The sequence below is a fragment of the Narcine bancroftii genome, chromosome 2 (genome assembly GCF_036971445.1).
Source record: "Narcine bancroftii isolate sNarBan1 chromosome 2, sNarBan1.hap1, whole genome shotgun sequence".
Lineage (NCBI taxonomy): Eukaryota > Metazoa > Chordata > Chondrichthyes > Torpediniformes > Narcinidae > Narcine > Narcine bancroftii.
Window position 1 is genome coordinate 344,157,695 of NC_091470.1, and position 288,358 is coordinate 344,446,052.

Here is a 288,358-nt window from a genome sequence, read left to right on the forward strand (position 1 = left end):
GCTCCAGAGTTGAATATGTGGCCAGGAAAAGGTTGCTTCAACTAAAGGCTTGAAAATACATCTGGGCAGGAAAGGATGCCTGAAGAAGGAGCAACAGGGACCTTGCATCATCAGCTACTTTTTGAGAAGTAGATCAAGTCAGTCGAATGAAGTTCAGCAGCAGGACAAAACCCAAAGTCTGCATGACATCAATACCCCAGTCCCAGCAGAGGAAGAGCAAGGCATAGGGGAAAAATCCAAACCCAGCCCATTTCAACCAGCAATGGAAAAGAATGTCTGGGGTGTAAGCCGTTGGTTGATCAAGTGGCCAAAATCCTGCAAGAAGGCAATGTGGGTGGAGGTCAGTGCTGACCTCTGCAACATCTTAGAGATACTCAGAAGCAACACCAAGAAGAGGTTGGAGAGAATGGGGGATTAATGTAAATTTCTGGAGTGAAAGATTTTGGGAGTGCAGGAGAAGAAGATTACTCGACAATCCCCACTAAGTCCAGGATTGTCTGGTCAGAAAGAGGAGGCAGCTGAGGAAGGCCACAGAGAGGAGAAGAAAGGCACCTGTTGCAAGCAGATATCTGGAGCAGGTTTGCGGCACTGAGGAGAGCTGAGAACCTGGTAAGGAAGCACAGGAAGAAGGAGCGGACAATAACAAGTTTCTATAAAGATCCCTTCAAGTTCCTGAAGGGTTTCTTTACAGGGGAGAAGAGTGAAAGACTCTCAGTGTCAACGGGAACAAGTGGAAAAATACCTGGAAAAGCTCCACAAAGACAACCATGAAGAGATCACCATACCATCTGTCATGCCACCAATCCATTTACTGGAACACCAACTTGATATCAGCCCACCTAGATGGAGAGAGGTGGAAAAAATTGTGTATAGAGCAAGGGCTGCATCAGCTCCAGGTCCCAATGGAGTGCTATGCAGGCTCAACAAAAATGCATCAGGTGTCCTGAAGTTTCTCTGGAGGTTCATGCAGGTGGTATGGTATAACCAGGAGATACCAACAACCTGGCAGAGAGCAGGAGGGATCCTGATCCCAAAGGAAAAGGGTTCATCGGAAATCAGCCAACTCTGCAAATTAGTCTCCTGAACATTTAAGGACACAATCTTTTTTAGTGCGGTGGCTCACAGGCTGTCAAGATATCTGCAAAGGAACCATCTGATTAATATATCAATCTAAAAAGCAGGGATCTCGGGCTTCTCTAGCTTGCACTATCTGGAATCAGATCCATGTTGCCAAAGAGGGAACAACTCTTCATGTGGTGTACCTTGACCCCGCCAACACCTTCGGCTCAGTCCCTCATAACCTTCGCTGGACTACTTTTGACTTCTTCAGGATCCCAGTAGACCTCATAAGACTCATTAAGGCCTACCTCCAGGACCTGCAGATATGTTTGACCACAGTGTGGTAACATTTGGAGGTGGGAATCATGGCCAATTGTATCATCTCTCCACAAGTCTTCACCATGGCCATGGAGGTGATCATTAGAGCATCTCAATGGGTGGGAAAGGTAAAGGTTCCATTATTGTTATGTAATATTACATTTAGAATATAATATGCATGAAATTCTTGAACTTTTGTCTACTGTAAGGCATACAGAGTTGCCACTTTGTTCAGCACCCCTCACAGAAACCAACAGCACCTTGTGTTTTTAGGCAGTCTCCCCTCCAAGTACTAAGCAGTTCCTGTGCCTGCTTATTTTTTGAGATCAGATAATCCCTAGTGTATTCAGACTATTAGCCTAAAGAGCCTGGTAGGAAGGCAGCGCAAAGGATCTTTCTTGAGGTTTCCGCCTATCAGAGCATATATGGACAATCTCACAACACTGACCACAACCAAGGCATGTACTCAATGCCTATTGAGGAAGCTTCAAGAGAACATGGTGGGTTGCAAGACCAGCCTCATTCAAGGTCGATACACTTGGTGCCACAACAAGCGCTATGGTGCCTCGCAGCAGTGCTGGAAAATCGGTTGTCGAGTGTTAATGCTCTACTTCCCCCTTCATCTGCTGGCCGTTAATAGCATTTGTTCAGCAAGGTGATGGTCAAGCAGGAATTGCCACTTCAAGATCAGATTCTGGGCAGCTAGGCAGGGGACGCAATTAGAAGATGGCAGCAGACTTAGGCCAGAGGCTCTGCTTCCCCAAATGAAATCACAGAAACAAACCACAGACGAGACCTGATGCTGTGGTCAGCCTCACTCCACCTCATTTATATAAATCAAGCTTTCAGTGCCCTGGGAGGATGCAGTCGAGGTGGCCTATGAGCGCAACAAACTAAGGGACACTGAATTAGTAGCTGATGTGCAGCAACATGGCTGGAAGGCAAGTGTCCAACCTGTCAAAGTAGCCACATCGACATCAAGACTACTCTGGGAGTTGGGTGTGCGAGGAAAGACACACTGAGAAGCAGTGCAAGATCTCCAGAGCTGCTGAAAAGGGTAGTCAGTGGCTCTGGATAAGGAGAAAGGATTCCATCTGGGCCCCCAAGTCAGTGAATAGCATCTAGGGGGTGAGGCCAGGACACCAGTATTCACTGCTGAACCATCTGGAGGTGCCTTGGTTGGGTCTATCAGCAAAATACTGAGGAAGGAGGGTTCCCACCTAATAACTCTGAAGGTGCCACCACTCATTTGGCTACTCCACAGAGTCTAGTCAGCAAGTCTCAGGAGCTCAATAAGGGATATTATGTAGGTATGTCCTACATAACATATCTGCAGCTCCAGATCCCTAACATAGTCTGTAAGAAGCTGTAATTCTATTTACCTCATGCAGATGTAGCTGTCAGGGAGATGGCAAATTTTCCAGAATTTCCGCTTCTCACAAGAGGAACACTTCACTAAACTTGTTGCCATTCTATTCTACACATCAAGGAATAAATAATGAAAAAAATCTGTCAGAGCCTCACCTTAGTTTCCGCCTCTTCTCACTAAAGCCTTTTATGCCAAAGCCTCAGCCCACTACTCTAACTATGGAACACTCACATGGCCGCAACACTTATACCTCTCAGCTTTCTAAAAACTATCCCACTCTCCCACACTCACTCCCATTACAGTACTCAACTACTTAAAATGTCCTGGTCTCACACACTCTCAATCCAACTCCCATTCCTTTTCAACTGCTTAAAGTGAATGGGCGACAGTTTAGGGGAGCTTTCAGAGGTAACGCTTTTCCTCTTTGAGAGAGGTGGGTGCTAGGAATGCATTTCCTGGTATGTGGAGGTGGCTGGTACAATTGGGACATTAAAAGACACCACATGCACGTCAGAAAAATACATTATATGTGTTAGTTAGGAAAAGATTAGATTGTTGTGGACTAGGTTTGTACAGGTCAGCACATTATATTAAGCCAAATGGCCTGTATTGTGCTGTAATCTTCTTAAACTGGAATGATATTGGAATATACAAAACACTGAAGTATTATGTCAAGTTCTGACCACAAATTGAAATAGCAATCTCATAGCACTGATGAGGTACCATTGGTGTTGTCAATCCTGAAAGAATTCAGCTTTGAAACAAGAGTGGATAAGCAAAGATTTCTTCCTGTAGAACAGAGGAGGTTGAGGGGAGACTTAATTAATACATATACAATTGTGAAAAGCCTAGACAGAGTAAGCTTGAAGGATACATTTCTTCAAGCAAAGAGATTAATATGCAAGAGCTATAGATTTAAATTAGGGATGAACCCTTGGAGGTGCCTTTGGTCTATCAGTGAAATACTGAGGAAGGAGGGTGCCATTAGTTTCAAGTTAATTATGTAGAAAAATTAGGGATGAGAAAAATGCTATTCTGCATTTGGTGATTGTGGCCTGGAACTCACTGCTTGAAAGAAAATCTTGTGGGAAGTGGAGCTCAGGTGGGTTTAAACTAGATTTGCAGGCAGATGAAACCAGAATACTAGTGCAGATAGGAGTGGAGGAGGGAGAAGTTGATGTGAAAAAAAATCACATGCATCATTAGAAGTCAACGAGTTGTACATGATGGAAATGTTCTGAGATGCATCTATATAAATACAAGGAGTATTGTAGGAAAGGCAGACAAGCCATGTATTGGCACATGAAATTGTAACATTGTGGCCGTTAGAGAAACTTAGTTGTAGGAGGGACAGGACTGGCAGCTCAACGTTCTGGACTTCTGTTGCTTTTGATGCGATAGAATGGAGGGGTGGGGAATGAAAGGGGAGGAGTGGCTTTGCTCATCAGCTAAAATATCACAGCTGCGCTCAGGCAGGACAGACCAGAGGGATCGTCTACTGAGGCTATATGGATGGAGCTGAGGAAAGGGAAAGGTATGACCACCCAATAGTCAATAAGATTGGAGGAGCAAATCTGTAGAGCGATAGCAGACAGCTGCAGGAAACACAAGGTTGTAATAATAGGAGATTTTAATTCACCGCTATTGACTGGGACTCATACTCTAAAAGGGCTGGACGACTTGGAGTTATCAAATGTGTTCAGGAAAGTTTTCTAAATTGATATTTAAAGGTACTAACTAGAAAGAGTGCAATACTGGATCTCCTTTAAGGGTACAAGGTAGGGCCAGTTATAGAAGTATGTTTAGGGGAACATTTTGATTCCAGTAATCATAATGCCATTAGTTTCAAGTTAATTATGGAGAAGGATAGGACTGGGCCTAGATATTCTAAATTGGAGAAAGGCTAAATTTGAGGAAATGAGAAAGGATCTAAACAGCGTGGATTGGAATGGTTTTTTTCCCAGCAAGGATGTGTGATGTAAGTGGAGGATCTTCAAACGGTAAAATTTTGGGAGTACAGAGGTCATATTTTCCTGTCACGATTAAAGGCAAAGTTAACAGGGATAGGGAACCTTGGATTATGAGGGATAATGGGGATCCAGTTCAGAAGAATAGACAAGTGTATTGAGGTGCTTGAGGAGTATAAAAATGCAAAAAAAATTTCAAGAAAGAAATCAGGAAGCCTAAAAGAAGGCATGAAGTTGCTTCGGCAGATAATTTGAAGGAAAATCCTAAGGGTTTCTACTGATATATTAAGAGCAAATGGGTAGTAAGGGACTAAATTGGTTCCCTTGAAGATCAGAGTGGTCAGCTTTGTATGGAGCCAAAAGAGATGGGGGAGATCTTGTATGTTTTTTTTCCTTCATCAGTGTTCACTTAGGAAAAGGGCACAGAGTTGTAGGAAGTAAGGAAAATGTGCAGTGAGGTCAAGGAACCTATGCAGATTAAAGAGGAGGAAGTGTTTGTTGTCTTAAAGCAAAAAAAGGTGGATAAATCTCCAGGGCTTGACAAGATAATCTCTTGGACCTTGAGGGAGGCTTGTGTAGAAATTGCAAAGGCTCTGGCAGAAATATTTAAAATGTCCTTAGCCACATTTGTGGTGACAGGTGATTAGATGGTAACTCACATTGTTCTGTTGTTTAAAAAAGATTCCAAAAGTAACCCTGGAAATTAGAGGCCAGTGAGTCTGACATTAGTAGGTAAATTATTGGAAGGTGTTCTAAGAGATTGGATATGTATATACAATTATTTGGATAGCCAAGAACTGTTTACGGACAATGAACATGGCTCTGTGCATGGTAGGTCTTGTTCAACCATTCTTAGAGATTTTCAAGGAGGTTACCAGGGAAAGTTGAAGGAAAGATGGTGGATGTTGTCTACATGGACTTTAGTAAGGCCCTTCTCAAGGTCCCACATGGGAGGTTAGTCAGGAAGGTTCATGGTGACGTAATAAACAGGATTCGACAATGGCTGGACAGAAGAAGCCAGTGAGTAGTGGCGGATGATTATTTCTCAGACTGGGGGCCCATGCCCAGTGTTTTGCCTCAGGGATGGGTGCTAGTCATCTATATCAATGATCTGGAATGATAATGCAGTAAACTGGATCAGCAAGTTTGCAGATGACACTAAGTTTGGAGGTATTGTGGACAGCGAAGAAGGTTTTCAAAGTTTGTAGAGGGATCTGGAGCAGCTCGAAAAATGGGCTGAGAAATAGCAGATGGAATTTAATGCAGACAAGTGTGAGGTGTTACACTTTGGAAGGACAATCCAAGAAAGGCATACATGGTAAATTGTAGAGCATTGAGGAGCATGATAAACAGATGGATCTTGGAATACAGATACACAATTCCTTGAAAGTGGCATCACAGGTAAATAAGGTTGTAAAGAGAGCTTTTGGCATATTAGCCTTCATAAATCAGTATTGAGTTTAGGAGCTGGAATATTATGGTAAAGTTTAATAAGAGATTGGCAAGGCCAAATTTGGAGTACTGTGTGCAGTTTTGGTCACCTACCGACAGGAAAGGTATCAATAAAGATAGAAAGGGTGCAAAGAATATTTACTAGGATGTTGCCTGGACTTCAGGAACCGAGTTAAAGGGAAACGTTAAACAGGTTAGGACTTTATTCCCTTGAGCAGAGATTTGATAAAGGAACTTAAAATTGTGAGGGGGATAGACAGAGTAAATGTGAATAGGCTTTTTCCACTGAGGGTAGGTGAGATACAAACCAAAAAACATGGTTTAAGAGTGAAAGGGGAGAAGTTTTGGGGGAACATGAGAGGAAAATTTTTCACACAGAGAATGATGGGAGTGTGGAACAAACTGCCAGTTGAGTTGGTGAATGTGGGCTCAATTTTAACATGCAAGAAGATTTTGGACAGGTCCATGGATGGGAGAGGTATGGACTGGGTGCAGGTCAGAGGGACTGGGCAAAAAAAATATTTTGGCACAGATTAGAAGGACCAAAGAGGCCTGTTTTTGTGCTATTTGGATGAAGAACCCCGACTTGCATGGCAAGGGACAAATACTGTAAGGTTGAATTTAACAACACAGGCCTGATGAACACTATGACATCTGTATTATGATTATTCAGAGGTAAAACTGTTTAAACTTGTTTTTGTTGTCATTCTCAGTGGGAACTTAACCAGACTTCATAGCATTGAACTAACAAAACATTGTCTTCATGGTCTCCATCAAAAACTACCGATGAAACATCTCACATCTCATTGATTTCAGAGCCAGAATCTCCTTTCTCTCCATTCTACTGTCAATGCCAGAGTCATTTAGATGCCGTGAAATTCTCTGTCCAGCTCTATCCATGGTGCTATTGCCATTTCACATTTCTGAAAACTTTGGCAAAACATCTCCCTGGGGCCCCCAGTCTGAGAAATAATCAAAACCATATCATAAGTCTGCTCCACATGTCCACTTACAAATGCTTGCACCCAGATTTGCCCTGGTGAATTGTCAGACATTTGCAATGGTGAGGACACTATACAAATGCAAGGTGCTTTTGTTCTGCACTTGGTACAATGAGCAACAGTATCAAATGAAGTTCACGTGATCAAGTAGCACTTTGGTGATTTAATCAAGCAGTGACGAGCATTATCAATAAAGATAAAATAATCAACAAGAAACAGAGAAAAATGTTTTTAAAAATTGCGGTTTAGCTTGTTTTTAATCATTGTGACTGAGTGAATAAATCTGCATTTGATACTTAACTTGATATATTTACTACCCTTCAGTTGACGATTTACCACTAATTAATTACTTTGAACACAAGCTCCTCAGACACAATCTGTTTACATCTGGCCTCCAAGTCATTCTGTCAAAGACTGAAGGACAGTCAGGTGAAGGATCCATTGGGAGAAACAGCTCAAGGACATGCTATGGAAATTAGATAATCTTCAAAGTAGATGTAAAAATCAAGCTAAAACACTTCTGAAGTGGAATAGACAACAAGGTCACAAAATGATCCTTCCTGATACATATCAAAAATCAAAGGAGTTGGGCATGTGGTAAAGTATGACAAAGGGTACTGCAATCCCAATGAAAAATACTGCAGCGCATATTACTGATGAGAGATTCATTACTATCGAACATTCTCATTACAGGAGAAAGGACAGAGTAGAGACCAACAAGCAGGGGACCTCACCTTCTGAGTGTCAGCTTTGCTTACAAGGGAGTGCAGCTGTCATATTCAACTGCCATGAAACTAAATGGGGTCAAGCCAGATCACAAGGCTACCAGGATTGAAACAAGAGTTTACTTAGCCAAGAAAAATAGATTAGAAATTTTAATAACGTTAATAATCTGCATGAAGACAAATGCAAGAGGAAAATGTGGTTTCAATGCAATGGTTTATTCAATTGAAAATGAACAAGTCTTTTACTCTTGGATGACCAGACTAGCACCATTAACATCAAATGCAAAGAGTTAATTGGAAAATAAAGGCAAATGTAGTCCAACTCAAAGCCAAGTGCCTGTTGAAGAACTGTCCTTAATGTATGTCTGCCTCTTGCCTCCTGGTGTATTCTGCTCTGTACTTGTAGCTTGTCCTGGTGTGCCTATTTTCAATTGTATCTGCTCCTGGTTATGTGCCTTTTCTCCAGTTACCAGCTCTTCCATCATCACATGCTCTTTCTTAGACAGCTTTGACATCCTTCAGGCCTCATGTCCTCACCATCGTTATACATTCCAGTGTCCCATCTCTGGCAATGTCTCCTTCCTGTGGTTCATGGCCCTCACCTGGCTGTTTATGTCTTGCCTCCAGACATGTGCTCTTCATCTGGTTGCATGTCCTGCCACAAAATTTTCCTCCACTCACACTCAAATCCTGCAATTTGCCTATGGTTACATCTCTTGCGAGTCTCAAAGCTGTCTCCTGCACCTTGAGGATTTTAATCACCTTTACAATAAACTCCACCTTGTTCTCAAATTCACTTCAACAATTGTGATACCTTTCTCCCCTTTGTGAATCTCTCTGCTCTCATCTAGGAGACAAACTATCCACTGACATTTTTTTCCAACCTTCCGACTCAGCTACCTGCACTATACCTCTTCCCATTCTCTTAGAAAGACGTTATCCTCTTCTCCCATCTGCTCTTCCAGGACATCTTTTTCAGGAAACGCGCTTCCTTTTTGTGTTTAATGAAGTCCCTCTCATTTTTTTTTTGGATTTCTGCTCTTAGTCCAAACAGAATGGAGATACAGTTTCCCAGCTCCTCACCATTCTCGCCACAAGCCTCTGCACACGTCCACCAGCCGCAATTTGATCGCACAGCCTGCCACATCATTTCCCCCCCACTACCCTTCTCCAACTTCAACAATGACCATTCCTTTGGGGACTCACTGGTTCACTCAACTTTCAGTCCATTTAGCCCCTCGAGTCTGCTCGACCATTCAAATCATGACTGATGAATTTTTACCTTCAATCCCATTCTCCTGTCTTCTCCCCATAACTTTCGACACCCTTATAATCAAGACCCATCAACCTTCACTTTAAATATACTCAATAACTTGGCCTCCTCAGCCGCTTACAGCATTGCATTCCATAGATTCACAACCCACTGACTGTATAAACTTGTCTCTGTTCTAAAGCAATGCTCTGTTATTCTGAGGCTGTGGCTTCTGGTCCTAAACTTTCCCACAACTGGAATCATCTAATCCATGGCCACTCTGATCTGAAACATAGACTGTCCATATCACTCCATGGAAGCAGCCTAACCTTAGAGTTCCACCAGCTTCTCTTTGTTTGCTCAAAAGTCAATTTTCACACTGTAGCAAGGCACAATTCCTATTTGCTTCAAGAAAAGTACCATCAAACCAGTGCCTCAATGACTACTTACCAGTGGCTTTGAAATCAAACATCATGAAATGCTTTGAGATGCTGTCATTGCTCACATCAACTCCAGTCTGGCAGACAGACTTGACTCACCTCAATTTGCCAACCATCCAAACAGATCAATGGTACAGGCCATTCCCCCCTACTCTCTGCTTGGCCCTGGAATACTTGGACCCCAAGTACACCCATATGAGTCTGTTGTTCATAGATTACACCTCTGCCTTAAAAAGCATAGTTCCTCACAAAACATATTCCAAACTCTGGGACTTGAGCCTCAGAGCTCTGGATCCTTGACATCTTGTCCAACAGACTAGAATCAGTGGAGATGGTTTTTTTCTCAAGGATAATAGAATCAGTTTTCTGTTATACTCTCTCTATTACTTATGACTGTACAATCAAATACTATTCTAACTCCCATCTTCAAATTCAATGTTGACACCACAAATTTAACTGATGAGATGGAAGACAGGAAGGAGATTTAAAGTCTCTGGCATGGAGTCAAAATAATAACTTATTTCTTAACAACAGTAAGATGACAGAGGTGATTACTCAACTCAGGAGAGGGGCAGAGTCACCACTCCTGTCCACATTAGTGGTGCTTCTGTGGCTTGGCTTTGCGGAGAAAGATTTATGGAGGGGTATGTCCACGTCAGCTGCAGGCTCGTTTGTGGCTGACAAGTCCGATGCGGGACAGGCAGACACGGTTGCAAGGGAAAATTGGTTGGTTGGGGTTGGGTTTTTCATCCTTTGTCTTTTGTCAGTGAGGTGGGCTCTGTGGTCTTCTTCAAAGGAGGTTGCTGCCCGCCGAACTGTGAGGCACCAAGATGCACGGTTTGAGGTGATATCAGCCCACTGGCACTGGTCAATGTGGCAGGCACCAAGAGCTTTCTTTAGGCAGTCCTTGTACCTCTTCTTTGGTGCACCTCTGTCTCGGTGGCCAGTGGAGAGCTCGCCATACAACACGATCTTGGGAAGGCGATGGTCCTCCATTCTGGAGACATGACCCACCCAGCGCAGTTGGATCTTCAGCAGCATGGATTCGATGCTGAATAGACAGGTTCAAGTTCTTTAGAATCAACATCTCTAATGACCCAACCTAGACCTGTCACACTGATTTAATTGTCAAGAAAGTACACTAGCATTTCTACTTCCTTAGAAGACTAAGTTCAAAAATGCCTCCATGTCCTCAACAACTTCTACAGATATTTCACCAGAAGCATATTTTCTGGATGTTTCATAGCATGGTATATGGGCTGCTCGGATCAAGATCAGAACAAATGACAGATAATAGTACAGCTCAGAACATGATGTAAATCATGTAGGAGAAAAATTAACTGTTATGAAATTTCACATGTTGGCCCATTGCATTAGCTCAACTGACCTAAAAATGTTTTGTCGCTGATTCTCGTTTGTACTCAGCATCTGATGCCTCTCATGTCAGTATCCAACAATGGTCGGCTGGCGCTGATGGATTCCAGTTACCCTGATACCGTTTTACCATGTTCCCCTTGTTCCAGTGAAACGTCCCCCCACGTCCATCACTGAGATCTGCAGGGAAGAAGTCCAAGTGCATGTCACAGTCTCTTGTGCTAGAAGCAGACAGGAAATCACAAATATAGTTTGTATCTTAAAAAAAATGTACATGAATAGGAAAATCTTGTGGGTCTTTTATTCCTGATTAGCAGCCTGCAATTCATAAAATGTGCCCAGAAGTGTTCAGTCCAGTGGTATGGGCCCAATGGTCACATCGTTCAGGTATAGGAGGAGGGGGTAGGATCTTATCGAGGCAAAAACAAAAGGAATGGACAAGACTGAGGCAGGGAGTTGTTTTGACTGGCAGGGGAATCTGGAACTGGGCAACATAGCCTCAAGATTCAGGGAAGTCAATCCAAGTCAGAGATGAGGAGGGACAATTTCTTCCAGAGAGTACTGAATCTGTGGAATTCTCTGCCCAAGGAAGCGGTAGAGAATATGCTATTAAATGTATTTAATACACGGATGGATAGAATAGGGGAGTTAAGGGGTTATGTTTTATTTAGACATAAACACAGCAAAAGGCCATTTCACGAGCCCATGCTGCCCTATTACACCCAATATCCCCTGTACATTTTGAATGGTGGGGTGGGGGGGGGCAGAGAATGTACAAACTCCATACGGGCAGCACCGGATATGAACCCCTCATGGTTGCACTGTGCCAATGGGCTGGTAACTGGAGCTGAGCACAAGGCCAGCCACGAAGATCTCATTCAATGGTGGAGCAGGCTTGATGGGCCTCATGGCTTGCGGGCTCCTACTCTTGTTCCTCAGCCCCTCACCCCACCACCAGGGCAGCAATGGCGGGGAGGTCATCTGTTCTGCCTCGGGTCACCTGGATCTCAGGGGATGGGTGATCACCCTGGGGCCAGTTAATCTTGCACTCCCTCCTTCAGGACGTCCTGTGTCTTTCAGACGTCTACGTGTTTGGACTTGGCAGTGACATGAACAAGGATGAGATCAACTCCATTGCGTCGAAGAAGAACAACAAGAAACACGTCTTCCTCCTACAAAAGGGCGAAATCCACACCGTCTTTGACTCGATGCTGGGTAAGCACAAGTTGAGGCAATTTTGGTCACCTAACTACAGGAAGGATACCAGTAAGCTCGAAAGAGCACAGAGGATATTTGCGAGGATGTGGCCAGGATTTGAGGAACAGAATTACAGGGAAAGGTTAAACAGGTTAAGACTTTATTCTCTGGAGCATCGAAGAATGAAGGGAGATTTAATAGCAGGTTCTGCAAAATTACATTGGGTATAGACAGAGTAAATGGAAGCAGGCATTTTACACTGGGGTTAGGGCAGTGGACATGGGTTAAGGGTGAAAGGGGAAATGTTTAAGGGGACCATCAGGGGGAACTTCTTCATGCAGAGAGTGGTTGGGGTGTGGAATGAGTGGCGCTGAATTGGTAAATGCAGATTCAATTTTGACGTTTTGTATGTGGATCGGAGAGATCCAGGTGCAGGTCAGTGGGATCAGGCAGGATAATAGACTAGAAGGGTCTTAGGTCCTGTTTCTGTCTACTTTATTGTTACAATCAGCAAAAGCTTGTTCAATCTTCTTAAACTTGTCTTGTACAATATCAACTGCTTTCGTGAGAAACAGACGTACCTTCAAAGAAATTGCTCGAGACAAAAATTGAGAACAAAGAACATTTATTATAGAAAAATAAAAAAAAATAAAAAAAAAATAAAATATATATATATATAAAAAAAAGAAAAAAAAAAGAAAAAAAAAAGAAAAAAAAAAGAACATGATGTAAACTATCCTCCCCTCCATGGTATTTTTTAATCATCTCATGCTGCCGAGGAATGGAAGGACTTTCACACCCTGGACACACTCTCTTCTCTCTCCATCCATAAGGGAGAAGGCTCAAGAGGGTGAAGGCTTGCAGCAACAAACTTAAAAACAGTCTCTTCCCAGCAACCATCAAGCTCCTGAAACAATACCACAACAGTGCCATCATACTGCACTTGACCTGCTGGACTGCTCACCCAAGAATCCTTCTCACTGTATGAGTCATAACGTGACAATTACAAACTTAAAAACTTAATTAATCTCATTACCGAATGGGCAAAAATTATTTATCAAGCACGATAATTGAAAAATTTGTTGGTAAATGCTACACCCAATGCCATGCAACTGATCTTCATTAATGCTGATTGACCATGTCTTTTGATCAACAAACTTTAGACATAGAATCATACACCACAGAAGAGGCTCTTCAGCCCAATTTGTTCATGTTAATCAAGTTAGTATTCTGGGCTTGTCCCATTTGGTCAACACTCTTCTAAGCCATTCCTAATCATATATCTGTTTAAATATTGTAATTGCACCAATTTCTAAAGCTTGCACTGGTAGTTCATTCCAGAAACAGAAGTTCAAAGTTCAGATTTATTATTGAAGTACAGGCAGAATTACTGCTTATTGGTCAAACTGTACTCACCTTATATATGTAAACAAATAAATCAATTTAAGCAAACTAATGTGCAATAAAAGAAAAAAAAATCAATGAAATGCCAAAGTAAGAGTCCTTAAATGAGTCCCTGATTTAGTTTGTTGTTGAGGAGTCTGATGATCGAGGGTAGTAGCTGTTCCTGACCCTGCTGGTGTGAGTCTTGTGGCACATATGCCCCTTTCCTGGTAGTGGCATCAAAAACAAAGCGTGTGCTCGATGATGTGGATCACTGATAATTGCTTTTGTTTTCCAACAGCACCACTCACTGTGGTTGTTCTTGATAGCAGGGGGGTTGCATGTAATATCCTGGGATTTGTCATTTACCTTTTGCAGAGTTTTATGCTCAGGGGTATTGGTGTCCAAAAACCAGAACATCATGTTCAGCACACTTTCCACTACCCATCTGCAGAAATTAGCCACGGTTTCCAGGTTATACCAAACCTCCATGAACTTCTGAGGAAATCGAGGCGCTGATGTGCTCTTTTCATGATGCCATTAGTGTGTTGGGTCCAGGAAATATCCTCTGAGATTCCCAAGTTCTTCAACTTACTCATCCTCTCCTCAACACTGGACCATACACCTCTGGTTTTCCTTTCCAGAATCAATAATCAGATCATTGGTTTTAGTGACCAACTATCAAGGCTAGCACATGAAAGACAATAACTGTTGAAATTTGCTTTTTGTCTCATCTCGTTAGTGTGCTAATCCATTTTGTTAAGATGGAAAATGCAATGATAAAAAGAAACCAGATGCCTATTAATGCCTATTAAAGAGATCATCATGGTCCCCTCTGTTGCTCTTTCACATCAATATAGACACAATTCCTGGATATATATTGTGCAAACCTTGGCCTTACAATCAAATAGTATCACAGGACTTTATCAAATGTTATTTTGTTATGACCATCTTCTAAGTGTTAAGACATTACAGAGCTGCACACGACAAATGTTGGCATCACTTATAAACAGATGCTTGACCAAAGAGACAGTGATAGGCTATGACAGATTTGATCACAACAGGAATGTTGTAAAATTATATCGGAATTATAGTGTGGTTAAAACGATGGTGGGAGGATGATTCAGAGCACAGATGGGTGCATCATTATATTTCACTGTAAATTCCCGACTTTCAAGTAAATATCCGATTGATTTAGTGGGAAAAAAAATTACAACATTAAGTTATTTTGTCCTATGTCCTCACAGAGATGAAAACAGAACAAAAAAATATTTGCAAATCAGTGAAGTATACGAATCAGGGATGATCGGTAACAACTTCTCCTCCACAATCTCCATCAGTACTGGAGCACCACAGGTACAGTCCCCTGTTCTGCTCACTTTACACCTACGACTGTATGGCTCAGGTCGACAATAAAATTATCTACAAATTTGCCGACGATACCACGGTAGTGGGTTGTATAAAGGAAGGGGATGAGTAAGCACACAGGATGGAGATTGAAAATTAGGCTGAATGGTTCAACAACAACAACCTTGCACTCAATGCCACCAAAACTAAGGAGCTGATTGATGATTTCAGAAAAGCAAAGCCAGAGGTATAAGATCAAATGATTATTGTGGGATCAGAGTTGGAGAAGAAGAGCAAATTTAAGTTCTTGGGAGTCACTATTTCGGAGGATCTTTCCTGTACCCAACACACCAATAGCATCATGAATAAATCATGCCAGCATCTCTACTTCCTCATGGGGTTGTGTAGTTTGTTCATCTGCAGTCCCAGGAAAAGGAACAAATGAAACAGCCAATTTTAAAATTTAGGAACTTGTTTTTAGTTGTACCTCAGAGAATATCAATAACTTGCCAAGAGGTTGAGGTTGGAGATGCTAAACCTATCAAACATCTCTATTGAATGAATGTTGAAAAGTGTAAACTGGTAGATCAAGAGATTGAATATATGGTAAAGAATTATATTATTATATGGTCTATCACACATTGGAGTTCACCTTGTTTCTTGGTGCCTAACTTAGATGGCACAGTTAGATTTTGCACTGATTATAGAAAAGCTAATGCAATAACAAAGATAGATGCTTATCCAATCCTAGGGTGGGTGATTGTATAGACAAGGTTTAAAATACTAAGTTTCTTATGAAGATGGATTTATTAAAAGGTTACTGGTGAGTTCCCTTAACAGAGAGGGATAGGAAAATTTCTGCATTTGTAATCCCATCAGGTTTATATGAATAGCATTTTCCACCATATGGAATAAAGAATGGTCCAGAAACATTCCAAAGGATGATCAAATCTCGGATTCAAGACTTAGAGCTTATAGATGTTTATACTGATGATTTGCTTCTGGGAATGGCACCTGGAAGTACATGCTTGCATTAGAGAAAGTGTTTAACAAACTTTGAGAAGCAAACCTTACTGTTAATTTAGCCAAAAGCAAATTTTGCCATGCTACTGATACATATCTTGGTTATGTTGTTGGTCAAGGAAAAGTGCCACCTGTTCATGTTAAAATACAGACAATTTCTGAGTTTCCCATTTCCACGGGTAAGAAAGCAGTTGGGAGATATTTAGGAATGGTACAGTATTACAGAAAGTTTTGCTAATATCACCTTTCCTTTGTCTAACCTTCTGAAAAAGGGCAAATTGAAAGCCATTTTATGTCACAAGCTTATGTTTAAATCACCCAACTTTGAAAAGCCTTTTTGTTGAGCAGTTGATGTTAATGATGAAGCTCCAGGAGCTGTGCTATAACAAAAGAATGACTGTGATGACGTTGACCATCCAGTGGCTCACGTATCTAAGAAATTCAATCAACATCAAAAGAATGATTCTACTATTGAAAAAGAATGTTAATGTTTACCTTTGCAATGCTCAGGGACCAATTGTCTGTACTGATCATAATCCATCAGTGTTTTTGAGTAAAATGAAAATATAAAGTTTAATTTTGCAAGAATATGATTTAATGATAACTAATTAAAGGCAACAATAATGTAATTTCTGATTGGCTTTCAAGATGTTATATTTGCAGTTTAAATTTTTGTTCTTAAAAGCACAAACATTACCATTGGAAGGATGTGTGACAGACTTGTGCTATTATTAATCTTTAGTTTATTTATATATATTTTTTTCTCTTAGAAAAGTTAGTGGGCGGGTTTGGACAGGGAAAGACACACTTCACATCATTTTAAAGCAGACACCAAGGCTCCATCAATTGGGAGCTTATCATTCTCCAGTTGAAAGCTGTGAGCAGAGCCATGAACCTAGAGTCAATAGTTCAAGTGGAGGCCTGTTTGCTCAAAGACACAGCTTGACTGCTACTACAAGAGCAGTAAGCAATTTGTTTATTGTTCTTTATTGAAACCTGGAAACATAATGGTTACTTAGAAAGCCATCTGGTCAAACAAAAGGCCATTTGCTTGTTGACTCATCTTTCTGAATAAATGAAATTTCAAAAAGAGGAAGAAGGTCAAAGCAAGTCATGTGATTAAAGATAGTTGAAAAAACTGAATTTAAGTATTTAACCAGATTTATCTGAGATCAGAAATGCAGTAATGTTCTGTGCAAAAAAAACGACTACTACTTGTCAAGGGAGGAATCAAAGTGGTTTCAGAAAAAAAAATGATCATTTTGACTTTCTTTCTTTGTCAAGAGAGATGGTGACAATTTGAAATGATAATTTTATCTAAAATTACTTGCCTGGGTTGTGAAATCATCATTAAAATCAAAAGTTCTGTAACCTCCATGCAAGAGATGGGAATTGTGGAAATCTTTCATATGAGGAAACATTTCTCTGAAAGTAACTAAACAAGAATTTGAGTTACATGAAATTTAAGAATCATAATTGTTTTTGAACAACTGTTTAAAGACTGAGCTTCAACACAAAAGCCAAGACTGAACTTTACATTTGAATAACTTCTTCAGAATTTTGTCTAAACTGTAATGGTTTAGGATCGCACGCGCACGCACGCGCACGCACAGTGGGGTTCAGTTTAGAGTCAAGTAAGAAATGTTATATTATTAATAGTTATTAATAAAAAATTGTTTTGAAGATATCATTGTCTTGGTGAATTTCTATTTTTACTGGTCAAGGTCGCAAAAAGCAGCAAAAACAAAGCATATTCTGGGTGCTGGGGAAGCTTGATGATTGCTGTTGCTCTCCGATGGCAGAATTCCATATTGTTTTTCTTGATGTTGGGGAGGGTTTTGTCTGTAATGTACTGGGCTGTTCCCATTATCTTATGTACGCCTTCCACTCAGGTATGGTGCCCCCATACCAATCTGTGATGCAGCCGGTCAGCACATTTTCAACTTTACATCTGTGGAGGTTTGCTATGGTTTCTGATGACATGCCAAACCTCCACAAACTCCAGATGAAGTAAAGGTTCTGACAAGCTTTCCTCACAATGACCTTTATGTTTTAGGTTCAGAAGGAAAGACTGGATTGTTACATGGATAGGAAGGGACTAGAGGGGTATGGACCGGGTGTGGTCAGTGGGACTAGGAGGGTGGGGATTTGCTACAGCATGGACTAGTAGGGCCAAACTGGCCTGTTCTGTGCTGTAAGTGGTTATATGGTTATAAGGAATGTCTGAGACAGTGACCCCTAAGAATTTAAATTAGCTCATCTTGTCCACCTCTGATCACCCAAATGATCACTGGATCGTACACCTCTGGTTTTCCCCTTCCTAGTTCACAATCAGCTCCTTCGCTTTGATAACATTGAGTGTGAGGTGGCTGTTAGTACATAATTCAGCCAAGTTTTCAATCTCTGTCTTGTTTGCTGATTCATCACTCCTTTTTTATGCAACCCAGTACCGTGTTATCATCAGGAAATTTATAGATAGTGCCATTGTCACACCGAGCCACACAGTCATAGGCATAAAGTGAGTAGAGCAGGGGGATAAGAATGCAACCATGTGGTGCTCTGGTACTGATGGATATTGTGCAGGATATGTTCTGACCATTCCTTACTGATTGTGGTCTGTAGGTGAGGAAATACAAGATCCAATTAGACAGTGTGGCATTGAGGCCCAGGTCTTGGAGTTTGCTAATCAGTTTTGAGGGGACAATGGTGTTAAATGCTGAACTGTCATTGATAAAGAGCATCCTGATGTACGAGTCTTTGCTGTCCAGGTGTTCCAGGGCTTTATGTGGAGATGGCATCTACCGTAGACATGTTGCTATGGTACGTAAATTTGAACAGATCCATGTCGCCACTCAGACAGCAGCTGACATGCTTCAACTGCAGCCTGTTAAAAACATTCATCAATGTGGACACGAATGCCATTGGTTAGTAGTTATTTATGCAGATTTTGGGCACAGATATGATTGATGCCTATTTGAAACCAATACACATCAAACCTTGCCAGACTGAGATGTTGAAGATATCTGTGAAAACACTGGCAAGTTGGCTAGCATAGATTTTCGATATTCATCCAGGTATTCCATCTGGACCAGATGCTTTCATTGGATTAATTCCCTGCACGTCATGGACATGCAGAGACATTGGAGAAGCAGATACATGGGAGAGCACAATGTTCCTTCCTCCCTCTGGTGGTTAAATCAGGCATAGAGGGCATTGAGTTCATCTGGGAATGAAGCTCTGCCGACTCCTACTGCACTAGGTTTAGTTTTGAAGCAGGTTATGTCATTTAAGCCCTGCCGCAGCCGTCGGTATCCTGCATTGTTTCAATTCTCGTCTGGAATCTCCACTTCTTTTGGAAGATAGCTTTCCGCAGGTCATTCCGGCCCCTCGTGCAGTGTCCTTGATCCCCGACTTACTGTAAATGCCTGTGAGCTGCCTTTCAGCAGGTTCCAGATTTCATTGTTCATCCAAGTCTTCTGGGTGCGGGAAAACCTTGAACGGTTTGGCGGAGAGACACTCATCCACAGCTGTTTTGACATGGTTCTGTTTTTTTTTTAAAAATCTGTTCTTCATATAGTGAAAAGTGCAATTTTAATTGTCAGCACATATTTAAAAAGGACCATAAATGCTTATTTTCAGTACAGTGATAGCAGAAAAGTTAAGGATGGTGAAGAATATTTAGTCAATGCAAACTGAACATCACTTGTGAAAAACATTAATGCACAATACACAAATATGCTGGAGAAACTCAGCAGATCACATGGGAAGCAAGGGAAAATAACCACCATTTTGGGCCTCAGACCCTCATCCAGGGCTGAACAGGAAACTGGCAGGTGCCTGAATCAAAATGGGTAGAGTGTGGAGGGAAGAAGGGCTTGAGCCAGGAGCACAGGCCAACAGTCAAGAGGCCAGGTGGAAATGGGTGGGATGGCAGGAGAGGAAAAAGCTGAGAATTAACAAGAGGAGAGGGTAGCTCACTGAATGGAGAAGGGGTGGGAGCTGGAGGAAAGGAGAGAAGGATAAGCAAAGAGATGGGGGTGAACCTGCTGAGTTCTTCTCCAGCATCTTTGTCGAATACACTACAATCACAGGGTCTGTTGACTTCCCTGTTTCAGAACATATTAATAGAATCCTGGAACATTACAGCACAGAAAACACGTCTTTCGGCCCTTCTAGTCTGGACTGAACTATTATTCTGCTTGGTTCCACTGACCTACACCTATTCTATATCCCTCCATTTCTCTCCCATCCATCTATCTGCCCAAATGTTTCTTAAATGTTAAAATTGAACCTGTTTTCACTACCTCAGCTGGCAGCTCGCTCCACACACCCACGACACAGAAGAAATTCCCTCTAATATTGCCCCTAAACTTCTCCCCTTTCACTCTTAACCCATGTTCTCTGGTTTGTATCTCAACTAACTTTAGTGGAAAAAATCTACCTCCATTTACTCTTATCTATACCCCTCAAAATGTTCATTTTTTTGGGGAAAAAAAAGACATAGTAGATATTAAATGAAGATGGAAGTGGTGAATCCCTGAGGATATTCCCACTATTGATTCCAAACAGAATCTATAGCTCCTGCTTTTCACATCATTCATGACCTTTTGTAGACTTGCTGGTGGTAAACTCTCATGCTGCATCTTCAGTTCTATTTAGCTTTTGTTTTTAAATCTGTCACATGCAAATAAAGTTGTTGGCTGCCATTAATCTTGATTCATTTTACCATCATTTCGATGTATTTTCAGTTCAGGGAATCTTTTTCAAATCTTGAACATTTCTTGACCACGACACAAGAACACTCTCATATTTTTGAATGCTGGTTAAAAAAAAAGCAATCTGGCTTGTCCCACATTTTGTTTCCTTTGAGCAGCTTTTCCATTTATCGTCAGACTGTGGATTCCAAGTAGATGCTGACATAATAAGAAAAACATTTCCTGAGACATCCTACAAGACTGACGTTTTATAATTGTCATTTGATTCAGTGGTCTGACTTTCTCATTTGTGTCTTTATTATTAAGGTGAAAAATTCTAGTTTCAATTTCGATTTCTATGCATGAAAGTCTAGGCTGGCACTTCAGTGCATCGCTGAGAGAATGATTCTGCACTGTTACAGGTGGATGTTTTTAATCTAAATGGATGCATGTAAAATGCTTCAAGGTATTATATGGAGGATGAGCATTGAAAATTTCTGATCAACGTTCCTTGCTCAATCAGCATCTACAAATTAACTGTTTCGGGAACATGCTGTGCACAGATTGCTGTTTGCTGCACATCACATTTTACTGCCTGTTAAGTGCTTTAGTTTCTTTCTAAAAAGGATATGAAGACTCTTATATTTAACAGAGAAACTAAATATATTCAACAAATCAAACAGCATCTCTGTGAGAGGAACAAAATGAACTTTTCAAAGATTCATAGGTTCCTTTTATTGACAGGTAATAATACATGAAAAATGTAAGATTATATGATAAACTTCAACTTTTACCTGTCATAAGGCAAACAACGAATCACCAGGAGCATTGCCTGGCATCACTAACAATAAGAGAAAGAAGCAAAAGATAATCTCTTCAGAGACATGGAATGTCCTTGGATTCGCTTGCAGAGCTCCCACAGCCTCTGCACCCACATAAACAATTGACCATATGAGCTTCAGATCCAAACCTCCAATACAATCAGAAAGCCTTCAGCTCCTCAGCATTCTCTTGAATTCCAGTTCAGATACCTGGTTCCCATGAGCCATTCTCCAGTAGCCTGCAGTCTGTAATGGATCCTTGGAACACAGATCACCAGCTGCCCTTAGACTGTGTGGGTCCTTCAGCCATTGAGACCCTTGCTGGTCCGCGGCCACAGTCATTTTTCATGTAGGGTTGTCTCCCAGGCTACGCTTTCAGAATAATGAGTGGAAGGTGTGCTCTCCCCATATCTGGTGCCCTCCACTGGCCCACTGCTTTCCTATAGTCTGTAACCCATCATGAATTTTCAATTGCCCAAAGATCTAGTGAAAGAGAGTTCAGGTGAAATAATATTAAAAAGGGTTGATGATAGAAAGCAAGAGGAAAGCTGATAGATCAAGTGAACTCATGGAAGTTTCATTTTTAGCAGAGAAGAAGAATATAAAATTAATTTGATTCTGGATTAGAGTTTAATCCTTTAAATTTATGTATGGAAACAACAGCCCAAATCCCACAACATCTGGAAAATCAAAATGTTCAAAATAAATTTGGAATTAAAATGCAACACCAGTAAAGATGATTATTTAATTAGCAGATTACAAAATTCACTTGATCATCATACCTTGAAGGGCTCAGTCCTGAAACATTGGTTCTATGTCCTATGGATGCTGAGAGAACTGCTGAGTTCTTCCAGCATTTCTATGTTTTTACTACAATCACAGCATCTGCAGACTTGTGTTTCACTCTATTGTCTATACTCCTTCCATTCCACATGTGCTCCAAAACCACAACCATATACTTGATTCTAAATCAGTGGTTTTTAAACTGCCCCCCTAAACTCACCTGAAGCAATCCCTAGGTCATCGGTGCTTTGTGATTAGTGAGGGATTGCTTAAAGTGGGATGTGAGTGGGAAGGGAAGGCTGAGAACCACTGCTCTAGACCCAATGGTTAATGAAATATTTTGTTTGAGAAAAAATTGTCATTGGCTCGTTTCCTTTGGAGTTCCGAAATCGTGAACAAGTTAATTAGGTACGATTAAAACAGTGGTTTTAAAACTTTTTCTTTCCACCACATACGACATTAAGCAATCCCTTACTAATCACAGAGAACTTATGGCATAGGGATTGCTTAATGTGGTATGTAAGTGGAAAGAAAAAGTTTGAACATCATTGACTTAAATGGCTAATACTCTCTCTTTTTCCTGCCATGTGTTTCTAGTATCTTTTTTATTATTGAGGTACTCATCTCTCAGTCCAGTGAACATAAATTCAAATTCCACCCCAGCAGGTTGTGAAAATTAATTCCATAAATCTAGCCATTGCTTCAAAAACAAGGCCCACCGTCACCTTTGCAGAGAATTTCTGCAGAAGTGGTGATCAATACAATTTATGCGGACTTGTCACAGTGTAGCTCTTTTTCCAGAGAACAAATCAAAAGGAAACCTTACAAAGTCACAGCCATGGTTTAGATGTGGCAGACCTGATATATAGGACTCAGAACCACATGAGGCAGTAGAAATGGTCCCGTTGATAAAGCTATGCAATTATGTTTTTCTTTTAACTTTTATCTACTTAGGGTCACAATAGCTGTTGAAATTACAGTTAAATCAAATATTTCAAGATCAAAAGGGAATTTGAACTTGAAGCACTCAAGAACAGTTACAACTGCAAATTATCAGCACAGCTGCATTGAACATTGAAACTCATGTTCTTTTGAAGTCAATCAATAATTTATCTCGTCTAAGGAGTGAAAGTACAAATAGTATTGATATGTCTGAGCATAAAAGCAGAAAATCAATTCTACTTAATTCAAAAATACCAGCACAACAGCTACCCGTGTATCAGCCTGAATAATGCAACACCAGAATTTATTATGGACATACTTTTCTGTTGCTTCTTTTTCTTTGCTCTGTGGCTTCACTGACCTGCCTCATATTGGTCACTAAATGATGGAAAAACAAAATCTTTGCCTATTTATGTGCATTTTAGTGCAGTTCCCAAATGCTTCCGTAAACCCTTCTTATTTCCCTCATTCTTTTCAGAACTTACGAATACAAAAGAAGCAAAATTATGACATTGATCCTCGTGTGCTTGTCTTACCATTCAACACAAAATATGGCTGATCCTTTCACTCACCATCACTTTCATGGATTAATCTCATCATCTTCCCTTAATATTTAAACATCAATCAATCACTGAAAACTGAACCTCCACATACCTCATTGGAAGCAGATTTACAAAGATTCATTTGGGTGAAGAAATATCTTATGTCCTTTATTCTAAGATATTAGTCTCAATTCTAGACATCCTATCAAAGGACAAACATCAATGTTCCATCTATACTGTCAAGCCTTTTAATAAGGTTTATAATTTCAGATCCGAATTATCTACTTGTAGCCAATGAATCATGCATTTCCTTCTGCACCATTTTCCAGACAGCAACATTAAGCATTCAAAAAATTTTGTATGTTTCAATACATCCGTCTCATTTTTCTGCAATAAAGAGTGGATAGAAGAATCTGCTTAATCTCTGTTCATATCACAAATCACTCATCTGAGAAATCAATGTGCTAAATATTTGCAGCCTTCTTTTCTTGCTAGTACATCAGTTCTTAGGCAGAAAAAAAAATCTGAACATTGAGCTTTTTTATGAAGTTGGAGCAAAGTATCTCTTTGCAGAAGTCCTGTTTCAATAAAGACGAGCACACTATCCGTATTCCTAATTGGTTTTTGTAACTCCACGCGATTCATGCACAAGGACACCCAGGCCCCCTGGACACAAATAAAAGCACAATGCTGGAGAAACTCAGCAGGTCCACACAGTGTCCTTTATATAGCAAAGATAAAGATACATAACTGACATTTCGGGCTTCAGCCCTTCATAAATTTTGATCAACCTGCTTCAACCAGAGTTTCTCCAGCATTGTGTTTTTACTTCAACCACAGTGTCTACAGACTTTTGTGTTTTAATTCCCTTTTTAACACAAACATCTTTCAGTTTTCCAAATTTCAAAAGTTATGTCATGCTTTTTTCTACTCTGGTATTCGACCTACTTTTCCCCCCACATTCTCTTCCATCTAGGTCCTCCTGAAGTCACTCAGTCGAGGACTAGAGGGCATAGTTTAAGAATACAGGGTAGGCCCTTTAGGACGGAGACGAGAAAGCATTTTTTTACCCAGAGAAGTGTGAATCTGTGGAATGCTCTGCCACAGAGGGTGGTAGAGGCAGATTCGCTGACTATGTTCAAAAGAGAGTTAGATAAGACTCTTGTGGGTAATGGAGTTAAGGGTTATGGGGATAAGGCTGGAAAGGGGTACTGATGGTAATGATCAGCCATGATCTAAAATGGCGGTGCTGGCCCGACGGGCCAAATGGCCTACTCCAGCTCCTATTGTCTATTGTCTATTGCTATTGTCACACCATCACTTGGCTTTGCGACATCAGCAAACTTATGCACATTAGGCCAATCTCTTCTCTTAAGCCATAGATGGGTATCCTGCGGCACCTCACTGATTACAGCTACTGAACTCAGAAACTCAGTTTATTCCCTAATTTTTTCTGTTCATTCTTTGCAATTTTAATCCCTTCAAGCATTTATCCAATTCCCTCTTTGAAAACTGCAGCTGAATCTATGTCTATGAATCTATCAGGCAATATATTCCAAATCCTGAGCAGTGGAAGGTTTTTCCTTATGTTCCTTATAGTTCTCCATGTCAGTCTTCACTGGAACACCAAGTAAAAATAAATCTTTCACTAAGTATAAAAAAATGCAATGAGGAAAAAGTAAAAATAAATGCAGTGCACATATTTGTTTTACTCCTGGCATATTTCCATGCTCTTTATTATGTTTGTCAGTATTGATTTGCACTCAACATGCCTGAGGGCAAACTATATGAAGGTGGTTATTGCTGCATCAAAATCCAACATACTCAAAATATGCTTCACAGTTCTTCCCACTTTCTCCCTCATCTATTGAACTGTTTCATGTACATTTGGCTGCCTTCCAATACTTTGCAGTATTCATTTGATGTAGTGAAGATTTACTAGACTAACACATGGAAAAATTGGGCAGTGTTACTTTTGAAATTTGATATATTTAAATTTTAAATTTAACTTGGACATTCAACATGGCACAGGCCCTTTCAGCCCACAAGCCCAGGCCACCCAATCACACTCAAGTATGATTTGAATGGTGGGAGGAAACCGGATCAAACCCATGCAGACACGGGGATTACACACAAACTCTTTACTGACAAAGCCGGATTCCAACCCTGGAATCATGGGAATTCTAGATCATTTTCTCCCCTTTCAGTCAAGTATGCTCAACTCCATTCTACAAGCCCCGTCAATGGATCTTCCACGAGTGCCGATGTGATCCCAAGTGTTGAATTATTTAACAGGGTGCCTGGGGACCGAGTTAATCTTGGCTCTAGTTCCCATTCAGGTGATGGTTGAATAATTCATCTTACTATTGTAACCTTATATACAATGACCAAACATCACTGGAATGTTACATTTCCTTTACTCGGATTCTGGATCCTTGGTCTATTTACAAAATAGACCAATATGTTCTGTTTCACATCAGTTCAAGTTCATTTTCATGTGCACCATAGGGTTATATCATTTAAATGCCATAAAATCAATATCAAAAATAGATAAAAGCCAGTTCATCTAGTTTTAATGACTTGAGAGCAAAAGTAATATGATGTATGTACTAATAGTAAGTGACAATACACAGCAAGATTATTAGTTTTTAATTGATCTCAAGATAGGACTAACTAATAAATGTCTTCTGGTGACTTGTTTTCAGAACAAAGATCATTGCTGAAGAATTCATCTCCATTTGACGGTGCCAAGTAGATAATATAGTCACATCAGCACTTATACTCTGCCTTTGAGATTTATTGAATTGAAGTCACTGGAATGAATTTTGGAACAAAATACAATACACTAAAGTGATCATATGGTGTTTTTAGTGCTATTGACTAGGGATGGATTTTTTTTAAGGGGCAGGTCAGATAAAACTATGTTTACACCTGAATAGCACAGATCGATCATTCAACATAATGTTTGTGCCATTCTATAACAATGTATCCTCTGACATATGATGGCAAATGCCACCTACAATGGGGCAGAGATATTTTACTAGCTCATTGGGCAAAGATGCCATTCTCTATTCTGAAGCTTTGCATCAAGATTGTCACCTGGGCCTTCATTGAAAGTAGATTAGCAGAAAGTGTTTTTAATCGTGGGAGGGTTGGCAAGTTGATGCCAGAATTTGAAGATGATCGTCAAAAAGGTAGGAGGGATGTGTGAAGAATAGATTGGAGCATTTCAATTGTGATAGTAATTCTAAGATCTCCAGTGAGATGGGATGTACAGCCAAAACTGAGCTTCTATAGAGAATTTTGGTGAATGGACAGTGCCAGTTCCAGGGATAAGGGGGCATTTAAAGAAAAGCCAAATTGCTACTCAAGTTAGAAGGACCAATGCCAAATAAATTTGAACAACTCAGCCAATTCACGTAACCAAATAGAAATCTCACTCATTGAGGTGCAGAATAGGAAGATGTTGGAAATACAAAATTTTTAAAACATTTTTATAGTTTGTTATTTATTATTAACAAAAATATTAGATTCCCCAGGGATGCAGCTTCAAATCCAAAGCTGCATGCTAGAAGTTTGCACGTTCTCCCATTTGCCTGCATGGATTTCCTCTGGGTGCTCCAGTTTTCTCCCACCCTTCAAAATGCACAGGGGTTGTAGATTAATTGGGGTATTTGAGCAGCACTGGCTCGTGGGCTGGAAGCTCAGTTACCATCCTGCATGCCTAATTTTTTTTTAAAGAATAAGATAATTTTACACATCTGAAGCAGTTATAAATGATGCAAAGCACTTCATGGATGCTGACTGTTTTCAGCTGCCGATTGCCCCTTTGATGCACAATTCAAGAGAATGCCATCCTTGATCTACGCACCGAACGTCTTTCTCTTTGAAAAGGAAAAAAAAAATTCAGAAGGGGTAAAATGAATTCCGAAGCTATGGGAAGAAGAGAATTTACTGACAGGTGAATATTATTTTCCAGTTATATTTCATATCAATTTAAGCCCTCAAGGGTTGGAAGCAGAAAACTTTAAAAATTGCATTCATGATCTAGATCTGCTTTCAAAGAAATACATTTCTATTGTAATTGACAGATGTCAGGGTTGGAGGCTGGAGAACATGAAGGCACTTCGTTTGGAGGGGATTGTTTTGTTCATGGAAACTTTAAGGATTTATACTTAAATCACCACAGGCTACAAATCCCATCCTGTGACACAAGGTGAAGAGATCCATACCAAAGAAGTAACTAAACAGCAGTGCATGTGCACTGGAACTATTTCCCACTTTCTGCACCTCATTCTGCCAAACTTTCATACACCCTTAGTCACACTTCTAAAGTTTTGGAACACTTAATACCCTGCAACTACAAACATACAATTTGCCCTGTCAGCCATTTCATGGACCTCCAATCTCCATTAGGTGTTGCTCCTCCTCTCCCTCCCCCCCCCCCCCATTTCTCTCATTCTTTTCTTCCAGCTCTGCATTCAAAGAGATAACCCCACCTCTGAACAATTCTGTGCTTTTTTTCCACTCCCGCCTTCCTATCCATGTCTATCTGTGGCCTACTGGCCTGTGTTCCTCCTCCGACCTTTCTATTCAGTCACTCTCTGCTTTTTCCTCATTCCTTGAGGAAAGTCTCAGTCCCAAACCTTGGATCTATATGTTTGCCTCCTACGAGTGCCAAGGGTAACTGCTGATTTTCTCCAACACTTTTGCACATCAATTCAGTTAATTACAACCAAATTTGCATCAACCCCCCCCCCCCCAAGTCCTGTCATGAGACACTCTTTTGCCCTTCACCTTCTATTTCATCACCTTGATCTCTTCCTGGCTCAGCATAAAGAGTGGGACCAATGTCTTTAGTCAAATGTAAACAAGATGTAATTAATTTAGTTCAGGAAACTTCATTTGTTCCAGGTAAATTATTTAGTAATTTCCTACTCATGATGTTTTATTTATTGCATAATTATAATTCTCCAGAACAAATGTTATCTTTCACTGAATATTTTATTTAAAACTAAAAATGTTGTGGATGAAAACATATTTATGATAGATAACGTTCCAAATTATTAAAGTAGCAGAACACTTGGAGAGTGCCCCGAGTTCTGAAACCTTTATGTCAAGGTTTTGCTACACTTCTATTTTGATCATCATGTATTTATCTGTAGGACAATTTACAGAGCTTGAAAGCTGGGTTTTATCCAACTTTCGAGCTCTGTGTGGAAAAACCTAAGGTGGATTGGTGTGTCTAGACTTACCTGTCTTCAATCTGCCAAGGTAGGTACTCAGCGGTGAAGCATATCGATGCAGGATCCATCTAAAATGGTCAACCCGTATTGCCAGGTTGAAATGGCAAGGGAAGATGATGTCGCGAATGTTGGTTCAACCATTTTTAATCTGTGCATGGTTTTATTCCAGTAAACATTCTCCCACTCTCTTCTATAATTGTTGTGTTAATAAAAGCTACCCATGAATGCAAACCCTGGTCTCCAGTCCCACCGAATCATTCTTTTCTCAAAACATCACACAAGATGACACCACTGCTGTGCTACACATCCTGCCTCTTTTGCTTCAGGAAGCCAGTTTGTTGTGTAAAAGGACTCATGGATCTGTTTTTTTTTTCTGTTCAGGGTGAACAAGTAAGCCATCTATCAAAGTCGTGTATATAGCAATAACATTGCTTTTCAGTATAAAAGAGCTACTTTCTACACTATGTTCCATAAAAATCAAAGTGCCACTTTAATTAAACTAATAACTGCAACAATATTGCTTGTGTGGCAATAATACTGCCACAGCAATAATACTCCTGGTTTACCATAATCCACCCATGCTGCTGACACCATGGAAGAAACCCAGGCATGCTTTTATCTGCACTGATGTGTCACTTGTGATTATGTGCACTGGTCCTACAACAGATTCAAACAGATGGCCTCCTGACTTCAAAGTGACAATTCTACCATTCAAACACGATTTTCAAAATATAGCAACATGCAAGTGTTCTGACAATAAACAATTACAGTTCGCACATGATCAACTTTCTCAGTCATAATGTCTTCATTTTTTCTTCATGAGCCAAATCCATTTCATCTGGGATGCTTGCAACATTGTTATACTATGGATATAATCTTACTTACTGACAACTATCTGGATGGTTCAGATTTATTATCAGAATACAGAGATGACATCACATACAACCTAGACATTCTTTTTTTCCTGCAGGTGAGGCAGGCTTACCACTGATTGGCAAAAACTGTGCTCATTGAGCACAACAAATAAAGAAATGTAAATAAACTGACTGTGCAATATAGAGGGGAAAAAAATCAATAAAGTGCAGTAGTCCTTAAATTAACCCCAAATTGAGTTTATTGTTCAGGAGTCTGATGGTGGAGGACTAGCAGCTGTTCCTGAACCTGATGGTGCAAGTCTTATGGCATCTACACCCCTTTTCTGAAGGTAAGAGTGAGAACAGAGTGTGGGCTGGGTGATGTGGATGCTTGCTGCTGCTCTCCAATGGCCGTGTTCCCTGTAAATGTTCTTGATGTGGGGAGAGTTTTGCCTATGGCTGCATTCACTGCATTTTGCAGGACTTGATGCTCAGGGGTAGTGTCCCCATACCAGAACATGAAGCAGCCAGTCTACACATCTGTAGAAATTTTAGAGGGGTTCTGATGTCATACCAAACTTCAGAAACCCACCCCCCCCCCACAAGTAGAGGCACTAACATGCTTTCGCCACATTACTGTGTTGTGTCCAGAAAAGATTCTCTGAGTAGTGACTTCCAAGAACTTAAATTTGCATACTGTCTCCATCTCTGATCCCCCAATGATCACTGGATCATATGCCTCTAGCTTTCCCTCTCTGAAGTCAACACTCAGCTCCTTGGTTTTCATAACATTGAGTGAGTGGCTGTGTTGGTGCACCATTCAACCAAGTTTTCAATCTCCATCCTATATACTGAATGGATGTATAGACAGCCAAACATTGGAAAGGTAGAGTTTGGATACTTATCACCAAATGGAAAATTAAAGAATAGAAATTTTCAGAGCAAAGCTTAATTCACTTCAGCAGATAAGATGACATAACAATGCAGATAAAATGTCCAAAATTAAGCTGTACTAATAGAGTAGGCTTCACTTTGAGATGAACCCATGGTTCTATTCATACAGTTACCCAAGAGCTAATCTCAGTGAAGAACATGTCAAACAAGGGGCATAGCAATTTTCCCCCTAGTTTCTCAATCTACTGCTGTGTTGCATTGATTTCCAACTAACATTGTGCAGCTAATCTTCAGAATCAATGCGGCCATTAATCCAGCCTCAACCATTGAGGTGAAAGATAATAATGTTTGAATTTGTGTGCATTTAGAAGTGAAAGTCTCATCCAAGCTCAATTTATTATAGAAACATGTTGCAAAAATGAGCCTGACATTTAACCTCTTGCCTGAGCTGCTAACAGGATCTAGATCACAGGGAAAATGGAGAAAGAAATTACAAATGGAGTACAACTCAGACAAGTATGAGGAGATGCTTTTTGGCAAGTTAAACCAGAGCAACAACAGTAAATTACATAGAAAACCATAGCACAGTTCAGCACATCATGTGTGCCGACCCACAATTTCCTAAAAGGAAAAGTATTAAACCCTCCCTATCCCATAGCGCTCCACTTTTTCTTCATCCACGTGCCTATCTAAGAGGCTCAAATGCCCTGAATCGTTCAGCCTCCACCGCCAGGCACTCAACTCTCTGTGTTTAAAACTTAATACTGACGTCTGCCCTAAACTTCCCTCCTTTCACTTTGTACTCATGTCCTCTAGTGTTTGTGATTCCTGCTCTGGGAAACAAGTGCTGGCTTTGCATCCCATCAATGGCTCTTATAATCTTGCAAACCTCTATTAAGTCTCCTCCCACACTCCAAAGAGAAAAGTCCCAGCTCTCATAAACTTAACTCATAAAAACTAGTTTCCCAATCCAGGTAACAACCTGGTAAATCTACATTGAACCCTATCCATAATTTACATATCCTTCCTATAAGGAGGTGACCAAAACTAGGCACAATAGGTGTTTGTAGAGTTGCAACATGTCCTTGATTCCTGAACTCCATCCCTCATTAAAAAAGCCCCGAATCCCATTGGCCTTCTTAATGATCCTATCAACCTATGCAGCAACCTTGAGGGATGTATGGATTTGAACCCCAAGGTCCCTCTGTTCATCCACACTCTTCAGTAACCAATCATTAACCCTGTACTCAGCCTTCTGGTTTGTCCTTCTAAAATGTGCATCAACTCACACACATCCAGATTGAACTCCATCTGCCACACTTCTGCCCATCTCTGCATCGTCTATATCCTCTTGTAACCTTCGACAATGTTCAGCTCCATTCACAATTCCTCCAACCGTCATGTCATCTGAAATCCAACTGACTCATCCTTCCACCTCTTCATCCAAGTTATTTATAGATTTTTTTTAATGTAATCACAAAGAGCAGGGGTCCCACAACAGATATTTGTGGCACTCCACTAGTCACCAACTTTCTACTTGTCTCTGATCTTCCTGCAAGCCATTTTTCATTCATAGATGGAAGGTTCCACTGATCCTATGCCTCACTATTTTCTGGATGAGTCTCTCATGGGGGCACCTTGGCACATACCTTGCTAAAATCCATAGACCACATCTACCACCATGCCCTCAATTTCTTTTGTTACCTCCTCAAAAAACTCAATTAGGTTCATGAAGCATAACCTTCCCTTCACCAACCCATGCTGACAATCCTTGAGTAGACTCTACCTCTCCAAATGCACATAGATCCCATCCTTAAGAATCTTCTCCAACAATTTCCACAATACTGACATAAAACTCACCAGTCTATAATTCCCAGGATAAACTTTAAAAAATAAAAATAAAAAAAACTATATTTGCCATTTTCCAATCCTCCAGAACCATCCCTATAGACAATGATGACTCAAAAATCATAGCTACTGCCCTCGCTATCTATTCTCTCACTTCCCATAGCAACCTGGGTATATCACAGGGACTTTTCAATGTTTATGTTTTTATGGAGATCCAATACTTCCTCTTCCTTAATATTCACATTGTCCAGCACACAAGCCTGTACTGTTCCAACCTCACCAAGATAAAGGTAATTTTCACTGGTGAATACTGAAATAAAGTATTCATTTTGGATCTCCACAACCTCTGCCTCCAGGGACATGTTGCCTCCTTGATGCTTTAGCAGCCCCACCTTCATTCTCATCATTCTTCTGCTCTTACCATGCACTTAGAATTCCTTGAGGATCTCCTTAACCCTACTTGCCATCGCCTTCTCATGTTTTCAAGCTCTCCCAAGTTCTTTCCTAAGCTTCTTCTTGGCTACCGTATACTTCTCATGAGCCCTTCTGCTTTCTTCTTCCTGTATCTAACATCTGCTTCCTTCTTCTTGACTAGTTGCCTCACCCGTTTCATCAGCTTTGGTTCCTTTTTCCTACCACAATTTCCTTTTCCAATGGAACAAAGCTATCCTGAAACCAGCACAAATAGTCCTTCAACTTCCTCCACATTTCTTCTGTGTTTTCACAGAAACACCCGTTTCCAATTTAATCTCACTAGATCCTACGTTATCCTTTCCCAATTTGTCTATTTTTAAATCCTTTTTCATTTCTATGCTGAAGTTAAGATAGTTAAGATCACTCTCGCAAAAATGTACCTCCACCGAGATGTCTGCCACCTGACCAGGTTCATTCCCAAAACTATATCCAGTATCGCTTCTCCACTTGTTAGCCGGTCCACATATTTGAACACACCCGACATTTTCAGCCCCTCCATTGCTCTTTCAGTCAGGAGGTGCCAGTCAATATAAGGGAAGTTGAAATCATTCATTGCTACAACCCTGCACCATTCCAAAATCTGCCTGCTTATCTGCTCCTCAGTGTCCTGAGAGCTATTTGGGGGCCAATAGATTACACCCAGCACAGTGGTTGCACCCTTTCCATTTCTGACTTCTTACACAGACTCAGTAGACACACTTTCTAGAGCATCCTCCCTTTCTATAGCCGTGATATTATCCCTGACCAGTAATGCTATTCAGCTCCCATTCGGTTTCTTTTAAAACACCCGAGGGAACTGAAGGTAGAACAGTACAGGAACAGTTCCTTCAGTCCACATGTCCAACCCAAAATCAAAAGAACACTCTGCTGCTTATACCTGATTAATATCCATCCATATTTCTATTTGGAAGTCTCAGAAATGCTACCATTGTATTTGCTTCCACCATTCTTTGCTGGCAGCTTTGTTTCAGGCACCTGTCCAATGTGAATAAAAGAATTGTTCTGCACATCTCCTGTGAACAACTTCCTCCTCAGCTTAAACAAGTGTGTGGAATGGTTAGCAGACTGAGGGCAGCAAAGTTAGCATAGCAGTTTGTGCAATGCTGTTACAGCTCCAGCGACCCAGGCTCCAATCCAGCAATTTCTGCAAGGAGTTTGTACATTGCCCCCTATCCGCATGGGTTTCCTCTGGGTGCTCCAGTTTTCTCCCACTCTTCAAAACACAGAGGTTGTAGGTTAATTGGGTGGCATGGGCTCACAGACAATTAGGGCCTGTAACTAGGCAGAATCTCCCAACGTGTGCCACTTACATCTTCAGGAAAATGTTCTCTCTCTCCACCCTTTCCATGACTTTCATGATTTTATAATTTTAACTGGTCTGCCCTTAGCATCCAACACCAAAGAAAACCCCAAACATCTCCCCATAAATGCCCTCTAAATCAAGCAACATCTGCAAATATTCACATTACCTTTTCGAAAGCCTCCACGTCCTTCTTGCAATGGGACAAGCAGAATTTCACAGTCTTCCAAATGCAGCCTGACCAAAGTTTTTTTTTCTGTCCAACAAAACTTTTCCTTTTATACTAAATGCCCTACCCAATTATCCCAACATACCGCAACACCTTCTTTACCAGCCTTTCTATTTGTGTAGCCACTTTCAATAGCTGTGGACCTGAACACCAGATCCTTCTGCATACCTATAAGAGTCTTGCCATTGACAGTAAATATTCCCCTCAACTTTTACCTCAGTTTTTCAGATTAAACTCCATCAACCATTTCAGAATCAGCCTGCTGTGAAAGACTTTCTCAAATGCCCAACTTTGGGTAGTTCATCCATTACCCTACCCTCAATCAGCTTTCTCACTGCTCATAAAAACTCAAATTGGTAAAGTGTGGCCTGCTGCTCATATTACCTTGTAAAGTGTCCAGAAAATGTGCACAAATCCTGAAACTAACACCCTTACCAATAACTTCTCCATCACTGATGCAAGGCTTACTGGGATACAAGGCATTGATTATCCTTTTACTCTACTCTTGAACAAAAGTACACATTAGCCACTTTCCAATCCTCTGGACCTCTCCTACTATTCATGAAGATGCAAACATCTTTGTCAAGACCTTAGCCATCTCTTCACTTGCCCATTTCTATAAACAGGGTTATATCCCAGTTACAAGGGACATTCATCTAAATGTTCCTTAAAAAGACCCATCACCACTTCTTTCTTTATCACAAAATGTCTCTACACATGAGCATTCTACACACAGTTCTCCTTATCACTGTACCCACCCCCCCCTTCATAAAATACCAATGCAACATATTCACTCCTCTTCTATCAACTCCAAGCATAAATTTCACCTTCTTCCTTGAGTGGTCCAATCCTCTCTCAAGTCATCCTCTTGTTTTTAATGCATCTAAAAAGCCTTTAGATTTCCTTTAACTCTGTTCACCAATTATATTTCATGACCTTACTCTAGCTAATTTTGATCAATTTTCCTACAATCTATATAGAGCCCTGTATGATTGTATCGTCATGTACCCTACGTATACCTATTTTTCTTTTAAAAAAAAACTCATTGTTCAGCATTGTCTTGCCTTTCCAACTCTATTCTTCCTTGAGACAGGAATATGCCAGTCCTGTACTTTAATTTGATGGTCTTTAAACAACTCTCACTTGTCAGTTGTGGCCCTGCCAATAACTCTCCAACCTCCAGTATAATTGCCCAATCTTATCCTTGTCTGCACCAAAACTCAAATCACCTGGGCAAGCTTATTTGCTCTTCAGGTTGGACCACCAATATGCTTCTTAATGACCCCCTCCTGGATACACTTAACAAATTTACCCCATCTAATGCTGTAGATTAGATAGATGAAGGGATACAAGTAAACTTCTCTGAAAGTGCCCAAACAGGTAACCAAGAGAGTAAAGAAGGCTAATACATAGCTCTCCTTTATCAAATGGAGTACAAAGCGAAAGAGTTGAGATGTCACATAACAGCTCTATAGAATATTGGTGAAGCCACACATGGAATATAGTGTGGAAACTTGGTGCCCATAATATAGGAAGGCTGTGATTAAGATAGAGAAGGTGCTGAAAAGATTCAGAGTCGTAGATTTACATTGCATGGAAACAGGCCCTTCTGTCCAACTCATCAATGTTTACCAAGTTGTCTACTTGATCTCAACCCATTTGCTTATCACATAATCCTCAAAACCTTTCTTATGCACATGCCTGACTAAAAGTACTTTAAATGTTGTAATTGTACCATCACTTTACATTTCTTCTGGGAGCTCATTCCATAGAGCCACTACTTTCAATTTGAAAATAGTTGCCCCTCCAGGGCAACATGGTTAGCCTAGTGGTTAGTGCAATGCTGTTACAATGCCAATGACCGTGGTTCAAATCCGATGCTCTCTTTAAGGAGTTTGTACATTCTACCAGTGTCTGCATAGGTTTCCTCTGTGTGCTCCAGTTTCTTCCCACCATTCAGAAATGTACAGGGGTTGTAAGTCAATTGGGTGTGAGCTGAAAATGCCTTTACTGTGCAGCATGTCCAAATTTAAATTCCATTCCCTGATCAATCTCACTCTTTACACGTTAAACCTATGCTCTCTAGTTTTGGACTCCCTTAATGTGGGAAACATATTCTGTGATTATTTATGCCCTTAATTATTTCATCAAGTCCACGCTGCTGAAGATCCAGCTGCGCTGGATGGGTCACGTCTCCAGAATGGAGGACCATCGCCTTCCCAAGATCCTGTTATATGGCGAGCTCTCCACTGGCCACCGTGACAGAGGTGCACCAAAGAAAAGGTACAAGGACTGCCTAAAGAAATCTCTTGGTGCCTGCCACATTGACCACCGCCAGTGGGCTGATAACGCCTCAAACCGTGCATCTTGGCGCCTCACAGTTTGGCGGGCAGCAACCTCCTTTGAAGAAGACCGCAGAGCCCACCTCACGAACAAAAGGCAAAGGAGGAAAAACCCAACACCCAACCCCAACCAACCAATTTTCCCTTGCAACCGCTGCAATCGTGTCTGCCTGTCCCGCATCGGACTTGTCAGCCACAAACGAGCCTGCAGCTGACGTGGACTTTTTACCCCCTCCATAAATCTTCGTCCGCGAAGCCAAGCCAAAGAAGAATTATTTTATATACCTCTGGAAAGTTACGTCCTGGACTCCAGCGGAAAAGAAACCATAGCCAATTCAGTTCCTGTATATAATTCAAACCTTCCAGTCCTATTAAAATCCTTATGAAATTTTTCAACTCCCTTTTCCAGTTTAATGACATTCAAATAGTTAATATTGATGGTAAACAACAGTGGACTCAACGCTGAACACTGTGGCACATCAATAGGCTTCCAATAGGGAGCCATTCTCCCGTAACTCACACAACTCCAAACATGCAAAATTTTGGATCTAATTGCCAACTCACTCTGGATCCCTCGTGATTGAATGTTCTAGACCAGTCTATCACAAGGAACCTGTCAAAGGCCTTGCTAAGCTCACAGTGTTTACCATCAATTCTCTTCAAAAAACTCTTAGAAAATTTATGAGATGTGATTTCTTACCCACAAAACCATGCTGACTATCTCTAATCAGTCCTTGCATTTCCAAATTCAGATTAATCCTACCTCTCAGAGTCTTCTCTAGTAACTTTCCCACCATTTATTTTAGGCTTACAGTTAGCTGGTCTGCATTTGCAGTCCCTCTTAAATACAGACATAGAATTGGCCATACTCCAGTATTTTTGTACCTCACCATGGATAAAAATATCTCTACCAGCACCCAGAAAATTTCTTCTAACTTTCCATAATGTCCTCAGATACACTTGATTAGGCCCCAGGGAATTATCCACCTGAATGCACTTCAAGGCAAGGTGAACATCCTCTTTTGTAATGTGGTTACGTTTCAAGACATCCTTTTTTTTTGAGTCAGACAGAAGATTGCAGATGCTGGATTGAACTCAGTGGGTGAAGTAGCATCAGTAGGAGAAAAGGAATGGTCAATGTTTCAGGATGGACCCACTGAGTTCATGCCCCTTATTGTGTTTTACGTCACTATTCTCAACCCTGAACTCAAATACAAATGATAAAAAATTATTTTCCTACTTCTCCTTCTTCCTATGGCTCTACACGGACAGCCACATTGATTATTAATTTAAATGTATTTTTTCTCTCTTACACACTTTCCAGTTGTTCCTTTGCTGTTACTATACATTCTTTGCATTCTTTAATCTTATCAAATAAATAATAATAATAATAACAATTACAGCACGGAAACAGGCCATTAGGCCCTTCTAGTCCGCACCGAACCAAACACCCCTTTCTAATCCCACCTCCCTGCACAATGCCCATAACCCTCCATCTTCCTCTCATCCATATACCTGTCCAACCTTTTCTTAAATAATACAATTGACTCCGCTGCCACTATTTCTCCCGGAAGATCATTCCACACAGCTACCACTCTCTGAGTAAAGAAGTTCCCCCTCATGTTACCTCTAAACCTCTGCCCCTTAATTCTTAACTCATGTCCTCTTGTTTTAATCTTTCCTCCTCTTAACGGAAATAGTCTATCCACATCCACTCTGTCTATCCCTTTCATAATCTTAAATACTTCTATCAAATCCCCTCTCAACCTTCTACGCTCCAAAGAATAAAGACCCAATCTGTCCAATCTCTCCCCATACTCCAGATGCTTAAACCCAGGCAACATTCTGGTAAACCTTCTCTGCACTCTCTCCACTCTGTTTATATCCTTCCTATAATTAGGCGACCAGAACTGCACACAGAACTCCAAATTAGGCCGCACCAACGTCTTATACAATCTCAACATCACCTCCCAACTCCTATATTCCATGCAATGATTGATAAAGGCCAGCATACTAAAAGCCTTCTTCACCACCCTATTCACGTGAGTTTCTACCTTCAGGGAACGATGTACCGTCACTCCTAAATCTTTCTGCTCTTCTGTATTCCTCAATGCTCTCCCATTTACCACATATGTCCTATTCTGATTCTTCTTACCAAAATGAAGCACCTCACACTTATCAGCATTAAATTCCATCTGCCATTTTTCAGCCCACTTTTCTAAGCAGCCCAAATCCCTCTGCAATCCTAGAAAACCTTCTTCATTATCCACTATTCCACCTATCTTAGTATCGTCTGCATATTTACTAATCCAATTCACCACCCCATCATCTAGATCATTAATGTATATAACGAACAACAATGGGCCCAATACAGATCCTTGAGGCACACCACTGGTCACCGGCCTCCAACCTGACAGACAATTATCCACTACCACTCTCTGGCCTCTCCCTTTCAGCCAATGTTCAATCCATTTGACTATCTCAAAATTTATACCTAAAGACTGCACCTTCCTAACTAACCTTCCATGTGGTACCTTATCGAAGGCCTTACTGAAGTCCATATAGACAACATCCACTGCGCTACCCTCATCCACATTCCTAGTCACCTCTTCAAAAAATTCAATCAGATTGGTCAAACATGACCTTCCTCCCACAAATCCATGTTGAGTACTCCTGATCAGACCCTGTCTATCCAGATGTTTATAAGTACTATCTCTAAGAATTTTCTCCATTAATTTACCTACCACAGACGTCAAACTTACAGGCCGATAGTTGCCAGGCTTCCTCCTTGAACCCTTTTTAAATAACGGAACCACATGCGCAATGCGCCAATCCTCCGGCACTATCCCCATATCTAATGACATTCGAAAAATTACCGCCAGAGCCTCTGCTATTTCCTCCTTCACTTCTCTCAATGTCCTGGGGAAGATCCCGTCTGGTCCTGGAGACTTATCCACCTTTATATTCTTCAAAAGCCTTAAAACTACACCTTTTGTAATCTCTATATTCCCCATATTTACCCAATTTGCTTTTTTTATCCCACATCTCCCAATATCCTTCTCCTTAGTGAATACCGAAGAAAAGAAACTGTTCAATATCTCCCCCATTTCTCTAGGTTCCACACACAGTTTTCCACTCTGATTTTCTAAGGGACCAATTTTGTCTCTAGCTTTCCTCTTACCATTAACATATTTGTAGAACTCTTTTGGATTTGTTTTCACCCTGCTTGCCATAGTTTTCTCGTACCTTCTTTTAGCTTTCCTAATTCCTCTCTTAAGATTCCTCTTACATTCAATGTATCTTTCAAACATCTCCTTAACTCCATGCTTCTTATATCTAATGTACGCCTCCCTTTTTCTTCGAACCAAGTTTCCAATATTCCTTGAAAACCACGGCTCTCTCAAATCTGCCAAACTATTTTCATATTTGCTTCTACCCTCCTGATTTCACTCTCAACTGTACTCCTCCATTCTCAGAGGATTCACTTGATTCCACTTTTACATATGGATCACTCTTTTCCATTGGGAGAGTGCTGCATTGTTCACTGGCTACAGTCCCCCAGAATGCCTAAATTTGTAAATAATGTATGGACTGTATATTCTTTTTTTCTGTCTTCTGCCGGCTTCTCATCACATGCTCTCTTCATCCACAGACCATTAATTCTGCAGGAAGGGGTGAATGCAGTGAACTGGGATTAACTGGGAGAGTGCTGTATTGATATCTGGCCCCGCCTCCCAGCTTCACCCCCATTTACCCTATAACCCAAAACTCCTCCGGAGTCATTAGTAAATTAGTAAACCGTTGTTGAAAGCTAATAAAGCTAATAAAGCCGTTTGTTCTCCCTCCAGTCATATGAGAGCTTTTATCTACACTACATACCTATTGCATAGGATGCCATTGGTGCTCTGGTTTTTAAGGGATTACTTAATGTGGTATGTGAGTGAAAAAAAATTGAGAACCACTGCTCTATCTCATCTTTAAAAGTCTCTGATTTGCCAGTCATTCTTTTGCCTGTAACAACCTCTTTTTCCTTTTTTTTTATAATTCTTCCCCCCACCTTAATAATGTCTGTGGTATCTGTGCCCAAGAGCACTGTAACTAGTCCTGCTCTCCCCCAACCAGGTTTTTGAAATAACTGTAGTATCCCTGTTCCAGAAATCTGATTCATGAGTTGAGCTGCCTTGCCCGTCAGGCTTCTCACATTAAAATAAATCAAATTTGCTCCATCAGACACTGTGCTCTCTGCCATGCCCCTGCCAGCCTGTCAGGCGAACCTGCTCACTTTAACTTCTCCATTTGCCTCAATTTTCCCATCTGCCGCACTACGTCTCAGGGTTTAATTTGAAAACAACTACATCTTAATTTCACGCCAAATACCCTTTCGATTCTGATGGAGGCATTAACCAATTTGTGAATACTTTAATATAAGAGTCAAAGGATTCCCTTAGGAGTTTCAAAATTTTAAAAATGAAAATAAAGTTATGTCTTATTACAAGGTTTCCACATATCCTCTTGTTAAAAAATATATTGTCAGGAAAATATTGCACAGGGTAATTTCAAAGCCCATGATGGAAGTGATATATTTGAAAATGCCATCTTCACTTTTGATAGCTTCAGAAACATAAAATCAAATTCTATTTGAAAGGCTATTTGCTTCCATGAAATGGTATACTTCATGTCATGGATGGGCGAACACCTCCTGGTCCTTAAGCATATCTTATTGTGACAAGTACAAATTCCTATCCACCGTTCTCTGTGGAATTACTGTCTCACCTCAGGTGGTACTGAGACTACAATTACTTTTGTAGCATTCCCTAGGATGGTTAGTCTAAAGCAATTATCATCATCTCTGATTGCATTTTCTATTTTTTTTTAAATCAAGCTGAAGCAGCTGCCAGAGAAATATTCTCTTATTTGCGATAAGCTGAATTGAAAGTTCATTTTTAAAACCAAAAATTGTTTCTTAAAACTGAAGTGCATGAATTCAAACTACTATGTTATGAAGTATTTACTTGTACTTACTTGGTTTATTTTTGAGACCAAAAGAATAATAAATCCCAAGATTGCCTTTTCCTTCTGGTGGATGCTGTGTGACCTGCTGATCTTCTACAACACCCTTGAGCATTGCAAATAAATCCCAAGAAACAATTTATCAATCTTGCTTCTTTCCCTGACTATCAGTTCCATAATAGGATTGATAATTTGGGGTTATAAATGTTTATTGGACATGACATAGAATTTAAGAGCAGGGCAGTTATGCGAGAGCAATGATTCTCAACCTTTTTCTTTCATGCTTTGTGGCAAGTAAGGGATTAATTAAATATGTTTATATGAGTGGAAAAAAGGTTGAGAACCGCTGAGCAAGAGTGCTATTAAAACAATAGTTTGTCCTCAGTTCATCCAGTCAATCTCCACCAAAAATAATCAGAAGGATGTATTTATACTAGAGAGGCTGCAGGTTTATGGGGTGTTTGCTGAAAGTTACATCCTTGTGCATCAGAATCAACACAGTGGAGCGTCCTCCTCAATTTCTGTTCCCTGCAGACATGCATTCCTACATTTATCCATTTGATCAGAGAAGGTGACAAACAATTGGTGGAGGAACTCAACAGATCAGACAGCATGATTGGTAGAAATGGTCAGTCAACAATTCTGTTCTGGCCAAAAACAGACATTAATTTTAGGAAAAGTTGGAGGAATTAAAGTCATTGGGCTACAAGAAGATCAATACTAGACCCGCAGCTGTTCAGTGAAGCAGACAACCAATCTGTGTTTTATCTCATCAATGTGAACACAGAATACAATAAGATAGGTTTGATGATGTGCATGTTAAGCACCATACCTCTGGAAGGTCTGTTTAGATCAGTGGTTCCCAACCTTTTTCTTTCCACTCACATACCACTTTAAGTATTCCCTATTCCATAGGCGCTCTGTGATTAGTAAGGAATTGCTTAAGGTGGTATGTGGGTGGAAAGGAAAAAGGTTGAAAACCACTGTTTTAATTGTACCTTACTGACTCATTACGTGCATAGTTTCATATGTCTTTTTTTTTAAGACTTTATTTAAAATTTTATAACATTTAAAGAAAAATTTTAAAAAATTAAAATGGTATGATTACAATATTACATCAGAAAACTACACAAAATAACCCCCCCCCCGTTAATTGTAACACAATATTAGTAATCTAACTTAAAATTAGTCCAGCCCTCCCCCCCAAAATAAAGAGTGAAGAGTTAATAAAATCAACAATATTATATATGGAAAAAAAATACCCACTTACAAAAAAAGAAATAAAACTTAACCTAACAAAAATTCTAACAACAAAAAAAAATTATCAATACTAAAATATCACGCTTAAACATATATTTAAATCAAACTTAAATGCATAAAATTAGCAAACGAAGTCCACTTTAACTTATAAAAAGCATCCTATCCTGAATTCAAAAAGATATCCTTTCCATAGTCAAACAAAATTTCATCTCCAAATACCACTTATCTAAAGTTAATATATTTTTATCTTTCCAAGTAAGTGCTATACATTTCTTAGCCACGACTAAAGCTAAATAGATAAAGGAAATCTGATAATCCTCTAAACCTAAATCAATTAATGATTGCATGTTCCCTAATAAAAATATATCAGGATCTAATACAAGATGGATATTATATAAACTGTTAAAAATAGATTGAATATCTTTCCAAAACTGTTGCAATCGATCACAAAGCCAAACAGTATGCAAAAAAGTATTGGCCGTCTGATCACATCGAAAACAAGAATCCAACTTACTAAGACCAATTTTTTTTAATTTATCTGGCGTTAAATATAGCTGATGAATATAATTAAAATTAATCATCGCTAGTCTAGCGTTAATTAATTTCCGAATACTATTCTGACAAATTTCCATCCAAGCTTCTTCAGCTATTTTATGTCCTAAATCTTTTTCCCATTTCAAATTATCTTTATCCCAGTCATTTTTACTATCAATTTCTTGTAAAATACAATACAAATCAGATATATATCCCTTTTTTGGTATTGAAAGTACATATTCTTCAAAACTAGATTCAGGTAATAAAATCATATGTCGACTACATAACTGTTTTACAAATGATCTTAATTGATAATATACAAATATAGAATTTCCACTAATACCATATTTCCTTTGTAATTTGTCAAAGGAACAAAAACAACCCTCGGAAAAACAATCAGATAAATTTTTTATTCCCTTCTTTTCCCATTGTTTCAAAGTGGCATTGGAGACCGTAAAAGGAACAAGTTGATTATTATATAATGGTAATCTTCCAGAATATATATTTTTAAGTCCCAATTTTTTAAGTTTACTTGTCCATAAATTCAATAAATGTTTCAATATTGGCACATCGTAAGTTCATAGTAAATTTTTATTCCATTGAAACAAAAACTCATGAGGAAATTTTTCTAAAATAACCACCATTTCTATCTTTACCCAACTAGGTGCGTCGTCCATATTCATTAATGCACTAAGAAATTTAAATTGAGCTGCTTTGTAATAATGCTGAAAATTTGGTAATCTTAAACCTCCAAATTGAAAATCCCACATCAATTTTCTCATTGCTACTCTCGGAAATTTTCCCTTCCATAAGAATTCTCTAATCGCTTTATATAAGTCCTTAAAAAAACTTTTTAAAAAAAATAAGGAATTGATTGAAACAGATATTGTATTCTAGGAAAAATATTCATTTTTATGGTATTCATCCTCCCTAGAAAACCCAAAGGTAGATCCCTCCACGTAATCAAATCTAATTTAATCCTTTTTATTAAAGGAAGATAATTAATTGAGTATAATTCTTGAAATTTCGTATTAACATTAATTCCTAAATATTTAATTTGTGTAGTCCACTTCAAATTTGTAATATTTTTATACACTGAATAATCATCTTTACAAATTGGCAAAATTTCACTTTTAGCCCAATTTACTTTATAACCAGATAATTGGCCATAAATTTCTAAACATTCTTGAATTGCAGGTAAAGAAGTATCCAGATCCACCAAATATAATAAAACATCATCAGCAAATAAATTAATCTTGTATTCCTCATTCAGAACTCTCATACCTTTAACATTTTCATTTTGACGTATTAATTGTGCTAAAAGTTCAATAACTATAGCAAATAAAGCAGGTGACAACGGACATCCTTGTCTAGTAGATCTTGTCAAACTAAAAGATTCTGAAATTTGGCCATTAACAGCAATTCTAGCCTTCGGGCTATTATATAAAGCCTTTATCAATCCAATAAATGAAGAACCAAAACTAAATTTCTCAAGTACTTTGAACAGAAACTTCCATTCCACTCTATCAAAAGCCTTTTCTGCATCTAATGAAACCACGATTGGATAATTCAACTGAAATTTAGATTTATTTATCAAGGTTATTAACCATAAAATATTATCTGACGCATACCTATTTTTTATAAATCCCGTTTGATCACCATGTATAATTTTAGGCAGACATTGAGCTAATCTATTAGCCATAATTTTAGTTTCAATTTTATAATCTACATTTAACAATGATATTGGTCTATAAGAAGAAACCTGTAAAGGGTCTTTATCTTTTTTTGGTAATTATTGTGTTAGAACAAGACTCAGGTAATTGAAAAGTATTATAAGTTTGTTGTAATACATCCTTATAACTAGAAGATACATCAGCATAAAAAAACTTTATAAAACTCTATAGAAAACCCATCTTCACCAGGTGCCTTTCCATTCGGCATATCTCTTATTGCCATTTCTATTTCATCGTCTGTAAAAGGTTTATCTAACTCTTGCCTATCTTCTTGATTCAATTGTGGCAAGTTAATATTTTTCAAGAAAGAATCTATTGCGTCTCCAGTTACATCTTTACATTCTGAAGTATACAATTGTTTATAGAAATTACAAAATTCCTCATTAATCTCCTTTTGATTAAAAGTAATACCTGATTTCTTTCTAATCACTGGTACAATCCTAGATAATTGTTCCTTTTTTAATTGCCATGACAAAACTTTATGAGCTTTCTCACCCCATTCATAAAATTTATGCTTAGTTCGATTCATTAAACATTCAAACCGATATGTTTGTACTTCATTATATTTAAATGTTAAATTAGTTAACTGATTCTTTTGCGTTTCAGTAGCATGTTTTTGAAATTATTTTTCAGTAGCAGTTATCTTTTCCTCTAAGTCTTCAATCTCTTTAATTCTCTCCTTCTTTACTTTAGAGGCATAACTGATAATTTGGCCCCGCAAAAAAGCTTTCATTACATCCCATAAAACAAAATGACTAGAAACAGAATTACAGTTAATACCAATAAAAATTTCAATTTGCTGTTTTAAAAAACTAATAAATTCTGGTTTTTGCAATAGCATAGTATTAAATCTCCATCTTGAAGCTTTTTGAACATCTTGTGAACTCAAATATTCTAATAATAGTAATGAATGATCCAAAACCAATCTAGCCTTATACTCCACAGATGTAACCCTATCCTGCAAATGTGCTTAAATTAAAAAATAATCAATTCTAGAAAAAGAATTATGTCGCGAGGAATAAAAAGAAAAACCTTTCTCTATAGGATTAACTCTTCGCCAAATATCAATTAAATTCAAATCTGCCATCATATTAGTCACTTGAATTGCCATCTTAGACTTCTTAATTACTCTTGGGTACTTATCCAATAAAGGCTCCAACACCACATTCAAATCCCCCCCAATCATCACATTAGAGTTCGATTGTCCAAGTAATAAAGATATATCCACAACAAAAACTGTATCTTCAACATTAGGTGCATAAACATAAAGCAAAGTCCATGCTTCATTAAAGATTGTACAATTTAATTTTAATAATCTTCCACCATTTTTCTCTTCGTTCTGTAACTGGAATGGTAGATTCTTATGTACCAAAATTGCCACACCTTTTGCCTTAGAATTAAACGAAGAATAAAAAACTTGCCCAACCCACTCACATTTGAGATTCAAATGTTCCTTATCTGTTAAATGAGTTTCCTTAAAAAAGCAACATCAACTTTTAATTTTTTTAAATAAACAAGTACCTTCTTACGCTTAATAGGATTATTTAAACCCTGAACATCAAGAGAAGCAAACTTCAATTTAGACATTTCTTATACTCAATAAAACACAACAACAAAAAACAAACAAAAAAAGGAAAAAAAAGAGAGAAAAAATGAAGAAAAAAAGAAACCCCCCAAAAAAAGGAAAAAAAAGAAAAGAAGAAAAAAAAGCCCCTTTGAAATTACAACCAGAGACACAAAAAAAATAAAAATAAAAATTAAAAAAAATTATATATAAAAAAAAATAATAAAAAGGCTTCACTCCCTAACCCAAAAATTAGAAAAAAAAAAATAGGTCGGAGGTCACAATTACCTCCTCCTGTTTAAACCGCCTAATGCGGTAACTCCCCCAAAATATTGGGTGTGAGATAACTCACATGCAGCTGATGACTTCTGGGAATTAGTGCCCACCCAGTTCCCTCTTCTCAACAAAAAAATTAAAAAAATATATATATATTTTTTGATCAACTTTGCCATTGCGACCACCCGCAAAAAAGGTTGATTATTTGGAGAATCAGTCCAGACGGAATAATGTGAAAATTGTTGGTTTGCCAGAAGGTATAGAAGGGCCATTTCTTCTAGAAATCTGATTCCCATCTTGCAGCTCTGCTCTCTTTGGAGACCATGGAGGACTACGTCATTCTGGAATTGCGTAATTGGCAAAGACTGAGCAAAATCTATAGCTTCTTTTGGATTGTCAAAGAACTTTGGTTGATATCCATCCTGAAAAATCTTCAGTACCGCAGGGTACCCATATGTTGCCTTATATCCTTTTTTTCCACAGAAATTCTTTCACAGAATTAAATTCACGTAATTGAAACATAATTTCCTGACTCAAATCCGGATAGAAGAAAACACGATTACTCTGAACCATCAAAGGAGATCTATTTTGCTGTGCATTTCTGATAGCCATACATAAAATAGTCTCTCTATCACAGTAATTTAAACAGCGAACCAGAACAGGTCTTGGATTCTGTCCTGAAAAAGGTCTCCTTCTCAAAGCTCTATGAGCCCATTCCAATATTAAACCTTCAGGAAACTTATCTTGTCCCAACACTTGTGGAATCCATTCAGTGAAAAATTTTCTTGGATCTGGCCCTTCTATACCTTCTGGCAAACCAACAATTTTCACATTATTCCGTCTGGACTGATTCTCCAAATAATCAACCTTTTTTGCTAGATTTTTATTCTGAATCTGTAACGTTTCAATTGTTTTATTCACATCTTGCAATTGATCTTGTACATCAGATAATCCTTGATCACACATCTCAAGTCTTTCAATAGTTTCAAATTTAAAAGCTCCATAATCAGCCATCTGTTGAGTATTAACATCCACCAAATCATTAATCTTAGAAGTAAGATTGTTCATAGAATCACCTAAGTGCATCATTGAAGAATATATCTTATGTTCATGACTCTTGAAAAATATATCAGCATAAGTGGATTCAGACATAGTGGGATCCTGCTGTTCTTGTGGAATCAAAGGACCTTCTATCCCTTCCTTTAATATAGTAGCTTTTCTTGCAGTTTGGCTCCGTGTAAAAACCCCTGCCACAGACTCCCCCAGAAATGTCAGGAGGCTGATGGTCAGGGTTACCTTTAAGCCAAATCTCATTAAAAAACTTTGTTACATCAGTATCTGGAAGAGCCGTTGTAACTGGTGGTGCACTTCGCAGCGCCACCGCTATAGCAGTCGAATGACAGCTCTTTAACTCTCCAGCTGGTGGCGCCCCAGCTGATTCAGCTGTCAAGTCTCAGTAACAGCACTCACAGTGGACGTTGTGTGAACTACACGCACCTGGCCAGCCCTTTGTTCTAAAGGCTGCCGAGTGCCATCTTCAAAGAGCCCTACCGGTACAGAGCGGAGCTCCAGTGCCAAATCCTGCGCTTCTTCTCCTGGATCCATTCCACGCTGAGTCCTGGCTTTTTGTAAACAGGTAGGCTCAGATAATTTCGGAAAATGTAATTTTTTAACAATCTGTTGATGTTTCCTTTTACTTTTTTTAGCAAATGTACCATTAGGTGTTAATTCAACACCTCATACTATTTATAAACTTTTTAAAAAGTTTTAACGGGCACTTAAAGACAAAACAATAAGTCAGAGTCAGGAGAGGACTGGAAGACACGTCTGTTCCTTATGCCATCTTGCCACGCCCCCCCATAGTTTCATATCTCCAAAGGAAATGAGCCAATGACAATTTGTCTTGAGCAAAATATTTCAGTAACAATTGGGTCAAGAGCAGTGCTTCTCAACCTTCCCTTCCCACTCACATACCACCTTAAGCAATCCCTTACTAATCACAGAGCACCGATGGCATTGGGATTACTTAAAGTGGTATGTGCATAGCAGGAAATGTGACCATTTTAATTCCCTCAACCATTCCTACAACAAGAAGTCTGTTTTTGGTCTCATCCATTGTCAAAGCATGGCAATATAAACTTGAAGAACAACACACGATACTCCTTCAGGACAACCCAAGTCCAATAGAACATAAAATATTACAGAACAGTACAGGCCCTTTGGCTCTCAATGTTGTGACAACCTACATATTCCTACCTCAACCTGCAATTTTTTATTTTGTCCATGTGGCCTGTCAAAGACTCTGAAATGCCCCAATTTTTCAGCTTCTACCACCATCCTGACAAGGCATTCTAGGCAACCACAACTCTGCAAAAATAAAACTTACCCTTGATGTCTCCACTGAACTTTCCTCCCTTCACTTTGTACAGATGTCCTCTGGTGTTTGCTATTCCTGCTGTGGGAAAAAAGGCATTGCCTGTCTACCCTATCTAAGCCTCTCAGAATTTTGTAGCCCTTCATTAAGTCAGCTCTCATCCTTTGTTCCAAAGAGTAAAGTCCCAGTTCTGACAAAATTGCCTAATAAAACTTTTTCCAATCCTGGCAACATCCTGGCAAATTTCCTCTGCACCATCTCCACATATTCCACATCCTTCTAATAATGAGGTGATCAGAACAGAACACAATACTCTAAGTGTGGTCTGACCAGAAATTTGAAGAGTTGCAACATGACTTCTTGACTTGTGAACAATATCCCAACTAATGAAGCCCAGCATTCCAAAGGCCTTCTTAACTCTCCTATCAACTTGCATGGCAACCTTGAGAGGTGTATGGATTTAGACCCCAAGATCCCTTTGTTAAGTATTGTGACAGATTATAGATATGTTTTGGGGAGATAAATTGGGGCAGGTGTTTTTGTGTAGGTCACATACAAACACTTTAAAACAGATCTTAATTAATATACTAGAGCTCTGCTCATGATAGACAGGCCAGTTCCAAGACCCTTTGCAAAAGCTTTGGATTGTGCCCAAAAGACTTCACTAATGGATTGCTGTTAACAGAAAGGCAACAGATGAAAGAACGTGGAGCCACAGACAGTCTGGAGTGGAATTTGCTGTTCTAAGAGGGTCATGTGGTTTTGAAAGCAGAGAGAGGAAAGCAGGTTTTTCTGAGAGAGAGAGAGAGAGGATTGAGTTCTGCAGTTTTACAGTTCAGCAGCAGCTTGGACTGCAACATTTGGAAGACAGGTTGTGTGCGCTTAGTTCAGCCTAGTCAAAGCCCTTGTGGTTCATGCAAGAGGAGAGGACTGGCTGTCTAATGTTTCACTTGGAATAAGAGAAACAAGAAGGAACTCTGTGGTGACCTGAAGGTAAGAGGTTATCATCTGGAAAATCCTGGTGGGCAAGCTTCTTTGGCAAGGCGCTGAAGTGGCTGGTTACAAGTAATCAATTGTGGGTGTCCAGTGAACAACAAATCTGTCTCTGAATACTGACGAGGATCTTCCTGAATGGTAACCATTTACCTTTCAAACACCAAAGCCTGGTGAGCTTCATAAATGTTAAATTCTGTGCACAGTATAAGAATTGCCTGTAACCAGTAAACTTGGAGGAATGAGGAGTGAGATTAGACTGTGAATCAAATAACTTTTCTGAACTTACACATACACACATTACATACACATGCGCTTTGAATTAGAAGAGGGTTAAGTTAGGTTAGTTAATAGTGCTAAGATAAGGTTTTATCCTGTTTTCATGTTTAAAGATGATTAAAAGCATCGGGTAACCATTTGTCTTGGTGAATATGTATTGCTGCTGGGTTTTGGGGTCCTCTGGGCTCATAACTGTATTCACCATTAGCCCTGGACTTAGCCTTCAATTTTGACCTTTTAAAATGCATCACCTCACACTTATCTGGATTGAACCCCATCTGGCACTTTTCCACCCAACTCTGCATATTGGGTTGAATAAAGGAAGGCGATGTGTCAGCATACAGGAGGGACATTGAAAACTTGGCTGAATGGTGTACCAACAACAACCTCCCAATCAATGTCACCAAAGCTAAGGAGCTGGTTGTTGACTTCACTTAGGGGACATCAATACCCCAAAGTGTAAATCCCTCCAAAAGGTAGTGGACAGCCCAGGACATCAAGGTAAAACTCTCCCTACTATTGAGAACATCTACTGGGAATTCTGTTGTTGGAGAGCAGTAGCAATCATCAAGGATCCACACCACTCAGCACACACATTGTTCTTGTTGCTATCACAAGGAAAGAGGTGCAGGTGCCACAAGACTCGCACCATCAGGTTCAGAAACAGAGGCCACCCACAGACTCAATAACAAACTTAAATCAGGGACTCATTTAAGGACTCTTGTGCACTTTTATTGATTTTATTTTAATTTCTCTCTATTTTGCATAGTTTGTTTACAGTTGCTTTTTAAAAAAAGACGTGAAGTTTTTTTTTGCACTACCAATAAGTGGTAATTCTGCTTCACCCACCTGGAAAAAAAAATCTCAAGGTTGTATATAGGTACTCTGAGAATAAATCTGATATTGTCTATATTTTTTGGAACCTATGACAACCTTTAGCATTATCCACAAATCCTCCAAACTTTGTGTCATCTTCCATATCTTCATCTAAGTCATTTATATATATAAAATGATACAGAGTAGGGAACCCAGAGCTCTGTGGAACTCCACAAGTCATTGACTTTCAGGCAGAATATTTTCCTTCCACTACTACACTCTGCTTTCTATATGCAAGCCAATTTTTAATCCATACAGCCAGGTTTCCATGAATCCCCTGCTTCATGACTTTCTGAAAAGGTCTTTCATGGGGGACCTTGTCAAATGCCTTACCAGAATCCATATAGACCACATCTACCACCCTACCTTCATCAATTTATTTTGTTACCTCATTAAAGAAACCCTCAATTAAGCTTGTGAGGCACGATCTTCCCTGCATAAAGCCATGCTATCCCCGAGTAGACTGTATTTCTTCAATTGCTCATAAATCCTGTCCTTAAGAATCCTTTCCAATAGTTTGCACACTATTTTTTTTTAAATTTTTTATTTTTCACACCATAAATCACATTAGCCATGATATACACTTTTTCTTTTTCACACATATACAGTTAGTTTGCACACTATTGATGTAAGGCTCTACAATTCCCAGGATTCTCCTGATTAAATTTTAAACAAGGGGACCACCTTTGCCATTCTCCAATCCTTTAGAACCTCCCCTATGACTGAGGACACAAGGATCATAGTCAATGCCCCAGATATCTCATCATGGGTTCTTCATCTACAAGTCATCAACAGCTGTAGTCTGTGTGGGCCCTTCATGGCAACCAGGAATATATTGCATCTGGTCCCAGGGACTTATCAATCTTAATATTTTTTCCAGAAGATCCAATATTTTTTCTTCCTTAATCTCAATATAGCACACATAGGCCTGTTCTATTCTGACCTCACACTGATTAAGATCCTTTTCGTTGTCATTTACTTTTACATCCATGACACAAGGTTTAGAGCAATGGTACTCAATCATTTTCTTTCCACTCACATACCACTTTAAGTAATCCCTATGCCATTGGTGCTCTGCGATTAGTAAGGGATTGCTTAAGGTGGTATGTGAGTAGGAAGGGAAGGTTGAGAATCACTGTTCTAGACCCAACTTTTAGAGAAATATGTTGCATGAATAAAATTGTCATTGGTCCATCTCCTCATGAAACCATGCCCATAACGAGTCAATTAAGTATGATTAAAACAGTGGTTTTCATAATTCTTCTTTCCACCCACATACCACCTTAAGCAATCCCTTACTAATCACAGAGCCGCTATGGTATAGGGAATACTTAAAGTGATATGTGAGTGGAAAGAAAAAGGTTGAAAACCACTGGCTTAGAGCATAGTTGAGGGGAAATATTTTTACCTGAAGTCACAGTTTGGAACTCAATGTCAAAAAAGGGCAGTTGAGACAGAAAGCCTCATTCTTGTGCACTTGAAGTCCCACAGGCGAAGAGCTGGTGAACGAGATCATGTTAACAGACAGGATAGGACAAGTAAATCCAGAGATGTACTTCAAAGCATAGGAGAAGAATAGACATAAATTCAAACCAATAAGAAGTTCATCTAGGATGGATGTCAAGATGTCCTTCACACAAGGTGGAATCACAGCACAGATGCAATACATAAACATGCCAAAGAAATTCAGCAAGAAATGCAGCAACCATAGGATGTAAAGAGCAGTTGAAGTTTTGGGCCTAAACTCTGTGTATTGCACTCAACCCCAGCATCTGCAGATTTTCTCATTTAAGATCACAAAACAGAATTTGATTTTAAAATTTACTATGATTTTTTTTAACCAGTTTCAAAACATTTGTGAGCCATTGATGTGGGCAGCATGTTGTCTGAAATGACATTTTTCCTGACTGCATTTTGGCTGCAGTAAGAATTTTGGTGCATTTGTTCATGGTTCAAAAGCTGCTTTTATTGTAAGGTAATAATACATTAAATGTCATATACATTATAAAGTTCAACTTTAGTTGCCATAAGGCATATAAAGAATCACCATGAGCTCCTATTGCCACAAACAATAGGAGGAAGAGAATGAAGAGAGTTCCTTCAGAGACTGAGTGTCTGTGGATTTGCCTCCAACCCTCCAGTAGTCTCTACAGCTGCACCGACTCCAGTTCAAACCATTGGAAACCCACACTCCAGATTAAAACATCCGATACAATCAGGAAACCTTTAGTACCAGAGATCCTTGGGTAGCATTTCTTGTCATCAGCACCTTCTCAAACCCTGGTTCTGATACCGATGAGCCAGTCTCCAGCAGCCGCAGCCTGAATGGGTTCTTCATCCATTGAGACTTGTGGTGGCCTGCTGCCGTGATCACCATCCTGTAGAGTCATCTCTGATATTTCTCCTTCACAAAAGCGTGGGTAAGGGGGGTGAAATATCAGGGCTCAGAGCTGCTGCCCCCCCAGGATCTGCAACTTCTCATGCTACACTACCCAACTACGCACTGCCATCTTTGACACAGACAACATAGTTGCAGGATTTTAAAAAAAATACCATTAGCTTCTTTAACAGGCCATTTAAAACCTTTATGGAATCAATGAACTTTGCACCAGGCAGTAGGACCCTGTGGAGCAGTACTGTCACTGTTCCGCAAGCTCCCACACCAACGGCAACACTGCTGTTACAGCATCTCTGGCAACATTGACTTCTTTTGAGTGATGTGTATGACAATAAACTCATTATATTTATTATTGACAAGCATCATACCAATGACTACATTTCAAAAGCTATTGATTTGTCTCTAAGCTGAGAAATGTTTCAAATACCTTAAAAGAAGCTGTAAAAGTGCAAAAACATCAAAACACTGAAGGTGGAGTAAGGGGCAGACCACATGGATGTAATCCGCTAGTCGAACTGTTCTGACTGATCTAACGCTATTATTCGCTTTTGGTCAACATCCCTTAAAAAATTGGGGAATCTACACCAACCCATGCACTTTGACATCATCTGTAAATTTATCACCTCTGTTCAATCAGCTCTTAGCAAGCACTGTGTTGGTTTACACAATGATGTTCCTTACCTTACATACTCTCATTGTTGCTGGGATGAGAGGTGTCACCTCTATTTCCCTCTATTACCCACACATCTGCCTTGGCACCCTTAGCTCCCACACACAAGGACAAGATTCCCCTTTCTTCATCTACCACCTCACCTGCCTCTGCATTCAATACACCATCCGTTGCAATTTCTGCCACCTACTTCGTGATCACACCACCAGACACACCTTCACTTTTCTTCCACTCTCCACCTTCCCCAGATACTCTTTTCTGTGACTCCATCGATCACTCCTCCCCTCACACTAATTGCCCCTTGCCACATAAACCTATCACTGCAGGAGGTACTTCACTTGTTCCCACACATCCTCTACACCACCATTCGGGGCCCCAAACTGTCCTTCCAAGTAAAGCAACATTTCACTTGTAAATGTGCATTTGGTGCTCTCATTGTGGTCTCTACATCAGAGAGACTGAGCACAGACTGGGAGATTGCTTCATTGAGCACCTAGGCTCTGACTACCCCAATATATAGGATCTCCCAGTGGCCACCCATTTCAATTCTTCACCCCATTCCCTTGCCGACATGTCTGTCCATAATCTCATAAACTGCCAGGCTGAGACCGTCCATCAATTGAAGAAGCAACACCCTTATATTCCATCTGGACACCCTCCAACCTAATGGCAAAAAAAATCACCTTCTCTGGTTTTCATTAGCCATCTTCCCTTGTGTCTCTTTTGCTCTATCCCTGTTTCTCTCCCATTTTCCCTGTCTCTTTCCCCCACAAATCTGCTTCCACAAAGCCATAACACCCCCTCCTCCAGTCAATTCTCACCTTTCCTCTCTCTTGCCCTATCATCCACATCTTATTAACATCTTTGGTTTATACTCCTCTCCCTGTGCTTTTATCACCCTTCTCCCCAGCCTTTTAATTCAGGTGCCTGCCTGCTTTTACTCAAGAAGGGCTCAGACCTGAAAAGTTGATTATATTCATCTTTACCCCCTCATTCGATCCAATTTCACCCCCTCGGAATGCCTTGTCGTCCACTCTCTCCAATCAATTTGAACCTCACCATCAAACCTGCAGACAAGGGTGGCACTGTTGTGGTTTGGCACACTGACTATCTGGCTGATGTCAACTCAGACACCTCCTCTTACCCTTCAAAAACCCACCAAAACTCAAACCACTGTATCACACATAATATCTCTGAACTCATCACTTCTAGTCACCTCCCTGCATAGCCTCCAACCTTATTGTTTCCAAAACCCATACCACAAATTTCTACCTCCCATCCAAGATCCAAACGCCCAATTATCCCGGCAGATCTATTGTGTCTGCGTGCTCCTCCCCCACTGATCTGGTCTCTGCTTATTTTGAGTCTTTTGTCCCCCCTGGTCCCCCCTGGTCCAGTCCCTCCCCACCTACATCCAGGACACTTCACACACCCTCCTTCACTTCAACAACTTCCAGTTACCTGAACTCAATCACCTCATGTTTAAAACTTCATCCCCCATACTGAAGGCCTCATAGCCCTTTAGTTTTTTTTTCTCTGGACAATTTAATCAACTAGTCATCCTCTACCACCACCCTCTTCTGGCTGGCTGGACTTGTCCTCACCCTCAATAAATTCTACTTTGACTCATCCCACTTTCCCCAGGTAAGAGGTAGCCACGGGTTTCTGCATGGGCCCAGCTATATCTGCTTTTTTGTTAGGTATGAGAAAGATGATACGTTTATATCATCAACACTTTTAAACCTTAAACATGCTAACTAATACCAAATCATTAGTAATTAAAAAGAAAGGCAGCTCAAACTATAAAGATCCACATTTAACTTTCCAAGTTCAGTAACATGAAAACTATAACATATTTGATTAATATAAAAGTTACCAGACCTAAAGTAGACTATGCATATATACTCCATTTCAAAGTTGCCTGCATTTTCCCAGTTATATAATAAACTACATATCATTTGCACTATTAATAAATAAATAATCAAAATAGGTAAATATTATCAACATTAATAAAGTAAAATTAATACAATCCATTTAAATCTTTAACATTACAAAATTAGCTAAATAGTTAAACTAAGTTAAAAGAAAACAAAATTATTAAATCGATTAACCCTTCAATTAATCTAAGAAATGAGCAGCCAGACTTCCCGCACTCAAAAAAACCCTTCAAAATAGAAATGAAAATCAGACACAAACTATTAGTTCATATTGAACTTGAAGGAGAATCATCCAAGACTGCGTGCTTCATTCACTGAATTCAATAATTTCTTGTGACTACTTTCCAAAATGATCTGCAGGCTACTGGGATACAACAAAACAGGTTCAAATCCTTTCTTGTAGAGCTAAGTCATGATTTCTGTGTTTTTTCCATATCTCCATAACTTCAGGGAAAAATAAATATTCAACATGTCTAATTTGTTGACCCTGGTAATTCAAATTTCTTTTCTAATGAACCTCCCAAACAGCATGATCCTTTTCTTCGTAAGAATCAAATTGGAAAATTACCAAACATGAACGATGTTCTGAGGATGGCTTCGGAACCAGAGTCTGATGTGTCCTATAAAGCTCGGGCTTGGTAGCAGAAAGCTCTCTTCCAAACACCTCCATGAGTAGATTTGAAAAGAAGTCGGTCATCTGGCCTTTGTCTGTATCTTCTTTTAAACCCAAGATCTGTCAATTCTGAAGCCTGCTGCTGCTCTCCAAATTGACCACCTTTGAGACTAACTTTGAGTTGCTAACAGACATTTCAGCGCATCGAGTTTCTAAATTACCTGTACGTTCATTAACAGACTCCAAACCAACCTCAACAGTATCCAAACACTCATCAATTGCTGAAATTGATTGTAGAACCTTTTCAAGTGTAGATTTAATTTCTCATTGACTTCCTTTTACTGTTGCAGTTATATCTCATGCTGTATCCCATGAAGGCTTTTTCAACATATATGAAACAAAGTCTGCAGTCAGAGGGGCTGTCTCTGCTTCCTTTTTAACATTAAATTGTTTTAGCACCTCTAGACACCACCAATTCAAATATCAAAGGGGCAAAGCTTAAGACACGTTGGTTAAAAATGAAAGGTGCTTGAATGAGAAAAGTTTCAAAATTGGAAGGAGCACCTAACTACTGCAACCTAAGCCATGCAATAGCCAAGAGTCTGGAGTGTGTTTATTTTAAAACAATAGAACAAATTGAGCTACCCGCCAATCCCCTGGCACCACACCTATGGCTAAGGACACTTTAAATATTTTTGACAGAGCCCCTGCAATTTCTACACAAGCCTCCCTCAAAGTCTGAAGGAATATCTTGTCAGGCCCTGAGGATTTATACACCCTTATCTGCTTTAAAGCAGCAAGCACTTCTTCCTCTTTCATCTGTATAGGTTCCATGACATTACTGCTTGTTTTCCTTACTTCCCACGACTATTTTCTGATCTTCAAGGGGACCAATTTTTCCCCTTACTATCCTTTGTCAATTAATATACTTGTAGAAATCCTTAGGATGTTCCTTCACATTGACTGCCAAAGCAACCTCATATTATTTGCCTTCCAGATTTGTTTCTTGGGTTTTTTTTTGCATTTCTTTATTTGCCTCAAGTACCTCAGTTTTTTTCCATGTTGTCTATACCTTCTCTATACTCACTCTTCTTCTGAACCAGACTGAAAATATCCCTCACAAACCAAGGTTCCCTATGCCTGCTAATCATGCCTTTAATCCTGACAGGAACATTTAAACACTCTACTCCTGAATTTTCACCTTTGAAGGTCCTCCACCTACCTCGCACACCCATGCCTGAAAATAACATACCAATCCACACATTCTACATCTTTTCTGTAATCCTCAAAATTAGTGTTTCTCCAATTTAGAATCTCAACCCAAGTCCAAGACCTATCCTTCTCCATAATTAACTTGAAATTAATAGCATTATGATCTCTGGACCCAAAATGTTTTCTTACATTTAATTCTGTCACCTGTCCTGTCTCATTCCATAAAAGAGTTTTGCATTCTCTCTAGTTGTTACCTCTATATAATAGATTTTTAAAAAATAAATCCTGAACACATTTGACAAACTTCAAGCCATCCAACCCCTTTACAGTATGGAAGTCCGAGTCAATATGTTAAAAATTAAACACCCCTACTCTCAGAACTTTATGTTTCATGCAGCTGTCTGCTATCTCTCTACTGATTTGCTCCTCCAATTCTCATTGACTATTGGGTGGTCTATAATACAATCCCATGAGTGTGGACATACCTTTCCTGTTCCTCAGCTCCACTCATATAATCTCAGTAGACAAGTCCTCTGGTCTGTCTTGCCTGAGAACAGCTGTAATATTTTCCCTAATGCCACTCCTCCCCCTTTCATCTCTTCTTCTTCCCCCAACCCCTCCCCATTCTATTGCATCTAAAGCAAAAGAAGCATGGAACATTGAGCTGTCAAGTTACATTAATGGCCATGATGTCATAACTCCATGCGCCAATCCACGGTCTAAGCTCATCTACCTTAACTACAATACTCCTTGGATTGAACTAGATGCACTTTAGAAAGTTTCCATCATGTACAACCCGTTGAATTCTAAGGGTCCATCCATTTTTCACATAATCCCTTCTCTCCTCCACTCCTCTATCTGCTCTGGTTCTTATTTCCCTGCAACTATAGTTTAACCCCCCCCCCCCCCCCCCCAAGAGCAGCACTAGCAAACCTTCCCACAAGGATATTAAACCTCCTCCAGTTCAGATGCAAACCACCCTGTCAGAACAGGTCCCACCTTCCTTAGAAGGGAGTGCAATGATCCAGAAACCTGAAGCTCTTCCTCCTGCACCATCCATGTCTTTTGCCACATGTTGTGTTGCATTTTTATCCCATTTCTAACTTCATTAGCACGTGGCAGAGGTAGCAACCTTGAGATCATAACCATGAAGGTTCTGTCCTTCAACCGACCACCTAACTCCCTGAACACTCCTTGCAGGACCACCTCACTTTTCCTACCCACATCATTGGTCTCTCTATGGGCCATGATATCTGGCTGCTCACTCTCTCTCCGCAGAATTCTATGACTTCAATCTGATGGATATCTCAGACCTTGGCACCAGGGAGGCAACATACCATCCAGAATACTCTTTTCCACAGAACCTCTTATCTGTCCCCATAAATATGAATCCCCATATCACTACAGATTTCCTCTTCTCCTTCCTGCCTAGTTACAGGACGAGAGACCTGATCGGCATGGCTTGACCCTAGTAGGTTATCCCCCAAATGTATTCAAAAGGGCATACGTTATTGAGGGGAATGGCCACAGGGGGGCCCTATACTGCCTGCCTGAACCCTTTCCCTCTCCTGACTGTCACCCATCTACCTTCCTCCTACATCCTAGGTGCAATAGTGTCCCTGTCATTCCTGGCTATCCCCCTCTCTGCCTCCCAAATGATCAAGAATTAATCCAAGTCCAGGTCTAACTCCTTAGCTTGGCTTGTCAGGAGCTGCAACTGGATGCACTTCTCTTCCCCTGCCTTGGCTGCCATTCCCAGTGTGTTTTATAACAGAGTTTAAAAATGATATCTAAAAACTGACCTTACTTGTGCCTACCTGCTGAATCCTTTTTGTTCCTTGAATAGCATGTCCCTTTCTTAAATCAACTCCTACTATCCCTTGCCTCTCACCTGATCTTACCAAAGCCCATTGAGCCAAAGCCTTACCACTCTGACAATAACCACTCCATCTGCTACAGTCTTTCACATTTACAGTCATATTCAGGTTTTTCCTTCAATCAGCTTCTAGCTTACCCCCTTTTTAAATTCTAACTGCTGTTGCTCCTCAGGTCACCCGACCTCTCGCTCCAGTCAGCTTCTTCCTCCAATGTTCTCATCTCTGTCGTATCTGAACCCAGGATGAGGACTTCCATGCAAGATCATCAGAGATGTCCTCCTTCTTCAAACAACATGGCTTTCATCTACCACAATCAACTTGGCACTCATCCTCATATCCTCCATTACCTGCACATTTTCCATGGCCACCTCCATCCCTATGTACAACAAAGACTGGATTCTTCTTGTCCTCACCTACTATCCCACCAGTCTCCGAAACCAACACACCCTTCTCTGCATTTCCACCACCTGCTATGTGATCCCACCACTCGACATATATTGCCCTCTCCTCCCCCTCCACCTTCTGCAGGGACCATTCCCTCCATGACTCCCTTGTCCACTCCTCCCTCTCCACCAATCGTCTCCTTGAGAACCTACTCCTGTGACTGCAGGAGATGCTCCACTTGCGCCCATACCTTCTCCCTCAGCACCATTCGGGGTCCAAAACAGTACTTCTCAGTTCTGTCCACCGTAATAGTATGGACCTCCCAGTGGCCAACCATTTCAATTCTCAATGTCTGTCCATGGTCTCATGCACTCCCAGACTGAGACCACCCACAAATTGGAGGAACAAAACCTCATTTTCTGACTGTGCACCCTCCAACTAGATGGCATTAATATCGAGCACTGGCTTTCAATAAACCCACCCTGCCCCCTACCCTTCTTCCCCTGTCAACATTCCCTACCTCTGCCTCTCTATTCTGTCTCCTTTCACACAGATTCTTACCTTGTCCCTTATCCTATCTAATTAACACCTTTTCTTGGTCTGAATTCTCCCCCATTGTTTGAATTCTGAGACTTTCTCAGATTTCCTCCTTCTGGCTTACTCTGCTTGAAGAAGGGCTCAGGCTCAAAATGTCAGCAAAATATCTTTGTCTCCATAGACACAGGAACGACAAAGTTCCTCCAGCATTTCGGTGTGTTTTTCCTCCTCTAATTGTTTACCTTCAATCCTGACACTGATAATCCATTTGTTGTCTCCCATTCTCTGCATTTTAAAATGTTTTTAATTTTTAAAAATTTAGCTATACTGCAAAGTAACAGCCCATATCAGCCCACGAGTCTGTGCTGTCCAATTTACCCCCAATTAACCTACACCCTGGTACGTTATTTTTTTCAACGGTGGGATGAAACCGGAACCCCCAGAGAAAACCCATGCAGACATGGAGAGAACAGACAGAGTGAGATTTGAACCCCATCTGGTCCTGATTGCTGCCACGTTAATCTTGATCATTTTCCCAATTCTGATCATTCCACAGTTGTATCTTTCCAAATTTGCTGAATGCCCTGCTAATGAAGTTTTTTTTTAATTATGGAGAGTTTACATAAACCTAAAGAAGGTTTTGTGCTCCTTATGAAAACAGAAAATGCTCGAAATATTTGGCAGATCAGACAGTACCTAAGGATAGAAAAAATAAGGATAAACCAGATCAATACTATTTGTTATTGGATGTGTGTTGTACTTACTGGAGGTGGAAATGTGGGATCTTGATTTGTGTAAATGTTTGATAGATATGGTAGTGTGAATAAGGTTATTTTCACCTTATTTTGCCATTTTGACATTTATTTTGATCTATTCCTCTGGTTACCATCTTTCTTCCAATAGAATTGATATTTTCCATGCTTTCTCTATAAAATAACTTATATTGACTGATGAGCAGGTTTCATTTGGCTACATGGAGTACACTGTACTTTGAAATGACTATGTTATTGGATTTTTATAGGTTTCTTCAAAGCTGGATATTCGAACCTCTGAAAGCAACAAAAAAAACCTCTGAAAAAATTAGAAATCTGGAATAAAATTGAAAAAAAAAAGATGGAATACCTCAGTAAGCCACTCAGTACTATGGAGAGATAAACACACAAGAAAAAAAGATTCCAGGCGATTGACTTTTACATTTATAGAAGCAATGATATCCATTAAACATTTTAGAAATTATAATGCATACAAATGTAGCTTCATCTTAAATGAAACTTTATAAAGTCTTTTCAGTAAGCTCACTCTGCTTCGAGTAACAGGAGGCAGAATATTCCAGAGGTTAATGCATTCTGATGCATTAAAAAAAACCATTCGTATTTATTTCCATGCTTGAATTAAATATTACATTTAACTCTGGAGTGCTTTGGTGTTAATAGGGCTAAATAAATTAGATTGTTTGATGGATGAAGAGACTTTATTAGGTAATGGATCAGAAAACCAGAAGAAGCAATTTGCATGCCTGAGTAATTTTGCAGAATGAAATGGATGGAAGCCAAACAGAAAGCAAATGTCTCTGAAACTGAAACTGCAAAGCTTCTCATTAATGAATGTTACAATGGAAGAGCGAACATTTCTATCAAATGAGAAGGAGAGAAAATCTATTTGTGGAATTCTCTGTCATTTTTGTCTTTAAGATTGTTATTCTACAGTCAGACAATAACAGAGTCTAACAGAACAGAAGAAAACAGTTCACTTTGTCAGTCTTTTGTGACTGAAATGTGGTGTCACATCCTAATCGTTTTCCACATAAACCTGCAAATTATTTCACTACAAGAATATATCCAATTTACTTTTGAAGATTCCTTTGGAATCTAATTTCACTCTTCCATTTAAATTTAAATTTTAAGTTTCAATTTAAATTTTAAATACAGACATTTAGCATGGTAATAGGCCCAATTGCATTGAATTGGCCGACAATCCCGTACATTTTGAAGGGTGGAAAGAAACCAAAGCACCTAGAAGAAATCCACGCAGACACAGGGAGAACGTATAAATGCCTTACACTCAGTGCCGGATTTGAACCTCATCATGGGCACTTTAACAGAATTGCGCTAACGACTAATGCTAATCGTACTGCCAATTTGGATGGTGTTTTCCAAGTTTTAATAATGATCTTTTTGATTTTCTTTTTCTTAATTCCCATCTTGACCCTTTTGAGATTTTTTTTAAAAATCCATTACCTCTGATTAGTAACTCGCTTCCTGCAGTAGAGGATCTCTGACTTTCCATATTGAAACGCTTCATGATATTGAATTCCTTTATTAGGTTTTCACTTGATTCTTCTGAAAAGAAAACCACCCTGGATTTTCAACTCTCTCTACTGAACCTGGTTTTTATCTATGCTATTCATGTATTTAACCTTCCTGTCTCATTTCAAGCCTTTGACACATGAATGTGAATGGGTGGTTGAAGGATACTGCTGATTGGGCAAGGGAGCCTCTTTCCAAAGAGTCTTTGCATTGTAAATAGATATATTTTAAAGGAGATAAATTGTGGCATTTTTTGTAGTGTAGGTCACATGCAAATATTTCAAAACAGATCTCATTTAACATACTGGAGCTCTGCTCAAGCTAGACATTTCGGCTCCAAGAGCTTTTGCAAAAGCTTTGGGGAGTGCCAATAGATACTTCACTAATGGATTGTTGTTTTGAAAAGCAACAGATGAAAGAACTCAGAAGATAAGGTTCAGAGCCACAGGCTGTCTGAGTGCAGCTTGTTGTTCTAAGAGGGTAATGTGGTTTTGGAAGCAGAAAGAATCAAACAGGTTTTCTCTGGGAGTGAGAGAGAGATAGGGAACTCAATTCAGTAACAGCAGCTGGGACTGGAACAGGACAAGCTGCCAAGCTTATGGAATAAACCCATTTTGAAGATGGGTTGTGAGTGCTTAGTTCAGCCTGGTCAAAGCCCTTGGCATCCATACAAGAGGAGAGGACTGGCTGCTTAATGTTTCATTGAAACAAGAGAAACAAAAAGGAACTCTATAGTGACCTAAAAGAGAGAGGTCATCATCTGGAAAACACTAATGGGGATAGTTTATTTGGCAAGACACTGATGTGGCTGATTAGAAGGGATCAGTTTGTGTCCAGCAACCAACAAATCTCTCTCTGAAAACCAACAAGAACCTTCCTGAATGGTAACCATTACAAGCATCAAAGCCTGGTGAACTTCATCCATGCTAAATTCTGTGCACAGTATAAGAATTGCTTGCAACCAGTGAACTTGGAGGAATGAAAAGTGAGATTGGACTGTGAATCAAAGAACTTTTCTGAATTTACACACAAATTACATACATATTAATGAAGTTCAACAGGCTTTGGTGGTTGAAAGGTAAGTGGTTACCATTCAGGAAGGTTTTTGTTGGTTTTCAGAGAGAGATTTGTTAGTCGCTGGACACAAACTGATCCCTTCTAATTAGCCATTTCAGTGTCTTCCAAAGCTTGCCCCATCAGGGTTCTCCAGATGATAACCTCTTTCTTTCAGGTCACCACAGAGTTCCTTTTTGTTTCTCTTATTTCAAGTGAAACATTAGGCAGCCAGTTCTCTCCTCTTGTATGAAATACAAGGGCTTTGACCAGGCTGAACTAAGCACTTACAACCCATCTTCCAAATGGGGTTTTCCATAACTAGCTTGCCAGCTTGTCCTGTTCCAGTCCCAGCTGCTGCTGTAGACAGTAAAACTGCAGAACTGATTTGTTTTCTTTGTTTTCTCTCTCTCTGTGTCTTTCTGTTTGTCTGTCTCTCTCTTTCTCAGAGAGAAAACCTGTTTTTTTTTCTCTTTGCTTGCAAAACCACATGATCCTGTTAGAACAGCAAGTTCCACTTCAGACAACCTGTGGCTCAGATGAGTTCTTTCATTTGTTGCTTTTTTATGAACAACAAACTATTGGTCAAGTCTCCATAGACACTCTCCAAAGCTTTTTCAAAAGATCTTGGCACCAGAATGTCTAGCATGAGCAAAGCTCTAGTATTTTAAATAAGATCTTTTTTAAAGTGTTTGTATGTGACCTTCACTAAAAGAAAATCTACCACAATTTATCTCCAAAAACATATCTATAATCTGTCACATTGGGTTTTGGGTCCTCTGGCTCATAACATTTTGTGGGCTTGTCTTTTCGGATTGAAAAATTGGAGTTTTAGGATCTTACCCTTTTGGAGTTTTTTGTTAATTGGTTTACCAAACTAATTTAAAATGCGTGTGTGTGTTTGTGGAAAACAGTAGCAGTGGATGTTGATACCTTTTTGTCACAAACATCACCTGTAGAGCTGCAAAGCAAGAAAAAAGCGGAATTGATGGTTATTTCTAAGGCATTAAAGCTGATTGAAGTCAAATATTGGATGAGGAAAATACAAATACAGAGGATTATAGTGAAATATGATATAGGTGAAGGAAAATTTGTTGAGAAAGACAGAAAATTCTCAGGAGGATGGGTCTTTTGAGTTGCAATTGGAGTTGGAGAAATTGGATGTGTAAGAAGAAAGAGGGAAACAGAACTTTGAGTTGCAGAAACAACAAAATGAGGCAAAGGAAGCTTAAAAAGAGGAAATATGAGTTAGACATAACTGAAAAACAGAGGGAGGGTGATAAAAGACAAATTAGAGAATTAAAAATTGAGATGGAGGGAGGTAAGAGAATTGAGGCTGTTACTCCTGGGGAGAGGTTTTTGGCTAATAGAGAGGTAAATCTAGTTTTTCCTTTTGGTGAGAGAGACATAGATATATATTTTCTGATTTTTGAAAAGGTTGTTGAGAGCTTGAGATGGCCAAAAGTAAAATGGCCTCTTATGCTCCCAAGTGTGTTGAAGGGAAAAGCACAAATTGCATCCTCTTACTTGATTGCAGAGCAAGTGGCAGATTATGATACTGTTAAACAAGCAGTATTAAAAGCTTATGAATTGGTTCCTGAAGCATATAGTTTAGTGAAAACATGGAACCAATCTTATATGGATTTTACTCTGGGAAAATCTGTATGTTTTGACCATTGGTGCACCTCAAAAGGAATAAATAATGAGCTTGACACAGTGAGAGAATTGATATTAATTGAGGAAATGAAAAGGTGTGTTCCAAATGAGATTAAATTATACCTGGATGAGACAGACATGGCAGCAAACAGCTAGGTTAGCAGATGAATTTGCCCTGATTCAAAATAACAAATTTCAGATTAGTAAGCCTGTTCAGGAGGTTAATGTGGAGCAGATTAATAAGCCTGTTCAGAAGGTTAATGTGGGGAAGATTAGTAAGTCTGAAATTGTCTGGGGAGAATATTAAGACAAAAGATGAATGCTGTTTCATCATGTATTCGTATATGTGAGTTCTTAGACAACAAATATCCCTCCTGAGGAACACCAACAGGTGAGAGAGTCCGATGGAGGGGTAGACTCTTGTGCCCCAGAGATGGAGGAGGCAAGACAGAAGAGCTCGGAAAGGCAGGAAATACATGAGAAAAAGAGAAACAGACCTGTATAAGGGTCGGGTCAGAAACCTATGAATGTCTCCGGGGAGATTTCAGGGAACTCGGCAGTCTAAGACCGTGGTTGAATAAGAGTTCAGGGAGCTCAGTTAAGAATTCAGAGAACTCAGGGTCCATTAGTGTGTATGTGTGTGCTCGGGGAGCTCAGGTTTTGGGAACCTGAGGTACAATATAACTATCTGGAGGTTGAAAATATAATTCGAAAAGTTTCTGAGACATTAAATAAAAGACTAGGGAAGGAAAGTTGGCCATTAGGGGGGAGGGTACTTGGGATGATGAATTCATTAAAGAACTCATTGGAAAGTGGCACCTATTAGCACAAGAAAGAAAAGAGATAGGCTTGCAGGTTGCCAAACTAATGCTGTAAAACTGGCAGAAGGGGGGACAGTAAACCTATGGATGTCCTCCAGAAAGAATGTGCACATAGAAAGGAGCAGGACAGGAAAAATCAGGAAAGGAAAAGAGGAAAGGGTAGGCAGGCAAAACCTCCTGCACAGGAGGATAAACAAAGACTATGTAGTCAAATGGAAGTCCTAAGGCTGATAGAGGAGGGAGAGACGAGCGACCCCGAGTACTCCTTTGGGACCCCCTAAGGACCACCACTAGCATATCATCTGCCTATATCTAGACCTCTAGCCAGCAATACCCAAAGTATTTTCGGATACTGTTAGTGCTTGAACCCAGACCCATGATAAATCATCCGCCCACTGTAACAAAGAAGTTAAGATTTAAAGACTGTGGAAAATTCTAGAAACTTTTGTTAAAACATGTTTGTCTGCATTTGCACAGTTTAAAAATTAAGCAGTTCTCAGTGAGGACAGCGAGAACTCAGCATAAAAACACAAGATACCAGCCAGACAAATTGGCAGGAAGCCCAGAAGAAGAGATAACGCAGAATTCTACAGAGCAGAGAAGAAAGACAGCCAGGAATACTCTTAAAGTGGCCACACAAGATACCAATTTGTTTGCAATTTAAAGTTGAGCACATACCCATGATAAAGATGTGATTTCTTAACTTAATGAGGCAGCAGATAAAGTATCTAAAGGGTTATCAAGATTGGGATCCCAATGATTTAGTTTAACATGAGTCCTCCTCAATGAGCCTTATACCTTCCATCCAGGAGATTAGACTCCACCAGAGGGACGCCTCTGATAGAGAAATTGAGTGATGGAAATGTTCCGGTTGTTATTATGTTGATGTACTTGAGTTTTGGGTAACCCCAACAGGCAGGGGGTTACTATTGTGGGAAAGTGGGACATTTCAAACAGGAATGTCCCAAATTAAAGAGGGAAAGAGATGCTATCCATCTGATGACTTTGGGGGAGCATTAAAGGTATCAGGGGGTTTCTTCCAGGTGGGACCCAACAAAGAGGATGCCATTTTTCTGGTGGACACAGAGGCCACTAGATCATCATTAAACATTATACTGGAGGGAGTTAGATTCACTAGTCCACAAATAAAGGTATCGGGTGTAGGGGGGAGAGTCATGAAGACCCCTCTGATCAAGGGGGTCGGTGTGAAGTATCAAGATAGGGAGGCAAGTGAAGACCTGATTCTGGTTCCTCAAGCTGGGGTGAATCTGATGGGACGAGATCTGCAAATTAGACTAGAAGTCGGTACGGCTCCAGTGGAAGGATGTATAATGGTGAAATTGAACCCGTTGAGGGAAGAGGATATCCAGGATATTGGAGATTGTGTCTGGGCCAGAGAGGGAAACAGGGGAGGACTGCAAATAGCCCCACTCAAAAGCAGGGGTTCCAGCCAGTATGGGTGAAACAGTATCCTATTTCGGTAGGAGAACAAAGAGGCCTTCAACCGGTTATTGAAAATTTACTGTGAGATGGAATGCTATAAAGTTGCATGTCCACTTATAACAACCTTGTCCTCCCTGTACAGAAAACGGATGGGACTTTCTGCTTGGTCCAGGATCTACGAGAATTAAATAAAATTGTTCAGAAATGACATCCAGTGGTCCCAAACTCCTATAACATATTGAATCAAATTCCCCCGGAACACAAGTGGTTTAGTGTTGTAGGTTTGAAAAAAAAGTCGAGTGGGCTTATTTATTGGATTAGCCATCCTACAATGTATTATCACTAGATTAATTTGCTCAGCTACTGGAGCGAAGCAGATGGTATTTAAAAAAAAAACCATGGCAGATGAACAATGACAAATTCAACTCATGTTACAACAATTTGAGGAAACAAAAGGTGAACAATAATGCAGTTTAATCAGAAAAACATGGTAAAGAGAAAAAAGGAGGAATTGTGAAAAATGGTTGAAAGTTATTAAACTCGCACCATTCTGTGAAAAGTGATGGAATGCAAAGTATGTAGATTAGAGCTTGAGAATAGACAGTACAAGCTAGTGGGCTCCTTCTTATCTCGAGCCCCAAGGATGCAAGGATCTGGATCTGGTTCAGGCTGGTACAGTGACCTAAGGTAGTCTATAGCTCGTACCGCGCTTGCTTAATAGAGACATGAATATTAACTTAGATGCCCCTAAGGAGGGAATGAACTAATTAACATAACATGTGATGTATGAAGAGGGAGGAACTGAGTGATACCTGGATTGGTGGAAGGGAGAAGGAGAATGTTGTAATGTATTGGGATTCTGATTGGAAGAAGGTAAATGGAAGGTGGGGTGATGTTGAGTGAGGGACTGTACAAAGGAGTGATGATTCTGAACCTACGGAGTGTCTCCAGACCAGGGACTCTCGACTTTGCAGACTCAAAATAAAGCTGAACCTGCTCTCCAAGACGTTGTCTCCAAAGTAGTGATTGTGAACACTTTATATTTCACATGATCTTATAGTAGGAATAATTTCAAAGTTTACCCATACAAGGAGTCTCATTTTCCTTAGGGAATGATTTCGCAGAGGATAAAGTTGGGTCAGTTTTGAGATTAACAAATTGGCCTAGTAAGGATGAGGTTAGAGAGGATTGTGAGATATTTCCTGCATGTGCTGTAACAAGATCTTTGTCTAAGAAAATGATGAGAGCAGAGGAAGATCCAGTTGATAGAGAGTTGCTCAGTGCTTCTGAAATAGTCATGAAAGAGCAGGTTAATTGTGAGAGTAAAGGATTTCTCTTTGTCAAGGAAAGAGTTAATTCAGCAGCAGGGAGCAGATACAAACTTTATTGATTTAAGGGACAAAGCAGTAAGAGAACAGAAGATTAAAGAAATGATTTGTGGATATGACTTGAAGGGTGAATTGTTAATGAAACGTTATTTAGCGGATAGGGGTAGTGGAGAACAATCTGTATCAGAGGTGTTAGGTGTTGAAAGTTTTGAGCAAGTTATGGATTATAAGATTATAGAATCAGAATTTTGTGAGGGTAACCTTAAAGAAACCATGGTTCCTGTGCACCTGTCTAACTCAGCAATTTTGGAAAACTTGGAGGAAAAGTGAGGCCATCTTAAGTCATTAGAACAGATGCAGTTAAAAGAATAAATTTTGAAATATACACATTTATTTCCTGATGTGCCAAAAAAGGACATCAGTGATTTATCATGTTGTGGATGTGGGAGAGGCAAGTCCCATAAAATAACACCCATACACAATAAACATTCAGAAGAGTTAAATCATGGATCAGGAAGTGGAATATATGTTGACCTTCAAACTCAGAATGGAGTTCAACTTGTGTTCTGGTACTGAAACCAGATGGAACTGTTAGGTTCTGTACAGATTACAGGAACATTAATTCAGTATAGATGACTGTATTGATAAAATTGGGAAAGCTACATTTCTTACTAAGTTGGATTTTTGAAGGGTTATTAGTGTGACACATGGTGAGAACATCTAAGGGAATTGGACAAATTGTTTGAAAGATTATCCAAAGCAAACTTAACTTAATTTAGCTAAAAGACAATTTTGAAATGCTACTGTAAAATACTTAGGTCATGTAGATGGTTATGGCAAAGTTGCACCTATTCAAGCAAAAGTGAATACAATTTCTGAGTTTCCTATTCCCAATGGCAAGAAAGCAGTGAGAAGGTTTTTAGGAATGGCAGGATATTATAGGAAATTATGCAGGAATTTTTTTTCCTGAGTTTTCCCTTCCTTTAACTAATCTTTTGAAGAAAGGGGAGAAATTTTTGAACTTACATACACATGGGCTTAGAATTAGAAGGGGGTTAAGTTAATAGTAATAAGTTAAAGTTTGATTCTGTTTTCATGTTTAAAGTTAATTAAAAGCGACTTTTACTTAAGTAACCATTTGTTTTGGTGGATGTCTGTTGCTGCTAGATTTTGGGGTTCTCTGGGGTCGTAATACAGTATTCATCAAAATCTCCCCATTGAAAATTTCAGTTATTCGCATTTAATGTTTCAATGTGAGGTGTCTGAAATTCTATGGATCACTGTGATCCATCAGCTGCCTTCAATAACCTGACCACAACCTTATCCCAGAAAGCCAAAACTTTTTATTTCTTTACTTTGTGAACTATTTCAATCAGTGGTTTTCAAACTTTTCTTTCTACCCACATACCACCTTAAGTAATCCCTAACTAATCACAGAGCACCTATTGAATAGGGAATACTTAAAGTGATATGTGAGTGGAAAGAAAATGTTTGAAAACATTAATTTAAATAGAAAACTGGTTGTAATAAAAAATTGAGGATATATAACATGAGGCTTGGAAAAAAAAAGTCTCCCATGAAGAATGCGGCCTATTCTTAAAACAGAATCTGGAACATTTCCCTTCAACTTCCTAGTAAAATTCTGAGGAACAATAATGACTCCAGTAAAAATAAAAATATACAGTAAAACCCCTGGTATCCAGCAGCTGGGGGATTTGTAGATGCCAGATGAGTGTATTTTACAGTTCCTTGAGACATACTCTTTACAATGCCCAACTAGTACACCTGCATTAAGTTTAAAAGACAAGACAAAAATACTATGCTCTACTTGCGCTGAAGAAATTTCACTTGCATGAATATATAAATCTTAAAGAATTTTACTTTATTTTCATTCTTTGAAAAAATGTGACTATCGCTGCATCTGCAGATTCTTCCCCCTTCACAGAGCCACCTAAAAGACAAAAAATAACATTGTAGATAATTAACCTGCCATTTACAGATAAAGCTTTACTAATAAACTTCATAATATCCGAATAAAGAAAAAGATTCTTGCTAAGCAGGGACACTTTAAAAGAGCCACCCCAACAGTGAGTGGCATAAACCAGCTCTTTATCCTGGGTGACGCATTTTATTCAAACACAACATTATTCAAACAGCTGCTACGAGTAAAGCACGAATAAGGCACTCCACCGTCTGACTATTAGCTCCCACCTTCACCGAAGGTGCAAATATTACTTCAGAGAACATTTCTTTTAAATTTTAAACTTTTATTTCTTCTTATTTACTTTAAATTTTATTTATTAATTTTATTATCCTCAAGATTTTCTTTTGCCGGTTGCTTTAATTCCGGATAACTATACCATTTCTGAGGAAGTCTCTTGAGAGAAATTGTGGTGTAAAAAACCTGTTGCTGGTACACAGTGGATTCAAATCTTGGCTGGATGAAATGGGTAAAAATAAGATAAGGAGGATTTAGTTCACCTGGATGCTAGATGAAATAATAATGATGGAAGGGCTGATGGGTATTAGCATCACTCTCTATTAATTAGTTTTCAACAGACCCAGAAACGCTACCAGACAAACATTTAATATCACTCCTCTATGGTATCGTACAATGTTACCTGCTGAATCAAACCCATCTAATTTGTATTTAAGTGTACATCTACTCTCCCTCCAGGTAAGCCACTAAATTGACCCCTGCTACATCAAAATGATGCTTTTAAATTTTCCCCCTTCTAACAGGTATAAAATGAACATCAAGTATTGGGATAAAGAAACAAAGATGTACAGCAGTACTTGTCATGCTGCTCTCATATATCCTGGCTGTTTGACAATAACAGTAGATTAAAATCACACACATTAGGCATACCATGACAAATGGAGATCGTCGTTCATGTTCCCTTTGCTCTGTGGTTTGTTTCCACAAACAACAGAATATAAATTATTCACTTGATCATACCTAAATAGGAAATAGGAATGAACAGTAACGACTCATAAACTTCCTCCTTATAACAACTTCACGAAAGATGGCAAATGAACATGACCACTCAAAATGAACATGACCACTCAGAGAGACAGTAGCCCCTCATTCTTATGATCTGCTTCATGAGGGATATAAATGCATCTTATTAATAACTTATTAAACAGATCAAAAGTGTTCGGTAGTGATCTGATGGATTTTCAACAGACAAGAAAACAACTCTTGCCGGTTCTCTACTTGCTAACTCCATGGTTACTCAATTTGCCATTTTTACCTGAGTCTAGATATCTCAGAATAGATAATGAACTGCAATTAAAAGCATCGTAGTTTGCAAGAACAAATTGCAATGTTTATCAACTATTTATTCATGTTTATTACTGGTGTTAACAGACTCAACAGGTTAAAAAAAAACAGACCTATTTTGAGAGATTAAAGGGTATTGCCATTGATCTCAAGTTACTCCCCTATCAGTACCCAGACTGATTGTAAGATGAAAAAAGAGCCCAATTCTCTGGGATCAATGTTCCACAGAGAATAACAAAAAATGGTATCTTCGTTCAATACCGACCAGCATGGAACAGGTAAGTCCTGAGCGTGAGTTTTCCATTTGTCCTGTGATAATTCACCTCATGTAAAGGTCAGTTCTAGAATTGTTAGGCATCGAAGTCAAAGAGTTGAACATCACAAAAACAGGTGGTTGAGCTCAGCTTGTTTATACAGTCTGTCAACCCGAATCAAATTTTCCCACATTAGGCCCATAGCCCTCAATTCTTTAAGAAAAAATAATTTGCAAGAGGAATTCAACAGATTGAACAGTATCAGTAGGAGATAAAGAACTTTTGTTTAATTTCAAAAATAAACTTTATTCACAATATTGCAGTCTTTTCACATATTTAATGTCAAATTCCTATATATATTTGGTTGGCTGCATTCCCTCAAGGTCAACTCACTGCGCTGGAAGACCGACAAGTTTTGGGCAGAACAAAGAGTGACTTTCACCAAACTGATTTTCTTCCAGCATTTCTGGATGTCTGGTTCACTAATCCCCTTCTGGTCCTTGTCCAACTCCTTTCATCTTCTCGTTATTATACTGGTTCAGATTTCAGATTCAAATTTATTGTCAGAATACCCTGTACATACATGATATCACATACAACCCTGAGATTCTATTTTTCCTGTGGATACAGCGGAATTACCACCAATTGACAGTGCAAAAATAAACTGTACACAGTGTAAAATGTAAACAAAGAACTGTAAACAGATAATGAATATAAATAAATTTACTGTGCAATACAGAGAGAACAAAAAGAAAATCAATAATGTGCACAAGTAAGAGTCCTTAAATGAGTCTCTTATTGAGTTTGTAGTTGAGGAGTCTGATGGTGGAGGGTAGCAGCTGTTCCTGAACTTGGTAGTGTGAGTCTTGTGGCACCTACACCTCTTTCCTGATGGCAGCAGTGAGAAAATACTATATGCTGGCTGATGTAGGTCTTTGATGATTGCTGTTTCCCTCTGACAGCAGTGTTCCCTGTAGATGTACTCAAGAGGGGGGAAGGTTTTGTCTGTGATGTCCTGGGCTATGTCCACTACCTTTTGGAGGGCTTTACACTCAAGGGTATTGGTGTTTTCATACTGAACTTTAATGCAGCTGGTCAGCACACTTTCAACCCTACCTCTGTAGAAATTTGCCAGTGTTACTGATGTCATACCAAACCTCCACAAACTCCTGAGGCAGTAGAGGTGTTGACGTGCTTTATTCATGATGCCATTGGTGATTTTGGTCCAGGAAAGATTCTCCGAGATAGTGACTCACAAGAACTTAAATTTGTTCACCCTCTCCACCTCTGATCCCCCAATGATCACTGGATTGTATACCTCTGACTTTGCTTTCTTGAAGTCAACCATCAGCTCCTTAGTATTGGTGACATTGAGTGCAAGGTTGCGGTTGGGTGCACTATTCAGTCGTGTTTTAAATCTCCATCCTATGTGCTGACTCATCCCCTTCCTTTATACAACCCATTACCGTGGTATCGTCAACAAATATGTAGAGTTGTTATTGTTGTACTGAGCCACACAGTCGTAGGTGTAAAGTGAGCAGAGCAGGGGGCTAAGAACACAGTCTGGTGGTGCTCTGGTATTGATGGAGATTGTGGACAAGTTCTTACCAATCTTCATTGATTGTGGTCTGGATAAGAGGAAATCCATGATCCATTTACACAGTGGTGTGTTAACTCCCAGGTCCTGGAGTTTGCTGATCAGTTTTGAAGGGATGATTGTGTTAAATGCCGAGCTGTAGTCGATAAAGAGCATTCTGATGTAAACATATGCATCTTTGCTGTCCAGGTGTTCCAAGACTTTGTGTAGAGCCAGTGAGATGGCATCTGCCATACACCTGTTACTACGATGGCGAACTGGAATGTATCCACTTCATTGCTCAGATAGGAGCTGACAAGCTTCATCACCAGTGTTCCAAAACATTTCATCATTGATATTGCTCGACCTGCTAAGTTCCTCCAGCAGATTGTTTTTGGCTTCAGATTTCTACATCTGCTATCTTCAGTGCAAGTTTTTCAAAGGGATTGCTGGGCTAATTTCAACATGTAGCAAAGGTAGCTTGAACAAAGAGGAAGCAACTGCGACGGAGAATTATCAAGGCCAGAAAGAACAGCTTTTGTAAACTTTTCAGATTTGCTTTGCATCAAACCGGCCTTAAATTTTGCAGCATTTAGCAGTACATAAAGATATTCAATACAGAAGCAACTCCTCACCTGTATGTACCAACCCCACCTTCTAACACTCAGCCTGCAGCTGTCATAAACACAGAGTTAAAGTGTTCATTTAAATACGTTTTAGAAGTGATTAGAATACCTGTCTCCATCGCCCTCTCAGGAAATTCATTCCAGATGTTAGGTGAAAAAAAACATCTTTTCTCATTGCCCCTCTAAATCTCATACTCTGTTCCAGCAGAAACTTTTTGACTATCTATAATATTCTCATAACACCTCCATCAGCCCCCTCCCTCCCCCTCACCATTCACTCCTCAGTTTACACAGAAATCCCAGCTGATCCATCAGTCCTCACAACTGAACTGACAATATTAAATGCACTAGCTTCATTAGGCACACTGATCACACTCTTTGAAAAATGTATTCAAATTGGTCTCCATATTTGCTCCTAATCGGTCCATGTTCATGTGCAGATATATCCTTTTCCTCAGAACTTTCTCCAATACATTCCATGCTACCACTGTTAGTTTCATTGTCCTGCAATTACCTGAAATGCACCTTCCAAATTTGCAGCCCTCTATCCATCTGACACCTCTTCTCTGGCCAGAGAATATTTGAAACTTTCTCTCTGAACCCCAACAATCTACTTTTTTGCTTCCCATAAAAGCCTAGGATGGATTGAGACCCATCAAACATTTCAGCACAGAAAACAGGTGCCTCAGCCCTTCTATTATCCTGACTAGTTGATCTATTATCCTGACTAGTCGCACTGACCTGCACCTTTCATACACCTCCTATCCATGTACCTCAAAATTTTTACTAAAGATTAAAACTGAGCCCACATTCACCACTTCAGCTGGCAGCTCATTCCACACTCCCTCAATACTCAGTGTGAAGAAGTTATCACTAATGTTTCCCCTAAACTTTTCCCCTTTAATCCTTAACCCATGTCCTATGGTTTGTATCTCATCTCACCTCAGTGGAAAAAGCCTACTTTCATTTACTCTATCTATATCCCTCTATCAAATCTCCCCTCATTCTTCTACATTCCAGAGAATAAAATCCTAACCTCATTGGATTTTTCCCGTAACTCAGTCCTTGAAATCCGGGTAACATCCTAGTAAATCTTTTCTGCAATCTTTCAATCTTATTGATATATTTCCTGTGATTTGGTGACAGAAACTGCACACAATACTCCAATTTTGGCCTCATAAATGTCTTGTACAACTTTACCATAACATTCCAACCAAATCAATACCTAGATTTATGAAGGCCAATATGCCCCCAAAAAAACACTCTTTACCTGTAATACCACTTTCAGGGGTATTCTCAGTTCTACTGCACTCCTCAGTGCCCTACCATTTACCGTGTCAGTCCTACCTTATTTTGTCCTTCCAAATTTTCATTGGGTCCCTGGGTTTTATCTAACTTCAAGCAGATCATGACATCTAATGCCCTCTTGCTTTTATTTTAATGGTGATTTGTCCATGAATCTGCTTCCTGAATTCTTCCACTGCAATGTTTTTCTTCATAATGAATACAGATTAGAAGCATTCATTTAATATGCATGGTTATACAAGGATTTGAGTATGTGTTTATTCTGATGTGTAAAACCTTTGTGAAATAGGAATTCAAATCCAACTTGAAATAACTGAACATAATGTAGTGAGTAATTCATGATTGCATTATAGAATGAGATTATATATGATATCACGATGCCAGTTGAATGAAATTTCATGTTCCAACCTTCTCTAACCTCTCCAGGACATGTACCCCATGGGTATTCCCTTGCCAATATTTATCTCTCGATTAATACTGGCAAAAACAGATCAACTTTAACTGCAGGTGAAGTCTCAAAGACTGAAAAGTGCTTGTGAACTATAATTTAAGAAGGGCAGCAAGGTCAACCCAGGGAGCCACAGAGCAGAGACCATAATGTGAGAAGTGGGCTCATATTGGGCTCTCCACTCTCATCAGGGCCTTTGATTAGAAATTCAGCAGGTACGTAGTCTGGACATAACTTTTCACTGACCTTACTTTATCTCTGTCTTGCAAATGAATCATGTGAATTAATGGTAATAAATCCAAACCTGTTCTAATCTTCTTATTTAATTAAAATAAATAATCTTCATGCTCAATAGCAATTACTCCCTCTACTCTAAAGCTGATACCTTTACCAGCTGCATCTTCTGACACCTTCTGTTACGTGCTGCACCTGTCAGTTTATAATCGTGTCCTTGCTGATCAAAACTTGAACAATTCATGCATACCAAGGCAGGAAGGAGACATCATGTGTGCAAAAGGACACATAAATTTGCACTCACTTTCAGTGAAGTTTCTGAGATAACACTTTGAGGAGATGGTCTGGAAAACCAAGGAATCCGTCTGAGCAATTGGATTCCTGACACCAGCTTGTGTTGTAAAGCAGTTCTTAAGGGGGGGGGGCAATGGGGGCCTTTCAATTAAATTCATTCTGCATGATTAAAAAAATATATATGACTGAGGCCCTTTCCACCATGGTCACTGTATGCATGCTTCAATATTAATTCGGACTATTCCACCAACTCTTTAATCTACAGCAGGTCTTTAAGGATTTCAGCAGGTAACATTTCTTGGAATCCGAACGGGCAAGCTACTGAATGTAAACAGTAAACATCTTGGGGGCTCACTCATTCTGTGTGAATGAGTTTGGATCAGGTCATGTCAGATGCTTGCAAAGATTGGCCTACTAACGTACCTTGAGGTGAGACCAATACTCTTTCTCTCATTGGTGTAATATATTTGCTCGGTTATTTTTACTATTTCCTTGAACCATGATTTTTCTGGCACTATGGATACTTTTAATATTATGACCTAGCCCCTTTTGTACTTAAACTATAATTTTAATTTAATGTATTTCATTGCAGCTGTATTTTTTTAAATAAGTACTTGTTTAGCTGCAAGTAAGATTTCAGTGCAGAAGTGCATTGTACAATGTAGACGACAGTAGACTTATTTTCATTACACAAACACATCTATTGTCCATCATCATCTGCTCTTTAACTAGAAAGGCAGCTCTATTTTAACAGTGATTATGCCACTGAGCATTATTGTTTCTCGTTTTTGTTGTCCTTTGCCACTTCAATCAGTAATTAATTAGCACATTTAGTGAATTCCCTGTCACATTGGGAAGGTTTTAATATTAAACAACTTCATCAAGCAACTCGTAATTAGCGCTGCACATTTTGTACAATCCTGAGCAACTGCTGCTCAACCATAAGAGAATATTTTCAGTGCTAAACTATTCCTTTACTGACTCAGAGAATTTCTATGCACAGACGATTGATTCTTAAAACATGAATCATAGATCCACTTCTGTAAATGGATGTCTGGGCAGTTGTTCTTGCCAGGAGTATCAGCTTTAGATGGTTCGTGGCGGTTAGGATGTCAAAAGACAGAAATTCTGGAGTAGCAACATTACTGACATTTTGGGCCTGAGCCCCTCCTCGAGGTGTGAATGAAAAAATGTCAGCCATCTGAATAAAAGGCTAAGGAAAGAAAGGGGGAGGAATGGTGACAAATGGACAAAAGATGTTAATTGGATATGATAATAGGGAAGGTGGAAATTGATTTTGGCCTTATGAAAGGAGACAGGTAAAAGGGAAGAGAGAGAGAGAGAACTAGAGGAAAGGAGACAGGTAAAAGGGAAGAGAGAGAGAGAACTAGAGGAAAGGAGACAGGTAAAAGGGAAGAGAGAGAGAGAGAACTAGAGGAAAGGAGACAGGAAGAAGGGAAGAGAGAGAGAGAGAACTAGAGGAAAGGAGACAGGAAGAAGGGGAGAGAGAGAGAGAGAACTAAAGGAAAGGAGACAGGAAGAAGGGAAGAGAGAGAGAGAGAACTAGAGGAAAGGAGACAGGAAGAAGGGAAGAGAGAGAGAGAACTAGAGGAAAGGAGACACAAAGAAGGGAAGAGAGAGAGAGAGAGAGAACTAGAGGAAAGGAGACAAGAAGAAGGGAAGAGAGAGATCTAGAGGAAAGGAGACAGGAAGAAGGGAAGAGAGAGAGAGAGAACTAGAGGAAAGGAGACAGGAAGAAGGGAAGAGAGAGAGAGAACTAGAGGAAAGGAGACAGGAAGAAAGGAAGAGAGAGAGAGAACTAGAGAAAAGGAGACAGGAAGAAGGGAAGAGAGAGAGAGAACTAGAGGAAAGGAGACAGGAAGAAGGGAAGAGAGAGAGAGAACTAGAGGAAAGGAGACAGGTAAAAGGGAAGAGAGAGAGAGAGAGAACTAGAGGAAAGGAGACAGGAAGAAGGGAAGAGAGAGAGAGAGAACTAGAGCAAAGGAGACAGGAAAAAGGGAAGAGAGAGAGAGAGAACTAGAGGAAAGGAGACAGGAAGAAGGGAAGAGAGAGAGAGAACTAGAGGAAAGGAGACAGGAAGAAGGGAAGAGAGAGAGAGAACTAGAGGAAAGGAGATAGGAAGAAGGGAGGTGTTTCTAATGAAAATGGGAGAAGTTGATGGTAATGTCTTCAAGTTGGAGGGTGCACAGATAGAGGATGAAGGGTTATTCCTCCAGTTGTCTCAGTCTGGCAGTGCAGGAGCCTATGGGCAAACATCAGCAAGCAATTGGGGTGGGAAATTGAAATGGGTAGTCACTGTGAGATCCATGTGCAGTCAACTGGGATTCACTGGTAGTGTGTTGTGTTGATGGCTGGCTCCACCCCCATCTGCTCACATATAACCCTCACATAGAAATCCAGAAGCATTCTGAAGGCTACTGTGAGACCCTTCCCTCAGTTATAAGCTACTAAAAGCATATGTTCTCCCTCCAGTCATGAGAGCTTTTATTTACACTACAACTTATTCCCTAAACGATGGAAGCGCTACTCAGGCCAGGCACACTGCTGATAGACCCTCTGTCCCCCGACGCAGCTGAGGAGTTCACGTATTGGCTAGACTACTTCCAGGTCTACCTGAATGTGACCAGAGATGTCTTCCACACCGATGAACTCAGGAGGTCTGCACTCGTCTTGAAGGTAGAAACAAAAGGGTATGCTGTCATCAGGAACTGCACTACATTTGATGCTGCCATCGAAGCTTTGAAGGCTTGGTACCTGAAGTTGCAAAATGAGGTCCTAGCGAGGAACTTACTCGCTCTACGTTGCCAATGGCCACTTGAGTCCATCGATGACTAGCAGCTGGATCTGTGGATGCTTGCCAAGAAGGGCAGGTATGAAGCAGCTGCGGGCCACGTTCGTGAAAAAGAACAGATCTGGGGCACTCTAGTCGCAGGGGTCAGCTTGAGGAACATGAGGCAGTGACTGCTCGAGTCGGGCCACATTGAACTGGCCAAATCATTGGAACAGGCCAAGCTCGAGAATGATGACATCAAATCTAGTGAGCTCGCTCACCCAGGTAACCCCTTCCAAGGACTGGCTGATCCTGCTACCCCAGCCTTAACGAATGCCAATTCTGGTGCTAGTGAGTGCTCCCGCTCTAGGGAATAATTTTTCAGCAGTAAGAGCCAACATCCCCGATTGCTTTGCCCAGCTAAAGACTCAGTGTTTTCCAGCAGTTGCAAGAAAGGATATTGAGTGAGGGTTTGCCACACGAGAGCAAGCCCGGAGAAGTCCACGGCCTGCACCTCTCCCAGATCCTATTCCAGCCCCAAGCTTTCTGCCCCAAATTCACCTAAACCCACTTTCTGTGCTACCTGCTGACGGAGGGTGGCAGTGAGGAACCAGCAAGGAAAGATGGCGGCCATCTTGCTGCACCTCAAATTCAAACTCGGCGCCATCATTGTTGGAGGAAGGAGGGCGGCAATCTTGCTGCAGCATGAGATCAATGCTATCTTACCCTCAGGCAACCCAGGACAGTGGGGGCCACTTGAGTGACGAGTATGGAGTCTTTGGAGTCCTAGCCTCGATGGTTCTAGATCAGGACAGGCCTCACCACCTCAGCATCTGTGACTGTGAAGGTAAACAAACATTCCAGTAAATGACTAATCGACACAGGCTCGACTGAAAGCTTTATAGACTCTTGGACTGTACAAGAATACAACCTAATGATGTATCCTTCCAATTACCATAAATTCCTTGGATCTCAGTCGCACTCTAAGCATATTCAACAACATTTGACGTTTGAAAGGGGGGGAATTTTGTTTGATACGCCTGTATATACTTGATGAATTGTGTGCTCCAGTGCTGTTGCATATGGACTTCACACCTTAAAAGTGTGACCTTGGAGTATTCTGGTCCCAACCCCCTGTAACAGTTTGGAACTCAGGGCCTCTAAAATTAGAACCCACGTGCAGCCTCTCCATACTGAATATCAACCCCACCCCCCTACCTCTCTTCTCAAATCTGACCTTGGACTACATACCTGTTGCTACCAAGAGCAGGAGGTACAGCACAGCAGATCGAGATTTCATACAGTCTAAGACACAACATCTGCTCGATGAAGGTATCATCGAACCTAGCACCAGCCTGTGGAAAGCGTAAGTGGGAGTAGTAAAAGTCAAGGCTAGTAATTGACTACAGCCAAACCACAGCACTTCACAGCACACTCCTGGATGCATACCCCCTCCATCGAATTTCTGACATGGTGAATGATTTTGGCCAGTATCCGGTCTATTCGACCATTGACCTGAAAGCTGTTTATCACCAGCTGCCAATCTTTTCCGAGGAATATCTATATATGGCATTTGAGGCTAACGGATTTCTATCTTCCAGAGGCAGATGGACAGAATGGTGGATGAGTATGGGTTGAAGGCTACCTTCCCCTACCTCGATAATGACTCTATTTGAGGCCATACCTTGGAAGACCATGACGCCTATCTCCAGAGCTTTCTCCACACGACAAAAGCTCTGAACATTACTTATAACTCTGACAAGTGCTTGTTCAGGACTAAATGTCTGGCTATCCAGGGCTATGTGGTAGAGAATTGCATAATTGGCCGCAACCCCAATAGGATGTTCCCCCTGTTAGAGCTCCCCATTTCCAGGACCATGAAGCGTTTGAGGAGAAGCCTGGAGTTTTTGTCATATTATGCCCAGTGGATCCCTCAAAACGCTGATAAGGTTTGCCTTCTACTTTTAACTCTCAAGCAAGAGGCATGGGAATTTCATTTAAGAAAACATAGGTTAAAATTCATAATGCGATTATTGATCTTATGGGAAGATATGCTTTAGTACATGGTCAAATTTATTCTGAGAATTGGACTGATGATTATTTATGCACGAAATATAGATGATGAAGGATTTATCTGAGATACCTTTATGCATTTAGCTGAGCCATATGAAAAAAAATATTATTAGGAGGGGATTTTAATTGATGTCTCGATCTGTTTTTGGATAAAATGATTAAATCAGTTACTCGAGCTAAAGCAGCAAATGCAAATTTAAATGTAATAAGGTACTTGAATTTAAGAGATATTTGGAGGAGATAAAATCCTAAAGAAAGTGAGTATTCTTTTTATTTGCATAGACATGATTCTTATTCTTGGATAGGTTTATTTTTATTTTCATCGCAATTGCAAGGAAACGTTATGGAAGTGGATTATATGATTAATTTTATCTGAACATTCGCCACTTTTAATGACTTATTTGTTTTTGGAAGAGAAACAAACATTTTATGGATGGCGATTAAATTCTACCTTGCTAAAAAGGGCAGATTTCTGTGAATTCACAAGGAGTTTTTAGAATTAAATTCTAATTTAGTTGTTAAAAAATTTATTGTGTGGGATGAATTAAAGGTATGTTTGAGAGGACATATAATAAGTTTTATATTGAAAATTAAAAAAAAAAGACAAGTGAAGAGGTTGACCAGTTAGAAAAGAAAATACAGGATTTGGAAAAGGAACTACAGAATATGGTTACAGGTGATGAGAAAAGGAACTAATGAGGAAAGGTTAACTTTAATATGATTCATATACAAATAAATTTTTAAAAAAATATTGATAGAACTAAGCAAAGATACAAAGTAGGAGACAGAGCCCCTGAAGTTTTAGCTTGGCAGTTAAAAACAGAGCAATCATCTAGAATGCTGTTGTGAAAAAAGCAAAGTCAATTACTTATAATTCTAGAGAAATTAATGATTTATTTAGTTTTTTTTATTCTGATTTGTATAAATCAGAGTTTATTTGAGATGAAGTTAAAATTGATAAATATTTATCTCAGATAAATGTGTATAGCTTGACATATCAAGATCATAGAAATGTACATGCTCCTATTACAATAAGAGAAATTAATGAAGTGCTTAGATCATTACTGAAAGGTAAATCTCTGGGAGAAGATGGTTTTCCATCCAAGTTTTATAAGAAATTTGAGGATTTTTTAAAACACCTCCATTGACGGAGGTGTTAAGGCAAACAACAGAATCCCATTCTTTATCAGAATCTTTTTTTTAACAGTGATAATTATAGTTATACCAAAGAAAGATAAAGACTTCTTGAATCCTGCATCTTATCGTCCAATATATTTGTTAAATGTGGATTATAAGATTGTCACAAAAATTTTAGCAAATAGATTAACTAAATATTTACCCAATTTAATTCATATGGATAAAACAGGAGTTATTAAAAAACATTATTCTGCTGATAATATTGCAAGACTAATTAGTTTAATTCATTTAATTCAAAAAAGAGGTGATTGTAGAGTAGCCCTAACTTTGGATTGAAAAAAAACAAAACCTTTGCTAGATTAGAATGGATTTTTTTTGGTTAAAGTGTTGGAGAAGTTTTGTATTGGTTCTAAATTTATAAATTTGTTTAAAGCTTTATATAAAAATCCTTTAGCAAAAGTGATTACTAATGGACAAATATCTGCTTCTTTTCCATGAACTAGATCATATCAACAAGATTGTCCTTTGTCATTGGCTTTGTTATATTTTAGCAATTGAACCTTTAGCTGAATTTATTGGACAAGATCCTAAGATTAAAGGAATTAAGGTGAATCAGGAACAATATAAAATTAATTTGTTTTCTGATGATGCTTTGGTTTATTTAACTGATCCTATAAATTCTTTGTCCCAATTACAGGTTAGGCTGGAAAAATATGGGGAAGTTTCTGGATATAAATTTAATTGGGAAAAAATGTGAGATTATGCCTTTAGCTGTGGATGACTGCACAGATTGTAAAATGGTAACTAAATTCAGATGGCCAGGTGTTCGAATTGATAACAAAGTAAAAAAAAATATATATTAAATTATTTAATTTGCTCAATAGAATTGTTGGAGATTTAAAGAAGTGTAATACTCTACCTATTACTTTAGTTGGTAGAGTAAACTGTGTTAAAATGCAGTCCTAGAACTCTATATCTTTTTCAATCAATCCCTAACCTAATTCCTTCAAAATTTTTTAAGGATTTAAATATGGCAGTTAGGAAATTTTTATGGAAACATAAAATGCCAAGGGTTTATTTAGAAAATTTGGCCTGGAAGTGTGAATTGGGGGTTTACGAATTCCTTATTATAAGAACTATTATATTTTGAAAATTTGATTGCGATGTGAAATAATGAAATTTGTATGAAGGGTTTAATATCTAGGAAAATGCCACTATATCAAAATAAGCTTATTCCATTTTCAATGGATAACCAATTTTTGAGGATTTAGAAAAGGATGGGTATTAAGAAAATTGAGGGCTGCATTGAGAATGGGAAAGTTATAACATTTGAATGAATGAGGGTAAAATTTAATATACCTAACAATACTTGACTTTGCTATTTTCAAGTTAAAGCTTTTTGGGGCGTGGCAAGATGGCATAGAGTCTAGACATGTAATCTCTCTGGCCAGACTTTTAAGTACCTGTTTTTTAACTCTTTGTTTTCAAGTTTAATTTTTTAAAATTTTAGTTTAAAGTATTAAGGAATTATTATGGCTACTAATGGTAAAATGATTAAACCTCAAGTGTGGGAGAAGTTACATTTCAAAGTGCTGAAGATTTGGGGTCTAGACGACTTGATACAGCCAGGTTCAATCTCTTCATTGTCTAAACCCCAAAGACTGCCTGTGGGAGCAGGAAAAAAAATGTCTACTGCTCACCAAGTGAAGGATGGCACTGGAATTACCCGTTCTCTGGAGGAAGGTGCGTGTTCCCAAGAAGTGGATCCCGATTTGGAAAGACTTTCAATTTCAATGGAGGGAGCACACAGGAAGACGACTCCATTGTTGAAAATGCATCAGGTAGAATTTCAATCTGAAGAAATCGCTTTTCTTCATGATTTGATGAAAAAACAACAAGATGTGGGTGGAGACCAGCGGTGACCCCCTGACGAAGTCAGGGTGCCATCGCTGGGAGTCCAGACCCACAGTAAAAATTTTTAAAATGCCTTCTGTTGAGTTGCACCAGGAGCTGCAGTTATCTTGTTCTGCCATTATGTCAGAGAGAGCAGAGTTGAGCTTTTCTGATTCACAGTGTATGCAATTAAATGCTATTGATCAAGCTGTTATAAAACCTTTGTTGACATTTTAAATGAATGAAATGGTTCAAATGAATGCTGGTATAAGTTCAGAATTAAATATGGTTAAGACACGTGTGGATAAATCTTATGGAGAATTTTAAAAAATTCAAACTGCTTTTTGGACTGCAAACAACAAGTGACTTCGAACACAGAAAAAGTGTTGAAGGTGGCAAAATCAGTCATAGAACTAGGAGAAGGTGAGAAGGAGCAAGAAAGAAAAATAGACTACTTGGAGAATCAAACCAGAAGGAATAATTTGAAAATTGTTGGTTTGCCAGAAGGTATAGAAGGACAAGATCCTCTTCATTTCTTTAAAGACTGGATCCCGCAAATATTAGGGCAAGAATTTTTCTTTGGGCAATTGGTACTAGAAAGAGCCCATAGAGCTTCAAGAAGAACACCCTCAGCTGGTCAACCACCGAGACCGGTAATAATTATGTTTGAGTTATTTGGACAGAGAAGTAATATTTTAACTTTCAGTGCAAAATGCGAGACAACGACAAACCCCATTATTGATTCAGAATAACATCGATGTCGATTTAAACCAGTTAAAGAAGTTTTGTGGCGTAAAGGTTATAAGTCTACTTTTTGCTGCCCTGCAGTGTTGAAGGTGTTTTATGGAGACTATCAATCTTGGTTTTTTGAAAATGATCGTGAAGCAATGATTTTTGCTGATTCATTGCCAGATATAAGAGGACAAAGACGTAGTCCACCATTATCTCCTAAAGAATAATCTGGTTGTTCTGGAAACGGAAGAAATGGCAGAAATAGGAAAAAAGGGGAATGGAAAGAGTCTACCTCCTTCTGAAATGGGATCTTCGAGATTGGAATCTTTTGAATGAAAAGAAGAAATTTCTTATTCTCTTTTTTGTTATTATGATATTTTAATGTTATTGATTGTTTGGCTGGGGAGGGAGAGATTTGCACTAAGTTCTTTACTAGACATCAGCCACTGGTGGGTGACCCACACCAAATTTTTGTTTAGGGGATACCTTTTGGTAGTTTTTTGGGGGGGGGGGTTCTTTTTTTTTCTTTATTATTTTTTTATTTTCATTTTAGTTAGTTTCTAATTTTTGAATTTTTTTTCTATTGGAGGGCCTATATACGTTGATTTGAGTTTTTATATAAAGATATTGTTGGTATTTAGTAATAATAGTAGATATGTCAAAGTTGAGGTTTGCTACTTTTAATGTTCAAGGATTAAACAGTCTGATTACGCGTAAGCGAGTCTTGGCGTATATTAAGAAAATGAAAATTGATATTGCTTTTTTACAAGAAACACATTTGAATGTGAAGGAAAGCATGAAATTAAAAAAGGGACTGGGTTGGGCATGTATATTCTTCATTTAATTCTAGAGTTAAAGGTGTAGCAATTTTGATATATAAAAATTTATGTTTTGAATTACAATCAATGGAGGAAAAGGCAGGATGAATTCTTAAATTGAATTGTAAGATTTTTTTAGTGAATTTCGCACTTTACTTAATATTTATGCCCCAAATGCAAATGATGAAATATTTATTTCAGATACATTTTTATGTTTGGAAGAACCATTTACTGATTCGGAAATTAAAATGGCTATGCTAGTAATGTCGAACGGTAAATTACCTGGTGATGATGGATTTTCGGTTAAATGTTATAATTTTTTTATGATGATTTATCTAGTGTTTGGGGATCTATTACGTCAAGTTGGAGAACATTATGAATTACCTGAGTCTTGTTCTAGTGCTTTAATTACAGTAATTCCTAAAAAAAGATAAAAATCCTTTGAAAGTATCTTCATATAGACCAATTTTGTTGTTAAATGTAGTTATAAAATAATAGCTAAAATATTAGCGAATAGATTGGCTAAATATTTACCTAAGTTGATTCATATTGATCAAACAGGTTTTATAAAGAATAGATATGCTTCAGATAACATTCTGTGTGTGATTAGTTTGATTAATAGTTTGATTAATAGATATCACAATCTTCAGATTGTGATATCCTTAGATGCAGAAAAAGTATTTGATAGAGTTGAATGGAAATGTTTGTTTAAAGTTTTGGAGAAATTTAAGTTTGGTCCTTCTTATATTGGTTGGATTAGGGCTCTATATACTAAACCGGTAACCAGAGTATTGACGAATGGTTTGATTTCAGAATCTTTTAAGTTAACTCGATCAACTCGTCAAGGTCGTCCTTTATCACCAGCTTTGTTTGTGTTAGTGATTGAAGCTTTAGCACAGTTGATAAGACAAAATACACAGACACAAGGTATGAAAGTTTTAGATGAGGAGTATAAAATTAATTTATTTGCTAATGACGAATTGGTGTATTTAATAAACCCAGCTCAGTTACTTTTGCATCTGAAGGAATGTTTAATACAATATGGATGTCTTTCTGGATATAAAGGTAATTGGGAAAAAAGTGAAATATTACTGGTAATTGAAGGAGATTATTCAGTTTATAAGAATATTATTAATCTGAAATGAACTGATTGAATTGAATATCTGGGTATAATTTTGAATGTTAATTATCAATCTTTATATAAATTAAATTATGCTCTGTTAATGAAAAAAATAAAACTGATTTGATTAAATGGAAAGATTTACATATTAATTTAATGGGTAGGATAAATACAAGTAAGATTAATATCTTTCTGCATATGCAATATTTGTTTCAATCTATTCCGTATTTACTTGATAATTTTTTTTTTGAGATTTGAATAAAATGGTTAGGAAGTTTTTATGGAGGGGTAAATTTTCGAGAGTAGCTTTGAATAAATTAACTTGGAAATATGAGTTAGGGGGACTATGTTTACCACATTTTCAAAATTATTATGAAGCAGCCCAACTTAAATGTATTAGTTCATTGATGGATTTGGTATGGCCTCCTAGTTAGGCTAAAATTGAGATGGCAAGTATTTCCGAATTTGAAATACATCAATTTTTGTTTAGATGGAATATAAATTTGTCACAACAATATAATGTGCCTATACTAAAACATTTAATGAAGTTATGGATAAAGAAAAATAAAATGACAGGCTCTAGGGGTAAATTATCGGCTTTGACTCCGTTGTATAATAATCAACTTATTTCTTTTTCAATATATAATCAAAGTTTATTCCATTGGAGATTTAAAAGTGTGAAAAATTTGGGAGATTGTTTTAAAGAAGGTAAGTTTTTATATTTTAATCAGATGAGGGAAGGTTTTGGTATTGATAAGAACTCTTTATTTCTTTATTATCAAATTCGATCTTTGGTAAAATGTATGTTTGGTAGAGGTATGATTTTACCTAAAATGACTAAATTTGAGACTTTTCCTATGAAGGTACCAGAGAAGGGTTATATTTCATGTATGTATTAAATATTACAGGATGGTATGGATAAAAAGTGTTGGGATAGATCTAAAATTAAATGGGAAGTGGATATTGGTTTTATTTTTTCTGAAGATGATTGGTTAGATATCTGTAATGATAGTGTAACTAGATTGTGTACATTATGCAATGATTAATTACAATTTTTTACATCAGTTATATTTGACACCTGAAAAATTTAATAAATATGGTTTTCATGAATCAGATTTGTGTTTTAAATGTGGTGATACGGTTGGAACTTTTTTTCATGCTGTTTGGTTATGTATACAATCTTTTTGGAAGAAAATTCAATCATTTTTAGAATACCTGTATAAGATTAAAATAGTTTTAGATCCAACAGTCCTGTATAATTTTTATATCAATTATATTTGACTGCACAAAAATTAAATAGATTAAATCCTGCTATATCAGATTTATGCTTTAGATGTGGATCTGAGATTGAAACTTTTTTGCATTCAACTTGGCAATGCTTTAAAGTTAGACATTTTTTGTTAGCATTAGGTAATTTTTTTGGAACGAATTACAGGGGTCAAATTCCCACAGGATCTGATGTAATTTTTATTGAGTAATATTAAGGTTATAAGACAAAACTAAAAATAAATATGTATCATATTGAATTTGTGTTAATTGCTTTAGCAATTTCTAGGAAATATATAGCAATATCATGGAAGTCAGAAATAGATTTAAGCATGGAAAGATGGCATGTGGAACTTTGTAGTTGCATGCCATTAGAGAAGATTGCCTTTAGTCTGTGAGATAAATAATCATATGTTTTGGAGAATATGGCACCCATATTTACAAAATGTGTGTTGTATGTTTAATAGACTCTCTAAAGACCTCACTTCTTGGTAACCTCCAATATGGAGTTTATGGTGTAAATATTTTATTCCATTAGCACCCTCAGGTTTTTCTTATTCTTTCTCTTAACCTATTTTTTTTCTCTTTAGATGCTGGGAAGGGGATGTGGAAGGTTGGGATGGGGGGGTGGGGTAGGGAGTGGGGTTGTACGGCACATGTATATTTTTTTGAAATAATTTTTGAATTGAATGTGGTTTAAAATGTATAAATAAAATTGAATTGAATGTGGTTTAAAATGTATAAAATATATATATTTTTTTTAAAAGTTGGGACTTCATGATATAGTTTAAAATTGTAAAAGTAAATGTTCTCTGAAGTAACACTTAAATCTTTGGTGAAGATGCGAGCAAATATTCTGTTGGCAAAGTGCCTTGGTCGTGTTTGCTTGTAGTAGCTGTTTGAATAAAGTTGTGTTTGAATAAAATGATGAGTTAGTTGATGCCACCCACCATTGGGGTGACTCTCTTAAAATGTCTCCTAATGCCTGCTTAATCAGAGTCTTTATCTTTATTAGTATATTATTAAGGATATGAGAAAGGCTGTAGCTGAAAACTTAAGGGAGAGGGTTAATTATCTATAGTGTTATTGTTCAGCTTTTGAGTGGCTCCATGGGGGAGAGGAACTGCAAATGCAGTGACTTTTAAATGTTTTTAAAGAATATGACTGAAAATAAACTAAAATTATTTTAAGGTGTATATATTCATGCATGTGAAGTTTGTTTGGTATAAATACAGTATTGTCTTTTAAATTTATTATTCTTAATGCAGGTGTATTAGTTAGGAATTCTGAGTGAGACTCAGGCAACAAGAAAATTCATTTATCTGGCATCTACCAATCCTGGTGGATTCCAGGTATTTTAGTGGGTATGGTTTGTGGTGACATGAAGCACGATCATATCCTGCCTTGTTGGCTCAGTGAGAATAAGGGGATGCTGGCCGTTCAATTCTGCTTTCAAATTCAGTTCAGACCTTGGTTGGAAGTCTGCACTATGTAAAATCAATTTACAATGCGAGATTGTAATAGGTCTATCTCAGTCCAGTGCATCAAAGTTCAACTCCACACCATAAAACTGATAAGAAAAATGAAAGGTACCATCTATATTGTGCATCTAAGCAATCCAAATACAAGAAATGATTACAACACTCATTATGTAGGCAAACACATGCTGTCTTGCTTAGCACAAGGTCCCAGAATAAAGGAAATGTATATGGACAATGAGATTAAAATGAATAATCTGCTTTAAGTGGTGATATGTTTGGTTGTGTAATGGAATCTTTACCAACCACCTGAGTAAGTATGGTAGATGGGTCACCAGTTTATTCACTGGAGTGTGGATTGTGCACTTGGAGGCTTGAAGTGTTACCTTAAATAATAAAGTGAAAATGCATTAGTTACAACATATTATCTCTTGAATTTCCACAGCTACATTCTTCTGTGCTCTCCGTAAAATTGTTCAGTTCAATTCACAGACCTGCAGTGAAATAAGAATTAGAACTATTTCTGTTGCTTAATATTAAGTTATCATGAAATGTCATTAAAAATGAACAAGTTATTGCCTTAGTGGTGATAAATCTGGGTACACTCTGTGTTAACAATTGTTACCACAAGAAAGATATTAATCTTTGGTTTGCTAATGTTTCATAACTTTAGACAGGACATTAGCTAAGGAAAGAATTCATCAAGAATTTGTTACTGAAAAAAAATGCATTATATTTGAGATTCATATCGAATTCGAGTTCTCATTTGAATGTTTTTTTTTAATTTTTATTTTTCACACCATAAATCACATTAGCCATGATATACACTTTTTCTTTTTCACACATATACAGTGACTTTTTCTCCCCCCCACTCCCTCCTCCCAAGCCACCCCCCCACCCCCCCCCCTCATCCATTTTAGGTATACAATCTAGGTTGCATTAAACCAGTCAGACAATGTTGTCATTCAACAAAAATACACCAGAATGTTTGAAGTGACTTTGGGGATGCACTGTACAATGTGTCTGTATTTAAATGATAATTCTTTTTTGTAAAACTCTCCTTCTATATTAAATATAAATACAATAAAAATGTACCATTTCATGAGAGATGCAGATTGAGCTTCCATTAACATGTCCTATCCTCTTAGTAAAGACTCATTCGATGTCAGTAGGGTAACTCCAAGATCAATTCCTGTACAGCAAGTTAAGGTGTGGTCCTGCATGCAGAGTTGAGTGTAAATAAAAGCCATGACTCAAATCTGTTGAATTGGAAAAGACAAAAAAATGCATGTCAGTCCAGGGATATTGTAAATTTCAGAGATCATGCATCAAAAAAATTGGCATATATTATTTTTAAATTTTGAGATACAAACACAGTAACAGGCTCTTCTGGCTAAGAGTCCATGTGCCCAAATGCACCCATGTGACCAACTAACCTAGGAACTCTGTCTGTCATTGGAATATGGGAGGAAACTGGAGCACCCAGAGGAATCTCATGCAGACAGGGTGAAAACATACAAACTCCTTACAGATAGAGTCTGATTTGAACCTGGGTAGCTGGTAATGTAAAAGCATTGTGCTGAGGTGATTAACATTGGCACAAAAAAGTCTATACCCAGTTTAGAGAAGATGAAGCCGGGGCTTCTTAAAAGTTAGTAGCCAAAGAGGGTTGCACTCATGATGTTAAGTAAGAGCTAAATTGATTCCAAAATTACTCTGCAATACTTAGAAAATATATTGAAGGGGATCCAATTTGCAATCAAGATTATATTCTAATTGCAACAACAAAAGATGTAAAGATCCTTAACGTTCTTGAGAAAATGTTTAGGATATTACGTCAACATAATGGTAAACTTAAATTAATCAAATGTTCTGTCATCAAGAAGGACTTGATTATTTACATCAAAATGAGCCTCAATAAGTAAAAGAGGGAATGGAGGATGTCATTATATTCAGGAATATGGAAACTGTTGATGTCCTGTATGGTAGGCTGGTCGGGAAAGTTAGTTCACATTGGATTCAGGGTGAAATAGCTCATTGGATTCAAAATTTGCTTTGTGGTAGGAGTCAGACTGTGCAGGGATGTTTTTCACATTGGAGGCCTGTGACTAGTGGTATGCAACAGGGATTAATGCCTGATCCGCTGGATCCATTTCAGTTTGAACAGAGAAGTAAACATTCCACACATGAAGTGATAGCCTTGTGATTCACTCCTTCCTGGCCCATCTGGAGACCGACGCCTCATATGCAAGGCTGCTTCTCATTGACTTCAGCTCAGTGTTTAATGTGATCATTCCCCAGACGGTGGTGGAGAAGTTGTCCTCTCTGGGACTCCATGTACTGTAGTGAACTGGGAATTCACTACTGGTGTGATGTTCTAAGGACTGGCTCCTCCCTCAACTCCACCCCCCACATATCCTGATATAAACCCTGGATCCCCGCCAAAAAACTCCAGTTCAGTCAAGAGAGTTTCTATCCTATTCTTACTGAATAAAACGTGTGGTACTCTGTCTGGTCTTGTTATGCTCTCAGTCATGCTGCAATTTTATTCAGTAAGAATAGGATGGAAGCTCTCTTGAAGGCCGCGATGCTCCTAATTGACCATCTGTCCCCAGAGGGTCCAGAAGAATTTGCGTACTGGATGAAATACTTCTAAATGTACCTGATGACCACACCAATGGTCTACTAAATGAATGAGCTCAAGAGGTCGGCGCTCCTCTTGTGTCAGACCTAAAGAATTCCCTATAATCAGGGACTGTACAACTTATGAGTCGGCTGTCGAAAAGCTGAAGGCTTAGTATATGAGGCCCCAGAATGTCATCCTGGCAAGGCATCAGCTCTCGCAATGGAAGCAGTAGCCTGGGAGTCCATTGAAGATGTTGTCCTCATCCTATGAGCACTCGCGAGGAACAGTTGGCACGAGGATGGCACAGCCCGAGAATGGGAACAAGAGCAGATCCGGGATGCTCTTCTCGGTGGCATGAAGTCCAAGTACATAAGGTAGCGGTTGCTTGAGTAAGGCAGTGCGGCACCGTCTGACAACATACGGCTGGCTAAGTCACTGGAGGTAGCCTAACTGGGAGCTAATAACTTGGAAGGCAGCGGCAGCACCCTTCAGGATGATTTGGTCCCTTGAGCAACCCCACACGCTGGATCAGCCCTTTTGGCAGCGGCCTCCGGCCCTAAGTGGTGCTTCTTCTACAGTTGGGAGCAGTACCCAAGAACTCGATGACCTGCAAAAGACTCCATCTGCTCTGGTTGTGGTAAGAAGGGGCACTGGGTGAATGTCTACAGGGCGAGGGGGATCGCTGACAGGTCTAACGTGTACGTGACCCCTGATGGGCTGACTGAGGCAAGCCCGAAACCCAAACTTCCAGCCTCCCGGTGCCATTGTTTTATGCCTTTTTGTGGGGTCACATGGCAAGAGCAGCGATGTGGGAAACCCCAATGGCCATCTTGCCACATTTCAAAACTGGTGCCATCTTCATTAGATGTGGTATCTGCCATTTTGCCAGTTTTCAAAATTGGCATCATCTACAAAAGAAGAAGGAGGAGGATGGGAGCCATCTTGCTGTGCCTCGTGGTCCCAACTATCTTGCCTGCCTGAGAACCTGAAAGGGGGGAGCAGCTCCAGCGAGGGGAACAGCTGCATCTCTGGAGTTCTTGCATCGATGGTGTTGGACCAGGAGATACCACACCAACTGAAAAAACAATTCCACAATGAAGATGGAGGTTAACAGACATAAACTGAAGTGTTTAATTGACTCTGGCTTGAACAAGAGCTTCATAGATGCAGAGACAGTCCAAAAACTTAATCTTAAAGTGTTATCCTCTAATTATCGTATTTTTTTAGCATCCCATATGCAGTCTGTAAATTATATGGTTCATTTATCTTTACAGAAGGGGAAATTCTGTAAAGTTCAAAATGTATGTACTTGAGAATTTATGGGCCTTGGTTTTGTTGGGTCTTGACATCTTTTGTCACTTTAAAAATGTGACCCTATTCTGGTCCGCTCCCTCCCATTACAGCTCGGAATGGAAGGTCCAAAAACTCTGATGCCATTTGCTGTCTCTCCTCACTGAATATAGATGCATTTCTTTTGTTCCTGAATCTGAGCACTGATTGCAGACCAACTGCTACAAAAAGCAGGCTCTACAGCACAGAGGACTGGGCATTCATCAAGGCTGAGACACAATGACTGCTTGATGAGAACATTATCAAGCACAATACCAGCCCACAGAGAGAGTGCAGGTCGTGTTGTTAAGGGGGAAAAGTCAAGGCTACTAATTGACTATAGCCAAACTATTAACCATTTTACACTCCTGGACACATACCCCTCCCCCATATTTCAGACATGGTGAACGAAATTGCGCAGTATAAGGTTTATTGGACCATCGACCTTAAAGCTGCTTACCACCAGTTGCCAATCTGTTCTGAGGGCCGTCAATGACTGGTATCAGTTCCGGTGGGTTCCGTTTGGTATCACAAATGAGGTCTCAATCTTCCAGAGACAAATGGATTGAAGGTGGACGAATTTCAGTTGAAGGCCACCTTCTCCTACCTTGACAACATTACCATTTATGGCCACTCTCTGGAAGACCATGATGCCAACTCCAGAATTTCTTCATGCAGCTGAGGCCCGGAATCTCACTTACAACACCAGAAAGTGAGTGTTCAGGGCTAAATGCCTAGCCATCTTAGGCTATGTAGTGGAGAATGGCATCATTGGTCCTGACCCCAACAGAATGCATCCCCTTTTAGAACTCCCAATCTCGAGGACCCTGAAAGCTTTGAGGAGGTTTCTGGCCTTCTTCTCATATTATGCCTTCAATGAGCCTCCAGATGCCCTGTCCAGAGGAAGCTGGCCAGGCCAGTTGCAGTCACTGCGCAATGAGTTCTGCCACCCAGGTATCACTCGAATGGCTCATTTTGTGAATTTACCCTACTCAATTGTCTGCACTGAGTGCAAGCCACACTTCTACCATCCCAGAAAAGTGCACCTGATAAAGGGATCCTGGCCCTTCGATTTCAAAAGACCCATCCCCTCCATGAACAGGAACGTGTACTTTCTCACGTGTACTCTCATTTCCCATTCGCCATTCCCTGCACAGACATGTCCACCTGTCCATCATTAAGGCCCTAAACTCCATTTTTACCTTATTCGGGTATCCTGGCTATATCCATAGTGACCGGGGCTCATCATTTATGAGCAAGGAGCTATGTCAGTTCCTGCTGTTGAGGGGAATTGCATCCAGCAGGGCGACTAGCTACAACCCCCGGGGGAAGAGACAGATTGAGAAAGAGAACTCAATGGTTTGGAAGGCCGTAAAATTGGCCCTGCAGACCAAAGGACTTCCAGACTCATACTGGCAGGATGTCCTACCCATGGTGCTCCACTCCATTAGGTTGCTATTCTGCACTGTACCTAATGTAACTCTTCATCTGCTGATATTTTCTTTCGAGAGAAAGTCTATGTCAGGGACCACCCTCCCAGCTTGGCTTACAGCACTAGGACAAGCAAGTGAGGAGGATCAAAACTGTCCCCCTGGTCGAGAAAGAGCATCAGCCCTACTTACACTTATGTGGCATACCTGGATGGCAGGAAGGACACTGTCTCGATCAGGGAACTGGCACCCACCAGAACTGAGGATCGATAACCTCACCTACCCAGGGTTCCCTGGGGAATACCAAGGGGCTCAGGTGAGATGTCTCAGGAAGTGGCTCCAGCCACCCCTCAACCAGAGTCGAATCAGCCACGCCCCAAGGTCAGGGAACCACAGGAGGATCAGGAAGTCCAGAGCCCACCCGCACTACAGCGCTCTGCCCACATCTCCAGACATCTCTATAATTGGATCCTGGATCTCTGTAATGGAAAGTCTTTCTGGATCAGTAGCAGAATATTGCAAACCATCATGATGAGGGCCTTGGGCTCAGTCCACTCCTCTTCACGCAACTGACCCATGACTGCATTTACAGATCTAGCTCCAATAGTGTCATCAAGTTAACAGCTGACACAACTGTAGCTGGTCTCATCAGCATTATAGAGAAGAGGGGGAAAATCTCATGAAATGGTGCGAGAACAAAAACTGAGTCTCAATGTGCACAAGACGAAGGAGATGATTGTGGACTTCAGGAGGACCATGAATATTCCCCCTCCACTACACATCATCAAACCTGTAACTGAAAGAGTGGAGAGCGCCAAGTTTCTTGGAGTTCACTTACCTAGTGACCTATCGTGGACATGCAACATGTCCTCATTTGTCAGAAAGTGACTGCACTTCCTGAGAAGACTGAAGTGGACAAGGCTACCGGCCACCATTATGTCAACCTTCTATGGGAACTCTATCGGGAGTGTCCTGGCTGGCAGCATCACAGGGTGGTACAGTTGGTGCAGAGAAATGGATCGGTGGTTGATCCACAGGACCACAGGAGTGGCAGAAAGGATCATTGGTGTCTTACTCACCTCATCGACATGATCTACTATGATTGTTGGCTGAAGAGGGTCCTCAAAATCAAAGAGGACCCCTTCCACCCTGCACACAGCATCTTTCAGCTGCTCCTGTCGGGGAAGAGATACAGGAGCATCAGAGCCAGCACCACCAGCTGAGGAACAGCTTCATGGGCAGTGAGAATGCTGAGCGACCAAAGGAACTGTTCACACTATACATTTGGGACTCTCATTTGCACAAAGCAATATTTATTTATTTATTTTTAGCGGTACAATACTTGTCCTGCACGATTGTTATGTCTGGTTGTGCATTTGCATGATTTTGCACCAAGGAACGGAGAATGCTGTTTTGTTGGGTTGTACTTGTACAATCAGATGACAATAAACTTGAATTGACTTGTTTTTCATCTTTATGTATGATTTGGATGAGAACGTACTTGGCATGGTGAGCAAATTTGTGGATGACACAAAAATAGGTGGTTTCGAGGACAGTGAAAAAAGCATGTCCAAGTTTATAAGAAGATCTCAGTCAACTGCATTCATTTGATGGACAGACTGTAGGCTGTTGGAAATGTGCAGCTGGTCAGTACTACTAATGGAGAGGGAAAAACTGAGCCAAAATCACAGATGGATAACTGACCGAAATGGTCATTTCTGATCATTAAGAATTGGTAGCCTGTAACAAAAGTTTGTGCCATTGGGATTTGTCCATGGTTGGTTGTCATTAATATTCATAATGGCAGTGCAGTTAACATGTAAGTAAATTGTCAGTCACATCAAAGCTGCTGATTCACTGGACAATGAGAAAGGATATCCAAGTTCATAATAGGATCTAGATCTTTTGGGAATTTATTGCCATTTGGAAAGTCAAAAGAAAGCAGGACTTACAATGGCAGGGCTAAGGAGAGTGTTATAAAACAGATAGACCAAACAGTGCAGGTGCATAGTTCCCCAAAAGGATTGACTAAGGTGGACAAGGTGGTGATGAATTATATGGCATGCTTGTCTTTATTGGGTAGGGTATTGAAGACAGATATTGGGACTTCATAGTGCAATTGTACACAACTTGGGAGAGACCACACTTGGAATACTGTATGCAGTTCTGGTCACCAAACCATTAGGACATCAATAATTTAGACAGGTTTTCAGAGGAGATTCACCAGGATCTTTCAGAGACCTCTTGGAGGATGAGTTATGGCGACAAGTTAGATAGGCTGATTATTTATTCCAGAGAGGGCAGGAAACTGAGGGTTGACTTTACAGCCCTTTATAAAATAATGACAAGAATGACGAAAGTGAATTTAATTTTTAATTTTTATTTTTAAAATTTAAACATAGAGCACGCTTACCAGTCATTTTGGCTCACAAGTGTTCATGTCCAATTGACATCCCATTAACCTATACCCCCGGTAGGTTTTTGAATGATGGGAGGAAGCTGGATCCTCTGGATAAAACCCAAGCAGACACGGGGAGAACATACAAACTCCCTACAAGCAGTGTGGGATCAAACCCCAGTGCAATCTCGACCACTGGCGCTGTAAAGGTGCTGTGCTACATCAGCTGCCCAAAATTCTCACAGTCCTTTTCCCCAAGGTAGACAATTCTAGAACTAGAGGCATGGGTTTAAGATGACAGGGGACAAATGTATGAGGTCCCAAGGGGAAACTTTCTCACTAAGAAGGAGGTTCTGATCTGGAATGAGTTGATGATAAAATTGCAGATGTGGGCAAAAACCTTTTGGACAGATGTGTGGATAGGAAAGGCTGAGGATATTGACCAAATGCAAGTAGGCTAGCATGTTAATTTGGTCAGCAGAGATCAGTCGGGGTGAAGGAGTATGTGATACCTAAAATTTAAGAATTCACTATTGATCCCAGATTCTTCAAGTTTGCATTGGGCCTCATTGGAGCAGCAGGACGCAGATGGATGAGACTGAGTGAGAGTGGGATCGAGAATTAAAGTGAAAGGCAACAGGGAACTTGTCTACGCAGGTGCTCTGCAAACTGATCACAGAGTTTGCATTTGGTAGAGAAGATCATATTGTGTGTACTGAATGCTGGATGTTAAATGAGATGAAAGTTTATAGTCATATATATCAGTACAACATACAAGTGTTGAAGTACTCGAGATGTTGAAGTACCCTAACGTTGAAGTACTCGAGATGGCAGAGGTCGACAGCATCGAGTCCACGCTGCTGAAGATCCAGCTGCGCTGGATGGGTCACGTCTCCAGAATGGAGGACCATCGCCTTCCCAAGATCCTGTTATATGGCGAGCTCTCCACTGGCCACCGTGACAGAGGTGCACCAAAGAAAAGGTACAAGGACTGCCTAAAGAAATCTCTTGGTGCCTGCCACATTGACCACCGCCAGTGGGCTGATAACGCCTCAAACCGTGCATCTTGGCGCCTCACAGTTTGGCGGGCAGCAACCTCCTTTGAAGAAGACCGCAGAGCCCACCTCACTGACAAAAGGCAAAGGAGGAAAAACCCAACACCCAACCCCAACCAACCAATTTTCCCTTGCAACCGCTGCAATCGTGTCTGCCTGTCCCGCATCGGACTTGTGAGCCACAAACGAGCCTGCAGCTGACGTGGACTTTTTACCCCCTCCATAAATCTTCATCCGCGAAGCCAAGCCAAAGAGAAGACAAGTGTACAGAGATTCTTAATTACTTCACCTTCACAGTTATATGAGATACAGCCACGACAATAATATAAATTAAATTAATACAATATGCTGATGGAGAAAAAAGTCATAAATATTAAAGGCTAGTTAAATATTCAGAGATGCAGTTAGTGCAATGTTTGAGTAGTGTAGACAGATCTTTTGTGGTCCTAGAATAGTTTCAACCTAGGATTAAAAATACAGAAGGTTTACAAGCTTGACAAACTCTTCTTGAAACTAGAGGTGCTGGACTTCAAGCTTCTTAACCTTCCACCTAAAGATAGCAGTGAGAAAAGATCGTGGCGAGGTTGATGGGAGTCTTTTATGATGCTGGCTGCCTTCTTGAGACATTGACATCTTCACTGGACATGAATTCAGTGCCTATGATAGAATTGATTCAGTGTGCTATCTTCTGCAGTCTTCCATGTTCCTGGGCATTTGAGTTTCCAAACCAGGCCATGATGCAATCAATCATTATATTTTCCACACTGTACATGTAGAGGTTCAGCAGCATATTTGGTAACATGCCACATCTCCTCAGACTTCTTAGAAAGCATAGTATTGGCGTTCTTCTTCCCAGTGGCCTCGATGACCTGGCATTCGGATTGGTACTCATGACTCTCAGAAACTGAAGCGTATCATTCTTCTCCATCACAGTCCCATCAATGAAAACAGGTACATGATCCCTCAGGCTCTCTTTCCTAATGTCTGCAATAAGCTTCTTGGCCTCGCTGACTTTGAGAACAACATTGTTGTTCTTGCACCACACAACCAGAGTCTCATACTCAACCCTATGTACTGACATAGTTTTGCATTTCTAAGCCATCAGATTGGAAGAAGTGCAAATGAATTGTTATATAATGCAAGGATACAAGAAGAGCGTGAACGGAAAAAAAAATAGGTGTTGTAAATCTTGTGGTGTCTGAAAATGAGGAAGATGGATAGTGCTTGGTGGGGGTTGAAAGGTATGTGATCCCTTTGAACGTATGAAAGGACAGGGAAGTAGAATATATGCCTGATCTTGTTGAAGCTGGTGGAAAGTGTGAAGGATGAATCACTGAATGCAGAGACTTCCTGGGAAGGTGAGAACTGGAGAGTTCTTGTCTGTCAAGAGAAGCTGCGATGAGAGCCAAAGTGCAATAACATAGATGAACAGCAGTCAAGAGCTCATTCCAAGGGTCTGAAATGCAGTTTAAATTCCCTGATTTCATGTATCTGCACACACCGCAATGGATCTGCTGAATCCAGAGACAGTATATATCTAATGTAATTGAACCATTGTATTATTGCATCTGTGTTAAGGCTTGGATTAACTTTCGTACAAGAACTTTATAAACTTTATATTAGATTTATCGATTAAAATTAATAGAATCATCTGATTAAACACCACAGAATAAAGCCAATTATCCATTGTGTCTATGCTGGTTCTTCTTAAACACTATCCAATGAGCACTCTTCACTTCCAGTTGTCCCAAGACCCGACATCTGCCTCCCTTTAAAGTTTAGGACCTATTTACTTTGGTTTTAGACAACCATTTATTTCATTATAATTTGTCACATCTGCTCTCTGATTCCTTTTCCTTTTCTTTCCTTTCTCAGATGCTTCATTTTACCGAGCAGTCAAAGGATAATAAGTTAAGGTAATTCCATTTGATAGTTAATGGCAATTACTAACACCATAAATTGTCAACCATCACTCATCACGGTCTCCACCACCAATGTCCTAGAGACTGTCTAAAAACTGTCCAGAACCACAATTAATTACTCTGGCTGTAGAAACACATCAGAGGCTGGATATTATCCAGTGAGTGACCCTTTACAAAATGTAATCGTATCTTTTCAGCTTTTCTGAAAAAAAAACGGGGTGGCATGCTTAGCGAGACGATTAGCGCAACGCTGTTATGTCGCCAGTGATCCGGACTGGGGTTCAAATCCTGCACTGTCTCTTAGGAGTTTATACATTCCACCCCCCCCCCCCACTCCCGTGTCTGTGTGGATTTCTGCTGGGTGCTCCGGTATCCTCCCACTCTTCAAAACATACCGGGGGTTGTAGGTCAATTGGGTGTAATTGAGCAGCCAGGGCTCAAGAACCGAAATGGCTTGTTACCATGCTGTATGTCTAATTCTAAAATTTACATTTGAATTTAAATAAGTCGTCAAAGCATAATTTAATATTTCAAAGGGTCATTCTTTGTAAGCTGGACCAGTGCAGTTGCAGCAGACAGAATGATGAGCAGAATGTATGAGACACCGATTCACACAGTGCAGTTTGGACTTGAAATATATGCTTGTACCTTGTTAACCTTTGCAGCATTCAGTCTGTAGCTTTGAAATTATTTAGCGCTGATTCATGGTGTTTTATTTTATGTTAATTGTTGCAGTTGAGATAAATTTATATAGATGACAGACACGTCTGCACCTTTATTGCCGGGAAGTTCTCAAAGCCTACAAGCACCTCTGACAGCTTGCTGCAATCCTTGCCAATGGGAACTAGGATGAGCGGTCTCATATTCTCATCTTGCTGTTCAGGTGCATGAAGAAGAGACAGAAGGAGGGGCAAGGTTAGAAAGTTCTTGAACTCAGCTTCTCTTTGCAGTTGAAATTTTACCCTTTTCTTGAACTCCGATGGATGTTAAAAGGCACATTTCTCCAGGAATTAATAAAACAAAATGATCACAACCGTTCTCTTCTTCCTGTGGGTTTTGTTTTAGCAAAGTTTTTATTCCTTTAATACCAGGGTTTACTTTTTAACAAGTCTATTATGCAGCATATTATCAAATGCATCTTGAAAACCCACATGTGAAACAGCTATTGCACTAACATCGTCAGTGAGCTCAATCAGGCTTGGCAGACACAATTTGCTTTTAATATATCCAAGCTTGCAGTAATTTCATAACCCATGTTTACTTTTTTTCCAATATCACTCCCATTTTATGGACACTGAAGGTTCTTCCATTAAGCAGACAAACATGCTCTTTATCCACCTCCCATTTTTGAAAAAATTGCAAAAATTTGGGTTTGGAACTATCCCTGTCATTTTTTCCCCCGAAGGTCGCACACGAGGTTATAGCGGCACTTCACCTCCTTACAGCAGTGAAATCCCCAACCCACATCGTTGTATCTATAATGAGGAAACTCAAGTCGAAGTAAAAAACACAAACTGGCCTTTCAAATTAGCGGATCAGATTGGTGAATTTCTCAGCGGTTAAAACCTACTTAAGCAGGGCCTGTCTGCTGCAAACTACAGAGTGGATCACGGGAGACATATGGGAGGCCATCAGAAGCACTACGGGAGAAGTGTGGAAAATTGACCACCTTAGGGTTAGACTGAGAGTTAACACCTTTAGATCCGCACTCCTGATGATCTTACTCTCAAATGTAAAATTGCTGGAGAAGAAATGGATTACTTGAGGCTGCTTCTGAACCAGAGAGAACCACAGGGCTGCTGTGCTCTGGTGATCACCAAAACATGGGTCCAGGACACCATTCCAGACTCAGCAATCCAGCTGGATGGCCTTATCTCCTTCAGGGCAAACAGAGACACTGCTGCTTATGGCAAGACTTGAGGAGGGGGACTGTGCATTTACATCAATAAGAACTGGTGCACCAGTGTCTCTGATGTGAAGACCATCTGCTCAGCAGAGATAGAGTACCTCCTGGTGAAATCTAGACCTTTCTACCTGCCCAGGGAATTCTTGGCCATGCTGAATGTTGCAATCTATGTTCCACCTTCAGCTAATGAGGGTGAAGCCATGAAGGAGCTTTGTGATGTCATCTGCAAAATGCAGATTTCCCACCCTGGCAGCTCCGTGATTGCAGCTGGTAACTTCAATAATGCCAACCTGAAAATGGTCTTATCATGGTTTCAACAGCATGCAAACTTCACCAAAAGAGAGAACCACCCCCCCCCCCCCCCCCCCGGGATCAGGTGTATACCGACATCCCTGATTCATACAGGGCTGCATCTACCCCCACCCTGGTTACTTGAATCACATATCTGTCCTGCTAACCCCAGCATACAGACCACTGGCAAAGCAAACTAGATCAGTTCGCAGGGAGATCAGGACATGGCCGGAGGTGTCCATAACAGCTCTGTAAGGCTGCTTTGAGACCATGAACTAGAGCTGTTTCAGGAACGTAGCCACCTACACTGTGATGGGCTACAGTGATGGGCTACACCATCAAGTATATTGAGGATGTCACTGAGATCAAATGCTTCAGAACCAGGAGCCAGAAATTATGGTTGGATCCAGATATCTGGGCCCTTCTCAGAGCTCATGATGTTACCTTCAGGACCGGGGGATAAGATGGCATGAAGTTCAGCCAGGCTGATCTTTCCTGTGAAATCTGGAAGGCAAAGTGAGGGTACGCACAGAAGATCCACTGACAGCTGTGCGACACTAGCAACATGAAGCATACGTGGCAAAGGGTTCAAAAATATTACAGATCACAAGTCAACCTTGCAAATTAAGGACAATGACACCTACTTTCGGGTCCCGAACACCTTCTATTAGTGGTTTGATGAGAAGAACAGGATGATGCCGAGAAAACTCTGTGTTCCCCTGATGAATGGGCAACCCACTTAGCCATGGCCGAGGTGAGGAGAACTCTATACGAGGTGAACCCATACAAGGCAGTGGGACCAGACAACGTACCTGGTCAGGTACAGAAGGACTGCCAAAACCAATTGATGAATGACTTCACGGACATCTTTAACACCTCACTGCACCAGCCCATCATTCCTGCAGGGTTCAAGACCGTCACCATCATCCCAGTACTCAAAAGGGTGACAACAACAGTCATCAATCACTACCACCATGAGGCATTTACATCCACCATTATGAAATGCTTCGAGCGTCTGGTAATGGAACACTTCACTGCACACCTCCCAGAGATGCTGAATCTATTTCAACTAGACTATAGAATAAACTGTTCCACAGACAAAGCTAAAGCCTTGTCATTTCACTCTGTCCTAGCCCACCTTAAGCCTCATATGCCAGACTGCTGTTCATTGACTTCAGCTTGGCATTCAATATGATCATCCCCAGAGACTGGTGGAGAAGCTGACTCAACACCCCTCTCAGTAACTGGATCCTGGAATTCCTAACAGAAAGACCATATTCTGTCTGCGTTAGTAGCAGAATATTGAGCACTATCATGCTGAGGGCTGAGCACCTCAGGGCTGCGTGCTCAGCCCGGTCCTGTTCACGTTACTGAGCCACAAATTCTTTGTCAGATCCAACTCCAACAGTGTCATCATGTTTGCAGATAACACAACAGTAATTGGCCTCATCATCACACTACAGAGAAGAGGTGGAAAATCTCATAAAATGGTGCAAGAGCAATGACTGAGTCTTACTGTGAACAAGATGAAGGAGATGATCATGGACTTCAGGGGGACCAGGAACTACCACCCTCAACTACACATCAACAATTCTAAAGTAGAGAGGCTGGAGAGCAGCAAGTTCCTTATGACTTTTTATGAACACTCAACATCTCTTCACTTGTCAGGAAGGCACAAGAGCGACTGTACTTCCTGAGAAGACTGAAGCAAGCAAAGCTTTTGGACACCAAATGTCAACATTTTATAGGAGCTCTATCAAGAGTTTCCTGGTTGGCTGCATCACAGTATAGTACGGTTGCTACAGAGAAATGGATTGGAGGTCAATCTACCAGACCATAAGAGTCTCCCTCATCTCCAATCAACATGATCAACCGGGATTGTTGTCTGAAGAGGGTGTGCAAAATCATTGAGGACTCCTTCCACCCTGCACACAGCATCTTTCAGCTGCATCTGTCAGGGAAGAGCTACGGAAGTATCAGACCCAATACCACCAGGCAGAGGAATAACATGTTCCCATGGGCCGTGAGAATGTTGAACGACCAAAGGAACTGTTCAGACTAACCATCCGAGACTCTCATTTATACAACACAAGATTTATTTATTTATTTTTATAGATATAAAACTTGTCCTACATACGTATTGTCTATCTGTATATCATTTATGTCTTATTGCATGTCTGCATGTTTTTGCACTGAGGAAAACTTTTGTCGGGTTGTACTTGCATGATCTGATGACAATAAACTGGACTTGACTTGATTATACCCAAGGAAGATGGAAAAACTATTGCTGGAGACTGGAAGAGGTCAGGATGGGCTGGATCATTTTTGCCTTGAGATGGCTAAGGTATGAACATCTAGGTCCATTGCTCATTATTTATTCTATCAATTTTCTCAATTCTCTGTTCATTCGTGTGACCTTGTGTTTCCTTTAATTATGCTGCTATATGTTTATAAATGTCCTTTAGTGTTTCCTTTTTTGTTACCCCCAAATGTTACCTCTTGCATCCACCTGCCCCCTCAGTGTCGTTATTTAGCCCAGCTGATCTTATACGATTTGGTGTAAATATAAGGCACCTCCCAAGGTTAGGGCATCATTCAGAATTGATCAGTATTTTCATGGCAGAGGTGTTTTCATATGTGCTTCATGGTAATAAATGCAGCTGAATATTTTGAATCCCGAATGGTATTTGAGGAAGTTATTTCCATTATTAAGGTTGTAACCCCAATAGGAAAATGCTACCCTCTCCTTAATTTTCACGTTTCAATTGTTTCTTAGTTGAAAAAAACACATACATGCTGGAGGTAATCAGCCAATCTCGTAGTATCTGTAGGAGGTAATGATACTGATGTTTAGGGCCTGTGGAAGAACAGGAAGGCGTCAGAATCTTCTTTGGCTTGGCTTCGCGGACGAAGATTTATGAAGGGGGTAAAAGTCCACGTCAGCTGCAGGCTCGTTTGTGGCTGACAAGTCCGATGTGGGACAGGCAGACACGGTTGCAGCGGCTGCAGGGGAAAATTGGTTGGTTGGGGTTGGGTGTTGGGTTTTTCCTCCTTTGCCTTTTGTCAGTGAGGTGGGCTCTGCGGTCTTCTTCAAAGGAGGTTGCTGCCCGCCAAACTGTGAGGCGCCAAGATGCACGGTTTGAGGCGATATCAGCCCACTGGCGGTGGTCAATGTGGCAGGCACCAAGAGATTTCTTTAGGCAGTCCTTGTACCTTTTCTTTGGTGCACCTCTGTCACGGTGGCCAGTGGAGAGCTCGCCATATAACACGATCTTGGGAAGGCGATGGTGTTAATTGGATATGATAAGAGGAAAGGTGAGTAATGAATTTGGTTCTGTGAAAGGAGACAGAGGGAACAGGGAAGAGAAAGAGCAACAGATCTGGGGGAAAGGTGAAGGGGGAAGAAGAAGGGGAGGGATGTTTAACAAAAATCAGATAAGTCAATGTTAATGCCATCCTTATGTTAATGTTTCCTCTTATCATATCCAATTAACAAGTTGTTGGCTTGCACTCCACCCCCTTCCATTTTTCAGTCTTTATTCTGATGCCTTTCTGTCCTTTAGCTTAAACCTTGAAGAAAGTCTCAGGCTTGTTCCTCTGGCTTCTTTCAAAGAGGCAAATTCAAATTCTCATCTTTCCTTTTATTATAGAATGCTACAGCACAGGAAACAGGCCATTCGGCCCTTCTCATCTATGCCAACCATCATTTCACTAGTTACACTGTCCTGTTCCCATTCCATAACCCTCCAGACCACTCCCATCCGTGTATCCATCCAATTTATTCTTAAAACACAAGACTGAGCCTGCATTCACCACATCAGATGGCAGCTCATTCCACACTCCCACCATTCTCTGAGGTTCCCCCTTAATGTTTCCCCTCATCCTTTCCTCTTTCAGCTTAAAACTCTGACCTCTTATATTTATCTCTCCCAATCTAAGATGCGGTTGTATAATGTACCTTGACAGGCCCAACAATTGGGAATGTCTTTATCGCAAATTATAGGCGCCAGAAGCAGAACTGCTCTGAGGCATGTTGCCACCATTGTGTTGAACATGGCATTGTCATCTCTAGCTACCACTTGGATGTTCCTTTGAAATAGAATAGTCCCTGGAAGGACCAACCTCACTGCTCAGCCTTGTGAGTTACTGATGAAGCAATGAGATTCTGAAAAACATCAGCAGGACAGAGACCTGAAAAGGAAAAGTCAAAGAATAGAACTTAAGAAATGATTATTTTTCTCCATTAGTCGCATGTAAACTGTATCTCCTGACTTCAGACTGCATATCCTGATCAATTCTGAGCAGCCCTTTACCCATAGCATATTTGTATCTCAGGATTATTCATGTGAACCCCAGAAAACAGGATAATCCAGTCTATTGAATCGGGGATACGATGAGTCAGTGTAATTTAGTATTTTTTTAGAGATACAGCATGCTAACAGGCCCTTCGTATCTATGAGCCTGTTCTGCACACAAACACACATGTAAGCAATTAACCTATAACCTCGTACATCTTTGGAATGTGAGAGGAACCCGGAGCACCCAGAGTAAACCTACATTAGAGACAGCACAGGATTTGACTTCAGGTCGATGGCGCAGTAATAGCATTGCACTAACCACTACGGTAACTCTGCTGTCCACATTAATTATCAACGGTGAATGGAGTCAATGAAACAATCCAGTAAGTCTACAGCTCTGTGGATATAAAACTGGCATAAATTTGTCAGGCATGGAAATAATTTAAAAAATACAGTATACAGCATAGTTCTTTACATTACAGTTGGATCGATGTTTTCTGGGAAGTTTTAATTTATATTTCCTCTTTCTGCTCCACACGCCAGCTGACTGTCAGGTATAATGCCAGTTTTTATTTTGGATTACTCTCCTTAGATATAGCATATTTGTTTAATTTGATGTAACAACCTGTAATATTAGCTGAATTTCACCTCTCTTCACTGAATATAAATTTATTTAATACTTCTACGGATGCCTGGCAAGGAAGGTTATCAACATAAGAAAACACATTTATTTGCTGAATTAGTGACCTTCAATGCAAAAATTTTAAGCCTCAATCTGCTCTGCATTCCCAGGATGAAATTTGTAAGTCTTTTATTCAGCTCAGACAGCAATATTTCATCTGTAAATAGAAGCACCATCTGTAAATAGATTGCATGTGTTTATAGAGCTGTTCTGCATAGAAACAAGCCCTTCAGCCCAGCATGCCTAAGCTGATCAAACCCTCTATATTTTGTCCATTCAAGTATCTGTCTCAGTATCTCTTAAATTGTGTTAATTAGAAGTAAATCACAAAATTCTGTAGACATCCTGGCTGGAATAAAAAATACACACAAAATGCTGGAGAGGCTCAAACAGTGTCCTTTATGTAGCAAAGGTAAAGATACAAAACTGAGGTTTCAGGCTTGAGCCCTTCATCAAATGCCAGCAAATGTCCAAACAAAAGGGTGGGGGGAGAGGGGGGGTAGCAAAGACAGGAGGTGATAGGTGGAGAAAGGAGGCAGGGGTCAGAAGCAATGAGGGGGAGGAGGGATGACTGGGTGTGTAGCTACTGAAAAGACAGGAAAAGGGGAGGGGAAAAAAAAGGAGAGCAGGTTTAGTGGAAGGCAATAAAGTCAATGTAAATACCATTTGGCTGGAGTTACTGTTCCTCTTTTCTAAACTACTCAATCAGCCCATTCCAGATGCCAAATCCTGCTGGTGTAAAAAAATTCACTCCTTAGATTCCCTTCTTATTTAGACCTCTGGCCTCTAGTTTTACATAGTCCTACTATGAGAAATTAACACCATATACAGTGTATGTCTCTCACATTTTTTTAAATTTAGAGAAACACGGGTGTCTAGGAGGAGAAATAAGGCTTGAAGCAGGAGAAAGGGTCTTGGGTGGGGGGGTGGAGAGTCACGGTCATGGAAGTGGGCCTGGAGGCAGAGTCAGCGGAAGAATAGTTTGGCATCACAGCGTGAGTGGCACTCATGGAGGTAGGGGCAGAAGGGGCGAAGGTTAGGCCTCTACTGAGGACCGAGCATTCCGTTTCAGAGAGAGGAAAGTCAGAGGGGTTGGTAAAAACCAAGCAGGGGTTAGAGTAGGGATCGGTGTTGGGGAGAATTGGAGGAGAAGGGTCGGTAAGGTCCCAGGGTGGAGGTGGGAGGTTGGAGGGAAGAGGAGCAGGGTTGGAGAGGTGATAGGGTTGGGTTAAGAGGGGGAGGGGGTATGGGCGGTGTGAGGGGATGGGAGGTGTGGAAGGGGGCGGGGAGGTCAGGGGGGGAATTGGGTGGGTGAGGGAAGTCGGAGAGGTGGTAGCCAGAGATCTGGGGGTTGGGAGTAGGGAGAAGAGGAGGGCAGGGAGGGGTGTAGAAGGATGGGGAAGGAGTAGTGAGTGAGATAAGAGTGGGATCCAATAGCAAGATCAGGGTCAGGTAACAGTCTGTGTCAGGAGCCACATGGTGCGAGGCTCTGTCATCCTCTTCTTCAGGTCCAGCATTGGAGTCAGCAGACAAGGCATCAGGAACTCCGGTGAATAGATAGGGGGTCGGGGCTCAGATGGGAGTGGGCGGCCATGGTGAGAGGAACTCTGTGGTGTCCATGGCAACTGTCGATGTTCTGGTGAGTGGCTGTGGCATTGGAGGCTCTGTTGTGTCTGTGGCCAGGACTCGGGTTGGAATGGGTGGCCTTGCGTAAGGAGCTCCATGGGGCCATTGTGCCGGTGAGAGGCTGTGGCATGGGGAACTTCATTGGGTGGGCAGCCAAGGTCAGGGCTCGGGTCAATAGCTGTGTCAGGGAAACTTTGGTGAGTCGGCGGCTGTGGCTCAGGTAGGAATGGGTGGCCATGGCATATGGAGCTCCGTAGGGTCAGCAGCTGGGGTCAGCATTCCAGTTAGCAGCCGTCGTGTGGGACACTCCATTGGGAGGCCTGCCAAGGCCATAGCTAGGGTTGGCAGCAATGGCATAGGGACCTCCAGAGGGTTGGCAGCTGGAGTGAAGAAGGGGATCCACATGGAAGGTCACAGCAGCTGCAGTCTTGAGGGAGGTGAGCTTGCTGTTCTTGCTGGATGCCAGGTAGATGTGGAGTCAGCAGTTGAACACATGGATCCGGCAGTGGATGTAGTATAGGAGGAGTCCACTGCAGATCATGGCCAGTGAGGTCCGGAGCTGTGGCAGTGAGAGGGCAAGTTGCCACTGGTATTTCTGCTTTGAGGCAAGGGTAATGAATAGATCTATTGGAATGAGTGGAGAAAACAGCAGTCGATGCTGCGTAGATACCTGAGGACCTTGCGAGGGCCAAACTGCAAGACCTGAATCAAAGCTGGAAACCATGAGACACCAGGTGGCAGTGGAAGCAAGTAGAGAAGAAGGCAACATGGCTGTGGTATTGAGTCTGGGTGAGTACATGGTCATATAGCCTGAGAGCAGCAGGGATTACAGATGGGGAACAGTGAGTGAGAATCCCTCAGAACTCCCTTTGGAGAGCAGAGAACTTCTTCAGGGTAGGCATCCCTCTAAGAGTTTTCACAGAGTGGTTGTTGTAGTCATTAGTGACCTGTGTCAAATTCCATCTGGATAGTTTTGTTGTTAATTTTTATCTGGACAAGAATTTCTGACCTGCAATCCATAACACTATGGATGTACATTAATGCCAATGCACACCATCCTTGGAGTTACTCTCGTACTCTTGTTTTTCACTGCTAGAACTTTTGTCATTTTCAATTATGTTTTTGACTTCGTGAGATTGTTTTATATACTTGAATTTCTGATGTTTCTTCCTCCTGTGTCCCTCTTTCTCTGTCTTTTCCTTTAGTCTTATGTTCTGTCTTGGACACTTGGACTTGATATGTCCCACAATGTCACATGAATAACACTTAGTCTTCCTTTAATAACAGTATTCAGGACTGTGGTTATTTCTCCCACAGTGGAAACATTCTTGTCAGTCTATTTCTTCACTGTGAGATCCCCATGTATGTCCTCGATGAGATTATTGGTCATTTCAAAGCCTAACACTGTTTGTAGGTGGACTTAATGTCCACACTTTTTGTGGTAAACAAGTGTTGTTGGGCATGGCAGCCAGCCAAGCCGATTACCAACATATCTTAAGGCCTCATCCAAAAAAACTACCATAAACACATAGCTCTTTACATTCCACCTGGTTATGCACAAAATTATGACCCTTTTGGATAGAATTTGGGGAAGTGTTGACAATAATTCTGGGCTGAACTTCCCTCTAGATCCGGAATTGTTTCTTTTGGGGCATTTGGCAGTTATAAAAGTTAACTTCACCAGACGTAAATCAAAATTTATTAAAAATGTGTTGTCAAAAACCAGGAAATGTATATCGGTAACATGGAAATCCGATTCCCTACTTCGCATTGATGGTTGGAACATGGAAATGCAAAATTGTATTCCCCTTGAGAACATGAATTATGTTCTTAGGAAGTGATATAGTATATTCGTATGACACAATTGCCCAGATTGTATAATTTATTTTGATATTTGTCAATTAGTATACTCTTTATTAAAAATTTAATACTTTTAAAATGATGTGACTCTGAGATGTCAAATCTTGCTCCTCTTCCTTTTTATTTTCCATTTTCTTTACTTTTATCTCCCTCTATTTTCTTCTGTCAAATCTGGGGAGAGGGTGCTGCGAGAAGAGGGTCTCTCCTTTCCTTTTTGGGCCTTATGAATGTTTTTACATGATTTTATATTTAATGTATTACTGTTATTATATTCATTGAGTCCTATATTCTGTATTTTCTTAAAACTTAATAAAATATAAAAAAAATAAACACGTCGCCGAGAACTTACGTACTTAAGTTAAATATTGGCTCATGGTTTTGTTAGTCTTTTGCTTTCTGGTATAGAAGTTGTATCCTTCCACCATTACTATGGGCTTTGTGACAGATGGTCTCGAATCAGGTCACATAACTCTTGGTATATGGTTTTGCAGGTGCAAATAGAGTATTGATAAGACCATATGTTCAGCTCCCCACCTCACTCAAAAACAATGCCTGTTTCTTGTTGCAAGTGTCAGTATCATTTCTATCAGGGATGGGAAACCTTTCCTTTAAAACTAACATTCTACATAAGTATTCCCTATGCTATAAGTGCTCGGTGATTAGAAAGGGATTGCTTAAGGTGGTATGTGATGGATAGAAAAAGGTTTGAAAGCCACTGTTTTAATCATACCTATCATATATTTTGGCATACAAGTCGAACCTTGAACCCCTCAAAAATCTCTCAAAAAATGGTGGTCAACTTATACACCAGATATACTTTTGAGACCTTAAATTCAGCTCAAAACACCAGCTAGATGTCAATTTGGCATATGTGGACCCTGCAAACACCTCCCCACTGCTGGGGCCACCACTCTATGACACCACTCCACTGGCGGGCACCACCTTAATTCACCCATATAGTCTCAATTGTAGAGCCCAATGTTGCTATTCCTATCCGAGAGCCTGAGGTCACCACTTCTGCTTGGTAAGCCAAGGTTCCTGCTCCAACGTGGGAGAATGAGGTAGTCACTCCTGCTTAGTAGGACATCGCTGTACCTGCCCAGTAGGCAGAGGTTCCTGCTCCCGCTAGGAGAACTTCACCTGTTATGAGCCCAGAGGACCCCAAAACCCAACAGTTATAGATATTCACCAAGACAAATGGTTACTTAAACAAAAGTTGCTTTTAATTATCTTTAAACATTAAAACAGAATCACACTTTAACTTAACACTATTGACTTTCTTAACCTAGCCTAATCCCCTTCTAATTCGAAGCACACGTGTACGTAATGTATGTGTAAGTTCAGAAAAATTCTTTGATTTACAGTCCAATCTCACCTCTCATTCCTCCAAGTTCACTGGTTGCAGGCAATTCTTATACTGTGCACAAAATGTAACATTTATAAAGGTAAATGGTTACTGCTCAGGAAGGTTCTTGTTGATTTTCAGAGAGAGATTTGTTGTTCGTTGGATACCCACAACTGATTTCTTGTAAACAGCCACTTCAGTGTCCTGCCAAAGAAACTTGCCCCATTAGGGTTTTCCAGATGATAACCTCTTCTTTTCAGGTCACCACAGAGTTCCTTCTTGTTTTGATTATTTCAAGTGAAACATTAGGCAACCAGTCCTCTCCTCTTCTATAACCCACAAGGGGTTTGACCAGGCTAAACTAAGCACTCACAAACCGTCTTCCAAATTGGGTTTTCCACAAGCTTGCCAGCTTGTCCTATTCCAGTCCCAGCTGCTGCTGCTGACTGTAACACTGTAGAAGTGAACTCTCTCTCTCTCTGTCTCTCTCTCTCTGTCTCTCTCAGTGAAAAAGCCTGTTTTTTTCTCTCTGCTTGAAAAACTGCATGACCCTCTTAGAACAGCTAGTTCCTCTCCAGTCAGCCTGCAGTTCCGACGAGTTCTTTCATCTTTTGTATTTTTGTAAACAACAATCCATTAGTGACGTCTCTTGGTCACTCTCCAAAGCTTTTGCAAAGGCTCTTGGTGTCGGCCTATCTAGCATGAGCAGAGCTCCAGTATTTTAAATAAGATCTGTTTTAAAGTACTTGTATGTGACCTACTCTAAAAAAACTTGCCCCAATTTATCTCCCAAAAACATATCTTTAATCTGTCACACGACGCTCCTACTTGGGAGAACGAGGTCGTTGCTGCTGCCCCATAGGCCGAGGTTCCTGCTCATGCTGGAAGACTGAGGTCTCTTCTTCTGCTTGGAAGGCCAAGTCGCCACTCCTGCATGGTAGGCTGAGATCCCCACTCCTCTCTGGGTTGTTGCTGGGAGGCCTGGACAGCCCGAAAATTAGGAGTTGACTTATATGCCCAATATTTAGTAAAACCATTAAAATGAGGCTGAAAAATGGGGATTATCTGCTGGTCATTGAATCATTATGTGCACAGTTTCATAATTCCAAAGGAAATAGGCTGATGGCTATTTTTCTCAAGCAAAATATTTCAGTAGCAATTGGGTCTAGAGCAGTGATTCTCAACCTTCCCTTCCTACTCACATACCACCTTAAGCAATCCCTTACTAATCACAAAACTTCTCTGGCATAGGGAATACTATTTAAATCATGTTGGCCACCCCGTTTTATATAATACACAACACAATAAATGTCAAACCGATCAATATAATCAGTCCATTCCTCAGTCTCTTTATATTCACCAAAAAGTTTTTCTGTCATTTTCATTACCTTATATTCTTCTTTGGCTTGGCTTTGCGGATGAAGATTTCTGGAGGGGTAATGTCCACGTCAGCTGCAGGCTCGTTTGTTGCTGACAAGTCCGATGTGGGACTGGCAGACACGGTTGCAGGGGTTGCAAGGGAAAATTGGTTGGTTGGGGTTGGGTGTTGGGTTTTTCCTCCTTTGCCTTTTGTCAGTGAGGTGGGCTCTGCGGACTTGTTCAAAGGCTGTTGCTGCCCGCCGAACTGTGAGGCGCCAAGATGCACGGTTTGAGGCGATATCAGCCCACTGGCGGTGGTCAATGTGGCAGGCACCAAGAGATTTCTTTAGGCAGTCCTTGTACCTTTTCTTTGGTGCACCTCTGTCACGGGGGCCAGTGGAGAGCTCACCATATAACATGATCTTGGGAAGGCGATGGTCCTCCATTCTGGAGACGTGACCCACCCAGCACAGTTGGATCTTCAGCAGCGTGGATTCGATGCTGTCGGCCTCTGCCATCTCGAGTACTTCGACGTTAGGGATGAAGTCGCTCCAATGAATGTTGAGGATGGAGCGGAGACTACGCTGGTGGAAGCGTTCTAGGAGCCGTAGGTGATGCCGGTAGAGGACCCATGATTCGGAGCCGAATAGGAGTGTGGGCATGACAACGGCTCTGTATACGCTAATCTTTGTGAGGTTTTTCAGTTGGTTGTTTTTCCAGACTCTTTTGTGTAGTCTTCCAAAGGCTCTATTTGCCTTGGCGAGTCTGTTGTCTATCTCGCTGTTTATCCTTGCATCCAATGAAATGGTGCAGCCGAGATAGGTAAACTGGTTGACCGTTTTGAGTTTTGTGTGCCCGATGGAGATGTGGGGGGGCTGGTAGTCACAGTGGGGAGCTGGTTGATGGAGAACCTCAGTTTTCTTCAGGCTGACTTCCAGGCCAAACATTTTGGCAGTTTCCGCAAAACAGGACGTCAAGCACTGAAGAGCTGCCTCTGAATGGGCAACTAAAGCGGCATCGTCTGCAAAGAGTAGTTCACGGACAAGTTGCTCTTGTGTCTTGGTGTGAGCTTGCAGGCGCCTCAGATTGAAGAGACTACCATCCGTGCGATACCGGATGTAAACAGCGTCTTCATTGTTGAGGTCTTTCATGGCTTGTTTCAGCAGTTAAATCCATTATCTAAGTACAATTCACTTGTATTTGTTTGAGGTCTTCATCGTGAATGTTATTGTACAGCTACTGCTGGATGGTGCATCCGGTCACCATTTTCGTAACAAAAGTCCTAACTTCGATGTCCTCTTTATGCAAAATCCCATGGGTTCCGTCATCTGGAATGTAGATTTGTCTGTTTTAATCATTGTCACCAGTTCTGTTGTGTAGTAATCTTTATTAAAGCTTTAACATACACCAATTGTAGTCACTTCGTTTATTCCAAAATGGCGCCCTCCAAAACGCAAATGTAAAGCATAATATGAAATCACGCAGTGTTCACATAACGCAGTCCATAATTAAATGGCTTTATTTCTGTTAGCCAATCACTAATTGATGTTTAATTCCAACTAATAATGGGAGAGAATTTTATCTCTATTCATTCGCGCTATCAATTGAAATTAATTGACAGAGATGAATCCAGATGGAGATGGATCGAGACAGTTAGTGCAACACCATTAATTGATAGAGATAGATCTTGAAGGTTACTGTAAAGCTATCACAGCACCAGTGATGTGTGTTTGAATCTGGTGCTGTCTCGAAGGAGTTTGTATGTTCTCCCCATGTCTGCATGGGTTTTCTTTGGGTGCACCAGTTCCTTCCACCCTTCAAACAGGTATGGCAATTATAGGTTAATTGGTGCATTTGGGGAACGGCAGGGGCTTGTGGGACATAGGGTGTTGTATATCTAAAAAATTAATTGGCAACCCTGATACACTCCACACGCATGTAGTACAAACAGCCAAAGAAAATATTTTTTTCTCTCAATAAGGTTTTATCAGGGGATGGATATGGCATCAGGGATCATTTTCCAGAAGACTATTTGAAAATCTTATATTGTAGCCAGCTTATACTGTTTGCCACAAGAGTAACTACTGTAAATTATGATAATGTGACTTTCACATTAATTTGTAAAATGGCACTTCTTTAGTTATAAAAAAGTTTGAAATCTATAAACATCATTAATCATATCACTACATGTTTACATGCTTGTAAAGATATTGAAATTATTTTCAAATTAACATGCTAGTGAGGCTACATAAACTAAATGATACTATTGTAAAGACTGTGATGAAACAATTAGAGATCCAATAGGTTCAGATGCATAAATTGTTTAGTGTGACAGAAGAAATTCAGCAAGCTATTTCAAAAAAACATGGTAGGTTTATAAATTAACCATAAAATATAAAAGCAAGTCAGTTATTGCAAACCTTCAAATACCATTGATGTTATCTCTGACAATATTGTACTATTCAGAGCATTACATTTTTAGAAGATTGCCAAGTCCTCAAAAGAGATGTGCAGACATTTATTAAAAAAGGATCAAGGATGGGGATGTACTTTTATGTCGACGAACTAGGGTTATTAAGATCATAGAAGTAAAAGGAAAAAAAGTATTATCTTGAGTATTGCAAAGTTTTTGAAAAGAATAAATAAGATCTAACTCCTTTCACTGGTGAAAGGTTGGTAAACCTGAAGTCAGAATCAACGCAACTTGTAAAAAAAAAACACTGGAGGGCAATGACAAGAAAAATTATAATGCATATTTCAAGGCTTAACATACAAACTTGTAACTTTCAAAGGAGAAATATACATATTCGCAAAAATGAAACGAATAGCTGCAGGGATGTGTGGAAAGTAAAAAGGAGAATGGGATTTGCAGGATTGCTCTTTCAATGAGACGTCAAATGCACGATGGGCTCCATGACCTTTGGTGCTATTTTATATTATTTAATTATGCTATAATTCCCAAAGTAACTGTACCTGCTTTTAGGGAAATTGGAATGAAATTCTAATTTGCAAAATAGAATTAAATATCCCACATTCCCCCAAAAAATAATTTTCGACCAAAATGGTTATCTTGTGAATAAAAGAAAGGTGACTGTGCAGGTCAACAAATCTAATTATAAATAAAATTGCAAAACAAATTCCCAAGAAAGAGTTATCCTACATTTTTACATAATAAAAAACACTCTTTTTAAAAGCTTATTCAGTCACTCTGCCTCCCATGATGCTCCATTAAATCCAATCATTCTTTCCGTGGATGCTCTATCTCCTTAGAAATATATGTGTCATGCAAGGGAATAATTTATGTAACAGCACATACCCTCCATCTCCTCAATGACTTCAGATTCCACGAACCTGACCACCTCATCTTCACAATGGAGTCTAATATCTTTACACCTCCATCCTCGACACAGAAGGTCTGAAAGCACTTAACTTCTTTCTGGACCAAAGACCCGACTAGTCACCCTCTATGACCACCCTCCTCCCCCTGGCATAATTCGTCCTCACTCTAAACAACTTCTCCTTTAACTCATCTCACTTCCTCCAAATCAAAGGAGTGGCCATGGGGACCTGCCATGGGTCCCAGCTACGCCCGCCAGTTTGTGGGGCTTGTGGTGCAATGCATGCTGCAAGCCTACATAGGCAAAACTCCTCAACTCTTCCTCCGGTATATCAATGACTACATTGGGGCTGACTCATGCACCCACTATGAGCTTGTCAACTTCATTCACTTCGTGGCCAACTTCCACCCCAATCTCAAACTCCCCTGGTCCATCTCCGACAACACTCTCCCCTTCCTGGATCTCTCTGTCTCCATCTAGGAGACAAGCTTTCCACTGATATATGCTACAAACTTTCCAACTCCCACAACTACCTGGACTACACTACCTCACACCCTACCCCCTGCAAGGATTCCATCCCCTTCTCTCAATTTCTCTATCTCCAGGTCTTCCAGTCCAGATCTTCTCAAGTGTCTGCCTACTTCCACAAAAGTGGCTTCCCCTCCACCACTATCAACTCAGCCCTCACTCACATCTCTTCCATCTCCTGCTCATCTGCCCTGTTCCCCTCTGTCCCTAGACAACAAACATAGAATCCCCCTCATCTTCACATACCACCAGCCTCCACATCCAACGCATTATCTGCCGGAATCTACACATTTTTCCTTCTTCTCCCATTGTGGCCTTCCGCAGGGATCACTCCCTCCATGATTCTCTCCTGCACTCATCCCTCCCCATCCAGTGCACCACCAACACCTTCCTCCTTGCTTGCAGGAGGTGCAACACTTGCACCCATACCTCCTCCCTCATCACAGTTTGGGGCCCCAAACAGGCCTTTTGCGTGAAGCAAGATCAATTTACTCAACACCTTTGCTCCATTCGCAACCACATCAAACACCCAGTGGCCAGCCATTTAAATTCTGAATCACACTCTCACACTTATGTCTGTTCCTGGTTTTGTATTCTACCCTGACCACCCGCCCATTGGAGGAACAGCACCTCAGTTTATATCTGGGCACTGTCCAGCTAGGTAGCATTAGCATTAACTTTATTGCCTTTAACTAAACCTGCTCGCCTTTTCTTCCCTTCTTCCTGTCTTTCTGGTTCTTCTACCCACCTAGTCATCCCTCCTCCCCCTCACTGCTGCTATCCCCTCTCTCCCTTCTCCACCTATCATCCCTTGCCTTTGCCATGCCCCCCCCCACTCTTTTGTTTGGGCGCTTGTCAGCATTTTCTCATAACTTTGATGAAAGGATCAACCCCAAAACATTGGTTATGTATCTTTACCTTAGCTACATAAAGGACCTGCTGAGCATAGTTGTTGTGTGTGTGTGTGTTTTTTAAACTCTAGCATAAAAAGATATTCTAATGCTGAAAGATTGACCACCAGCCCAATAATCTCATCAATAATCATTCACGAAGAGGGAGCATTCCTTACTAATGACTAATACAATATCCATTTGCTCCACATGGCCAACCTTCAGAGGAAAGTGGCAAAAGCAAAGTTTCACGAAGGAACTTTTTCTCTAGCCAGGTAATGAACCTCCAGTGCTTTCTGACCCCAGGGATGGTGGTCGCAGATCAACAGATATATATCTGAGGTGCAGATAGATAAATGTTTGAAAAATTGAGGAATTGGAGATAATGGAGAGTGTGAAAGAAGGAGCCAGGCCATGATCATGATGAATTGTGGGGCTTGTTTCAGTGTCCTGGTGCACTACTCCCAATCCTATTTTCTTGTGTTTTTATTGTTCACTCTTACAAAATCATAGCAATATGCTCCTATCAACACCCTCTGCAGGTCACAAGCTTCATAGCAGTCTTTTTGGAATGGTACATTTTTTTTGCAATGGTATATGTATTGCTGGGGATGTTTGACTTGTTTCACCATACAAACTCAGGAGACAGGCACCTCTGAGCATAAATGAAACACAGGGAAACTGCAGCAGATCACTCCATCTCTGTAAACAGAAGCTAAACTGTGGACTCAATCCTTCAACAAAAGAATTTGTATGAATTAAATCTTTGATTAAGGTCCCAGAATGCTTGAAGTGCAGACTTTGAAGATTTGTGAGCAAATTGAGCAGGTATAATGAACACATCAAGATCACACACAAAAAAAATAATCTTTGGAACTACAGGGAGAAAATGATTTATAAGATGCAATATGAAAACTGACAAAAGAATAATATTCAAATCAAGCAAATATTTTCAAAGAGAAAACATCAGCAGGATTTCATATATATGCATTTTTATCATCTCACAAATGTTTTGTGAAAAAATAGCAGTAAAAGATTTAAATTTGTGTAGCACATACACAATGTTACAGATCAAAGCCAAGGGGAAAAAAAAACTTTAGATATAGGATCATTAGTATCTGAAGGAAGAATGGCAGCTAATTCTGAACAATTATATAACAAACCTTATTTATTTTACACATTTTTTTCACAATTTGTCTGGTGTAAGTTTGCACCAGCTAGTATATCGTATCTGAATAGTTTAGCAACCATTAGGAAATTGGTCCTGGTTGCAATTCTTCTTAATGCTATATGATGTCTGTCTAGAACTGGACATGTGTCTAATTATTATTTCCAATTATTATTTCCATATGGGCTGACATTTGACTGTTAAAGATACAATTTATTATTTCCATATGGGCTGACATTTGACTGTTAAAGATACAATTTATTACCTGCATTCATAACACTCAGTAACAATCAAACAGCAAGTTGGCACAGACGTTTGGCCATAACCATCAGTGACAAAGAGCACAGCATCTCTGTATAATGCACCTCAGTTCATAACGCTGTGATCCCTTACCCCATGATGAGCACATAATATGTATTGCCTTTGTGTGTTGTGTGTGCTACAGAGCTGGATTATCCTGCACAATTGCACAAAAATGCTCAGACATACAGGAGAATGCCATGACCCTCTCTCCTGCTCCATGGTTTCTTTTCATCTCGATGCCAGCCATTCATCCTGCTGTTGCCATGGAAATTTTTCAATGTGACAGTACAATCTGCAAACAGAAGCTATCATGAATCAGTAAAAGTTTTCTTGCATTATTCACGGAATTCGTTTCAACAATTTCTTCACACTGAGCCAATTTATCCCAAAGAAAAAGGGTAAAGTTAGAAATAGCTTCCATAAACCTAATGAGATAACTTGCCAGATAATGCACATTTCAGGGAAATGTAAACAGAATGTGCTGGAAAATCTCAGGCAGTGTCTGTGGAAAGAGAAGCAGTTAATGTTTTGAGCCTGGAACCCTTCATCAAAATTGAGAAAGAAAAAGAAGAGAAATAGGTTCATTTTCAGTAGGAGTGAAGTGGAGGCAGGTAGATGATAGGTTGTATCTTTAACAGCCAAGTCCTGCCAGCCCACATGGAAATAAAGGTTCAACCTCAGATGATGTAATTGTGGAGAATGAAGGGAAAGTCTATCACAAGATTAGAAATGGCTGATTGGCAACTGTTTGAGTGTAAAATATTTTGGAAAGGAATTCCCCTATTGCAGTGTCCTTGGACTTGTTACAATCCACTTGAGATAAAAAAGGCTTATTGGCTAGGATTTGTACAAAAATTCCTACATTTCACTGCATAAATGTCAGCAATTTGGAGATTTCAGCATAAATGCCCTGGCATTATTGTAAATAATTTGCGGCATTTTTCACACATACACTCCAAATGTTTGATCTCTCACAGGGAAGCACAATGTTGCAACCATTTCTCAGCATATGGTGAGATCCTTCACAACCTGCAGCAGATTAGCTCTGTGTCTCCATCTCACTGTCCAGGATGTTTGAAAGAGACTCAGGTTAAAATTTAAAATTTGTTTATTTCAATATTTTAAATGCTTTTAAGTGTTTTTGTTTCATCATTGAAATTTTGTAATGGTTTTGAATTATTCTAATTATCAGTCCACCTTTGTGACAGCTGGTTTAGCAGTTTTCCAATTTAGCCAGCCATCAATATTATTATTAGTTGTTTTGTGAGTGAGGCCACTCGCCTAATTTCATCACCACCCCCCGATCCTTTCCCACTGAGTAATTCCGCAATGTTGTAGCAGATTTGGTTGGCACAGAAGATGTTGCCGTTAGGAATGAAATTCACTGCCGGACATGTTATCTCTAGCTGATTTTACATTTGCAACTGATCCCAGGAATGAACTGCCAATCAGTCTTTAAAGTGCCTAGCTTGAAAGCAAAATCAGCTCAACGCTGGCGTCAGATGATGACATCATCTCATGCCGGGGATTGATGGCCTCGACCCCAAGTACAATCCCCAGTTTCAGCAGATGCTGACGTTGCAATCAAGGCAGGTGTGAAACAGATAATTGCATTGTGGGAATGAAATGATATGATTTTGCGTGAGTGTAGGAAGAAAAGATTAAAATGAAGGTATAAACATTGCCATGGGAAAGTCGAAGTGGGGGAGAGAGAGGAAATAAATAGCAATAAACAGCAATAAATAGCAATAGCGGACAATTTTTAAACAGTGTGGGAAAATTGGTAGCACTATAGAGCACAATTTATAAAGACTATGGGAAAAAAAAAGCAATGGCGGACCTGACTTCCTAGAATGCCATGCGGCAGCGAAACCCCTCTATGATGCTCCATGCATGCAGCTGGGCATACAGCCCTTTCTCTGTGGCATGGAATTGTGGGAGGGAAGGTCCCACCATCACTTTTACCCACAGTATTTATAAATTGTGTGCTATAGCGCTACAAACTTTCCCACGCTGTTTAAAAATTGTCCACTATTGCTATTTATTGCTCACACTTTCCCATGTTCCCTTATAAAGGTTTATATAGGTCGGCACAACAACAACAGGGGCTGAAGGGCTCATACTGTGCTGTTCATAATGATAGTTTCACAATATCAGGCTTTTGTAGTGATTGAGGGTAAGTCAATTTTATTAACTAAAATTTTCAAATAAAGACATGGAACAGTATCTGAAACCTGAGAAACTTGACATCGATCCTGGGTCACTGGATGACCTGAACAAGTTCGAACTGTGGCTATGCTGCTTCGAAAATTTCATGGCAGCGACCGCGGATGTCATCACCACAGACGCTAACTGACTGAGATTACTTCTCTCGTGTGTTGGCCCCTTGTTCCCGTTGATCAGCTCGTACCAAGCAGCTATGGAGACCCTCAAGGCCGAGTATCACAGGAAGGTTAATGAGGTCTACGCCAGGCATCCCCTGGCCATAACAAAACAAAGATCTAGTGAGTCGAATGCCATGTACTTGTGAACCCTCCAGATTCTGTGCAGAGCATGTGACTGTTTGGCTGTTTTGGACACTCAGATCACAGGGGACCTCATCAGAGACATGTATATTGCCGGTATCCACTCTGTGTACATACAGCAGTGGGTTTTGGAGCAAAAGGTTCTTGATATGCAAAGATTTAACTTACAGAGACACTGGAGATAGCTCTCCAGAACTCAGATGACTACTACTTGGGCACCATGGGCACCACTATCCTGGATGGGGGAGTCATCCTGCCCCATGAGTGACTGGTCCCCTATTTTGTCCCACTACTCTAGTGGTCTGACCTCGGCCGCAATTGCAGGATATCTCTCCAAAGGCTACTCTTGCAGCCAGAAAAAGAGGCATTATGCCAAAATTTGCCAGTCAGAACTCTCCATGAGGACCAGGAGAGCATGTAGACAGTCGCCACTCTGGGCAGCGCAATCGGCGCCATCTTCCATGCACTCCAGCAACTCCATGTGCAAATCGTCTGGGCTGTCATTTTGGTCTGTGCGCCAAACATCATCATCCTAGGCATACAATACTTTGAGGTGTCGAGGCCGCCCATATTTGGGCTGAGGGCAGCTTTCTCAGGTGCGGAGCAACCATCAGCCTCGGACAATGAATCCATACTGGCCTCCATCACCAGGGGCTCCACATGAACTTGCCAGGTCCATAGACGTCTAGATAAATGGGCACCATATCAACTGGTCATTCGATAGTGGGAGTGCAGAAAGCTTTATTCTTCTCGATATCGCCAAACGACTATCCCATAAAGTATGAGATGCCAAGCATAGGATATCACTCACATTCAAATTATACACGGCAGCCACTCTGGGGTTATGCGTAGTGAACCTCACTGTTGGAGACGTAGTTTACAAACACTTCAGACTGCTTATTGTGGCCCCTTGCTACTGGGGCTGGATTTCGAGTGCCAATTTTTAAAAAGTCACTCTGCACTTCTATGGTCCCTTTACCTCCACCATCTTCAACAAACAGTTCACAGACAGCCCCCTGCTAGCAATGTGTGGTCTCTCTATCTTCAAGTTTGACCCCCCCCCTCTGCTGTTCGCCAACCTCACCCCCAATTGAAAGCCGGTGGCCATCAGGAGAAGACGGTACTATGTGGCTGACAGGGTATTCATTAAGGCAGAGGTTCGGCACTTATTGGGTGAGGGTATCATTGAGGCCAGTAATAGCCCTTGGAGGGCCCAGGTGGTCTTGTTGAAGAATGGGAATAAGAATAGCATTGTAATGGACTACAGCCAGACCTCAATTGGTACACACCACTCAATGCTTACCCCCTTCCCCGCATCTCCAATATGATCAACCAAATTGCACAATATCAGGTATTCTCCTTGATTGACCTGAAATCGGCGTATCACCAATTCCTGATCCACCCAGAGGACTGCCAGTATACGGCATTCAAGGCAGATGGCTGCCTCTACCTTTTTCTCTGGGGTCTCCCTTTTCTAGCAGGAGATGGACCGCATGGTGGATCATTGTGACCTACATGCCACATTCCCATATCTAGATAATGTTACAGATAAGGTTGCAGCCACAACCTGCAGGCTCATGAAGTGAACCTTTACTAGTTCATATGACTAGCAGAGAAGGGATCGGACAGAGTCAACATGGATTTACAAAAGGTAAATCGTGCTTGACAAATCTATTGGAATTCTTTGAGATGGTGACAGGTAAAATAGATGGGGGAGAGCCAGTGGATGTGGTGTACCTGGACTTCCAAAAGGCCTTCGATAAGGTCCCGCATAAACGATTGGCTTCCAAAATCAAGGTTCATGGGATTGGGGGAAAAGTATTGATATGGATTGAGAACTGGCTGGCAGATAGAAGACAGAGAGTTGGGATAAATGGGTTGTTTTCTGAGTGGCATGCGGTGACCAGTGGGGTGCCACAGGGATCTGTACTGGGACCCCAGCTGTTCACAATTTACATTAATGATCTGGATGAGGGGATTGGATGTAATATCTCCAAATTTGCAGATGACCCTAAGCTAGGAGGGGTTGTGTGCATGGAAGAGGTGGTCAGGAAGCTCCAGTGTGATTTGGATAAATTGAGGGACTGGGCAGATACATGGCAAATGCACTAAAATGTGGATAAATGTGAGGTTATCCACTTTGGTAATACAAACCGGAGGGCAGATTACTATTTGAATGGTAATAGATTAAGAGATGGGGAAGTGCAGAGAGACCTAGGGGTACTTGTACACCAGTCTCTGAAGGCGAGCATGCAGGTACAGCAGGCGGTTAAAAAGGCAAATGGTATGTTGGCCTTCATATCAAGAGGGTTTGAGTATAGGAACAAGGATACCTTACTGCAGCTGTACAGGGTCTTGGTGAGACCACACCTGGAGTATTGTGTGCAGTTTTGGTCACCTTATCTAAGGAAGGATGTTCTTGCAATGGAGGGAGTGCAGAGGCGATTCACCAGGCTGATACCTGGAATGGCAAGAATGACTTATGAGGAAAGATTGCGCAAATTGGGATTGTACTCGCTAGAGTTTAGAAGATTGAGATGGGATCTCATAGAGACATATAAAATTCTGGCAGGACTGGACAGAGTGGATGTAGATGGGATGTTTCCAATGATGGGAAAGTCCAGAACCCGGGGCCATGGTTTGAGGATAATAGGCAAACCGTTTAGGACCAAGATGAGGAGGAATTTCTTTACCCAGAGGGTGGTGAATCTGTGGAATTCATTGCCACAGAGGGCAGTAGAGGCAGGTTCATTAAATCTATTTAAGAGGGAATTAGATCTATTTCTTCAGTATAATGGTATTAAAGGTTACGGAGAGAAGGCGGGGACGGGGTACTGAACTTTAAGATCAGCCATGATCTCGTTGAATGGCGGAGCAGGCTCGAAGGGTCGAATGACCTACTCCTGCTTCTATCTTCTATGTTTCTATGTTTCTATGTTTCCTCCAGGCAGCATGATGCATGAACCTTAATTATAATGAGGATAAGTATGTGTTCTGAACAGCCCCGACCCGGCCCACATGCGTGCGCTGATGGAGTTACCCCTCCTACATACCCTCAAAGCTCTGAAGTGATGCCTTGGGTTTTTCTCATACTATGCTCAATGGGTCCCCAACTACACAGATAAAATTCAACCATTGGTCAAAGCTATCACATTTTCTACCAGCTGTTTCAGAAAATGATTCTAATTCAAACAGTATCTTCTTATGAACTAGAATCACCACTCCTTGTGCCTTAGAATTAAAAGAAGAAGCAACCACATGACCCAATCTTTTTCAATTTCAAATGTTCTTTCTCAGTTAAATGTGTTTCTTATAAAAAAGCAATATCAACCTTCATCTTTTTAATATAAGCTAACACATGATTAATTGGGTTATTAAGATCATATACATTAAAAGATGCAAAATTCAATTTTGTCATTTATTAAAAATTAAACAACTCACACAGTTAACAATTGTATAAAAAATCTCCCCTGAAACTTCCCTTTTATAGAGGTACGGAAAAAAAACCTTTCAAAGAAAATAAAAAAAAATTCCCCAAAACTACATCAATGTAGTAACTCCCCAATTAACTGGGTGTGGATAACACCACTAATGGCAGATGACTTTTGGAAGTATCAGAGTCATCCACCCGCCCCCCACCCCCCTCCCCACCCCCAGCCAAACTTTTCGACAATTATTCATCTCATTCAAATTCATCCCACTGATTCCAGTCCAAAAGATTGTTCCAGATACTCAATATTGAGTAAACCTTGCGTCAATTCCCCCTTCTTTCCATTTCCATTCCCATTACTCTTGTCAGATACTCTCCTCTTAGGTGATTGTGTTCGATCAGATCCCCGCACATCTGGCAAAGAATTCGCAAAACTTAATGCATCATGACCACTCTCAAAAAATTGAGATTGATAATTCCCATAGAAAACTTTCAACACAGCAGGGTACCGAAAAGTAAATTTGTACCCTTTTCTCCACAAACACCTCTTTAGCTGAATTAAATTCCTTACTTCTCTTAATTATCTTCTGGCTCAGGTCAGCATAGAAAAGTACCCTACTACCCTGAACCATCATTGGAGCCTGATTTTGACGAGTTTTCTGGACAGCTATCCGCAAAATCTTCTCTCTATCCAGGTATCTCAAATATCGAATTAGGACAGCTCAAAGCAGCTGACCTGGATAAAGTTTCTTCCTCAACACCCTATGTGCTCTGACCAATTCCAAGCCAGCCAGAAAGAACTCAACACCCAACATATCTGCAATCCACCTTTTAAAAAACTTCACCGGATCTGAACCTTCAATATCTTCCAGAAGTCTTCACATTATTATGCCGACCTTGATTTTCCAAAGAAATAATCTATTTCAACAATTCTATCTTCTGAATTTCCCAACTGACAAAAGAATCTTTCACTTTCTCCATTTTTTCTCTATTCCATTCCACTTGATCTCTACATTTATGAAATGCCTCTACAATATTCTTAAAATTATCATGTACTCTCTCCACCATTTTCAAACATTTATTAACATCAGCCTTAACAACAGACATAGCCTTCTTTACAGACGACATTTCTTCACAGATATTATTCATTTTGACTTTCATGTCCATAAATCCCTGATTCATCTGAGATGACCTATTTTCCATTTGTTAAGCAATGCCTTCTAAAACAGTGAAAACAGCTTCATTTCCTGGTTCCCTCATTCCACCTCTTTGAGGCCTACCTTCTTTAACTGTAATTGTGGTTAATTCTTCATATTCTTGTGTCCCTAACAAGGCAGGAATTTCCTCCTCCTCTTCACCTGCACTTCCTGCTGGTCAGGCCGCTTGACTGCAGGTCTGGACCCCCACCGACGTCGGACCAACTTCTTCAGCTAGGTGTTGGTCGGGTTCCCCCACCACCCTCCCTCCAACAGTGCACTTCTGCCATTGGCCGGTAGCGTCATTGATCGCGCAGAGGCATCGCTGAGCCACTGGGCACAATAGCAGGATCGTGCGCAGATGTCAGGAGACACCACTCGGCCGCGCATTTCAGAGTCAGCCGGGTAGTATCAATGCTGGCGCCATCTTGCTGTTGCAGGACAGGTTCCAGCATTATGCTCAACTTCCCAGGAGTTCAATGGACTTTAGGAGCAGAGTCAATTGATTCTGTGGCTTCTCTCTGGTAGGTAGGCCTCAATTTTTCAGCACTTTTAAAAGGTCATTCCTTTTATAATTGAATCTTTGTGTTCTTCACATTTGTAGCCATTGTCTATCTTTTTTTTAAACTTTTAAAACTTTTCAATTCAGGGGAAAGGTGAAATTACAAGTCTTCTTCCTATGCCATCTCGCCACCCCCCCCCCACCCACACCACAGCCTTTTGTGATTGTTGATGGTACATTAATAGGCTCATATTTTAAAGTGGGTTCTGAACTTAACTTAGAGATGTGTTTGCTCACAATTACATAGGAATAAGAAAATTGAATCAAATAATTTGTTATAACCACTCATGCTGTTGTTTTTGAGCATATATGTAGTGTTATTAACGTCATCTCTGCTCTGTTCTTTTATCCTTCTATTCTTCAATACTTCAGCCAATTCTGTTGCCCATTCAGGAATATTAACAACCAAACTGTTTTCATTATTAATAATAATAATTCATGATTCAAAATCCAAAACCTCTGCCCTGAAAATGAGTAATTTAATAATATTTCCTCCTCTAAACTCATGATTTGAACCAATAATTTACAGCGATTTTCCCATTCATTCCAAATTTTAACGCCTTGATTAAATTCCTCCATAATCTTTGTGCTAAATAAAACAGCCACAATTTTCTCCAACTTGTTGTTCCCTATATTTTGCAGATGTGACTGAACCTGTGCTATATTCATTCCATTCTTCAATGTCATTCCCTGTCTGAATCCTGTCGTAGAAGCATAGAAACTGGCCCTTTGGCTGACCCAAGAAACTGACCATTAACCATCAGTTAATCAACTTCTGTATTCCAGTTGTCATTTTCATAGAATCCCTCATTGTATATTTGGATAATTTTGGTCCGTGAGTGCAGTCACCATTGGTTAAACAATTTCCCATTAGTTCTAAATATTGATTCTAATCCCAAGGGTAGTTTGCTTGGATAAATATTGCATCATTGCAGTGAGAAAGATGTTAGAAGAGTTGAACAACCTTGTTTAACATTGATTATCACTGACATTACTACTGACAATGTGCTGGTTAGGCCCAAGAAACAAAAAGAAGGTGAAGTAAAACTTTGGTGATCAGGCCGATGTGAGGAGAGCACTGCTCGGTCCTTTTCAGTTGAAGGAATAAGACTGAGAAAGTTCATGCTCCTGCATTTGGTTTGGAGTGAGTGTGGGATAAAGATCACGTCCACCACACCTCAAAATGGACGGAATCCATACTGCAGCTCAAAGAGCAGCTCTTTACCCAGTGGGAAAAGATGTTTGAAGAGGATGCAGGGGATGATTTTCTCCATGGCAAATGGCAATTATTACTTTCACTCTGCCAGAACAGCCGTTGGTTGGTTAAGGAGGCACAGTTGGTGCAGCAGATAGCGCAATACCTTTACATCTCCAACAATTGGGGTTCGAATCCCATGCTGGCTGTAAGGAGTTTGTACACTCCCCCCGTATCTGTGTGGGTCTTCCCTGGGGGCTCCACTTTCCTTACACCCTTCAAATTGTACTGGGGGTTTAGGCTGATTGTGTGTAAATTGAGCAGCACAGACTCATGGGCCGAAATGGCCTGCCACTGAGCTGTTTGTCGAAATTTAAAATTAAATTAAAAATCTATGTAAATTTAATAAATTCAAATTCAAATTAAAAACATAAAATGTAAAAATTAATTTAGACGGGTACATTCAGATCAAAATCTCTGGTGCCAAAAGTGATCATGCCCTCTTTGTGCCTCTAAAACCTTGACTACCTCAGGCATTGGAAACATTACTGAGGCTGTCTCCACAAAATTCTCCAAGTTCATTGAATAGATGTGGGGACCAAGTCAGTGTATTCTCCCAGGCTCTAGCTACAGTGGAGAGGCCACATCATTCCAATGCATGATACCAGACTACCCCCCCCTAACCCCCCCACCCCCCCACCCCCAAAATGCTCTCATCTAAGCTTTGTCACAGGACTGCAAGCAAAACAAAACAAAAAAGTTCTAGGAAATGCTGAATAAATACAATGTAAAAACTGCCTCTTGGGAATCTGGACTATGATCGTGGAGAAGGAGCATTTGCAATGGTAATAAAAGCCTTCATGGCATGCACCCTGGCAAATTGCTGGAAGGAATGACCCATCATCCACCTCTCCTCTTTCCTCTTGCCCCATCAGTTTCCCCTTGCCCCTTCTGTAAAACAATCTGTGTTCCCCACATTGCCTTCACTTCACGACCAACAAAACCATAGAGGAAACAGACCGTTATTTAGGGTCTGCTTAAGAAGTAATAGGATGAAATCTCCTCCCATTATAATCTAGCTGTTTTGCAATTTCATCCTTAATTGTGAATTCTGAAATGTCCCTGCAGCTGTTAAGCTATCTGGGTATACATTTTGGAAATTGGTCTGTTCTTTAGTTGAAACAGAGCATTCTTATGGCCATTGTTAGACCTCACTCTCTTCCTCACTCTCAGTACAATTGTGAATTATTATTTCTGTGGGTATTACTCAGAAGGGAAAATAAAATCATACGTTTTTGGCCCAATTTATCTACGACAGCCAAGTCAGCATTCTGGGCCAGCCCCATTTGCCTGCATTTGTCTCATAATCGGTCTAAAGTTTTCCTATCCATATATCTCTTGAAATTTCTTTTGAATCTCGAAGTTGTACCCACTTCTAATAGCATTCTTGAACAGCTCTTTCAGATGTGGATCACCTTCTGAGTGAAAAGGTTTGCCCTTCAGGTCACTCTTAAATTCTCTTCTCCCCCTTAAACTGATGCTTTTTAATTCTAGAATAACCTACCCTGGATAAAAGATTATGGGCATTCACTTTATCCATGCATCCATGCCCTTCCTGATTTTATCTTCCTCTGCAAGGTCACCCTCAGCCTATGACACTAGGCTGAATTAAGACCCCAACCTATCCCACCTCTCTTTAAACTTCAATCCCTCAAATCCAATTAACATCCTCCTCTTTTTTCGTGAATTCCATTGGGAACATTGATATCCGCTTTGTGGATACCCGAGATCTTCCATTCTCATTGGGGACCATATGCACTCCTTCCCCTCTGGGGGCCGCATCTCATTTAAGTAAAAGCCTTGTTTCATTTTCACCTCATATGACATACATATTTTTGATGTTTTTATGTAATCAGTGGGAGAGAAGCTCAAAACCAGAGAAATCAAAGATCACTACAGGACATGCTCTTTGCCCCTTTTAGTCTGTGTCGAACTACTATTCCGTAAAATCCCATTGACTTGCACAGTCTATAGCTCTCCATACCCCTCCAATCCATGAACCTGTCTAAATTCTTCTTAAATGTTAAAATTGAATCCACGTTTACCACTGTCACAATCGTTGGGAGCAGTGCCAGTTGTCGCTGAGGACGTAAACAAAGTGAAGCACAGGAGTAGTCGCATACATGCGTGGGTTAATTAAGCAGTCAGGAGCAGGAGGAGGAGAGTGAGAGCATCAGGATCATCTGTGTGGCGGGGAGCCAATGAGAAGGTCAGAGGGGTTTGTCTGGATGGTGTTTGGGGAGTTGAAGAAGGCTGAAGAGAATAAAGAAAGTTGACTCCATTTTGCACTGAAAGAAATGAGTGAGAATATTCTTTCATTGTGTGTAAACTGGGTAAATCAGTGCCATTACACCACTCCATCTGGCAACTCGTTCAACACACCCACCACTCTCTGTGTGAAGAAGTTTCCGCTCATGATTTCCCTAAACTTTACAATTTCACTCTTAACCCATGTTCTCTGGTTTGTATCTCACCTACTCTCAGTGGAAAAAGCTTACCTATATTTACTCTGTATATCCCCCTCATAATTTTAAATACCTCTATCAAATCTCCCTTCCTTCCTCTACACTTCAGGGAATAAAGTTCTAACCTGTTGAACCTTTTCCTGTAACTCAGTTCCTGAAGTCCGGGTAATATCCTAATAAGATGCTCTGCACTCTTTCAATCTTATAGATATCTTTCCTGTAGTTAGGTGACCAAAACTGTACATAATAATCTAAATTTGGACTCACCAAAACCTTATACAACATTACCAAAGCATCCAAACTCCTATACTCAGTACTTTAATTTATGAAGGCTAATATGCCAAAAGCTTTCTTTACAACCTTATCTACTTGTGACACCACTTTCAGGGAATTATGTACCTGTATTCCCAGATCCCTCGATTCTAGCACACCCCTAGTAATATGATTTTGTGAGATAAATTTGGGCAGGTTTGTTAGTGTAGGTCACAAACACTTTAAAACTGATCTTATTTCAAATACTGGAGCTATGCTAATGCGAGACATGTTGGCCCCACAGCCTTTGCAAAAACTTTGGAGAGTGCCCAAGAGACTTCACTAATGCATTGTTGTTTACAAAAAGGCAACAGATTAAATAACTAATCGTAGCCAAATTCTGTCTGGAGTGGAACTTGCTGTTCTAAGATGGTCATGTGGTTTTGAGAGAGAGAGAGAGAGAGAGAGAGAGAGAGAGAGAGAGAGAGAGATCACTTCTACAGTTTTACAGTCAGCAGCAGCAGCAACTGGGACTAGAACAGGACAAGCTGGCAAGCTCGTGGACAACCCCATTTGGAAGATGGATTCTGAGTGCTTAGTTTTGCCTGGTCAAAGCCCTTGTGGTTCATGCAAGAGGAGAGGGCAAGCTGCCTAATGTTTTCACTTGAATTAAGTGAAACAGAAAGGAACTCTGTGATGACCTGAAAAAAAGAGGTTATTGACATGATAATGAATATGTATGAGATATACCGGAAGTCACGTGGTATGAGAGAGAGAGATAAGAGCACAAGGAGGAGAACAAAGGAAACGGGAAAATAAAGCCACTGAGAAGTTTACCTGATAAAACTTGTGTTTAATGTTTTATTAACTTCACATTTCGGGCCACAAATGTGACATTGGCGACGAGGATGAAAGAAGCTTGGAGAAAATTAAAGACTAATCAAGATTACAGAGGATTACAGACAACTTCAAGGTGATAAGAATTTTCTCTTTGACTCAGTACTTTTGGGGCTGGAATATTTCCTCATGGCTGGGGCAGACAGTGACTTTCTAACACATAGTGGAATTGCTCATTTTGACCCGACTGGTGATGCAAGCACTGTAAGTGTGAAGTGGAAGGCATGGCTGGAAGAATTTGAATCCTACGCCGACAGTCGTGGCCTATTTCTAGATACCGGTACAGTTGAACAAAAAGCGCAGAGAAGGGCGTTACTTCTTTTCACTGCTGGACCTGCAGTTCGGGAAACATTTAAGAGACTTTTGAATACTGGAAGAAAGGATGAGTACCGGAAAGCGGTAGATGCATTAAATGCACACTATGTAGTGACACCGAATGTTACATTTCAATGCCATTTGTTTCGGAGAACGAGATAAGAAGATGGCCAGACAATTGCTCAGTACGTGACAAGACTACGCCAGCTAGCTGTTGGATGCAATTACATGCCAGCTGATTTGGACAACCAATTACTGGATCAAGTCGTACAGCACTGTAGATCGGATAAACTCAGAAGACGTCTACTGGAAAGAGGGAGTGAGTTGGAACTCACCGATGCTTTAACCATTGCTGCTGCATTAGAGACTGTTGAAGGGCAATTGCATACCATGACCCTGAAAGACTACTCAAGCCAGCAAATTAAGAGGCTCTCACATCGCCATAACCAGCCAAGATATACGTTGACACATGACGTGGAGTGTTATTGATGTGGATACCGAGGTCACTTTGGAAAAAACCCATATTGCCCGGCCAAAGGCAAAGTTTGCAGAAAGTGTGGAGGTAAGGACCATTTTGCAAAGAAGTGCATAAGCAAGTTCAATGCAGACCAGAAGAGGAAGAGTACAACTTCCAAAGGCAAAGCCTGGGGGAAAGGAAAGTATCCTGGAAAGAAAGATATCATTCGCCAGATAGACGGTGACGATGATGATACCCAGGAGGAACAGAGGTGTTACCAATTTACGTTGAATGAAGTACATCATAAGAAGGTCCCAGTGATCATTGGTGGAGTGACAGTGCAGGTCATTGTAGACTCAGGCAGTGACAGTAATGTGATTGATCGACATTTATGGGAGAAGTTGAAAAGGAAAAAGATCATCTGTACCTCAAAGAAGTGTTCCAAGAAACTGTATCCATACACAGCAACCAAGCCATTGCAGACCATTGGATGTTTTACTGCAACTGTTGAAGCTGGAGTTAAGTGCACCGAAGCAGAGTTTATGGTCATAGAAGAGAGGGGAGAACCATTGCTGAGTAGAAGCACAGCGCGAGACCTGGCAATACTTCATATTGGAGCTTGTGTCAATTCAATTCAGTCATACGAGGATATGAAGCAAGAATTCCCCGCAGTCTTCCAAGGAGTAGGAAAGCTGAAAGGTCGACAATTGAAGCTAGCAGTAGATGAAACGGTCAAACCTAAGGCACAACCAATGCGCCGAACTCCGTTTGGACTTCGTGGGAAAGTCGAAGCCAAAATTAAAGAATTGATCGAACAAGACATTATTGAACCTGTGGAACATTCGACACAATGGGTCAGTCCTGTAGTGATTGTGCCCAAACCAAAGGGTGACATAAGACTATGTGTTGACATGAGAATGGCCAATGAAGCTTTAATTAGAGAATGACACCCTATACCAACAGTGGAGGAAATACTTCAAGAACTAACTACCAGCAAGGTATTCTCAAAAATTGATCTGAAATGGGGCTATCATCAATTAGAGCTGGATTCAGGTTCCCGAGATGTGAGAACATTTGTGACTCACTGTGGATTGTATCATTACAAGAGACTATCATTTGGAATTAATGCAGCTTCGGAGATCTACCAGTATGAAATCCGTTGAGTGATTCAAGGCATTCCTGGAGTTGCCAACATTTCTGACGACATCATAGTCCATGCACCAACGAAGGAAGAGCATGACAAATGGTTGAGGCGTGTACTATCTAGACTACAGGAGGCAGGCCTTACTGTGAATGGAAACAAGTGCCAGTTCGGTGTGTCAGAAATGGACTTCATGGGACACAGACTTACACGGAAAGGACTAAACCCTGCAGAGGCCAAGGTGAAAGCTATTGCAGAGGCACGTGCACCTCAGAACGCAACAGAGGTGAGGAGTTTCCTGGGATTGGTCAATTTTTGTGCAAAGTTCATTCCTAATTTCGCTACAGTGGCAGAACCACTAAGGAAACTAACCAGGAAAGGTGTACCATTTCATTTTGGATCTGAGCAGAAGAAAGCGTTCACAGCGCTGAAGCAAAGCCTGACAGATGCAAAAACTCTTGGATATTACGATCCGGCGGCATCAACCAAAGTCATAGAGGATGCCAGCCCGGTTGGTTTAGGAGCCGTGTTGGTCCAGATGCATGATGGAGGACCAAGAATCATTGCCTATGCCAGCAGATCGTTATCAGATGTGGAAAGAAGATACTCTCAGACAGAGAAAGAAGCACTCGGACTTGTATGGGCCTGTGAGAGGTTCCATGCATATTTATACCGCATTGAATTTGAATTCATCACAGATCATAAGCCATTAGAGGTGATCTATGCACCTAGATACAAACCATGTGCCAGAATAGAGAGATGGGTACTCAGACTACAACCCTACAAATATAAAGTAATCCACATTGCAGGGAAAGCAAACATTGCAGATCCGCTGTCCAGATTGGTGAAGGATGGATGTCCACAATCCAAGTCAGAATTGGGAACAGAAACAGAGAGCTTTGTACGCTTCGTAGCTATTCAGTCGACACCGAAAGCTGTGACTACGAACGAAGTCGAGAGAGAATCCGAACATGATCCAGAACTCATGGAAATAAGAGAATGCATACAGAGTGGACAATGGGACAAGTGTACTCACAAGGCTTACATTCCCATTAGAGACGAACTTTGTTGCATCGGACAGTGTGTATTGAGAGGTTGCAGATTGGTGATACCGCAAAGATTGAAACCGAAGATCGTATCCTTAGCGCATGAAGGACACCTAGGTATTGTTGGTACCAAGCAAAACCTCAGGATCAAGGTATGGTGGCCAGGTTGTGATAAGGATGCAGAGAAATTTGTTAAAACTTGTCATGGATGTCAAATCACAAGTAGGAGTAATCCGCCAGAACCGATCCGGAGTACGCAACTCCCGACAGGACTATGGATCGACGTAGCTGTTGATTTTCTTGGACCTTTACCGACGGGTGAATCAATTATGGTAGTGATAGATTACTACAGTAGATACTATGAGTACGTGGTGTTGAAGTCCACAACCACTGAAAAAACAATACAAGCGTTAGCAGAGATATTCGCAAGATATGGATTACCTGTTACATTATACTCTGACAATGGTCCACAATTCATTTCAGAGACATTTGCGGAATACATGAGGACCACAGGTATCCACCATCATAAAGTAACTCCGAAATGGCCGCAAGCCAATGGAGAAGTAGAGAGACAAAATCAGTCCATTGAAAAACGACTGAGGATTGCACACGCAGAAGGACAAAATTGGCGAGAAGCATTGCTATCTTATGTGGCTGTCTATCAAGCAATGCCTCATGCAACCACTGGAAAAAGTCCTGCAGAAGCATTTTTTGGGAGAAAAATCCGCACAAAAATGCCAGAAATAAAGGAAATCCGAGATGACCAGGAGATGAGGGACCACGATGCTGAAAAGAAAGGTGCAGCAAAGCTGTACACAGATTCGAAACGTGGAGCCAAGTACTCAGACATCATGCCAAGAGATAATGTTCTAGTGAGGCATGAAACTGGTGGTAAGCTAGACACACCTTATTACCGTCAACCCTATACTGTCGTATCCAGAAGTGGCAGTATGGTGACAGTCAAGTCTCCGACTGGAGTCCTGTATAAGAGAAATGTCTCAGGTGTAAAAAGGTACCAGTCCAGAGATAGATCGAGCGAAGAAGTTGAAAGGCCAATACGAGATGCTGAAACTGAGAGACCTGATGATGTTCCAGAGGCAGTTACCAGCTCTCCTGATGAAGTGACTAGAGCTCCAGAAACACCTGAAGCCATGGTGAGCAGTATTTCTGACGCCGAGAGTGAACAACCGAGAAGTGACGACAATATCGCAGGCAGGCCGAAACGAAACTGGAAAGCGCTCAAACGATACGAAGACTTTGTGCCATAGTTTTAATAAGAACTTTGGGACAGTATTTTAATCTTATATCATAAAGTGCATTTATGAGTGCTGTAGGAAGTAAACTTTATGTAGTTGAGTTATAGTATTACCATTAGTTACGATGTTTGTATGTTTCCGAGGGATATTGGTAAGTGAAGGTAAAGTTTATTTCTGATTAAAGGAGGGATGTCATGATAATGAATGTGTATGAGATGTACCGGAAGTCACGTGGTATGAGAGAGAGAGATAAGAGCACAAGCAGGAGAACAAAGGAAACGGGAAAATAAAGCCACTGAGAAGTTTACCTGATAAAACTGTTTAATGTTTTATTAACTTCACATTTCGGGCCACAAATGTGACAGTGATCATGTGGAAAACTCTGATGGGGCAAGTTTTGTCAGAAAGACACTGAAGTGGTTGGTAACCATTTACCTTACAAGCACCAAAGCCTGGTGAACATTATAAATGTTAAATTATTTGCACATTATAAGAATTGCCTGCAACCAGTGAACTTGGAAGAATGAGGTGAGATTGGACTGTGAATCAAATAGCTTTTCTAAACTTACACACACATTACATACACGTGCTTAGAATTAGTAGGGGGTTAAGTTAGGTTAGTTAAGTTAATGGTGATAAGTTATAGTGTGATTCTATTTTCATGTTTAAAGATAATTAAAAGCAACCTTTGTTTAAGTAACCATTTGTCTTGGTGAATATCTATTGCTGTTGGGTTTTGGGGTCCTCTGGGCTCGTAACATTTCAATGCCTTAGAAATAACCATTAGTTCCTCTTTTCTCTTGCTCTGCAGCTCTGCAGGTGATGGTTGTAACAAAAATGTATCAACATCCATGCTGCTGTTTTTCCACACACAAGCTTTAAATTAGCTGGAAAAAAAACCAATTAACTAATAAATCACAAAAACTCAAATTTTCAATCCGTTAGGACGAATCCCCATAAAATGTATGCTGCCTCACCTACCTCATCCTCACTCTTTCCTCGAGGGGTTCCAAGATTTGTTTCTCCTCTCTCACTCAGGCCATGGCTGCTTCATAGTGGTATTTTCTGGTCAGGGCCCACAGCTCTAGCACATAGTCGTCCAATGACTCACCCGGTCACTGCTGACGTTGAGAGAGTCGATGCCTCACCAGCACATCATTCTGAGGCCCCATGTAGTGGACCTTCAAGCCTTCTATGGCTGACTTGTAGGTAGCACAGTCTCTGATAACAGTGTATCCTTTGGGACCAACTCAAAAGAGAAGTGCCGATATCCGGAGACAATCTGAGTTGAAGACGTCTTGTGTGGCCGTCGGGTAGGACTGGAAGCACTCCAGCCAGTAGGTGAATTCCTCTGGGGCCTCAGGGGACAAAGTGTTGATCTGGAGCTTGCATGACTTCAACAGGGCTTCCATCCAATTTCAAAAGTAAGCTATTAAAATTGTAACGCGACTGAATGCACTCGGAGACGTGGGGAGTACAAACATGCTTTTAATAGCTTAAAATCAATGGCGGGTGGACAAGATAGTCCTCAGGTAAATCTGAGGTAAGGTGGGAAAACTAGGGTTTACATTGGGGTAGGTGAGAGTGGAGCCATGGGAGGAGCCAGCCACCTGAACAACACATAGACAGTGAATTCCAGTTTACTGCACCGTGTTGTCCTTTTTTGGTTTATCCTTCCAAAATACCATACCTCACACTTGTCTGCATTAAATTCCACCTGCCATTTTTCAACCCATTTTTACAGCTGGTACAGATCCATCTACAAGCTTTGAAAGCCTTCAAAGAAGTATGGAAGTACGAAGCAGGGAAGTAGCCCTATAAATTTGGATCAGAGCCCTAAGGGGCCCAGAGCCAAAATAAAAGTTTGGGAATGGCTGTCCTGGATGGAAGCTTCATGGCAAAGCACATTTAGAAACAAAAACACTGCACATTGTATGGGTTGGGTTACCCATTGATGCCACTTCTGACTTGCTGAGTTACTCCAGCAATTCTTGCAACGCACATTGCTGTTGTTTTCTAGATTTTCATTGGTTCATAAATAGCACATGGACATTGTGGGATAATATTCACATTGAGAAACCTGTGAATATTGCCCCACAATATCCATATTTCAGCATATATCTTGGATTAAACAGCATCCGTGGGGGGAAGGAATAGTCGATATTTTGATTTCACATCTGCATCAGGACTTTCTGCTCGACCCACTGAGTTCCTCCAGCAGTTTGTCTTTTAATCTAGATTCCAGCATTTGGAGTCTCTTGTGTCTTCATTACCAAAGAGTATCTGTCCAAGCAGGGCTCAAAACATGGAATTGGTCATGTGAATCTGCATCAAGTTAATTCTCCATATCATTATCTACCCTAGTGGAAACTCCACCAAAAGTCAGAGCCCCCGGCCTGCCCCTGCTCAATGCTTGTTTGAATCCTTGTACTGATCATTAACCTTCCACCATAAGTCCCCTGACCATCAGTTTCACAGACTGATCCTCTCTCGCTGTGAACCAGCCTGATCAATTCTCTAACTATGGATTCCATTGACTAGCCTGAACTGCTGAACCATGTTTTAATGTCCAGGTTCTAAACAGCTTTTTGTTAGATTCCTGGCAACCAACATCTCCAAGTAATGACACCTGCTGCTGACCACAGAACTTCTCACCCTCTCTCGCAGCCTGGGCCTTTCATTCTCTAGCTAACATCCATGATCTGTGATCATTTTCATCATGGCATGTGGGCTACTGAATTTTACAGCAAACAAATCACGCCATTCCCCTTAAATATCCATTTAATCCTCTCTGCTTCTCAGATCCATTTCATTGACATTCATTTTTGCAATTATAAGGCCCTGTTATGAGTATCAGGTCAGCTTGAAAGGAAATGTGAGTTTTACTTTCTCAAGATTGACCTTTGTTCAAAATTGTGGGATTATATCTTCATTTTTTTTTCCATTTCACACCCTATTTACTGAAGCAACTGACTCCCACTGAGCAACATTTTGACAAATGTTGTCTACCATACACGTGAGGACTAAATCAGGTCATGGAGTACGATTTGGAGGCATTGCAGGCACATTAACATTCAGAATAGGGTCTTAGGATGTCAGATATTCTTCTGGTCTATGGAGCAGCACGTAGGTGGCTGGTGACTGCTGGGAACTGCAAGATGTTGCAGATCAGCATGTATCATCGATTTGATGCCAACACTGACATCTTCAGATCCAACCCTCCAGCAGATGCCTTATCTTAACCTTGCACAACATGAAATGGAATCCAGAATCCCCTTTTGTGCTGCTTTAGTGGAAATTAAAGTAATTACATTGATAAATTATATTCCCTCGCTGTAGGAAATTTGTGGCTCATTTGGGAGCTTTGCAGAATTGGCTCAAGTTTATCTCATTGTTCTCAAACTACCATCCTGAATCCTTAAAATTTTACGCAAAAATGATATTTCTTCCAAACAGAGGTGGCTTGTTCGCCTTTCCTCAAGGAAAAGATGCTGATGGGAGCAATGAAGAAGGACCAGGGGACAATTTTAGGAAAAAGGAAGGGAGAAGTTTGAAGAGAATGTCTGAGAAGAAAATGTGCAGGAAACACTCAACAGGTCTGGCCATGCCTATGGGAAGGAAAACAGAATTGTAATTTCAGATCAGAGATCCTTTGTAAGAACTCAAAAGGGGGAAAAAAGAGCTTGCAATGTTGTGGGGAGAATTGGGGAGGGATCTCTGATAGGACAAAGCCAGGTGGACGATGTGATGGGAATTCTCAAGCACATCTACCTCTATCAAAGAGATTGCACCAGCAAACTAATCTTTTTCTCTCCTCCTCTTTCACAGACTGTTCTCTTTATGCCTCTCCCCGTGGTTCACTCTTTTCTTCCCACCAATCACTCCTCATTCTCAGGGCACATGCAGCTGCAGGTGCTAAGAGTACTTGCCGTTTCATTGCTTCACTTCTCACCATCCAAGTACACAGACAGTATTTCCCAGTGAAGATTTAAGTCACCTCCTCCATTCTCTGTACTCGCTGTTCACAATGTACCAGGGAAACCAAACAGATTGTGGAACAAAAGGAGTTAAACAAGAAAAGCTGGTGACGCTGGGGTTGAGTGCAACACATAAAAGTACTGTCAAAACTCAGTGGGTCATGCAGCATCCATAGGTTTTTCTGACAAATTGTTCATGTCCGAAATATTGATTGTCTTTTTACTTCCAATAAATACTGCGTGACTTGCTGAATTACTCCTGCATCTTTGCACATTGCACAGACTGTGTTTGGTCGACAGCGGTAACTTTGGGCTGTCCATTACCTGCTACTTTAATTTCTCCTCTCACTTCCACTCTGACCTATTGGTCTACTCTATGGCCTCCTGAATTGTCATGATGAGGCCCACTTCTGTACTCTCTAGGCGTGCTGCAGACTTCTGGAGTCTAAATTCAAATCCTATAACTTCAAGCAACTTGATTTCTCTCTTTGAATCAGTTATCCATGTATGATATTAGCTCAGCTTGTTATTTTCTCCTTTTTTTTCCTTCTCTCTCTCTCTCTCTCTCTCTCTCCCTCTCTCTCTCTCCCTCTCTCTCTCTCCCTCTCTCTCTCTCTCTCCCTCTCTCTCTCTCTCTCTCTCTCTCTCTCTCTCTCTCCCTCTCTCTCTCTCTCTCCCTCTCTCTCTCTCTCTCGGATATACCCAGCCTCACCTGTAAACCTTAATCTCCTCTTCAGAACTTCACTCATCAAGTTTCTTTTCTTTATCTGCTGCAGCCATTCACTCATTTACCAGATATTCTTGATGTAAGGTTCTGACCTAAAACATCAACAATTCCTTTTCTCCCTCTGATACTATTGAGACTATTTTCCTTAATAATCGCTTGAGTCATTTGTTTTGACTCGTTAATAAAAAGTCCATTGCAAAGTAGCATAGTTTTTCACTTTATTTGGACTCTTAAGACAGTAAATTATACCTCAAATAATGAATAAATGGACAATAAACTAGTAATATGTTAATACTTTCAAAATTACATGCTCAAAAAAATTATCTGAACCATCTTCATCTTACTCTGGTCCTACACAGCACAAAGCAAAATTCAAACTAACCTTGTTTATATTAAACACACAGAAAGAGACCTTGGTTTACTTCAAAGCAACATTTCTCAAACTTGGTTTCGTGGAAAGGTGCAGGGGTTCCGCGGAGGAAATGGGTAGTAACAGCTAAAATTTGAAATAACAGTTTTAATTTAAATGACTTTTTATCTGTTTTTTTTTAATCGCTATATTTGGTGCATTCGCAGGAAACAGTTGCCTTGACGCTTACAAAACAAAATGGCCTCTTGAGCCCTGACATCAGTGCTGCTAACATCAGGCCTCAAGATACCATGTTCAACCAATGAGCTTTGGATTTTTTTTTGGCACAAGGCTGGATGTTTGAACATTTAAACAGAAGGATATTCCACATATGCAATACTGTATTAAAAACCAAGGGTCATTGGCTAAAGAAGTACATAGGAGACAGTCTAATTTATCTGAAACTTGCACTGAGGTGCCACCTTTTTTTTCCATGAAGATTCATGATGCTTTTATCTGAACAATCATATAATAAGGGAACAGATGTACCAGGTCTTTCAGTGCTGCTATTTTCATTAGGTTTGTGTACGAGAAAGGTATTGAGGAAGATGTGATTCTTTGTGAAACTTTGCAAGGGCACACAACTGGGGAATCTTTTAATCTGCGTCAATAATTACATGATGAAAAATGCCATCCCATGGAAAAAGTGTTTGAATGTGTGTGTAGATGGAGCCTGAGTGAAGTATATCCATCTTTGGCAAAATCTGCTGTGCATTTTATTACCATTTTCCACCACTTATGTGTGCGAGGCTAGATTTTTGTATTATGGTACTTAGGATTTCTTGGGAGTGTCTCTATACCAGGGCTTCCCAAGCTTGCGGAACCCTTTTGGGGAGCTCTTGGAAATTGTGGAACACCAATAGTTAATTACAGTTTAAAAGACCTAAGAATAGTAAGAAAGTATTCACCATTCTTGAGAAAAACTGTTGCAAGTTATTTTACATCATCTTAACTCTTAGAGATACTGCTTAACTCACTGAGTTCCTCCAGCTCATGATTTTATGCTCCGTTCCAGCATCTGCAGACTCCTGAACATCTCAACTAAATAATCTTGTTTACACTTTATTCCAGCCATTGTCTCAGTTTTACGCTATCAGTGACACCCCCTGGCTCACCTTATTTCTCCAATTCCCATTGATCAACCCCTTCTCCTGGCCTTTCTCTTTCCCTCCCCCTCTGCCTCTTTTCCTCTGGGTCCCCACCCCATTCTCTTTGGCCTCCTATCAGAGAGCCACTCTGCTTAGCCCTCTCCCCTCTCTCCCGTCAATTCCCAACGTCTTTCTCTTTCACCCATCCATCTATTATCCTGTTAACCTGTGTTTCTCCTCCTTCCCCTTCCTCACTCCTTTCCTGAACCCCCTTCCCCTCATCTTTTTTATTCAGATGTCTACCCATTTTTTTCACATCTCCGATGAAGTACTCAGTGCTGAAATGTTGATTGTCTTTTACTTCCATTGGATGCTGTGTGACCTGCTGAGATTTTCCAGAACATTTATGCACTGCATTATCATCTTCACATCTTCAGCCATTCCTCAAACCATTACATTGGATATAATCATCTAACCATATAACAATTACAGTATGGAAACAGACTGTTTTGGCCCTTTTAGTCTGCACCGAACTAAGTCCTCTCCTCTAGTCCCACCTACCTGCACCCGGCCCATAACCCTCCACTTCCCCTCCCATCCATAAACCTATCCCATTTTTTCTTAAATGACAAAATTGACCCTGCCACCACTACTTCTCCACATTCCAGACAGCCACCACTCTCTATACTATGTGATTTACATAGGAACGAAAGTAATGGACAGTGCCCTCATAATTTGGATATAGGCAGGGCATAGATTGTATTGTGAAATCTTCAATTATAACTTATTTTTTCTTAAGACCTTAAAACTATCTACCTCATGTAATTTTTAAATGTTTGCCCCTTAACTCTTAACTCATGACCCTTTGTTTCAATCTCTCCTTCTCTCAATGGAAAAAAAGCCAATCCATATCAACTCTATCTATACCTCTCATAATCTTAAATACCTCTATCAAATCCCCTCTCAACCTACTATGCTCCAAAGAATAAAGACCCAATTTGGTCAATCTTTCTTTGTGATCTAGATTCTGAAACCCAGGTAACATTTTTGTAAATCTTCTCTGCATTCCCTTTACCTTGCTGATGTCCTTCCAAACATTTGGTGACCAGAACTGCACACAGTACTCTAAATTTGGCCTCACCAATGCCTTGAACAGTCTGATGTTCTTCCCAACTCCTGAATTTTATATTTTGATTTATAAAGGCAAGGATACTAAAAGCCTTCTTTACCACCCTATCCACATGATATTCTACCTTTAGGGAATGATGAACCGTTATTCCTAGATCTCTCTGCTCCACTGCATTTCTCAATCCCCTCCCATTTACTACGTATGTCCTGTTTCGATTATTCCTTCCAAAATGAAGCACTTCACACTTCTCAGCATTAAACTCCATCTGCCATCTCTCAGCCCACTCTGCTAAGCAGATCCAAATCCCTCTGTAATCTTTGAAAACCTTCTTCATTATCCACAATTCCATTTATTTTAGCATCATCTGCATATTTACTAGTCCAATTTACCACCCCACTTCAAAACATTTTTTTTTAACCATAATTCACTATCTTCTTGCAATTTAGCTTTTGGCAGATCTGGGTATGTTTGATAATAATTATCCTGTTGACATCTGCTACAGATAATCATCTTCCAAACAACTCTCTCTGTCACAACCATTCAAGTCCTTTTTTTTTATTTTGGAGATACAATTTGGATTAATGTGGCTTCAGAAATTATGTTTTAATTTCATCTAACAGCAAATTATCTCTTGTTCTTAATATCTACAATGTTTACATTGTTTGTACTGATTTCCTCTATACTATGTGATCTACATAGGAACTAAGATATGGACAGTAATTTGTATATAGACAGGGCATAGATCGTATTGTGTAACCTTCAATTAAAACTTATTTTTTTCTTAAGAACTTAAAACTATCTACCACTCCTTGCTTTCCATCATCCTGATGGTTGCCATTCCTTATTTTATACTCACTTTGGTCTTGTGCAATCGTGTCTGATGAAAACTATTTTCAACACAAAACACAGTAATGGTTATGGAACATAAATGAATCCCTGCAGATTATTTAGATACTGTGACCTACTGATCACAGGATTCATTACTCAAGTAAAAAGTATCAGATAACTCTAATATTGTGTTTTTTTTAAAAATCTATCAGTTTCCTTTCACTTAAGCTACAACCAAATACATTTAGTTAGATATCCAATTTATTAATAGAAAACAAAATGACAATGAGATTGTGTAAAATTACATTGCTAAAACCTAAAAAGAAAATCATTCTCTTTATATGTGAATGCAAATTGACTTTAATTGAAACATGAATGATATAGATAAACAGAGCATAAATCTGAAAAATTAATCCGACGCAGTATTTTTCAAATCAGTGTTGTAAATTTACAATCATTCCAGCTATTTCTATTTCTCCATTCTTCTTTTAGTACCTGCTCAGTAAGCAGCCAAGGTTGCCCTTCGTTTTGGTCAGGCGCTACTCTCTGTTCACCTCAGCACTTGTTAACAGTGGAGCGTCAAACTCACGGAAGATTGAAAGCCATGTACATATTCATCAAGCAAACATCACCCTGCAGGTAAAGTACTGAAACCTGCAGCATCAGGATGAGGTAAATGTCACATTTCGTTTCATTATGCATCTTTTCTCTCTATTGAATGAAACGTTCATCTGCTGACAACTTGTGGAAAATGTGAGCTGCTGCATACTGTACGGCCAATTAAAATGAAGGACACAGCAATGTTTTCTCAGCAATCTAAGTCTACTGCAGAGTGTGATGTGTAAAGTCTGCCCTCCTGACAGCTTACTGGTTTCTTCCCTGCTGAGAAAAGACAACATGAGTTGCAGGCATCCAGTTTTTCTCCAATATTTCTCCCTTCTTTTTCTGTTGAAGGCAGCCTCATGCTGATTTGTTTCCCAAGCATCTAAAACATTCTGAAGTTTCATCCAAAGAAAGAATTGTTTATGTGCAAGCATTGAGAACTAATGTCAGCAGCCATTTTATAAATTCATAAAGTGCAGAATGTACCTGAACAAGATATTGTCACTCAACTGACTTTTCTGAGTGAGATAATTAATCCCACTCCATTCTGCATTCCTCTGAGCCCTTTCTCTTACGTTTTCATGCAAAGACAGGAGGAAAATGATTGACGAGGATGGGGAATTGGTGCTGGGGAACGTGGATGAAATACTGCATTAATTCTGGTTCTTTTTGACACTTCCTGGCAAATAGCAGACACCAAAATCTCTCACTGATCAGTATCATAAGGTATCATAAAGTCCATAGATCCAATCCAATGGGGAGCTCACCATTTGTGGCTGGAACATCAGTGGATTGTCACCCTGTCGTGGTGAAGAAGCCTGTGTGATCCTGAGATCATGAGAGCTATGGCGGTAAGCCAAGGGTGATGTCCCTGACAATGAACAATCCAACCAAGGAGCAGGCAGACTAGGTTACTCTGAACTCAACGGCTGTAAAGACAGAAAGTGGACAAAGGCTACAACAAATCCATTGGCTCCAATTGTCATGGTTTCCCTGCTATTGGAATTAGTTGGTTGATTTGTGAAGTATTGTGTGCTTCTTGGAGTGAAAGTTCTTTCTTTTCTTTGGCTTGGCTTCGCGGACGAAGATTTATGGAGGGGGTAAAAAGTCCACGTCAGCTGCAGGCTCGTTTGTGGCTGACCAGTCCGATGCGGGACAGGCAGACACGATTGCAGCGGTTGCAAGGGAAAATTGGTTGGTTGGGGTTGGGTGTTGGGTTTTTCCTCCTTTGCCTTTTGTCAGTGAGGTGGGCTCTGCGGTCTTCTTCAAAGGAGGCTGCTGCCCGCCAAACTGTGAGGCGCCAAGATGCACGGTTTGAGGCGTTATCAGCCCACTGGCGGTGGTCAATGTGGCAGGCACCAAGAGATTTCTTTAGGCAGTCCTTGTACCTTTTCTTTGGTGCACCTCTGTCACGGTGGCCAGTGGAGAGCTCGCCATATAATACGATCTTGGGAAGGCGATGGTCCTCCATTCTGGAGACGTGACCCATCCAGCGCAGCTGGATCTTCAGCAGCGTGGACTCGATGCTGTCGACCTCTGCCATCTCGAGTACCTCGACGTTAGGGGTGTGAGCGCTCCAATGGATGTTGAGGATGGAGCGGAGACAACGCTGGTGGAAGCGTTCTAGGAGCCGTAGGTGGTGCCGGTAGAGGACCCATGATTCGGAGCCGAACAGGAGTGTGGGTATGACAACGGCTCTGTATACGCTTATCTTTGTGAGGTTTTTCAGTTGGTTGTTTTTCCAGACTCTTTTGTGCAGTCTTCCAAAGGCGCTATTTGCCTTGGCGAGTCTGTTGTCTATCTCATTGTCGATCCTTGCATCTGATGAAAGTACATATTAAATAAATACACACACAGGCATCTTCACTCAGTGCACCACTCTCCAAGATTGGACTCATAAGCCACTTGATAGCCCATAGGAATGAAGACCTTCATTCTTGACCTTGAGGGATAGCCATGAATCAGTTGAAAATTTCTCGAATGCATGAAGCTCAACTGGTGATGGCTGGTAATATGGGTATTAACTACCTCTTATTCAGTACAGTTGCTAAACCATGCAACAATGTTCTCATCTTGTACCTTGCAGCTCCTCACCTTCAGAACTCGAAGGAGTTGAATGTTTGATGAACAAACTACCCAGATCTAAAATAATTAACCAAAAATATCTCATTTTTGCAAAGATCTACCAGCCATGGAAATAAACAAGAAAATTTTCAGATGCTGGGGTTTAATGCAATACAAAAACATGCTGGAGAAACTCAGGAGGTCATGCGGTGTCCATAGGAAGTGAAGGGTAACCAAGGTTTTGGGCCTGGGCCCTTTGTCAGACATAAGCAAAAACAGGCAGGTGCTTGAGTAAAATGTTGCGGGAAAGGGAGCGGGATGAGAGGAGAGGAGGGAAGAAGGGACAAGGGGAGGAGCACAGGCCAACAGGGATGTAGAAGAGAAAAAAAGCTGAAATGTGATAAGGGGAGAGGGTTAGTGTACGAGAGGAAAGGGAAGTGAGTGGGGATCTGGAGCAAAGGAGACAGAAAGATAGGCAAAGACAGAGGGAGTGAGTTAATGGAAATTGAGAAAGTCGATGTTAATGCTGCCCAGTTGGAGACTACCAGCTATGGTGCTAATTTCTCCATTGAGATTAAAAATAATCCCTCGCTGCAATCTTTTTCTCCTATTTTTGCAAGCAAATGCAAATGAAAAGGATGTGTGTGTGTGTGTGTGTGTGTGTGTGTGTGTGTGTGTGTGTGTGTGTGTGTGTGTGTGTGTGTGTGTGTGTGTGTGTGTGTGTGTGTGAAAATATATTTGCAGCAATTTACCAGCAAAAGAAGAAACAATGAGATCATCAAAACATGTGAATCTGATGAGGTCATGCTGTGATCAGTAGATGGTAAATGGAACTCATGTGGTTCAGCACATTTTGTCTCCCTGACCTGCTCAAAGGGGAAACAGCCTCAATCTTTACCTCTGGTCTGGACAACATAAATTTTCCTTATCTTCCCTTTATTCCTGATCAACGTTGGTCTCACATTGAGGAAAATACATTTTTTAAAATGTAATCATTCACCATCAAGTATTAAAACCTATTTTATAATGACATATTTGGAAATATCCTCTGGAAATAATCACATAATTTCATACTCCATCTATAATTTGCCTCTTGATCTATTACATATATGTTAATAAGAACATAACAGTATAAAAACGTGTTTGTTGCGATATGGGTCTTCATCAAATAAGTACATTGTAATGATGGGTTCTTGCTATTTGTTGTCTCTATAGATTATTTGCGAGTGTGTAAAGGGTTTTTGGTATGCCTTGGATCTCCAGTAAGTACAGATCTTGTTTATTTTATGATCTTCATAATCTCTTTGTACTTGAATTCAATAATTCTATTTGTACATGTGAACTATCATTGACTTTTTTATGAGTTATCCATGTTCTCTCGCACCGAAGAATAACTGCATTAATAGATAGCTTTGTTCCTCTACATTCATCAATGTCTAATACAAATTTATCATTCTATTCCTTGTTAATACTCACCAAATGCACTGAAACAAATTAGATTTGTTCATTTGAACCTTGGACCTGATTTCCATAAAATCAAACATCTATCGTTTAGAAAACAATCGCAACCATAAAATGATACAAACGTTTGGAAAATTAAAAGAAGCACAAATTTTCTTGTAAAATGTAATTACTTACTCAGAGACTTTAAATTGGAATCATCAAATCAGAAAACAGATCAGGTTTGCTTCCTGAAAAATAAAATTGGAGATTATGATGAACAACCTCAAAGTGAAGACAAAGATAATTTTAGATTTGCTGTATCACAAAGAAAGATGGAGAAACATTAAGTGAACTTTTATTGCATTTAATTGTATAGCGATGCTGACACATTACATTCGTTCAATTGAACTAAAAATGTTTTGCAGCTGATTTTTGTTTGTACTCAGCATCTGATGCCTCTTGTGTCGATGTCCAACAATAGTCGGCCAGCATTGATGTGTTCCAGTTACCCTGATACCGAATTTCCATGACCTCAATGTCCTGGTGAAAACTTTCAACATCTAAGGTCAGCAGGGAAGATGTCCAAGTGTGAATGCAGAAAATGAATTTTCAATAACATGCTGCACTTCATGGTTTTGTACGCTTGAAGTGTACATAAAATATGACAGGAAACCACAAAAATAGGTTATATCTAAACAATGGTGTGTGATAAGGAAAGTTTTAAGGTAATTTTCATGATCAGCATCCCAAAATCCATAAAATACACCCAAAGGTGTTCAGGAAGAAAAATCTTCCTTGTCCAGGGTTTTGACCCCTCAGATAAATTGTATGTCTTCCTGCCTGGGGATTATATCTTACATGGGAAACTCCTTGTGATCTCACAGTTCTGCACTCCCTTACTACTAGGATTGGACTTTCATTGCTATCTTATGAGCATTACCAAGGAATAGGACAGCCCCCCTCGTTTCCCTTTCGGTCTGCAACCAACAGTTTTTAAACTGCCCGCCCTCCCCTTCGAACATTTCAATCAGCAAACTGTGATACCCATTGTGCGGGTCTTGCGGGCTCTCCAAGCTCCAAATTTCTCCCCCACTTCTTTTCACCAACCTCACCCCAACTAAGCCTGTCATCACCAAGAGCAGGCAATACAGTGAAGGGGACAGGACCTTTATCAAATCAAAGGTGAGTTGGCAACTGGCCAAGGTGATCATCAAACCTAGTACCAGCTCAGGTAGTGATAATTAAGAGTCATTAAAGCCTGGCGCAACCTCTTCACCCTATTCGGATATCGCTGCTATATATATAGTGACCAGGGGCCCTCCTTCATGAGTGATGAGCTGCTCAAACATCTGCTGGCCAGAGGTATCAAGCAAGACTATCAGTTACAATCCCGAGGAAAGAGCCAGGTGGAAAGGGAGAACACCACCATCTGGAAGAACGTCCTCCTAGCCCTGAGGTCAAAAGGCCTGCCTGTCTCCCACTGGCAAGAGGACCTCCCCGAAGCACTCCACGCAATCAGATCCTTCCTGTGCACCATCACCAGTGCTGGCCCACATGAAAGGTTGTTTCTCTTCCCCAGGAAGTCCACGTCGGGGACCATGCTGCCATCCTGGTTGATGTTCCCAGGACCACTCCTGCTCCGGAAGCATGTGAGAAGCCATAAGTCTGACCCACTGGTAGAGAGGGTCCACTTTCTCCATGCCAAGCCCCAATATGCCCATCTGGGTATGCCAGATGGGCACGAGAGCACTGTGTCTGTCCTGGACCTGGTTCATGCAGGAGACCCTGGGACTCCAGCTGACCAAACAGTACATCCACCCCCCCACCCAGAATCATCCACCACATATCATGTCACCCTACCCCAGCCTCCGCCCTAACTGTCTCAGTTCAGTTACTAGACACCCCACCCAGCAACAATGACCAGACAGTCCAGGAGTCAACAGATGGTGTAACAACAGTCACAATGGCAGACAAGACCACTGAACAGACTGACTTTGTGATGGACGTGGAACCTACGTCATTCCAACGGACTTCTTTTAAAAGAGGGGGTGAATGTGGTGGAGCCCTTGTTAATACTGTTTGAACATGTATGGCTGGCCTGCCCCTTGCTGATTGTACTCGTAGCTCCTCCTCCTTGGTTCCCCTAATAAAGGTGGCAACACTATAACCCCTCCCTCAGAGCAAGCACAAAACACTGTAATGGTGATAGTACATGAATGAATCCCTGCAGTACCTTCTGTTTATGGTAGTAAATCAGTCAGGTAACTTCTAGTCTTTGGAGTTATTGAAAGCACATCAGAGATGTGCTTGAGTCTCGGAAGGTACTTAAATAATGTTAGCTTCTTCTTTCATTTTGTTTGACTTTGCTTTCCTCTGTGATGAAATTTACATTTAAAGTTGCAAATTTAAGCCCATTATTCAATAAAATCAAGAGATATCAGTTCAGCTTTCATCATAATATCAGAGAGAAAACAGCAAATTACGTATAACAGGATTTCACAAAATCAAATATTCAAACATTATGGCTTGGGTGTATCTTTGCAAGACATCAGTCAAGGAAACTGTCCTTTCTATGGATTTGTTAAATGTGTTTCACATCTATTTCTATTCTGTATACTGTGAAAAGTAGTTATAAATTTATCTTGTATCACACCACTTAGAGAGCAATACACCAATGAATGACACAACTGTATCATTTCCCAGTACATCAAAGATAGGTTGAAATGCATTGCTGAGTTCAAAAGGAAATGAGCTTGTGTTATTTAGAGGGAGTGAGGAAGAGAAAGGATAAAAATATCTGTTTGTATTTATTTAAATAAATTGCCTTTATATTTTGACAACCAAATATGTTAGCAAATAAAATTCATATGACTGACTTCTTACAGGGTCAGCGCAAAGGGGGGACATCCACGGGCATTGCCCCCTTCAAACAAGGTGCTGTGCCCTCCCATGCAGTCATGGCCATTGCTTGTCATCAGACACACCCCTGCTCCCTTCTGCATCACTAGCGTCTAGGTTGATACACACTAGCAACACTCCACCCATCCCCAACTACATTTCGGCATCTAATAGCACTCCCACCCTGGTCGACGAGTAGGTCCTGGCATCCAATAGCAACCCCCTCTCCTGCCGAGTGAGTTTATGAGCGCTCCACTGCGCCCCCCTCTAACATGCTAATGCCCCCTTCCTACATTTGTTCTACTGCCGACCTTGGCTTCTTAGGAAAACTATTCCACAGGATGACATCACAGGCTGAATAAACATCAGCTTGAGGTAAAATTCAGCACATAACATCATGAGGAGAGTTAACCAAGACAAACAGTACAGGCACTTCGACCAATGACATATATAAACCTACTCCACATCAATCGAATCCTCCCAACCTCACAGCTTATAATCCTTTATTTTTTCTTGAACAATAAGAGTTCTATGAATGTCCGTATTGTATCTACCTCCACCACCACTAACATCAGCAATATATTTCAGGCACCCACCACTCTCTGTGTAAAATCCTTACCCCCTGACAACGTCCCCAAAATATTCCTCCACTTACCTTAAACAGATGTCCTCTGGTATTTGACATTGTTGCCCCAGAAAAATAAAGGTGCTGGAAGTCCACTCTATCCATGCTTCTTATAATTGAATATACCTCCTCTTAGTCATCTTCATTACACATGCTCTACAACCACAAAATATCCTAGTAAATCTCCTCTGCCTGCTCTCTAAAGCTTTCAGATCCTTCCTGTAATGAAGCGACCAGAACTGAATACAATCATTATGGACTCATTTGAGTTTTATAGAGCTGCAACATTACTTTGAGGCTCTTTTACTCAATCCCCTGAATATTGAAGGCCAGCATACCCTATCAACTTGTGTAGCAACCTTGATTGATCTAAGAACTTGGACTCAAAGGTCCCTTTGTTTCTCCACACTGTTAAGAAAACTATGATTAACCATGCATGCTCAAACCCTGATGAAGGGCTCAATCCCAAAATGTTAGTTATGTATCTTTATTTTTGCTATATAAAATACACTGTTTGACCAGCTGAGTTTCTCCAGTATTGTGTTTTAATGACAACTTTTTGCACTATCCAGAACACCTCCAACATTTATATCATCAGTAAACTTACAAATCCATCCCTCCACTTCTTCAGCTAAATCAATGCTAAAAATCACAAAGAGCAGAGGTGCAAGATCAGATTTCCTTGGAACACCAGTAGTCACTGACCTCCTGATAAAATTTATTTCACCTATTACTACTCTCTGCCTCTGCAGGCAACCCAATTCCAAATCTTCGCAGCCAAGTTTCAATGGATCCTGTGCCTTGTGGCTTTCTGAATGAACCGACCACAGAGGATTTCACTAATATCCATATGCCCCACATTCATCACTCAACCTTCATTAATTTTTTTCTCAGCTTTTCGAAAAACTAAATTAGGCTTGTAAGGTAAAGCCATGCTGACTATTCCAGAGCAGACTATACTTCTCTAAATGCACATAAATCCTGTCCCTAAGAATCCTCTCAAATGCCGTAAAATTCACTGGTCTATAATTCTCAAGGTTCTCCCTATTACCTTACAGAAGTAACAGGACTATAACTGCCATCTTCAAATCCTATAGGATCACTCCTGTGGCCAGGAAGAATAAAAAAGTCATGGGGAAAGCCCCAGCAATCTTTTCCCTCACTTCCTGGATCCAGGGGCTTATCTATCCAAATATATTTGAGAGGTTAGATAGATAACCCTTATTGTCATTGCACAAGTACCATGAAATTGAGCGCACATCCTGACAATGCAAACATACATCAAACAAATAAAATGTAGAAAATGATACAATATTCAATGTTTGCCATTGTTCAGTTCACATATGGCTCCAGGGTAAAAACTGTTTTAAAGTCTGTTTGTCTGTGATTTAATGGACCTAAAATGTCTACAGGAGGGCAGCAAGTCAAACATATGATGACCAGGGTGGTAAGGGTCCTTCGGGATTTTGGCAGCACTAATGAGGCAGCGAGATCTGTATAACTCCTCCAAAGAGGGCAGTGCGCAGCCGATAATCTTCTGGGCCCGTACTGATGACCCTCTGAAAGTCCCTCTTGTCTGTTGCTGAGCAGCTGGCAAACTATATTGGAATGCAGTTGGCCAGCACCCTCTCGATGGACACCAGCAGTTCCTCTTGCAGTTTGACAGTTTGACAGATCAAGTTCTTCCTCTTTCTTAACCCAATCTCTACCCAGCTAGTAAGTTTCCACCAGCTGGGAGTTTCCCCATTCAAGTGATATGCAAAAACAATGCTTGATGAAAGGGGAACTTGGTTATGTGATTGGTTCACGTGATGATACAATTTGCAAATGAATAGTGTGTAGCTTAATGCTGATAAGGTAATGCTTGTCACATGGGAGAAAATTTATTTTTGGATTGGTCAAGTCAGATTGCAGCGGGTATACAAACTGATGTAATTTTATCTTTGAGGAACTCCTTGATTGCCTATGGGAGTAATGGACCTCCCACCAAGCTTGCGTGCAATAAAAAAAATTACTGGGGTAACTAAATTGTCCAAGTCCTTCATTCCCTACAGTGTATTTATTGAAGGAGCTGGACGAAGGGAGTCGAAAAGCAACTATCCACACCTCACATTCACCAAATTCCCTCACCCTATTGAACACTGAAGCATTTTTTTGGACCTCCCATACCTTTTCCACCTCCAGTCGCATTTCTCCCTTTATCCTCTTCATGTTAACGTAGAACACCTTAGGGTTTTCCTTCATGCTACTTGCCAAAGTCTTCTTGTTCCCCCTTCTAATTCACCTAAGATTATGCTGGAATATTTTAAAAAATGAGGTATGGCATTGAATCATTGAATAACATAATTAGATTTATCTTTTCCAAAGAAATATTGGCTATTGCAATTGCAATCTTTCGCAGGCTAAAGCTTACAGTGAATTAGGACAGCATTATCATAGCAATACACTGCTTTGCTCTCCCCACCTATTTATGTGGCTGCCTACCTGTTTTCTGCTCATAACTTGATGTAGGGTCATGGCCATAAACAATATATACCTTTGTTCCTATGAATGCTGTGTGACCTAGTGAGTTTCCCCAGCAATTTTTGTGTTTTGCACAAAATTCGCAGCATCTGCAGACTTTCCTGTTTCACTTGCATTATTTATTCCATCAAAGCACATCTTCCAGAGTCCTGGACCCATTTCAATTCAAGAAAATGTTCCATTGATGAGACTATAGCCTTGTCCTTCCACTCCATCCTCATCCTCCTGGAGAACGACGCCTCATATGACACTGCTCTCACTGACTTCTACTCGATCATTCTCCAGAGGCCGGTGGAGAAGCTGTCTTTGCTGGAACTCAACACCCCTGTCTGAACTGGATTCTAGATCCAGACGGAATGATCACCGACTGTGCGGGTCAGTACCAGATCGTCACGCTGAGCACAGGCACACCAAAGGGCTGTGTACTCAGCTCACTCCAGTTCACACCATTGACCCATGACTCTGTTGTCAGATCCAGCTTCAACTGAGTCATCGTTTGCAGATGGCACAACAGTAGCTGGCCTCATCGCACTACCAAGAAGAAGTGGAAAATTGTCTGATATGGTACAAGAGTAACAACCTGTGTCTCAACATGGACAAGACAAAGGAGATGATCATGGACTTCAGGAGTAAGAGGAGTGACTACCCTCCACCACACATCAATAACTCAGTTGTACAGAGAGTGGAGAGCACTCAATTCATTGGAGTCCACTTAACAAGTGACCTATTGTGGACACACAATATCTCCTCACTTATCAGGAACACACAATAGTGACTACACTTCATGAGAAGACTGAAGCGGGGAAGGCCACTGGTCACCTTCCTGTTAATTTTCTATAGAAAATCTGTCAAGAACACCCTGGCTGGCTGCATCACAGTGTGGTCTGCTTGGTTTAGAACATTGGATTAGATCACACATGACAAACTCTGGCCCGATATAATTATATTTGGCCCACAAGATCATATTAAATATCTATTAGAGTTGGCCCGCTGGCCGCCGCGCCAGTATAGCGCATGCACACTGAAGGTGAAAATGAAGACGCCGGAGGTGTGGAGGGATCTCAGAGTCCCGAATCCTGGGGATCGGAGCGCCGCACTCAGCCCGCCCGGCTCCCGGACACACAGACGCGGCTGGAGTTGGGGACCATCCTCGCTGGGTCTGCGCTTCAGCGGCGACGTCGGACCGAACGACTCGTTGGTGATGCCTTCCCCCTTGCTCCGTGCGCAGTGGACCCTGCCTCCCGCTCCTTTTGTTGGAGGCGAGCCCGGCGCCGTGAGATCGCAGTTTAATCCCTGTCCAACCATGGGAGGGGGGTGGGAGCAACGCGCTCTTCTCAGCCAATTCCTCCACCGCCCCGGACGCCGGCGTTTCAATGGGGGGTTCGGGTGCCTTCGTCAGGCGACCGACCTGTTGGTCCAAGACAAGGGGAGAGCGTACAAACTCCACACAGACAGCACCTGAACTCGGGTGAACGTGGAGCTGCGACCCCACATTTCACATCAGGACTGTGTGTAAGATTGGGAGCAGTGAGACGGAGCTTATTTTGTTCCTGTGATTTAAGCCTTTCTTGGGGTGGAGGTGGGGTCCTTCTCTGACCACTTGCCTAACAATTAACCTAATCAGATGTGGAGTTACCACAATACAACAGTTCTCAACCTTTTTCTTTCCACTCGCGTCCCTGTGCCATTGGTGCTCTGTGATTAGTAAGGGATTGCTTAAGGTGGTCTGTGGGTGGAAAGAAAAAGTTTGAAGACCACTGCTTTAATCGTCCCTCTTTGACTCGTCATGTGCATGGTTTCAGACGCTAAAGGAAATGGGCCAATGACAATGACAATGAAAGAGTTTATCCAAAACTATTATTAAACATTTATTTTTATAAGAAAAAGTTTAACATTACATATGTTGAAAGAAGAGAAAGCATGCAGATGTTGTTGAAAATTTTCAATAAATATTTAGTTCGGCCCTCGACTTAGTCCAAATTTTTAATTTTGGCCCTCCGTGAATTTGAGTTTGACACCCCTGGATTAGATCAATGCACAGGACTATGAATGACTAAGATGTTCACTGGGATCTCCCTACCCCTAATGACTTGATCTACTGGGATCGTACTCTGAATAGGGCACTCAAGATCTTTGAGGACCCCTACAATCCCACATACAGCATCTTTCAATTGCTCCTGTCGGGAAAGAGATAAAGAAGAATCAGGGCCAGCACCGCCAGGCTGAGGAACAGCTTCTTTTCTACGGGCAGTGAGAATGCTGAACAACCAAAGCTACTGCTCACACTAACCATATGAAACAATCTTTATTTGTATAGATGAAATACTTATCCTGTATACGTATTGTTTGTATGTGTGTTATGTCTGCTCGTGTGCCTGCCTGTTTTCACCGAAGACTGGGGAAAGCTGTTTCGTCAGATTGTACTTGTGCCATCAGAAGATAACAAATTTGAACTTGATATTGCATCTTTCACATTCCTTTGAAGGTGTTCGCAAAGCACTTCTAAGTATTTTTGAATCTCACATTTGGAAATGTGGAATTCAATTTGCATTTTTTATCTGTCTACAAACAGCAAGAACTGGATCATTTACCTTACAAACTTGACTAGGAGTTGTTAGTCATAAAGTATTATCCTAATGCTCTCTTCAAAATAATGCAATGGAATTTTTAACTTCCCACCTTGTTTTAAGACCTCATTGAAGCAAACACATCTTTAACATTGTCCCCTACACTTATTAAAACATTGGAGTGACATACTGCATAACTGTGAGACTTTGAAGTTGAATTCAAAGTCAAAACTCTTGAATTTAGCATTGGGTTTAAGGCACGTCATATGTAACACTGAGGTAAATTCCCTTTGACACTATTGAAAGTCATTTGTTCTTAACAAAGTGTTTTAATGCAAATCCTGATCAAAAATGAGTAATTAAGCAATACTCGCAAAAAAATATTTTACCTATCGTTTAGAAAACAGGAAAAGTTTTTTTTTAATCCCCACTCTTTGACCCTAAATGAAAGACCAAGCACACAAAGAAAAATTATTTTTTTTAGCATTGCCAAGAGCTAAAAATATAGGTCAAACCCAAATGATATAATCCATGCTGAGTAGTACCAGACTCACATTAGACCGTGACATGAGCTCAATGTCCGGCCTTCTGTTTTAGATGTGATAGAGAGGGATGGGAGGGATGAGGTGTGGTGTTGCTGGTCAGTGAAAATGTCTCGTCAGTACTCAGAAAGAATCTATCACAAGTCTTCTCTCCCAGGGCTATATAGGTTTAACTGAGGAATGAGAAAGCCATAACTACGTTAATGGGATTATATTATAGTCCTCCAAATAATTAGCGGGAACTGGAGGAGCAAATTTACAGAGAGGGGGTCGCCAGTTGCAAAATAACACAAGGTTGTAATGGAAGGTGATTTTAACTTCCCAGATTTTGACTGGGATTCCCAGGCTGCTAAAGGGCTGGATGGTTTAGAATACGTCAGGAGTTCAGGAAAGTTTCTATATGTTGACGTCCCAACTTGAAAAAGTGCAATACTGGAATTCCAGTGAGTGAACGGTCAGTGTAGCAGTTAGCACAAGACTATTACGATGCCAACGAATCCGGCATCGTCTGTAAGGAGTTTGTGCATGTGCATGAGTTTCCCAGCGTCTGCATGGGTGTAGTTTCCTTCCAACCTTCAAAAACATTTGGGGATTGTTGGTTAATTGGGGCATTTGGGTGGCACAGGTCCATGAGCCCGAAGGGCTTGTTATTGTGCTATATATCTAAATTTAAATTTACATTAAAAATTTAAACAAAACAGGGCTGGTGATGGAAGTATGTATCAGGGAGCACTTTGGGTCTAATAATCCATAATGTCATTATTTTCAAGATAATGATTGAAAGGGATATGTCTGTTCTCCAGGTTCAAATACTAAATCGGAGAAAGGACAATTTTGATGGAAACAAAAAGGATCTGATCTGGTAAGTGTGAATTGAGATAGGTTGTTTGCTTCCAAATGTACATTAGTTGCGTGAGAGGGATTCAAATTTGAAATTTTGTGAGGCCAGAGCTTGTATGTTCCAGCAAAGACTAACAGGTAGAGGGAAGCTTGAATTTTGAAAGATATTGAGGCCCAGATTAAGAAGGAGGTGCATAGAAGGAGGTGCATAGTAGATGTAGGCAGCAAGAAACAAAGTACTTGAGGAGTATTAATTCAAGAAAGCATTTAAAAAGGAAAGCAGGATAGCTAAACGAAGGTATGAGATTGCTCGAGCAGACATGTTGAAGAAAACTCCTAAGGGCTTCAACAGATGTACTAAGAGGAAAAGGATGGTGAGAGAAATAATTAGCTCAAATTGAAGATTAATCACCTATGCGTGAAGTCAGAAGAGATGGGGGAGACCTCGAAAGCAATTTGCACATACTCTGTATTTACTTAGGAAGACAGACATTTACCGCAAATATTCAAGTATAATGCGAAAAATTTTGTACTGAAATTTAAGCTCAAAGTGGTGGGGGGTGGGGGGCGCATTATTCGTGAGGTTATAATTAAAAAAAAATTTCTTCCAGGTTTAACGATAAGTAAGATTATCAGCAGCCGCTTATATTGACGGCAGCGCGACTAGCGGGGGTGCGGGGAGAGATGGCAGTGCGAATCGGGTGGGTGAGGGGGGAGGGGAGAGAGAAGCCAGTGAGACTCAAGTGGGCGAGGGGGAGAGAGACGCCAGCCGACTCGGGCAGGCGAGGGGAGGGGGTCGTATTATAAAAGGGGGTAAGAATTTTTCCCCTTTTTCCCCTCAAAAAATATACACGAAACGCATTATACACAAATATTTACGGTAAGCCTGGAGATCCAGAACACTACAGAAGAAGGTTGAAAGCTATCTGCTGGGCAAAATAGATATTCTGGACAAGAATGAAAACAATGAAGGATAATATAAATAACATAACCTGCAACAAAATAAATTGATGCAAGAGGAGACTGCAAACCTTCACTTCTAGGTGAACTCAATGACTTTTACACCTGATTTGACCCCCACGACCCTTGATGATGCTCTACTGTCAGAATCCGGGGATAACACATGGGTTGCCTTTAGGAGAGTGAATTCAATGACGGCATCAGGACCAGGTGGAGTACCCAGTCAACTCCCCATTTTACTTCTATTCCCCATCCCTGTCTTCTTTGCTCCAGCAATTCAACACCTTTCCCCTCCATTTGCAGAGCCATTCCTCCTCCCCTTTTGCTGGTGTGACCTCCCTCCTTTATCCACCTATTAACTCCTGCCTGTGGGGTCTGTGCACCTCCCCCTGCAACTCTCCCCTCACCATTTTGTTTGGGCACTTACCTACATTTCAATCATACCTTGATGAAGTTCTAAACCTGGAAACGCTGGTTATGTATCTTTATCTTGACTACATAAGATACAGTTTTTAACCTACTGAGTTTCTCCAGCATTGTGTTATTATAAATTCTGTCAGTCGTGGTGAAGGAAAATCCCAAAGGCTTTTACAGATATACTAATAGCAAAAGTAGAGTGAGGGAAAATATTGGCTCAATTTGAAGATCAGAATACTGTAGTCATCTAAGTGTGAAGCCAAAAGAGATGGGGTATACTTAAATGGTGCGAGACAAAGCAGCAGTAAGGTAATGGATCCTATACAGATCACAGAGGAGAAGTTGTTTGCTGTCTTGAGACAAATAAGGGTGAACAAAGCCCAGGGCCTGTCAAAATCTTCCCTTCAACCTTAAGGAGCGCTAGTAGAGAAATTGCAGTGGCCTCAGCAGAGGTAATTAAAGGATTGGAGGATAGCAATGTTCTTTCCTTGAAGCAAGACTCTTAAGAATAATCTTGTTAATTATAAACTTTTAAGCCTGACAGCAATAATGGGCAAAATATTGGAAGATATCTTAAGAGACCGGATATATACAATTATTCAAGATTCACAATTATTTTATTGTAATGTAATAAAACAGAACATGTGATGTTACATGAAATTTCCTTTAATCTATCATAACACAAAGATTCAACATCAGCAGAAGTTGCCCAGTGCCCCTTACTGAGCAAGAGAAGCAAAAGAGTCCCCCAGAGTCACTGATGTCTGCGGCGGCTTCACCTCCAGTACTCCTGCAGCTGCTTCAACCACACAGCCTTCAGTCCAAATCGTCAGCGACCCAAGGTCTAGATGCACACCTCTGACATGATCAGGAAGTGTCCAGTACTCTTAGCCCCTTCTCGCATCTCGGTTCTAATCCCTAGTACCCCTTCAGCCATCCTTGAGTAAGTCTGCAGCAGCCCACAGACTGGTGTAAGTTCATTGACTGCAGTTGCCAGTAACCCATGGCCTACATGGGCTCCTCACCTTGAGTTACCAGCAGTCCACCACCTCTGCGTTCCTCAGCCTCAGAACCCCTCATTGGTCAGCCACCGTGGTCACCATCCCACGGATCATCTCCTCCACTTCTCCTTCTCAAACAGGTCTCCCCATTTTCTGGTGTTCAGCACGTCCTCTGCTTCGCTGGGGTCTGCAACCCCTCATGGATGTGGCCAATCATAGGCATCGCCATCTTGGACCCAGACCCCATGGTCGCTAGATTTTAAAATTAACCATCATCAGCTCCTCTAACAGACCTTTTAAAGCAGGGGTGGCCAAACTTTTATTTTTGAATTTACAACATGATAACAGGCCATTTTGCCCCATGAGCATCTATCGGGAGAGTAGGTTAATTGGACAGAAAGAACTCGTGGGCCGAAATGGCCCATTACCATGCTGTACATCTAAATTAAAAATTAAAAGGTTGGCCACCCCTGGTTTAAAGCCTATACAGAGGCAATGACAGTCAGATTGGGCAGTTGGACCCTGAGGGGGAGCTCTGTGACTTCGCTCTCTGCTCTATGTTGGTCCACACCAGCCACAGCACTGCCATTACAGCAGCTCCGCAATTGTTTTTAGGGATAAACTATATGGTTTATTGGTCATGGATAACCAATCTTAGAGTTTGTTGAGGCTGTTTGACGGCTCCAGGATTGTACTACGTGGAGTTCAAAAGAATGGGGGGGACCTAGCAGAAGCATTTCAAATGTTGAAAGACCTGTGTAGATGTGTTAAAGTTTTTTTCCCATGCTAGGGGAGTCTAGGACAAGAGGGCAATTCAGCATTGAAGGGCAGCCATTTGAAACAGATATGCGGATAAATTTCCTTAGCCAAAAAGTAGTGAACCTCTGGAATCTGCTCCCACGGGTGGCTGTGGAGCTCAAGTCAATGAGTGTATTTAAGGGATCTGAATTATCTGGTTATCAGTGGTTATGGGGAAAAAGCAGGGGAGTGCGGCTGATTGGGAGAATGGATCACCTCAGTGTGACAGAGCGGATATGAGGCACTGAATGGTCTACTTATTCTCCTATATTTTATAGTCTTCTGGTCTTACCTGGACAGTTAATGAAGTAAAGGAGTGTGTTGTCCACATGGACTTTAATAAGGCCTGTAATAAGGTGCTGTATGGGGAGTCAGTATCCAATATGAGCTAGTAAATTGGATTGGACATTAGCTTTGTGAGAGAAGCCAGAGATTGGTAGCAGGTGATTTCCTCTTTGACAGGAGGCTTGTGACTAGTGGTGTGTCTCAAGAGCATCAGGTGTTGAGTCCATTGTTATTTGTCATCTAAATCAATGACCTGAATGATGATGTGGTAAATTGCATCAACAAATTTTCACTTGACTAAAATTCAGGGTAGTGGACAGTGAAGAAGGCTCTTAGGGCTTGCCAGGGGATCTGGACCAGCTGGAAAAATGAACTGCCAAATGGCAGATGGAAGTTAATGTGGAAAAGCATGAGTTATGTATTTTGGAAGGACAAACCAGAGTCAGACTTACATGGTAAGCTTTTGGGCACTACAGCGTGCAGTAGAACAGAGGGATATGCGAACACAGATACATAATACTTTGAAATTGACATCAGAGCTAGGTGGGGTCATAAAGAAAGCATTATTGGTTTTCATACATCAAAGTATTGAGTACAGGAGTTGTGATGTGATGTTGAAGTTACATAAGATATTTGTGAGGAACGATTTGGAGTATTGTGTGCAATTTAGATTACCTAACTACAGTAAAGGTATCAATAACAGTGAAAGAGTGTGGAGAAATTTTACAAGGAAGTTGGCAGTACTTGAGCCGAATGATGGGGAAAGATTGAAGAGGTTAGTACTTTATTCCCAGGAGTGTTGAAGAATGAAGTGAGATTTGATGGAGCTATAAATAATTTAGAGGGGTATGAAGAGCGCGTCGAAAGAACCAAAGACTTGTTGATCCAAACCAAGGCTTTTATTAACTAAAAGACTGGAGCATATCACAAGTAGGTCGACCAGTCCAGAATGACCTGGTCTGGCTAGCAGCAATCCCTTAAGACCTGCCAGTAGGTGTGGCTACACTCTCTCAGCCAATCACAGTCATCCTACACTTCTTCTTCTTCTTTGGCTTGGCTTCGTGGACGAAGATTTATGGAGAGGTAATGTCCACGTCAGCTGCAGGCTCGTTTGTGGCTGACAAGTCCCATGCGGGACAGGCAGACACGGTTGCAGCAGTTGCAAGGGAAAATTGGTTGGTTGGGGTTGGGTGTTGGGTTTTTCCTCCTTTGTCTTTTGTCTGTGAGTTGGGCTCTGCAGTCTTCTTCCAAGGAGGTTGCTGCCCGCCGAAATGTGAGGCGCAAAGATGCACGGTTTGAGGCGATATCAGCCCACTGGGGGTGGTCAATGTGGCAGGCACCAAGAGATTTCTTTAGGCAGTCCTTGTACCTCTTCTTGGGTGCACCTCTGTCTCGGTAGCCAGTGGAGAGCTCGCCATATGACACGATCTTGGGAAGGCGATGGTCCTCCATTCTGGAGATGTGACCTACCCAGCGCAGTTTGATCTTCAGCAGCGTGGATTCGATGCTGTCGGCCTCTACCATCTCGAGTACTTCGATGTTGGAGATGAAGTTGCTCCAATGAATGTTGAGGATGGAGCAAAGACAATGCTGGTGGAAGTGTTCTAGGAGCCATAGGTGATGCCGGTAAAGGACCCATGATTCCAGCCGAACAGGAGTGTGGGTATGACAACGGCTCTGTATACGCTAACTTTGTGAGGTTTTTCAGTTGCTTGTTTTTCCAGACTCTTTTGTGTAATCTTCCAAAAGTGCTATTTGCCTTGGCGAGTCTGTTGTCTATCTCTTTGTCGATCATTGCATCCGATGAAATGGTGCAGCCGAGATAGGTAAACTGGTTGACCATTTTGAGTTTTGTGTGCCCGATGGAGATGTGGGGGGGCTGGTAGTCATGGTGGGGAGCTGGCTGATGGAGGACCTCAGTTTTCTTCAAGCTGACTTCCAGGCCAAACATTTTGGCAGTTTCCGCAAAACAGTATGTCAAGCACTTAAGAGCTGGATCTGAATGGGCATCTAAAGCGGCATCATCTGCAAAGAGTAATTCACAGACAAGTTGCTCTTGTGTCTTGGTGTGAGCTTGCAGGCGCCTCAGATTGAAGAGACTGCCATCCGTGCGGTATCGGATGTAAACAGCGTCTTCATTGTTGAGGTCTTTCATGGCTTGTTTCAGCATCATGCTGAAGGAGATTGAAAAGAGGGTTGGTGCGAGAATGCAGCCTTGCTTCACGCCATTGTTAATGGAGAAAGGTTCAGATAGCTCATTGCTGTATCTGACCCGACCTTGTTGGTTTTCGTGCAGTTGGATAACCATGTTGAGGAATTTTGGGGGACGTCCGAGGCGCTCTAGTATTTGTCAAAGCCCTTTCCTACTCACGGTGTCAAAGGCTTTGGTGAGGTCAACAAAGGTGATGTAGAGTCCTTTGTTTTGTTCTCTGCACTTTTCTTGGAGCTGTCTGAGGGCAAAGACCATGTCTCTGTTTGCGCAAAAGCCACACTGTGATTCTGGGAGGACATTTTCGGCGACACTAGGTATTATTCTATTTAGGAGAATCCTAGCGAAGATTTTGCTTGCAGTGGAGAGCAGCGTGATTCCCCTGTAGTTTGAGCAGTCTGATTTCTCGCCTTTGTTTTTGTACAGGGTGATGATTATGGCATCACGAAGGTCCTGAGGCAGCTTTCCTTGGTCCCAGCAGAGCTTGAAAAACTCATGCAGTTTAGCATGCAATGTTTTGCCGCCAGCCTTCCAGTCCTCTGGGGGGATTCCATCCATACCCGCTGCTTTGCCACTTTTCAGTTGTTCAATTGCCTTATATGTCTCTTCCCAGGTGAGGACTTCATCCAGCTCTAGCCTTAAGGGCTGTTGAGCGAGCTGGAGCAGGGCGGATTCTTGGACTGAGTGGTTGGCACTGAAAAGAGATTGGAAGTGTTCTGACCATCAGTTGAGGATGGAGATCTTGTCGCTGAGGAGGACTTTGGACTTGGGTGAGGGGCCGTACACAGCCTTTAGAGCCTCATAAAAACCCCAATGTCCGCACTGAGCTGGGTTCGTTTGGCGAGGCTAGTTCACCACTCATTTTGGATCTCCAGGAGTTTGCGCTGAAGATGGCTGCATGCGTGACGGAAGGCTCATTTCTTCTCTGGCCAGGACGGCTTTGCAAGGTGAGCCTGGTGGGCAGCTCGCTTCTTTGCCAGCAGCTCCTGGATTTCCTGGTTGTTTTCGTCGAACCAGTCCTTGTTTTTCCTGGAGGAGAAGCCCAGTACCTCTTCAGTGGATTTCAGTATGGCAGTCTTCAGCTGATCCCAGAGGGATCCTACACTACAATCTGTACATATACACATTGGTGATAGAATCTGTACTATCACAGGATATAGATAGGGTAAATGCAAGTAGTCTTTTTCCACTGAGGTTAGGTGAGAAAAGAACAGGAGGACATAAAGTAAGGGTGCAAAGTGAAATGCTTAAAGTGAGCATTCAACAGACCTCTTCACTCAGGCAATGGCGAGAGTGTGAAACATGCTGCAGGCTGAAGTAGTTAATGTAGGTTGGATTTTGACATTTAAGAGAAGATTGTGTAGGTACATGGATGGGAAGAGTATGGAGGGCAATGGTCATGGTGAAGGTCAGTGGGATGGGGCCGAAAAATAGCTTGTCAACTAGATGGGCTTATTGAACTGTTTCTGTGTTCAATGCTTCTGTGGATCTCCTGATGGATATGGAGCAAGCTACTGTCTTCACATTAAGCTTACTTATATGGATAATGGTATTGGCAAAAGGTGGTTTTATGGATAATCAGGCAATTAATTGCTTGATCACCTAACAGGTTCATTTGCACTCTGATATCATTGCCCACTTTGTGAGAATTATGAAGCATCTTAAACTTTTTGAAGGAGCCACTCTACATATGTACAAACTGAATAGAAACCCATTGATGAGTGCAGTGAACAGAAAACAATGGACATTCAAAGGCATGTTTTCCTAAAAATGTAAACATAATTGATCAAAGTAATAAAAATAAGATTTGGTGTACTTATTAGCAAACAAATAGAACTTCAGCAGATAGAGCTGCTACCAGAGGATGAGCACCATTTTACAAGTTACCATAAATATTCGTGTCTAATGTGTTCCATGTATAATGTGACCACCCCCATTTTTGAGGGAGAAAAGGGGGAAAAATTTTACCCAAGTGTATAATGTGACCCCCCCCCCTCACCCGCCTGAGTCGTGTTGGTGTTTCTCCGCTCACCCGCTGTAATAGTACAGATTCTATCACCAATGTGTATATGTACAGATTGTAGAGTAGGATAACTGTGATTGGCTGAGAGAGTGTAGCCACACCTACTGGCAGGTCTTAAAGGATTGCTCCTAGCCAGACCAGGTCATTCTGGACTGGTCAACCAACTTGCGATATGCTCCAGTCTTTTAGTTAATAAAAGCCTTGGTTTGGATCAACAAGTCTTTGGTTCTTTCGACGCACTCTACACCCGCTTGCCTGCCTGCCTGACCTCCTGAGTCACACTCACGTCTCTCCGCTTGCCTGCCCGCCTGACCTCCTGAGTCACACTCACGTCTCTCCGCTTGCCTGCCCGCCTGACCTCCTGAGTCGCGCTCGCGTCTCTCCGCCCACCCGCCTGACCTCCTGAGTCGCGCTGCTGACGACCGCTCGACTGCCCGCCTGCAGAAAAAATAAAATAAAATTTTACTCTCATGTATAATGTGACCCCAACCCCCCCCCTATTTTTGAGGGGAAAAGGTGGGAATTTTTTTTGCATTATATGCGAATATTTATGGTACTGGGTTTTCCTTTTCGTTCGACTCAAAGTGAATCCGAGCGAAACGTAAAAAAGAAAACAATCATCATGTGCCAAGATTTGATTTATTGGGACTGTCCACACAGGGGGAAAGAGAGAGCAAGAAGACCCATAAGAAAGGGATTTCTTTTGTTTAAAATCTAGTGTATGAATTGGAAAACTGACTATTTTATTTTAATTGCAAGTTCAATGAAAAAGAAAAATTAATTTTAAAATGTCACCATGACAATAATGAGATAAATGAGGTGCAATCTATACACCAAAGAGTTTTATTCAAGTGTGAAATGCATTGCCACAGGAATTGATTAAGGCAAGGATTACTGTGCATTGTTGACTCTTTTTTGATCCAAAGGGTATCCACTGATAAGGCAGACAAAAGAATTCAACTAAAGTCTAACACACCTTTATCACTGTTGGTACTTCAGTCTTTTAAAGCAAAATGTCATTCAAATAATCCTTCAACTCTCTTACTTAATTTACCAATCCAAATTACTCAATCACAAGACTAACCTGTGCTCCTCCTCCTCCCCCCTTTGCTGTTTGGGGGTCTTCCCATTTCTTGCGATTCCTACTGAAGGGTTGGACTGAAACATTAATTTCCTTTTGCATTCGATGAATGCCAACTGACCTGCTGAGTTTCTCCAGCATTTTGTTTGTTGCTCCAGTTTTCCACTCTCTCTTGTCCACCAACAGCTTAAATTTAGCTTAGACCTTGCAAGAAGGAATAGCCAGGCTCAGTCTGATGAGTGTTAGTCTTCCCTGAATCTATGGCCAGTTGCTTGTTCCATCTAACCCATCCCACTCACATTTCTTTGGAGTCCCTCCTTTCAGTCACAGTTTTGTTATTTCACTACAAGATCATTTGAACTGCTCAGGTCCAGAGAAAGCTACTGCAGAGTATAAGCAGGGGATTCCATTAACTCTTTGGACTCTAGACATTTTTAACCTTTCATAATATATATTCCATACTGGGTCCATGAGTAACGGGGACACGGAGTATATGTGCTTGCTGGCCTTTAGTGTACACAAATGTAAGCCCTGTCCACATACTGCTGCTCGACCATTGGATTCAGGCGACATTTGTTCTAGAGTATTTTCACTAAAAACTGAACAGGTTTCCCTTAATTCAGAAATTTAGATTTGTTGGAGGTTAACAATGGGAAGGGCAGAGAAAAGTGTTAGAACAATGACTCAACCTTCACCAGGTCTTGTTTTTGTTTTAACATTAATTGATTAGTAGTACGGATTGTGTGCTACACTAGAGCAAATATAAGATGGAAGTGAATTTCTGTGGCCATTAAATTTGAGAAGAATGTTTTGCTTTCCCTTCTAGTTAATGGGATGAAAGGCTTTCGTGATGTAGACGCAGGCTGCGTAGAATTTCTGGTGTTGTTTCTAACAGTTTCCTTGGAGTTTTTATCTACAGTGAAATTATAGAAGCCAGTATGGAAAGAGGACTCTTGGCCATTGAGTTGCAATGACCATCAAACATCCAATTACATGAAGGCAAACTTAATCTATCACATTCGCATCAATTAAGCCTTACCCCCCCTCCAGCCTCAAATTTCACCATTCGCTTTAAAAATGGTTCCAAATATACTCTTGAAATGCTCTGTTTAGTATTTAATTTGCTTTGTTTCTCCCCGTCTAAAATCCTCCTGCAACCTTAATACATACTTTGCATGCTGTACACATCACTGTTACTGGGAGGCTGTAGACCACCTGCACAGAAACATCCAAGGCCTCAACTACTTGATCATTTTTATTGAAGTCTTTCTGTTTCCATGATCTGGCCTACACTTGACTCATGACCTAGAGCAACGTGGTTTGCTCTTAATTTCTCTCTGAAGTGGCCAAGCAAACCATTCAGTTGTAATAAACTGCTGGAAGGCCACTAAGAAACGAAACCAGACAGGCAATCCAGAATTCACCAAAACACAAGAAAATTTCAATGCAAAAGCTGCTCAGTCGACCCAGTAAAGCCCTCCATACTTGTGCATGGGTATATCCTATTGCACTACAGGACAGAGCTAACAGAGGCAATGTCATGGTGCAACTGGCACTGCATCTCTGCAACTGCATCTTTGACTTTCTAATCTGAAGTCAGTACGAATTGGAAACAATGTCTCCCCCTCACTAATTATCAACACCCCAAGCGTGCTTAGCCCACTGTTCTATTCATTATACACCCATGATGGTGTGGCCAGGCACAATTTCAATGCTATCTACAAGTTTGTCGATGAGACCACATTTGTCAGCAGACTCACCAATGGCCATGAGGAAGCATACAGGAGGGAGATAGATCAGCTCGTTGAATGGCGTAACAACAACCTTGTGCTCAACATCAGCAAAACCAAGGAGATGATTACGGACTTCAGGAGGAAGTCAGGGGAACATGACCCAGTCGTCATCGAGGGCTCAGTAGTGGAGAGAGTCAAGAACTTCAAATTTCTGTGTGCCAACATCTCAGAGTATCTGTCCTGGAGCCTCCATGTTGATACAACCATGAAGAAGGATCACCAGCGGCTATACTTTATGGGGTGTTTGAGTTGATTCGATATGTCACCGAAGCCTCTCAAAAACTTCTACATGTGTAACATGAAGTGCATTCTGGCTGATTGCATCATTATTTGGTATGGAGGCACCAAATTTTAGGGTTGTTAACTTGGCCTGTGACATCACAGGCACAAGACTTCACTCCATTAAGGATATCTAAATGAGGAGGTGTCTTAAAAAAAAAAGCAGCCTCTATCCTCAAACACCCCCACCACCCAAACAATGCCCTCTTCACTCTGCTACCATCGGAAAAAGGCACAGGAGCCTAAACATGAGCACTCAGTAGCACAAGGACAGTTTCTTCCCCACTGCCATCAGATTCCTGAATAATCAATGAACCAAAGACACTGCCTGACTTACGTGCACTTTTTAAATATATTATTGGAGTAAGATGGTGCATAATATGAATATTTACACTACGATACTGTAACCAAACATGATGTGTTCATGACAATAAATTCTGATTTTAATTCTGAAGGTGATTTGCAATGATGAGGGAATTGCTGCTGGAAATGTTGTGGATCGATACATTGACATGGAAGGAGCTGGGCGGGAACTGCCCTGGGAGTCCCCGGCATTGACTCCAAATCCCTTAAAACATTGTGACATCAGGCTAAATTTGGGTAGAGAAACCTTCTGCTGATTATGACCCTCATGGCTGATGAATGAATGAAAGGCACCTCTTGAATGAAGCACTTAGAGTGGCATGGACATAGAACATGCTCGAGGTCAGGAACTTCAACCTCCACCATCAAGAGTGCCTCAGGAGCACAGGTACTGAATGGGCTGAGCAAGCACCAAGTGACATTGTAGCAAAAATGAGTCTGTGGCAGGTGAAGAGGGAACCAACAAAAGGGAAACATCTTATTGACCTTGTATTCAATAATCTACCTGTTGCAGAAGCATCTGTCCACAACACTATCAGGAAAAGGCAGGATTTCATCTCCAGTCTGTGTGGAAATGAAATCCTGTCTTCACAGTGTGTGGTGGGAGGCTGACAGTATGCTGAATGAGGCAGTCTGAGAACAGATCTAGCAGCTTGGGACTGTGCATTCATGAAGCACTGCAGGCCATTAGCTGGGGCAGAATTGTACTCAGTCACAATTTACCACTTAATGGGCCAGAATATACCCAGCTCTACCATCACCATCAAACCAGGAGATCAGCTCCTGTTTCATTGAAGTGTGTGGGAGTGCCTGCCAGGAACAGCACCAGGCACCTCAAAATGAGCAATCAACCTGGCGAAGCTATAAGATGGGTCTACATGCATGCCAAACCACATTAACACCATGCAATAGACAGAGATAATCAACTCCCCTACCAATAGATCAGATCTAACATCTGCAGTCTTGAATTGTAGTTGAAAATTAAACAACTTAATGGAGGTATCTCCATTCTCAATGTGGAGGCGCCTAGTATCTCAGTGCAAAAGAGTAAGTTGAAGGATTTGCAGGAATCTTCAGCTAGAACTGCCAAATGAGTGATCTATCTCATCTCCTCCATTGGCCCTAATCATAATGAATAACTGTCTTCAGCCAATTCAATTCACTCTACTTGATGTGTAGAAACAGTTGAAGGCATTGGATGCCGCAAAGCCTAAGGGCCCAGTCAACGTTCTAGCAGTAATACTCAAGATGTGCCCTAGATCTCTCCTTTGACCAAGGTGTTCCAATATAGGGACAGCACAGGCATCAACCCAACAATATGAAAAATTTCACAGGCATGTTCTGTGCACCAGAAGAAGGATAAACCCAATTTGGCTGACTATCCATCAACACCCCCACCCCCAACCCCATCATGAATCTATGCTTAATTATCACCAAGTGACAGTAGGGATAATTGATGATGTTATCAAGAGGCCATTTCTTTGTAACATCCTGCTCACAGAATCTCAGTTTGGGTATGAGAGGAAAATGCAATCAATAGGAATTGAGAGGATAGCCCTCCATTGGTTGGAAGCCTACCTGGGTGGTGGAACACTGTATTGCAGACATTGTACTGGTTGGCCCATCCCTGATACTGTAACTTGTTTCCTTCCAGAATTCCTAATAAAACCAGTATTGCCCAGAACTGCCTTGGAATCGAGTCAACAGCATGTAAGATATGACTGTAAGTTTATAGTGATTAAAGCCTATTAATCTTGACTTCTGGTCAGGGAGAGGTTAAACATGTTAGGACTCTATTGCCTGGAGTGTAGAAGAATGAGGGGAAATTTGACAGAAGTATAAAAAATTATGAGGTGTATAGATAGAGTAAATTGAAGTAGGTACTTTCCATTGTGATTACGTATGATGCAAACTAGATGAAAATGGTTGACAGTGAAAGGGAAAAAGTTTAGGGAGAACATTATTGGGAGCTTCTTCACACAGAGTATGGTGAGAGCATGGAATGAAATGGTGACTGTGGGCTTAATTTTCCCATTTAAGGAGAATTTGGACAGGTTTATGGTTGGGAAGGGGTATGGAGGGCTAAGGACTGGGTGCAGGTCAGCAGGACTAGACAGAATAATAGATCAGCACAGACTAGAAGGGCCTGTTTTCTCTGTTGTAATGTTTTGTGGTTCAGTTAACAACACACAAGAAGCTTAAGACTATACCAGGACACAACAGTCAGCTCGATAAGCAACTCATGCACAAGCATCTGCTCACACTACCATTGACACACAGTGGCAACCATATATATCATCTACAGATTGAACCGCAGCAACTCTGCATGGCTCCTTAAATAGAATCTTCCAAATATGTCTGAAACCAGCTAGAAGGATAAAGGTAGCAAAAAGCCATGTGAAAATCACATGGAAGCGGCCCTCCAACCCAGACATCATATATCACCATGACTTCATGTCACTCTTGAAAATACTCGAACTCAGCATTGAAAGAATATCCCCACCTCAAGGACTGCGCAGACCGCAAAGGTAGCTCACCACCACCTTTTCAAGGGCTATTAGGGATGGGCAAATAAATACTGGCTCAGCCGGCAAACCCCTCAATCCTTGAACAAATAAAAACACTGTTGTCCCATATTAATCATGTGCCTTAATGATACTGTAATGCTGCTCGATCATCAACCTCATTCTTTGATCTCATAAACATCTGATTTTTAAACATCACTGTAATCATGGAGCTACAGCTGACAAGATCGCAAGTATGAGGATATCTCTTTATTCCCCTAAAATTAAGCTGTTTATTGCTGAGCTGTATACGTCATCTGATGCGTGCCTTCATGCATATTTCAGTGGAATCAACCAGTTTTCAGAATAAATGATAAGAGTGATACGCAAAAGTCTGCAGACACTAATGCTGGAGGTACTCAGCCGTTATCACAGCACAGATGTTTCACCCAAAACATCAGTAATATATCTTTTCCTCCTATGGATGCTGCGAGACCAGCTGAGCTCCTCCAGCAGTTCTGTGCGTTTTTACGTTAAATCAGGAGGCCAACATTGCTTAGATGAAAATTCAAGGTATGAGTAAGAACAGAGAGAGGCATTTGTTCTGAAAGGCTGGGGATAAAAAGAAAGATTGGGATGGGGAAGAGAACAGACAAGCAGATACGATGAGGAAAGGAGAGAGGAAAGATGAGATTGATTTTGCTTCTGTGAAAGGAGACAGAGGGAAAAGGAAGAGAGAATGAGGGGAGAGATAGATAGAGCTAGAAGAATGGACACATGGGGAGTGATGGGGGTGTCTAACAGAAATTGGAGGTCGATGTTAATGTCATCCATTTGGAGGGTGCTCAGATGGAATATGAGGTACTGTTCCTCCAATTTGCCAGTGATCTCAGTCTGGCAGTGTATGAGACCATGGACACACAGGGCTGCAAGGGAAAGGAGCAGAGAATTGAAATGAGTGGCAACTAGGATATCCATGCTACTGCAGTAGACAGAACTGAGATGTTCAAAGATGTGATTTCACTGTCTATGTACAGTCTCTCCAATGTAGAGGAGACAACAACAGGAGCATTGGATGCAGTAGATGATCCCTGCACAAGCAAAGTGTTGTTTCACTTGTATTGACTGTTGTGTCCCTGAATGGTGATGAGGAACGAGGTTTGGGAGCATGAAGCATCTGCTGCAGTCACAGGGGTAGGTGCACAGGGGGCAATTGGTGGGAAGGAATGAATAGACGAGAATCATGGAGAGAGCAAGCACTGTGGAATGTGGAGAGGGAATACATGTCTCATGGTGGGATTATGTCAAAATATGGCAGAAATGGCAGAAGATGATATGTTGGATGCGGAGGCTGGTGGAATGGTAGGTGAGGACAAGGGGAATCCTGTCCTTGTTGTGCATTGGGATGAAGGGCGCCAGGGCAGATGTACAGGTAATGGAGGATATGCGGGTGAGGACAAGGTTGATGGAGGTAGAGGGAAAGCCATGATGTTTTAAGAAAGAGGACATTTCTAATGATTTGGCATAGAAGACCTCGTCCAGGAAGCAGATGCGACAAAGATGGAGAAATTAAGTGAAAGAAATGGAATCCTTAAAGGCGACTAGTTGTGAAGAGGCTAATTGAGGTAGCTGTGGGAGTTGGAGGGTTTGTAAAAGATGTCTGACAAGAGTTTATCTCCCAAAATAGAGACAGAGTTAAAAAGGAGTGTGTTGCTAGAGGCAAGTGAATTTGAGGTCAGGGTGAAAGTTGGCCACAAAGTGAATAAAGTCGACAAGCTCCTTATGGGTGCATGAGGCAGCACCAAAATGATGTAGCAGAGGAAGAGGTGCCTTACATATGTATGCCTGTAGCATAGATTACCCCACTCCACCTTCTGTAGGGACCAGCAATCACCCCCTTGGCTTCTACCCCTTTGACCACAGGAAATGCTGCACTTGTGCCCACACCTCTTCCCTCACCACCATTCAATGACCCAAACAGTCCTTTCAAGTGAAATAATACTTCACTTGTGAATCTGCAGGGGTCATCTGCATCTAATGCTGCCATTTTGGTCTCCTCTACATCAGAGAGACTGAGCACAGACTGGGAACTCACTTAGTTGAGCTGCAACAGCGTGGACCTCCCAGTGGCCACCCATTTTAATTCCCCACTCCATTCCCTGGCTGACATGTGTGTCCATGGTCTCATGCACTGCCAGGCTGAGACCTCCCACAAATTGGAGGAATATTCCATCTGGGCACCGTCCAACCGGATGGCATTAATATCAAATTCTCTGGTCTTCGTTCAACCCCTCCCATCTTTCCCCATGTCTCATTATTTCCTCTGGCTCTGTCTGTCTGTCTCTCTTCCCTTTTCCCAATTCTCACCCTTTCTCTCTCCTGTCCAATTAACACCTTTTATCTGTTCATCTGTACTTCCCCCCCTTCCATTCTTTCTTCCCTCCCCCCCCCCCAGTCTTTCAAAATAGACACCTTTCTCTGTTCTTATTCAAACTTTGATGAAAGAGTGAGGCCTGAAACATCGATAATATATCCCTACTTCCTATGGATACTGCGAGACCAGCTAAGTTCCTCCAGCATCCCATGTTTTTATGATGATAAATAATAAATCCTTTAAGGGTCAATGTTCATCCAGGGTATATATTGATGGAGCTAACATTCTCAGTATTGGTATGTTTAAAGAGGATTTTCAATGTCACTGAAGTATTGTTTCATATAATGACGGAAATGTGAAACAATGTATAAATGAGTTTAATATCATGAAGGTATTCTGCTTCCCAGACTAATCTGTTTCTAATTCCCGAACCATCTTGTCTACAGGAGACAGCCATACATTTTTATGTGACCCCTGAACAAGTGTAATACAAGATAATTCTGTAAACCAAAGAGCCTACCTTCCACTTTATTCATCAAAAAAAATTTTGGCAATCCTTCTATTTCAATACAATTTTCTGTTTGAAACTTGATTACATTTACAAAGAAAGCAATTTTACAAGGTGATTAATATGCTTCAGCTTACCTCATACATTCACTGATTATATGCATTTTCATATCAAAGGCTGGAAAAGGTTTAAGCCAAAGGCTTTCAACGTGATTTTTGGTCTTCCAGACATTTAAAATAGGAATAGGATCTCTGCCATTTCCTGAAGGAGACAACTCTCATATCATGTAAAAGGACATACAAGCCCTGGTCAACAAGCTATATATAAGAAGAAAGACGCTTTGTGTTAGTAATGTTCAAGGTCCACCATAAAATGCAAATTTTGAATAAACTTTATGACTGTGTGTTCAAGTTCCCTGGGTGCACAGAATTCCAAATGTTCATCAGCATCTAGGTGAAAAAAAATGTCCTAATTTCAGACCTAAACAGATGAGTATTTATTCGAAAGTTATGCTTCATGGTCTCAAACATTTCAGCTTGGGAAAGAAACCTAACTACCTGTCTAATTCTTTTAGAATATTGAATTTCAATGAGATCTCCTTTTGTACTTCTGAATTTGAGGGACTACAGTCCTCAACTGTACAGTATCCCCTCACATATCTAACCTGAAAACACAAATGAGTCTATGCTGACCAAGCCAGTCCCATTTGGCAACATTCAGCCCTGATCTTTCAAAACCTTCGCTATCCAAATATCTGTCAAAATGCATTTTGAATGTTACAATTGTCCCTGCCTCTGCAGCTCGTTCGAAACACCCAGTATCTGTGTGAAAATGTTGCCCCTCGTGTCCTTTCTAAATCATTCCTCTTTCACTTAAATCAACTTTTAGATTTCCTACCTTGGGAAAAAATACAATGGCTATTTAGAACCACAGGAAGACATCCATTCAGCCCTTTTTGTCCATGCCAAATCATATTTTTTGCTTAGTTCCACTGACTTGCACCCAGTCCATTGGTCTCCATACTACTCCCATCCATGCACCCAACCGAATTCATCTTAAATGTTAAAATTGAGCCCACGTTCATCAATTCAGCTGGCAGCTCATTCCACACCCCACCACTCTCTGTGGGAAGAAGATCCCCTTCATATTCCCCCTAAACTTTTCCCCTGTCACTCTTAATCCATGTTAAGATCTCCCCTATCTCTTTTGGCTCCATACAAAGCCAACCACTCTGAACTTTATGGAGACCAATTTTGTCCATTATTATCTTTTGCTCTTAATACACCAATAGAAACCCTTAGGATTTTCCTTCCCATTGTCTGCCAATGCAACCTCATGTCTTCCTGATTTCTTTCTTGAGTTTTTTCTAACATTTTTTATATTCTTCGAGTACCTTTCATTTTCCCCCATTTCTATTGTGTCTAAAACAATAGAAGCTGCTATTCCTGCAACCAAGTTTCACTAAATGGCCACAATGTCATAATTCCACGTGCCTCTAAGATTGTCTGCCTTTCCTACAGTACTCCATGCATTCAAATAGATGCTCCTGAGATAATTTCCAGCACATACAACCTATTGACTTCTAACAATGCATGCATTTTTCACATAATCTTTTCCACTCCTCTCTCTGCTCGAGCACTCTGGTTCCCCCCTCCCCCCTGCAAATCTAGTTTGAAGCTTCCAGAGCAACACCAGTAAACCTTCCAGCAAGGAGATTAGTTCCCCTCCAGTCCAGATGCAAACCATCCCATTGGAACAAGTTTCCCCTTCCCTGGAAGAGAGCTCAATTATTCAGAAACCTGAAGCCTTCCTTCCTGCACCATGTCTTTAGCCAATGTGTTAAGCTGCATTATCTTCCTATTTCTAACCTCACTAGCTGCTGACATGAGTAGCAATTGTGAGATCATGACCCTGCCATTTAACATTGCACCTCACACCCTTAACTCTCTGTTCAGGACCTCCTCACATCTCCTACCCATGTCATTGGTCGCTATATGGACCATGACATCTGGCTGCTCACCCTCCCTCCAGAGAATGCCATGAACTCGATCTGAGATATCTTGGACCCTGGTATCCCATCTGGGATACTCGATCTCTTCCACAGAACTTCTATCTGTCACATTAGTAATGGAATCCCCTATCACTGCAGCTAACCTCTCCTTCTCCCTTCCTTTCTGAGCCATAGGACCAGGCTCCATGCCTGAGACCTGGTCACTGATAGATTGTTCCTGCCCACTCCAACCCCAACAGTATCCAAAATGGTATACTTGTTATTGAGCGGAATGGCCACAGTGGTGCCTTGCACTGCCTGTCTGTTCTCTTTCTTTCCCCTGACTGTCACCCATCTACCCTCCTCCTGCTTCCTCGGTGTGATAGTGTCCCTGTAACTTCTGTCTATCAGCCCTTCTGCCTCCCAAATGATCCAAAGTTCATCCAATTCCAGCTCCATTTCTTTAACTTGGCTTGGCAGGAGCTGCAGCTTGATGTGCTTCTTGCAGATGAAATCATCAGGGACATAGCTGGCTTCCCTAACAAACCACATTCTGCAAGAATGACATTCCCCTGTTTTGGCTGCCATTCCCATTGTTTATGACCATAGGAAATAAAAATAAGATATCTAAAACCTCGCCTTATCTGAGCCTACCTGCTGAATCCTTTTGGATCCTCGAATAAGATGGCCCTTTCTTACTTCAACTCCAACAATCCCTCTTTTCTCACCAAGGCCTGCTGAGCCAAAGCCTTACCTTACCTCTGCCCCTCAGAATTATATAATTCTGGCCCCTCAGGCCGCTCTGCCTTCCATACCCCATGGAGAAATGTCCCAACCTATCAGGTCTCTCACTATAATTCAAACCATCCAATCCCTTGTGTATCATAATCTAAGAAAAATATCTGTTTATTCCCATTCTTTGCTCTCTCCCCAATATCTAAATTACTGCCCACATTCGTATATTATGAAGATCCATGTGCCTTCTGAAAAATCTGAAATATACCACTTCCATAGGCGCCATGTGATCAATTCAACCTTTCAATCTTCAGTCGATGAGTTAAACATGTTTTTCCTTTGATAAATCCATGTTGACTTGCTTCAACACTATTATTCTTTTTAATGTGTTCTATTATTATGTATTTAATTATAGATTTTAAAGTTATTCCAAATACAAATGTTAGGGTAACAGATATACAGTTTCTATTTTTTTTTCTTTCCCTCCTTTCTTTAATAGCTGAGTTATATTTTCTATCTTGTAATTCGTAGGAGCATTTCCAGAATCTATAGAAACTGGAAGCTGATAACCAGAGCATTCGTTATGTCTCTTAAGCCACCTCAAAGTGGGATGTAGATCATGAGCTGCTTGGGATTGATCAACTTTCAAGCTCACTAATATATTAGACCTTGCCCCTGCAGCACAGTTAATTCCCTCTCTTTGACCAGCTTGGCAGTTAGCAGCATGCTAATACTGCACCAATGACCCGGGTTTGAAATCGCCGCTGGTCTGTAAGGAGTTTAAACCTTCTCCCCATGACTGTGTGGGCTTCCTCTCATCCTTCAACAACTTGGGCAGTACCTGGCCCATGGAGGAGGACTGAAATAAATTACATCTCAGATTCCGTTTTGATGGATTTCACTGGTTTTTTTTTTCATGTGCACAATGTTAAAGGCATTCCCTTTGTGGCACCCTGCTCTTTACAAGTTGAGAGTGTGTCATTAAATCTATAAACTACAAATCAGAAATGTTTAGGTGAAAAACAAGCAGAAGCAGAAAATCAATATAGCGTATCTCAGCTGATTACAGAACATTTGAATTACACCTCTGAGTTTAAAAAGTTAATTTTGTTAACTCTCAGCAGTTTACCAATGCTCTTCATAATACCAGATCAGTTATTTATCATGGATTAGTGTATCTTTAGAAACCAAGGTTACTGTCATTGGCTGACTGCACAACCAGAGATTTAATTTCATGTCATTCTGACCACTGGAAATCAGATTGAGAACTATCAGATCATTACAGTGGGGTGAAATAAATTATTCTCTCTGTTCGTCTCCCTGATATTCATTCTCCAACTCCACCTTTTACATTCCACATGAGGTCAAAAGAAAATAGGAACAGGTGTAAAGAACCTCCAACCCCTTAATCCTGCCACACACACACACACACACACACACAGAGACACACACACAGACCCACACCCACACACACCAACCCACACCCACACACAAACACACACACACACACACACACACACACAGACCCGCACCCACACCCACACACACCAACCCACACCCACACACAAACACACACACACACTCACACACACACACACACACACACACACAGACACAGACACACACACACACACAGACCCCACCCACACACACCAACCCACACCCACACACAAACACACACACACACAGACACACACACACACACACACACAGACCCACACCCACACACACCAACCCACACACACACACACACACACACACACACACACACCGTGATCATGGGTAATCTATCCCTGGCCTCATCTTCCCTTCTGTGTCAGTTCTCTGTAGTAGTCAGTTCCCCAGTCTTTCAAAACTTTAACTCCCTCCTCTTAAAATAACTCCAATGATCTGTCCTTCAGAACCCATGGAGTAGAGAATTCCAGGGATTCACAACCCTCTGTGAGAAAAAGCTTTCAAGAATCTCAGTTTTAATGATGATCTTGTTACTATATGCCCTGTTAAAATTTCTCCCATTAGTGGAATCATCTTGACAATGCACTGTCTGTGTTTCATTAATATTCCTTGTTACTCCTGAGCACCCATTCTCTATTTTCCCTCTTTCCAAGTGGTCATACTAAGTCTCTTATTTCCAACCCTTCCTTCCCGACCTTACTCTTCATTTACATTACCAGTTCTGGACCACCTGTTTCCTGGATAAAGTAATGAGGACGATTTTTGAGAAAGAAGGAGAAATATTTGCCTGAACTATGCTCGATCTGTCCGAGCACCACCACCCACCCCACACCACAACCCTACCCCTTTCTCTCACCCTGTATCCACACCTACCAGTTTGGTTTCATGGTCACCTTATAAATGGAGCAGGAGGTATGGAACCAGGTGACCAGACCCTGAAGTAAAGCACAAAAATCTGTAGACATCATGGTTGATGTAAAAAACACAAAATGCTGGAGAAGTTCAGCAGGTCAAACAGTACTTCATGTCTTCTTTTCTTTGGCTTGGCTTCGCGGACGAAGATTTATGGAGGGGGTAAAAAGTCCACGTCAGCTGCAGGCTCGTTTGTGGCTGACAAGTCCGATGCGGGACAGGCAGACACGATTGCAGCGGTTGCAGGGGAAAATTGGTTGGTTGGGGTTGGGTGTTGGGTTTTTCCTCCTTTGCCTTTTGTCAGTGAGGTGGGCTCCGCGGTCTTCTTCAAAGGAGGTTGCTGCCCGCCAAACTGTGAGGCGCCAAGATGCACGGTTTGAGACGTTATCAGCCCACTGGCGGTGGTCAATGTGGCAGGCACCAAGAGATTTCTTTAGGCAGTCCTTGTACCTTTTCTTTGGTGCACCTCTGTCACGGTGGCCAGTGGAGAGCTCGCCATATAACACGATCTTGGGAAGGCGATAGTCCTCCATTCTGGAGACGTGACCCATCCAGCGCAGCTGGATCTTCAGCAGCGTGGACTCGATGCTGTCGACCTCTGCCATCTCGAGCACCTCGACGCTAGGGATGAAAGCGCTCCAATGGATGTTGAGGATGGAGTGGAGACAATGCTGGTGGAAGCGTTCTAGGAGCCGTAGGTGGTGCCGGTAGAGGACCCATGATTCGGAGCTGAACAGGAGTGTGGGTATGACAACGGCTCTGTATACGCTTATCTTTGTGAGGTTTTTCAGTTGGTTGTTTTTCCAGACTCTTTTGTGTAGTCTTCCAAAGGCGCTATTTGCCTTGGCGAGTCTGTTGTCTATCTCATTGTCGATCCTTGCATCTGATGAAATGGTGCAGCCGAGATAGGTAAACTGGTTGACCGTTTTGAGTTTTGTGTGCCCGATGGAGATGTGGGGGGGCTGGTAGCAAAGGTAGAAATACATAACCTATCTTTTGATGTTTGAGCCCTTCATCAAGGTATGAGAGAATGCTGGCAGGCATCTGAAGAAAAGGGTGGGGGAAGGGGGAGGGGTGGTGGCAAAAGCATATGATAAGTGGATGAGGGGAGGGAGGGGACAGCAGTAATGAGGTGGAGGAGGGATGGCTGGGTGGGTAAGGGGGGAAAACCTGGAAAGACAGGAAAAGGGGGAGGGGAAAGGCACGGTGAGCAAATTAGCAGAAAGCAGAGAAATAATGCTCATGCCATTTGGCTGGAGTACTGGGGCAAATAAACTGTCCTGAAATCTGGTAGTGCCTGCTTTCAAAATTATGCATCTTCTGTTGAATGGGAGAAGAGGTGAGATGGGTCTTTTAATCAGTTGGCCCTGAGGCAACAAGAATTATTGATGAAATCAATGGTAGGGTGTTTGCTTTGTGTGATGACCTGAACTGTATCTTCAACTCTCTACAATGTCTTGCTATTTTAGGCAGAACGTTTTCTGAACCAATTTGTGATGCATCTAGAGCAAGATGCTTTCTACAATGTATCTAAGAGAAATTGAGGGCATGCTGAATTTTTTAATGCTTCTTAGGAAGTTGAAGCATTGATGCACATTCTTGATCGCATCATCATTGCAGTTGGTCCAGGAGAGATTACTGGTTATATTTACTCCAAAGAGTTTACAGCCCTCTAACACCTTCAACTCTTCTCCATTGATGCATGTGTTCCTTTCCTTCACACTCCTGAAGTCAATGACCAGCTCTTTCATTTCGTTGATATTAAGAGAGAGGTTGTATCCAGTCTGTTGTCCAATCAGTTACAAACTGCCCCTGAACTTAGGAGTATGCATCAAAGTTTGACTCCAGTGGTCTGCCTACTTCCATGTTGCAGTGTGCAGGGCTCAGGTCTATGAAATGCACACTGACTTCTGACATGACTTCTCACCAGCAGGTCTCTATGGAACAGTTGCCTGACCATGAGCAAAGGTCTGACCCATTAGGTTAAATATAATTTGATGCTGTCTGTCAGTGCAACTGTAGAGGTTAATTATGGCATGTTGCTCAAGTATTTACTGCTACATTGTGATGAGAAGTGTAAATTTCTCATTATCTTGGCTGCTGCAATTGTTGGGAAAATAAAGAAACCCCAAGAGAAGTTCCTAGTCTTTTTTTGGAAATGGTTAGGATTCCCAATTCTGGCATGATGCCTTCAGCTCAAGAGTTTCAGGGGAATGGATGAGTTTCCAGGAGAAGGCAAAAGGCAGCCACCTGGACAATAAAGATGCATTCCTCAGAATGCTCTTTATCAACTACAGTTCAGCATTTAACACCATCATCCCCTCAAAACTGATCAACAAACACCAAGGCCTGGGACTCAACACCCCACTGTGTAATTGGATCATGGATTTTGTCACCTCCGGACCACAATCAGTGAGGATTGGTAAGAACATTTTCTCCACAATCTCCATCACCACAAGGTTGTGTTCTTAGCACCCTGCTTGGCTCACCTTACACCTACAACTGTGTAGCTCGGTATGACAATAACGGCATCTACAAATTTGACAGCAATACTGCTGTGGAAGGATGCATAAAGAAAGGTGATGAGACAGCATAAAGGAGGGAAAAAGAAAATGTGGCTGAATGGTGCACCAACAACAACCTTGCACTCAATGACACCACAACTAAGGAGCTAATAGTTGACTTTAGGAAGGGAAAGCCAGAGGAATACAATGCAGTGATCATTGGGGGATAAGAGGTGGCAAGTGGATGCAAATTTAAGTTCTTGGGAGTCTCTATCTTAAAGAATCTTTCCTGAACACACAAAAGGTAATATGAAAAAAGCATGTCAGCGCCTCTACTTCCTCAGAAGTTTGCAGAGGTTTGGTATGACACCAGAAACCTTGGCAAATTTCTAAAGATGTATGATGGAAAATATGCTGACCAGCTGCATTATGACCTGGTTGGTGAAGCGCAAGTACCCCTGAGCATGAAGCCCTGCAAAAGGTAGTGGACACATCTCGGGACATAACACGCAAAACCTTCCCCATGATCAAGAACATCTTCAGGGAATTCTGCCATCAGAGAGCAGCAGCAACCATCAAAGATCCACACCACCCAGCACACACCCTGTTCACACTGCTCTATAGGTGCCACAAGACTCATACTATGAGGTTCAGGAACAGCTGCTCCCCCTCCACCATCAGACTCCTCAACAACAAACTCAATCAGGGACTCATTTAAGGACTCTTACTTGTGCATTTTTTTATAATCCTCTCGTTTTCACACAGTAGGTTTGTTTACATTAGTTATTTGTTTATAGTTCTTTGTTCACATTTATACACTGTGTACAGTTTTGTCGTTTCACTACCAATAAGTGGTAATTCTACCTTGTCTGCAGAAAAATAATCTTAGGGCAGTATGTGATGTCATGTATGTACGACGAAAATAAATCTCAAATTACATCATGCTAATTCTTAGAGTCAACACCTAAGCAAACTCTGTTTTTAAAGGATCCGTCAATACTGCTACCTTGCATCTATATTCTGTGGAGATCAGCCTGAGGTATATGAAATCAAATCATGTTACGCATACACAAGTTGAGTGGCAGAGCCTGCCGCTGACTGAACAGGGTTTTAAGATGACAGGAGACTCGGTTCGATTGACTGTTATTTGTGCAAATCGTTATCAGGAGCTGCTTTTGCTGAGACTGATATCAATGACGTCGCATTTTTTGAAGTTCCACAATCTTAATATAAAACAATGTAATTGATCCGATTTGAACTGCTGCGCAGATTAATATATGGTCTCTTGCTAAATACACAATAGTAAAACAGAACAATCTGCAGACACCTTGATTGAAGTGAAAACACAATGCTGGAGAAACTCAACAGGTCAAACAGTATCCATTTTATAGCAAAGATAAAGATATATAACCAACGTTTTGGGCTTGAGCCCTTCATCAAGTTATGTTTTAGTTATATGTTCTCCTCTGAAATTTGATTTCATTTAAGACAATAGATCTGAAATTTGGAAGTGGAGCTCAATGCACACATACCCACAATGATTATAATTTAGAAGGAGGCTCTACAGCCCATTAAGTCAATGCCAGCTTCAATACAACCCCATCAATCCTTCAATGGAGTGTGGTAGGTTCCAAGATTTGATAACTGGAAAAACCGAGTAACTCTGGGGTGACAAAAGTCATTGTGGAGATCCTGCAATCTGTCCATTTGAAAACTAGCATGTTCCACGGGAAGGAGCGTCCGGGGGCTCATTAAATTTGCCAGGCCAGTAGAGAATGTCATAATTGTAAGTGGACAGCTAGATTCAGACTGCTTGTTATGCCACAACTCTGTGCCCCCTTGTTACTTGGGCTGAATTTCCCATGCCAACTTCAGAAAACCACACTGCCCTTCTGTGGGCCTCTTCCATTCTGTGGGCTCTCTTACCATTCTTGATTTTGTCCCTTTTCTTATTATTAAACATGAACGTAGTGCTTGCTGATCCTGGTAAGGTAGTGCCTCCAGTGGCATACAGCCTTTATGATGGACTGGGGTTTCTTCTCAATGGAGGAGTGGTGAATTTCAGGGCCTTTAATGGTTCATGACAAGAAGGCGACGGGTCTGCCCACTTGATTGAGTGTGGCAGCCAAGACAAAGTCAGACGCATCACTCTCCACTTGGAATGATGTGGACTCGTCTATGGCATGCATGGTTGCCCTGACGATGTTGTCTTCGATACTACTGAAAATGGCTTAAGCTTCTGCTGGCAGGGGCAATCTAGTAGCTTTGACCAATGGGCAAATCATGCCTGCATATTTGGGGACCCATTGAGCATAGTATAAGAGGAACCTGAGGCATCTCTTCTGAGCTTTGAGGGTATGTGAGAGGGGTAGCTCCATCAGCGGACATGTGTTGGCTGGGTCGCGGCCATTGCAGCCAGGTTTGGCTCGCCTTGCTGCCCGGAACATACATTTATCCTCGCAATAAGTGAGGTTCATGCATTTTGCTGCCCAAAGGAACTTGCAGAGATTTGCATCATGATCCTACAGGTCGTGGCCATAGGTAGTAACGTTATCAAGATATGGGAAGGTGGCACGTAGATCGTAGCCGTCCACCCTGCGGTCCATCTCCCACTGGAAGACAGAGACCCCATTTGTGATGCAGAAAGGGACCTAGAGGAAGTAGTAGAGGCGGCCATCCACCTCAAATGCCATATACCGTTGGCCCTCTTGGTGGATTGGGAGCTAGTGATATGCTGAATTCAGGTCAATCGTGGAGAATACCTGATATTGTGTAATCTGGTTGACCATATTGGTATGTAGGTAAGGGGGTAAGCATCGAACTGTGTATACCGGTTGATAATCTGGCTATGTCTATGACCATCCTATTCTTATCCTCTCTCATTACCATGATCACGTCAGCCCTCCAAGGGCTATTACTGGCCTCAATGATGCCCTCACCGAATAAGTACTGAACCTCCACCTTAATGAACACCCTGTCAGTCACATAGTACCATCTACTCCTGACGGCCACCGGCTTGAATTCGGGAATGAGGTTGGCGAACAGCCTTGATGGCTGCCCTCAGCCCCAAGATGGCTTTGACCCCTCATACTATCGTATGCTTGGGAAGATGGCATTTGACCTACATGATTCACACATGGTGTCACTGGAGTGCAGAGAAGGTGATACAAATTACACTGCCCAGAGTGGCAACTGTCCACATGTAGTGCTGCTAGATCACACAGGTGGTTTGGACTGGCAAACTTTGGCGTAATGCCCCTTCTTCCAGCACCTGGAGCACACTGAATCCTTGCCAGGGCAGTGTTTCATTGGATGCTGAGACTGTTTGCAAAAGTAGCACTTGGAGAGATCTCTTGAAATGGTGACCAAGGTCAGATCACTAGAGTAGTGGGATGATATAGGGGACCAGTCACTCACAGGGCAGGATGATGCCTCATCCCAGGATAACAGCTCCTGTGGCGGCCAAGTGGCTGAGTAGTTATTTGTGTTCTGGAGGGCCACCTTCAGTGTCTCTGAAAGTTCAACAGCCCTTTGCAGATCAAGAAATTTTTGCTCCAGCACGTATGTTGCTGTATGTACCTGGAGCAGATACTGGCCACATACGCACCTCTGATGAGGTCCTCTGCATTTTGAGTGGCTGACACGGCTTTACAGTTGCATCCTCTACACGGGATCCAGAGGGCCTGCAGATACTCAGCACTCAATTCACTAGTTTGCTGTTTTCTGGTGGCCAGAAGATGCCTGACCTCATTAACTTTCCTGTGATACTGGGCCTTGACGATCTCCATAGCTGCTTGGTACAAGCTGGCGTCGCTGATCATCGGGAAAACTTAGGGCCTGACATGTGAGAGTAGTTTCAGTTGGTTAGCTTCTGAGGTGATAGCGTCCTTGGCCACTGCCAGGAAGTTTTCGAAGCAGAGTAGCCAAAGTTCGAAAGTGTTCAGGGCATCAGGTGACCAAGGGTCCATGTCAAGCTTCTCTGGTTTCAGGTACTGTTCCATGCTTTTTTGAAATTTTTAGTTAATAAAATTGATTTACCATCACTAATCACAAAAGGATGAAATTGTGAAACTATCAGGCTTTTATTAACGAAAGACAGGAACAACGATCAACCTTATTGACTGATCGAAGCAAAGAGAAAGGGAAAATGCAAGGAGCTATGAGTAGGATCGGTCTAGGGAGTAGTGTCCAGCTGGCAGCAGCCAATCATGGCATAACAGAGGGTCTATGGCATGCATGGTTGCCCTGACGATGTTGTCTTCGATACTACTGAAAATGGCTTAAGCTTCTGCTGGCAGGGGCAATCTAGTAGCTTTGACCAATGGGCAAATCATGCCTGCATATTTGGGGACCCATTGAGCATAGTATAAGAGGAACCTGAGGCATCTCTTCTGAGCTTTGAGGGTATGTGAGAGGGGTAGCTCCATCAGCGGACGTGTATGGTCTGGGCCAGGTGTGGCTCGCCTTGCTGTCTGGAACATACATTTATCCTCGCAATAAGTGAGGTGATTATTTAACCATTTAATTTTTAATGTAGACATACAGCACATTTACAGACCATTTTGGCCCACAAGTACATTCTGCCTATTTAACCTGCATCCCTGGTATATATTTGTGGGCTGAAATGGCCTGTTACCGTGCTATATGTCTAAACAAAAATTAAAAATTAAAATGTTAGCCTCAACTGATAGATGATCACTTGAAATATCTTCCAGGAATCAATGGATTCTGGCATGGTTTGGAAGGCCTGGAGGATCATGAATATCACTTTGCTGTTTAAGAAGGGAGGAACAGAAAGGAAATTATGAACCTATTGGCCTGACATACTGGGCATTGCAGGTCAATTGTATGCAATTGAGCAGGCATAGGCTTGTTGGCTGAAAGAGCCCGTTGCCACGCTCTATGTCTAAATGCAAAAAAAAATTCAAATGATCATGATTACAGTACCAGCAACTTGGGTTTCACCTGGGTCTGCAAGGAGTTTGCGACTTGCATGGGTTTTCTCAAGATTCTCCAGTTTCTTCCCACATTCCAGGTAGGTTAATTGTGTGCAACTGGGCTGCATGGGGCCTTCTACCATGCTGTATCGCTAACATTAAAAATGACAAGTTTTAAGCATTTTTTTCTGAATTGTTTTTGTCAATGTTCTCATTGTGAAACATAAAATGATCAACATGGCAAAGACAACTTAACTGATTCCATTATTATTTCCCCAGGCAAATAATGTCAAAATGTTGACTGTTCAAAGAAATTACATCCTATGTGGTGAATAACTTGGTTGTTTGAGTCCTTATATCTCACCATAGAATGACAAGCATCATCAAAAACTGGGCCATTTAGTTCTCATAACACTGAGACAAACTAATCCTCCCAAGCGCAAAATAACTCACTTTGTTTGCTTAGATTCTCTGAAACTGATGACCCTTTAATGAAACATTGATGTCATATGGTAAAGTGATCCATGACATTTTATTTGGCTCAGTGTTCATCAAACATTCATTATTTTCTCAGAGAAACTTTCACAAGGACATGTCAATGTGCGAAACAATGCATTTTCAATATGACTCATAAGGTGCTCTGGGAATTAGATGGTTGGGACCCCAGTTCTGACTGGGAATTGGAAACTGGAAGACAAGTTACGGCGAGAACATGACAAGGAAGTTGGAATCTGAGGATCATTGAGCCCTTGCGAGAGAAAAGCAGAAGACTTCTGCCAGGTCTCTGTGCCTGCAGAACATGATGCTTGTCTGATGGAATTAGATTCCAGTAAAGTAGATTGGAACTAGTAGGGAGGATGGCAGACCAGCAATGGATGGAGTTTCTGCAGGAAATGAGGAAGATGCCAGATATAAACATATCAAAAAAAAAGGAAATATTCAAATGGAAAATTGTCACAACTGTGGCTGACAAGGAAAGACAAAGTCAACATAAAAGCAAAAAAGATTGAGTACAAAGAAGCAAAAATTAGTGGGAAGATAGAGGATTGGGAAAAAGCTTACAGTAGGTAACTAAAATAAAAGATAAGGAGGGAAAATATGAAGTATGAAGGTAGGAAAATAATATCAAAGAGGTTATGAAGAGCTTCTTCAAGTATATAAAGGAGGGGTGAGGGTAGATTTAGGACCATTAAAAATGATGCTAGAGAAATAATAATTGAGGACAAGGAGATGGCAAAGGAAGTAAATCAGAATTTGGATCCATCTTCACTGTGAAAGACATTAGCAGTGTGCCAGATAGGAAAGGATATCAAGGGAAGGGAAGTAAGTGCAGTTACTAAAGGTAGATTAGTCTCCCGACAAGATGGATTATGCCCTCAGGTTCTGAAAGAGGTCGTGGTGGAGATTGTGGAGACCTTGGTAATGGTTTATCAGGAATCAATAGATTCTGGTATGCCCTGGAGGACTGGACAATCGCAACTGTCGCCTCACTCTTCAAGAAAGGGAGAGAGCCAGTCAAAAGAAAATTATAGACTGTTAATCCTGACATCAGTAGTTGGGAAGGTATTTGAGTTGATTTTCAAGGATGAAGTTACAGTCAATGTTCCCTTCAAGCTGTGCACACGTGCACACACAAGCACATTCTGCAACCAAGCGCACAAAGCAAATTAAGGTGCGCACAAAAGGTCAGTAACCTAAAATAATGTAGAAATTAATTATCATACTTATTGAAAATAATCTGTTAACTAGTTAGGCAATTAAACAAATAGTTAATCATATATGCATTATATTGATAGGCTTTGCCAAAATTATCAAAGCAATTTCAAGTTTATGTGTGCACAAGCATTCAGTGCGCACATCCTTTGGTCACAGGAAAAAAAAATTGCACAACATAAGATTTTTGCACACACTGAGTACAAAAATTAGAGGGAGATGGGTTCGGACTAAGTGGAGGCACATGACAAGATAGGACAAAGCCAGCATGGTTTCTTTAAGGGAAAATTTTGCCTGAAAAGCCGATTGGAATTCTTTGAAGAAATGACAGGCAGGCTGGATATGGGAGATGCAGTGATGGATATTGTGTATCTGGACTTTCAGAAGGCATTTGATAAGGTGCTGTACAAGATTAGAGCTCATAATACTAGTCAGGGTAGCAGAAATTCAGAGTACTTAGATTACTTTTTTGGATGAAGGCCAATTGCTACTGATGTTTTCCTGTTACAATATAGACCAGCACCAATAGTAATTCACCAAGACAATGATATCTTCGAAAACAATAATTTTTATTAATAACTACTAATAACTTATCATACTTTACTCTAAAACAGCACCAACTATGCACAAATGTGTATGCGTGTATGTGTGTGTCCTGTCTATCCCACAAAGTAATTTTACAAAAATAATTTTATATATAACAACCTAAAGATTAATAATAACATAAATCTGTAACACCACAGAGGTATGTGTTGGGGCTGCATCCTTTTTATATTGTACACTAATAATTTCCATTACAAAAGGAATAGCTCTGTGGCCAATTTTTACAGATGATACAAAGGTAAAGGAGCAGGTAATGTTGAGAAAACAGAGAGGCTGCAGAAGGACAGACAGATTAAGAGAATAGGCAGAGAAGTGGTAAATGAAATACAATGTCAGAAAGTGTATGGTCATGAACTTTGATAGAAAAATATTAAATGGGCAGACTCATTTATTTAAATGGGGAGAAAATTGAAAATGCCCACATGCAAAGGGACCTGGGTAGCCTCATTCAGGATAGCCTGAAGGTAAACTTGCAAATTGACTTAGTGGTGAGGAAGGCAAATGCAAGAGGAATAGAATACAAAAACAGGGATGTGATGTTGAGGCTTTATAAAGCACAATGAGACCTTACTTGGAGTATTGTGAGCAGTTTTTCACTCTTCATTCAAGAAAGAATGTGGTGATGTTTGTTAGGTAAAAACATCATGAGCTGGGAATGTAGAAGGAGTCACCCAATGCTGGGCCATAACAAGATGCAATTGTGACCTTGTACTCTCAAGATAAGAGTGGGGATGACAAATTGATGTGCAGGAAACTAGCAGAGAAGGATAGCAACAGTTTATTCATTGGACAATGTCATGGTATGATAATTTACTAAGTACGTATCCTAAGGTATATAAAAAACACCACTTGCTGATAACGGCAGAATGCGCCTTCTCCAACTAACACTGTTAGTTGCAAGTGTTACAATCCGGCAATAAAGAACAAAGAACCTTGATTTCGACTCAGTCTGGTGTTTGACTCACTCATTCATGAACAAAGCAGACCTAACGTGTTGGAACGGATTCAGAGAAGGTCGACAAGGATGATTTCAGGAATGAAAGGCCTATCATATGTGGAGTGTGACAGAGTATACAGAGGTGTTTGGTAGATAAATTGGGAAAGGTTTGTTAGAGCAGGTCACCATAGACACTTTTTGCAGTTTTGCATAGTGCTCAGAGACTTCAGTGAAGGACTGCTATTTTGCAAAAGGCAACGAAGTAGAAACATACAGTGGTAGGTTGTCTGGAAAACAGTTTGCTGTCTGGAAGAGCATGTGATATTTCCAGGCAGAGTCAAAACAACTTTGCTCAGAGTGGGAGGGAGTGTGGGAGAGAGGAGAGACACAGAGGGACAACTTGGTAAACTTTGGCAGACTGTCTGGTCAAAGGAGAGGACTGGCTGTCTGGTGTTTCCCTTGGAATAGGAGATACAGAAAGGAACTCTGCGGTAACCTGAAAGAGGTTATTATCTGGAGAACCCTGAAGGGGGAAAGTTTAATCAGCAAGACACTGGACTGGCTGTCCTGGAATGAGAAAACTCGCTCTCTGAAAACCAACAAGAACCCTCCTGTGTGGTAACCATTTACCTGTTAAGCACCAAAGCCTGGTGAACTTTATTAATGCTAACTTCTGTGCACAGTACAAGAATCGACTGCAACCACTGAGATTGGACTGTGAACCAAAGCACTTTGCTGAAACATATATACATATTACACACACATGTGCTTAGAATTAGAGGGTTAAGTAACTCAATATAGATAAGTTACATTTTGATTGTGTTTTCATGTTCAAAGATATTTAAAAGCAACTTTGTATTGATGCCTATCTATTGCTGCTGGGTTTTGGGGTCCTCTGGACTTGTAACAGGAGCATTTGATAGTTCATGGCCTAAACTCATTGGAATTTAGTAGAATGAGGGGAGGGGGGTGGGATCATTGAAACATTTCAAATACTGAATGGTGTGGACAGAGTAGATGTAGAAAGGCTGTTTCTCCATGGTGGGAGAGTCTAGGACAAGAGGGCACAACTTCAGGATTGAAGGGCATCCACTTAGAACAGAGATGCGGAGGATTTTCTTCAGCCAGAGGGTGGTAAATCTGTGGAATTTGTTATCACAGATGGTTGTGGAGGACAGGTAATTTAGGGCAGATATTAAAGGGTTCTTAATTATCCAGGGCATCAAAGGTTATGGGAAGAAGGATGGGCAGTGGGCTGAGTGGGAAAATGGATCAGCTCACAATTAAACTCTGGGGCAGATGCAATGGGATGAGTAGCCTATTTCTGCTCCTATGTCTTATGGTCTTAAAGGAAGAACAGAATAAACATTTCAGGTCAAAGACACTTTGACAAAGTTTGTAAACTGCATGTTTGAATTAGTCTGGACTAAGTTAATCATCTGGGTCAGAAATGAAAATTGGATTCTGTTAAACATTCAATGAAATCTACGATTCTTGATTGCCAGCAAAAAATAAATGCCTGTTGGATGCTGTTTTACTCAGGTAAATTGAGTATTACTACATTTAAGAATGTTGAATTGTAAGCAACCAAACATAGAAAAAGTACTTTAATTGTCCAATCAAAAAGTAATAGGGGGCCTTGAGAGGCAGGTAGAGCAGCACTGAACTCATAGCAAATATCACTCCCCTACTGGGTCGAGCTTTATGCAATCATTCTGCAGAGAATCTAAATTCCTTTGGCAGAAATTAATAACATTTTGATGAAAATTTAACAATGCTAAATGGTAGAGGGATCAATAATTCTTTCTGTCATTGAGGGGTGTTAAACAAGAAGCTTCAAATAGTTATTAAGTAATGTTCTCAAAATAACTTTGACAAGAATGTGTTTGTACATGAAGCAGTGCAACATGTCTTGCTGCTGTTAGCAGGAATTAGGCAAATGAATTATGACTTTTACTGTAGCATATACAGAGAATGTCAGTAAATAGGTCACAATTTGATGCTTGAAAAAGATTAATACTTTAAAGTGCAAAAGGGAAAGAGCTGGAAGCAGTCCAATACAAGAGTTTTTGATGAAGCTTCTTGGTCAAAAGATTGCTGTTGGAGGAACCCCTTGGTCTTGAAAGTGAAAGAATCAAATTTTCTTTGGATTCCATCATTATTTTGACGTATAGAATTCTTATAGGTTATGCTACCAGCTGGAGTCATGGCTTCCCTTTATTTGGGCTCGTGATACCACTCGTAGGGAAAAGGGTTGCTTTCAGTAACAGGATCCCATATATATAGATATATATAGATATATATCTATATATATCTATATATATAGATATATATTTATTGCAATAGTAATTCTGTTCAGTGTGAGAGGAATAGAAGATTCGGATACTTGACATGTGTGCTTGATTGAGTAGCCAATCGTCAGAATCCACCTTCCGCGGGATTGTGCCTAAGTCAGAATCCCGCCGAAAATTCCCTGCATCTGATTTCCTGCTAGCGCTCCATAGAATAGAGCTCCTCACTCCTCTCCTTTATAGAAATGTAATTTTATTCTCCTCATATGCTCATCAACTTGCCCAAGATCCCTCAACTCACCTGCACAATCAGGGCAACTCACAATGGCTAATGAACTCACTAAATGGCACATCTTTGGGATGTATGATGAGATCAGAGTACGAGAAGAAAGCACACAGTTGCAGGCAGAAGATGTAAACTCCACAAAAGCAGTGGTCATGTCAAGATTAAGCCTAGATCTCCACCACTCTGAAGTAGCAACTCATGCAGATAGACCATTGTATTTTCCTGGACTTGAGCCCACCACTTCAAAGAAGAAGTTGTTCTCCTTTAAAAATATCAAAAGATTCATGCATGGTTTATTTACTGTGAATCTGCAATGGGAGTAAAACATAAAAGTCTGCAGACATTGTGGTTGAAGTGAAATCACAAAGCAGTTTAAACATTGTACTTATGTAGCAAAGCTAAAGATGCATAACCAACGTTTTGGGCTTCAGTCTTTCATTTAGATATTAAGTTACCTTAATTAAAGGCTGAAGCCTGAAATGTTGGTTATGTATCTTTATCTTTGCTACATAAAGTACACTGACCTGCTGAATTTATCCAATCTGCACTGGAAGACCCTTATGTTGTATACCAGCAAATTTCTGGAATATTGGGTGGGGGGGGGGGTGCATGGTTTGTACAGCAGTTAGTAACAGCAATTGGGATTTGGGTTCAAATCCCCTGCTGTCTGTAAGGAGTTTACACGTTCTCCCCGTGTCTGCATGGGTTTGGCCCAGAGACTCCAGTTTCCTTCCACTGTTCATTTAGGTTAATTATGTGCAATTAGGCAAGCACAACCTCATGGACTGAAAGAGCCTGCTACCAGGTCTAAAAAATTTTTTAAAAATTAAATTTTACAATGGTATATTCTAGAAGGTGTAGTTGGAGCATTAAAAGGAGATAGAGACCCCAGTGGCATTGTGTCAGGTCAACCATATCCCTCTCAATGGCAACAAAATGAAGGAATTTGTCATTGACCAGTAAACAAACATCCCCCGCATCTGTATCAGTGGTGTTGATGTGCAAATGGTGGAGAGATTTGTTTTTCAGGATTGATATCACCAACAATTTCCCTTGGTCTAACCAAGCTCTATATCTCACTTCATATGACCCAGCTCCCCCGATCTCTATGCTGCTGCAGGAGAATGATCATAAAGAACATAAGATCAAAAGAAACAGGAGAAGAAATAAATTATCTCGCCTATCAAACCTGTACCTGCATTCAATACGATCATGGCTATAGACTCAGCTCCACCAACCTGCCTTTTCCCCAGAACCATGAAGTCCTCGACGATGCAAAATTTCATCTAACTGGGTCTTAAATCCATTTAGTGACTATTTCCTCAGGCAGAGAATTCCACAGATATACAACTGTCAAGGAAAAACACTTGCTCTTCATTTTCATCCTAAATCTGCACTCCCAAAATCTTGAAGCTATATCCCCTAGTTCCAGGCTCACCTACCACTGGAAACAATTTTGCTGCCTTTATCTTATAGTCCATTTCATAAATGATCTTCAATTCTTCTGAATTTCAGTGTATCCCAGGCAGTAAAGGATGACTGTCACCAACAAGGCATTTTCACGCCCATAATCAAGGATACAATCCAATGAAGCATTGTCGATCATGCTGTTTCTACAGAGATATTTATAATTCTCTGTCCAGTGAATAACAAATTATTTTTAAAATTAAAAAAAATTTAGACATACAGCACGGTGATCGTCCCTTTCAGCCCAATTACACCCAATTGACCTACAATCCCTGTACATTTTAAAACAGTGGAAGGAAACCAAATCACCCAGAGAAAACCCACACAAACATGAGAGAACATACAAACTTCTTACAGACAGCATTGGATTCGAATCCTGGTCAATGGCGCTGTAACAGCATTGTTAATGACTACACTAATTGTGTCACTCAGCAATGTCTAGATACTTATAAAAATACATTCAGGAGCACTTACAGTCCGTCACTGAATTAAATGAACATCGAATGAATTGGTTTCGCAAACCACCAAAGCAACTATAACAGCTTTTCTTTAAGTTTGCTTATTGTCAGATTGGTGTTCGTACTGTGATCTCTCTGACTTATTGAAACCGTACAGGGAACAAAGTCCTGATTGTTGCATTATGACTTTAATTTGACTTCATGACCAGCAGGCCACAACCAATCAGAATTGGTGACAACACCTCCTCCATAACAATCCTCAACACGGGTGCCCTAAAAGATTGGTAGTTTACTATGCACATGACTATGAAGTCCATTTTCACTCTACCCCATTTACAAGTTTGCAGATGACACCGTCATAGAATGAATCTCAAACAATTATGAGATAGTGCTTAGGGTGGAGATAGGGAACCTTGTGGCAGGATGTCATGACAACCTCTCCCTCCATGTCAGCAAATGGAAGGAGCTGGTCATTGACTCCAGGAAATGGGATGGAACACACATTCCCATCTGCATCAACAGTACTGAGGTGAAGATGACAGAGAATCTAAGCGAAAAAGTCACCCACAATTTTTCCTGGTCTTGTCCCACTGATGCCATGGGCAAGAAAGAGCATCACTCCTTTTACTTCCTCAGAAATATGAGGAAATTCAGTATGTCCCCAGTGCCTCTTATTAATTTGTACAGATGCACCTCCATCACAGCTTTGGTATGAGAACTGCTCTGCCCAAGACTGCAAGGAACTGCAAAGAGAAGCTCAGGCCATCACGTAAACCAACCTCCCCTTCATCGATTGCATCTTCACTTCCAGTTTCTTTCTGAAAGGATGCCAACATATTAAAGGGCCCTAATAAACACATTCATTTTCTCACCCCTCCTGTCAATCGGAAAATATACGAAACCACCGGGCTTTTTTTTCCTGTTGTTACCTTCAACAGATCTTTTATTTGTAAAAGATTATCTCTTTATCTCACAAACCCCACCTCATCACAATGTCTGCATTCTTTTCTTTGGCTTGGCTTCGCGGACGAAGATTTATGGAGGGGGTAAAAAGTCCACGTCAGCTGCAGGCTCGATTGTGGCTGACGTCCGATGCGGGACAGGCAGACATGGTTGCAGCGGCTGCAGGGGAAAATTGGTTGGTTGGGGTTGCATTATAATGTCTGCATTATATAAATAATGTCTGCATTATTTTCCACAGAAATATTCACTGTAACATTATGCACTTCACTTTTTATTTGCTTTTATGACCTAATCATGGGTTGACTTCCCTGGGTAGCACACATAATGACATTTTTCATTTTGTCTTAGTACATTTCAAATAAATAATGAATACATTTTAATGATGTATCAAAATATGAAATATTGAATTACTGTGCATTGTGTATCTCACCAAGCTTTCAATTTTTTGTATTCTATTCTTATTTTCGTTTGTCATCTTCCTGAGATTTTCATTTGCAAACTTTTTAAAAAGTTGAAAGCTCCTCAAAACCATTCGTTTGCTGACCTCCCTGCTTCTCTGATTCCCATTGCATTTTTTATATTTAATTTGATATAGTTTTATTAAAAGCTCATTGTCAAAGTTTCTTGGGTTGACGCAGCCACTCTATCTTTCTCTTTCAATATTTGCTTTATGAAATGAATATTTTAATGCAGATGACTCTATTCAATTCACAACTTTCATGTTGTGTTGAAATTCGCACCCACATGCAAGATTTGTTGTAAAATGTCAGTCTTGAGTTGCTAAGTGGTGAATAATATTCCAAACACAAGACCATATCTAAATAAGAGAGAATATGGAACTCGTGTTGACATTCATTAGGATACCAATTGTCAAATCCCCGACCATCAATAGACTGAAGCTCATAATTAACTGAACCATAATTGTGCTGCTACATACATAATATGCTTTGACTGTAAATGAAGCACCGATGGTAAGTGTTCAGGATTGTTGCTCATACCATAATTTGGTCAATCCTTTCCACCATCAATCTTAAAGTCAGGAACAATGGAATAATCCCCATTTGGCTGGATGACTGCCGCTTCATCATCAGTCAAGATGATCATTGCCTTATCCAATGTCTATAACTGACATACATCAGCTTAAACCATCACTCCTTCTAGTATTGATTCATCATAGCTGTAATGTCCACCATTTGCAAATGCCCAGCAACAAAAGTTCTTCGGCAGCATCTTCCCAAACCTGCACTGATCCAGCAGAAGAGCAAACTCTCCTTCTGATGGATGGAATCAAAATTCATCTTCTGCAGTAATTCACTGAATCCCAACAATCAAAGCAGTCCTTGTATGACTCAACATAAAATCCATGTCCACATTGAGTTTGGCTTCAACCATATCGCTGATTGATCTCAAACTCACCAAATCTCCATCTTTATTTGAGATGTTCTTTAAAATCTGTACATGTGTAAGTTTATGGTCAATCATGGCCAAGTAGTTTTGAGCATTCCCAAATTACACTTTGTCTAGAGGAGCATACTTACAAACCTCCTAGGGATGTTTTACTTCATTATATATATATATATATATATATATATCAATACTGGTATAGAAATTGTTGTTCTGAACAATTAGGCACTGAAAAAGAGAAGAATCCTAAATTGTATTCTTCCTTTTTGAAATGAAATTAACCTCAAAAGTGATGAAAAAAATATGTTTTAAAATGTTAAGTACAACACATGAGAGAAAACAGAATTGTTCAAACTATTGTGGAAGTTTCGGCAAATTCTAGGCGTGGATGAGGAAGGCAAAAGGATTTAAGGCAAAGTAATAATTACATTTTTTTTAAAGTTTGCTAGTTTATTAGAAGGGAGGTGATGGCAGCCAATGGAACAGTGGATAACTCCTGTCAGGTGAAGCCAGCAGGATGACATAGAGTCATGCAGGATGGAACAGGCCCTTCCTCCCAACTCACACATGCTGACCAAGATGACATTTTGGGACAGTCATATTTGACTTCATTTAGTCTATTTCCTTCCTATCTCTCCTATCCACAATTCCAAATGTATGAACAAAGATTGGATAGACTAGGGTTACACTCATTGAAATTTAGAAGAATGAAAGAGGATTGCATTGAGACTTAGAAAATTCTTAGGACGAAACAGATTAGGACCAGCAATTATATTCCTAATGTAAATCACAACATTCTGTAGACACCGTGGTTGAAGTGCTGGAGGTAGGGAACTTTGTGGCAGGATGTCATGACAACCTCTCCCCCATGTCAGCAAATAGACTCCAGGAAGTGAGATGGAGCACACATTCCCATCTGCATCAACAATACTGAGGTGAAGATGACAGAGAATGTCACCCACAATTTTTCCTGGTCTTGACCCACTGATGCCACGGGCAAGAAAGAGCATCACTCCTTTTTCTTCCTCAGAAACATCAAGAAATTCAGTATGTCCCCAGTGCCTCTTATTAATTTGTACAGATGCACCTACATCTGGGAACTGCTCTGCCCAAGACTGCAAGGAACTGCAGAGAGAAGCTCAGGGGTTACAGATGGGGAGCAGGAAGAAACTCTTTTTCCACTGGCATCCCAGTTAATTGGCTGTGCAGTGTCCTGAGATAAGAAGCCATTAGTGCCGTTTCCACTGGGCCACCTTTAACTGGAACACTGACTGTTTTTCCATCGAACACGTCATCCCCGGAGATCGAAGAGTTTACCTTTAACAATCCAGGATTGTCCAGGATTTTTACACCTGCCGTCTTTCTTAATCTTCTTTCCCCCACCTCCACCCCAGGCTGGTGCCAGACTAAACTTCAACCGAGGGTGGGCTGAGCACTGGGGTAGAGAGGATGCTGACAGGCCTAAGTGCGGGAGGAGGGGAAGGTTGCTGACCGGGCTAAGTGGTGGTTCGACATGAGCCGTACAGGAGATTTTCAGTCAGGTGGAGGTCAGAGGCAACAGGGTGACCTAGGAGATCGGTAAAAGAGGCGGCCAGCATCGGCTGCCCAGAGCTGGCAGCCAGGTGGGGCAGAAGGCCAGACATGCAGGAGGAGTAGGCCGTCAGGTGGGAGAAACTGAACATTGGTGGCATTCAGGCACTCTACCAGCTTGTTGGGCTGGCCCTCAGACACACCACAGCAGTGCAGCGGCATCCTTAACCCACCCCCCCCCCCCACTCCCACCAACTAACTCTTGACGCGGCAGCAAGGTTGGAGTGCTGCTGAGCCTGGAGTTTATGGAGGACCGCACCAGATGATGGCAATGGCTTGAAGTGAACTGGGATTCACTAGAAGTGTGTTGAACTGATGACTGGTCTCTTCTCCTGGCTCCACCCCTTGGGACCCGTATATAACCCTGGTTTTCCACCTAAACCCAGAATCCCTCTGAAGCCTGTTCATGAATCCTACCTGTGATGTAAGCATTTGTCATGCCTTCAGTTGAGTGTGAGCTTTTATCTACGTTACAATTTTATTAGCTTACAAACAAGGATGGAGACATTGCTCAAGTACAGGATGCTGTCGATAGATGTGCCTGAGGAGTTTGCAAATTGGCTAGACTGCTTCCAGGCCTACATGAACGCGACCAGGGACGTCTTCCACACAGACGAGTTCAAGAGGTCGGAGCTCTTTTTTTTTTCGAAACTTTATTTATTAATTTTAACATATGAAGAAAGTAAGTAATTCACATACAGAAAAAATACAAAATAAAGTAATACAAGTACAAAGTAACATAGTTAATACAATACCAATCTTGGCATCTCCCCCTAAAAACTAAGACTAAAAAAAAATATTTTTAACCCCTAAATCCCCCCCTCCCCACCCCCACGATAAAGAGTGAAGAATTAATACTATTAGTATAATTTTTAAAAATCTTAAAAAAAGATCAATATATATAAAAAAAACAAAAAAAATATTAATTAAGTATTAATTATTAATCCAAAAAATTTTTATTATATAAGAATATATATGAAATAAACAAAAACAAAAAGAACTTAAATGAAAAAAAACTAATAATAAAAAAACTAAAAAAAAGGAAAAAAAAAGAAAAAAAGAAAGAAAAAAAGAAAACATATATATAGAAAAAATATATAATAAAAAAAGTTTTTTTAAAGAAAAAAAAAGATTAATTCAAACTTATTTAAATTGTATATAATCAATAAATGGGGTCGACTTTAACTCACAAAAAGACATCTTATCTTGTATAGAAAAAAATATTCTTTCCAAAACCAAACAAAACTTCATCTCTGAATACCACCTATCTCAAGACAATACATTTCTATTCTTCCAAGTAATCACTATACATTTCTTGGCCACTGCCAGTGTTAAGTAAATAAAAGAGATCTGGTAATTATCTAAATCAATCAATGGTTGCATATTCCCTAATAAAAATATATCAGGGTCTAATACAATATGAAGATTATATAGATTATTAAATACAGATTGAATACCTTTCCAAAATTGTTGTAACCGATCACACAACCAAACAGCATGTAAAAAAGTACCAGAAACCTGATCACAATGAAAACAAAGATCTGACTTACTAAAACCAAATTTTTTAAATTTTTCGGGTGTTAAATATAATTGATGTATAAAACTATAATTAATCATCGCCAATCTAGCATTAATCAATTTTCGAACACTATTACGGCAGATTTCAGACCAATCTTCTTCAGTTATTGTTAAACTTAAATCTTTTTCCCATTTCATTTTATCTTTATCCCAATCTATTTTACTTTCACCTTCCAACAAAATACGATACAAAGAGGTCGGCGCTCTTGTCAAGGGTAGGAATGAATGGGTTTCGCAGTCGTCCAAGACTGCCCTTCGTATGATTCCACCCTCGAGGCACTGAAGGCCCACTACATGAAGGTCCCGAATGAGGTCTGAGTGAGGCACTGACTCGCCCTATGCCATCAATGGCTAAGAGAGTCGATCGACGACTACCTGCAGGATCTGCGGATGCAGGCTAAGAAGTGCAAGTATGAGACCATTTCGGGCTGCATCTTGTAAGTTGAACAGATCCGGGACACTCTAGTCGCAGGGGTCCACTTGAGGTACATGATGCAGTGACTGCTCGAGTCGGGAAGGAAAGAACTCGCGAGCCTCGTCGAGCTGGACAAATCACTGGAACAGGCCATTCTCGAGAACGACGACCTCGAGGCCAGCAAACTTGCGCTCTCGGGCGAGCACCTTCAAGGATCAGCTGTTCCCGCCATGGCAGCCCCTGCTCTAACGGCTGCCACTTCCCAAGCCACTTCCACAGCCAAAGACTCGGCACGTTCCAGTTGTGGGAAGAAGGGACATTAGACGAGGATCTGTAGCATGAAGGGAGGTCCAGGGAAGTCCATGGCCTGTACCACTTCTGGATCTGATTCCAGCCCCAAGCCATCTGCCCCAGACTTGCCTGAGATCACCTGCTGCGCAACCTGCCACCTATGGAAATGCCGCAAAAAGGCTCGGTGGCCATCTTGCAGCAGCCCAATTTTGAATTCAGTATCATCAGAGAAGGAGAAAGGAGGGCGGCCATCTTGCTGCCGTGAGGTTAGAGCTATTATACGGCACAGGTGGACTCAGAATGGATGGGGCCATTCGAGGGAAGAACATGGTGTCTCCGGTGACCTGGCGTTGCTGGTTCTGCACCAGAATAGACCTCACCAGCTCAGCAACTCGATAGTGACAGTGAAGGGAAATGGACATTTGACCAAGTGCCTGATTGACACAGGCTTCACAGAAAGTTTCATAGACTCAGGGACTGTGCAAAATATAACTTTAAAACATTTCATTCTAATGACCAAATCTTCCTAGCACCTCTGTCCCATTCGCCGCGTGTACAGAACGATTGTATAGTTCATCTGTCATTTGAAGAGGGGGAATTTTGTAAATTTTGCATGAACATTTTAGATGAATTGTGTGCTCCAGTATTGTTGGGTCTGGACTTCCTATGTCACCTTAAAAGCGTGATCTTGGAGTTTTCCGGTCCCCTTACCCCGGTAACAGTTCGGAATGGAGTGCCCTCAAAACCTGGACCCACTTGCAGCCACTCCACGCTGAATGTCGACCCCCAACCCCACCATTCCCAAACCTGTCTGCCGACTGTTAGCCCATTGCCACCAAGAGCAGGAGGTACAGCGCGGCAGATAGGGAATTTATAAAAACGGAGACCCAGCACCTGCTGGAGCGTGGGCTCATCGAACCTAGCACCAGCCCATGGAGTGTGCAAGTGGTTATAGTAAAGGGGGAAAATATGTCCATGTTAGTGATTAACTATAGCCAAACAATTAACAGATTCACACTCCTGGACGCATACTCCCTCCCTTGCATTTCGGATAGGGTGAACGATATCACTCAGTATCGGGTCTATTCGACCATCAACGAGAAAGCTGCCTATTACCAGCTGCCAATCTGTTCTGAGAACTGCCCGTACACAGCATTTGAAGCTAACGGTCGACTCTATCAATTCCAGAGGGTGCCTTTCAGTATTACCAATGGGGTGTCTATTTACCAGCGGCAGATGGACAGGATGGTGGACAAGTACAGGTTGAAGGCTACCTTCCCCTACTTCGACATTGTCACCATCTGTAGCCATGCCATGGAAGACCATGATGCCAATCTACAGAGCTTTCTTCACACGGTGAAAACCCTGAATCTCACCTACAATCCTGATGAATGTGTATTCAGGACTACACGACTGGCTATCCTTAGCTACGTGGTGGAGGATGGTGTTATTGGCCCCAATCCTGATTGGATGCACCCACTGTTAGAGCTTCCTCTCCCTGGAACTACAAAAACTTTGAGGAAATGCCTGGAGTTTTTCTCATATCATGCCCAGTTAGTCCCTCAATATGCCGACAAGGTTCGTCCCCTCTTAAAGGCCACCACTTTCCCCCTTTCGGCCGAAGCCCAGACGGCTTTTAATTACCTCCGAAGTTACATTGCAAAATCCGCCATGTATGCGATAGATGAGAAAGTAACTTTCCAAGTGGAAAATGACACTTTGGACATAGCCCTGGCCATTACTTTCTAGCAGGCAGGCAGGCCAGTTACCTTTTTCTCATGGACACTTCAAGGCCATGAGCTCTGGAATCCATCTGTAGAAAAGGAGGCTCAGGCCACTGTAGAAGCCGTAAGGCACTGGAGACACTCCTCACGGACCAGTGTTCTGTCGCATTCATCTTCAGCAACATCAAGGGGGCCAAAATCAAGAAAGACAAAATTGCTCGGTGGAGAATCGAACATCGCCTAGTGGCCAGGGGCCCTTTACATTGCTCCAAATGCCTTGTCCAAGGGATGCTGTGCCTACACACGCACCAGTCAACTGCAGACCATACACAATGAGCTCTGCATCCAGATGTCACCCGCATGGCTCATTTTGTCAAGTCCCGCAATTTTCCCTACTCAATAGAAGACATTAGGGAAATTACCAGGTCATGCCAGGTCTGAGCTGAATGCAAAACACACTTTTCTCGCCCCACGAAAGCACACCTGATTAAATCATCCAGGCCCATCGAATGGCTCAGTGTTGATTTTAAGGGACCTCTCCCATCCACGAATCAGTTCATCTACTTTCTCTCGGTCATCGATGAGTACTCCTGCTTCCTGTTCCCCATCCCGTGCCCAGACACGTACATCTCATCTGTTATAAAGGCCCTAGACTCTATTTTTTCCCTGTTCAGGTATCCCAGCTATATTCATAATGACCAGAGCTCAGCCTTCATGAGCGAAGAGCTGCATCAGTACCTGCTGGTGAGGGGAATCGCATCCAGCAGGACTACCAGTTACAACCCCTGGAGAACGGGCAGGTTGAAAAAGAGAACACCATGATCTGGAAGGCTGACAAACTTGCCCTGAAGCAAAAGGGCCTTACAGATTCACAGTAGCAGGATGTCCTCCCTGGATCAATTCAGTCGCTACTCTGTACTGCGACCAATGCTACTCCTCATGAGCTCATGTTTACATGAACTTTCAGAAATAAGGGGCGGTGGATGAAGAGAACAAGGATCAGGTAATAGACGCGAAAGTTAAATATTTACAATACTATTTACAGATTCAGGCAATCCGGGGTACTGGAGATCCTGGCAGAGTGCCTTAGCACCTGGGGGGGGGGGGGGAGGGGCTTGGACTCCTTGAGTCTCCTGGTCCACCTATGAAGGAAGGGTAATTGGCTGGGGCTCCGGTTTGATGTTGGAGGGGGGTTCACTCTCCTCCTGAACCGGGTCCCCTGAGGCTCTGAGCGGGGGTGGGGAAAAAGAGCTAAGTAGCTCGTGTGCACCTGAGGCAATGGATCCTCAGATCTGCTGGGTGCCAGGTCTGATCGAGACGGTGTCCTCCCTGCCATCTGGCTACTCCACATAGGGGTTGGCATGAAACAATTTCACCCTTTCCACCAGGTGGATGGTCTTGTTTATCCTCACGTGCTTCTTGAGAAGGACCGGACCAGGACTAGTGAGCCAGACTAGGAGTGTAGTCCCTGATGCTGACCTACCCTGTAGAAGTTCAACTTTGCTCTCCGAACAGAGTTCTGTGAGATTCTCTCAGTTGTTGTAGAAGTCAGAGCAAATCTTGAAAATCTGTAGACACCGTGGTTGAAATAAAAACACAAAATGCTGGAGAACCTCAGCTGGTCAAAGAGTGTTTGACCTGTTGAACTTCTCCAACATTGTGTGTATAATATTCCTGATGTTGGGGAAATCCAAACAAAGGGTCACAGTCTAGGGGTAAGGTATTTAGGAGTGCAATGAAGAGAAACTTGAAGTTATGAAGTTATGGAACTTCCTGCTACAGAAAGTTGTTGCGCCCAGTTCATTAGATATATTCAGAATGGGGTTAAACCTCCAACACGATTCAGGAAGCAGCTAACACCCAAGGCCCTTCAAGAGTCTTTCTTGACATTTGGCACCTTCATGAATTATGATCCTGATACTTGCTCCCCATGAGCCAGCCTCCAGCCTCCATCAGCCTGTGGGGTGAGTCCCTTGGCCTTGAAGATCCTCGCAAGTCCATAGCTGTAGTTACTTTCCCTGGAGTGTCCTCTCCCAGGCTTCCCCTTCTTAGTGAGGTCTGCTGTCCTACACTCGCCTGCTGTTCCCCCACCCTTGCGGTCTGCTGCCAAGTTTGTCTGCCACGGACCTCTGTCACCTTGCTGGTGTTTAAAAAAAAACCAGCCAGCCCCTTTCACAGGCTGTTTAAAACCTGCACAGGTTCTTCGGTGTAATGATCAGGCAGAAGGACCCCACAGAGGAGTAGTGTCACCACTCCCGTCTCTCCTGGTACAGCACCAGTGACAACACAGCCGTTGCACTAACTGCAGTAGTGCCAAGCGCAGGACAGTGAAGAATATGTGAAGACATTGTTTCAAATTTTTAAGACTTAATTGCAAGGGAATGATTTACATTGATCTATGTAAAAGTATCTGCATTGATCATCCCCCATTAGCCTTTGTTTTTTCTTCGTCAGTTTTTTTGAATATTTTATTCATGATTTTCCAACACTCACACAATTCCAAAACAACAGAACAGCAATAATATATTACATTTCATTCAGAGTCCATTTTTCCCCACCCACCCTTTCCCCTTCCCTCCCATACTCTAATTCTACACGGAAAAGGTTATGTAAATTAAATAAACATAAAGAAGCAAAAATCTATCGAGTCACCGACCCTTAAAGGAACCAAATATAAGCCCGTGCTCATTTTGCGTCTTTTTCATTTTACTTTACATCTTCGTCGTCATTAACTCTCTGTGTTTCAATCCCGAAAGATACAAATCGGCCTTATTGAAGGTGTACATAGTCTTTTCAGCCTGATTCTGAAACTGGATCATACATGCACTTGCTTGCCTTTGATTTATGTCTTCTGAATTCTTCAAATTATGAAACACTTTGACAGATTAGATCGAAGCAGACAATGGAAACATAGAAAATAGATGTAGGAGTAGGCCATTTGGCCCTTCAAGCCTACACCACCATTCATTTGGATCATGGCTGATCATCCACTCAGTCCCCTGATCCAGCTCTCTCTTTCCATACCTCCTGATCCCCCCAGTCACAAGTACTAAATCTAACTCTCTCTTAAATATAGCTATGGAACCGGCTTTTAATACCATAACACTTGAACCATGATCCTAGCATTCTTGAGGTCAAACGTGAAGGACAATGGATAGACAATTACACCTTACTTAAAAAACAGAGGACAGGAGGGTCCATCTAGAATGCTTCAGTATGTCTGATAGGATGCATAAAAAAGTGACGAGCAGTCATAAATTTAAAGTAAGAGTGGGAGGAGGGTATATATATATATATATATATATATATATATATATATACACCAAGATGTTTTCAGAGAAGGGAAATGATTTCCATTTGAATTGTTCAAGTTTTGAAATTCTGATTCCAGGAGACATGTGGACAAATATTGGAAATACTAACTATGCACAGGGCATAATAGCAGCAACTTTCCACCACAATTTAAAATAATTATTGTAATAGTCTGCTTGGAAAAAGTAATGTCAAAGTTCAGATTTACTGTTAAGTCAAATAGAGTCGCCTTTATTTATCGTTCATACCATGCTCGCATGGTAAAGATCAGATCGCATTTCTCTGGGGACCATGGAGCATATTTACATAAATATGTAGAATAGAAGTTAAACACACTGAAATTTAAAAATATTAAGATGTATACAGTAAATGTCCATGTACACTATCCACGTACGTTCTGACAATTCAGGAGCCTGATGACTTGGCGAGAAAAAAAAACTGTTGCCCAGTCTCGATGTAATGACCTGAATCCTATGGTACCTCTGACCAGATGGTAGAAGGGAGAACAGTTTGCCTGAAGGGTGTGTGGAGTCCTTCACAATGTTTTTTGCCTTTCACCTGAATTGAGTTTTGTAGATGTCCTTCAAGGATGGAAGACCCCCCCACCCCCCCACCAATGATCATTACTGCTGACTTCACTATTCTCTACAGGATCTTGTGTAACAATAAAATAAACGTGTATAGTGTCACATGAAAGAGAAGTGCACGGTGTATTGTCAAAGAGAAAAGATACAGTTAAACTGTGCAAAGCATCGACTTTAACTCATGGGAGTTTCATTCCAAAATCTGACATTAAGTAGGAAAGAAACAGCCTTTGAATCAGGAAGTTCATGCTTTCAAACTCTTGCATCTTCTGCCTGAAGGCTGTGTGAAAAGAGGATACATCCAGGGTTGGGGGGGGGGGGGGGGTGGAGGTGTCCGTTAGTATATTGCCTGCTTTCCTGAGGCAACAGGTTGTGACAATAGAGTTGATGAAGAGGAGGTTGGTTTGTGTGATGGCATAAACAGCGTTCACAAGTCTGCAGTGCAAATTATATTGGTTTGCTAAGTGTTTCACAGGAATGCAGTCTTGTGCTTATGCAGAATGTTGTCTCTCATGAGTGCAAAGATAAATGTCAATAAACAAAAGTGCATGCGGAGAATGTGGCTGTGGCTGTAATACCCTAGTGTTAATTTCATCTGCCAGTTGAGCAGGTATTGCCTCAGGTAGAGGCAATATCAGGATGTAAAAATTGATGTACAGGGATTTTTGAATAAAATCTAAAGAAAGGTCTTCTCTGATTAACAAAGAAACAGGAAACCAATGAGTTGGCAAGATACCAATTAACATGGAAATGAAGAGTGCAAAGATAATGAATAACTTCATTAAAAAGGTCATGGTCAGACTTGAAAATCTTGGATCACCATCCTTTAAATAGGATGGCTGCTTTAACTGAAATTCAATTCAGTGCAAGAATCAATTTCATTTGTAATTGAAATGATATGAAATGTTAGTAAAGCATGTGATACACTATCAATAATACCAAAAGACCGGAGTTGTTGGACGACAGTCTTTTAATACCATAACACTTGAACCATGCTCCTGTTCTGGCCTGATCTTAGGACTCGTACTAAGGGAGGGACGTGGCTTAACAGCCTTTATTAGGGGATTCCAGGGATGGAGTCACTGAGGTAAGGTGGGCCAGACATAGATATGAAATAAACATATACACAGTCCCAGTAACCATGTAACAGTATACAGTGGTGTATCACTACAGCATGTGATTTTTCTTTTTTTTTAAATTTTTTATTTTTCACACCATAAATCACAATAGCCATGATATACACTTTTTCTTTTTCACACATTTACAGTGACTTTTTCTCACCCCCCCCCCACTCCTCCCAAGCCACCCCCCCCACCCCCCCCCTCTCATCCATTTTAGGTATACAATCTAGGTTGCATTAATTCAGTCAGACAATGTTGTCATTCAACAAAAATACACCAGAAATTTTCTTGATGACAGCTACTGATAACCAATTGGAATCACTGATTCTTCTTGCAATCAACCCTGTATTCACCATCAGCTCACTTCTCACCACAGCATTTACTGATCTCCAAGTGATCACCAACCTTCCCCCTCCCCCACCATTCCAGTTCCCTGATGTTTATTGACCCTACCATGAATATTGGTTCTTCACCTAATCACTAAATCTTGATGGATGGTTTATAAATATAGCATGCTTGAATTTCTTATTTGTTGCTCCATTTACTATCAGTCAGATTAAACAGTTACTCACAGACAATCTTGAAGACATTTGGTATGTTGCCTTCATCAATTTGGGCAATGTTTTGTTTGGCTATTCCCCTCCTCAAACTTTGTTAAAAGGTTATGGGAGTCCCAGATCTGTGAAACAGTCAAGTTTTGGTTTCTTCTGTACTTTTGTCCAACCATCTATATAAAATTATTTCTGTTACATGAGATGAAAATAACACATATATGCCAGGAAATGGGGGGAGGGGGAGAATGGCTGAATCAGGGCATAAAGTTCAGAACCAGGGACATGATGTTCAGTGGTGGATTAACCATTAGGCTGAGTAGGCTGAAGTCTAGGGACCCTGGAGGGTAAGGGGGCCCGAGCTGCCCAAGATATTTCAGTTCTTTTGTATATATTATTTTCATTACAAATACTATTTTGTTATCTAAATTAGTGTCCAAACATCTCAATGCTTTTAGGGAATTACTTCAAACTGCAGGCTGCAGCCACGACTACCCACAGGTTGTGTAATTGATTCATATAACTTTATTCATATAGCTCAATAAAGGCTCACGGAAGTACTGTGTTCACCTGTTAATTAGCAGCAGCGCCATGGTCCATTCTATCAATTTGTGGTCCCAATGCAACCTGTCAATCAATTTTCATGTTTGTACACATGCACATGTCAGAGGTCTGTCTCCTGCACCAGAGTTCAGCTCATGTAGCGTCACTCACGGGAGGTTTACATTTTTTTTAAAAAATGACTCCCTTCTCCTTTGTTATTTTGTATTGAGACTTTTTTTTCAGAACTGATTTTATTTATCCTTTTGTAACTAAAAGACTTTTCAAATTATTCAGGGCTAGCATATAACTTTGATAAGGTAAAATTTTGTTTGATTATTTTTAATGAAGTTTTTCCTCCCCTCCTCCATCCAAACACCAAATGGTCTATTCCCAGCATGTACCCAGTGTATACATTTAGGATATGTGAGGGCATCATGCCCAAACAGAACAATTTCACTTTATTCTATTCATCGAAGGGTCGGCATCGTGGGGCGGGGAGAAAGGCCAGGGGGGCCTTATTAAAGCTGAGCCTAGGGCCCGGGTGGTAATTAATCCGCCACTGATGATGTTACAACTGTACATAACATTGGTGAGGCCGCACTTGGGGTATTGTGTAAGATCAGCTCACCTAGTGAAAGGAAATGAATAATTAAACAACAAAGGTTGCAGAAAAGAGCCAAGATAATTTCATCAGGAATGTTTCTAAAATCGTAAGGGGCATAGATAAAGTAAATAATCATAGATTTTTCCCCAGGGTAGGGGGGAAAAAAAAACAAACACACTAAAAACTATAGATATAAGGTGAGAGAGAAAATATTTAAAAGGGGATTGAATGGTACCTCTATCACTAAATGAATGTAGGTATATGGAACGAGCTGCCAGAAGGAGCGACATAGGCAATTGTAACACTTAATAATGATTTTAATGGCTACATGGATAGGAAAGATATAAAAGGATATTGGTCGAATGCAGACAAATGGGACTAGCTTGGTTGGCATGGAAAATTTGGGGAAAGGGGCTTGTTTTCATCTTGTACAATTCTATAATTGTCTTGAAGGCAGCCACTCTCAAAATGAACAGTGATATCTGATAGAGTACATCAAGGTCATGGTGCAATAGTTTTCAAAGGTGTACTCCAAAAATAAAATAAGCGCCATGCATTCAAGTAACTAATTAACCATTTGAAATTATATCACTAACAAAATATTTACAAGGCTATATATGAATAGTTATAAATACAACCAATTATAAATTCACTCCATTTCTTCTTGAGAGCAAAACTCCTCACTACTGAAGCTGAAGAGTCTACTTCAGGCATTTAATAATTCCAGTAAGTCACATCCACATGTAGATCTCACACACATTTGTTCTATATATGTTGCATAAATGTAATTAACATCATAAATTAATACTTTTACTTGGTCTGTATCATCATCTTCCGAATGGCAAGTATATAGTTTACATAAACCTTAACACAACATTGAATCTTTCTAATTAATAACCACAATTAATCTGGCATATGTACAGGTGTCAGGAATTCAGTGATAACTGACTTTACTTCATGCACTAGCTGTCTTTTTGACTTTGCTTTCATTTTGTCTTGTATCCTGATTTTCATCCTTCCCAAGCAGTTCCTCAATTGGAGTTTTTGACATTTTCTTACTTCCCTTTACAGGAACCACAACTGTCCTATCTACCCATCTACTGTCTGTGAGGGTACAGATTCTATCACCAAATGTAATGTACAAATGGTAGTGTAGGATGACTGTGATTGGCTGTGAGAGCGTAGCCACACCTACTGGCAGGTCCTAGCCAGACCCGGACATTCTGGACTGGTCGACCTATTTGTGATAGGCCCCAGTCTTCTTGTTAATAAAAGCTTTGGTTTGGATCAACAAGCCTTTGGTTCTTTCGACGCGCTCTACACTGTCCTACTGAGCTAGGGCCCAGGAGTCGCGATCCTCCGCTTTCTTGGGCTTCGTCATTCATTGGCCAAATTGTGAACGCTATTGGGCCTAAATTTCATTGACACTTCTATTGTTAATTAAATGATAATGATAATGAACATTTTGTCACGCACATAGCACAAGGTATACTTGCCCAAAATTCTTTCCTGCTCCAAGTGGGCAGGTACTTGGAAAGAAAGATACTATAACAGCAAACAAATTAAATTAAATGAGGCAATGACTACACCATATGGATAATATAGTCACAGGAATCCTAATTTAAAAAAGCCACTTCAAACAGTGCAGATTATCCTTGATCAGTGTACCAAGGACAGGTTAAGAGTCTAATAGCTATTAGAAAGAAACTTTTGTTGAACATACAGGTGCTGATTTTTAGGTTTATGTCCCTTCGAGCCAAAGATGCAGTGAGAAGAGGTTGTGATCAGGGTGATTTGGGGACCTTCTTGATAGTGGCTGCCTTCTTGAGGCAGCATCTCACATTGTTATCTGCATTGGATTGGTCAGAGCCTCTGAGGGACCGGGCTATTTTCTGTAGCCTTCGGTGCCCCGGCATCCATAAATTTTCCACACAGCCTCCTTACTCTTTCCATTCCTAATATTTTTATTAGCTTTGCAGCACCTGTGCCCACAAGTTGAGAAGCGTCTGCTTCTTTTCCTGCCCGCTGCCATTTTAGATAGATTAAGTATCATTTAACCTTGCCAGGTTTGGTAATCATCATTTTAAATGCATTGTTAACAACATTCATTTCTGTACCTTCATTTCAATTAAATGAAATGCAACAGCCTCCTTCATTCACAAATTCAAGATCAGCTGAAATTCTACATCTACCTCGTATGTCAGGAATGCTAAAAAAAAAACACCTGCCCTCTTGAGAAAATGTTTTGAAGTCAAGCAGCATCTTTTGGTGTGAAACCATTTCCTCAATTAGCAATATTCTGCAACCCAATGTGTTCTGAGATATTTTAAATATTACATTCAGCTTTTTCTGTGTCAATCATCTGCTTCTTTGCGAAACCTTCAAACATATTCTAGTTTAAACATGCATTGCACTCAGTGTGAGAGTTCAAGTTGTAGACTATAAACCATTGCTTGCAATTCTCTGATGGCTGGATCATCCTTGTTGTCTATCAAAGACCCTGACCAGTGGTCCGCTTGTGCAGTCAGTGCGCTTAGGATTTTAAAAGACTTCTGCATCCTTTTGCTGTGTGAGGCGATGATCCATATAAAACCCATAGTCCTTCAAACCAGTCCAGTCCCTCGAAACTGGCCTATTACCTTTTGACCATAAGTCCAAAATCTCAGCAAGTGATAGCAGGATAGTTTCAGAAACCTAGACAATCAAATTGCATCAACATAACTTCATGAAAGCAAAATAATATTGATAAGGTTGTTGGTGTCCATTGATGAGGGAACTAGCAGTGTACTTGGATTTGTAAGTACCACAAATTGCTCAAGGTAAGAAGGAACAGGGCTATGATATTGTGAGAAACAGAAGTACCTTCACAGAATTTGCTCGAGACAAAAATTGAGAACAAAGAACATTTATTATACAACACTGCAAAGTTGGGTGCTTCCCCTTACCCTGGGAATACACACACACACTGAGGCTCACCCAACTTTTATACAGTTTATTTCAGTATAGAAGTACCCTCCCCCTTACATTCTTCTGCCTCCTGGATGAGTTTGGCATTAAGCAATCCTGCCTGCCTACGTGCTGTTTCTGTGAACTTGGAGGACCAGGGGGTATCCTGTCGGTGTCCCATCATGTCATTGTCCTTATTGTCCTTATTCACAAACCTGCCTTTGTTCTAATTCACATCTTCCAGACTCTCAGGGCTACAACCTTCTTATATGCAGAACTTGCTAATTCTGTCTAAAGCTAGAAGACCCTTATCTTATTCAAACTAACTTTACTTCCTACATTCTATTATCTATCCTTATCCTATTCATACTGGCTTTATTTATTACACATATATCTATACTAGTTTCCTGATCTTCATATTTTTATATCAGTTTTATTTATCTCTCACAATCCTCACTTTTCTTTTAGCTACGCTTCGTGACTTCTCAACTGGAATGTATTACTTGTAAACTTGGTCTTTTTCCCAGCTGGTCAGTAAACGAACTGCAGTCTCAGCATCATCAGACAGAATTAGGGAAACATACATCCTTTGGGCTCTAGTGATCTGACGAGGGGTCCGTGGAATTAAATACTGCACACCAGTCTTTAGGCAAGGGAGCACCATAATGGCCAGAATAGCGAGTCCAGCTGCTATAAGGGCTGTGGGTATCAGACTCCAGTTACCAATAAAAAGTCTAGTCCATCCCACACCGGACCAAGGTTGTCAAGTCTGAACCTGGGCATGAGAAGATTTTCGAACTCCTGAAGAAGTGTCTTTAACCGCCTGACCATCGTGAGCATTGTCATAAACCAGTCTTTCACAAACGCTGCCTTCAGCAGCCAACGAGTAATCGAGAGCCAGGCGGTTTTGTTGAACTGTGGCTCATATCTGTCGTCTTTCTTCAGTCCTTAAATTCAGGGCCATCACTGTCTATTCGGTGATGATCTCCAAGGCTGGAGTCTGATTAAACGATTTAAATGCCAAGCAGCTGTGGTGTTCTGGAGCAGCTTACGTCATTTACAACTGGAACTCCCCTTACAGTGGTGGTTCTTAACATTCCGAATGTCTGTGTGACCCAAAGGATGATTTACAGGAGACCAAGTTGGGGAGGGGTGTTTCTTGTCACTTAACCTGAGTTGCAGCTTGTCTGCGAACATTAGCATAAGTATCACTGAACCTGTGAGTTGCAGCCTGTCTGTGAAAATTAACATATCTATTCACTCTATCTCTGCTACATGTACAATCCTGACTAACATTCTGTCTGTCATTGTCCCACCATTTTCTTTGCGCTATCCCTTTAAAACTCCTCTTTTTAATACCTGTAGAGGCCAAAATACAAATCAAATCTACTCCCCTAGGGCCGTTCTGTTCCCCTGGTCCATGTTGGGATCCTATATTAACCCATACCCCACTATGACTATACTCTATACCGGCGCCCTGTCTACATTCTAAAGGTAAATAATTGTCACCTCTGCTGCCCCTGTTCCAGGAGGACTTAATACATTGTGAGCAATTTGGTGATTTCCCAAAAATTGGGAACCAACAAGTAAACAAAACAGCAAATGGTAAAAACAACATTACAGCACTTTTTCCCGGCGTAGTGTAACTTTCAGATCAGAAGGATGAAGGACTGCACGCCAGGTGGAGGGTAGATTGTCAATGTCGTTAGTCTGTGGTTCAGCAGCTCGTTTAATTCATTGGATGTGGCTCCATCCCTTTCGTTCGCACGGCAGTGTCTGTAATCAAAAGTACACAATAGGGGCCATCCCAGACAGGTTTTAGTTGGTGATCTTGCCATGCTTTTACATATACCCAATCACCAGGTTTAATAGAATGAATAGGATACTCCAGGGGTGGGCAGTAACAGCTGAATGTCTATTTTCTCCGTGAGCGCAGCCTGTTTGGCAGCTGCATCTGTCTGTCTGTTCCCCTGTGCTTCAGGACTGTCACCACTTTGATGGCTTCGTACATGAACTACAGTTATTTCCTCAGGTAATGTAAGAGCATCTAGAGATTGGACAATTAAGTTTTCATGGATCAACTTTTGTCCTTTTCCAGTTATCATTCCGGGCTCTTTCCAGATCTTCCCAAAGGTGTGCATTATACCAAAAGCATATTTTGAGTCCGTGTAGATAGTGCCCACCTTGTTCTCTAGACCCTGGAGAGCTCTACAGAGGGCATACAATTCACAAGATTGTGCTGACCAATGACCGGGGAGGCGACCGGCTTCAATCACCACTCCTTTTTTCCCATCCACTACACCATACCCGCTATAGCGAGTGCCATCAATGCAACGGGAAGATCCATCAATAAACCAACTTTCACCCTCCTGTAAAGGCTCATTGCTTAAATCCTCTCTAATTTTGGTCTGTAAATCTATTACCTCTAAACATACATGCTCTAACTCATTTATGGTATTGTCAGAATTTGGAGAAACCAAGAAAGCTGCTGGATTGTGTTCTTTATTCGTAATCAGGGTCAAATCACCCCTATCCATTAGGATCGCTTCATATTTTAAAATTCTAGAGTCTGTGAGCCACCTTCCAGCACGTTGTAAGAGAATATTGCGGACTGTGTGAGGGGTGTGAACTATCATCGGGGCACCAAACATAATCTTTCGTCCTTCCTCACCTAAAATAGCAGTAGCTGCGATGGCTTGCACACACTCTGGCCAACCACGACAAACAGGGTCTAAAACTTTTGACAGAAAAGCAACTGGCTGTCTACAGCCTGCCCTCTCTTGTGTTAGTACTCTGGTGGCTACACCTCCTTTCGCATTGGTATATAGGTCAAATAGCTTATTTAGGTTGGATAAAGCCAACACTGGGGCACTAATAAGGCTCCGTTTCACCAAGTTAAAATCTTTAATCTCTTCCTCTGTCCAGACAACAGCTTTGCCCCCTAGAATCGTGAGTTTATCATAGAGAAATCTGACCAGACTAGAATAATTTTCAATCCAGATTCTACAGTATCCCACTAAACCAAGGAATTTCCTAAGTTCTTGGGCATTCTTGGGAGGTGGGATCTGTAGAATATCACGTATCCTCTCTGGACTTATTTTTCTAGTTACCTGACTTACCAGATGACCTAAGTATTTAACTTCTGATTGAACAAATTGTAATTTGGATTCGCTCACCCTGAGACCCTTATTCTGCAGAAAATTCAAAAGTTCAACAGTATACTGTTTAACTAATTTGTACGTTTTTCCCGTAATGAACAAATCATCAACATATTGTATCAACTGACAATTCTCTCTCCAAGGAGCCTCATCTAATATTTGTTCTAAGACCTGGCCGAATAAATTTGGTGATTCTGTAAAGCCCTGGGGAAGGACAGTCCACCGGTATTGATTCTTGCATCCAGTAAAAGGATTTTCCCATTCAAAGGCAAACATGTCTCTGCTCTCTGTTGCTAACGGACAGGTCCAGAAAGCATCTTTGAGGTCAATCACACTAAACCATTTACTATGGGGATCGATTTTACCCATTATTGTATAGGGATTAGGTACAACCGGGTGACGGGTGAGAATAATTTTGTTCATCTCCCTCAAGTCCTGCACTAATCGATAGGTACCGTCTGGTTTTTGGACAGGTAAAATTGGGGTATTAAAAGGTGACATACAAGGTTCGAGTATACCATCTTTCACCAACTGGTCAATTATTGGCTGCAGCCCCTTTCGGCCAGCCATCGGAATTGGATACTGCTTTCGTCTAATTACTTGCTCAGGATCTTTTAGAGTAACTTGCAGGGGAGGAATATCTAACACTCCTCAATTGCCTCTTTCTGCCCATACACCAGGATTTATTAGTTCTCGATCTTCCTCGCTTAATACATACAATTGAACCCCGATACCCGATTCCTGTGGTCTGGTGCCGATAGCCAATTGGTCCTGTAAATCTCGTCCTAACAAACAAACTCCAGCTTGGGGAACTAGTAAAATATCCTCTGTTATTATCTTTACTCCCATTTGTATTCTTACATCCCTTAATACAGGGACCGTAAAATCTCTTCCTCCTACTCCCAAAATCATCACTGTCCCCTCTATCTTAACACCCTCAGGTGGTTGTAAAATACTAGACCGGGCTGCCCCAGAATCTACTAAAAAAGTTCATCTTGTCACTGTGGGGTTTTATGCTTAAATTTACCAATGATTCTCCGTGCAGTCTCACGGTGTATATTGACTGAGAACCATGACCCCCCATTCATAATCTGCTTCCATCTGTCGGACTCTGGCTTTACCCTACCCTTAATTTAGTCTATGTGTCGTCTGAGTCCAGCGTGTTCGTTAAATGAAGTGATAGGATAATCAGTTTATTACACAGCATAAGAATAAAGCTTAACAGAGCTCTGGTTCAGTCGTTAGCTCATAGGTCACCTGCACAGTGAGCTATTCCCCAAGACTGACCTCTACTGTCCAGTCTCTACAGTTTATATAGCTCAACCTTATCATACAGAACAAAAGTTGGCTTTCTTTGCTAGATTTCTTGCATAAGATTTATCACAAGTAATTTCCTGCTCTGCAGTTATCTGGGGTGTAGAGCTCCCATCTTAATCCTCAAGGTCAGAATATCCTGTTGTTTTGATCAGAAATCAATTCATACCCCAGATATTTCTAATTATTTCTTTGTTATCATCTGGCCATATTCTTCTGTTCTACTCACACCTCCTTCTGTCTTAGCTTCTTATTGATTCCATTCTCTTTGTTTCTGACAGTCTCTGTCAGGATTCTCTTTGTTCTTGTCTGGCCATCATCTCCTGTGCTAATCAACACCTCCTTTTGCCTTCCTACTAAATTGGTTCATACAGATCCTCTCTTTTGTATTTTGGGAGGAGGCAATTCTAAACCTACTGTAATCAGCCAACTTTGCTACATACTGTGGCTGCCCCTTACTTACATTACTCTTTCCATGAGGTAAATATTATATTGTTACATAGTACTGGATTCATGTATACAAACTGAATAGTACATAAGCATATATTCTACATATTTTCTATGATTAATTAACTCCTACATTCCAATACATCAGTGCGTAAGATCGCGTCTCCCTGGCTCGCATTGGGCATTCTCTCTTAAAATGTCCCTCCTTTTTACAATGGTATCAAACTAATACTCCTGTTTCCCAATTCCTACTGTTGGAATCTAGGGGTTAAAACATTATGAAATAAATGATTAATCAATAAGTTTATTTGTACTGCATGAGTCAGGGAAAGAGGAATGTGGCTAAGTGGCTGTCACAGCATGGAGCAAAGTTGGCTGAACAAAATTGGCTGCTCCCAAGATACAGGGAGAGGATATGCATAAAACGATTTAGGAGGAATGCTCAACTGAAGGAGGTGGGAAGTAGCACAGGAGACACAGGCCAGATCAGAACAAAGAATGGCCCGCAAGAATCAAAGGGAATGGAAAACCAGTCTAGGAGGAAGATTAAGGCACGAGGAGGTGTTAAAGAGAACAGCAGAAATTGGCCAGACAGGGACCGTATGGTGATTAGAAATATCTGGGGATGAATTAATTTCAGATCTAAACAACAGGATAGTCTGGCCTGGAGGATTAACATGGGAAGGCTACACCCCAGAAATCTGCAAAACAGGAGATGACTTGTGATAACCCTTATGCAAAAAGATCTAGCAGGGAAAACAACTTTTGTTCTGTGTGATAAGATTGACCTATATAAACTGTGCCAACTGGACAATAGGGGTCAGTCTCGGGGAGTAGCTCACTGGCAGGTGACCTATGAACTAACAGACTGACCCAGAGCTCTGTTAAGTTTTATTCTTGTGCTGTGCTGTGCTGTGTGGTGTAATAAACTGACTGTTGAACCGAATACCTTCTCCTATCACTTCATTCAACGAACGCGCTGGACTCAGTTCACACATAGACTAAATTAAGAGTAAATAAATTAAAGCCAGAGTCCAACACTACCGGGATTACCACAAGGTCCCGGGAACAGTCGTCATCTCCGGAATTCCCCTCTACCCTTGCCCCTGGTCTGGTCTCTACTCTCCCACTCCTGGAGCTCCTCTGAATGTCCAGGAGCTGGCACACAGCCCCTACCCTTTCCTTGCTGTCCCTCCACGACTTCCTTCACTGCCTGCATCAAAATCTTAGCCTTTCCTTTCTGTTTATTGGGCATTCTCTTTTAAAATTACGCACCTCCGTACTAGTCAGGAGTACATTTACAAAACTGAGACCCCCTCCCATGGGAACTTCCCGTAAAGGTCTCATCCAGTTAATTTCTGGCTTATCCTCTCCTTTATAATGTCTAGATTCCTGCTCTCCGGGAAATGAATCAAAAGGTTCTGCCCTTCCCTCCCGGAGGGTCTCACACTGTTTTGAATCAAAGTCTCCTCCCTCTCTTGTCAATTGAGGTGGTAATCTAGTACTTTGTGAACAGGTCATCATACCACCTCGACTTTCTTCTCCTTTCTTGAGCTGTGGGGGAGGAGGGGAAGGTGCAGAAGGGTAGAGCATAGGAGAGAGGGGAAAGATAGGAGCCGGCATAGGAGGAGCATAAGGTGGAGGAAGGGAATGTAACACATTCCATCCTTGTGTTTCAGGGACAAAAGGTTCCTCATCCTTCTTGTCCTTACATTCTTTTTCATTCAAAACCAGTTGATCAACCGATCCACTGAGCCAGCAGGCTGTATATTCCCTGCTCTCAATATTATCTCTTTGGTTTTGATAGAGTCAGATGTTCAATGCCTGACACATCCAGTCATCCTCAGATCCAAGCTTTGGCCAATATACCGAACTCCCTTTTATCGGACTTTTAACCCATTCCAGACAGCAATGGTTAGTTTGTCTTTCCCACGGGTTCTCCCCGGAACCCAATCAGATAGCATTAATCCTAATGGACTTTGCTTAGTTATCTGATTGTCCAGTCCTTCCTTAGGACTATTTCCCTTGCTACTCACACCTCCCATACTAACAGGTAAGTAAAATTCCTCTTACTGGGATCCAGTAGCTATTTCTAGCGCGCTTCCTTAACGTCCTCCCGTTGTTTGTTCTCAATGCCTCTTCTCAGATATCACTCGGTTCATCCACTGACCAGTCACCCGCCATCCGTGAGTCCAGCTGAATCAGCTGGGGTGCACCTACCCCCATCGTCGGGCACTCTATCAGTGGAGGGAGTGGGATCCCGGACGAGTCCCCATTTGTGAGAAACAAATAGAATTTGCTCGAGACAAAAATTGAGAACAAAGAACATTTATTATACAACAATGCAAAGTTGGGTACCTCCCCTTACCCTGGGAATATACACATACACTGGGGCTCACCCAACTTTTATACAGTTTATTTCAGTATAGAAGTACCCTCCCTGGATGAGTCTGCCTCCTGGATGAGTTTGGCATTAGGCAATCCTGTCTGCCTACGTGCTGTTTCTGTGAACTTGGAGGACCAGGGGGTATCCTGTCGGTGTCCCATCATGTCATTGTCCTTATTGTCCTTATTCACAAACCTGCCTTTGTTCTAATTCACATCTTCCAGACTCTCAGGGCTACAACCTTCTTATATGCAGAACTTGCTAATTCTGTCTAAGGCTAGAAGACCCTTATCTTATTCAGACTAACTTTACTTCCTACATTCTATTATCTATCCTTACCCTATTCATACTGGCTTTATTTATTACACATATATCTATACTAGTTTCCTGATCTTCATATTTTTATATCAGTTTTACTTATCTCTCACAATATGATACAGGATTATGATATTGGCCTAAATAGAGGATTTTCCAAACTTAGGATGTACTGGAGTTTTTTTTAAATAGTAACCAGCAGAAAAGGGCAAACCTATTGACATGCAGGGACAGTAGACCTTTAGGAAGGCAAAGTGTAGATGTGCCTTCAAGGCAAGAGGATTTCAGTAAAAGCTCCAATTTATATTGGAAAACCAAAACAAGGCAAAGTCAGAATAAAATGGTAATTTTTGGATTTCAATCCATGGTAGTGCCTCAACTCTAATAATCTACATTAATGTTTTGATTGAAGGGAACAAATTTATTGGATACACAACTAGAGTGGTTAGCAAGTTGCAATAAGAACACAAAGACCTTACGGTGGGTTGTGGATAGGCTAGGAGTTAGCAGAAAGAATATAACAAGAGAAAATGTGAAGTTATTCAATAAACCTAAATGATTTTGAAAGGGGAAATAATAGAGAAAAGCTGTTGGCCTGGTGTAAAGGTTACATTAAGCCATACTTGGAGTATTATGTGCTGTTCTGATTACCACAGGAGAGTTCTGGTAATTACCTAAAATTTTCAAGAGAGGATTGTCAGAATGTCACATGGAATGGAAGGTTCTAGTTGCAAGAAGAGATTTGATAGGCGGGTTAAAGAAGAAGTGAAGAAGTAGACTGATGCGGGGAACTGGAATAATACACACAATTGCTGGAGGAAGTCAACAGGTCATACAAAATCCATGGAATGCATAAAATAGCCAATGTTTCGGCTCTGAGCACTTCATCAGGGACGCCCAATGATTGGGCAAACTTTGGAATAAGAAGAAGGAGGATAGGGGAAGGGTTTAAAGGTGATGGGTAAATGCTGGTGAGTGGAAGGTGCAAGGGCCAGAGGGAAGAGGACTGAGAAAGATTATCATCCTTGATGAAGGGCTAACCTTCAAGGGCAGCCTACCATTTCTATCCTGATAGAAGTTTGGACTTGTTGAAGCGGATGAAGGCATTTAACACCGTGAAACATGCCTTATGCCAAAAGGGATATAGATTCATTTTGTGCCATCAAGCGACCTTGAAGATTTTTTTTACAAGGAGGTCAGACCAAGTTTTTACAGATCGTATCTCTGCTGAAGAATTGGTTGAAACTTTACCAATCAGGCAACAACAGGATGCTTGAAAATGTTTTGATTGCTATAAAGCTGTTTTTCATTTTGACTTTTTCTGTATTGAGATTATTAATGGTAAACATCCGGGAGTGGGTGAGATGGGAGGGGAATGTTTACCATCGCTAATCTCATCAATGCAAAACTGACTGCTTTTGACTCGCGTGTGTATTTGTGGAAGTAGCAACAACCCGAACAATAGAGGAGAGGAGGAGAGTTATATTATTAAACAACATTATATTGGGGGATTTCTCTTTTCTTCTATTTTTGATTATTAATTGGATATGATGTTACTTTGTTCATGTATTAACTGTCTTCTTTTTTTTCTTTTTATTTACCTGGTTAGCCGACATGGTGTATATTGACTATTGGGATGTATGTGGAGAGAGATGAATAGTAAAGTCATTAGTTCTGGTTAAAATGTATACAGATGACTAATTTACTGATTTATTTCCTAGTTTTTACCTGATTGGACTAAATTAGACATTAATCTGACGATGGAACATAGAATACAATGATGTTCAGTTGTAACCCTTTGAAAAAGTTCTTGTATAATTTGAAAAATAAATATGATATATTTTATGAAAATTCACTCCCCTTACTTAAAAATTGAGGAAATTATTGACCTTTTCTTTAAGTTTTGAATTTCATTAAACCTCGCTGAAGATATTAAAAGTGATTGATTGTTAAATCCGTGTGGCGAGGGGAATCCTCTGGCAACTAGGTTCTTACTTCAATTTCTTACTTTTCTTCTTTCTTTTATCTAATATTTTCTCTCTTCTTCCTTCCTTTCTCCTTCTTTGGGGTTAGATAAATGGGGGTAGTGGGTTTGGGGGGGGGGGTTGGGATTTATATCATCATGTGATAGAATTGTATTTGGTTGTTGTACTATATACTTAGATATGGTTGCATATATGAAAAAACTTTAAATAGAGGACGTTATCTGATGCCATTAGGGATGGTACACAACCTCACAACTCCCCTGCAATTAGGAATAAAGTATCTATTCAGATAAGTTTTTTTAAAAAGAAAACTATTTTACAGTTAATATGAAACATCTAGCTAAATTTTTAAGATGTCACCGAAGAAAAAAAAAATGCCTAAACTAACTCCTACTAAGAAGTCAGAAGAGAAGATGAATAAAGAAACTGGGCCTACCTTAGCATCAAAGCAGGCTGCTGAGGTACTTTCTGGATCTGCCAGCGAGGACCTGGGAGAGGGACCTTCCTCTGGAGCCTTCTTCGTGTCTACTCGTAAAAATGGCATCAGAACAAAAAACTAAAATTGCATCACACATGCACAAGAAGTCAGACATGCATGGTGCAGTAGAAAAAAACGATTAGAAAAAAATACAAGGTGTCTTAAAGGGGCAGTCCCGTGTGTCAATTTCAGAACATGAAGGAGACACAAGCCCAGTGGAAGAAGCTTCAGAAGAGCGTGAAAGCGAAGAAGATGTGTCAAGTTCAGAAAAGGAACAGACCAGAGGGAAGAAAAAGACTTTTAAGAAAGAATTAAGTAATACTGAATCAAAAATTGATGAACTTCAAATTAAAATTAATTTGTTTTGGAAAATAATTTTAAATTGTTGTCAGAAGAATTGATCCAAGTTAAAATAGATTTGACTAAGTGGATAATGCATTGAAGGTGATGAATAATGTTACACAAAGAACGGAGAAGTTGGAAAATAAGATTCAATGTGTCCGAGAGGAAGTGCAGCACATTGGAGATAGATCTAATATGTCTGATGACTAGTTTAATCTCGATGAATGAAAAACTGTGGGATAAAGTTGATATTCTGGAAATTTATAGCAGAAGAAATAATGTTAAAATAGTGGGATTATCCGAAGGTAAAGAAGGAGAAGAAGTGATTCATTTTTTTCAAGAATGGAAACAGAAGATATTTGGAGAGGAGCACTTTGAAGACAAGATTTTGATTGAAAGAACCCATAGAGCTTTAAGACCAAAGCCAGGTCTGAGCCAGAGACCCCAATCTATCCTAGTTAGATTTTTGAATTACCAAGATAGAGGGAGGCTCAGGTTTGGCAATGAAAAGGGTTATGCAATATGGACCTTTGAACTATGAAGGGGATAAGATTTTCTTTTATCCTGATTTGAGCCAAACTTTGTTAAAGAAAAGGAAATATTTTAATCCAGTTAAGAAAGATTTGTATGATAAAGGTTACAGATTCATATTGTGTTATCCTGTTAACTTGGAAAATTTTTCTATCACGTCAACAGAATGTTTTCTTTAACATATTTTGTTCAAGCTAAAGAATATATTCAGAGTTTGTCTAAATTTCAGGTAACAGAAGGTACTGATTTGTTGCAATGAATTTAATATACAGGGTGGGTTATTTTTCTTTTTTTGGTGGATGAATAATTGATATGATATTATATATTCTTATGTTAGATGGAATTGTGATTGATTAAATCATTTTTTTCCCCCATTGGGACCGGGGGTATGTGTTAAATTGGTTTCTGGTGGTTGCATGTGTTTTCATGGTTTAGTCATGACCTGTAAAATGGAGGGAGGTAGTGCTTATTGGGTGCAGATTTTTGTATTTTGTTTTTTTATTTTTATTTTTAATAATTATAGATCTTATATTTAATCTGAACTATTTTAATGTTTTTGGATTACAGATGGTGATGCTCAGGACCAAGATATTTTGAGGGAATTCTTCCTGGATGAGAGAGATGAAAAGGGATTTTAAAAATAGGAAAAATGAATAAAGCAATTAAGATTATAAGTTTTTATATTAATGGAATTAATAGAAAATAAAAATAAAGTTTTTATCTTATATTAAGAAATTAGGAGTAGCCATTGCTTTTTTACAAGAAACTCATTTAACTGAAAATGGACACCTAAAACTGAAAAGAGATTGGGTAAATCAAGCAATCTTTTCTTTATTTAACTCTAAAGCCAGGGTAATGGCGATTTTATTTAAGAAAAAATGCCAATTAAAGTTCAGATTGTGAATACAGATCCTGCAGGTAGATATATAAAGGGAAATTGTCAAATATTTTCTGAGGAATGGACTTTTTAAATATATATATATTTGGAAGACTACACAAAAGAGTCTGGAAAAACAACCAACTGAAAAACCTCACAAAGATAAGCGTATACAGAGCCGTTGTCATACCCACACTCCTGTTCGGCTCCGAATCATGGGTCCTCTACCGGCATCACCTACGGCTCCTAGAACGCTTCCACCAGCGTTGTCTCAGGGGGTATAGCTCAATGGTAGAGCATTTGACTGCACCAGCGTTGTCTCCGCTCCATCCTCAACATTCATTGGAGCGCTCTCATCCCTAATGTCGAAGTACTCGAGATGGCAGAGGTCGACAGCATCGAGTCCACACTGCTGAAGATCTAGCTGCGCTGGGTGGGTCACGTCTCCAGAATGGAGGACCATAGCCTTCCCAAGATCGTGTTATATGGCGAGCTCTCCACTGGCCACTGTGACAGAGGTGCACCAAAGAAAAGGTACAAGGACTGCCTAAAGAAATCTCTTGGTGCCTGCCCCATTGACCACCGCCAGTGGGCTGATATCGCCTCAAACCGTGCATCTTGGCGCCTCACAGTTCGGCGGGCAGCAACCTCCTTTGAAGAAGACCGCAGAGCCCACCTCACTGACAAAAGGCAAAGGAGGAAAAACCCAACACCCAACCCCAACCAACCAATTTTCCCCTGTAACCGCTGCAACCGTGTCTGCCTGTCCCGCATCGGACTTGTCAGCCACAAACGAGCCTGCAGCTGACGTGGACATTTACCCCCTCCATAAATCTTCGTCCGCAAAGCCAAACCAAAGAAATTTAGATGATGAAAAATTGATACAAGATTATTTCTTTTTAATTTTGTGAATGCTTATGAAAATATTTTAGTAGGAGGTGATTTCAATTTTTGTTTGGATCCTTTATTAGATAGATCATCAAGAACAATAGTTAAATCTAAAGCAGCTAAAACTATGTTATATTTAATGAAGGATTTAAATTTAGTCGATATATGAAGAAAGAAATATCCCAGGAATAGAGAATATTCCTTTTATTCTAATAGATTTGATACATATTCCAGAATTGATTTATTTTTACTTTCAGCTCAAAATCAATCAAGAGTTTTAAATATTGATTGTTAAGCAAGAATAATATCTGATCATTTCCATTATTGATGGAATTTGAATTTACTGAAAATCAACAGTCAGTATATAGATGGAGATTAAATACTTTGCTATTAAAAAGGGAAGATTTTTGTGCTTTTATAAGACAGCAGATTGAATTATTTTGTGATACTAATTTGAATTCAATAGAGGATAACTTTATTATTAGGAATCCATTAAAATCTTATTTGTGAGGACAGATTATAAGTTTTACTTCAGAAATTATGAATTCGGGGAAAGATCTCAAAGTTCTGGCTTGGCAATTAAAGGCAGAACAAACTGAGAATGATTAATTCAATATAACGGGATAATAAGAAAATGACATTTAAACAACAATAAATAAATGAAACTTTAATTTTATGAAAGAATATACACCTAAGAATCATTACAGGATTAAACTATTATAGATAATTATTTGTTGCAAATATCATTATCTTTATAAATATGCATGTATTTAATCAACAACTTTGTAATAATGTGATAAATGGTTTTTGTTGCTTGTTGTATATGTGTTGATCTTAAAAAAATACAAAAAATACTTAAAATTAATTTTCAGAGGAAAAGAACCAACAAAGACACATTTTTTTTCCTTTATTTCCTCTGTGCTCCACAGTTTTAAATTGTAATCAAGCAATTCACATGTAATTAAAGTGCATATTCCAAATTTTATTAAAGGTGATTTATATAACTTTTGCTTTGACCATGCAGAAATTACAGTATTTTTTTATACCTAGCCCCTAGTGGTAGCTCTACTGCTGTCCTCTCCCAAATGGGACTCTCCACAAGTAACTCAAGGAAATCTTCCTGAACACAACTGACAAATTCTACCCCATCTAAACATTTCACACGGAGGATTTCCATTCAATATTTGGAAAGTTTAAATCTTCTTCTATGACGTTTATTTGAGCTAAACCTGGCAGCAATTTCCCAGCATTAGCTCCTCTAATTCGCATTGACAACTTGTAGGCCTGTAGTGCACTCCCACCAAGGTGACCTTGTCTTTCTTTTTCTTTGTTGCACCTGTCTGTCATGTCACCTCTGACCATTGCCATAACATCCTTCGTAACCAATAAGGTAAGAACCTCTTCTCTTTACCCCCATCTCTGTCTTTCCTGAAGTACATGTTCTCTGAAAATTAACCAGGTTTCCATTATAGCTATGAATTCACAGTAGTCTGTTTATCCATGCCATAAGTGCATTCTCCTTCCCTGACAAGCCTCTAGCATTGAAAATGGGTGCAATTTAACAGTCCTTCCTCACTCCATGCCTTTCACCGGTCACTAAATGTTCTCTCATCAACTTGCATACCAATATTTAACCTCTCGGCTAAACATCCCACCACCTCCCTCACTCCGCCCACTACCAGTCTAGTTTAAACCCATCTGTGTAGTACTATTGAACGTTCGTACCAGAATGTTGGCCTCTCTCTCTCTCTCTCTCGTTCAAGTGCACCCCATCCCATTTTAACAGGTCACCTCTGTCCCAGGAGAGATCCCAATGATCCAAAACCTGAATTTGTGTTCCCAGTACTAGCACCTCAGTCACAAATTTGGTGGCAGGATTAGCATGACGCTATTGCAATGCCAGTTACATAGGTTTGAATCTGATGTTGGTGTCTGTAAAGAATCTCAACATTCTCCCCCTGTCTGCGTGGGTTTTCTGCGGTGTTACAGTTTCCACCTTCCAAAGACGTACGGGGCTAAAGGTTTATTTGGGTGTAATTGGGTAGCATGGGTTTAATTTGCCAGAATTGGCTTCTACAGTGCTGCAAATAAAATTTAAAATTTAAATTTAAATTTGTCTGACCTATCTTCCAATTTCTGACCTCACCAGCATGTGGCACTGAGTATAATTCAGAGATTACTACACTTGAGGTTCCACTTCTCAACTGCTGTGTTTAGCTGCTTATAATTATGCAGCAGGACCTCATCCCTTACTCTTCTATTTTGTTTATACTAATGTGTACAACAATCTCTGGTTGTTCATCTTCCCCCTTGAGAAGTTATCCAACCACTAAGTAACTTCTTCAACCCTTTGGAGGCAACAGACGACCATGGGATATCTTCCATGACCACAGAACTTCTGATCGTTCCCCTAAGGCCACAGAATCTGCTGTCTGTTCCCCTCACCAATGATCTCCTGTTCACTATCGCCCTGCCAGCGTGCACCCTTACTTTCCGAGCCTCAGTTGGACACAGTGCCGCTGACCTGACTGACACTGCTAGATCCTGAAAGGTCATTTCCCATCAGTGGTAATACCTGTTTGTGTGCTGAATAGAGATCTTTAAAAAGCAATTGTTCATGAATCCATGAAAATATTAGTTCAAAGTGCAAACTGGTTTTCTTTTTTTTTCTTTGGCTTGGCTTTGCGGATGAAGATCTATGGAGGGGTATGTCCACGTCTGCTGCAGGCTCGTTGGTGACTGACAAGTCCGATGCGGGACAGGCAGGCACGGTTGCAGCGGTTGCAAGGGAAAATTGGTGGGTTGGGGTTGGGTGTTGGGTTATTCCTTCTTTTTCTTTTGTCAGTGAGGTGGGTTCTGCGGTCTTCTTCAAAGGAGGTTGCTGCCCGCCGAACTGTGAGGTGCCAAGATGCACGGTTTGAGGTGATATCAGCCCACTGGCGGTGGTCAATGTGGCAGGCACCAAGAGATTTCTTTAAGCAGTCCTTGTACCTCTTCTTTGGTGCACCTCTGTCTCGGTGGCCAGTGGAGAGCTCGCCATAGAACACGATCTTGGGAAGGCGATGGTCCTCCATTCTGGAGACGTGACCCACCCAGTGCAGTTGGGTCTTCAGCAGCATGGATTCGATGCTTGCGGACTCTGCCAGCTCGAGTACTTCGATGTTGATGATGAAGTCATTCCAATGAACATTGAGGATGGAGCGGAGACATCGCTGATGGAAGCGTTCTAGGAGCCGTAGGTGATGCTGGTAGAGGACCCATGATTCGGAGCCAGACAGGAGCGTGGGTATGACAACGGCTCTGTACACGCTGATCTTTGTGTGTTTCTTCAGTTGGTTGTTTTTCCAGACTCTTTTGTGTAGTCTTCCAAAGACGCTATTTGCCTTGGCGAGTCTGTTGTCTATCTCTTTGTCAATCCTTGCATCCGATGAAATGGTGCAGCCGAGGTAGGTAAATTGGTTGACCATTTTGAGTTCAGTGTGCCCGATGGAGATGTGGGGGGGGGGGGGCTGGTGGACATGGTGAGGAAATGGCTAATGAAGGACCTCAGCTTTCTTCAGGCTGACTTCCAGGCCAAACATTTTGGCAGTTTCCGCAAAACAGGACATCATGCACTGGAGAGCTGGCTCTGAATTGGCAACTAAAGCAGCATCGTCTACAAAGAGTAGTTCACGGAGAAGTTGCTCTTGTGTCTTGGTGTGAGTTTGCAGGCGCCTCAGATTGAAGAGACTGCCATCCGTGCAATACCGGATGTAAACACCATCTTCATTGTTGAGGTCTTTATTGGCTTGTTTCAGCATCATGCTGAAGAAGATAATAAAGTGGGTTGGTGTGATTACGCAGCCTTGCTTCATGCCATTGTCAATGGAGAAGGGTTCAGAGAGCTCATTGCTGTATCTGACCCGACCTTGTTGGTTTTCGTGCAGTTGGATAACCATGTTGAAGAACTTGGGGGGGCATCCGAGGCGCTCTAGTATTTGCCAAAGCCCTTTCCTGCTCACGGTGTCAAAGGCTTTGGTGAGGTCAACAAAGGTGATGTAGAGTCCTTTGTTTTCTTCTCTGCACTTTTCTTGGAGCTGTCTGAGGGCAATGTCCATGTCAGTAGTTCCTCTGTTTGCGCAAAAGCCACACTGTGATTCTGGGAGGACATTTTCGGCGACACTAGGTATTAGTCTATTAAGGAGAATCCTAGCGAAGATTTTGCCTGCAGTGGAGAGCAGCGCGATTCCCCTGTAGTTTGAGCAGTCTGATTTCTCGCCTTTGTTTTTGTACAGGGTGATGATGATGGCATCACGAAGGTCCTGAGGAAGCTTTCCATGCAAACTCATGCAGTTTGGTATGCAGAGCTTTGCCGTCAGCCTTCCAGACTTCTGGGGGGATTCCATCCATACCTGCTGCTTTGCCACTTTTCAGTTGTTCAATTGCCTTATATGTCTCTTCCCGGGTAAGGACCTCATCCAGCTCTAGCCTCAAGGGTTGTTGAGGGAGCTGGAGCAGGGCGGATTCTTGCACTGAGCGGTTGGCACTGAAAAGGGATTGGAAGTGCTCTGACCATCGACTGAGGATGGAGATCTTGTTGCTGAGGAGGACTTCGCCATCTGAGCTGCGCAGAGGGCTTTGGACTTGGGGTGAGGGGTCATACACCGCCTTTATTGTCTTATTAAAAACCCCTGAAGTCGCCAATGTCGGCGCTAAGCTGGGTTCATTTGGCGAGGCTAATTCCACATTAAATCATGACAGATTGGTTCTCTCAATACTGATTGACTTGGCTGTGAAACAGAGTGGATTTTGAGTTTAACCTTATTGGAAAAAAAAAGATTAATTCTTAGAAACAATGGTACTCAGTCACTGTAGCACGTAGTTAAGTCATATATCTTGCAAACATGACATTTAATCTGATTAATTAAATAGATTCTGGAATTATAAACGTTGATATCAATAATGATGACCAGAATACCACCAAATTGTTGCAAGGAAAGAAATAGGTCACTAATAGTCTTCAAACAAGCAAACCTATAGATAGACAGAACAGAACAATAGAGCACAGTACAGGCCCTTCATCCCTCGATGTTGTGCTGATCCATATATCATTTTCTTTATAAAATGTACTAAACACTCCTTACTCCATTACCTTCTATTTTTCATTCATCTATGTTCCTATCTAAGAATCTCTTAAATGCGCCCATTGTTTCAGCTTCCACCACCATCCCAGGCAAGACATTCCAGGCATCCACAACTCTATGTAAAAAAACGTACCCCTGATGTCTCCCCTAAACTTCTCTACCCTGACTTTGTACATATGTCCTCTCGTGTTTGCTGACCCTGCTCTGTGAAACAGGGGCAGGCTATCCACCCTATTTATGCCTCTCATAATCCTGTATACTTCAATCAAGTCTCCTCTCATCCTTCTACGCTCCAAAGTGAAAGGTGCCTGCTCTGCTAACCTTGCCTCATAAGACTTGTTTCCCAATCCAGGCAACACCCTGGTAAATCTCCTCTGCACCCTCTCCAGAGCTTCCACATCCTTCCTATAATGAGGTAACCAGAACTAAAGATAGTACTCTTCATGTGGTCTTACCAAAACTTTATAGAGTTGAAACATGACCTCTCTACTCCTGAATTCAATCCCCCTATTAATGAAGCCCAGCATCCCATAGATATTCTTAAATATCCTTTCAACCTGTGTGGTGATTTGAGGGATGCATGGATTTGCACGTCGCAGTCGCACTGTTCATCCACACTCTTAAGCAACCGACCATTAACCCTGTACTCAGCCTTCTGGTTTGTCCTTCCAAAATGCATCACTTCATACTTAACCAAATTAAAATCGATCCTCTACTTTTCTGCGCAACTCTGCAACCTCTCTATATCATCTTGTAACCTTCATCAACCTTCTGGTCCATCCATAACTCAACCAACCTTCGTGTCATCCACAAACTTACTGGCCCATCCATCCACCTCTTCATCCATGTCATTTATAAAAATCACAAAGGGCAGGGGTCCCAAAATAGATCCCTGTGGCACTCCAATAATCACCAATGTTATGGGCCCAGAGGACCCCAAAACCCAGCAACAATAGAAATTCACCAAGACAATTGGTTACTTAAACAAAAGCCATTTTATATTTTCTTTAAACATAACAACAGGATCAAACTTTAACTTATTACTATTAACTTATAACTTAATTTAACCCCCTTCTAATTCTGTGTGCATATATGTAATGTGTATAAGTTCAGAAAAGTTATTTGATTCACATTCCAATCTCACTTCTCACTCCTCCAAGTTTACAGGTATCAGGTAATTCTTATACTGTGCACAGAATTAAACACTTTGAATTTTCACCAAGCTCTAGTGCTCAAAGATAATTGGTTACCACTCAGGAAAGTTCTTGTTGGACACACACACAAACTGATTCCCTCAGATCAATCACTTCAGTGTCTTAAAGAAACTTGCCCCATTAGGATTTTCTAAATGATAAGCTCTTCTTCTGCAGGTTACAACAGAGTTCCTTTAGTTTGCTTTATTTCAGTTGAAATAAATGGCCCAGCCATTTCTTCTTGTATGGACCACAGGGGTTTTCAACAGGGTGAACTCAGAACTCACAACCCATCTTAAAAATTGGGTTTCAACAAGATGCCAGCTTGCCATGACTCTCTCTCTTAGAGAAAGCCTGCTTTGTCTCTTCTCTCTCTCTGCTTGCAAAACCACATGACCTTCTTAAAACAGACTGCAGCACCAGACGAAAATTCTGAGTTTGTTCATCTGTTGCTTTCAAAACAATAATCCATTACTTTGCAGCATATCCAATTACACTGACTTGTGAAGCCTCTATAGGCATTCTTCAAGGTTCTTGCAAAGGCACTCGGAGCCTGGACTGTCTGGCTTGAGAAAAGCTCTGGCGTTTTAAATGAGATCTGTTTTGTGAAGTGTTTGTTTGTAACCTACACTACTCCCACAATATATCTCCTTCAAAAACATATCCATACACAATAGAAAATATGATATAATCCATCACACCAACCTTCAGGCAGATAACTTTCTTTTACTACGACTGTTTGCTTTCTTCCTACAAGCCAAGGTTCCACTCTTCCCATGGCTAATGACCTTCTGAATGAGTCTCTCCTTGGGGACCTTGATATTTTAAATGCCTTGATTAAATCTAAACCACATATACTGCCCTACCCTCATCAATTTCTTTGCTACCTCCTCAAAAAATTCAATTAGATTCATGATGCATGACCTTCCCTTCACAAAGCCATGCTGACTATCCTTGAGTACTTTTCCAAATGCTCAAAAATCACATCCTTAAGAAACCTCTCCATTAGTTTACACACAAGATTCAACGATCCATAATTCCCAGGATTTTACCTATTATCTTTTTAAACAAGGGGACTACATTTGCCATTCTCCAATCCTCTGGCAACACCCCTGAAACCAAAGGTGATTCAAAGATCATAGCGACTTCCCAGCTATCTCTTCTCTCACTTCCCACAGCTGCCTGGGGTATATCACATCCAGCCCCGGGGACATAAATTTTGATGCTTTTTAAGAAGAACCTAACATTTCCACTTCCATAATCTCCACATTGACCAGCACACAGGCCTGTTCAATTTCAATTTCACCATAATCAATATCCTTTTGTCTTGTGAATACTGATTCAAAGTATTAATTTAGGACTTCCCCATCCTCCTCCACCTCCAAGCACATGTTGCCTCTCTTATCCGTTGGCAGCCCCACCTTAATTCTCGTCATCCTTCTGTTCTTCACATACACATAGAACACCCTGGGGAATATGATGATGTAATGGGGGGGGGGAGGTGTATTATACTGACTGCTACTCAACTATGGAGTTGCTTGCTATGGCTATGGCTGTAGAGATGCTCCACCCTACTGGTCAAACTGATAGAGATGCTTTCCCACTGGCCACAAAAGATGGATAATAAAGCCTTGTATTAGTATAACATTTGTCTAGTCCATGTCTCTGGCATATCAATTTTATTAATAGTACAAGCATAAACATCAGTACATGGTATAATGATGGGAAAACAAGAGAATTCATCAGTGATGTTAAGGAAGAAGACATTCTTATTGTTTGAGGGTAGCGGTCCATTAAAATCCAAGCTGAGGCATTCAAAGGGTCTAGACACCTTAATCAGTGTATGAGTGGGAGGTTTGTAATTGCATAGTTTACACTCCGCACCGACTGGAGTCAAAAAGTCAATTTTTTTATGACTTCTAGTAAGTATGGAAAATTGAGGAACTTAACATAACAGTAAAATCTAGTGACCCCCTGGGTGACATAATTCATCATGAAGGCCTTTCAAATAGTCCAGCTGCCTCACCCATTACTTTCCTTCTCAAGAGCTTTAATGCTTTGTAGCGCAGCCCTAAGGGTCTTTGATTTTGTAGAGCGGCATTAAAGGTTAGACGCAGGGTCTCATGATTTTCTTTAATTCTACATGCCAAGACCTTCTCATGGCCTCTTAGAGCTCTCCTAAGTCTTTTCTTAAGTTCCTTCCTGGCTTTCATATACTTCTCATGAGCCCTTCCTGTTTCCTGTGCCCTATAGGCTTATTACCTGAACTGTCACATCAGTGACAGTTCCCTTTTCCTACCATCTTTCCTTGTCCCAGTGGGACAAACCTATATTGAACCCTGCTCAATTGATCCCTAAATCCACATTACTTCTGTGCTTTCACCCTTAAACATCTGTTCCTAATTTATTTTCTTCCTGTCTCATCCCTTCATAATTAGCCCTTCCCCAGTTAAGTACTTTCCCAGTTTGACTATTTATATCCTTTTCTATCACTATGTTGAAGCTAAGAAGTTGTGGTCACTCTCACCAAAATGCTCCCCCACTGAGAGGTATGCCACCTGACCAGGTTCATACCCCAGAATCAGATCCACTATGGCCTCTCCTATAGTCGGGCAGTTTACATATTGTGTCAGGAATCCTTCTTGTACATAACGGAAAAATTCAGCCCCATCTATCCCTCTTGCAGTTAGTAGGTGCCAGACAATATTAGCCAAGTTGAAGTCACCCATAACTAGAACCTTCTATTTCCCACACTATTCCAAAATCTGCCTGCTTATCTGCTCCTCGGTGTCCTGAAGGCTATTATGGGACCTATAGACTATTCCCAGCACAGTGACTTCCACCTACATCGACTCAGTGGACACTCCATCTGCCACTACTCTGGCTTCTCCCATCCAACCATTGTCGAATCCAGTTACTACTTCATCATCATTACTGAGTGTCTGAATAATCCTGATTAACCTCCCCATGTGGAACCTTGACAAAGGTCTTACTAAAATCTATGAACACAACATCCACAGCCTTTCCTTCACAAACTCTGCCCAACAGCTCTAGCATACCTGCCCGTCAGGCTAGTGGCCCCCTCAAGTTCAGGTGCAGCTCATCCCTTTTGTACAGGTCAGATAATCTGGCCATTATGTGATTCAACACTCAGCCTTCTAAAGTAACACAACCGTGAACTTCAAGGACAGTTAAAGATTTGCAAAAAAAACCCCTTTCTTTTCAGTAGCACCTACTTTCTTGAAGTGAAAAATTACTTTCTCTCTCCTTGATTAACGATCAATTCAAAAGCAAAACCGATGGAATTTTTTTCTCATTCTTCCTGATCATAGGAAAAAAAGTGTTGATGTTTGAGATAAATGCAGTCTGTCAGTCACTTTCAGCGATAGTCACCTGCAGAAGCTCTGATCTTAATGCCAAGGATTAATGGAAGATGCATTTAAAAAATCGTCAAAATGTATCAGCCACTTCCAAGAAGAAAATGAGGATCTTTGACACTTGTATATAGGGAAGACCGAACTTTCATAACATGTGCACTACAATTAATAGTTTATTTAACTTGGCTCACCTTCCTTTGAACTTTCCTCAAATTTGCACACATTATCTTTCAGGAGAGAGGGTTGTTACGTCATGATTGCACCCAAAAAAACCATAAAACAAGATATTTTGGATGAAACGTGATACAAGTTGGGAATGGCAGTTTCCTTTTTCCCAATATCCTTCCTCCCTGAAGGTAAGATCAGGGTTAGCTGCCCCAGCAGTTTTTACACAAGATGCTATTTTTCGTCTTTGAGCTTGAGTAAGGCATATCAAGAAGAAATTCTTCAAAACAATAATCGCCCTGTATTTTCATCATCAATGCCTGGGTTCAACCAGGAGGCAGAGTAACTGAGAACACTGGGTTTACCACAACAGTGTACTGCTTCACTGATTGAGATTTCAAATCAGATTGAATGTAAACCCTTGGTTTTCTGTAAAAACTGCACTTGTGATTCAGGATGAGGGTTGATCAATAAAAAGATGAGTGGGGTGAAAATCAAAGGGTGCTTTTGTTAATTCACAACTGATATACAGGGCATGTTCAGAATGGCATACAATCTAAAAGAGGAAGTGCAAATTGTGTTCTTTAAAAGAAATGGAAATATATGATCAAGGTCACGTATATGAAATAATGAAAGGGCTAACGGTCCAGCAACATTCAAGAAGATTTACATCAGAAAGGGCTGAGCAACCTACTTTGCTGAGGGGGGGAGGGGTAGAGAGAGAAAGAGAGAGAAAGAGAGAGAGAGAATTCAATTCAACACTTCAGCAGCAGCAGCTGGGACTGAAACAGGACAAGCTGGCAAGCTTGTGGAAAAACCCCATTTTGAAGATGGGTTGTGAATTCTTAGTTCAGCCTGGTCAAAGCCCTTGTGGCCCATACAAGAGGAGATGGCTGGGTGTATAATGTTTCACATGAAATAAGGGAAACAAAAAGGAACTCTGTGGTGACCTGAAAGAAAGAGGTTATCATCTGGAAAACCTTGATGGGGCAAGTTTCTTCGGCAAGACACTGAAGTGGCTGATCGGAAGGTATCAGTTTGTGTAAGACGAGCAACAAATCTCTCTCTGAAAACCGACAAGAACTGTCCTGAGAAGTAACCATTTGCTTTCAAGCACCAAAGCCTGGGGAAGATTCATAAATGTTAATTTCTGTGCACAGTATAAGAATTGCCTGATACCAGGGAACTTGGAGGAGTAAGAAATGAGATTGGACTGTGAATCAAAGAACTCTTTCTGAACTTATACACATGTGACATATACATGTGCTTAGAATTAGAAGGGGGTTAAGTTAATCGTAATAAGTTAGAGTTTGATCCTGTTTTCATGTTTAAAAATAATTAAAAGCAACTTTTGTTTAAGAAACCATTTGTCTTGGTGAATTTCTATTGTTGCTGGGTTTTGGAGTCCTCTCAGCCCATAACACAGGTTTCTTTCCATGATTCATTTCATCCTGACCTGAAAGGTAGCACTGGCCCTTATTCTGGATGAAAGTCCTGGAACTGCGTATCCCACAAGATTTTGAAAGTGTTCAAGAAGGCAAATTTCCACTTTCTCAAAGGCAGGCAACTAAAGGCAGGCATAAATGTGGACCTTGTCAGGATGAAAATGTCCTAAAAGATGAACAAAAAGAAGCAACCCTGTCAAGGTTTTATATCAATGAGTGTGGTGCTGTCTGTAAGGAGTTTGTACATTCTCTCCATGTCTGCATGGGTTTCCTCTGAGTGCTCCTGTTTCCACTCACCCTACAAAAGTGTACAGGGTTGATAGGTTAATTGTTTTTTTTGTTGGCATGGGCTCACAGACTGGAAGGGCCTGCCACTGTGCAGAACCTCTAAATTTTAAAATTAAAAATATATCTGTTTTTAAAATCTTAGTCCTTGCATTTTCCTTCCAATGCATTTGGTGGCATGAGTTATCCTGGGACTAATCCTCATAGTTCATCCTGTTTGGCAATGTAGTCGGTATCAATGCTGAATTCGTCTGACATGTATCTTAGCTGTGCACCAGCTGAATCTTAGCATTCATCACCTGTCCTCGCATGAATGTAGTGAAAATGTAATCCTTTCAATATTTCAGTGTCTTCAGTGCAGCTGCTACACCACTTCCACTCTCTCACTGCTAGCAGTTTTTCAACTGTTCAGAATAGAAATTGTAAGAGGGGTGTGATAGTACAGATTCTATCACGAATGTGTCTATGTACAGATGGTAGTGTAGGATGACTGTGATTAGCTGTGAGAGCATAGCCACGCCTACTGGCAGGTCTTAAAGGGTTGCTCCTAGCCAGACCAGGTCATTCTGGACTGATCGACCTACATGTGATACGCTCCAGTCTTCTAGTTAATAAAAGCCTTGATTTGGATCAACAAGCCTTTGGTTCTTTTGACGTGCTCTACTAGGGGCAAAGGCTATCGACCTCAAACAGTGGTTTAAAGCTGTGGATGTAATACCTTACATTTTGTGTTGTGCTTCATTCTGCTTTTATTCTAAATTAATAGACTCTGATGGGGGAATAACAAGGAGCAATCGAACAGATGTGCCATGCAGGGAGCAGTATGTGGTACCAACAAACCTTTTAGCAGAGATTTTGCTGAAATAGTCTGCCCTGCATTCTTTCTAAGTCTCTTGGTAATTTTAGAAAATTCTACTCAACTGGCAATGATCAGTGGAAAGGTTCTACGTTATGCACCAAAGGAGAGTTGAATAAAGAAAGGAGCACACTATCGAAAGGAGCACACTATCGAAAGGTGATCTTTCCTGTGGTGTGTGAATGACCTAAGATTAAGAGTGAAATTGTTCCATTTATTAGCCTTTGGGTGTGATACCCTCAGATATTCTAAATTTATCGGCCGGTGTTTGTTTGGAGGAGGGAAGGAAAAACAATTAAAAATAATCAAACAGAACTTTACCTTACAGAAGCTGTCTGCTAGCCCTGAATAACTTGAAAAGTCTGTTTGTTATAAAAGGATAAATAAAATAAATTACAAAAAAAAAGTATTGATACAAAATGACACAGGAGAAGGGAGAGTCTCTTTTAAAAAAAATAAACCTCCTGTGAGTGTCGCTCTGTTGCAGGAGGCAGACCTCAGACACGAGTGCACGTACAAATGCAAGCATTGATTGACAGGTTGCATTGCGATCGGCAGAGCCCGAATTGATAGATGGACTCAGACTCCCCTGCTGATTGACAAGTGAAAGGGGTACTTCCGTGAATCTTTTAAAAAATATATTTTATTTACAATTTTAAATAATGACATTAGTTTTAATACATCAATGCAAACATTAAATGAAACCCTCCCCGCAACCTCCTCGTCCACCTCACTAACACCCTCCCTCCTCCCCTACCCACCTACAAAGAAAGGAAGAAGGAGATTATCACTAAAATCAACCATGATCAACTTTTTAGCTGTGGAAACTGAGACGTCCACCAGAGCAGATTGGGAGATCAAATTTTATACCAAGAGTTTTTAAATATGGGCTCCATACTTTTACAAAAAACTGCTGTGAGCCTTGATTGAGTGATTATTATGAAGAATGTCAAACATGCATAATATCATAAAGTTATAGGAACCAATAACACAAATTTGCGGGGAGTCACGGCTGCAGCCTGCAATACAAAGTGAGTCCCCAAAAGCATTACTTCTAAATGTTTATATGTTTGGACCCTAATTTTGATAACAAAATTGTGTTTGTAATGAAAATAATATATACAGAAGTACTGAAATATCTTGGGTGGCTCAGGCTCCTTTACTCTCCGAGCACCTATGCTTCAGTCTACTCAGCCTAATGGTTAATCTGCCACTGGAAAAGGCGCTTCAGACACTATATCTGCACACAACGATCTGTTCCCATCAGTTTGCCCATTCCAGTATCTGTCTATAATCTCCTGAAGCATTGCTTGCTTTCATTGCTTGCCTGAACAATGCATTCCAGGCATCAACCACTCTCTGTGAATGAAAAATACTCTTATCTTAAATTCGGCCATTAATACTTGAGATTTCTACCCAGAAAAAAAGACTGAATACGTATGCTCTCGTAATTTTATATATTTCTATCAGTTCAATCCATAGCCTCCAAAGTGCCAGAGAAAACAATCTAAATGTGTCCAATCTTTCCTTTTTATGAAATCCCTTTAATACAGTAACATTCTGATGAACTATTTTTGCACCCACTTGAAAGACCCTACATCTGGTGACCAGAACTCTACACGATACTCAAAATGTGCCCGAAACAAAGTTTTATACAGCTGCAAAATAACTTCTTAAAGTTTATATGCAATGGCCTGGTCAATGAAGCCAAACTAGTCATGTGCCCTCCTCAACACCCTATTAACTTGTCTTGCCACTTTCAAGGAGCTGTGAACTTGCATCCCAAGAATCCTCTGTATATCAATGCTTCTAAGGGCCCTGCTATTTCCTATCAACTTTTCTCTTACCTGTCACCTCTCAAAATACATGACCTCCTGCTTAAACTCCATCTATCATTTGTTTGCCAACATCTCCAACCCATCTATATCCTCAAGCAACCTTTGACAACCTTTCTCACTCTCCACAATTTCACCAATTTCTGCTCTTGTCTGGCATTAGAACACCTACATTTGTACCCAGCAAAAGTTTTAAACCTTATAAAAGACTTGGAATGAACTGCATTAGAACACCTACATTTGCACTCAGCAAAAGTTTTAAACCTTATAAAAGACTTGGAATGAACTGCATTAGAACACCTACATTTGCACTCAGCAAAAGTTTTAAACCTTATAAAAGACTTGGAATGAACCTGCCCTAAATCGCCCTTTGTTTTGAAATTACCTCTGTAGTTAATTTCATTAGCGGCAAAATATCATAAAATCAGTTAAGGTCCCTGCAAATTGGAGGAACAGCATCTTATATTCTGCTTCAGCTGTCACAAACCCAGCAACAGTAGTGTCAACTCTAATTTCTGTTAACCTCTTCCTCCAGTCACTCCCTTTTCCTTCATCTCTGTCTCCCTTCTTCCAGCTCGTAATCTTCTTCCCTTCCTCCTTCTATCAGAGAGCACTCGTTCTTACCCTTCTGCTCTCTCCCCTATCAATTTTCAAATTCTTTCTGATTTATGCTCCCCCCTGTGTCCCCCGTTACCTCTTACATGTTAGCCTGTGTTCCTCCCAGAGTGGCAGAGCAGATAGTGGAGTGGAGGAGGGAAATGATGATGTGAAGACTGCATGCAAAGTCAGAAATCAAAGCGTTGTACATGATGGAAATATTCTCAGTTGCAGCCATTTCAAAGCAAGGACTACTGTAGGAAAGACAGACAAACAGACCATGGATTGCCACTTGGAATTAGGACATTGTGGCCATTTATGAAACTTGGCTGCAGGAGGGGAAAGACTGGCAGATAAATGTGTTCAGGTTCCGTTGTTTCAGACATGACAGGATGGGAGGGATGAAAGGTAGAGGAGTGGAATTGATAGTCAGGCAGGACAGACCAGAGGGCTCATCTTCTGAGGCTATATTTCAGATTTATTGTCAGAGTACCTGCTTGACCACAATCAGTGAAGATTGGTAAGAACTTCTCCTCCACAATCTCCATCATACCAGAGCAGCACAGGGCTGTGTTCTCAGACCTCTGCTCTACTCACTTTATACCTACGACTATGTGCCTTGGTAAGACAATAACACCATCTATAAATTTGTCAATAATTCCACAGTAGCGGGTTTTTTTTAAGGATTTATATAAAGCGATTAGAGAATTCTTATGGAAGGGAAAATTTCCGAGAGTAGCAATGAGAAAATTGATGTGGGATTTTCAATTTGGAGGTTTAAGATTACCAAATTTTCAGCATTATTATGAAGCAGCTCAATTCAAATTTCTTAGTGCATTAATGAATATGGACGACCCACCTAGTTGGGTAAAGATAGAAATGGTGGTTATTTTAGAAAAATTTCCTCATGAGTTTTTGTTTCGATGGAATAAAAATTTATTACGAACTTATGATGTGCCAATATTGAAACATTTATTGAATTTATGGACAAGTAAACTTTAAAAATTGGGACTTAAAAATATATATTCTGGAAGATTGCCATTATATAATAATCAACTTGTTCTTTTTACGGTCTCCAATGCCACTTTGAAACAATGGGAAAAGAAGGGAATAAAAAATTTATCTGATTGTTTTTCCGAGGGTTGTTTTTGTTCCTTTGACGAATTACAAAGGAAATATGGTATTAGTGCAAATTCTATATTTGAATATTATCAATTAAAATCTTTTGTAAAACAGTTATGTGGTCGACATATGATTTTATTGCCTGAATCTAGTTTTGAAGAATATGTACTTTCAATACCAAAAAAGGGATATATATCTGATTTGTATTGTATTTTACAAGAAATTGATAGTAAAAGAGACTGGGATAAAGATAATTTGAAATGGGAAAAAGATTTAGGACATAAAATAGCTGAAGAAGCTTGGATGGAAATTTGTCAGAATAGTATTCGGAAATTAATTAATGCTAGACTAGCGATGATTAATTATAATTTTATTCATCAGCTATATTTAATGCCGGAGAAATTAAAAAAAATTGGTTTTAGTAAGTTGGATTCTTGTTTTCGATGTGATCAGATGGCCAATACTTTTTTGCATACTGTTTGGCTTTGTGATCGATTGCAACAGTTTTGGAAAGGTATTCAATCTGTTTTTAACAGTTTATATAATATCCATCTTGTATTAGATCCCGATATATTTTTTATTAGGGAACATGCAATCATTAATCGATTTAGGTTTAGAGGATTATCAGATTTCATTTATTTATTTAGCTTTAGTTGTGGCTAAGAAATATATAGCACTTACTTGGAAAGATAGAAATATACTAACTTTAGATAAGTGGTATTTGGAAATGAAATTTTGTTTGACTATGGAAAGGATATTTTTTTCAATTCAGGATAAGATGTCTTTTTATAAGTTAAAGTGCACCCCGTTTGCTAATTATATGCATTTAAGTTTGATTTAAATATATGTTTAAGTGTGATATTTTAGTATTGACAATTTCTTTTTGTTGTTGTTAGAATTTTTTTAGGTTAAGTTTTATCTCTTTTTTTTGTAAGTGGGTATTTTTTTTTATATATAATATTGTCAATTTTATTAACTCTTCACTCTTTATTTTGGGGGAGGGTTGGACTAATTTTAAGTTAGACTATTAATATTGTGTTACAATTAATGGGGGGGGTTATTTTGTGTAGTTTTCTGATGTAATATTGTAATCATACCTTTTTAATTGTTTTTTCTATTTTTCTTTAAATGTAATTCTTTATTGTATTCATGTTATAAAAATTTTAAATAAAGTCTTTAAAAAAAAAGAAATCCAACAATATCCTTGGACAGAGGTGTACCTTCCTCAAAAAAATAAAGAAGCAGTTGTGCCTTTTTAATTAGAATGTAAGAATTCAAGGAGCAAGTGAGATCTTCACAGATATGGATGCCAAGGAATTTAAAGCTCAGTAAATGCTCCATCATCATTCCATCGATGGGTCGTGAGTGTGGCTTCTGGCAGGCCTGAAGTCCACAATGATCTCTGGTCTTCTGAGTGCTGAGTGTCAAGTCGTTATCAGCATATCACAAGGCCAGGTGCTGAACCTCATCCCTATAGGCTGTTCCATCAGCCCCTTTAATCAGGACTACCACCGTGGTGTCATCTGTGAGCTTGATTATTAAATTTGTACTATATGTAGGAACGCAGTTGGAGGTAAAGAGGCAATACAAAAGGAGGCTTAACACACAACCCTGGGGCACACCTGTATTCAAGATAAGAATGGAAGAGAAGATAGTGACCATCTTAACAGATTGAAGTCTGTTAGATAGGGAGTCCAAAATCCAATTACGGGGATGGGCTGATACCATGCAGATGAAGTTTTGTTATTACCTTAGAGGGGACAACAATGTTGAAAGCCGAGTTATAGTCAATGAATAGCATTCTCACATAGGAGTGAGAGCTGTCCAAATGAGTCAAAGCAGAGTGAAACACTGTTGAAGTGGCACTCTCGGTTGACCTGTTAGCATGAGTATCCATACTGTCAGGCAAACAGGATGTCAGATGAGATAGGACCAACCTCTCAAAACACCTTGTGATGATAGGGGTGAGTGCAACTGGAAGGTGATCATTTAGATTCATAGCAGTAGAGCGCTTCAGCACAGGCACGATGGGAGCAGCCTTAAAGCTCGATGGAACAACTGCCTGGGCTAGTGGCTGGTTGAAAATGTCCGTAAAAGTCCCGGCTAACTGTTCTGCACAAGATCTAAGCACATGGCTAGGTATGCTATCCAGACCAGCTGCCTTCTGTACATTCACCCTACTCAGGGTGGTCCATCCTTCAATTATGGAGATTGAGAGAGGTATTTCATCGGGTCAAAGATCCACATTTTGGGTCCAGAGAACATAATCCCATTAGTTTAAAGTTAATTATGGAGAAGATAGCTCTGGGCCTTGGGTTGAGACTCTAAATTGGAGAAAGGCCGATTTTGAGGAAATAAAGCATCTCGAATGAGTGGATTGGGATAAGTTGTTTTCTGGCAAGGATTGCAAGGTAAGTGGAAGATATACAAAGGCAAAACTTTGAGAGCATGGAGTTTGTATGTTCCTGTCACAAATAAAGGCAAAATTAACAGGGATAGGGAACATTGGTTTTCAAGGCATGTTGGGGATCTGGTTAAGAAGAGACAGGTGTATAGCAGGTATAGGCAACAAGGAGCAAATGATGTACTTGTGGAGTATAAAAAATGCAAGAAAAAACTTAAGAAGGAAATCAGGAGGGCTAATTTTTGCATCATTATTTACTTAAGAAACTGGCACAGAGTCTAGGAAACTAAAGAAAATCAGCAGTGTGGTCATGAAACCTATATATTTTAAAGAGGAGGAGGTGCTTGTGTCTTAAAGCAAATAAGGGTGGATAAATCCCCATGGTCTGACAAAATATTTCCTTGGTCCTTGAGGGAGACTAGTGTAGAAATTGCATGGGTTTTGCAGAAATATTTAAAATATCCTTAACTAAAGGTGATATGCCAAAGGATTGGAGGATGGCTCATATTGTTCTGTTGTTTAAAATATGCTCGAAAGGTAACCCAGGAAATTATAGGCCAGTGAGTATGATGCATTTTGCAGGTAAATTATTGGAAGGTGTCCTTAGAGATTGGATAGCCAGGGACTGACTACAGATGGTCCACATGGTTTTATTTATGGTAGGTCGTTTTTAACCAATGTTATAGATTTTAAAGGTTAGCAGGAAAGTTTGTGAAGGAAAGGCCGTGCATGTTGTGTTCATAGACTTTAGTAAGGCCTTTGTCAAGGTTCCACATGGGGAGGTTAATCAGACACTCAGTAATGATGATGAAGTAGTAAACTGGATTCGACAATGGTTGGATGGGAGAAGCCAGAGTAGTGGCAGATGATTGCTTCTCGGACTGGAGGCTGTGACTAGTGGTGTGCCTCAGTGATCAGTACTGGGACCATTGTTAATTGTCATCAATATCAATGATCTGGATTATAATGTGGTTAATTGGATCAGCAAGTTTGCAGATGATGCAAAGATTAGAAGTGTTGAGGACAGCGAGAAAAGCTTTCAAAGCTTGCAGATGCATGTGGACCAGTTGGAAATGGGCTGAAAAATGTCAGATGGAATTTAATGCAGACATGAGTGAGGTTTTGCATTTTGGAAGGACAAACCAAGAAATAACATACACGGTGAATGGCAGGGCACTGAAATGTGCAGCATCACAGAGGGATCTGGGAATAATTCCCTGAAAGTGGCATCACAGGTAATTAGGGTCGCCAACAGAGCTTTTAGTAAATTGGCCTTCATAAATAAGAGTATAGGAGTTTTGATTTATGATTAAGTTGTAGAAGACATTGGTGAGGCTAAATTTGAACGACTCTGTTCAGTTTTGGTCACCTAACTGCAGGAAAGATATCAATGAATTTGAAAAAGTGCAGAGAAGATTTACTAGGATGTTGCCCAGACTTCAGGAACTGAGTGACAGGGAAAGATTAAACAGATTAGGACTTTATTCCCTGGAGCACAGAAGATCTGACAGAGGGAAGATCTGACACGGGTATACAAAATTATGAAGGGTATAGATAGTGTAAATGCAAGAAGGATTTTTCTACTGAGGGTAGGTGAGATACAAGCCAGAGGTCTTATGTGAAGGGTGAATGGGGAAAAGTTTAGGGGAAATATTAGAGGGAATTTCTTCAGGCAGAGAGTAGTGGCAATGTGGACGTGCTGCTTGCTGAATGCTGACTCAAATATAGAAGATAAAAAAATTGGACAGGTGCATGGACAGGAGGATTATGGAACCCTATAGACAGGGTTCAGGCCAATGGGACTAGGCAGAATAATAGTTCAACACAGACTAGAAGGGCAGAAAGTCCTTTTTTTCTGAGCTGTAATGTTCTGTGGTTCTACCGCACTAGACCCCAACTTCTGAATTTTTTTCTTGATTCCCTATGTAAAATTATGTTCTGTTCAAACAATCCCAAATTACAAAAAAAAGATTATTGTTGATTCATGTGGTCATCTGCCAACTATTAGTAATAGATCACTGACAATCCTAAATTTCCAAATCATAAATGAACAATATTATTCTTAATAATGATTGATTTATAATTTAACTGGAACAGGGAAGAGGGAGTCTTTTTTTTGCACTAGAAACTTGTGTTGGATGATCAGACATTTCTTGTGTAACCACTGAGGGCATTTGCGTTCAATCACAAATTCTAACCTACTGCCTCATTTAAATCCCTCAGTCTGGTCAATGAGACGGCTTGCAACATGGATGGTAAATTAGCTGCTGAGATAAGAATCTGACCACATATTTGTGGCATCATTAAGGCATCCTTTTTCCATCTTATACAGATGTCTGGCTCTCCTGTTTTAAATAGTTTACTTTTGAAATATTCACTTCATCAGGCAATTTAATCTGCCAATCATAGGGGTTTAGAAATTGAATTGTAACATGAGTTTAACTTGCCAGTTTGGCAGATTTTCTACCCATGTACAGGCCAATTGGTGGGTAGAATTTTTTTTTTTAAACGGCATTGGTAGGCCAACCACCTACCGTGGGTGGATTGTCTACCCATGTACACACACAGTGTAGCTGCTGGTCAATTTGTAAGCGATCAATGGCTGCCCGGGTAGAAAATGATGTCAGCGTTTCCGTGCAATGGCTGTCCTCCTTACCTATAATCCCCCACACTGCTGGAATGATAGAGTGGTTCCAGCAGCGTGGGGGGATTATGGGTAAAATGGACAGCCATTCTCCTCCTGCCTCAACTTTGTTCTCCGCCAACCGACCCAGTTCCCCACTGGCCCACTCTGCTCCCCATCAGCCCACCCCACTCCCTGCTGGCTCACAGCATTCACCTGCCTGCCCAACAGCTTCCCTCCACCCCCCCACCACTGACAGCACACCCCCTGATTCCGACAGCATTCCCCCCCCCCCAGCCCCAACAGCGTTCTCCCCTTCTCCCAAACCAGACCCGACCGTGATCCCCCCCAAACCCATCAGCGTTCCTCCCCCGACCCCGACAGCATTTCCCCAGCTCCAGGTTTCTCCCCCGGCCCCAACAGCATTCCAATTCTGTGCTCATGCAGTGTGTGCATGACATGTCACTCACCATGTCAATGAAGGGGCAGGAGCATCCTTAAATTGCCCTGTCACTGTTCATCCAGTCAGTGTGTAAGGGGCAGCAGGGGCCCGCTACATGGGTAGGATACACAGTTCCCGAGCAGTCCCAGTTTTTAAATGCCTACTCTCCACTCCACCATTTCCCTGTTCTTTTTTATATGTTCTTATATTTTACATGTTTGGAGCCTCCAGACATAGTGAACAGTTCAGCCTACACTATCCTTTGTCCCTGTCCACGGCTCAATGAATTGTTGAACACCCCCGCCCCAATGAAATGCCTCAGGATATTTTATTGGGTCAACATTTTTTTTAGTGCATTTTTTTGTTGTTTCTTAGCTCGGCCAGTTCAAAACATAAACATTATGTAAAAGTAATAGAGGAAAATGCTTTTCTGGAACTCTGACTAAATGAATAGATAATTCTTGGAATAGTCTATAGCTTGGAGGCAAAGGTATCTACCTCTTTTGGCTAATAAGCCATTTTACAAGGCAGGGGGTAATTGAGCCTGCAGATCAACACAGCATACCTGTTTGGGAGCTCGTTTAGAGCAGGATAACTCTTTTACGTGACTGCCCAATATGTTTGCCTAGAGCCAATAAGCTGTAACAGGATAATAAAAGAGAAATTGCAAGAAATATTCAACAGATCTGGCCAGACCTGTGAAACGGAGCTAATGTTTCATGTTGAGATCCTTTATCTGAATTGAGAGACTAATGAAGCTTGTCAGTGGTGAGGGGGCGTGGTAAGATGGTGCAGAGGGCAGACATGTGATCCCACCCTTCCTCAGCCAATTTTTTAAGCATCCTTCTTTAAAGGTTATCAAAGTGATTAAAAGTTGTATTTTTATTTTTGGGAACATTAGTGGGTCATAATGGTTGCTAATGTTAAAAAAAACAAAAAATCAACTGCAGAAGAAATTACCTTTTAAAAGTGCTGAAGAATTGAGGTCTACCTATTCAACTGAAGCCATGGACTCGATGTTTGGAACCTCCAAGGCACAGAGAACTCCTGCCAGGCTGAGTATTACACCGGCGTTGATCTTGCCTCCACAAGATGGCGCCGGCATGATGACGACCTCGGCCGGGGTCGAACCGCACGTCTGCAATCTTGGGCGCGTGGGTGACCCAGCTGAGAGAAGTGCCCTTGAGCCCGGGTTGCCGTCAGGTGGGCCGGAGACGTGCAAAATGGTGTCAGAAGCCGCCTTTGCGCAGTCCACGGCCTTACCGGGCATGCGCGGTGCTTCAAGGGTTTGTGAGTTACTGGATCATGTGGGGGGGGGGGGCCCACGCAGCGGTGTACAAACCCACAGCTGCACTGGGAGGGGGCCGACAATGTTGGAAAAAGAGGAAGACCTACCTTTAATGAGCAGTTCACAGGAACAATTGGAGGTGGAGGCTAGAGAAGGTAGGCCTCAAAATGTGGAACTGGAATCTGGAGTGCAGTCTGTTTGTACAGTCCTGGAAGGGATTGCTTATCAAATGGACAATATGTTTAAACAAATGACTCAAGGATTTCTGGATGTGACAACTAAAATATCTGATATGTCTAAAGATATATCTACAGTAAAGATTGGTGTATTAAATGTATTAAATCAGTGGATACAGTGCAAGAAAATTTAAAAAAAAATTGAAACAGTTTTTCTTGAATGTAAAAATCAAGTTGAACATAATAAGGAAAAAATTGAGAAAGTGGAAGATTCTTTTGTGGATTGGGGAATCCAGAAGAAAGACTTATAGAAAAAAATGAATTCATTGGAAAATCAAAGTCGGAGAAATAATGTGAAAATTGTGGGTCTCCCAGAAGACATTGAAGGGTCTGATCCAATAAAATTTTTCAAGAATTGGATTCTCGAGGTGTTGGGCAAGGAGTTTTTTTTGGATGGCTTAGTACTGGAGAGGGCACATAGAGCGTTATGAAAGAAACTGTTAACAGAGCATTTTTTTCCGCAGATCTGAGTCAGGAGATTATTAGGCGACGACAGGAATTTAATTCAGCTAAAGAAGTACTGTGACGGAAGGGTTATAAATTTGCTTTTCGATACTCTGCTGTTTTAAAACCCTTTTATGGTAACTTTCAATTTCAATTTTTTTGAGATTGACCATGATGCATTAATTTTTGCTAATTCATTACCGGATTTGCGAGGACATGGAAGAGCTTCGCCACCGTCGCCTAAAAAGAAGGCAAATGGAAATGGAAATGGGAATGGGAATGGGAAGAATGGGAAAAATGGAAAGAATAGAAAGAAACAAGTTTTAAAACAAAGTCTTATTGACATTGAAGATCCGGAACAAACATCGGGAATGGAGTCATTGGGTTGAATTGATTTACAGCACTGGGTTGTGTTGATGTGAATAATGTATTTCAGGCTGGGGAGAGTGGATAGCACTGAAATCTTTGATAGTCATCCGCCACTAGTAGGGTTTACCACACCCAGTTTTTTAGGGCGTTACTACCTTTGAGTAGTTTTTTTGGGGGATAATCAAAATTTTTTACAATTTTGTTTTCTAAAAATATTTAGGGGAGGGATAGTGGTCTTAAGTTATTATAAGGGGAGTGATATTTTGTAGTAAGTGACTAAATTGTTAGTTTATAAGGATGTCTAATTTGAAATTTGCAACTTTTAATGTTATGGGGTTAAATAATCCGATTAAGTGAAAGTGAGTTTTGGCTTATATCAAAAAATGAAAATTGATATTGCCTTTTTACAAGAAACACATTTGACTGAAAAAGAACATTTGAAATTGAAGAGAGATTGGGTTGGACATGTGTTATTTTTCTTCCAGTTACCATATTTGGAATGTATGCATTTAGATGTACATTGATTTATTATATATTCTTAGTTTCTGTTTATATGTTTTTGGCTCTCCTTAAGAGAGATGACTGATGGGGTGGGAGGGTGGGTGGAGATTTAAAAGTATATATATTTTTTTTTTCTCTTATTTTTCTGTTTTTTATATATACTTATTGTCTTTATAGTATGTATGCTGTATTATTACTAATGATTTTTCAAATAAAGTTTAGTTTTAAAAAAAGCTGCAAGAATGGTGCTGGTTGGGGAAAGTGGGGATATTCCTTGATAGCATGAAACCTGGGTAAACATGGTGATAACCTGTAAAAATAAAGGTTATCTAGACAATAATGGATAGGAGCAGGAAGAGAGCGAGAATATAAACACAGCTGCTGGAAAACTTGAGTGTACAAAGAATTGCTGGAGGAACTCAACAGGTCAGGCAGCATTCCACAGGTAGAACTGGTCGATCAATGCTTTGGAGCAAATCTCAAAATGATGGAGATCAGGCAGCATCCACAGAAAGAAAGACAATCAATGTTTTGAGCCAAAAGCCCTTCAAAGTTTAGGATTGGGACTCTATTGAGAGTAAAGTAAGAAGGGGTGATACCAAATGTATCAATGGGGAGAATTTAAAGGGAGGGGTGCAATGAGCTGTTAGCTGCCAAGGGGTGACCGAAGGTAGGAGAGGTGGAGAAACTGAGACAGAGAGATCCTGAGGATGGGAGGTGGGGGGGGGGGGGGGGGGGTGGCGAGGGGAGACAAAGTGTTAGAGAGAGAAGTGAAAATAGGGGTAGGTGAAGAAGTAGAAAAAGTGGAAACATTTAGAGGAAGGGGGTTAAACATACTCTGCTGGAAGAACTCAGTGTGTCAAACAGCACATGTAGGAGAAAAATAATGGTTGATATTCAAACTGAAATTCTTTATCGAGACTAAGAAAAAAGGGGCCTTTTACTTTCTCTTGATGCAAACATTCTAAACCATTGTGTTTTGAACAGTTTCCTGCTATGCTGTATAAATTCAATCACAAAAGATATTTAGCTCTCTCTGCCTGTCTGTTTCTTTCTCTCTCACTGTCTCTCTCTGTCCTTGTCTCTTTCTTTCTATCTCTCTCACTGTCTCACTGCCTCTTTTTCTCTCTCTATAAAATATATGTATATATGTGCTCCACATACATAGACACCTGCAATTAACCTAATCCTTTTCGAATATAAATTTCATTGCTTGTTAATGCTCATTTTCCAGGTTTGTGCTTCTCTGCTCATTTTCTTGAATTATTCAGTCTCCATACAGTTGCACAAGGCAATTAATATTCTCAGAACACTGGAGTGATTTTGTTGTAATTTTCAGAGTTAAGCTTAGGTGAAGATAACTTTATCAGAAATTCTCCAAACCCTACCTTTACACTTCAGTTTTCAGAAATTTAAGTGTCTGAATAATGTACAACCTGTTTATTGACCAAGGGACAAAGATGCTACTTGCTTAAATAACTTTACTTACCACAAAACTGAAAGGAATATTGTAGCAGCGTAGACACATTAAAAAAAAGCAAAAATCGGAGGTGTTGTAAAGAGTAAAAAAAAGTCAACAAATGTTACACCATGATATTGATATACTTGTAAATTTGGCAGTGCAATGATTGATGGAACTGAATTCTGATCATATGAGATGGTGCATTTTGGGAGGGAAAACAAATGTGAGACATGCACGGTAAACTCTGGATCCTGGGATCATGCTTGTTTCTCCAAAGCTCCTTGAAGTTCCTCACTAAGTTTCTTCACCTCATCTCATTGTCACTTTAATTGTAGACAATGGTTATTTTGCCAACTATTTACTCACCATTCCCAATATTTCTTCTTTTACACCATGTCAATTTTGGCTTGATTGCACCTTAATAAAGAGCATTTTGACAGGGGTGCAGAGGCAAAGTGGATACATATATAGCAAATTTTCTGAGTTGTGTTAATGCTCGAGTTCAAATTTCAACATGGGACATGAGAATTTAAGTGTATTAAAAAACTATGCTCACACCTAGTTCCAATTGCTTGCCTTTACCCCATATCCCTTGATACCCTTACTAATTAGATACTTATCCATTTCCTGTTTAAATTCTGCAAATGATCTTTCCTGCACCGCTGTATGTGACAGTGAGTTCCACAGATCCACGACCTTCTGACTAAAGAAGTTCTTCCTCATCTCTGTTTTAAACGGATAACTAATTTTAAGACTGTTACCCCTTGTCCTTGATTCACCCACCAAGGGAAATATCTTATCTATATCCACCCTGTCATAACCTTTCAAAACTCAAAATGCCTCTATGAGATCCCCTCTCATTCTTCTATATTCCAATGTATACAATCCAAGAGCTGCCAAACGCTCCTCGTACGTTAACCCCTGCATTTCGGAATCATCCTAGTAAATCTCCTTTGCACCCTCTCCAACAACATCACATCCTTTTTAAGATAGGGACCCAAAACTGTACACAGTACTTTAGATGGGGTCTCACCAGTATCCCATAGAGTCTCATCAACACCTCTTTACTCTTATACACTCCTCCTGAAATGAATGCCAACATAGCATTCACTTTCTTCACTACCAATCGCACCTGGTCATTAATTTTTAGGTTTCCCTTCACGAGGGCACTCCAGGTCCCTTTACCCTTCCGAGGTTTGAATTTTCTTATTTGTTTCCATTGCCAAAATGTAGAACTGTACATTGTATCTCATCTGCCATATTTTTGCCCAGTCTCCTATCTGTCTAAATCCTTCTGCAACTTTACAGTTTCTTCAACTCTTTCTGCTCCATGTCATCTGCAAATTTGGCCACAAAACCATTCATTCCATAATCCAAATCATCAATATAAATTGTTAACAGCAAGGGCCCCAATACTGACCCCTATGGAACATCACTTGTTACAGGCAGCCATCCTGAACAGGATCACTTAATTTCAACCATTTGCTTCCTGCCTATCAGCCAATTTTCTATCCAGTCTAATATCATTCCTGCAATTCCATGGGCCTCACCTTATTAAGCAGCCTGACATGTGGCACCTTATCGAAAACCTTATGAAAATTCAAATATATAACATCCACAGCCTCTCCTTTGTCTATCCTACTTGAGATTTCTTTTAAAAAAACTCTAATAGGTAGGATCTACCCTTTAAAAAAACATGCTGACTTGGACCTATCCTGTCGTGCACCTCCAGGTATTTCATAACTTCACCCTTGAGGATCAACTCTGATATCTTCCCAACCATCCACGTCAGACTAATAGGCCTATAGTTTCCTTTTTTCCGCTTCCCACCTTTCTTAAACAGCAGAACCACATTTTCAACCTTCCAATCCCCTTGAATCATGCCAGAGTCTATTGATTTCTGGAAGATCATCGCCAAAGGGTCCACAATCTGCAAAACTACCTCTTTAAGAGACCACGATTGGACTTAATCCAGACCGGGAGATCTACCAATCTTTAATCCATTCAGTTTGCCTAGCACAATTTTTACTAGTAATCTTAACTGTATTGAACTCTACTCCCTGAAGCTTCTGTCTGTCAGGGATATTACTAATGTCTTCCACAGTGAAGACTGACGTAAAATATTGATTTAGTTCTGCCATATCTTGCCATTATAATTTCCCCAGCAACATTTTCTATCAGTCCTATGTCAACACGTGTCTCTCTTTTATTCTTTATATATTGAAAAAATCTCAGTATCTTTTTTTGTATTGTTTGATAATCTCCTTCATAACTCATCTTTTCTTTCCTAATGACTTTCTTTGCCTCTTTCAGTAAATTTCTAAAGGATTCCCAGTCCTCTGATTTCCCATTATTTCTAGTTTCCTTGTCTGTCCTCCCCTTTGCTTTTATCTTAGCCTTCACCTTTTTTGTTAGCCACATTGGTACCATCTTTCCTTTGACAAATTTCCTTTTCCTTGAAATATATCTATCCTGCATATTTTTTATTACCTGTAAAAATAGCTTCCAATTACATGGAGGGGAGAGGATTGGAGGGGTATGGACCAGCTGCTGGTCAGTGGGACTAGGAGGGTGGGGATTTGTTCTGGCATGTATAGTAGGGCCAAACTGGCCTGTTCTGTGCTGTATATGGTTATATGGTTAATTCTGCTCTGCCATCCCTCCAACTAGTTTGCTTTTCCATTCAACTTGAGCCAGTTCCTTTCTCATACCACTGTAATTTCCTTTATTCCACTGAAAAAAATTGATACATCCGGTAACATTTTTTCCTTTTCAAATTTGAAATTAAATTCAACCACGTTATGATCACTCTTTCTTGGAGGTTCTATGACCTTTAACTCCCTAATGACCTCAGGTTCATTGCACATGACCCAATCCAGAACTGTGGATCTCCTGGTGGGCTTCTCCACAAGCCGTTCAAAAAAATCCATCTCTCTCTCCTGGGATCCAGTAATTTCCTGTCTTTCCCTACCCCCTGTCATGTTAAAGTCCCCCATAATTATTTTGATATTATCCTTGTGACATGCCCTTTGTAGTTCCAGTTGCAACTCATAGTCCACTTCCTGGCTGAAATTTGCAGTTTTCAAGGTAGAGGAGTTTAAAAAAAATGTTGGATAATCTTTTACACTTTATTAAAATGCAGAAATGAAATCAGAAGGAAACTCTGAAATAAAATATGCCAATAAAATTGTATTGCTTTTAACCCGCAGGCTGTTCTGCTCTTCTAAACAATGTCAACATGATCAATCACATAGAATCACTGTCAGTGATAACTATGGCTGCTGGGGAGTAACCTCGATTGTATCAAAATTCGACCTTTTTGCACTTTTCATCATTGTTTCACTTCAGCAAGGGTGAGAGGAACTAAAATTAATGACTGTCTGAAATGAAATTTTAGTCCTATAATTGTTTACAACTTTAATGAAATCACAAACTTGCAATAGTTACACACTAACAGGCTTTGAAATTTACGGGATCTCCAGCAGTTGATATTTTAAAGATGTGATTCCGCACATTGCTAATAAGCGGTTACATTTTCAAAAAGAAAAATATGCATTTCTACATGAAGTCAATTTCGATCTATCATTCGCCAATTTCCGTCTGGGCACTCTCCAGCCAGATAGCATTAACGTTAACTTTGCTGCCTTCCACTAAACCTGCCTGCTCACCTTTTCTTTCCCTTCCCCCTTTTCCTGTCTTTTCAGTTCCTCTACCCATCCAGCCATCCCTCCTCCCCCTCTTTGCTGCTGTCCCCTCCTTCTTTCTCCACCTATCATCTCTTGCCTTGGCGCCCCTCCTACCCCCCTTCCCTTCTCCCCATCCCCTCCCAACTCTTTTGTTCGGATATTTTTCTCAACCTTTGATGAACCTCAGTTATGTATCTTTCCCTTTGCTACACAAGGGACCTGCTGAGTTTCTCCAGCATTCTGTGTTTTTTACTTCAACCACGGTGTCTACAGAATTTTGTGATTTAATTTTCCAATTTCCTGTCACATTAAAAGCTCATTTCTGCCATTCCCACATCACCAAACCCACAACTTTCCTTTCATTTCAGATGCCACATGATTAGGAGATGAGCCTTCCAGATTTAAATTGAAGTTCATGGGTATTGAAATTCATGTGTATTATCATTTGAATGTACATGTACAACCAGATGAAGGAGTGTTTCTCTGAACCATGGTGCACATTATACATACACAATACACAACAAATAATAATCACATAAATACATAAAGATATAGCATTAAAAGATAAAAATACATATAAATAATTTTGAATATTTATTGTTTCCTTTGTTCTTGAAATCTGACAGATGAAGTGACCTGATACTAGAATGTATTCGATCAGGACTGCACTCTTCAGGCAATAGGCAAGAAATATATTATACATGGAATATAGGCTAAAAAAAATGATGGCACAGATGAGAGATGTTTGTGACATCATGTCCAAAGACCCATGTCCTGCCTTGCTTTAAGTCACAAATATGCAAAAGCTAATGTAGGAGATAAAATGTTCACGACATCAACGAGTTCAAAACTATAGCCATTTACCAGATTCACAGTAACTAACCGTTTGAAGATTCCATCCACAGATGATGGAATCTGGAGCAATAAACAAACTGCCCAAGCATCTCAGTACGTCAAGCAGTATCTATAGATGACACTATCCAGGTTCTAATATTTCCTCATTTCAAACTGCGTCATCTTCAAGGAAACATGGCTACGACATTCAGAATTACTATCTTATTAATCCATATAACCAAACTTTGTAAATGCAGCTTTATGTAGCTTTAATTCATTGATATAATGGATAAACATTTTACATAACTTCACATTAGGATTTTCATAAAAATGAATAAACAAAGCATATACTGTATTTAAAAATATAACGATATTCAACTTTAAAGAGATATACAAGAAGAAATAAGACAAATTCAAAGAAAATTATCTCGAGCTCACGTCTCCTTCATAATACGTCGAAGAATGAGATGCAAGCACTTAGTCTGCCCAGATATTATGACATATTACGTCACAGTCACTATGGGAACACTACAAACAATACTTTTTGTTAAAGAGATAAGCACAAAATTAACTAAGAATCAAAAACACAAGGTTTTAACCTTTATAGTATCTATGGCCATTGGGGATAAGGGGCAAAGAAATGTGGAATTGGGGAAGACAGTCCTGAGGCAGTCTCTCAATCACATCGACAATTCATTCTCCTTTACAGGTGATGTTCAACCCTATCTATTATTCGAAGATTCAGGGCATCAAAAATGTTTGATACACACACGCCGACATATCGGACAATGGCTCAGCACTTGACTGAGATTAGTGTGGCTTTGCATAAAGCATCAGAAAAATTTTGTTTGAAAGAGACAGAGTGGTGAGATATCCATAATGGCTGAATAAAAGTTCAAAGTTCTGATTTATTGTCAGAGTACATATATGACATACACCCCTGAGTTATTATTTTCCCATGGTCCAGGAAGAACTTATGCATATCAGTAACTGAAAAATGTACTCAAGAAAAAAATATATATATGCAAAAGAGAGAAATGTTAACAAATTGACTTTACAATAAAGAAAGATAAAAGCAGTAATAAATAATGTACAAAATAAGAGTCTTTTAAATGAGGCTCTGATTGAATCTGTTGGTTAGGAGTCTGATGGTGGAGGGGTAGCAACTGTTCCTGAACTTGGTGGTATAAGTCTTGTGACACGTATACCCTATCCTGATGGCAGCAGCGAGAACATAGAATGTCCTGGATTTTGCAATTCCTTGATCATTGCTGTGGCTTTCCAAGGGCAGTGATCTATGTAGATGTTCTTGATGGTGGGGAGAGTTTTATCTGTTTAATCTTCTGTAGGCTTTCCACTCCGAAGTATTGGTGCCCTTACACCAGGCTATGATGCAACCAGTCAGCATGCTTTCCACAACACATCTGCAGAAATTTGCCAAAGTTTCCGATGTCATACCTCACCTCAGAAAACTCCTGAAGAAGTAAAGTGTTTTCTTCATGGTGACATAGTAGAATGTTGGGTGCAGGCATGGTTTCTACGAAATGGTGATCCCAGGAATTTAATTTTTTTCTCACCCTCTTCACCTCTGATCCCCAATGATCACTGGATCATGCACCTCTGGTTTTCCTTTCTCAAAGTCTACAATCAGCTCCTTGGTTTTGATGACATAGAATGAGAGATTGTTGTTCGTACATCATTCAACCAAAATTTCCACCTTCTCCTGTATATTGTCTCATCACCTCTATTTATACCCCCCACTACCATAGCATCGCCATCAAATTTTAAAATGCTGTTTTTGTCATTCTGAGCCATGCAGTCATAGATATAAACTGAGTAGAGCAGGGAGCCTAGTATGCCACCCTGATGTGGAGGAGATGTTATTGTCAATCCATACTGATTTAGTTCTAGAGGTGAGGAAATCCAAGATCTATGCACACAGTGCAGTATTGAGGCCCAGGTCTTGGAGTTTGCTGATCAGTTTTAAGGGATGATGGTGCTGAATGCTTAACTGTAGTCAATAAAAACACCATGATGTATGCATCTTTGCTGTCCAAGTGTTCCAGGCTTTTGTGTAGAGCCAGTGAGATGGCATCTGCAATAGACCTGTGGCTACAATATGCAAATTGGAACAGATACATGTCACTACTCAGGCAGGAGCTGATGGGCTTCAACAACAGCCTAACTGTGGGTGTGAGTGCCACTGGTTGGTTGTAATGTTGACAGGTTACCATGCTCTTCAAAGAAGGCTTGCTAGTGGGTACACTTTGTGAGGTGTCTGATGTGGTTTGGCATGGCACTGAAGACTCTCATGAACTTCTACAAGTGTACCATGGAGAACCTTCTGGCTGGTTGCATCACTGCCTGGTGCCAAATCTCAGGACAAGAATAAATTCCAAGGGATTGTTAACTCGGCCTGCGACATCACAGGCACCAGACTTCACTCCAATGTGGACATCTACAAGATGCGGTGTCTTAAAAACGCAGCCTCTGTCCTCAAAAACCCCCACCACCCAGGCCACACCCTCTTCACTCTGTTACCATCAGAGAAAAGGTACAGGAGCCTAAAGGTGAGCACTCAGTGGCACAAGGACAGCTTCTTCCCCACTGCCATCAGATTCCTGAATGATCAATGAACTAAAGACACTTACTTTTCATCCAATAATTATTGGTATTACTATTTTATTCTTTTTTTTATAATATTGTTGTAAGATTGTTATATGAATGTTTGCACCATGACGTAGCTGCAAAACACCGAATATCATAACTCGATCGTGACAATGAATCCTGATTCTGATTCTTTTTGAGCACAGGTACGACTGAGTCCTGTTTGAAACAAGTGGGTACCATGCTGTGTGGGTGAAAGAAGTTGAATTCACTAGCCATTTGGTTACCACAGGTTTTCAGTACTTGACCAGAAACTCCGTCTGGACCGGATGCTTTTCCAGGATTCACTGTCCTGGAAGCAGTGAAAATGTCATCCTCAGGGGATCATCGGGGACATGGGGTGGGGGGGGTTGTGCAGTGGTTCTTCCATGTTCTGGTGGTCAAATTGGGCATAGAAGGCATTGAGCTCCTCTGGGAGTGAAGCATTGCTGTCTCCTACTGCACTGGATTTGGTTTTGTCGCAGATTATGTCATTTAGGCCCTGCCACAGCTGTCAGATATCAATCATTGTTTCCATTCTCATCCAGAATCTCCACTTCACCAGAGAGATGGCCTTCCTTATATTATATCTTGTGTGGTGATTTGGATCACAGATTTAAATGCCTGTGACCAGACTCTTAGCAGGTTCCAGATTTCATCATTCATCTAGGGCTTCTGGTTGTGGTAAACCCTGAATGATTTGATGGGGCTGCACTCACCACAGGTACTTTGATAAACTTAGTTCCGGCCCTGGTGTAATCATTCAGATACTTAGCTGAGTTCTTGAACACCACCCAATCCACTGACTTGAGGCAATCCTGTGACCACCTTCTGGCTGTTTTGATCTCTGGAGTTCTCTTTTTTGGCTCTGACTGTCTACAGGTAGAAGGAACACCACCAAGTGATCTAACCTGCCAAAATGCAACCATAGGAAAGAATGATAGGCCTTCCTTATCTTAATATAGCATCTAATAGCCCGAATACACTCAGGAAATTTGGAATATTAAATTTCCAAATATTGGAAATTTGGTTAGGAGAAAAAGGGAGGTGAACAAGAGGTATAAAGAGCAGGGAGCTGAGAAGTTGAAGGAGGACAACAAGGAGTGTAGAAGGAATCTTAAGAAAGAAATTAGAAAGGCCAAAAAAAGGCATGAAGAGGCTTTGGCTGACAGAATAAAAATATATCCAAAGGGTTTCTATAAGTACATTAAAAGTAAAAGATTAGTGAGAGATAAAATTGGACCCCTTGTAGATAGCGAGGGTAGGCTGAATGAGAAGTCTGAGGAGATGGGGGAAATTTTGAATGATTTCTTTGCCTCGGTATTCACTAGGGAAAAAAAATGTTGAACCAGTTGAAGTAAAGAAAAATAGTGGGGAGGTCATGAAGCATATAAGGATAACTGAGGAGGTAGTGATGGCTGTGTTAAAAAAGATAAAGGTGGATAAATCTCCTGGACCGGACAAAATATTCCCTAGGACACTCAGGGAGGCTAGTGGACAGTTAGTGGGGCCATTAACAGAGATATTTAGGATGTCACTGGCCACGGGGGTGGTGCCAAAGGATTGGAGGGTGGCGCATGTGGTTCCTCTGTTTAAGAAAGGGTCCAAATGCAAACCTGGGAACTATAGGCCTGTAAGTCTGACGTCTGCAGTGGGCAATTTGATGGAAAGTGTTCTGAGGGATGCTATTTACAAATTTTGGACGTACAGGGATTGATAGGGAGTAATCAGCATGGTTTTGTCAGGGGTAGATCATGCTTGACAAACCTGATTGAGTTCTTCGAGGGGATTACAAAAAAGGTTGATGAAGGGAAAGCTGTGGATGTTGTCTATTTGGACTTTAGTAAAGCTTTTGACAAAGTTCCCCACAGGAGGTTAGGAAAAAAGGTGGAGGCATTAGGTATAAATAAAGAGGTAGTGAAATGGATTCAGGAGTGGTTGGATGGGAGGTGTCAGAGAGTAGTGGTAGAAAATTGTTTGCCCAATTGGAGGCCGGTGACTAGTGGAGTTCCTCAGGGTTCGGTCCTGGGTCCACTATTATTTGTTATATATATTAACGATCTGGATGTAGGGGTGGAGAATTGGATAAGCAAGTTTGCGGATGACACAAAGATTGGTGGTGTTGTGGACAGTGAGGTAGGTTACCGTAGACTAAAAGGTGATTTAGGAAGGCTGGAGGTGTGGGCTGAGAAATGGCTGATGGAATTTAATACAGATAAATGTGAGGTGCTACATTTTGGAAAGGCAAATTTAAATAGGTCATATACATTGAATGGTAGACAATTGAGGAGTGCAGAGCAACAAAGGGATTTAGGAGTTATGGTAAATAGTACCCTCAAGGCTGATACTCAGGTAGATGGTGTGGTGAAGAAGGCATTTGGAATGTTGGCCTTCATAAATCGGAGTATTGAATTCAAGAGTAGGGAGGTTATGATGAAATTGTACAAGGCATTGGTGAGGCCAAATTTGGAGTACTGTGTACAGTTTTGGTCACCAAGTTATAGGAAAGATATAAACAAAATAGAGAGTGCAGAAAAGGTTCACAAGAATGTTGACAGGATTTCAGGGTCTGAGTTACAGGGAAAGGTTGTGCAGACTGGGGCTTTTTTCTCTGGAGCATAGAAGATTGAGAGGGGACTTGATAGAGGTGTTTAAGATTTTAAAAGGGACAGACAGAGTAAATGTGGATAGGCTTTTTCAATTAAGAATGGGGGAGATTCAAACTAGAGGACATGGTTTAAGATTGAAAGGGGAAAATTATAAGGGGAACATGAGGGGAAATTTCTTTACGCAGAGGGTGGTGGGGATGTGGAATGAGCTTCCGGCAGACGTGGTCGAGGCGGGATCATTGGTTACATTTAAGGAAAGACTGGATCATTACATGGATAGGAGGGGACTAGAGGGGTATGGACCGGGTGTTGGTCAGTGGGACTAGGAGGGTGGGGATTTGCTACGGCATGGGCCGTAGGGCCGAACTGGCCTGTTCTGTGCTGTAAGTGGTGATATGGTTATATGGTTATAGGATTGTCTGATCTCAGAAATTAGCAGGCACAGGACTGGTCAATACTTGTAAGGGACACCACCTAGGAACACCAGGGGGCTATAGGTTTCTGTGAGGGGCACTGGACAAAGTGGCAACTCTCTGTCTGCTTTATTGTACACAAAAGTTAAAGAATTTCATGTATATTACATTCTAAATATAGTATTATGTGACAATAATGGAACTTTTATCTTTTACCTGTGTTAGGAACTTTGGTATAATAGGTTAATACCAATCCAAATCCTGGCTGAATTATCCAAAAAGGCTCACATTTCTAAAATACTTTGCATTTCACTGATTTTAAAGTGTGGTGGCTCCCATCAGCCAATACACCATATTAGTCATACAGTCATACAGCACAAAAACTGGCCCGTCAGCACACCACGTTCATGTTGACCTCTTTTCCTCTCATCTCTGCTGCAATGAGAACGTATCCATCTGTGCCTTGCTTATTTAAGTGTCTGTCTAAATGCATCATAAATGTAATAATTGTATCTAGTTTCACCATCCCCTTATGCATTGTGTTCCAGATATCAACCGATCCCTTTTTAAAAAAATATTTTGTTTAAGTTTCCATATATATCAATATCCAGATACAAAGGACAATATTCATATAAATCAAATCAATTATATATGTAACATGTTGATATATACCTCCCTAAAATCCCACCAACCCCCCCCTCCAAATAATAATCCCTCCATGTTATTTATTTACTTATCCCAAGGAGTAGCAATGTTTCGAGATGTTGAGGGAAACCCTTTATAAATTAATACTTACAATTTGTAAGTATGGGCACTAAATATTCTATAAATTATATCTAGTCCTTAAATTATATGTAATGTTCTCAAGAGGTGTACAACTATGTATTTCTGCATGCCATTTTCCATACCCAAGTGCTAATCTGATTTCCATGTCATCGCTATACATTTTCTTGTAATTGCTAATGCAATTTTCACGAATTTCTTTGAATGAAAATTCAGTTTCTATTTTAGTCTTATTGCTGAAATATTACCCAATAAAAAGAGCAATGGATCTTGTGGAAATTTAACTTCCTTAATGTTCTAGAAACCTTCCTAATTCTGTTCAAAATGGCCTCAATTTTGAACATGACCATGCAGAAAGCAAAAGAAGGCACCTATCTCCTGACTACACCTAAAGCATTTATCTGATAAATCTGAATTCAATCTATTTATATTTTTGTGGAATAAGATATAGTTGATGTAAAAAATTATATTGAATTATCAACCACTCTCTTGGTTAAAAAAAAACGTAAGATATTAACAGGGTTTCTCTTCAAAATTGGATCTTCAATCCCTGCCTTCATCTCTCATTCAAGAATCAGTTTCTCTCATAGTGTTGCCCTCCCTCAGCACCACAATGATTGACATAAGCACTCCTAACTGAGGTACAGCTAACATGCTGTTGACAACTTCCATAAGGAAAAAAAATAGATTGAGGAGGCACAAAAGTAAAGGAGAATATGATCTTATTAATCTTCATGGTATTAGAAGCCCTCCATCCCTTGACAAAATGTACTGGGCATAGGTCAATTGTGTTTGTTTCTTTGAGCTGCTTCAATAATGTCTCCTGTTCAGTGCTGTCCATTTCATTTCTTCATACTGTTACATTAGGAGCACGAACAAGGGAGTTCCACAAGAGAAGGCGATATATGGGCTACTTAGCATCTATCTCTTGAGATGAGATTCCTAGCAGATTACAGCACACTGTGTATGAAATGAGGGGTAAAGAATGAATGTGTCTGACAATACATTTGGGAATGAGGATGAATCAAACAGAAGCAATGGCTACAGAATCGAATACAATAAAAATAGCTACCAACGATTGTGATGGAGTGTTGATTGTCAATAATTAGTGTAAAATTTGGTGCATTAACCCCATGATAATAATAATTGCACCCGAGACTCTGGGATTTTGATTAAAGAGGTGACTCATGGATAGAATTTATAGCATCATCAATAACTGACTGATTATAACAGGATTATTTTTTTGTTCATTTAAGGTGCAGCAACTAGATGAAAAAGTTAATTATGTTATAAATGAAACAGCAAGCGCAGTCAATGCCATAAATTTAAATGTCAGAGTTCAAAACACCTTTCTTGCTAGTACAGGGAAATGCCAACAAAACTAAGTAATTACATTTTACAAATCAATGCCTTGTCTTGGTTGAACCTATTTGCTCAGGCAGTGTAATTATCAATTGTCCTAAGGGAACATTAACTGTTTAGTTGCCAAATAGAAAATAGCTCCAAAATTAATTATAATATATTGTGGCTATCGGCCACCGTGGGTGGAAGAAACACGCCGAGTTTAGTAGAGTTTCAAACCAACTGATTTACTGATTCAAACTCGCGCGCTTAAAAGATCCATGCTGATCCCAACGGCCTCGGCACTCATGCGGGGCAGAAGTGACATCAACTTTCTGTCCGTTGAGTTGCCCCTCACTGAGAGCTCCCAAGTATGTCTCTGACTATGGACTCGAGCATGATTGCTGGTGCCGGTTTGCTTGCCACATAGGTGAGCTGCCCCATGACACCCCCGCTCCCCCCCCACCAGAACCAGTGATAAGAGGCGCTGAAACCATATTCTGTACACTGTCTGCTTTATGTGGCTGCCCACATGGAACCACGACTGGGTGCCCAATGTCCAGGTGTTCCAGCTTGAGACAGTCTATGGTAAATGTCTCCTCCCGCCACCCACATCTAGAATACAAGTTGCTCCGTCATGACGTCCAACTTTCATACGGCCGCTGCAAGAGTGGACTGTGCACTCATCAGCAGACGAACATGTACTCGTTCTGCTGCAGTTCTTTGGATACGAAGGAGGGCCTTGCCCTGTGGTAGGACATTGGCCCAGGAGCCAGTGTTCTGAGTCTCTCCCAAAGTCTGGTCAGGAGCTCTGCTGGTGTGTCCGCTTGGCCACGGATTGCGGGCACGAATTAGCCAGGTACTGTGAGCCGTGCATCATAAACTAATGCGGCGGATGATGCTGTGGGGATGCCCAGAAGCATCCAGGGGAGTTCATCTACCTAGTTGGGCCCTTGGAGGCATGCCATTAGGTCTGACTTCAAGTGCCTGTGGCCTTTCGATTGCAGGTGGTACGCAGTCATCTGGTGAAGCTGGATTCTTAGTAGTTGCGTTGCCACTGACCACAGAGCTGAGGTAAACTGTGCCCCTCTGTCTGAAGTGATGTGGATGGGGTGCCTAAATCTCACCACCCAGGTTGTGATCAGTGTCCTGGCATATATTTCTGCCATCGTGTTGGTGATTGGGATGGCTTCCGGCCACCTCGGGAACCTGACCCCCATTGGTTTGGGTCAAATCTCCTCGACCGTGTAGGATAGGTTGCGAGCTTTGACAAAGTGCTTGAACCTAATGACCCCTGAATGACAGAGCACCTTGTGGAGTCTCTGCAGCCTGTCCAGTTGTATGTTGGAGCAAGTCCCCCAGGAGAGCACATCTGATGGGTCGTTGAGTTTACCAGGCCGATACAGTATGTCATAATTAAAGGTGGAGAGTTCGATTCTCAACCTGGCGATTTTGTCATTCTTGATCTTACCTCGCTGGGCATTGCTAAACATGAAGGAGGCCACGCGTTAGTCGGTCAGCAGTGTAAAGCGCCTGCCAGTGAGGTAGTGTCTCCAATGATGTACTGCTTCGACTATGGCCTGGGCCTCCTTCTCAACAGAGGAGTGTCACCTCTCAGGACCCTGGAGGGTTCTAGAGAAGAAGGCTACCAGCCGACCGGCCTGGTTCAAAGTGGCTGCCAGTGCAAAGTCGGACACATTACTCTCAACTTTGAACAGGGTGGACTCATCGATGGCATACAGCTTTGCAGCAGCGATGTCCGATTTGATGTGGTCTAAGGCCACTCTGGCTTCGGTTGACAGGGGCAAGGAGGTGGTCTTGATGAATGGCCATGCCTTGTTGGCATAGTGTGGAACCCATTGGGCATAGTAGGAAAAGAAGCCCAGGCAGCGTCTGAGTGCCTTCTGGGTGTGGGGGAAGGGGGGAAAGTCCACGAGGAGACGCATGCGGTCATGGTCTGGCATTACCACCCTGTTCTTCACCACACAACCCAGAATTGTGAGCCGAGTGGACGGAAGACGCACTTGTCGAAATTGTAGGTCAAGTGCAGCCGAGTTGAAGTCTGAAAAAATTTCTCAAGGTTGGCATCGTGATCCTCCGTATCATGGCCGCAGATGGTGACATTGTCCAGATACGGGAAAGTAGCTGTTAGCCCGTTCTGGTCCACCATCTGGTCCATTTCCCAATGGAGGACCGCGACACCATTCGTGACCCCAAAGCATGCCCTGAAGAATTGATACAGCCGTCCATTTGCTTCGAAGGCCGTGAAAGTTCGGTCTTCTCGGCGGATCTGGAGCTGGTGATAGGCCGAACTTAAGTCAATGGTGGAGAACACACGGTATTGGGCAATCTGATTCACCACATCCGTGATCCGTGGGAGGGGGTATTCATCCAGAAGTGTGAAGCAGTTGATTGCCTGGCTGTAGTCAACCACCATCTGCGGCTTTTCCCCGTTTTTAACAACCACCACCTTGGCGCTCCAGGGACTCGAGCTAGGTTCAATAATGCACTCATCCAGCAGTCTCCGCACCTCGCTTGTTATGAATGTCCTGTCTTCATAACTATATTGCCAGCTTTTGGTGGCCACAGGATTCCAGCCAGGGGTGAGGATTGGAAAGAGCGCTGGCGGAGCAACTCGGAGGGTGGAGAGGCTACAGGTGAGGCCCTAGGCCTCGGAGGCGGGTGGCTCGGGCTGACACTGGCAGGAGGCTTCCGGGGTGGAGTGATTACAGACAGAGAGTGGAGCAAGAGGTCCCCCAAAGAGCTGGGAAATGGTTCAGAACTGGCACTGAAAATCCAGTCCCAGCAATACAGGGGCACACAGTTGGGGAAGGACTAATAGTTTGAAGTCTGTGAACGTGATGCCCTGGACTTTCAGGGTCACCACACAATACCTCTTTACCCCAGTCGAGTGCGATCTGGTCACCAATGAAATCCTCTGGGCAGTGGGGAGAATAGCCAGTCTGCAACAGCGGGCCAGGTCTGGGCGGATAAAACTGTTAGTTGACCCTGAGTCAAATAAGGAATTGGTATGGTGTCCATGCATTTTAATCAGTTCTATTGCTTTTATGAGGGGATGGGTGCAGTCCTGGTCTAGGGTTACTTGTAATGGGGACAGTGGAGTCCTACGTGATGACGTCACGCAATGTGTGCATGGTGACATCATAAAGACAGTTGGTCCGGAGCAGTCAGCGACGAGGAGTTGGTGCTGCTGCCTGCAGCCTGCTGGGGGTGTCAGTAGGCCAACGGTAAATGCTGGGGGTCGCTGCTTGCTGTCGGTGGTGGGGCAGTCAGTCGGGTGGTCATTGGCAGTGGGTACTGGGTCAGTAGCGTCAGTCGTGGCAGCATGTCCCTGGTTGGCAGCATTAGTAGTGGGCAGTGGGCACCGGGTCAGTAGCGTAGGTCTCAGCGGTGGGTACCTGGTCGGCTGCCTCAGTGGTGGTGGGTCCCTGGTTGGCAGCGTCAGTAGCAGCGGCAGCAGGCTCAGCGGTGAAAACACCAATGGCCTCAGCAGTGATGGCAGTGGCAGGTCCCTGGTTGGCAGCGGCGGCGGCCATTGAAGTCAGGGCTGGGGCCTGGGCGGACGTTGTTTCATGAGGGAGGGTAAAGCAGGCCAATGTCATTGTGGCGAGGATGGGTTGAACCTTCCGTGCTTGGCGTCTGCCCTGTGATATCACGTGTGGTGGAGCCCTCGCTCTCATTGGACGAGAGCTCTGAGGAAGAAATGTTTGAATGGGACGGTGGCGGTTGGGCTTCACACGAGGCACTGTGTTTGACGGTGGCCATTTTGGAGCAACAGACTACAGCAAAGTAGCTGTTTTTAAGGCACTTTTGGCACCTGGCTTTTCTCGCCTGCCACTGGGACCTGCTGTACTTGTCCCTTCTGCAGAAATAACACTTTGGGGTCGCATCAGGCAGCGTAGTGGCAGCCGACAGGCTGTCGGTGTGCTGGGAGGTATTAGGGTTGAGGGAGGGTATCCTATTCACATCAGAGTGTGGGGTCCAGCCCTGAGAGTACACGTCCATACTTAAGACCGCATCCTCCATTGTCTCTGCGATCCGGATCACGTCCTCTAGGTTTTTGCCCCTGTTCTCTAGCAGGCGCTGCCTCACCTCATTCGATCGGACCCCGGCCACGTATGCATCCCAAATTAGACCATCTGTGGTCTCCGCAGCAGTTCTGTCTGTGCAGGCACAGTCCCTGCCCATTGCTCTTAGTGCTTGAATATAAGCTCTACAGGACTCACCAGGCTGTTGCCTCCTTGTCGCTAGTTTGAACCGAGCATAGACCCTGTTCACTGGTCACTCATAGAGCCCTTTCAGCACCTTCATGGCTGCAGCATAAGTGGTCGCGTCCTGGATGCTCTGGTAGACTCTCGGGGACAATATAGTCATCAATATTAGTAGTCGACAGTTGTCCTCTATCACGGCAGGGTCAGAGAGTTGTAAGTATGTTTTGAAGCATCTCACCCAGTGCTTAAAGTCATTCGAGGCTGTAGCCGACTGTGGGTCGATGTCGAAGGGTTCCAGCCGTAGCATAAGACCTTCTAGTTAATAAAATTGTAGAGCACGTCAAAAAATCAAAGACTTGTTAATCCAAACCAAGGCTTTTATTAACTAGAAGACATGTAAGTCAACCAGTCCAGAATGACCTGGTCTGTCGAGGACCAACTCTTTAAAACCTGCCAGTAGGCGTGGCTATGCTCTCAGCCAATCACAATCATCCTACACTACAATCTATACATATACACATTGGTGATGGAATCTGTACTATCACAGGTGACTACACACTTTTATGTTTCAATCCATAGCATTTATTGTTTACAAAGGGTCAAGGCATTTTCTTTTGTTCACTAATTAGAAGGCAGCTGCTGGCAAGTTGATCCCCGTGGATTAAAACTTTGTTGGTTCTGTGCTCAAAATGGAAGATCCTGGAGGTCAAATGTCAGTGCAACTGACCCCACTTCACACTCTTGGACTCAGCATTGAATGGACTACAACATTCTGCACTGAAGACTTCATGTCCTACCCCTCCGCTTTACATTGTGGTCAGTGTATACTTTTCATGGGTCATCATTTGAATATAGTTAACATTGGATGGAAAAAGTTAAGTTCAGGTATGGTTTGAATTAACTTTATTTTAATCAGTGCAAACATTATTGATGAACATTTCATGAAATATATATTTATTGTCTTTACATTATTTTTTATTGTTTAAATTATTTCACTTGTGCTTTAAATGTTTTAGGAACATTTAGACAGTGTGACAAATATCTTTGACATCATGACTGTCAAAAGAGTGAGCTCAGTCTTAGCCCATGCTGCTTGATGCCTTATTGTTGCTAACTGCTTGCTTTACTTCACGAGGCAAGTGCGGTGCTGAGACCATACATTCAATTAGACATCTCGAACTACAGCAAAATTGTGCAGATGGGGGAGGGGAGGTTCATTTGAGAAGTGAACAATGGCTAGTCCAATGAAAGAATCATATCCCTCCAAATAAATCACTCCCTGTAAGGTACATTCTCCCTGTGACTGTCTTGGTTTCCTCTGGGTGCTTCAGTTTCCTCTCATGTTCCAAAGATGTACTGGTCAGACAGTTAATTTGTCACACGGGTTTAATTGGGCAGTATAGGCTCTTGGGCTGGAATGGCCTTCTGCCATGTTGTAACTCTAAATTAAATAAATTAACTATAACTGACTTTTCAAACACCAGCGTTGTCTCCGTCTCCATGACAATCGAAGTTTTCAGAATCATTTTCTAAATCATGTAGGCATACATGTACTGTATACATCTCAAGAGTCATTTGGTTCAGGTTTATTGTCACATCATACCTGGTAGAGTGAAGAGGCTTTTTCTCTGAGCATTCAAACAGGTCAACTCTTTAAAAAATCTGGAGGATGTGACCATTGCTCGCATGTAAAATAAGCAGTCTACCATTTGAACTAATTCTCCAGATTTAGATATACTATATGGTGTCTAAATCTGGAAAATGTATGTTCAAAGAATGAATATTAACCAATTCAGACACAAAGGAAGCATGTGTAGTGGCGGCTACTCTGCTCCTGCAATAACACACACAACCAGGTGGGTTGAACTCTGTGAGCAGACTAGTTTATTGGAGGCTGCTGGGCTGCACTTATACTCCCAGCCCGGACCTGGCTGAGAACCGTGCCGGAGGGCGCTGACGTCACCTGTGCGTCATGTGGTCCCCCAGCGCGGGTTTCCGAGCCCCATACTGGAAAGAAGGAAAAACCCCGACTGCGCCATTCTAGCCGGCTGCCCCACCGCGTGGCTTACAAGCGGGGCCGGTTCGCCTGCCTTGTGGTGAGCTGCCACACATGTTACATTCCTTCTAGAAGCCATAGAAACCATAAAGAACAAAACAGGCTTTTGATCCATATAATCTGTGCCAAACTATTATTCTACCTACACCCAGACAATAGCCTTCCATACCCCTCCCATCCATGTACCTGTCCAAATTTTATTTCCATGTTAAAAGCAAATCTGCATTCACATTAGCTGACATCTCATTCCACATTTTTACCATTCTATGCATGAAGAGGTTCCCCCTAATATTCCCTGGAACATTTCACCTTTCACCCTTCAAATTTGAGTTTATTATCATCTGACTGACAATAGGCAACTTTAACCCATGTCCTCTTGTTCTTATTTCACCTAACCTTAGTGGGAAAAAGCCTACTTCCATTTACTCCATACTCCTCCAAATTTTAAATACCTGTATCAAATTTCCTCTCACATTTCTACCTTCCAGGAAATGACTATCACCCAATTGTTCTGACATCCATCATCATGAACTCCTTTGAAAGGGTGCTCACGCCTCACATCAACTCTCGTCTCCCAGTCTGCCTTGACCTGCTACGATTTTCCTGCTGCTGCAAAAGGTACACAGCAGACACCACCATCCTTTCCCTGAACCCTGACCGGAAGCATCTTGATAACAAGGACACTTTCATCAGACTTCTATTTATATACAATACCTCCACCTTCAACAACATAGTTCCAACCAAACCCATCTCCACACTCAGTCCCCATCTCTGCTACTGGACCGACACTCCACAGTCAATGAGGTCCAGTGAAGACACCACTCATGATAATTATCAAAGCCAGTGGCTTGCAAGGCTGTTTACTCAGCCCTCTTACTATACATCCTATGTAATCACAACTGTTTAGACAAATTCTGCTCTGATCCCATTTACTACTTTGCAGATAACATCTTCGTAGTTGGCCAGAGCTCAAACAACGATGAGATGGAGTACCGAAAGCAGATCAAGAACTTAATGGTGCAATGTCAGTTCACAACTTTTCCCTCAATGCCACCAAAATGAAGAAGTTGGACATTAATTTCAGGCCATAGGGAGAACCACATGCCCATCTCTAAATCAATAATACAGACACAGAGATTGTAGGGAACTTCAAGTTCCTCAGTGTAAGATTTACCCATAATTTGTTCAGGTCCAATCTTGTTGATGTGATAGCCAAGAAATGCTCCTCTTCTTCAGAAAATATTTATACCAAGTTTTATTGGCACACCAGAAAATGTTTTGTTCCTGATGATTTGCCTTTTGGTATAAAAACTATCACCCCAAGCACACAAGAATGCAGCCTAGGCCAAACTCCAATGAGTCTTCTCCCCAATTACTCCAACTGCCCTTTCCACTGTATTGGAAAAGTAGCAAAGATAACAAAAGACCCAGCCCGACCCAATCAATCTCTCTGTTCCCATCTCCCATGCAGCTGAAAATACATCCCATTTCACTTTTTCATGGAGTTGTCCCAGGCCACAGTCAGGATATGATCCACTCAGACCGAAACAGTTTTGCACTTATCAGGATAATCTTGGACTGCCTCACTCTGCTCAGAGATGCCATTGCCTTCATGCAGTATAGAGGATGGACACTGCCAAGTAAACTAGTGGCAAGAAAATGACTTCCACAGGATATTGTACATTTCCATGATGGGCATGCTGTTGAAAATGGGTGAGAAGGGAGGAATTGGATTGTTTTACTGCATGGATATCCTTTCTGCAGTGAAATCAATAGGTGAGAAATAGCCAGCTCTCCGATCAAGTCTGGTGTCCATTCTTCCAGTCTTGTTTATGTATGACCTAGAACCCTTTGCCAAAATCATCAAGAGAATATAATTGGGGTGATGTTGCCAGGTCAAAGCATCAGTGTTTGCTGCTCGGATCCAGTCAGCAGCTGCAACCAGTTTGAGTTAACATCAGCATCCATAGTAAACTGCACAAAGAGTCCAAGTTTATGCTGTTCGGCAACTGGTTCGACCAGTTCATCATCCCCTTCACTTTCCATTGGGTCCTGCTTTTATGGTTGGACCTATCACTCACAACCCACGTAGCCCTTCAGACGTCGGCAATGGGTAGGAAACAGTTAATCATGTCTTTGTAGACTGTATTTTGTTAAGAGCTCTGGAGAAGGATGCAAGAGTCTTTGTCACAGTTCATCTCAAGTAGCAGCTCTCTAATTTTATGGATTAATCTCAGAGGTACCCAATTTTAAGCACCATGAATTCAGATATAATGTGATGAGTCATTGGACACCGATATATATAAAGGTATGCGCCACTTAACATCCATGTTCTTTGAGATAGGACATTTAAACGAACCTATTTTAAAAGATGTGGTATCAGGGATGGCCAATCTAAGGTGCATGTGTCAAAAGTGACTCACTGGATGATAAGAAGTCGTGCGTCTAAAAGATTAAGGTGAGAAATGATTATTTTGTTTTTGCTAGATGACCTTCAGACTCAGTGGATCAAACAAATATTCTTCATGGTGAGGAAATCACGCAACATTTTAAAAACGACTCTGGGAGTACAAACTTTGCGGAGAAGCTCTAAGCGAGGGAGAAATACTGGGGATGAAGAGTGTTTGGATACCGAAGTCACAACAAGCTCCGGACATGCGCCTCATTGAAAGCCGTTTTGGCAAACCTGGCAATCAGAAGGTTCGTGCAATGCAGTTCAGGTTCAACAGACAAGGATGCTGAATCAGCCTGAAGCTACCGAAGCAAGTTTCCCCCACCCAGTGGATTCAGATTTCCTGTTCTTCCCCCAGTCACCCACAGTGAGTCCTGGCCCACGCCCTGTTAATGTGTCAGTACCGCTCAGAGACATCACAAATTCCTGCAATGTGGTAATCTGTCACTATTGTCAAACTGCCCCTACTTCTCGAACTCCCAAGTCAACCTGTACACTGTGTGTATATGCACAGTGAATCCCTGATTTAGCGCGACCCTGCTTTTTATTATGATGACCTTTTATGGATCCCAACAATCGTGTTAAATCAGGGTTTCACTGTAAATGCAAAAGTGAATGTCAAGTGTTGCTGGGCAGCACGATTGGCGTAGCAGCTAGCACAATGCCTTTACGTCACCAACGATTGGGACCAAGGTTCAAATTCCACTCTGTCTGTAAGGAGTTCGTATGTTCTCCCCGTGTCTGTGTGGTTTTTCTCTGGGGGCTCTGGTTTCCTCCCACCATTCAAAACATACCAGAGGTGTAAATTGGGCGACATGGACTCGTGGGACGAAATGGCCTGTTACTGTGCTATATGTCTAATTTTTTTTTAAAAATTAACTCGATGAAACACACTCCTTTGTCCGAAACTTGTTGGTCTTCCAGCACAACAAGATGTCTATAAGAGAATACTGCTGACAGTTACATTCTAGACTGCAGGAGTGGGTGCTGTGAGGGAAACCGAAGCTTGCAGCAGCTAATGTGAAGGCTCTATCGGGAAGGACCAGAGTTTTGAGAGGAAAGTCATACAGGGAAGCCCCTGAAAAATGGAAGCATTATCAACTTAGGAGAAAATAGAGTGGAGATGTGTGATGTGTAGTTAAGATGGGATATCACCTCCATGTACAGAACCAGTAACGTTGAAAGTAAAGACTGAACAATGTTAAGAGTGGTATGAATTTGCGCATGGTTGCCTTTTCTGTGTACTTTTAACATTATGAATAGTTGAAGTTTGAAATGAATAATAAAGAAACATCTTACTGATCTGGAGTTTTGTCCTTGTGGAAAGTAGTAATCTGCACATGAGTGGCATCTGTCAACTCATTGAAAACATCAACCTGTCCCCTGGTAGGAAATGACTGCCCTTTTAGAGCTTCGAGTTGCTTTGGTATGACAGAAACTTGACCTGCAGCTGTGTCAGGTTTGACTGCATAAAAATGGAAAAACACTGAGTGCCCTCCATCTGTGCCTTCACAGCAGGAGGAGCTGGTGTGTGACGAGACTGTCACTAAGCCCTTGCAAAGAAGTGTGGAGGTCATTGGTTCCAAGCTCTCCACAACCCTTGTTCAGAACCGGGCAATGCACGTCTCCAAGCTCCATGTTAGCTGTCACATTTGGGAAGGCAGGCCAGCCAATACACGAACTGTTTTGGCTTGCAACCACATCACCCTCGTCAGGAAATCATCCCAGTTGCGTTCGTCCGGTCGATTAGTGTTTTAGTGGCAGAATGTGGGAGTAGTTAATGAGAATGTGGGGAGAATTTTTTAAAATGTGATTAATATCACATCAGTGTAAATGAGGGGTGCAGAGTCATCATTTCAGTCTTATACAACATGGAAATGGAACATTTGGCCCAGAACAGAAAAGCCCACTTTTTCCCCCATAGACTCAAATCTCATTTTTCTTCATTAGGCTTCTATCCTCCTCTTCCTTACCTAACTATGTATTTATTACATATCTAAACACCTCATAAAGACAGTGATTCTATCTGACTCCACCTTCTCCTTTGGCAATGAGTTCAAGATATCAACTAATTACTCTGAGAAACCTTCCTCTTAAATCCCCTTAAATCCTTTTCAAAAGATTTCCCCTCAGCTTAAACCTATGTTCTCTCATTTCTGATAGCTCTCAGTCCCAAAACACTGTTTGCTATCAATTTGACCCGACAGACCAGAAACTGAGATTAATGAATGGTCGTAAGAGAAAAAAAGTGAGGGGCATCATCTTTTGGTTTGTCATCAGATTTTATTCAAAATTTAAATTTTACTTAATAAAAGCCGATTCCAACTTTCTCACCTTCTCTTCTTATTAGATTCCAGCACTCATATCTGTGGTTCTGATCACCCTGTTTGGCTCATCTTCTTCCATCTGACTCATTTGTGTTTCTTGTGTTACAAGCCCAGAGGACCCCAAACCCCAGCAGCAATAGATATTCACCAAGACAAATGGTTACTTGAACAAAAGTTGCTTTTAATTATCTTTAAACATGAAAACAGAATCACACATTAACTTATCACTATTGCCTTAACTAACTTAACGTAACCCCCCCCTTCAAATTCTAAATGCACATGTATGTAATGTACGTGTAAGATCAGAAAAATTATTTGATTCACAGTCCAATCTCACTTCTCGTTCCTTCAAGTTCACTGGTTGAAGGCAATGCTTATACTGTGCACAGAATTTAACATTTATAAAGTTTACTAGGCTTTGGTGCTTGAAAGGTAAAGGGGTACAGCTCAGGAAGATTCTTGGCAGTTTTCAGAGAGAGATCTGTCGTACATTTACTTCCATCAGCCACTTCAGTGTCTTGCTGAATAAACCCCCTCAGGGTTTTCCAGATGATAACCTCTTTCTTTCAGGTCACCACAGCGTTCCTTTTTGTTTTTCTTATTCCAAGTGAAACATTAGACAGCCAGTCCTCTCGTCTTGCATGAACCACAAGGGCTTGGACCAGGCTGAACTAAACACTTACAACCCGTCTTCCAAATGGGGTTTTCCACAAGCTTGCCAGCTTGTCCTGCTCCAGTCCCAGTTGCTGCTGCTGACTGTAACACTGTAGAAGTGATCTCTTTCTGTCTGTCTGTCTGTCTGTCTGTCTGTCTGTCTGTCTGTCTGTCTGTCTGTCTCTCTCTCTCACAGAAAGAAAAGCCTGCAGAACCACATGACCCTCTTAGAACAGCAAGTTCCCCTCCAGACAGAATGCAGCTCCGACAAGCTCTTTCATCTGTTGCCTTTTTGTAAACAACAATCTACTAGTGAAGTCTCTTGGGCACTCTCCAAAGTTTCTGCAAATACTGTTGGCCCCGACATGTCTAGCGTGGGCGGAGCTCCAGTATTTTAAATAAGATCTGTTTAAAGTGTATGTGACCTACACTAACAAACCTGCCCCAATTTATCTCCCCAAAACATATCTATATTCTGTCGCACTTGTCTCCCTCTCCCTTTGTCTGGTATCTGCCAATCCATTGCCTCTGTCTATCACATCTTCCCTCTGCCTGGCTCACCAATTTCCACTCCCCCCCCCACCCCTCCCAACCCTCAGTACTGCCTTGGAATTGGCTCAACAGCATGTAAGATATGCCTATATTTAGCGATTAAAGCTTCTTTTAATTTACATCCCTTTTGTCACAACTTTCTTTTCTATTGTTCATCTACAGTATTTTTTTTTCATTTGCAATCTTTTCATTCAAGCCATTCAGAACAGGACAGAGCCAAATGTTGATCATCCAACATATTTAATCCCCTGATGAAAGATGCTGAAGAAGATTTTCCTCTCATGCCCCAGCTTTATCCTGTCAAAGCCACATCAAGTGAAATGCCACAATCTAGGCTTACTTTGTAAATTATTCATTATTGAGTGGATGTATTTTTTTTTGTCATGGTGTTAGCATGTTGTCTGAGGCTCAGGTACCAACTTGATCCACAACATTAAAGAAACCCCAATCCATGCTCATTATTCCAGCCTTAAATCCTGTCCAAAATCAGATGTTCATGCACTTTTTTGTTTTAAATGTAAATTTTACAGACCTTAATGAGACAAAAAGCTCATCCTTGCAAATCAGCTAATGCTTCTCTACAATGTGCTAATAGTTTGCTTTAGGTAACTTGCTTACATCAATGTTGAGGTGTTTTTTAGTTGTGCTAGCTCCCATGCATTACCATCACGGCTTGATGAAAATCAATCTTTCTGACAGCCAGATTTAATGAAGCTGGCAAGTTTATTTTGGTGTTGCAGCTGGCTGTGCGAGACCTGTGCCTCTATGAGTGAGCAACTGAAAAGCAGGAAACAATGTAAAAGCATTTTAAGGTTTTGTGTGATTTGCCTTTAAGAAAAGGGGGAAATGAGGCAATTAATTCATCTGCTCGGCAACCTCATCTCCATGAATTACTTGCTTGTGTTGGAGATTGTTAACAGCACATGCAGTCATGTACCTTATTCTCCTCACAGAACGATTCTCAGAAGGCACTGCTAAATATATATTTAGACATCATTTTCAGTTTTCCATTAGCTCCATGATTTTGAAAGAAACATTTTACTTTACTGCTTAGCATTCCGAGTTTATTCCTTACCAGTTAGGAGTAGTTCCATGAAATACAGGTCCTGATTTTAGAGCTGGAAAAGAACAAAGATCACCATGATTTTTACACGCCATCCCTTCTACCCCATTTGACTTTGGGTGAGAAGAGCTAAAGTCAGGAGTGAAGTTATATATTTTGAGAAAGTTGAATTACTGACGTTAAACCAGGGGTTCTCAAACTTTTGTTTTCCACTCACATGCCACTTAAAGTTATCCCTCTTCCTGAGCTGTTCTGTGATCCGTAACGGATTCCTTAAGGTGGTATGTGAGTAGGAAGGGAAGGCTGAGAATCACTGCTCGAGACCCAAATGTTACTGAAATATTTTGCTTGAGAAAAATTGTCATTGGCCCATTTCCGTTGGAGTTATGAAACTGTGCACATAACGAGTCAATTAGGTATGATTAAATATGTTGGCAGAGATTGGCTTTGAAACTTTTTCCTTTCACCCACATACTAATCATAGAGCACTTAATGGCATAGGGAATACTTAACCCACTGCATTAAACTCACAAGCCATTGTCATATCCACACTCCTGTTCGGCTCTGAATCATGGGTCCTTTACCGGCATCACCTATGGCTCCTAGAACGCTTCCACCAGCGTTGTCTCTGCTCCATCCTCAACATTCATTGGAGCGACTTCATCTCCAACATCGAAGTACTCGAGATGGCAGAGGCCGACATCGAATCCACACTGCTGACGATCAAACTGCGCTGGGTAGGTCATGTCTCCAGAATGGAGGACCATCGCCTTCCCAAGATCGTATGATATGGCGAGCTCTCCACTGGCCACCGAGACAGAAGTGCACCAAAGAAGAAGTACAAGGACTGCCTAAAGAAAGCTCTTGGTGTCTGCCATATTGACCACCGGCAGTGGGCTGATATCGCCTCAAACCATGCATCTTGGCGCCTCACAGTTCGGCGGGCAGCAACCTCCTTTGAAGAAGACTGCACAGCCCACCTCATTGTCAAAAGACAAAGGAGGAAAAACCCAACACCCAACCCCAACCAACCAATTTTCCCTTGCAACTGCTGGAACCGTGTCTGCCTGTCCCGCATCGGTCTTGTCAGCCACAAACGAGCCTGCAGCTGACGTGGACTTTACCCCTCCATAAATCTTTGTCCGCGAAGCCAAGGCAAAGGAACTAAAATATATCCGAGCACTGTATATTTCTGTTCAGCAATTGATGTTGAAGATAATATTATTTCATTAAAACATCTGCTGTCCATGTTCTAAATTGCATCAACATGTGTTCACCAATTGCTGACCAATTCTTCCTACTAATTGGAAAAAGCTTCCATTTTAAAACATTTTCAAGTCCTTCTCTGGCACCTCCCTTCCATATCTTTGGAAATGTCAACATCATCACTCTTTTATTATTGGTTTCATGTGTACTAGGGCTGGCCAAACTTGCTTAATGTAAGAGCCACATGTGATAAACTTCAGATGTTCAAGGACTAGAAGACATATAAAATATTACATTTTTACTCTAACATGCATATTTTGTTATAAAAATGTTACACAAATGTTAAGAAATACATGCATGTAGTAATATTTATTCATGTATGTAGTTTTTAAACTGCTACATTGTATTAGTTTCAATTTTGAATATTTTATTTATACATTTTCAAACTCAAAGAAGGTCCAGTAATCAATCACATATGTGGACCCATTTTGCAGGGTAAAATTTCGGGGGTTGACTATTACACGTGTACTACTTTCAACCATGAAACTACTTGCGTCGTTCGGAGTGTCGGGAGCGCGAATTGGCGGGCAAGCGGGTAGGACCGGGTGGTAAGCCCTAGGTCGGGTCGTGAGGAGCTCGGAGGGGTAGACAGGTGGCTGGGGCCTAGACCAGAGTCCGCAGTTGGAGCATCAGAAGCCTGAATGGGAAGGCGGCCGGGGACAAAAGTAAAATCAGGGGTCAATTTTTACACACGTATGTACGGTATGCATACCAAATATTTTCATTTACAAGCCAAGCACACTAAAATTACCATTGTGATCACTGGCTGGAACGATTTCTGTCTCAGCCAACGTATTCCTGCGAGCCGCACATTATATGTCAAAGAGCCACATGTGGCTCGCAAGCCATGGTTTGGCCACCCCTGATGTATACACTTGATTTTCATCTCTCCCCTAACACCCATCGCACCTTCAGCTGTCTAGACTTCGAGCTCTGCCACTCCCTCTCTAAAACCATCATTTTTCCCTCCTGAAAACTTTTCACCAAGATTGCCTGATTTTATCTTATGTACTATCAAAATATACTTTGCAACTACCCCCCTCCATGAAATACTTAGGAATATTTTAAGCTATGTCAATTCAAATTATTATTGTTCAATTTCTGTGTAAAGAATGGATAATCAAACACAAGGGACTAAAAAGTAGACCCTCATTTGTTGCACCATATTTGTGTTACATATTGCGCTAAAACCCAGAAGAATCTCCAAGAAATAATTGTGAAATTGGACATAAAAGTGTTTGAAGTTGAACACCAAAATTTTGTATACAGGCTTGTTTGCTAAAATGAGACCAGTAGAGTTCGTGTTATGACCCATACACTGCGCTACAAATCACTGTAGAGCTTCTGTAGAGCAACAGAAAAAGCTGCCATGGAGGTGCTGAAGAGGGATCACAGTATTGTAATCACTAGTGAGTCTTGGACCCCTTTTCTCTCTACCCCTTTCACATTGGCAAACCGCTAAACTGGTGGGTGAACGAATCATTTAGAAAAACCAGTAGCGCTGTTAACACTGGACCAAGAAAAAATGGTTCTGTGCGTCCTTTATCATTGCCTACCCAGTAGTGCAGAGCAAAGGGATGCCTATCCTCCGGCAGTGACATCCTGAGTGATGCATCAAGCAAAGGTGAGCCAGCCCTCCCAGAATACCATGCAGCAGAGAAACCCCTCCATGAGTGGTCCAAGGATACAGCCCTTTCATTATGCTAAGACATAGTGGGATATGGGGGTTTTAAAGGAAAAGGAGACTTTAAAGGAAAGGGCGGTTAGTTCCTTTTCTGCCCGCAGTCTCTCTCTTTGCCTCTCTCCAATTCTCTTGCTCCATCTCTCTCGCTTTGCCTCTGTGTGTGTCACTCTGTCTCTATATATCTATCTGTCTGTCTGTCTCTTTCTATTTCTCCCTCTCCTTCCCCACCCTTTCTCTCTCCCCATCTTTCTCTTCCTTTCCTGTCTCTCACAGACATATCTATCAATCTATTTATCCTTGATTGTTGGATACACCCACTTCATTGTATGCATGTGTGGACCAGTGTATTTCATCCCCCACAGTCGTTATAAAATGTGCACATGGCTGCTACCATTTCCCATGGACCTTTATAAATATGCACGTACATTTTATTAAATTGTGTGCGCATTTTCCCACACTCTTAATCATGTGAGTTTTGTTCCCATTGCATTTTCTGATAATGGAGAAGATTTAGATCGGCATGGGGCTGAAGGGCTCATACTGTGCTGTACGTTATGTTTAATTATGTTTTAATGAAGCATGAATAATTTTGTTTAAATACTTGATTAAGATTGCCAATTTAATAAATTAAATACAAAGTTCATACCTTCTTTTTAAATCAGTGTTGATCTTCGAAAGCATATCTTTTGTTTCCTTAATGTTCCTGCGCAGACGCAAGAACGTCATCAACACGTCACTAATTGGACCCAGCACAACGGGTGTCCAATTTACACTGGGCAACCTGGAACGCTGATTCAAAATGGATCGGCAATGATACACCCACCCTAGGCGGTTCGTCCCCAGAACGGTGTGGCTCTCCATGCCCGTTCGGGAGCATTCACACTGCCAGGTGAACTGGTAGATTAGTGGTTAATTACTGGGTTCAAGTGCCAGTGTGAATGGGGCTATGTTACAGGCTGATTGACTTCTGTTCCACAAGTGGTTCCATGCTTATATCAGGATTAATGATTCCAGCATGTAGCTCAGGATCTTATTTTTTAAGTCATATCTTTGATCAAAACAGGGAGCAGAACTGATTAATTTTCTCATCACTGGACACTAAGGCAAGGTGATGCAGTGTGTGCAAGATATTAATTTCATCGGATCATAGATTTATTCAGCACAGAAATAGACTATAGAATATAGAAATATATCCTTCAGTCCAGCAAGCCAGTGCGATCATTAGATACATCCTTTTAATTATTCTTATTTATTCTGTCCGCATTTTCATCTAGATTCTACTCCTCACCTGAACACTAGAGACAATTTAGAGGTCAATTGACCAACCAACCTGCAAGTCTTTGGGATGTGGGAGGAAACTGAAACACATTGGAGATTCCTATATGGTTACCAAGAAAATGGGCGAACTCCATGACAGCAAACATGTCCAAGTATGTCCTCACTGGGCTGGGCAGGCTGGCCCGCCTGCTGTACCTGTAGCCCCTCCCCATATATCCCCTAATAAAGGCTAAGAGTCTTAGTCTCCTCCCTCATACCTGCCTTGGACGTGAGTCAGCAGCATGTAGAGGAATATCTGGGCTTACTGATTAATAAAGCTTTTGACTAATTGCTTCATGTCTGCAAGTGGTCATTGATCACGCTACAATTTATTAATCAGAATTTTAAAAAGCCATGGACAAGGCAATTCGACCGGAGAAGCTGGAGATTGGTCCAAAGGAAACAGAGGCCTCCGTAAAGTTTGACATATGGCTACACTGTTTGAAGGCAGACCTGAGGCGCCACTAAATCACTGCCAATACTGATTGGTACGACCTTCTCTTCACAGCTGTGAGCCACTAAGCGAACCAAATAATTTGTGACTGCACTGGATATGAAGAGGCAATGGCCTTACTCCGACAGCAATACAGAGCCCTGACGAATGCAATATATGTGCGCTTCCAGCTTCCAGCTGGGCTCCCGACGCCAAGGGGCGAGTAAGTTGGTCAACAATTTAGTGAGGGCTATGAGGGAGGCGGGGTCAGCTTGCAGGCACTGAGACATGACTGAGGTGACCCACCAGGAGAAGCACATCCGCGAGAGGCTAGTCATTGGCTTCCGCTCCTATCACATATGGGAATGACTCCTGGAGAAAGGTGATCAGTTCCTATAAGAATTGGTGCAGATGGCCCAAGTGATGGAAACTGCACAAAAGAACACAGAGGCCGACTCAGCAGGCCACTCATCCGCCAGGTGGGAAGAACGGGCAACACCATCTTGGGACTCGAGGTCCTTGACTTCTGCTGCCACCACCGAGCATGTGAGATGCAACTACTGCGGCTAAAGCAAACACCTGTGAAAGTATTGTCCAACCTGTAGTGTGACCTGCTCGAACTGCTGGAGGAAAGGACACTATGCCAGAGTATATCAATCTAAGCCTTACTCTAGCAGTGCCATGTGTGGACCACGACCCACGTCGACATCTTCGGCTGACCCACTTCTGCCCTCATTTCTGGTTGCTGAGAACCAAACTTCCGGACTAGGGATGTGACTACACAGAATGACACCATCCGGCTTCACTTCCGGACTCTGCTGCGTGCAATCCACGGGGACAGACATCTTCACAATGTCCCAGATGGCCATCTTGGCATCAACCATCCCAATGACATAGCAGCAGCAACTGGGACAGTGAGCTGACATTGCTTTCCATCAAGGGTGCAGAGCATGCCACATCAGCTGGGGGGATTGGTGATGGACATCGAGGTAAATGGCCACACCAGTCAGGCACCTGACCTATGGCCTTCCACCCTCCAGGTCCCTACACCTCTACTGTTCCAAAACCTCACCCTTGACTGCAAACCTGTTGCCTCTAAGAGCAGGTGATACAGCCCCAGGGACAGGGAATTCATTAAGACAGAGGTGGAGCATCTACTGGAGTAGGGCATAATAGAACCCAGTAACAGTTTCTGGAGGATGCAAATAGGGGTGGTGAAGAGTGGAGAGAAATACTGGATGCTGATAGACTATAGTCAGACCATCAACTGGTTCACCTTACTGGACACCTACCTACCTTTGCCCTGCATAGTTGATATGGTGAATGAGATCACCAAGTATAATGTCTTCTCTACACTAGTTCTCAAATCAGCATATCACCAAATCCCAATTCGCTCAAAAGACAGGCATTTGAGGCCAAAGGCCAACTCTACCATTTTCTGAGAGTCCTATTCAGCCTCATGAATGATGGGGGGGAGGGGGGGGGGGTCCAGTGTTCCAAAGAGAAATGGACAGCATGGTGGATGACAATAAATTAAAGGCTACGTATCCATACCTGGACAATGTCACCATCTGTGGCCATGATTAGAAGGACACGACGAGAACCTGCAGAGGTTCTGAGCCACTACAAAGCCCATCAATCTCACATACAATAAAAAAGGTGTGTGTTTAGCATCAGGCGGCTAGCAATTGTGGGGTACATGGTGTACCATGGTTTCATCACCCCTAACCCCGAGTGTATGCGGCCCCTTCTGGAATAACCTTTGCCACAGAACTCCAAGGGTTTAAAAACATGCATAGGGCTCTTCTCATATTATGCCCAATGGATTCCTAACTAAGCAGACAAGGCCAAACCCCTGGTAAAAACCATCAGCGGAGGTCTGTAAGGCTTTCAAGAGCATCAAGGATGAGATTGCCAAGGCGGGGATGCACCCCATTGATGAATCTGTCGCATTCCAAGTGGAAAGTCTTCCTCCGACTTTGCTCTGGCCACCACACTGAACTAAGCAGGCAGGCCAGTGGCATTTTTTTTCACACCCTCCAAGGCCCTGAAAGCAGGTATTCACCATCAAGAAGGAGGCACAAGTTATAGTGGAGCCGTGAGCCATTGGAGGCACTATTTGACTGGCAGACCATTGACCCTGCTGTCGGACCAGAGAGCTGTAGCTTTTCTGTTTAACAATAAATAGTGATATAAAATCAAAAATGGCAAGATCATGAGGTGGAGAATTCAGCTGTCCACCTACAGTTATGAGATCTTGTACTGGCTGGGCAAGCTCAATGAGCCATCTGATGCCCTGTCTGGGGAACCTGCGCCAGGGTGCATGTTGATTGCCTCCATGATAGCCTCTGCCACCCCAGGGTCATAAGGCTCTACCATTTTGAGAAGGCACATAACCTCCCTTACTCAGTGGAAGTCAAGGAGCTGACTCGCAATTGCCCGGTCTGTGCAGAATGCAAGCTGTAATTTTACAGACCAGAGAGAGCCCAACTCATTAAGGCCACTCGCCCCTTCAAGCGTCTCAGCATGGACTTCAAGGGGCCCTTCCGTCCAGGAATTGGAACATCTACTTCCTGAGCATCACGGACAAGTACTCACATTTCCCATTTGCCATTCCCTACCCCAACATTACCACATCCACGGTCATTAAAGCACTCCACACAGTATTCACTCCAGTTATGTTCATAGCGACCAGGGATCTGCCTTCATGAATGAGGATTTCAGCAATACTTCCTTTCCAGGGGCATAGCTATGAGCAGAACCACTAGCTACAACCTCCACAATAATGGGCAAGTGGACAGGGAGATTGGAATGAGCAGGAAGGGAGTCCTTTTGGCCCTCAAGTCGAAAGCGATGCCTGTATCCCAGTGGCAAGAGGTCTTTCCAGAAGTGCTGGATGCCACCAGGTCCCTACTTTGCACTCCAACTAACCAAATGCCACATGAAAATTTCTTCTCCTTCCCTAGGAAGTCAGCATCGGGAACCACACTGCAGGTTTCAGTGATGATCCCAGGGCCAGTGCTTCTCCGGAAGCATGTTAGAATGCACAAGGCGAACCCAATAGTTGAGGAAGTGCAAATCCTGCATGCGAACCTCCAGTATTTGCTGTTAAGATACCTGAACAGATGGGATGATACAATGTCCATCCTGGACCTGGCGAGAGCGTGGGCCCTGGCATGCGAGGAGTGCCAAATATCCCCGGGCAGTGACCAGTCAGCCATAGGGATCACCCTGACAAACAATGTATTGATCCCACCTCTAAAATGGCCCCCTGAGTGTCCACCCCCCTCCACACTGTTGCAAACAAATTCCCCACCCCCGACAGACCCAGTACACACAGACAGAGTTCAGCCCTCCAAAATCAAGCCTGTTGAACAAGGCACCATTCCGCTGGATCCAACGATGCAGCCAGCAGTACTTTGGAGATCTCAGCACTGAATAAAACCACTGGAGTGGCTGAACCTATAAACTGTATGGACTTCATTCAAAAAAAAGGATGGGTGAATGTGGTGGAAGATGGTACTGCAGGTATGTCTGGGCATGTCCTCATTGAGCTGGACAGGCTGGCCCACCTTCTGTACCAGTAGCCCCTCCCCATAAGATCCCTTAATAAAGGCTGAGAGCCCTAGTCTCCTCCTTCATACCTGCCTTGGATGTGAACCAGCAGCATGTAGCGGCATGTCTGGGTTTTGTGATTAATAAAGCCTTTGACTCCTTCTTCATGTCTGCGAGTAGTCATTGATTGTGCTACACTCCACACAAACAGAACACAGGGTCACAATCAAACCTCTCTAGCACTGTGAGGCAGCGGCTCTCTTAGCTGTGCCATTCTGATGCCCAAACAATGGTATGACAGGATATGGCCTTTGTGTCTCATTTGCAAAGTCTGCACTAAGTATTTACTTAGTTTTATTTGTGAATTGACAGCAAAGGTCAGACCTTCTCCAAAAGCTCCAATTTCTGCCAGTAGAGGAGGAAAATGTTGAATGACTGACCTGTGATGTCTATAACTGTGCAAAGCTTCCTGGCAATCATGTAACTAAATGCACAAGGGAAATGTCAAGAGACACCACTGATGCTATGCAACATTTTGCAAAAAAAAACATCTGTGACATACAGAAATACAACCAGTTCTTCCTTTACTCTACAAACTAAACAAATTCAATTCCTAGACAGATTACAAATGACATGAAACCAGCCATGTCTGAGGTTGTGCCTCCAATCATCATTTCTTCCATCCTACACCAAACTCAGAAATATA

General features: G+C 41.2%; 3 long non-coding RNA genes across 8 annotated transcripts; 2 read left to right on the forward strand and 1 right to left on the reverse strand.

Moving 5' to 3' along the window:
- Positions 1–71,914: 71,914 nt before the first annotated feature.
- On the reverse strand, positions 71,915–197,752 carry LOC138752803 (uncharacterized). 5 transcript variants are annotated; one of them, XR_011350948.1, is made up of 7 exons: positions 197,652–197,752; positions 150,953–151,005; positions 150,791–150,835; positions 146,676–146,706; positions 92,434–92,597; positions 81,548–81,660; positions 71,915–71,961 (listed from the first exon to the last, which is right to left on the reverse strand). It is a non-coding gene; the product is annotated as an uncharacterized lncRNA (long non-coding RNA). The 5 variants fall into 5 exon arrangements; XR_011350949.1 differs by lacking the exon at positions 197,652–197,752 and adding an exon at positions 156,450–156,572; XR_011350951.1 differs by lacking the exons at positions 150,791–150,835; positions 197,652–197,752 and adding an exon at positions 156,450–156,572.
- Positions 164,521–226,861, forward strand: LOC138752804 (uncharacterized). 2 transcript variants are annotated; one of them, XR_011350955.1, is made up of 3 exons: positions 164,521–164,668; positions 173,616–173,684; positions 226,785–226,861. It is a non-coding gene; the product is annotated as an uncharacterized lncRNA (long non-coding RNA). The 2 variants fall into 2 exon arrangements; XR_011350953.1 differs by lacking the exon at positions 226,785–226,861 and adding an exon at positions 180,604–180,893.
- A 42,368-nt stretch (positions 226,862–269,229) lies between these two features.
- LOC138752805 (uncharacterized) lies at positions 269,230–276,103 on the forward strand. Its single transcript, XR_011350956.1, has 3 exons — positions 269,230–269,309; positions 270,923–271,178; positions 274,837–276,103. It is a non-coding gene; the product is annotated as an uncharacterized lncRNA (long non-coding RNA).
- Positions 276,104–288,358: the final 12,255 nt, after the last annotated feature.